Here is a 264,116-nt window from a genome sequence, read left to right on the forward strand (position 1 = left end):
CTGTATGAGCCCTGAGAAGCCCTGACTGGGAATCAAACCCACGACCCTGGAGCATTGGGAAGATGCTCCAATCAACCGAAGCTCCAATTGGCCAGGGCCTATTCCTTCATTTTTGTGACAGTGACAAGAATGAAAGAATTCTTATCATGTCTTTCTTACTGACCCCGATTATGATCATGATGAACACTGATTGCTTGGTGTTCTGCATCCCTGTGGCATGTTGCTGTATATACATCTACAAAGCACTTATTTTTTGTTTTCATTTCTTCATATACATGCCTATTTCCTCAAATAGAAAAGCTCCTATTCATCTTGATATCTAATAAATACACAGATTAACAATTGTTTAAAAAAATGTTTGAGTGAATGATCCCAGATCCTTTTCCCTTTTTCCTGAAAACCCACCCCTTTCCCAAAGTTCATCCAGGAGTGCAGCTCTGGTGTTCAAGGTGATCTCTTCTCGTTCCTACTCTTACGGCTTTTCTATTCACAGGGCTCCTAAAATCCTGAAAGAAGTCAGCCTGTACCCTCTCTAGAAATTTTATGGCCCCCATTTCATTATCATTTTCTTAGCACTTTAAAACTCCATCTACTCCCCAACATGATTTTCCACTTAGCCTAGCCTGACTGCATGCATTTCAGGGTCTTAACTCTTTCCAACAGTTTTGTTGTTTTTTCAATCCTCACCTGAGGGTATTTTTTCCACTGCTTTTCAGAGGGAATGGAAGGGAGGGAGGGAGAGAAGGAGGGAAGAAGAAAGAGGGGGGGGGGACATTGATGTGAGAAAGACATCTATTGGTTGCCTCCGGCACGCGCCGTTGGCTGGAACTGAACCCGGTACCCTTCAGTCGACTGGCAGACACTCTAACCACTGAGCCAAACTGGCCAGGGCCCACAACCACTTTTATACATCCAACTGACCATGACCTATAGAGAAGGGGAATATTATTTTTACCACAGTCATACAGAAACACATAAAAAACTATTCTATTAATTGATAAAAAAGAAAAAAAAGAGGGACATGATAAAGGAAAAAAGATGGATGTCAGATCAAAATGCCAAGAGGTCATTTTCAAACTTGCACAGTAACTTTTGCAATAATGTGTTTTTCTTGGGTGTGTGATTTCCTGGGAGTAGTGGAGGACCTTTCTGCTTCAACCCCTGTTTATGGTCTGACTTGACTGTTGGGGAATTCCTAATCTTGGAAATGGGGCTTTAATTCCCCAAAATAAAATGGTTACAAGAAACTCAATGACTACGGGAAGGGTCATAACATAGATTCAGGAAGAGTGTAAGGAATATTTAGTCAATTTAAGCATAATGAACTCCATAGGGTTCTTGGATAGTCATCAGAGGACTCTAAGGGTTGTAGCAGTTGTAACATCTATACAATAGTAATTATCCTAAGTATTCTGCTAAGATCTGAAGTCCCAGGGTTAAAATAGAAGATGCCCATGAATGTATCCTAGTAATCCCTGTGTGGTTTTGTGTGGGTTCTCACTCTGGGTCTCTCTCAATCACAGGATTCTTTTTTTCTCGTTTTGTTTGATTGTTGTTTGTTGTTTTTTAGTTTTTATTATGGACCATTCCAAGCATATACAAAAGAGAATACTATAGCGAATCTCCATCTACCCATCACCCAGGCTCAATACAAGGGCAGTCTTCTTTCCTGTACACTCCCTCAGGTGTACATGTCCCCTCAACCCTATGGATTATTTTGAAGCATGAAGCAAATTCTACACTTTCATTAATAAATTATATCCTTTCATTAATAAATTCTTTAGTTTTTTTTAAATAACCACAATATCATTATCAAAAATTAACAATTTTTTAACTTCAAATAGTCAGTATTTAAATTACTCCAGTGGTCTCATGTATTTTTGCAGTTGGTTATCATTAAATCAGGATCCAAACAAGTTCTGCACATTGCAATTGACTGCTAAGTCTCTTTAAGTCCATTTTGAGGAAATGACATATGCACCCCCATAAGCCCATGTTCATTGCAGCACTACTGACAATAGTCAAGATATGGAAACAACCTAAGTGTCTATCGATGAATGAATGGATTAAAAGGTGCCAATTATATACATATATATATTGGAATATTCAACCATAAAAAGGAATATCGCCATTTGTGACAACACAGGTGGACCTGAGGGCATTATGCTAAGTGAAATAAGGAAGAGAAAAACAAATACCCTATGATCTCACCTATGTGTGGAAGCTTAAAACAAAACACCAGAGCACAAAGATATAGAGAACAGACTGGTGGTTGCCAGACAGAGTTAGATAGGGGTGGGTGGGAGGGGTACAAAATGAGTGAAGGGGGTCAAAAGGTACATACTTCCAGTTATAAAATAAATAGGTCATGGGGATTTAAGGTGCAGTACATAGACTATAGTTAATAATACTGTATTGCATATTTAAAAGTTGCTAAGACAATCTTAAAAGCTTATCACAAGAAAACAATTTTTGTAACTATGTACAGTGACAGATGTTGACTAAACTTACTATGGTGATTTCACAATATATACAAATATCAAATCATTAAATTGTACAACTGAAATTAATATAATGTTATATGTCAGTTATACTTCAATTTTAAAATGAAAAGGCAGAACAGAATGGACTGATTATATAAGGTGATGCCTGAGCTAATAAGATGAAGGATAGACAAAAAAGAGAGTCACAATGCGGGAGCTAGTAAGAAAAAAGATATAAGACTGGAAATCTCTAGTGGTCCACTGGGTAATGATTTTAGCCCAGAACATCTTAGGTGCTCTCCAGAGAGGTGTCAGTTACGGGTATGAAGGAATCAGATGTTGACACCAGTCATATCTTCAAGTGGATTTGAAGATATGCTCCTTAATTCACAAAGGTTTTTGCTTAAACTATAAAGAAAAATGTCTGTGTGGATAGAGGGACTAGAAGAGAACCGTCAGCGTCAAGTACATAGAACCTTGTTATCCTCCACACCTCGCCTATTTAGGTTTTAGTGTGAGGTGACGTTAATAATTATGTATTTCCTATGTTGTATGTACACCTGACCCTTGAGCAAATGGGAGGTAGGGGCACTGACTCCCACACAGTCCAAAATCCATGTGTAACTTTTGACTCCCCCCAAATTTAACTGCAGTTGTCCCTTGATGTCTACAGATACCAAAATCTGCGGATGCCCAAGTCCCCTACATAAAAATGGCGAAGATCAGTGCATACAGTCTGCCCTGCCATCTGAGAATTCCCAGTGGTGGAGAGAAAGCAGTGTCTTCATCTACAGTTGGTTGAACCCACAGATGGAAACCTGGGAATACAGACCAATTGTATACTGAAAACAAAATCCATGTATAAGTGGACCCCATAGTTCAAACTCATGTTGTTCAACTGTATATTAAAGCCACAATGAATTACTACTAGAGCTGTAATTAAAATAAAATAAAATAAGTTTATTTTAATCTATAGGTTCCCCTTCTCTTTTTTTCTTGCATTTTTAAAGATCAGGTCATTTGTCCTTTGGAATTTTCCAGGGTGAATTTTGCTAATTGTACCCTGTGGTGATTTAATGTATTCCTCTTTATCCTAAATATCTTATAAACTGGTAGTCAGATCTAGAAGCTTGGGGAGTTCAATTATTTAAACTTTATGTTGTTCTGTACTTCCATTGTATCTCATGTCTAGTGTCTCTGTTTTTGTAACCTTAAGATTTATCAGTGGTTCCCAGCTGGGCGTGGCTCAGTGGTTGAACCTCGACCTAGGATCCAGGTGATCGGGGTTCGATTTCTGGTCAGGGCACATGCCTAGGTTGAGGGCTAGATCCCCGGTCAGGGGTGTGCAGGAGGGGGCTAATCAATGACTCTCTCATCATTGATGTTTCTGTCTCTCCTCCTTTCCTCTCTCTGAAATCAATAAAGATATATTTTTTTAAAAAAAAGATTTATCAGTGGGTTCAAGTGTTGTCAGACTGACCCATGCATGAAATAGCTCTCCATCAGCATTCCACTTAACAGTTTTAATAGCCAGGAGGAGGCCTAGCTTGATTATTTCATTAGCTGCTGCAAAATGTTAATGTCCTATTTCTATCATATCGTACTTTTAAGCTGGAATTACTCTATAATGAGAAAATCTCCCTCACAACTCTTTAGTTACCCTGAGGTAGTTTGTATAAAGCAGGATAAATACTTGATTCTCTCTTCTGAATTCAGTCCCAGCAAAGCTCATAATCAGTTCTCCATGGCTTTTACTGTCACAATAACCCAACACTTCTGCTCTAGGGAGGTGCCTTCTATGAGGCCAGCTCAACACCCTAGTCATGGGGAGTCTTCCTTCTTGAAACTCTTACAATGTTTAGAATGTACATCACAAAATGTAATGTCTGACTACCCTGTGAAGATATCTAAAGATTGTACACAGCCAGATGTCACATTTTATGATGCTCTACTGGGACTAAACTATTAGAACTTTTTAAATTTTTTATGCAGGTACAATTATAACAAAAATCAGTGGGAAAATGGCTTTTTCTAAAAACACAACCACAATACCACAGAGTGGTTCTGGAGCAAGGGCTCTAGAGTACGTGCCTGAGTGGAACTCAGGTTTGACCATGGATAGTGTTCAATACTTTTGTTATTATTAGACAAATGTGTTCCCTTTAGAATACACATCCCATTGAGGATGGAGATTTGTTCATTTTAGTCTATCATGTATCTCCTGGTATATAGCACATACTCAATATACGTGTTAGATAAATGAATGAATGGATTTATCTGGAACATATTTATTCTGTATGAGTTTCACTCACTAAAAAGGAAGTTAAAGGCAAATAGGATTCTTATTTTCAATAATTCACCTAAAGTCTTATTAAATGTTTTTTAATAGGTATATAAATGTTTTTTAAAAACAGGAAAATATATTTCCATTTTCCTATGTACTTGCTTTTAGAGGTTAGTCAGCTTTCTGCCACTTATTTGGGTAACACGAAGTCAGTGTTACTACTACAATTAGCCCATAGATATCCATTGCTTTTCTGTTTAATGAGGGCTTTAAAATATACTGTGTGCAGACTACTGAAATAGCAACCTCTGAATCTTAACTTTTTTGTTATATTCAATGTGGTATGAAACACACATAATTTAGATCATGTAATTGTAGTTTGTTACTCAACCAGAGAGCAGTTAATAAATTTTTCACTTCTAACAGAAAACACAGCATTATAAATGCATGATCTAAACTGCCAATGTTTGTGGACACATTTTAGCTCCTAATTTACTTGACTTTTCTGTGACATCTGACACTATGTGGCCTTCTGAGAAACTCTGACCTCCGTGATAAAACACCCTCAATTATATTATAATGGAATTAATGGAATTTGAAACCTGACTAAAAGCAAATGATGTATTTTCAGGAAGTGTTGTTTGAGGTTGGATAAGGAAAACTAGGAACTTGTCCTTTAAAATCAACACAAGACTATCTTATGTTTGTTCATAATTTAATATAATTAAAAGACAAAATTTGTACTGTTGGGTGTCAATGGTACAGCTTAAAAGGATCCCATTCACTTTAGTAGCCAGAAGCCTGTATAGGCACAATTACATCTGAATAAAATAGCTCTTTTAAAGGTGACTAAAATGAAAATTTAACTAAAATAACCTCTCAACTTGAGATATTCCATGTGGAATTAGTAGTATTTCTGTTAAACAAATTCAGATAACACCCTAGCATATCAGCTGCACATAAATTTAAAACGTAAGCCACCCAGAGTATCACTATCAACTACAATTGTATTGCTTATCTCCAAGATCTCAACTGCACTTTTAGAATGACTACAGGAGGCTACAAACGTAAGCAAGCAAGGTACCCCTCTAGGCTACATGATCTAAGTGCTCCATACTTCTCTCAGCTTTCACCCATTTTTTTTATGCCCACATTTTGATTATTAAGCATTTCATGTTACACCTTTTCTAACTATGTGTTCTTTTGGGGCAGTGACCTAGTCATACAATTACTGGTTTTCCCATGGGGCCTAACACTAATAATTTAAAAAAGAACACTTAATGAACTGCATTAAATAATCATTCAGGTAATTTTAACATTTTCCCCTTAATTATCTACATACCAATGGCACCTATAGCTTTTTAGATTTTATGACAATGGACAGAATGCTCTCGTGTATTTCTAATCTGTCCTAACTCATTTTTAAAACCTTTGATTTTTTAAATTATTTCAATTTTTTAAAAATATATCTTTATTGATTTCAGAGAGGGGGAGAGAGAGGGAAATGGAGACAGAAACATCAATGATGAGAGAATCATTGGTTAGCTGCCTCCCACCAGGGACTGAACCCACAGCCTGGGAACATGCCCTGACCAGGAATTGAACCCACAACCCTTTGGTGCACAGGACACTCAACCACCTGAGCCACACCGACCAGGGCTGTCCTCACTCACATTTGAAAACAATTGTCTTATTTTCCTTTTGTTGCACAAATTATAGAGGAGTATTCAGTGGGGGAAGTAATAGTACCTCCTTTGTCAGGTTTCTTTACTATGGCGTGAACAATTGGTGGAGAGAACCTATAGTTATGAAAAAATCTCAAAGCTTTCTTGGCCCTTGTTCCTATACACTGAAGAGCTCATCTTTGCTGTCAGGTTCCTCTGGCAATAATTCTTTTGGGGATACTCCCCAAAATACAGTATGTCCTGAGTGTACCCTTTCTAGTCAGTCTTGCCATCCTGCCAAAGTAATTTTATTTTTAAAAAGCTTATAAAGTTTTTATATATAAGATTAACAATCAGGAACTCTCACTTTGGGGGATTGTAGCAAAACTGTGTTCCCCGAGAATATTCTTCAGGTATCCTATACAGTAACATCTGTATTTCCAATAATTGAGGATAACATTAAAATGTCATTACCATAACCAGCTTTCCTTTTGTTTGGTACTTATTGAGGGCACCCAAAAAACTGCCCTATTCTTTCCCAGTTGACTTTTTGCTAATACAAATTACTTATAATGCTTAACAATAGGTCTTTAGCAAAAAAGTTGTGCCAAATAAATGTCAAAAGTACCAAGATTAGGAAGTTGTACTTACTGTCAACAGTAAAAATGTTCAGTAGGCAATTTTCACCCGTGCGTAATGTAAAAGTGAAAGGCTGATATATTTTTAAGATTGGAGATTAAAGCAGATATAGAACTATGGTACTAAAAACATGCTGGCTATGGCAGTGTTTTCTCTTGTAACTCGGCAAACAAGAGTAACATGGAAGTACCTTTACATCCAACAACTCAAAAATGTTCCTACTATGTGGCAATACAGTTTTGAATGAGATTTACTTTAAAAGCTGAGGAGAAACTCTGAGTACTGTATCTGTATATAATAGTTTCCTATCTACTTATCCACTGAAGTTCAGTAAGTTATTGGCAGAATCTGTAACACTTTAAGGTATAGATTAACAACTGCTGATCCTCTATAAAGGTGTTAAACAGTGTAGTGGAAAAAACAATGACCTCTGGTGGATGGGTATTAGCTTGATTGGCTCAATGTTTTGAAAAATGAAAGTTATTACAATTAGAATTTTATGATTATTTCCCATAAATCAAGATTTGAAATAGCACCAAGACTTTCATCATTTAAAAGAACTGGCACTTAATAAAGTTCTGAATTTACTTTGCTCTTTGATATCAGTAAAAGCAAGCTCAAAGAGCCAACATTCAAGTATTTACTGCATTTCAAGATTCAACATAAGCTTCTTCGCTGTCCTTCCCACAATGAGGCAGCTCCATCCAGATGAGATCAGACTGAGGCAGGTTATGGCTCAAAGCTAAACCAAACCAAATCAAGGCACACTTATTAGATCACTTCTGAATTACAGAATTATCAGACTCCCATTGAAGGGGACAGAAAAGATTCTGTTGGTTTTTAAAGTTTTTCTTATGTGTGCCTTCTTCTTAGGGAATTGCCTTTTTCAATTAAGCATTAAAAATTAAACCACAGAAAATGATTACATTACATTCAAAGCTAAATAGTCTGCACAAATCAAAACCAGGTCAGTTTAAAGAAAGTACTAAAATTTACAACTGATGTATCTCAGTGAAATTAAGTTTAAAAACTACAATTATCTTCTTTTTCACCCAAACTTCAGGATACTTAAAAACTTCGGGAGTAATTTCATTAGCTATCCAATTTAAGTTTCCTTTATAAAAATTGTATTTTACTATTTGGAATAGTGGTACATCAGGAATTAAAATGGGTGTTAATTGGACTTTAAACCCAAAATATACAGAAACCATACTTTTCACTCCTAACTAGTTCCTTTCCGCCCATACTAAAATGCAATGCAAAAATAAAATGGTATAAAAAGAAAGGCCAAAAGAACCCCCACCACACCATCAGAATTTAAGCCCCCAAAGTTAAAGAAAAAAAATACCACTCACAGCACTGTGGAAAGAATTTATTTGCCTCATTAAAGAAAATTTCAATAGTGCATTTAACTATAAATTCAATCTTCTCATTCAAGGAGTTGCAAAGTTTAAATCGAAACTTTCAATTGCTTTAGTTTTACATTTTTTAAACTCTTTAATTTACCGAGGGAACGTATCGAAAAGCCAGATTAAACGTGTTTTAAGGCATAAACTTCATAATTAACGGGTCTATTAGTCTGCTCCCCGTGCCAGTTCCGCAGGAGGGCAGTTCTCTCTACTCCGATCTACAGCTAAAGCATGAATAGGTACAAACTGAATCCAGCATCAACTACTGAAAGAGTTGAAATAGTTTAGGATGGAAAAGTTATGTCATTATCTTACACAATTTCACTCCAACAGTGAAAAGCGAACCCAAAGGATAGCTCCTCGCTCCCCCCCCCCTTTAAAAATATCCCGCGTCCCGGTCCACCCCTCTCCCCGCAATGCTTCCCTTCCTCCCTCCCTCCCCGAAAATGTGGAACTAACGGTTTCCGCGGCGGCCGAGCCGGCCGGGCGCCGGGGCTCCGCAGGCTGTCCCCGCGCCCCAGAAAACAAAGGGGATTCCCAGCCATTGTCCTCCGCGGCGCTGAGCATCACCAGCACTAGCAAGGCAGTAGCTTGCGCAGTTATCTCCACAGCGGGCAATGTCACAACCCGACCAACAGCACAAACTACTACCTCAGCCAGGGCCATGGTGTCGGGAGGCACCGCACCGGCTGGGGCGAGCGAAGCGTCTCCGGCGCGCCTCCGTCCTTCCTCCGCCGCCGACGTGGGCTGGGCGCCCCTGCCCTTCCCCGCGCCCGCCGGAGACCCCGCCCAGCGCCGCGCGGCTCGGCCGCCCGGGGCGCGCCCCGAGAGCTCCCGCGACCGCAGGCGGCGCCGGCGCTCGGCGCGGGCCCGACGGGGCTTCTCCGCGTAACCGGCCGCTCTGGAAACAGAGAAGGCGCGCCCGGGTCCTCGCGGAGGCGCCCCTCCGCTCCACTGCCCCGAGGGGAGCTCGTCCCCTGGGCCGCTCAGAAGCAGGAAACGGGCGGCCAAAGTGAACCCAGACGCCAACGGGATCCGACGGTCGCGAAGAGGCAGCGAGCGGCGTTCCCGCGCTTCGCCGGCAGCCCGCCAGGCGCTCCGGGCAGACCCCGCGGCGCTCCCGCCACGTCTCCGGGCTGCGCTGCCCGCGCCCCTCCCCGCCCGAGCCCACAGTGGGGGCTGGGCGGCGGCCGGGTCCCCACCGGCGCCTCGCTCCCCACGTCCGTCGCCGCCGCGCCGGCTCAGCACGGGTGAAGGCCCGGGGCGCTTCCCGCTGAGGTGGACACGGGTTCTGGCGCCGCGGTAAGAAACCAAAGCACAGCCAAGCAGTCCCCGGCCACACGTTCCCCGCGACCCTTCGGGTAATCCCGTGCACCTCTGCAGGAGGCGAGGGTAAAACAACAAAAAACTCGTAAAACTGAAAGCGAGCCGGCCGGCGGGTGGCGGCGGCGGCTCCGCGCGCGCGGACACCCGGCCCCTCTCGCGCTCCGCTGCTCCAGTGCGCCCGGACGAACCATAGAGATCCCTTAAGGAGGCTCGCGCGCTACTCCCGACACGTGACCGCCAGCCAGCCCCACCCCCGCGCCGCCATCTTACATCCGGGACAGAGGCGGCGTCCCTGTCCCCGCCTTGGCAAGCTTCGACGTGTCACTAGAAGTGAGCTCCAAAACGGGGGACCGCAAGGCTACGTTACCACAGCGCTGAGCCCGTAGGCCATGCCCCCCAATCCGCTTACCGGGACAAAGTGGGGCCCCAAACTTCTCCCGGTCATTGCCCGCAAAGAAAATGGCGGCACTTACCGCCGTCTAAGTGGACACGTTGTACACTGTCTGGGTTTAAAGTTTCCGGCACCGCCTTTCCTATCTGGCCAGGGCACAGCCATTTGCGCTCCGCCCCGCGGCGCGCCCGCGGCGCTACATTCCGCAGAAAAGCGGCGGGAAAGCCGCGGCGCAGCTCGCCCGCCTCAGTGCGCAGGCTCCCGGGCTTGAGGGTCGCCTTTTTTTTCTTAAAGGCCAAGTTTGGGAGGAGGCGGACTGTTCTGAGCCGCGTCTGCTCCAGCCCACGCAAGTTACTTTTTGCCTCCCAATTAGGGATTGTGGTCTTAAGTTAAATCATTTTAAAGAAAAAGTAACCGGGAGTTGTCAGATAAAATACAGAACGTCCAGTTAAGTTCCTATTTGAGATGAGGATTTTAGTATGTGTCCCCTGTACTAAAAAAAATAAAAATAAATCGCTCTCTGAACTTCACATTGAACTGGGTGTCCTGTATTTTCACCTGCTACATCAGCGCTCCTGTTAGTCCTCGCGCTCCTAAAAACCCAGCCTGCAGGTGACCAAAGGAAGGGATGAGGAACTGAAGGTGCAGGCTAGGATCTGGCAACAACGCATAAAGGGGCATCCATATTAACTCGTTTTGGGAACAGTAAGATTTTCCTCTTAAACCTGGGTAATATAATATTTAATAATAGATCATTTCGGCCAAGACACTCTTTGCAAATTGAAGATTACCTAACACACTTTTCGTTTCTATTCCATATAGTATCGGTGACGGGGCAGTTTCCTGAAGAACAAGTTTTCAAATTAAAAAGCATCCTGCCTAACATTTCAAAATAAGTATATAATATGCAAATTAAGAAAAAATACATGCCCACTGCAACATCTGTTATGCTTATTCGTATTTTAAAACAACTGTTTGAGGTAGTTTGCCTGGGATGGCCAATCTGAACTATTTCCCATTAATATTTGTGTGTGTGTGTATACAACACACTTGAAATTAAATGCTTTATTTCATGAAGCAAAACCTGACTGTGCATCATACAGAAGCTAAGCCAGTAGTCTGGTTATGGTTCACACCACCATGTCCTGATAAGCAATGACTGGGCTGCCAGGGCATCACCCCTCCTTGCTCCTTCACTGCACAGTAGACACTATCCTGCACCACAGCAAATGTCACTTGTGATAATGGTACAGATTTTCAAATGGTCTTTAAACAGATGTTTGGTGTACAGTATACAGATACATTCCAGCAATAAAGTTTCCAACGAAACTTAGTCATTAGACTACTTTAATTGTATAAGATTCATTTCCACAATTAACCTGATTTTGACATTGCTAACACCAGTGCACTCATCATCCAGATACTATGCACCCGTAATATCCAGAATCTAAGCATCCTTTCCAAATGTGACCACCTGCAGCTCATCAATCCTTCATGACCTCACAGCAGGAAAATTGCAGCAGCTTCCTATCATAGCTTTCCCTATTTATAGTTCCTCCACTCTGTCTTGCTTATAGCTGCAAGTTTATCTTCTTAGTTTCATAATTTACTCCTAAAAATAATCACTCCAAACTCTTGCCATCTCAAATCTAAACAATTCTGCTTGGCTTTCAAGGAATTTTATGAATGGGTCTCATTTCCTCACTGGCAACCTTGTTTCATACAACATACCAAAAATGCACTCAGTTTCCTCATATTTTAAATATATCTTGCTCACATTACTTGTCTTTACCTGCAATATCCTTTGGAATCATAAAAAAATCTACCTCGCCATCAGGGCCACTGTAAGTTCTCTCTCTACCACAGAGCCTTTTTTTCCATTTCTTTATTGATTTTCCTTCTTAATACATTAATAAAAACCTGAACCACAGACGACTAGGCTCAAGTTCTCTATTTTATGATCCCATATTAATCTGTACTTGCCACAGTACTCTGCACATTTGTTTAAGGTCTTATATTCCTGCAAAACTAAACTCCATGAGGACAGAGAGTAACCCAATGCCTAACACCTGATAGGAGCTAAAATGACATGAGTACTTAATTATATAAAATCTTATGTTTAGTGTTATTTTATGTGGTTCCTCAACTAACTATAAGCACCTGAGCACTCCTAATGACTTTTCTCACATACAATTATGAGTAGATAGTAGATTAACCTGCAGTGCTTGTCCAGTAAAAGGCAAAAAATATGTCCCTTTATGAGAAAGTATAGGATTTCTGCCCATTTTTGAATGATACATACCAAAAGTGTTTTACTTATGTAAAACCCACCTAGCAGTTACCATGGGCCAGGGACAGTGCTTTATAACACTGCTTTTTAAATCCTAATAAAGAACTCTATGAGTTAAACACAACTATTAACTCCATTTTACATGAGGAAACCAAAACAGGTTAACTAACTTGCTCAAGGTCACACATCTGGTAAATAAGCGAGCTAAGATTTAAACTTAGGAAGTCTGGCCCCAGACTGGACTCTTAAACACTATGCTATTTATTATGATGTAACAAACAAATCAATAAGCAATTTTAAACTCTTGGACCAATAATAAAAACCCAGTACAGCTCCAGAGGTCAGTCATTAGATAAATATTTTCTTCACAGTATTTGAAGTTCTTTGTTATGTTCCAGTGTATTTGTCTCAACATCTATTCATAGAAATAGTAGTTGTATAAAAAGTATTTTCACTTTATTTTAGTAAGACTTAGGTTTTAATGAAGTGAGAATCTTTTTTGTGAAACATGAAATTAGCACATTGTAGTGGAGAAAGTGTCTTTGGAAGCAAGACATGCTAATTCACAGACTTTAGCTGTGTGACTACACAGGTTACTTCAACTGCTAAGTCCTGACTTTCACCCTGTAAACTAAGTATGACTTTCTTGCAGGATTTCTACTAGCATTATTATTCCTTATAGGAATAATGTAGGTAAAGCCTTGGCTGACACGAGGTACTTAAGAAATGATTAAAATGAGAAATTAGAAAAACTGTAACTACACCTGACTCCTGTAAATATTTTGTAGGAATTTTTCAGTATCATACATTTATTACACAATTCAGGTTCTCAAAAAAGAAAATTTAGCCCTGTCCGGGTAGGTCAGTTGGTAGAACGTCATCCCAATATGCCAAAATTGTGAATTCAAGTCCCTGTCAGGGCACGTACAAGAATCAATCAATGAATGCATAAATAAGTGGAACAACAAATTGATGTTTCTCTCTTTCTCCCTTCCTCTCTCTAAAAAAAAAAAATATTTAAACTATTTTTCTTTGAGAGGTAGAGGAATAGTCTAGCATTGCTATAAACAGGCAGTCTCAAAATTAGTCTCACTAAATTAAAAATACATAGGAATGCTTATAAAACAAGAAATGATTATAAGAGTCTAATCCACTTGAGGATTGTTTTCTAGCTGACCTAGAATTTTTTTTTAAGTTCAACATTTTATGACCTAGAATTTTTACAAAAAGTTCTAAATCTGCTTTCCAAACTGCTGAGATAGATATTTCATCACATCCTTCTGTGTATTTTTATTTTTTTCATTTTATACATTAATAGTTCCAACAAAGCTCTCAAAGACACACCTTCCTTATTCTATTTCATAAAAGTTTTCCCCAATTGACAGCATATGTAAGCCATCCTAAACAGATTTGAGTGATTACTTATGAAGTCTGTTGAGCAGATTCAGTGGCGCGGGGTGTAACTGATGTGCTGAACCTAGTGGGGATGAGAAAGCAAACACAAAGTATATTAAAGAAAAACTGAGTTATTTATCATATCTGGAAGTAAATTCTCAAAGTGGTTATAATTTTAAGTTATACTGAGAAAACTAGCACTGCTAGAACATAATTAAAAACCTCGAGTCATGCTGAGTGGTAGCTGTAAAGCAATTTAAGGATCTATACAATCACAGCTGTAACTATGCAATTTTTGTGAAAAATCTATCCTAGGCCACGAAGAAAATCTGGGTTTGAGGCCAAGAGACTTTTATGATTATAATATGTAACTGATACATCTCAACATAAAAATTGCAAGGAGAAAGTGTAACAACAGCAGTATTACTTTCAAGAACTGCACTGGGAGCTAAAAAAGAAACTCACCAAATTAGATAAATATATCCAGTCTGACATAAACATCATATGGATAACAGCCTTAAGAGATAGGAGTTGTAATATGTTAAAATTATGACACAGAAGTAGTAAAAGCTGGAAAGCAAATGCAATTTACACAGTTGGGTCTAAAGCCTAATGTTTTGTTTTATTTTTCTAAATAAAAAGAATAAGATTATAATATTACAGCTTTGGAATTTTTCTCATACCTAGTAAACTTCATAGAAAGCATCAGTTGTTATATTGCAGTCGTTTACCAAATAATGGCCTGGTTTTGATCCTTCCTGCTTGCACTATTTATTGAATGTTGTTTAAAATAAAACAATGTAACTAAATGTGCAGCAGCTGAAAATGGTATCAAAACTCAAGGGTACAATAATTTTCGTTTTCTTATCCCACAGTGTAATTAGGAATGTTTCAGCTGACCTTTGTATCACTGTCAGTACCAAGCACATGGTTACTACATACACCCTGGAAAGATCTGGAGAGCGTACTGTAACTTTCTAGGTCTTCTATGAAAAGAATACTGCTTTGTAACAGAAAACCAGAAACAGCTGAAATACATGGGCAATATGCTGTGTCACATCCTCCTACTTAGATATCATAAATCTAAAATAACTCAAAGCGTCTGCCTCCAAAAACAAACAAGATACAAAAAACTTAATGAAAACTGATTTCCCTTTTGAGAAAAGTGCTCATGATCTCTCTATCCACCTAACAGAAAAGACACAATTACTCCAAGTTTAGCTGCTGAATTCATTTTTATAGCAATGCCATTTGGTGAGCGTCCTCGATGCTGAATCCTGTGGATTCAGATAGTAGGAGCTCTAGTCACAAATTACTTTAACTCAGCCCTGGCCATTGTGGCTCAGTTGGTTGGGCAACGTCCTCTACACTGAAGGGTTGCCAGTGGGCTCTATCCCCAGTAGGGGCATGCAGAAGGCAGCCAATCAATGTTTTGAATGGATGTTTCTCTCCTTCTTCCTCTCCCTTCCCCCCACTCTCTAAAATTCAACAGAAAGAATCTTTTAAAAATTACTTTAACTTGTTCAGCTATTTTGAAATAGAAGGGAAACCAGTTTTGCAAAAAAGCAACAGTGGCTCAAGTAGAAGGTATTTTCTAGAGTCTCACACACTAGCAACACAATTGTCAGTGGTTCTACCACTAACAAGTGGTATCTCTTGAATAAGGTACAGGTGAAATTAGAGGAAGAGCTGGAAGAGACTAGGGAGGGAATGAAAGATGAATGAAAGGAGAAAAAGAAACATTGGGGGGAAAGTATAAGAAAGATAAGATAAACATAGAATTTTTTTTTTTTTAAGAAAGAGAGCCCTGCCAGACAGGCGTGGCTCAGTAGTTGAGCATCCACCTAACATCCAGGAGGTTGCGGTTTGATTCTGGGTCAGGGCACATGCCCGGGTTGCAGGCTCGATCCCCAGTCGGGGGAGTGCAGGAGGCAGCCAATCAATGACTCTCTCTGTCTCTCTCTCTCTGAAATCAATAAACACATATTAAAATAAATAAATAAAAACAAAAACAGCCAACACTCCCAGTGCATTCAAAATTACTAGAAATGTAAGAAATTGATATTTAACTCCTCTGAAAGTTTTTATACAAATTAAGATATAAATACATAATTTTCTTTCCCAATCTAAAAATACTTTTCATCCAAACCGAAAGCACTAACTAGTCTACTTGCCAGAGATACAAAAATTTTAATTCAAGTGATTCTGAAGTATTAAAAACTGCTTTCTCATAATATATAAATTGGTAACACACCATGTGCTATGAACTCCCACTCATTCATTCTATGAATGGCAATTTATTTTTAAAAAAGCAGAATTCACTCTAATAATGTAGATAAATGCAACCCAACACAGCATAGTGAAAAGGTGCCACTTTGCACAAGATCAGCATTAACTGCCAAAATGCCAAACCTATTAAGTAGAAATCTAAAGAATATACTAGGCTGCTGGCAATGCTTTCAGGAGACCATCTTTGTCCATATCGATGGTAGTTTTCTATAAAAAAACAAACGGGCCCGACCGGGCGTGGCTCAGTGGTTGAGCGTCGACCTAGGATCCAGGCGATCAGGGTTCGATTCCCTGTCGGGGCACATGCCCGGGTTGCGGGCTGCAGCCAATCAATGACTCTCTCGTCATTGATGTTTCTATCTCTCTCTCTCCCTCTCCTTTCCTCTCTCTGAGATCAATAAAGATATATTTAAAAAAAAAAACACAAAAAAAAACACGAAAATTCACAATATTCTTAGCCTGGACATTGATTCATCCCAGGGGCTTCTACATCTCCACTATTAATTTAATGAATGTAGCAAGAGTTGAACCAATAATCATATAGGGGAAAAACAGGTGAGAAACAATATAGCTGTTAATAAAATAAAACTAAAATTGAAAGCAAGTGAAAAGTGGTTCTAAGGCATTTTTTGTGCATTTTCTTTTTCTTTTGGTACCTAACAGGCTCCTAATAAGTAAACGTTACAAATGTATACAGTAAAACTAACAAAACTTTAACACTAGTTATAAAGAAGTACTACATAAGCCCTGCCGGCGTGGCTCAGCAGTTGAGCATTGACCTAGGATCCAGGAGATTGAGGTTCAATTCCCAGTCAGGGCACATGCCCGGGTTGCGGGCTCAAACCCCAGTGGGGAGCTTTCGGGAGGCAGCTGATCAATAGCTCTCTCATCATTGATGTTTCTCTCTCTCTCTCCATTCCTCTCTCTAAAGTCAATAAAAATATATATATTTTAAAAAGTACTAAATAAGACACTACAAAATGACCTATTCTCTTCCTTTTGGACAGTGGCAGCATTATAGGAAACTAAAAAGTAAGTTATTCCAAGTTAAAATTAGTCTGTTTCCTTTATAATGGAAAAAAGTCAGAAAAGGATTTTAATCCAATTATTGGCAGGTGTCTGTTGTCCAGCAATCTATATATAAGATAGGCACTGTCAGTGACAAAAAGTGATTATGTGTTGCTTAAAACTCATTATAATTATAATATGTATCCCCAAGGACATTATTACTACTGTTTCACGGACTAACCAAAGTGATCTTAGCTTTGGCAGCTTCCCTTTGAATCTCCTAGCAGTAGTAATCTCATGTAGCCCAGTTCTTCTAGTCACTAAAGAAGTCAATTCGCATCAACAAGACAAGAGCACTGTGTTAACCTCCGAGGGATCAGGATATTTTAGAAAATGTAGCCTAGAAGAATGCTTGTCAAGGGAATGAATTACAAGTAGTGACTCCTGGGGGTGGTGAGAGATACTCTGGAAGGAAAACCTGTCAAATTATACCACCAAGCGAGTGGCTCACTTTGCTTGTCATAAGACTGCCACTGATTACTATGTTATATGGTATTTACACATTCACCAAATTTATGTTTTGATCTGTACGGTATGATCCTGGTATTGAAAGCTAATACAGTATTAATAAAACCACTCAGTTTATATAAATATATGTACACACCTTTGACTCATATTTAACTTTCACTAGAAAATACCTCTAATTGCAATTGATCTATTACTTCTCAAGAGAATAGATGTGTTTTTACTTCATGTAAATTCATGGGAATATTTTTAACATGTTACTGAACTGGTATACTACCCTTGTTGTTCTATTTCAATGCTTTATCAGGGATATGCAGATTTTTCTAATCTCCAATTCAGTATATCCAAATATAGGAAGTAAACTAAATACACAGCTTGAGCAATTATTTTTTTTACAACTTTAAGGAAACTGCTGAAGATAGAATCTAGGAAATGCCACATCTTACCTTAATTTTATGTGAAATTATAAAATATAAATTCATTAATTCATGTAAAAAGATACTATCCCCTCAAAGAAAAAAGATCCAACCCATGTTTACAGATTAATAGTGCAAATTAATAATTTCACAATTATAATAGCCTCACAATTTTATCTCACTCATTACTTAATTCTAATATCTTCTCATTTTATAAATATTCTGGAGAGGCTGAAACTTATGAATTCTATTAAAATTAAAGGCCTTCGAATGCACTAAAATAATACTGAGACCATTATGATTTCTTATGAAAAATAATTGTTTTAAACATCCTTGAGTCTTCACATAAATGATTATGAACTTTAACTCAGAATAAAAATCTAATAGCATAACACATAAAATAATAAATACAGTGAGCTCAGTCAGTGTCTTAGGGAACAGCTAAGTTAATGTACTCAGGAGCACTTCTTCAAAAGGAAAGTCAAACAAAACTAGCACTTTTCTCTATGATAGGAAGTCTACTGTACTTCTAAATGCTTTTCTATCTCCAAAAATACACTTCTCATTGTTACAGAATACACACACATTTTATATTTGTGGGTTGGCATAGTTATCTTTTTTCTTGAGAAGACATCACAAAACGAAGCGCTGAAACGAACAAAACCTTACAGGCAAAATCTTAGGAAATTTGAAATCACTTTGCCTGGGTAATAATTCAAAGGCAGTGATAAATGTTTTAGTTAGTGGGGGGAAAAATCAGTAGAAATATAAAATAGCAGTCTTTAAAATCCAGACAGCAGATATAAAAACAGACAGACTTATGTGAAAGCTGGGTAAGTTATTTAAAGAAATGAGGTATGATGCTAGAATATATCTCAATGTATTAAGTTAATAGCCTGTACTTCAAAGTTGCAAAATCAGCAAATCATAAACTATTTGCTGCTGTGTTCACATGACCTTTCTGATCAGACATTTAATAGTCACTAGCAACTAAATTTAAAATAATGATTAAGCTAACTATATGGTTATATAGTGAGCGTATCTGCCGCTTAAGAAGGCAAACTATAAGTGAAAATGTAAGCAAACAATTTTATATTAATAATAAATACAGCATCAAGCATTTAACATTATCAGTGTTTTAAAATTTTAAACAATAAATGCAACTATTTTATACAGAACTGTTACCATTTATTATACACAAGAGTATATCAGTTCCTTTTGTTTACAAAGGCTGGTTATAGATCATATGGAATGTTACAGTACCCTCTTGCATAAAATTTTAGTACACTTCTGTACTGGAAAAAGGACACCAAACACCAGCCTATAAATCTGTCTGAAAGAAATATCTTTTCTTTCTTTTTAAAAATTACATCATTAACACATACACCACAAACTGTACATAAGCTCACTTTTAAATCACCAGTTGAAGATGTGGTAGCAGGTATGCTGCAGTATTAAAGATCCCTCTCATCAGTGTAATTCGTTAAAGGCCTGCACTGGTGCTCACCCAGGGCCTTGGCTGACAGGTAAGCTTGTGAAATGAACTACTGAACTCAGGTAAGTACAACTGAAAGAAGGCCAACAACAGCTGCCAAGAATTATTTGTAGTAAGAAATGTCTTCCAACAGAAGACTCGCTGAGGAGCAAACATTCTTTAGATATCTTTCTTCTTTAAATTTATTGTAGCTGGTCAAGATTCTCCATTTTGAACTTTGGATGCTGGTGGCTGCATGAAATCCTTAAAGGGAACTAGTGCCTCTTTAAGTGCAGAGCAGACTTCTGAAGATGAGCAGGTGATGCATTCTACTAAGGTTGGATATAAGGCAATTACTTGTGCCCAGGTATTTCCATCAACTGAAATGCAAAAAGTATAAAACCTCAAAAAAGGGTAGATTTCAAGAGCAGAGGTCATCCAGTTAACATAAACACAATCATTTAAATACAATGCAAAGAAATTCCATAATCTTTTTTTAATCTTTGGATGATTTCCTGCAATATTTAATAAGGTGTGAGGGAAAAATATATGGTCAGTGTGTAGAGTCATCAATACCAACAAATTTAATAAAGTAAATTTTAAATGAGACTGCAATTTGTGAAGGCCTGGGAAGCTAACTCAGGTAACTTAGAATACTTTAAAACCTTAGTCACGGTCAATATAATTGCCAGAGAATATAGTGTTCATTTCAAAAACAATTAGAAAACAGTTTAATTTTTATGCAGTTGTGTGCTAAAAATATAAATATATTAAATGATTTTCTCAGTAATGTCCTTGATATTGATTTTAATTCTAAACAACCCCACACAGATTTATTCTTGTACTGTTTGATAATCTTTCATGTATATCATTAGATTTAAACTGTAGTGGTGAGGGACTATCATGAACAACTAGTACAGCTGAAAGATATTTAGTGAACGGACAAAAGTGTTATATCCCAATTAGTTTGTAATTTCCTTGTATTTTGAGATCACACATTGCATTTCTTATTTTCCTACAAGTACTGTGCATACTGTTAAGAGTGTAATACACAATAAAACCTGATAGACTTTTCTTAGACAGTAACATACATGACACCAAAACAACTCTCAAGTCTGGGCAGCAAGATGGTATAAGAGAAAGAATACAATACTACGCTTAAGGAGTTCTGACTTTATTTTTCACTTCAGGTTACCGAGTGCCTAAAAACCTTTCTGAAATAAAGCATTGCTGGATATCCCTCATGACATCACTTATCATAATCAAGTCATATAATTTCTCTTTATCTCAACTTCTTATGCTGTAAAATAAAGGAATGAGTTTCCTAAACTAGTGTTCTCAAAATTATGTCTTAAAAAAATCCATGGTCAAGTAAGTTTGGCAAGTGTTGTTTATATTATCTTCCCTTTTGGGGATTCATAATTCACATGAATTTATTAAAGGTTTGCGGTAAAAGGACAGGTTTAACTTTATCTAATCCAGGGTTTCCAAAGTTAATTTGATTACAAAATTTTTTCCACTCCATACCTACTGACATCACTCATCATCAATAATATTCATTCCTTAGTACATCTCCTGGGAAATGACCTGTTCATTTAATTCTTTCTGCACCCAAACAGGAGTGGGGGTGGGAAGAAGAGAAGAGGCATGGGGCTGATGGGTATTGATGAGGGAGGGAATATCAGGCCAAAGCTTTTCTGCTTTTATCTGTTTTATATGTTGGGAATTCATATCAGATTTCATTTGTAAAAACAATTTTGCTGCTTAATAGAAAACAAACAAAACATTTAAAAACCACTGGCCTAAGAAGTTTTAAACAGTCTGTTCCAGGTGTCTTTTGTGAAACTTTCCACTATTCATGTAACAAAAGACTGCACAGGATGGATTCTGGGGAAATGGCAGAGTAGGAAGTACCGGAAATCCATCTACCCACCTAGACAATATTGCACTGGCAGGATCTGTTTGATGCCATTATTATGAATGGAACTCTGAAGTCTACTGAAGGCTTGCAACTTCCAGAGGAAGACCTGGACAGTACACTGCGGTTAATTCTGGTCAACTTCAGCTCTTAGCACAACAGCCACTACCCAGCCCTCACCCCTAGCCTTGTGGTAGGCAGCTGTGCACATGTTCATGGAGCACCTTGCACACATCTTGCAGCTTGCAAGATGGGCAAAAAGAACCCTATCCTCCAAATATCAGGGATCTGTGCTCTAATCACTAATTCTGATCAGGGGTGCAGACAAAGAGGCTTCAACAACAACAAAAAAACAAACAATTCAATTCAAAAATGGGCAAGGACTTAAATAGACATTTCTCCAAAGGAATATGCAAATGGCCAATAAAGCACATAAACAGATGCTCAACATCACTAGTCATCAGGGAGATGCAAATCCAAACTATAACAAATACCTATCACCTCATACTCATTAGAATGGTATAAAAAAACTGAAAAGAACAAGTGTTGGTAAGAATGTGGAGAAACTGGAACACTTGATCACTGTTGGTGGAAATATCAAATGGTATAGTAACTGTGGAAAACAATACAGTGGTTCCTCAGAAAATGAAAAATAGAATTATCATATGATCCAGCAGTTCCACTACTGGGTATATATATACCCAAAGGAATTGAAAGCAGGGTCTCAAGGGGATATCTGTACACACGTTAATAGCAGCACTACTCACCACAGTGAAAACATGGGAGCAACCCGAGTGTCCACCAGTGCATGAATGGATAAGGAAAATGTTGTGTGTGTACACACACACACACACACACACACACACAATGTAATATTCAGCCTTGAAAGGAAGGAAATTCTGCAATATACTATAATATGGATCAACCCTGATGACATTATGCTAAGTGAAATAAGCCAGTTACAAAAAAACAAATACTGTATAATTCTACTTATGTGAGATACTAAGAGTAGTTAAAATCATTGAGACAGAATGTAGACTGGTGGATGCCAGGGGCTGGGAAGAAGAGTGAATGGGGAGTTACTGTTTAATGAGCATAGAGTTTCAGTTACAAGATGAAAAGAGTTACAGAGATGGATAGTGGTGATGGCTGCACATTTGAATGTATTTAATACCACTGAACTGTATGCACACTTAATAATGGTTAAGATGATAAATTTTATGTGTATTTTACACACTTAAAAAAACTGGGGAGTGGGGGGTCACATAGATTGCGGGGGTGGGGGTGCACAGATTGAAATCTATCTAGATTGCCCCGATGGTTTATTACAGGAAAATATAAAAATAGATTATTTAAGATACCATCTTAAACTCAGGAGAAGCTACTCAAATTTCCTATATTAAAATATTTCTTAAAAAGTCACCATAGATATTGGTGAGCACTTTGGACTTATCAAAAACAAAATGAAAAACCTAGCCCTACCCAGTTAGGCCCAGTGTTTAGTGTCAGCCCGCAGACTGAGGGTCCTGGGTTTGATTCCGGCCAAGGGCACGTACTTGGCTGCAGGCTCAGTTCCTGGCCTCCGTCAGTGCTCAAGCAGGAGGCAACCAGTCCATGTGCTTCAATGCTTCTCTCTCGCTCACTCGCTCTCCCCCCCCCCCCCGAAAAAGGGTTAGGATTAAAAAAAAAAGCTATATGTATTGATATGAAAGATTCTTCATGATATTTTATGAGGATATTTTATGAAATGGGGGGGAAAATGTCCAAAACAGTAGGTATAATATGGGGCACATTCATTTGTGTTAAGAACTGGGGGCATAGTGAAATATATATTTTGTATTTACATAATAAACGTATGAAAGGATTCAAAAACTAATAAAAATGATTGCCTATGGCAAGGTAAGAACTGGGCAGACATAGAATAGGGGAAAGATCTTAAAACTTTTCCCTCTATATACAGGGTGGGGCAAAAGTAGGTTTATAGTTTTAAGTTAACTGAAACACAGAGTTTACTCTTCTATTATTATTAATTGTTGCATTATTTTCCATACAAACTATAAACCTACTTTTGCCCCACCCTGTATATATCTTTTTGTAATTTTTGAACGTGTATGTTTACTACCTATTCAAATTTTTACCTAAAGATCAAGTAAAATGATAAAATTAAATTCCCTCAAACTAAAAATAAGTTCAACAAATGCCTCCTCTCCCACTAGAAAACCCTAAAACAAACAGCCGATGTACTAAACAGACGTTGGGTATTCATTGGCTCCAAACCTTGTAGGCATCCTTCTAAATTAATTTTGAACTGGCCATGAGCAGTCCAACATATTTCTGTTGAGAAGGTCTGGCTTTTTCTAAGTTTTCTTCTTTTTTTCTGTTTCTTAATGAAGCTATCATACCCCTTTAGTATGTTATAAAATTATCATCATCATTTATGGTTACATTTAAATTAAATTTCACTTCATATGCCTAAAGGTGAAATTCAAACTCTCTTAAAAATTTTTTATCATTAATAACTACATTGCCTTACCTATGGCCAATTGGCTTCGTTTAAAAATAAATAAATAAGATTTAAAAAGGTTGCTGAGCCTTCCTTCTCTTTTCTTCCCTTATACAAATTCTCATTAAATAGCTGTCTAAAAAGCATACAAAAGAATGCAAGTACTATATATTGAAATATACTGGTTATATGTAATATATGTATAGCAATAATATGGGAAACAGAGAATTTCCTGTTTATGTCTTAAGTATAATATATTTTTAAGACTCTAATTCTATCCTGTGACCTAATAAAGATTTTACTGACTGATCTCTAGATTTTCCTCTCTGAAAAATCAACCAGAACATTTTTTTACAAAAACTCAAATTTGAACTTGGGATGAATTCAGGACCTTGCTCTAGGATTTTTCTTAGAAATTCCACACCTCCCTTTGCACTGAATAAATATAAGTCTATTTGCCTCTTAAGATTTCATATAGTACTCACCCTTTCTAGGCCAAAGTACCAATGGGCAGGTTTGAAAACAGAGAAACATGTATTTATTTTAATTATATAATAACTGACAGGAACAAATATCCTATGACTCATTTATTAGGAATTTCCTTTTTTCTTGGGTGGTAAAAGAAATGCTGTTTGAAGTGCCAATCAGCTAAGGTGCCACAATGTAAACCAACACACTTCCTTATTTAACAAAGTCTGGTTGTATAAAAAATGTCAGCTGAACCAGGGTGTTTAGTCACACAATTGACTTATATTTTGGTGCCAGCTTTTTACCTTGTCCTGGATCAATAACAAACTCTTAAGATCAGTGGCTGGTCTAACAAACCAGACTTTGAGTAGCAATGTTGTAGAGGATTCAAAATAGAACAAAACATGGTCCAAAATGCCCCTTAAGAACTTTACAATTTAAGGGGAGTAAGTCATGTACATTTGTATAACTGTAATATGAATAGGGTGCTTTAAGACAAAGGCACACATAAAAGAGCTAGGAATTCAACAAAAAAAGAAATCATTTACCTTTAAGGATTAAAAACAGGCTTAAAAGTGGAGTGCTATTTGAATTAGGTGGATGTAGGCAGGAGAATGAAATAAGTAAAGGGTTGGGAATACTTGGGTAGACAATTTTAATTTGGTGGGAGAGTAGGGCACATGAGATCTAGTGGGAAATCAAGCATGAACAGAATGCAGTGAGACAGTGCTCTTCACACACCTGATAGGTAATGGTAAGTAAAAAATATTTTTTTGTTTTGTTTTACAAGGATGGGACAATGAATGGTCAAATATACTTTTGGAAAAATCATTTCTGGCAATAATGTAAAGAACAGATTGGACAGAAATAAGTAACAGAAAGGAGAAATAAATGAGAAAGGACTATAAAAATGATTCAGTTATTCACAAAGTTTATATCTATACAGTAAATCAGTACAAATGCAGAATGGAAGCATCCCCCCACCTAAAAAAGTCAATGATATTCTATATTAAAAATACATGAAATATGAATCATCCATGCAACACCCTGAATTCAGACCAATTTAGTTTAAAAAAAGTCAGCCAAACAGCTGTTCTAACATAAAGAGGATAAACATTAAAAATTAATTTTACTTAATTGACATCTTAATGGGCTGATGCTTAGCTGTCATAAGGACTAGAAAAAAGAAAGTCTAATAGCTGCTATGTTCCTAAAATTCAGTTAACTTAATAATAATACAAAGGTACATCACAAATAGAACATAAATGTTATGAGTTTAGAATAACTGAGTTCCTAAGCACTTACCATTCTCAGGTTGAGTTTTCTTAAGTGAATCAATAAGAGTACTGACTGCTTTTAAAACAAATATGATTTCTGTTACTTGTTGCCTAAAAAAGAAATGAGAAATTTTTTCCATCAAGATTTTAAGATATGCCATGTGTGTTTTTTACTGTGTTTTATACAACTAAATGGATTTTGGGGGAAAATAGAGCATAATGCAAAGTTAATGTTAGTTTTAAATTCTTATAAAAGAAAAATCACTTTATTAACATATACTTCAATGTGCAAATAAAATATATAGTTATTCTTACCATTACTTATCAATTTAAAAAAGGGGGAGAGGCAATCTACTCATGCAAATCTAAATTTATTTGTATGATATTTCATGTAACTACTTAAAATTAAAACATTTTATAATATATGCTTTTAAAAATTCTCTATGAAAGGTTTATTTTTTTAATTTTAACTAATTAGTACTACAAAGATTAAGTGGAAATAAAGACTACTATTAACTCCTAGCACATATTTTTATCACGCTGTTAAAAGTACATTTAAAATTACAATAATGCTTATTTAACATTAGAATACAAGAAATAATACACTCAAAATCAGTCCTAAGGTGGCACTATTTGGAGACATTAGCAATGAAGAACGAACTTGCAGCAAAAGATCAACAAGAGTAGCTTCAGTTCTTTCTTCCTCCCTACAGAAATAAAGCTCTTCTGCTACAGAATAAACAGCACCCCAACCCTATTCCTGGTCTGAGTCTGCGATATCATTCTACAGATAAGATTTTCCTAATACCATAACAGGGTACTATTTCAAGCCACCCTTTGTAAGCACTGAAGTATTTTATCCTGTTGCAACGCAGCTTTTTAGAAAATAATGTAATGGTAACTGCATCGAGCATAGTATGATATAATATAACACTTCACAGCACAAGTATAAGATTCAATTTAAAAGCAATAGAATAAACACAAAATATTAAAAAATGAAGGGGAAGTTAATTTTGAAATCAAATAATGTTATAATCTAATAAATAAAAATATTCCAAGCAAAGCAACTTTATTACTGCTTATCCAAGTATACTTCAGAGATCAATTTTGATAAATCAATCTTCAATGATGACTCTAACCAAGTTACCGATATCTGTCATTGGAATGCTTTTGTATACATATCTGAATATAAGGAGGTATAATTTTTATAACCTATACATTAAAAATACAGTGAATTCTAGAAGAAATACAATGGCTAATAAGGATTGATAATTCAAAAAGAGTATAGTAAACTACTATGTGACTATTTTTCATTCATCAAAGCTGAAAAAGAAAATAACTGTTAAATTGACAATTTTAAAATGCTAAAAATTGAAGAAGAGGACATTCATAGACTCCTTGGAGAAGATAAACTAGTAAAAATCTCCGGTAGGCAATTCGAAATACATATCAAAAGCTTCTAAAATGTCTGTATCTTCTGACAGGTCAATTCCAACTGCAGAAATTTATTATAAGTAAATAAGAATGTGCACAAAGTTAGGGCTAGTGATTTACCTCTCTAATATTATCTTAGGAAATGGGACCCACTGTGATTTTCCTCTTTCCTAACTTTAACAACTTTGTCTTCCAATATTGTTTGCTTCATTTGCTTTGCCTTAAACTCTTAACACTTCCCCATTAAAAAGTAATTGGCAATATAACCCTAATTTATGAATGCATTTTTTTTTATGACTTCTGATCACATACCCCAACTTTGATTAGCCTCAGCTTAACAGAAAGGCCTAGAGCCCCTTTTACCATTTATACTTTGGCTAAATGAGAAGCAAATGAGTTTAGGTACAAGGACTTAAATAAGCAAATTAGATAAAGGAAGATCTACGATATGGCTAGCTGACTTACAGAGAAACCTAGAAGTAACTGTAAAACAAAGTAGGAAGTTCCTAGAGTATAATTTATTATTTTCTCTCCAGAAAGATCCATAAACATGTGCTCATATAGATCCATAAGCCCTTATCCAGAAATCCTTGAGAAAAAATATACTTTAGATTCAATTTTGTTTTTCAAATTCCAAAAGGTAATTTGGTACTGAAAAAGCATCCCATAATAAAACATTAATATATCAGCAGCAAAACTTATGCACATTTAGATTATATGGAACAAATCAAATTATAAACAGCCTCAGGTAAAGATCAGATCAGTTATGAAAACACTTTTCAGAGTTTTTTTATTATTACTAACTATATTTCCTTCTTTAATAAAATAAAATATATACCTTGGAAGAGGGCATTTACCACTTAATCTTTCATCCTCTATATAGCGATGTAGTACGTCTTGAGACCTCTTTAAAAGCACTGAGAGTGCCATTCGTGAGATGTAGCCTTCTTGAGGTGTTGTAACCTTATTACTGAAGGAAAACTGGAGCAATGTTTCAAAACACATTTTAGAAAATTCTTCTCTCAAACGGATATCAATCTCTGCTTCTGTAAAATAATTTTTGATGGTTAATAAAAGGTTAAATTAATACACCTTAATGATAACTCTTAGCAAACTTATATATCATTTTTCCCCTTGCAAGGTCAAAATCAAGGCAAGACTGTGCACTCTCATCTCTTCTACTCAACATTTTTCTGGTCTTGGTCTTTTTATACCCTTCAACAGCGCTACAGAATACCTCTCAATAGTATTCTACATGGTGAAACTTGCAATGAACTGTTTTTGTTGTTGTTGTTTTTCTCCTGGCAACATCTTTCCTAGAACCCGACTTCTGCTCCAGTCTGGACCAGTTGCTCTCTAGACATGCTGGACACCAGCTAAATCCTGGAACTAGTCTTTGCCATCACCCTGTGAATTGTTTTTATTCTCTCTTGTGTTATATCCTACTTCCTAGGTCTAATGCCTTCCCTTCATTAGTTTACCCCTTTGTTTTCATGGAGTCTATCCTGAAGTAGCAGAGAAAGAGTAAATGGGAAGTAAAATTTTTGAGAGCTTGCATTTCTGAAAATGTCATTATTTTATTGCGGTACTCAAAGTGTGGTTCCTAGAAGCATCCGCATCACAAGAGAACTTGTTAGAAATGCAAGTTCTCATGTCCCACCCTAGACCTATTGAATCAGAAACCCTGAAGGTATAACCTCAGCAATGGCTTGCCCTCCAGTTGATTATAATGCATGCTGACATTTGAGAATTACTGTCCTGCACTCATACTTGGCCAACAATACGCCTAGGTCTAAAAATTCATGTTAAGCCCGGCCGGGCGTGGCTCAGCGGTTGAGCATCAACCTAGGATCCAGGCGATCGGGGTTCGATTCCCGGTCAGGGCACATGCCCGGGCTGTGGGCTCAATCAATGACTCTCTCATCATTGATGTTTCTCTCTCTCTCTCTCCCTCTCCCTTCCTCTCTCTGAAATCAATAAAGATACATTAAATAAATAAAATAAAATAAAATAAAAATAAAAATTCATGTTAAAAATCCTTTCTACAGTAGTTATAGCTCTAAAACCACGGCCTCAATGTCTTTTAGCAATCCAATGTTGCTACTGAGAATTCAGTCTTTTTTATTTATTTTTTATTTTTTGTTAATCTTCACCTAAGGATATTTTTTCCATTAATTTTTAGAGAGAGTGAAAGAGAGGGAGGGAGGGGGAGAGAGAGAGGAGGAGAGGGAAATCTAGATGTAAGAGACACCGACTGGTTGCCGCCCACACGTGCCCTGACCAGGCCAGAGTAGCAAATCCGAAACCCAGGTACATACCCTCGACCGGGAATCAAACTTGCCAACCTTAGTAGCTTGGGCGGGTGCTCTAACCACTGAGCGCACCAGTCAGTGCTCCAATGTCATTTTGATAGAACTCTTCTATGTGGTACTTTCTTCTTTTTTTTTCTGAAATCTTTTAGGATCTCTTTTTATCCTGGAATGCTTTGATATTTCATGATGACATGCCTTACTGTGGGTCCTTTTTCTTTCACTATGGGTCCTGAATGACCATTTTTAATCTGGAGATTTATTTCTTTAAGTTGTTTCTTTGAGAATTTCCTCTGCTAGCTTTTTGCTATTCTCTTTATGGAAGACCTACTGTCAGATGTTAGACCCCTTTATCATTTTCTTTCTTTCTTCTCATATTGTCCACTTTTTTGTCTTTGCTACACTTTCTGGGTTATTTCATTAATGTTTTCTTCCAACCCTTCACTGAACTTGTTATTTCAGCTACGACATTTTTAGTTTCTATGACCTCTTTTAATGTTCTAATTGTTCCCTTTTAATTACATTTTTCTTGTTTCATGGATGCAAAATTTTGTATCTCTTTGAGCATCCTAATTATACTAATTGTGCTTTTCTTTTTAAAAGTGTTTTCTATGACTGCATTACCTCTTTCCCTGAAATTTCTTTTGCCCCTCTTCATTTGCTTTGGTCTTTCTCTTTCATGTTGAAGGATTTCCTCAAATGTCTGTGAGCTTTAGCTGTCAGATCATACTTAAGAGCAGGGAACCAAAAATGGTCACTGGAACCTTTATGTTTACAGACTGGTCTTGTTTAGTAAGGAAGACTCTGTATGTGTGTTTAAAGAACACTCAAAGGCAAAGCTGAAAAGTTTGTTTCCCTATGGCAGTCATTGGAAGAATATCCATGTACCTTCCTTATCAGGTACATCTAATAGTATAAACAGCAAGAGATATCATGAGAAAACTAATAAATAAGCATACACTGTAACTCAGTTGTCCATATTTAGCCTAGAATATTTGCATCTAGTAATTATAAACATTGTTCTTAATGCGTACTTTATAAAAATGTATCTACAATTTTTTAAAATATGTTTTTATTGATTTCAGATAGAGGAAGAAGAGGGAGAGAGAGAAACATCAATGATGAGAGAGAGTCACTGATCGGCTGCCTCCTGCACGCCCCTCGCTGGGGATCGAGCCCACAACCCGGGCATGTGCTCTGACTGGGAATCAAACCATAATCTTCTGGTTCATAGGTCGATGCTTAACCACTGAGCCACACCGATCAGGCTATATCTACAATTTTTTATGTACTCAATAATAAACGTTGACCATATTAAGATAAATGGACTTTAAGATTTTTTTTCTGAGTTTCTCATGTGTATTAAATCTGCACTTTATCAGATCCATTTTAAAAATTGTTTGGGCTAGAAAAAAACTGGTTTGTGAAGTAAGCAATATAAGAGACATCTAGTGGTCAAGCTGTACACATAGATGCTCTTTAAAAATGTTCAGCACAACTTCGTAGAAGTTAGTCACGGCTCTGGTAAATTCTGAGGATTAAGGATAAATATTCATGGCACATATTTATAGTTTTTAATCACCTCACAAAAAATCACATTATGATGCCACAGTTACACTTAACACTTAAGCACAGGTTTAGAAAAGAGAAATAATAGCAAAAAGCAACTTATATATCATGGCCCAATAAGGCAGCATGATATAATCAAAAGAAGCATGTAGTCCTTTTTCAGGATAAATTTTGGCCTCCAGTCTTAAGGTTATGGACAACTTTTCAAGCTTTTTAAACCCATTTCCCCTTCTGTAATATTGTGGAACTCATCCTCACAGAAATATTGTGAGAAATGGAATTAACATTCTGGCATAAAATGCTACACATAGTAAGTAGTATTCACTAAATGTTAGTTTCTTTAACTAATGTCAAGGTGTCTATTTCTTTTAATCAACTAACTCTGAAATTTATAGTCTAGAGAGGTTGGTATTAATATCTTCATTTTACAGACGACAAAACTCAAACTTAGAGAAGTTAACTACTAAGTGGCAGAATACACACTTATTATCTCCCAATAATCCATGACTTTACAAAACTGGAAGCTGGTGTCAGCCTGCAAGACTTAAGTGGATTCCTTAGGTGTTTTGCAATTTAATTCATCGCATACAATTCACAGAATATTTACCACATTTTCCCCTTGTAAAGCTTAATACTCTAAATCACATTCTTAAAAATTACCTTACCATTCTCCCATTTACATTTACCACAATCACAGAAGTGAACATTTTTACACAGAGCTTCTTTACAAGCACTCCAATACTAACATTTAAAAAAAATAATTGAAATAACATACCTGTAAATGAAGAAGACTGAGAATGTATTGAGCCCTTATTAAGCATGGTCATTATCTGACCAACAAATTCCTTAGGAATAAAATTGGCATAAGGTAGTATCTCAGTGCTGATAAGCTGAACTACCTAAAACAAAAGAGGCAAATTCAAATGCATTTTTTTTCTTGAAGAAGATTAACTCACATGGCAATTTCTAATGTAAAATTTAAATTTTATATTAAAAAAATCACTGAAAGAATCTTCCTTAATAGAAGTACACAAACACTATAAGGTTAATATAGAGAATGACTAGCCTGCTTCCGCTACCTGTCTTAGTAAATAACTTTATCACAAATTAGTCAATACTATAAACCGTTTACTATGCAACAGTTTTAGTAAATGTTGATCTTCAACATGGTATGTGCAGATAGTACTCAAGAGAAAAAGTTAGCGTATGGAATTTATCCATGTTAGAATAAAATCCAAAACAGGATTAAAAATAAGCGTTATATCACCTTTTAGGACCATAAAAATGAGCTATAAGAGAAAGTAAAAGTTATATTCATTTTTGTTCAATAGCTTATTTCTAATATATAATGTACTATTTTATAGCCTTTGAAAAGAAAAAAGAAAAATTTAAAGTTTACAAGAGTTTTATTATAGTAACTGGACAAAAGGCAGTATTTTGTATCTATATGACGATGCTTATGCTTTTTATGTACTTTAAAGTATTTGATTTGATTTACTGAAAAGTTCCCTATCCCACTTAAAAAAAAAAAAAAAAGATTCCCCCAACAAAAAACCCACAACCAGAAACTACTTCTTTAAAATCCATTTATGTTCAACAAAATATATTCTTTAAATCTCATTTGTTTCGAGAATTCTAGAGGCCATATCTATGGCTGGTTAAAAACGGAAAAAAATCTAAGCAACTCTATTAATCTGAACCACAAACATCTGATTTGTTAATTAAACTGTAAAGTAAGCTCTTAAATACATGCTTGCTGACTAATGGATTTATTTTACTGAATCAATTGCTATTTAAAATTATTAAATGGACACACCTAAATATCTAGAAAACATACACAGAACACAAAGCTAACAAATTTAAGGAAGTCATTTTAAAATTTTCAGTGCTTTAAAATGAACCTTCAACACTTACGAGAGTTTTAATGCTTTTGGTTCAAGCTTAACCTATTACCTCATTTTATATTTTTAGCAATTTTATAGTTTTATAAATTTCTACAATGTGGTTTTCACAAATGGTCACAGGAAAATGCTTTAAATAGTTTCCTCACCTCGACATCAATACTTTCATTTCTTTGAAATTCTTGAATAGAGAGGTTATCTGGAGGTATGCTGAAAAAAATAATAAAACACTTGATTTTTAAAGATAAAATATTCCCTGGAAATACAAATAGAAAATAAACAGTATTTGAATGACAAAAAAATTATATTTTCACTCAGACTGGGACATTATCATTTATTTAAAAGAACAGTATTTTTAATTAAAGTCATTAGTATAAATAACTAATTACAAATGTGAAATTCCAGCTACAAAAAAATTGAACTAAATAAAATCTGTAGAGCTAAACTTCTTTCAGTACTAGGAATGCAAAAAGCAAGGAAAAGATATTATCATCTGCAGCTACAGCAAAAATCACCACTGTGATGATACCTGAATTACCTTTTAAAGAAATCACAGGCAATCATATTGCCTGTGATTTCTTTAAAAACTGATTTGACAGAGAGAGAGAGGTAGGGAGAGGGAGAAAAAGAAACATCAGTCACCTTGATTGGTGACCTTTTGCTCCCTCCCTACTGAAAACCAGGCATGTGCCCTGACCAGGAACTGAACCAGAGACCTGAGCCACACTGGCTAGGGCTATTGCCAGAGATTTAAGAGAGCCTTGGTCAAGCTGCTCAGAGACTATCCATTAATATTAATTTGTAACAAATCCAATATATGAAAGAACTTTACTGCAAAAGACAGAAAATCTGAAAAGAACTCATTCAGACTTTTTAAAGCAGGAAATTGTGGCAGCAAGATCAAAAGAAATTGATAGTTCCGAGAGAACCAAGGTGAATTCTAGATCCTGTGGCTCTTATTTCGAATAAGCAATAGCCCTGGCTGGTGTGCCTCAGGGGTTAGAGAGTCAGCCCGTGCATGGAAGCATCTCGGGTTTGACTCCCAGTCAAGGGCAGGTACCTGGGTTGTAGATTCGATTCCTGGCCCTGGTCGGGTTGCGTGCAGGAGGCAACCAATCAATGCGTCTCACACACATCAATGTCTGTCTGTCTGTCTGTCTCTTTCTCTTCCTCTCTCCCTCCCACTCTAAAAATCAATGGAAAAAATATCCTCTGGTGAGGATTAACAAAACAAAACAATGAGCAGTAAAATGGTATTAAACTTATGAAACAGTAAAATATTAACTACTCAAAAACAGCTGAGAATAGGATGGTAATGATTATTATAATAATGACAGCTAAAATTAGGGAGCTCCCTTCTGTACTAACAGCTTTATTTATATTATCTCCTGTGTTCCCACAGTAACCTCATGTAGTATTATCATGTAACTGACAGAAGAGGAAACTGAAGTTTAGAATGGCTAGTAATGCAACCAAAAACATACCGTAAATAAATGAAAAGGCCAAAATTTAAACCCAGACGTATTTGATATTTGAGCCTAAATTCTTCTCTTTTATGTTTTAAATGTAAAAACAATATTATCACATTTAGGTTTAGAAGTATAATAAATTGTTTTTTATTTAGGATTATTTTTGCTCTGTATGGTATTATTTGGTTTATCTATTTACAGATATTAAAATTCACACACATACACACAAATACCAATTGGATGACTACCAATTTTAAAAAAGCTTATTAGGAACATACATGAATAATATCAATATAATTGGGATCATATATCAGAAACACTGAACTATATTTTTTAAATACCTTATAATGGGGGAAGAGAGTGGCATACAAAGCTAAAAACTGTTATCTTAATACCCCTTCTCCTAATCTTAATGACCAATAAAATCAGAAAATTAATGGATTGTGCATAGGCTGAACAATATGATCTCAGAACCCAAACTAATGGTTATTTATTTTAATTTAAAGTTAGTACCCATACTAGATACTTAGACCATATCAAAAACATTGGTTGAGCTTTAAAATACGCTGATGATTAACAGAATTTACCTAAACATCTAAAAGGGAGATGGTCAATAGTGAAGGTACTAATGGGCCATATAAGATTCTTATATTCTCTAAGTTTAAGTAGAGTAGAGTAGTGGTTTTTGAAAAAAATATTTTCATTAATCTTTATTTGAAATAAAAAGTCTTCAAACTGATAAAGCATTATTTGTATTTTTTGTTAGTTCTCTCTGTTTGGTACATTAAATTTTTTTTATTGAGCTATAATTTATACACCATAAAGTCACCCATCAGTGCTTTTTAGTATATTCACAAAGTTGTGCAATGAATGCCTCTAATTCTAGTGCCTACCCATTAATAGTCACTCCTGATTCTTTCCTCCTCCCACTTCTGGGAATCATTAATGTATTTTCTATCTCTATGGATTTGCCTACTCTGGATATATCATATAAATGAGATCATACAATATACGACCTTTCGTGTCTGATTTCTTTTATTTAGCATAATATTTTCAATATTCATCTATGATGTAGCACGTATCAATATTCCATTCCTTTTTATGGAAGAATAGTCCACTGTATAGATATACCACATGTAATTTGTCTGTTCATCAGCCAATGAACTTGGGGATTGCTTTCATTTTTTCGTTATTATGATAATGCTGCTATGAACATTAGTGTACAAGTTTTTGTGTGAACATGTTTCATTTCAATTATTTGGGGTAGTACTTTGTAATTTTTAACTTAAGGTCCACAGATCATTAATTGTATGAATTCACACTAGCCTATATGTCTTCTAGAGGACAAGTATGTTCTGGTACTCAAGAGGTTGGCTAAATGACCTCAGGTGTCTACCAGATTACAGTCCTTATGTTTTTCATCTTTAACTGCATTTTTCTTTTACGCATTTAAACTACTTACTTATGAAAACCCTCAGTGATGTCCAAAGCCTTTTCTTCTAGTTGACTTTAGTTTTTTTTGCATTTTCTTTGTAATTGTACTGCCTTAACAAAGTAGCTTGCAGGCCAAAAACAGCTGGGAAACATCACAGAGAAAGGTGCTCATAGAGTCTAAGAGCATGTTGATTAGGTTAAAAAACTTAAAAATGTTCTGATATAAAAAGATCCTCAAATGTTAGTATTATCTGAAAACCTAAGTCTTGCTATTCCAAGCAACATTCCGAAATACTCTTCCTACTATTGAAATACTACTGATGGACTTCAGTTATAGAACACAGTATATATGTAGCATAAAACAAAGTTTAAAATCTAACAGCTTGTGATTTCCAAAGTAAGCAGTTATATGAAAAATAAAAACAAAGACAAAATCTTCTCAGAAAATTGAAAATGTGCTTGGGTTTTAAATTCTCCTAGGGAGCTCTTCATTTTTAGTGTCATTAACAAATGAAAGCTTTAAGTTTGAGCTTTAAAGTATTTTTGGACTACGAAATAAAAACTAAACTGGTTTTATCCATATCATATGAGCTGTTCAGTTAAAAACACTGATTAAAGCATTAAGTCAAATAGACAAAACAATTGTGAACCTTTACAATTAGTCTAACCAAGTAATTTCTTCTTATAATTCAGGAAAATAATGCCTGGTGAGGGAAATGACCAGTTCAAGGTCAACAGAAAGTATGTGGCAGAGTCTCCTCTCAAAATAGGGTTTGTTTCTACTTCTCCATGTAGTAGAAGGCTTAAAATCTCTAACTAGAATAACCACAATTTACAACATAATTCTGTGTTACTTGAGAGCAAAACTTTGTACCCTTTTTTCTAGACATTAAAAACAACTCCAAATTTAGAGATAAATTTCCTGGCTCCAGTAATTTAAAGTTTTGGTCTTCAAGTTTTTAGTTTAAAACATGGTTGTTGCATGAGAAAGAACAGTGTCAGTTTGTCTTAAGAGAAAGAAATTATCATAATGAGGACAACAGTGGTGGAAAGCATTTTAAAAGCACTCATATTCCAGGCACTATTCTGAGCATTCATTTACTTTAAGTGATCTGATTCTCACAATAACCCTATGAGACAGGTAGGATTATTGTTCTATTTAACAGATGAAGGAAATGAGTCACTGAAAAGTAAAATAACCTGTCCAATACATCACAGTTACAAAGTACGGCTGAGATTTGAATCCAGGTAGTCTGATTATTGAGTCAGTGCTCTTATCTACTATGCTAGTTGCTTCTTAAACGATGTGATTTTCCAACATATCCAATATACTCAAACCTTTCTTTAATGTAAGTGGGCCTCAGACAAAAGATTGTAATAAAATTATACTACAACTGCATTAATACAATATTACATAAAATGTAAATTCTCTATTATTGGACCTTTGATTCCACTGTCTACTTTCCTGTAGAAAAAGTATTTCAGAAAACTTAATATAATAAAATAAAAACATATTTTGGAAAATAAAGAATGTTCAACAGGAAACTTAATAAGGAAGATAGTGGAAAGACTCAGCCATAAGAAAAGAAATTCTTAAGCTGTACTCATTGCAAAAAAAAAAGAAAATACAAAAAACACACAAAACTGGTATTAAAAACTTATTCAGATGTGGAATCAGCATTATGATGAAGTAAAACACTCTCTTTTTCTCTCCCATTTTACCTACAACTAGTGGGACATCTATAATTCAGTAAAGATTCCTGTGCTCAACACACTAGTATGCTTGAGAGATCCACACACCTGTGCACCTGAAGGTGGGAGGACTGGGTCGCTCGCACAGGGTAGCTGGAACTGAAGGAACGGCTGGGGCAGTGCCTGCAGCCTGGTGGCTCTCCAGCCAGCCCCCTAGCCGGGGCAGAAGAGAAAAGGACACAACCCCAGCACCCCCACCAGGGCTCAGCACGGGGCTATGAAAGTGCCGCACCACTGGAGGAAGCTCGGAGTTAACGGCAGAGGTTGCACACATATCTCTAACTACCCAGTAAAAAAAACGCCAATCCCTGTGATCCTGATTGCGATACCTGCAACAGCAAGGAAACCTACAACCGTAGCATCAAGGAATCAGCAACCCCAGAGGCACAAGCTGTGACGAAGAGGGCAGATTTGACACCTCTGGCAGAGAATGTGGAAACTTCTGGCTCTCAAGTATAACCAAAATCAGTTCAGGTAAGAGAAACTAAAAACTTGTGCTGTAATGCCACCTACTGGAAAATTAAAGAAAGGCGTCTAATTATCAACCCGCTGAATTGCTAAAATTAAAGCTGTACCTAAATAAGAGAAGTGATTGCAACTTCAAATGCTCCAGGCAGAGGAACAACCCATAAAGCACCATGAATAATCATAGTAATACAGTATAATAATAATAAAAAAGACAATTCTCCAGAAACCAAATTCAAAGTCATAGAAGATTGTGATATAAATAACAGAAAAATTCAAAACAGTTGACATGAAGAAATTAAACAAGATTCAAGAAAACTCAGAAAAGCAGTTCAATGGGCTCAGGCATACAATTAATGAACAGGAGGAGTACTTTACCAAAAGTACTACAAAATAACTAAACAGAGATTCTGGAGCTAAAGAACTCAGTAAATGAGATAAAGCACATTAGAAAGCACTGGAAATAGGGCAGACTATATGGAAGAGAAAATTAGTGAGCTTGAAGGTAGAAATCTAGAAATAATTCAGGTGGAAGAGGAGAGAGAACTAAGATTTGTAGAAAATGAAAGAACTATACAAGAACTATAAGAGTCCATCAGAAAGGGCAACACAGGAAAATGGGTATCCCAGAAGGAGAAGTGAAAGAGAAGGGAACAGAGAGCCATTTAAAGAAATAAACGATGAGAACTTAAACCTGGGGAAGGAGATGGACATACAAGCACAAAAAGCTAATAGAACACCTAATTATCTCAATGAAAAAGACCTTCTCTAAGACACGTTATATTAAAATTGTCTAAAGTCAGTGATAAAAAAAAGATTTCTTAAAGTATCCAGGGAAGAAAAGACAGTAACCTACAAAGGACCCCCTATCAGGCTATCTTCATATTTCTCAGCAGAAACTCTACAGGTCAGAGCGGAATGACATATTCAAATTAATGAAACATAAAAACTGCCAGACAAGAATATATCCAGCCAAGTTATCTTTCAGATATGAAGGAGAAATGAAGGCTCTCCCAGGCAAAAAAAAAAAAAAAAGCTTAAGGAGTTCACCACCTTCTTGTCTTACAAGAAATGTTGAAGGGAGCTATTCTACTATAAATGAAAAAACAAACATATCCAAAACTTTGAGTAAGGTGACAGAATCAGAAAATTTCAACTTATTACAGACTAGAGTGTCAGACACTTAATTATAGCATAAAGGGAAAAAAGCATTAAAAATAACAATAGCTACTTCAATTTGGTAGTGAACATACATCACAAAAAGGGAAAATCTGTGACAACAAAAACATAAAAGGGGAGGAGGAAAAGAACAAAACTTGTACAGGCAAATGAAAATAACATGTTACCAGAAGAAAAAGGATTTTTATCTATAAGATGTTTTCTATAAACCTCATGGTAACCACAAAATAAAAATCACACCATGATCAAGTGCAATTTACTGCAGAGAAGCAAGGATGGTTTAAGTCAGCAAACCAATCAACATGATCCACATAAATGAAACGAAAGGTAAAATCACATGATCACCTCAATAGATGCAGAAAAAGCATCTTACAAGATTCAACATCCATTTGTGATCTTGTCTATTTGGTAAAACATGGACTTTCTGAAATTGCTTTCTTCGTATAATGCCAAATGGGCATGGTTTTAAAAAATGGATCATCTTGGCTTCATCAAGTTAAAGCCATGGTTCTTTAATTATGATGCATTCATATAGTCTTATATATAGATTCCTGTCTTACAACCAAAACCACTGTAAAGAGCAAAATCTCCATGCTCACAGATGATATACCAAATGGATAAATGCCTAATCCAGTTGTGCTTTGTGTACAATCTAGGATTCTCAATAACCAACAATAACTTTGTTAATGAATAATTAGAAATACTGTTTTAAGAACAATTACAAGTATCAATGTATATACTTCTTGAAAGATTGTCCTAATTGCAAAAATAAATGAGCTGACCTTTTAGTAAAGAGAAAGTCTTCAAAAGTGTTCGCTAGTTCTGGCCACATGCTGTCAAATTTTCCGGAAGAGGCATGCTGCCGGGCAACAGGGAGCCCGATAGAAAGAACTCTGAGGAGAGAAGACACTGCTAGTTTCCATGTGCTTTCAGAAGGGCAGGAATACTTCAAACTGAGAGGAACCCTAAGGGTCTGTGAAAACAGAGACAGTGTAAGATAAGTATTCATTAAAACATATACACATGACTTCAATTACTTTTAAAAAATGGTAACAGAGAGAAAAAATAATAGCATAGGCATTTTACTTAAAGAAGAATGTTATTTTCTAGAAAAACCACTTTTCGGTCATGGTCCTCAAATCTTACTGCCTAGAAAAATATACTTTTAAATCCTGTCTCCATTTTATAACCAATGACTCTGAAAAAGTAACATTTTGTAAAATTTTTTTATATGTACACTCAGTAATAATCTGTGGGGAGGAGGAAATAGGGTTTTATATTCATGCCATAACATTTAAAGTATGGAGATTTCTCTCTTTACACTTCATCTTTCTCTAACTAGAATTGTCATATAAAAGCAGAATTTTCACTCTAATGTAAATTATCTGACAGCATGCTGATACTATTAATTGATGCTATGGTAGTTTGGTCAGTCTAGTCTTCTAGTTGCATGACAGACCTATGACTAGATGAGTCCATTCTGAACCACCAAATTTGTACTTCAACGGTTAACAGTAACCTGTGTCAAAAGTTAACAATTAAAATGTAACTCTCAACATCTTAGTCACTATACATAGCTCAGATGCTCTACTCCTATATCCTTAAGGGTTGAAGATAAAATAAACCATCTTCTTAAATGACCAATTTTACTACAATTATTTGGAAAACTGAAAGAGGACGATGATTTGAGTAGGAAGTAAATTGAAAAGTTCTTGTAAAAAAACGCTTAATCATCTTTCTAGGACAAAGTATAAGAGGCCAAAAGGAAAATGAAAGAATCACCAACAAAGAAAGATGGGAAGAGAAAATGATGAAAACAAAGAGAGGGATGAGCCTTGGAACAGAGAAAGGCCTTTTTCTTTGAGGAAAGACTTAATATTGGCCTGTATTCGTTCAGTAAATAGAGACACATCCATGTGCTAGGGGAAGAGCAAGGTTTAAGTTTGATCTTCAAAACAGAGGGGAAAAAAGTAGGCTTTTGGAGGAACGTGACAGAGTCAAGAAGAGATGAATTTTTGAAACAATTGTCAACACCAGAAACTAACATAATATTGTATGTCTACTGTTATTGAAAAATAAAAATGACTTAAAATTATGCATGATCAGTTGACTCAATGGGCTGCATTGTGAATTTCTCCCTGAATGCTCATCAACTTCAAAGTATGAGAGAGAAGTATTATCCTAAGAAACAGGATCCTCAACTCATTGTCTTATGTGGCAAAATTTAGGAATTGTAAAATCTAATGTACACTGCCTTTAAAATATCTTTCATTTAAAATAACTTCTACTTTAGATAGGTTCCTAAGTACTATCTGTGAACACTGGAGAAAAGTCACGATAAATAATAATATAAACTATATTTTCAATATACGATAAAACATTATCTAAAGAGTAATTTCAACAATACCATCATCATCAAATAAAAGTATAAAAATATTTAAAAAAGGAAATACCTTAATAATATTCTGGAGTACTTTCTCATTCACCACTGCTTTATGACAGGCTGTTTTTTGGTATAAATCCACAACTACTTCTAAAGACCTTTCGGCAAACGGTACATAATTCAAGGCTACCCATTCCGCCTAGAAAATAATATTTTCACACTGAGTTAAAAATAAATGAGAGTAAATGAAATCGAATTGTTTTCAAACAGAAAGCTTCTTTGTCTTAAAGTTCAGGCCTTGGTTTTAGGTCAGATTATATTACATGCAAAGTTTTCAAAGAGATATGTACTTCATGAAATAATAATTTTCAGCCAGGCAAAAATTAAAACTATCAGGAAAAGCACATAGAGCAGTCTATCAAGAACTGAAAAAGATGTACTTTGTTGTCAATAGGTTAGGACAATTTTAGGAAATTTAACTCACCGGTGCAAATAGTTGGATCTATTGTGATTCCATTGTGTTGCAAGACAAATAGAATGAAAAGAGTTAATACACATTAAAACTACTTTTCAGACCATGTAAAATTATAATTTTTATGTTGTGTGACAAGATCAGCATGTGCATGCATTCAGAAATTTACTTTTCTCCTAAGCCAAAAAACAAAGTTAAAATTCGCCAATTATGGCTATAAAAATCTTTTATGTAAAATCCAACTAAATTTCACACCAGTAGTAGACTTCTTATTTAATACACACAGATAAATTTAATTTTGCATTGCAGTTATCTATTTTAGGAAAGATTAGGCTGAGGGATTTAGAAGACATTTTATAGTGGGATGATGGGGCTGTCAAGAAAGGAGCTTTGAAGAACATGTACTGCAGAGCAACAGGAAAGGCCAAACTTCCTGGAGAACCACTTGGGAAATGGAAATCATAAGCAAGAAAAAAGGAAACAGAAACGATTTTCCAAACAGTATTTCTTTCAGCTAAAACTGTTACCAGACATGAAAGTTTATTTGTAAATGAAAAATGTCTGAGATAATCAGAGTCCATCTTAAGTGGAACTGACTTGTATTTATAAGCCATAAAATTTTACAGAGTAAAAATAATTTAGAGTAAATTACCTGATTATATTTTGCATTTGCAATGTGCTTTGTTTCCAGCTGTCCATACTGTGGAGGCTTACAGGAAAATTCTACAAATGCCAATAACTGGTCAAATATAGCTGGATACATTATCTGCATGTTTTCTGGTCCTACACAGATGGCCTGTAAAAGCAAAACATGAACAGTAGAATGCATAATCTGAACTCCATTAAGTTCTTTACTGTTCTATGCATTTGTTTAACCAATAATCTTAAAGACTGTCCAATTTTTGTATCAGTCATAAAGCCCTGAAGAACATTTAAGCTATTTTAAACTACTATTGAATAACGTATAGGCTATATGTATTAATCAACTAAAAAAATTTTTTTAATAAAAACTGTGATATTTTACTTAACAGAATGGAAAAAGGGCAAGCACTTAAAGAGAAGTCTCAGGCAGTCTAGAGGTCCTACAATCTGGTCATTTGTTCCGTAATACAGCCAGCAGACCATTAAGAATGCTTCACTGACCAAGATGATATTGGCTTCTATTTAAGTGATGAGATCAGTTCATTGAATGACAGCTGATTTCTGCACCACGCCTGGTCCACTGACTTTAACAAATAATCATGTGCATTACAATTAGAAAAATAATGTATGAAAAATTGTTTCTAAAATAAATCTATATATTAATTTTAACAAAGTAGTATATATTTAATGTCTAATGTACCTGAATAGACTTGATTTAAAAATTAAAAGATTTTAATTTAATTAAACTTATTCTACAATAATTTAATAAAACAGAATGAAATATATATCTTGGCACTGCAGATTTTAATTATGAATTCAAATATGTCAAAAGTACTTAAAATAAAGTTTATGTTTTTATTTTTTTCTAGCCACTAGTGTGTTTTCTCCTCTCATCCTTCCCTGTTTTAGTATTTATTTTTCTCTGTGAGAAAAATATTTAATGATATTATTTATAGAAGGCCTAAAATATATGTGCTCTACAAAACAAAAAACATGATCACTCTACACTTTAGATATCCTCAAAATACTAAGTCAAAATTCAAAGCGTTCAAATTTTTAAGGAATTTCTTTTGAAAGGTATTCATAACATTTATATTTGTATGCAATTCACGGCTTTTTTAACCTGTCAGATAATAGATTCGTTTTATTTTCTCTCAGAGAAGATGTAGCCATTTAGCTGTAACTGAAAGTTTAGATAAAACTGTCCTAAGATATGAAAGAAAGTGGGTAAGGGAAGTGCTATCCATACCTGTTAGATCATCTTATAATTACAATGTAAAAAAGTAACACCATCTCTCAATAATTAGCTATTTCTGCCAGAAATAGTGAATAGAGAACCTGAATGATAAAAAAAATGATAAAAAAAATTCTCTCTAGCCCTGGTCGGTGATGCTCAGTTGGATGGACCATCATCCCTTACACAGAAAGGCTGCAGGTTTGATTCCCAATCAGGGCACATATACCTGAGTTGCAGGTTTAATCCCCAGTCAGGGTGCGTACAAGGAGGCAACAGATCAAAGTTTCTCACATCATTGTTTCCCTGTTTCTCGCTCTCTCTCAAGTCAATAAAAAGCATATACTTGAGTGAAGAAGAAAAAAATTCTCTCTGCTGACTACTTCTAATAGGTTCACCTTCTTTATTAACCTCTTGCCAAGTCTTAACTCTTGGAAGAACACAAGTAGTAATTATTATGGAAAAGAGGCAATTATCCTAAGTGAATTATCTTATTTTCAATTACTGGGGGGAAAACCAACCAAAAAGCCTGTGTGGATAACTTAGAAAAGTATCACAACTTCTCTGGAAATATCTTAGTCACCAAATAATGACTTTCTGACCATACATTGTGATTTTCTGTGGTCCTTTACAAAGAGGAAACATGTAAATAGTGTTATCGTAGATTATAAACCTATTATGAAATCTTAGAGTAAATAATATAATCAACTTTAAAAACAAAAACAAAAAACTCCATCTAAGAAAAAATTATTGTCTTTCCTCCTTCAGTATTCTGAAGTTTGTATATCACAAAAACCTATAGTATAAACTTGATAACAGATTTTAGTCCAAAAACTGAGAATCAATAATCTTAACAATATTTCCTATCACTGCTTGAAAACTGTATATGTAAGAACAAGGAAAAAAACTGGACATCTAGCCTCTGGTATGGTTCAAGATTTCTCTCATTAAGTCATTTACAGTAATTCCTTCAATACCTACCATGTACTAAGAAACTGATGATGAAGATAGTAACAGCTAATCTAACATTTATTGAATGTTTAACTGTGCCAGACACTAAATATCTTGCAAATATTATCCCATTTAATAGGGGGAAAAAGTTGTAGATTACTTTCATTTTATAGATGAGACATCTGAAGCATAGAGAGATTCAGAAACTTGCCCCTATAAGTAGAAGACATGGCTTCATTGCACAACTCTAAGGGCACCATTTCACACACAATGTGATGGTGTCTCCTGGAGAACCACTCCAGCAGCTGTGATAATGTAGACGGGTACGGTATTTAGCCATCTGACGTTAGGAAGTTTAGCAATCAATAAGATAGATGCAGTCTCCTGATCTCAGAACTTAATAAATGCAAATAATCAAATTCTCAGGTCTCCCTGTATGCCAAAATATCTTAGGGGAAAATCAATTAGCATACATAACTGAGTCAATTTGGTTGGAAATTAGTGATTTGAGATCCAAGGGAAGACTGTGACCCTGAATATAAGGGTAAACGTGAAATTCCTTTAGGGAGGAAAATAGCTTTTAATCAATAAAATGTTTTGCTGAATAGCTTTTTAGTTTAAGGATCAAATCTCAAAGCAAAAACTTTCTAACACCCACAGAGGAAAATACAAAAACACTCTCAGAGATCATGAAATATGTTAATTTTTTCTGTTAGAAAATATTAAAGACCCCATGTTGTATTACTTACAAGTATTGTAAAACATCCTTTAGATAATCGCATAAGTAATAAACAATGTATACAGTGAAAGTTAATAATGCAAAGTATCAATTGATATAAATGAACAACAATAAAGCTTCTTAAGTTTCAGGTTGAAGGTATATGTTGTTTTCAAAGCCACCAAAAGTTCAGAACCAATACCTAGTAATTAGGATGAATGAGTCCACTTATTGTCTTATTGCAAAAGCAGGGGGGTTTTATTATACACTTTTGTTTTAATTGTATACTTTTTCCCCTTGAAAAGAATTTTTGGCATATGTTGTTTCTTCCTTATTATCCTCTACACATATATGAGAGTTTGAATCAAACATCTGAATAAGAGTTGCAGATTATAGGCATCCCACAAGGCCTGTGGCTTTTCTTTTCTGTTAGAATAACTTTTCCATTCCTTCTAGGGCAGTCTATAAGCAATTTATGAGCATGGTCAATCAAGGGGGGGAAAAGTAATTATTGAGAAGCTACTCCTCCCCATCCCCCACTGCAATTAAAAACAGCTATTTTGATTTCAACTGTGGAAAACTGGTATCTCTACAATAAATTTTTTTAATGCCAGGTTCTCTTAAATTTTAAGTTTCTAAACAATCTGTTTCACTGTACAATAGGGTTAAAGAGATTAAAGAATTACTGCTCAGCTAGACTTCCTCCAGAGGCAATTAAGACGTATTATCATGTAGCAGAAACCACCACTCTTAATGTGAAAGTTGTCATCATTCCATTGGATGTAAGCAATCAGTTAAATGGAAAACATGACTTACAGTACACAAATGGTTACTGATCACTCATGTGTAATCAGGTTCTAGTTCCATTCTAACACTGTTAGAATGTCATAGCTATGTTGAATTGCTGGCTCTTCAGTTGCCATTTTCTTCTTCAGCATTTTGGTGATTATGAACTGCACTAACAATTACATTAAAATTTAAAGAATTCTTTGATTTTGATCTGGCATTGCTTGCCAACTGAGATTTGCTCAATGATTTTTAGGTCTGTTTTAATAATTTTTTGCAGTAACAAAACACATATAGGTAAAAATATAGCTTTCTAAAATTTCTGTGAAATACTTTATAAATTTATCCTTACTTCTTTTCTTTTTAAATCAGCTTCCAACAATTTCAGAGCGAGATTTAAGTGCTTATTAATTTTCTAATTATATAAGTACTGCACAAAAGTTGTTACTCCAAAAAATATTATTCCCTTATGAAGATACGCATGAACCAACCAAAATGCTGGTGAATAGAAACAGGATGCAGGCAGTTTCTTAAAGACACTCAAAACAAACCTGAACTACCAGAAAACCACGTTTTTAAAATAACTAGATCTTTACAATTTATCCCAAAGTATACATACGCAACAATCTTGATGATCCAGAATTCATCCCCCCAAAATATATAGCAAAGTAAAAAATATGCACTGATTGCTTAGACAGCCACTAAAATTTGATTACCTTTTGGAGAACATCTAAAGCTGTAAGTACAGCTTCCTGTAAACTTGTCAAAACTGCTTCAGTATAAGATGGAAGGATGAAAGGGGATGCATCTGAACTTATTGGGACTGAAACAGCACTGTGCAATATGACCCCCAATTTTTGCAAGTCATCCATGTTGAAACCAGTTTTTATGTGTTGGTAGAGAGCTGGAAATATTTGAATTAAAGCTGTAAGGAAAGGTTGGCTGGGAATGAAAGTCAGTTTATCAAAAGTAATAGGAGGCTTAGTGCTTTCAGATCCAATTGTATACCAGGTATTCCATGCAGCCCACCAGAGATTCAAATCTTCAAGCTCATCGGTAACTATGGGTGGCTCAGAGCTACTATATCTTCCAAGTCTTTCTCCAATGGAATCTGTTCTTACAAATGGCCTGCCCAGGCCAGGACCTGATATGGACCCTATAAGGACCGGCACAGGTACATTAACTGCAGGCGGTGTCTCAGGTTTATCTGAGTCTCTGGCAGGGGACACAATCTGTAAAATTTCCTGAAAGCTTTTCAGAGCAGCCAGAGATACTTCATTGTTTTTGCTGAGTGCTGCTGATTGTATATGGTCAAGAAGAACATCCCATGCTCTTGAAAAGTCTCCTATATTAGGGAGAAAAAATATATCACCATAAAAGTAATCAAATGTTCTCTATTAGACACTTTAAATTCTATTTGCTTTATTTTTCTGCTTAAATTCATACGGAACTAGAAAAAAATTGCTTAGGTACTAAGGTATTAACAATGTGAATTAAAGTCATTAAAACCTGAAAATTCAGTAAATTTTTTTTCAAATACATGAACAAAGGGCACCAAGAAGAGATTAGATAATGGGTATATCAAACAATGTTTTGGTTTTAAAAACAATACTCTGTAAGTACACGTTTATACTATCTCCTAGTACTTCTGCCAAAGGAGAACAGAAAAAAAACTTAAGAAGGTAAAAACAAAAGCTTTTTAGTAACATCTTCCATCTATCTACCTTTATTAATGATTAATTAAGATGTTATCATTCTTAAATATATTGGAAAATTTAGAAGTTATAACAGTATGATACATGATTTTATGGGTCTAAATGTTTAAAATAAACTATCATACTCCATTAAACCTTAACTTTACACTTTAGGTTTCACATTTAAGTAATTTATAGTTGTATAACTTTCTTTTTAAACAAATATTTTTAATTGATTTTTAGAGAGGAAGAGAGAGGGAGAGACAAAGAGAGAGAGAGAGAAATATCCATGTAATAGTGAAACATCGATAGGCTACCACCTGCATGCCCTCCACTGGGGATTGAGCCTACAACAGGGTCATGTGCCCTGACCAGGAATCAAACCAGCAATCTTTCAAGTGCATAGGACGACACCCAACCAACTGAACCACATTGGCCAGGGCAGCTGTATAACTTTCTTAAACATTTTTTACCCGTAACAGGCAGTTACCAGAACAATATAAATAGTCCGTCCTTTTACAATGAGTATAAATTTGGTTCCATCAAGTGAAACTGAGTCTGCTGATCCATCATCAGCAGAGCATGAGCTGCATGGTAGTTGCTGGTTTCTACTGATCAATTCAATCTCTTATTCTACAACTATGACCAACTAAACACATTTATAGTGAAGCTCCCTGTGGCCACGTGTAATTTCTTTCTATGAAGTCCAGCAAAAATGACCTTGTTCCTAACAGCAATCTAGACCAATGGTGTTTTTTTTAAAATATATCTTTATTGACTTCAGAGAGAGGAAAGAAGAGGGAGAAAGAGAGACAGAAACATCAATGATGAGAGAGTCATTGATCGGTTGCAGCCCGCAACCTGGGCATGTGCCCTGACCAGGAATCGAACCCCGATCGCCTGGATCCTAGGTCGACACTCAACTGCTGAGCCACGCCTGGCTGGGCTAGACCAATGGTTTTTTAATAGCCATTTTTATTTTAAAAAGAGCTGCTTTGTTTATTATCTACATACTTGTATTTAAATAATGCCAAAATCAAAGGAATTGACATTTTCCAAAGCAAAATAACATAAGTAGGTTAGGAAACATATAAATAATAGAGGTTTAAAGTCTTCCACTTTGCAAAGGCTATAAATGACTGGATTTATTTACTTTTTTAAATTATTACTTAAATTTTTTTTCAATTACATTCAACTTTATATTAGTTTCAGATGTACAGCACAATAGTCAGACCTATATAATTTACAAAGTGATCCCCCCAGTAAGTCTAGCACCCACCTGGCACCATACTTGATTTTTTGTAAAGAACAGATGAACCCATATGCCTGAGAAAGCATTCAGTTAATAGGAAAAGCTAGAGTAGGTCTGGTATGAACAATATATACTACTCTGACTACATAGGACAAACTATAACACCTTCCCAGTTATGTGCTGTTTCTTCTCTATACTTTTTTTTAAAATTGAGATATAATTTTTACATAAAATAAAAAACAGAAATTTTTCCAGAAAATTCAAAGAACTTTCACGAATTATGTTTAAAAGCTATCAAAATAGCTAAACAAAAGCACTTCTGCCTGATGTAATGTTTCAAAAGTCATATGAAACACTATATTTACCAAATAGAATGGTGACCTAGTCTCAGATTTAGAATATTCTATGCCATAAGGAGGGGGAAAGTTCTGCAATTCTTCCAAGTCATTTTTCTAAAAGAGCAGGTATAATTATATATTACACATGTTTATGTTAAAAATATGAACTTCATTCTAAAATAATAAAAACCATTTATAGTCTTCAAGTTATAAGAAATTATCAAAGCAACACAAACTACTTAATATCTGCATTTCTAAGAATCTAAATCTATATCTATTAGTTCTTAGCTTTTAAATCAAAGTAACTATTATGAAGGCATTAAAAATGATGCTCATTTTAAGCTGATGAACAAAATAGATTCAGAGACATACAAGCATTGGAACAGACTGACGAATCTCAGAGGGAAGGCAGGGGTGGCTGGGTGGGTGGATGGTAAGAGATTAACCAAAGAACTGATATGCATATAAGCATAACCCATGGACACAGACAATAGTGTGGTGAAGGCCCCGTGCAAAGGGTGGGGGGGTGCAGGGAAGAAGGGGTCAGTGGGGAAAAAAAAGGACATCTGGAATACTTTAAACAATAAAGATACTTTTTAAAAAAATGCTTATTTTGTCAAAACTCAGCAAATGTACAGTTAAAATTGATACATTTCATTGTACATAAATTTTACAGAAGATTTAAACATATATGTTAAGCCCTAAAATGCAAAATAGATCAAGCACTGTAAGTTATTTTGGGGGGGGAAAGAAAAAATGCACATGAAGACCACCACACAAAAAAGCCTACAAAAATAAAGAGTAATTACGCTTATGCTTTAGCATAAACAGAAAAAAAGGAGCCAAATATAAAATAATGAACTACAATATAAAATATGTATAGCATGTTCACAATTATGTATTTCTGTTCACTTTCTCTATCACCCCTATCACTACCACCAGAGCTGAAGGTACCATAATCTACACAGGGGTTTCTCAATCTCAGTACCAAGGACATTTTGGGTTAGATAATTCTTTGTTGTGGGGCTATCCTATGCATCCCCTGCCTCTATTCCCCAGATGCCAGCAGCACCTGTTCCTCCCCAGGTGTGACAACCAAAAATGTCTCCAGATATTACCAAATGTTCTGGGGGGAAAGGGGGAGGGCAAAATTGGCCCTGGCTGAGAACTGCTGATTTGAACCAACGGCTTCCTAACCAGTCTAGTAGTGTCCTGCCATCTGTCCCTGCTGCCATTTCTTATCACCCAAAGTGATGTTTTAGAACTGTGTATCTGATCTGTGTATCTAGATCTGTGTATCACATTATAAATTAAAACCTTTTAGTAGTTTTTCACTGCTCTTAGGATGAAGTCCTAACTTAAGAACATGACCTCCAAAGTTTTGCATGGTTTGGCTTCTCTCTGCCTCTACAACTTCATCTGGAATCACACTTTCCTATTCTCTTCATTCCAGACCTTCAAACATGCTAGGGTTCTCAACATCCCCTTCCCAATTTTCTCCTGTCTCTTTTACATGTTCTCTGTGCCTGTTAGGCTCTTCACCTTTCATTTTACCCTCACCTGAGGAGCTACTACACACCAGATCTCAAGTAAAATACCTCTTTCGTATGGAAGCCAATTTGGATACCACTGGCCTGGTTAAATACCTATTATAAGCTAACAATGCACCACTCCTTTGTATAACTGCAGCAATTTTGCATTTTTAATGTAGTTACGCTTATTCCTTCATGCCCATGACAGCAAGGATGATGTGTTTTTTTCCTCATCATTGTATCCCCTAGAGGCTAGCCCATAATAGGTACACAATATATGTATTTTCAATGAAAACTGCATGCTTATGCACACACCACACATAAACACAAAGACCAGCAGTTAAGATTATTCTTGGGAAATAGCACTGTATATGAATTTCAAAAAAATCTTCTGTATTTTCCAAATATCCTTTGACATGGATTAGTTTTATCACCAGGTATATATATACCTAAAGGTTGCAGTAAATATCTTCTAGTGTTGAAGATTCTTGCTACTCCGGCCAATGTTAAAACCCATGTCTCAGCCCATTGCTTCTCTGCTGTGTCCCTCGAATGATGAATGAGAATATTGCCACCTCCAGATTCAATCTTTTCTTTGTCTGCAGTTGTAGAAGACTCTCGAACTCGGTCCAATAGGTGAAAGAGAACCTGAATATTTATAAAAATACATATAAAAAGGATTGATAATATAGCATGGGAAATTAGGAATTATTACAAAAAATTATATCTGACAGTCTGATCCCCATATACTAGAAGAAGCTGAACAACAGAGGTATTCTTATATCTTAAGTTTATCTTTAAAGTCATAGAACATGAAAAATTAAAATAAATTGGACAGGTTGGGTTAAAGTGTCAGTGGAACACTATGGGGTAATGTATAAAAAAGGAAAAAAACTAATGAATGGGGTCCAGGCAAAAAATATAATTATGGGAGACATTTAGATAGAGGTTATAACTGATGCTTCAGGATTAGATGAAGATCCTTGGAAAAATGAAACAGAAAGTGGTTAGGACTTGCAGAATGTTTACATTTAAAGGGTAGATTCAGAGGAAGGAATAGGAACAAAAAAATAAAAAAATAAATTGAACAGAGAAGAAGCATGCTGGGAAACAAACCAACGAAAGAGAAATTTCAAGGAGAAACTAATCAACAGTGTTAAATGCTACAAAAAAGTGAGTAGAATAAGGATTGAGCATAGGGTAAAAATCTTGGCAATTAGAAGACCACCTATAGCCTATGAACAATTTCTGTAGTTCTCAAAAACTGGTCTCAGAATCAGCAGTATTAGCATCACTCAGAAGCATCATACATATGCAAATTCTCTGCCTCCATGCCAAGGAAAAGTCAGAAACAGGGGGGTGGTGTTTGGCTCAACAATCTGTGCTCTAACAAGTCCTCTAGGTGATTCTGTTACTGGCTAAGGTTTAAGAGACTTTGCAGAAGAATAACGTGGAAATCAAATTGCAAGGGATAAGGGAGTGCAGGGGAGGTGAGGAAGAAATAAATCACTGAGAATTGGGCAGGAAGATTAACAATGAAGCTATTCAAAACGAAAGCAGGAATCAGAAAAATATCAGTCTGCTTTTTTTTTAAATCCTCACCTGAGGATATTTTTTCTATTGCTTTTCAGAGAGAGTGGAAGGGGGGGGTGGAGGGTGGGAGAAACATCTATGTGAGAGAGACACATCAATTGGTTGCCTCCCGCATGTACCCAACCAGGGCTAGCGCTCAGTTTGCTTTTTAAAACAGTAACAGAAGCCTAAGAATGTTTGTGATCTGAGGAGCCAGGGGATAAAGTTGAGACAGAAGACACAGGAGGGAGCAGGGCTTTTAATTATTTTTATTAGGGAACATACATTATTAATTCTTTAAGAAGACATTTTGAGGTCTTTTTATTAAATTAAAGACATTGTTAAAAACAATTAAGGTTTACTATGCTGTCTACTGTCAAATTTACTGGTGTCAAAAATTCACAAAAACAGTAAAAGGATTATAAATAAAATGTTATTAAAATGAAAGAGATGGAACAAAAAAGGGGAAGCCTAGCTGTCAACTTTGTAAGAAAATTTTTAAAAGAGGATAAAAAAACAAATAAATAAAATTGTATATTTAATGAATAAACATGTAGAATTTACCAAATGAAGGTTACTTTTGTTTGGTGATTCCCCAAGTAAATTTCACTGCTGCTGATACTATTTTATTCATAAAATTCTCATTTGATTACACTATATTTGAATTACAAGTAGTGGTTTAGCAATTCCTATTTTTACCACTTGGGAAAATGGGGGAAAAGGGAAGGGCAAAGGCAGAAATCAGAGACAGAGATAAGAGATGAAGACAAAAAAAAGAGAGATGAGGTTTTAGTATTTAATCCGTTCTACATAAACTGCAATTTAAAATATGACAAAACTAACACTTTCTGTTTTGTCAAGTGCACAATGCACTGAAACTGGTCTTTAAAAATTAATAAGAAAAAATTTGAAAAAGTAGGTAAGTGTTCCAGTGAAGAGCTGGTAACTCAAGCTACTTTACAGTACCTTCCAAATAACAGTGTGCCATGTTGAATGCTGTAGTAAGGTTCCATGTGCACCGATTGTTGAAAACAGTGTTTGTCCTGCACTCTTCCTGACAGCAGGACGGGGGTCCACACACAGTTCACCCAATTTTGCATAAAGACACAACCAAAGGCAATCAAACGGTGGTGCAGGGTGGAACGGCCGATTTAAAACCATTCCTTTTTCTTCTGCCTGCTTTTGTTGCACTGCCTCTTCTTTATTTAATTCTTTTTCAATAGTTTCCCCTCTTTGGAAAAAATAATCTGAAATATTCCACTAAAAAGCAAAGTAGAAAAATATCGCTTGATTCATAGATTTTATTTTAAAGACATAAATAAACATGCAACCCATGGTTTTTTAACCTTTCATAATAAAACTTCTAAAAATTACTTTAGAAATCTAGTAGAAAAGATTTAATGAAAACATCTCTTCCTCTATTCAAGAGTCTCTACCTGGTTTCCAGAGAATATGTGGGAGAAATCTTCTGCTAACAATATTTTTTTTCATTTTTATTATGAAAAATTTCAAGAACACAGAAAAATAGGGAGAATATATCAATATTTTGATATACCCAACACAGAGATATAACAATTGTTAATATTTTGTCATTTTTACTTTATGCCTATTTTATAATCTCTACTAGAAAAAGGCTTTAATAACATAACCCTGAAACCATTATCACCCTAACAAAATGATTAACAATTCCTTAATATCATTGAATAATATTTTGTAAGTTCATGTAAGAGCAATTACTATCTACAAATATATCTTATGACTTCATTCTCAATCACAGTAAGTTATGCAAATTAATGAGAATTATAACAATGGTAAAAATGTAGACTCCAATACCTGCGAACATAAATATAAATTAAAAGAGGCCATATCTAGCAGAAATCAACACTGAGTTAACTAACTACTCTTTGGGAGCAATAATATGCCTATGTTTTTCCCCATGATTATATTTTTAATAGTAAAATATTAAGTTACCTAGCTTGTGAGGGGTATTTGACTTTAAAACTTCTGAGTTATAATATACATTTTTTTAAATCTAAATAATTGCGTTTAAAAAAATTTATATTGGCAACAGCTCAAACAAGTAGAACATGTTTACTTCTTGTAATATTTAACAATACCCTTAGATTTTATTACTTTTATATTCAAAATAAGTAAAATGAGGCTCAGAAGGGCAATAACTTCACAACTAACAAGAACCAACAGAATTAAAATACATGCATATCAGTTTCTATAGTCTACGCTCTTCCACCATCACATGCCATTTCCTTGCAGCTAACAAAGTAGTGTTGACAAACTATAGGACTCTGTAAATGGTAAAGCCTTTCATGGAAACTTTATTTACTAAATAAAAGTGTATGAAAATGTTGCTTCCAAAATAATATTGAAAATCAATTAACCCTTACACTAAAGTCAACTCACTCTTTCTCTTGTATGTACTATTATTTGTTTACTAAATGTTCTCAAGACAAGCTGTGTAAAAGCCAAATTTCAGCGCAATATATCAAAATTATTCTAAAGAGTCTGCTATTAATGAATTATTTCTTAAATGATGTCATTTATTCCTTTAGGCAAGATATGTTTAGTATCTGAGTCATTTAAATGACTCCTATAGAGCCAAAAGTGTATTTGCTTAGTATTCACTCTCAACTGCAAATTAGTGATTTCTAGGTTATATTATTATAAGAAAGGCAATGATACTTACCAATAAACCTATGGAAGTTAAACTAATATTAAGTTCTTGGTTATGAAGTCCAAAGCTACCTGCAACATCTACAACTATCTGCAGGCAAGTGCAAGGCATTGTTGGTAGAAAATCTGTCACAACCAACTGAAGACACTGGAATGCAGTTCGTATCAAGGATTCTCTGAAAACACAAAGGAAAGACATTTATACTCATACATTTAAACAAAATGTAAGGGAAAACACATACCTTACAGTAATTTGGACCATGCAAAATTTTATTTCAAAATTTGAACAAAGAAAATCTTCTCTAATATAGATCATATAGAACTTCAACATTTATATAGATTTTTAAAAGATACACTTATTTAAAATAATCAATACAAAAACTTCACAGGTACAAGAAATAAAAACAGTCAACAAGAAAAAGGAAAGGAAAATACGTATTAATGCCATATTATTTCTATTTGTATTTTGCATCAACTAGCCCAACAAAACTTAGGACATTGAATGAGAAAGGAAATTGCCTACAGCTCCTTTCTTACCACTGCATCACCAATATCTAGCATGCCTAGCACATATAAATACACACAATGAAATACTACTGAATGAAAATTAGTTCCTTATTCTTTTATATCTATAATATCATATATTAAAATTCTATATCTAGTCTATAAAAAAAAGAATAATTTTGAATTTCATATAAAGAGTAGTATTTGGTTTTTAAGATAAATTCTGGTGGTGAAAAATAATGATGAAAATGAATTATAATAGCTAACACTCTGAGAGTTCACTATTCAGGCACTTTCTAAGAGTTTTACATGCATTATCATCCATATAACAACATCCTATTTTATAACTGCATTGTAAGTTGGGAGAAGAAATTTCAGCTTCATTTAAGCTATGGCTGATCTCTTTTCACTTTAATCATCTCAATATTTTGTATGATTTAAAGAAATTACTACTACAAATAAATTTTAAAAATTAGATTTCCATAATAAGTCTCAAGCATCTCAAACTCCTAAATTAGTCATCAAAACAAGATATTATGAATCCTACTGCAGAATTACACACAAATACATGCAAATGTCTGCTAACTCTATTGCAATGTCCTACCTTAAATTAAACAAATCCATACATTTACTCCAAATGTGCTCTTCCTTTTGTATTCCCTATTTAGTTAGTGATACTATCATACACTAAGTTGTCTAAGTCAGAAATCTGGGAGTCATTTCTGATTCTATTTCCTATTTCTCCCTTTCCCCCTATAAGTTAATCTGTTAGTAGCTCAAATCCATCTCCTCTCTACTTCTAGAGAGCACTGCAGGCTTTCCCATCCACTCCTCCATGCTCCTCAACACAGTGATATATCTCAGATGCCTATCAGATCACATCACTCCTCTGACTAAAATCCTAAAATACCTCCCAAATGTATTGAGGGTAAGTCCAAATAGTTTATAAAAGCATATAATATTCTTCATAATTTTGTCTCTGCCCTTCCCACTGGAGTCCTATACTTTTATAGCATTACAAACTACTCTCTTATGAGGATATCCTACTTATAGGGCTTGTTCTTTTTCCATAGGATTCTACTTTTAGAGCAGGAGCTATTTATCTGTGTAATCAGAATAACTAGCAAGCATAGTATTTGGAATATACCAGGCACAGAATATATGTTTAATAAATGAATAAACCAATGAAAAAAAGTGACTTTAAAGCAATTTCTTAGACTTCCTAATATACGCAGAGAAATCAAGTCAGATGTTACCAAATATTTAACAAAGGAAAGCCCACTCTTTGGATGTGTTATAAAATCCATCAGTTCAATACATTTATTATAAGAACCTTGTATTCCCATATAAATGTCAAATAAACAGCAATTTTCCCATCCTTCCAAAACAAAGGTGAGCCCTGATAATTCACTGTAGCCACTTGAGAACAGAGTTAAGAAAAACTGTAGATCTTGAACTTAAGCAGGAAGAGCAACACATAAAAATTACCACTACTACAAGATTTTAGGACGTATTCCCTTTTCCCCTCTATTATTTTTTGGATGTTAATTTTAAACACTTACCCTTGATCATTTCTGATTGCTCCCATGACTCCAAGCACTAATGGCCATCCAGGCCCAAGACTATCTCCCTGACTCTGCAGAATCTGCAACACGCATTCTAGTTGCTTGAGTCGAATATCTGGATGGTTAATGCTGGACATCTCCTTTAACGGATTCAGTAAAAGTAACTGCAGCCTCTGAAAAGGGGGCAAGAAAATAATTAGGAAAAGAAGCCCCAAAAGAAAGAAAGGGTTCTGCTATTGCTTTTTAAGTTTAAATTCACCTCCACTCAGACTGCAATGGTAAACAGAAATTTTTCTAGTAAAATAAACATTGAATATAATTTTCTAACAGTAATCATTTAGAGGCTATTTTGTCATTTATATCTTTTTTTTTTAAATAAGAGAAAATAAAAATCAAGATTTAAGGTGTTAGGAATCAGGATAAAAGGGGAGTGGCCTTATGTTAAAAGATATTAATTATACATTCATAGAAATGAATCTCACTAAAGGAAATATATCTATGCAATATCTAGCTCTATTTGGAAAAAGAAAAACAATTTCAATTTCTAAAATTACCTTTCATTTATTTACTCTATTAATGTATACCATATGTACTTAAATTTAAAATTCTCAATACTCCTAAAAAATGAATAACTATGGTAAAGATGACATATAAGCATGAAATCTGGAGAGTTAAAAAAAAAAAAGCACTCCATTCTAATAATTTCAGCATCTGAAAGTGCTTGCTTCATTTTTCACTTTCTTCTCTCCAAAGATTCACTTATTTGGTTAACTAATTGAACACACATTTGTTAAGTTCTCACTATGTGCAAAGTATTAAGCTGACAATGAAGATATACATAAACAAGGCTTTCTTTTCAAAACAATTAAATTGCCATAGGAAAAAAAATATAAAATTACTAAAATAAAAGCTCTATAAAAGTGTAGTTCTTTTCTGTTTTGTTCATCATTCTACTCCAAACAGACAAATACTTCCCTAGCAGGTTTTGCTCAGTGGTTAGAGCGTCAGCCCTTGCACTGAAAGGTCCCGGGTTCAATTCGGGCCAAGGGCATGTACCTCAGTTGCAGGCTTGATCCCTGGCCCTGGTCAGGGTGCGTGCGGGAAGAAACCCATTGAGGTGTATCTCTCACATTGATGTTTCTCTCTCTCTTCCTCTTTCTCTCTCCCTTCTACTCTCTCTGAAAAGCAATGGAAAAAATATCCTCCAGTGAGGATTTAAAAAAAAAAAAAAAAGCTAAAACACTGCCTGGCACACAGTACATACTTAATAAGTATTTGATGAGTAAATCTGAATACAGTTACAATACAGTAAGATAATGAGAGCAATGGGAATGGTTATTAAATGCCTCACTCCTACTCAATCTTCAAACAAAACTTTGGAGTACTTTAAAAAAACTGCATAAGATATATGTGACTAAGTCATCAGGACAAAGGACTCAAAACTAATGTACACTATAAAAATATAAAATAACTTTTTAAATTACTGAAAAATAAAAGGCTATTTTACTATGTTCAGCTCTTCTGCCACTTGTTTTCTCCCCATATAAGAGTGAGAGAGAAAAAAGTCAGAGACAGGTAAGGACCAGAGAAAAAGAGACTAATAAAATAGAGTCCCAACATGAAGTCTGAGCACTGAAAGTTCTGGATAGGAGACCAATTCTAGGTAGTTTATTAACTTAGTTCAATGTCATGCACAAGAAAGTTTTTACAATTTTGGATAAAGATAATCCTGAAAATCCAAATATATCAACCTTCTGTAAGAGATCCATGGCCTACATACTATAGATTATTAAGCAACAAAACCCACTTTTAGAACATCAGCCATTTGATAAATTAAGAAAAAATTACATATGGAAGAAGATAATTTTACATTAAATATTCTTTTTAAAACAGGTTTCTTTTCTACCTGGTTTTGTGAAAGTGGAGGATCATGGTTAAATGTTAATCCTGCTTTAATAAGTGAAGTTAAAGCTTCTGCTCCCCATTCTCTCATTCGAGAATTTGGATGCTGGCAGACCTGAAGGTAAATACATTGAACAAAAATTAAATTTATAATTTATATACTTAAGCTTACACATCAATTTGAGGAAAGAAAAATGAAAACATTACATATTTTATTCTTTCACATTTAAAAAGTTACATCAAATATTCATCAGTAAAAGTTGAAGATATTATAATATCCAAAATATAAGTAAGCTTACCTTCTGAATAATGGGCAAGAGGAAGCAATAGAGAGACAGAAGATAAAAGTTGAAACTAAACAAGTCACAGAAAAGAGAGGATTTCATAAAAGTAAATTATGTCATCAGAGTAAACAAAAGAAGCAGATACTAATGTCCCTAATTAGGTCTACCTTCACAAATAATGTGCTACAATTTAAAAAATGTATTTTTTGCTATTTGAGGAGAATGTTCGTAATAAAGAAATCTGCATATGTCCTTTAATAGCTCATAAAAATAATCCCAATAAAATGAGGGGGGAAAAGAAAACAAGAAGCATAGGCACATTTGTTTTATTATGAATATCTTTCTCAGGTTACTACACTAATATAAAATGATCATGGCATCCTAAACCTAAACAGCCCATACACATGTATACTGACAGAAGCAGCTTGTTACTAAGAAGCAGCTAATTATTACGAATCATCCCAACTTGACCCGGCTGGTGTGGCTCAGTGGTTGAGCACAGACCCATGAACCAAGAGGTCATCTGTTCAATTCCTGGTCAGGGCACATACTCAGGTTGGGGCTTGATCCCCAGTAGGCAGCCTATCAATGTTTCTCTCTCATTGATGTTTCTCTCTATCCCTCTCTCTCTCTCTAAAATCAATAAAAACATATTAAAAAAAAAAAAGAATTAACCCAACTTGAATACTAGAGAATACAAATCTAGATAAAATTCCCTGGTGCCATCCAGAATTAGTGATACCAAACAGGTTTTTCCCTTTGCAGGAGATCTATCTCATAATCATAGGAAAGGCTGTAAAGGGAGCAGTGTTTACTACTAACTAAATCCCAATTGCCTTTAAGTTTCAGAACTAGCTGAAAATTAAGTGATTAAAAGACTGTATCATAAAAGAACGGGGTCCCGAGCGAACAGCTGAAAGAGACTTCAGAGATTTCATTATCACCCACTTTCAGCCCTATTACTTCAACAAGGCAATTACCTTTTGTCCCTGATAAAATATATAGTTATAATTAATCCTGATGTTGCGTATGCTTATCCAGAGTCATTAATGCATTGTGTGTGTCTTTATTCTTAACAAAAAAATAAATATAATAATTTTTAAAAAGAGGTTACCTCAAGTAGATGGCCGGTTAGAGGTCTCCATAGAATTTCTATTCGGTGCATGTTAACTAGACCAGTCTCTAACAATTTAGCAACAGCAAAAAGAGATGGTTCCTAGAGAGAAAACATATTACATTTTGATATTGAAAGAAAAATTTGAGTACTTCAACTATAAATAAAACAGAGAATACTCTGAAAAGCAAGACTATAATTAATATATGATTAGTATAAAGTTATCAATAAAGATAACAAAACCTCCGTCATCATGAGACAAGCCTTTCTGCCCACCCTCAAGTATCCAGAATAGTTTCTAATTGGAAAATATGGTTAGAAAAAAATGCTTTAGTGGGGAAAAAGTGAAATTCAAGAAGTATACCAGACATACAGAATGGCTAGTCTTCTGGTTAGAAGGAAAGAATTTTCCTATGGGCTGAATTGCATCCCCCTAAAACTCATTTGTTGAAATCCTAACCCCCTGTGTTAGGGTATTTGGAGAGAGAGCTGATTAGGAAATAACACTAAATGAGGTCCTAGGATAAAGCCCTGATACAAAAGAATTAGTGTCCTTATGAGAAGAGATACCAGAGAACTTGCAAGAGCATTCTCCCCCTCCTTCTCCCTCACTTTCATTTAAAAGAATGTACAGATGCCAGGCGTCATACCCAAAGATTCTTAGGAAGCCAGAATGTGACCCTGACATTTGCATTTTTTAAAAATCCCATAGCTGACTTTGATGCACACAAAAGTCTGAGCCACTAGTGAAGTGGTTAAGAATGGAGCTCTGGAATGAGACGTATGTGGGTCCAAATCGAAGCTTCACCAATTACAAAATAGGTGACCCCAGGCAGATTACTTAAGCTATTTCATACTTCATCTATAAAATGGGGATACTACTACTGAACCTTACAGAATTGTTTTAAATAATTAAATAACAATGTAAGTTAGTGTCTGACATATAGTAAACAATTATTTTGCTTTATTATTCATTATGCTCTATTACTTCTGCTTTGTTATTTTTGTTATTGTTATGAGCATAGTAATATGCCTGCACAAGTATCATCAACATCACCTCCTTCTAAAAAAGAATCTGCAGGTTTTACCATCAGCTACTTCCTCAACACATTAGCACAAATTCCTGAAGTGAGGACCAAAATGAGATGACTGGTCACTGTAAAGCCACAGCTAAAGAACACTGATATATACATCTTTAATACCTGGAATATTTAACTTACTTAAATAGCTGACACTAATAAACTTAAATAAAAATGTAGAAAGAGAAGTTTCTACTTATTTTAGTATCTGCATATTTTCAATAATTTTTATAGAAAGCAGAGCTGAATAACACACTCTCTTATGCCTCCATCAAAAAACATTGTTATAAAGTTTATACTTGAATATTTTTACAAACTTTTCTTTCCATTCCATTAATTAGCACTTCACTTTATAAAATTAAATCCTAAAATGGAGAGATGTGAACCCATTCTCATGGAAGTCATCTCTAATCCAGTGTCCAATTTCTCACATTTGTTTCCTCCAAGCATCTCTGAAATATCGTATCTATTCCTCACCACTCTAACAATTAATAACAATAATAATCAAATCCCTTATTCTTTTCAGTCCTCATTGATCTTGAGTTCCTATAACATTTTTCTCTATTGATTTCCATGGTACTGCCCTTTTGTACCCATCTAAATCCTACCATTCCTCCAATTTCCAGTTCTAATCACACTAATGCATCTTGATTAATCTCAATTCATTTCAGTAGAAATGTGTACCAAAAATGTCTTATGTAACAAGGCACTAGGATTCAGAGGATCATTGTTACATCACTTAATACTATCCTATTTTTGACTCTTACATCATCTTAACTGCCACTTAACCATGAGCCAAGTAGTTTATATGCTCTTTGAAAGTAGAAATCTTGTATTTCCTAGCATGTCATGTACACAGACATCACCATATAAACTGATAAAATGTCATTAAAAATATTAAAAATATTTTACTTTTGTGTTAAGAATTAATCTTAAAGATGTAGGATTATTGAACATAACAAGAAATTTATTCACTATATTTTATATTATCCTTGCCTTGATTTGGAATAAACTATAATACATATTTTCAAACACCTGGATATCTATGTAATTCTCTAGCTATGTGCTATAATATACAAAACATTGCCCTAATAAGACCTTACTGGCTAATTTTTAAATGAGTCACATGAGCCAAGATGACAAGTCACAGTAAAGAAGTATAATTAAGGACTAGGCAGACAATGTAATTTTGGGTCCTACGTTTAGATTTAAACAAAGCTGCATTCTCTGCTTTTTAATCATTTTCTGAGAGTCTTCACTTATTTATAAATGGTCCAACAATATTTATTCATTGCGAAAAGTAGAAGGCATTTTATTTTAAATAATTTCTAAGGTATAAATAAACCAAAATACTCTTGTGCTTTCCAAGTATAACAGGAATGATATTTAGAGTATAGAAAGAAACTGTCTCAAAAGTACTTTCTATTCATGTAGTCAATGAACAAAGTAAAAAACTAATTCTCAAGGTAGAGAGAAACATTCATTACCTTCAGAAAGAAATGATTAGTCCCTTATTTCCTATCCCAACAAAGGCAAGAGAAACTGAGACATATATTCTTTGATTTAAATTTTCTATTGCCCCAATCATAAACTGTAATTGTAAGTATTATTGTGGCATTTCATGGAACTCATTTATAAATGTGGGGCTGTATTATTCTTTATAAAAATATTTATAAGTATTTTTATATTTATATAAAATATAAAAGAGAAACAGATACAATTTAAAATAATAATACAAGGTGGGACAAAAGTAGGTTTACAGTTGTGAGTAGACAAAACAGAGTTTCTTCTTATATTATTATTTATTAACTATTGTGTTCTTTTCCATACTAAGAACTGTATACCTACTTTTGCCTCACCCTGTACACACTGGGACATACCACGAGCCAAATTATGTTCTCCTCACTACTCCAATGACAAAGAACCACTACAAATGGTAAACACTCAGCAGAGTAGGATTAGCCTACAAAACTTGGTCCCACTAGTAAAACACTAACACCATCATGGGCATACATCTTATTTAACTGAGTAATGTATCATATTTAAACAAAGAGGTAGGACATCCTGCCTTATTATTCCCATAGGCCATATCCATCGCTTCCAGGGATAAGGAGCAAAGCGCGTTTATTAAATGATGCAGCGACACATCATCGAGGTACCTAAAATAAAAAATGGAGAAGTAAGACGTTCCCATCTCAAATATACAGCTAATAATAATGTTTCTATCAATTTAAAACCTGATCTTACTGTGAGCTTTCGAACAATCTTGAAAGTATATTGGAAATCACTGGTAAATCTGTCATTACTGCTGTTGTTAGAACCTAAGAGAATAAAATTAAATGTAACATATGAACATTCTGGGAAGTACTAACTGAGTAAGAATGACTAGAACTTACTGTACTGGGTCCTTCTACAGCTCTCCCAGGTTTCAAGGCACCACCACTACTAGGCTTTAATCCCAGAATCCATACAAGATGCTGAAAATGTTTAAAAAATCAAAACAAAGAAAGTTATAAACATAAAATTCTAATACCTAAAATTAAAACTCAGTAGTAACTTTTAATAACTAAAACTAAAATCAGTAGTAAGCTTTTAACAACCAAACTGAAATCAGTAATTAATATTCATATAAAATACTTATTACACCAAGCATAAGCAGTAGAAATTAGAACATTATGAGAAGTATTCCATAATTTCATACAATAGAAGTCATGTCTTCTTTCCTTTCCAACTTCTTCTTTCTCATATTAACTGCCTATTCCTTCAGCCCGTTCAAAGTACCAATGGGCATTGCTTAGTTTAATTGTTAGCACTTACATATAAAAACAATACTGACCTGTGACCCAGAGGAAACAACATACCTGCAGAGTTGCCAAGACAAGTTGCCATGATGTTCCAAGAACAGCCCCATGACAGTGTGCCAAGTTAAGTAAAGTCCTCATACACTGGATATTTTTGGAAGTTAACTATATTAAAAAGGGATACATTTGCAAGAACTGTTATAGGTTCTTAAAAATTAAAAGCTTGTATAGCAGCATTATCATATTCAAATTTTTTTAAAAAACAAAAATGTTAAGAAAATAGGTTTGAATGGTTTTGTATAAAACAAATTTATTTGCTTAAATGATGTGTTTTCATAGTTGGTTATAATAATGTCAACTGAATATTTATATAATTTCTTCTAAAGATAACACCTAGGTAAAAGAAAGTAAATCTAAGTATAAAGATAAATTTTGGCAAACACACAAAAAAAAGTACAAAAATTTCCTTGAAAGGTAATTGGCAACCAAGAAAAGAACAAGTACTTTACCATTACTGTTCCTTGAGGCTGGACTGCTAGCGGTTGGCCTACTGCCACAACTTGCTGGTGAGATTCACTGGATGGACTTATCATCATAACACTTTGACCCTGAATGGAATATGCTACAACAGAAAAGAATACCTAAATAATTCAAATATACTTTTTATGTTACATTCAAAGTAATGTTATATTTTAAGACATTCATTTGATTAAACTAAGTTCAACTATGATACTTAGTTACCTATATGCAAACATTGTTAAAACTCAGGAAGTACAAAAACAAAGACACATTAAGCAAATATTAAGTAATTTTCTATGTAACTTGAACAAATTATAAAAAGTTGGTCGATTTCTCCATAAGCACTTAAAATAAAATTAGAATGCTATTTTAAACATGTATTCCCTGTAAATGTTTTGGTTAAAGTTAGAGAACAAATTCACACTTTCATTTTAAAAACTGAATATCATATTGAAATATATTTACATTGCATGTAACAAACTTGCAAGTTTTGAAACTATTCAATAAGAAAAAAATTTTTGAATATCTATTTAATCTAAGTGGTTGCAAACATTACTATTCTAGTTCCATTAAAAAAACACACACAGCCCGGCTGGGCGTGGCTCAGCGGTTGAGCGTCAACCTAGGATCCAAGCGATAGGGGTTCGATTCCTGGTCAGGGCACATGCCTGGGTTGCGGGTTTGATCCCCAGTCGGGGGCGTGCAGGAAGCATCCGATCAATGACTCTCTCATCATTGATGTTTCTATCTCTCTCTCTCCCTCTCCTTTTCTCTCTCTGCAATCAATAAAGATATATTAAAAAAAACAAAAAACAAAAAAACACACACAAAACACACCACTTCAACAGTATGCTATAGTTTACAAAGGATTTCCAGATTTATCTTCTTCTATCCTCACCATTATTGTTTAAAATTGGTATTATTCTCCCCTACCCTCATTTACACTATTTTAAAAAGATGGAAGAAATTGAGGTTCAGGGACATTAACTTCTCACAGAGGTCACAGAGTCAGTGAGTAGAAAGTAGAGGCTTGAACTCAGAATTTCTGTAATCTCTTCTCTATGCCATGTCAGCCCACTAGATGAAGAGAACTTTGAGTAAACTGAAGCCTTACATTTGTTGGAAAGTGTGGCTGCAGTGGTGGTATTCAATACAGTAAGAGCATAATGGGGAGGCAGGGAACCTTTGCAAATTGCAGTTATAAAGGCATCTCTTGAAGTTACTAGGCCCAGTCTTCCACAAAGAGCAGCCATAGTTAGTTCAGCTTTTAAAATATTCTCAGTGGCAGCTTCATCTGTGCTGAAAAAAAAGTATTTCATTTAATGTCATTAATATGATAAATTTATTTTTAATTATAGCACAAACATGATGTGGAATTAGGTATTCAGTGAAGTTTTAAGAAAATATATTAAAAATTGTCAAAATCAATATACTTAAGGAATTTTAACTAACATATATCTGAAAATTTTAACTATGAAGTGTTTTAAAATCAGTTAAATCTGTGATTCTGAAGAAAAACATAAAAGAAATTGAATAATATGGTTATAACAATTATAAAAGTAGTAGTAAGTCTTAAAAGGAAAAAGGCACTCTATAATTTTAGGGCTGTATTTTCCAATAAAACACTGTCACAGCAATTCTGGTGGGGAGGAGGGCAAGGATAGGATGGGGGAGGAGAATCAAAACAAAGAATATTATATGCATATAAAAACTAATATTAGGAAATAATTCTTAGGACAAATTTAAGTAAACCATTTTAGTGTTGTTGTTGTTGTTTTTAACTGTCACATGCAATGTAAACTTACAAAGACTTAATACCTGGCATCAAGAAGGAGTGAGAGAGCAGCAAGTAGACCACACCAGCAGGCATTCACCATTTCTTCCCAAACAGCTCTATTAACTTAAAGAAAAAAAACATAAAATATTTGGTGATAATTATAGATGTCATAGTATTTGACAATCAGTCAAATTCTGAAATCTCCCTGGTCACTTGATAATGTATCAAATATTCCATCAATAACTCAATTATTCAACACTAAAGCTCTTATGTTTAAAATATATCTAAATAAATGAAAACTTAAAAACCACACTATGGATTCAGAATTCGATAAGTCTTAAAACTAAGTTATTTTAAAATATCAATGGTAAGATCTTTCTATACACAAGTTAATGTATATCTTTAAAACATATATATTAGCCTGGTCGGTATGGCTCAGCTGCTGAGCATCAACCTATGATTCAGGAGGTCCCGGTTTGATTTCTGGTCAGGGCACATGCTCCAGTTTCAGACTTGATCCCCTGCAGGGGGCGTGCAGGAGGCAGCCGATCAATGACACTCATCACTGATGTTTCTATTTCTCTCTCCCTGTCCTTTCCTCTCTCTGAAATCAATCAAATATATTTTAAAATATATATTTTAGATCAGTACCTATTCCCTTCCCCTTCATTGGGCGAAACTTTCACCCATGTGACCAGCTGGCAATGAGTCAATGTAATAAACTGGCTCAGTCAGAAGACTGGTTACATACATACACTGGGAATCGAGCAAACAAGTAAACACATTGAGTAAAATGGGATCAAGTTTCTCACTGTGGGAGAAGGGAATTACAAATATGAAAAGTTAAAAATAAACCTTGCCATATTAAACTGGAATTTGAAAAATTGGTGTGACCTCTTGATATTTAACAGAGATTTTTTTTTAAATGTAGAGAGATGTGTGCTTATGTATGTGTGTGTGCATTTCTTATTCAAGTACCAAGAAGCATACCTAGTGCCCATGTGTTATTTCTAAGTACTATTCTCCACTAAAAGAAACTAGGGCTCCTTGGAAAAATAACAGTGCTGGACTGGGCAAGAAAAATCCAAGACGACCTTGGAACACTTTGTTGTATCAGATAGTAAGAGTGCTTAGAAAATGACAAAAGGACATGAAAATAGGTTAAAGGGGCACACAGGCTATCTTGAAAGGGGTCCCCACTGGCCCTGTCGAGGACAACTGTCAAACCAAGTAATGATAATCATAGATTATAACCCTTTGAATAAAATAGGAATCCAAGAATTCATACTAATATAAATAAATGAATGGGGGGGAAAATAAATGAGGAAGAAAGGAAAGCGCTCTTTTACAGTAGAGGTCTCAAAGTATTTCTCCACAAAAAGTTATTAACTTTGCACTGAAGAAACACGGTAGACATCATATTAACCAAATGATAAAAGTTAACGTTACCAATTATGAGACATACTGACGTTGTATGTCTCCTGACATGTTGAACACACTAAGTATAGCACAGCAACATTTTTGTGGTAGCCCTGTCAAAAATGATTAAATTGAATCTAATTATGAGGAACCAAAAGACAAACTCAAATTGACTGGCCTGTACCCTTAAAAAATGTCAAGATCATATAAAATAGGAAAGATTTAAGGAACTTTTCCAGATTAAAGTATAGAGCCATGGAACTAAATTCAGTATGTGATCCTGGACCATAAAGGATGTTACTGGGACAACTGGTAAAATTTAAATGGGGTCTGGGATTAGATGATACTAGATTGATGCTAAATTTCTGATGGTGATTGTACTGTGGTTATATAGGAAACTGTCCTTATTTCTAGAAAATACATATTAAAGTATTAAAGGATAATGGAGCCTGATATCTGCAACTTATTCTCAAATGGTTTGGAAAAAGAGTACAATGACATGTATATAAATAAATAAGGAGAATAATAATGCAAACAGGGTGGTGTTAACAGTAGGGAAGTCAGGGTGGAGAATATATGGGAACTCCATTATTTTTATAACTTCTCTGTAAATTTCAAATTATTTCAAAATAAAAATTAAAAATATAGAATCACAATAATATACCTATTTCTTTATCCACTTGGTCTGATGTTGACTGCAATTCTTGCTGTTCTGAAGACTGTGTTGGTGAAGAAGCTGCTTCACTGGTAGACTGACATTCTGTTTCAATCTCGCCTAACTCTCCTTCAATCATACTGGTGATTCCACGTACAAGGTCTAGCAAACAATGGAATGCCACAGACATGGCATAACCTTCTGGTATAGTTGGAGGTTCAACTTTGTCCAACATCTCTAGGCTGAAATTATGAAAAAACCAGAACACTAATGAGAAGCCACAATGATAATTACATATTAAACTATTTCCATAATTTGTAGATTATAGAAATTAAATTTAATAGAATAGCAAAAGTAAGTAGACATTACTGAGTTTGTTTCCTCCTCCTACAGGGTATGCTAAAAAACTGATAAGAAATATTAGTTTGACCACTGCCATAACTATTTTAATAATTCACTTGTTGCTTCTCTCCACAATTGTGCCAATATTTTCATGAATTGTTGATATTAAAAAAACAAAGACTTACATACAAAACAGAATAAGACAAACTGATTATAAAACATCTCAAACTCTGACTTGGTGCTTTTAAAATAAGGTATTATTAAATCAAATCAATACTACAAAAAGGAAGATGCTTGCACACCTGGTAAAAGTATTATTGTGAGACATCGAACTCACCTATCATCTCAAATACAACCTAACATGTTAAGAATAATACTTAGAGCATCCATGTGTCAACTTTAAACTTTAGAGCAATTTCTACCCATGGTTAGGACAAAGCTTTCAAAAAACAACAAACCTTTTGTCTTAAATCATGGCAAATAGGGAATTATGGTTTTAACTTCCTTAATTTTAAAATATATTGAGATAATTCAATGTAGAAAGAATAACTTAATGGGGAAAGAATTAATGGTGCTGGAACAACTGGATATTCACACGTATAAGAGTGATATTGGAGCCCTATCTTAAACCACATACAAAAATGAACTCGAAATGAATCAATGACCAAAATATAAGAGCTAAAACTAAAAACTCTTAGAAGAAAACATGGGGAAAAGTCTTCATGACCTCAAATTAGGCAATGGATTGTTAGATATGATATCAAAAGCACAGGCAACAGAGAAAAAAATAGATAATTTCATTAAAATTAAAAACTGTGCTTAAAGAAATGGAAGGACAATCTAAGAATGCAGAAAAACTTTTGCAAATCAAATATGTGGTAAGACACTAGAATCTGAATATGCAAGAACTCTTACAACTAAACAATAAAGACAAATAGCCCAATTAAAAACAAGCAAATGATATGAATAGGCATTTCTCCCATGATGATACATAAATGGCCAATAAGCACATGAATGAGATGCTCAACGTCATTGGTCATTAGAGAAATGCAAATTTAACACAGTAAGATACCACTTACCTACTAGAATGGCTATAACCAAAAGATACACAATAACAAGCACTGCTAAGGATGTGAAAAAATTTGAACTCTCATACATTAGTGGGAATAAAAAATGGTGTGGTCACTTGTGAAAATAGTTTGTCACTTCTTCAAAAAGTTATACATAGAGTAACTATATGACGCAACAGTGTCACTCCTAGATATGTATCCAAGAGAAATGAAAACATATGTCTATGCAAAAACTTGTAGACAAATAGTCATAGCAGGGTTACTTATTGCCAAAAAGTGGAAACAATCCAAATGCCCATCATTAATGATGAGATAAACAAAATGATATATCCATACATTGGAATATTATTCAGCTATAAAAAGAAATAAAGTACTGAAACCCTACCATATGGATGAACCTTAAAAACATCATGCTGAGTGAAAGAAGCATGACACAAAAGGACATTTATTGTATGATTCCATTTATATGAAATAAGCAGATCAAGCAAATCAATAGAGACAGAAAGTAGATTAGTGATTGCTAAGGGGTGGGGAAAGGGAGATTGGAGAATGGCTGCTAATGAATATGGGGTTTCTTTCCAAGATGAAAACGTTCTGGTATTAGATGGTGGTTATTATTGGATGATTTTTAAGTATAATAAAACCATAAACTGTACACTGTAAAAGGGTGAATTTTCTGGTACATGAATTATATCTCAAAAACAAAATTAAAATCTCTAAGAAAAGCTAATAAAAGTTATTTCCTATCCAAAAGTCTAAATGTCCCTGAATCATAATCAAGACTAAATAAGGCAGGAAATTTATTTAAAAATGTAAAACATAGAATAAAAAATAAAAACACCTATGTATAGCTATTATTTATTGAGCAATTACTCCCATTCTGGGGCTCTTAAGTTTTTTTGATATATTATCTCATTTAACTCCTCACAAAAACCCTAAGAGATACAGATGATGAAACTGAGGACTAAGGTGACACAGTTATTAATGAGCAGTTTTTAACCCAAGTCTGACTCTAAAGTCTGTCACTTTAACCCCTAATATGAGCATTTTAAAATCTAGGCAATCAATAAAAATATATATATATTACTGATCAATAAATTTAAGCTCAAATGGGGAGGTAGTTTATGGGTCTAATCTTTGCCAGGCTAATTAGCCACATACTAAACCAGTAAGTGTTAAGCATCTTGTTAAATAAATCTCTATTTTTAAAGAACATTTAATTTATTGTGAAAAATGCATCTAAAATAAAATAGTCCTAAACAGCAGAAACTCTAAATCCCAAATTCTCAGGAACAGACTTTAAGTGCTACAATGGTTAAGAGACAAATGCAATCTATACTTTTTATTTATATCACAAACCTAAAGCAAAGCCCACACTTTCTTACCTCACTGTTTCAGTGCTATTTTATTAGAATTAGTACACAAATTCCACTTTTAGATAAAACATAACTCATTTATTTAAATATTTTTAAATTAAGGTCAAGTTGCAAAAAGTGTTACAAGCCCAACTTTAAAGGGAGTCATTCTGTAATAAATCTGAAAGAATATAATGTTATCAATACTTATGTCGAAATTACTTCTATCTAGACATCAGTTAACTTTTCAAATTATCACACACTTAAAAGTTTAAAATAGAATACACAATTAAGATTTATATGTGTGCCTTCAAAGAAAATAGTGAAAATAATTTTATACTGAATCTCACAATGAATTAATGAAAGACGCCAATTCAACAGGGAAGCTCCAACATGAACATACTAATTAACCCAGGTGCAAAAGAAGACTCAGTGTTTCCTGGCTGAAAAGTTGATATATCACTACTCTCTTTTTATAGATGAGGAAACTAAAATTTGAAAAAGAACTAATCTGAAGGTCACCCAGTATTAGAAAACCTAAGTTCACAGGGTCTGCAATCAAGCCATATATTTAAATCAAAACTATAGGGAATAGCTGAATAGGTCCTTAGGTAAAGAAATCACATTTTGTTTTATAATCCTGTTAACAACTTACAAATAGCACAAAAGAAAACAAACAAAATCCAGTCCTAGAGAAATTTCTCAAAATACGACAAAAGAACGTTAATTCTAAAATGTGTTAAAAATACTAGGTCTAAAATTTAAAATATAATGCAGAGAAACATTTTAGGATAAAATATTCCCAACAATATCTTTCCTTACAAAATAATGCTACTACTACTTACTAGGTTGCTTTAGCACTGCCTTGTACTGTTATAGTCAGAATAGGTATCCAAGTTCCTCTATATTCAAATGCTGGTAGTAAAGTAACACCTCCACCAATCCCCAACATTCCCGGGTTAGCTGGTGCTGAGACAGTGCCACCTGCATTATTGTTTCCTTTTAGATAAGGGGAAGATAACAAAGATACCAATTTACTACTTCATTACAAGTCAATAATATTCAAATACTTGGTCAATTTTTTTAAAATTGTGCTATAGGAATGGATATTACACAAATAAATGCAATTTATCAATCCTACTTTGGAGATCAGTCTCCCTGTTTCCTCAAAACACCATTTCCTTTTTTTATATAAAAGGCACTAATAAGTAAAAATACAAACAAACTTTATAATATATCTTTTGTTGATCACTTTTTATCAGAGGTGGGAATAAGGAATAAAAAGCCACTAATCAGACAGTATAAAGTGTAAGAGAAAGAAGGTCAAGGGAAACAAGATATTTATTTCCAAACTTAAATCAAGTTCACCTGTTTTGTTAAAAGAGAGCCTAAAAGACCTCCTAACACAGTAACCAAACTCTTTAAAGAGAGGCACCAAGTGAGGTTTCTTCTAAAATGAAGATTAGCATCTAAACTTTTGTTATGTGATTAGAGAAACTGAAAATGTATCAGAAGAAAGGTCATTCTAGAGAGAAATATACACAGTTGCCTCACTGAGCTCAAATTATTCTGTAAGTCTTTATTTACACATGTATAAGATATAAAATATTATAAGTGAATATAACAAAATGTTATCAAGTAGATATAATACATTTAAGTAATCCAAATTTCTCTAGTCACAGGATTTCTATAAAATATCTTCTCAGACCAGTGAATATTGTAAATTATGACAGAACATAAAAATGAAAATATGAATGAGCCTTTACCAGCTTGGTTTGCTGTAGCAGGATTTCCAGTAGGAGGGACAAGAAACAATGACTGGATGAAAGATCCCAGGGCATTCACAATATCACGAAAAACCTTGGTAGAATGTTGTTTCATATCATAGGACTGACAAAATGACCTGTAAAATAATTTTAAATGTTTCTGGGGGAAATATTTGGACATATTAAAATTTTTAGACTTTTTTACAGCAAGTAATCTTGATAAATCAGTCTCAATGCTATACTTAAAACTTCATATTTGAGTGATTTTACCAATTTAGGACAAAGATTCAGATTGAGGTTAATGTTCTTAAAAAATTACCTTGACCATGTTAACTCAGTAAATTCGATTGATGGCAATTAACAACAAAGCTTTTTGCCACCTCCCAGTTATTTTCCATGCCCATACCCCTACCCTTCCATATACACACATTTTTTTTGTTTAGAAATCACTAATATTTGGGAATATTTAAAACTCTTCCTAGTGGCATAAATATGAACCTATACATTTAATAAAATACAGCTGAGGTTTACCTTAATAGCTGAGGCTGCACACACAGTCTGTGTATTGATTCTACTGCAACAGCTCGTAGCCACTGTGGTTTATCTGCATCCAGAAATTTCACCAGAAGTGAGAGAAAGATCTCACATTCAGTTACCTAAAAATTGTAAGATTTTTAAAGAATGTTTCTTTAAATCTAAGAATTATACATGGCATTCTTGTTCTTAGCCCTATGGACAAACCAATAGAACCTTTTAATCTTAAATAAATTAAAATCCTTAATGGGAAATGAAGAAAAAGGGAAAAGTAGTTATATATGGAAAAGCTAACAGTAAAAAAAAAAATCAGTGTCCCTCTAAAAAAAAAATCAGTTCACCCCTGGAAACTCTCAATAGTGGTCTGCTAACTCAGCTCATCTTTCATTCCTATTTTTTAGAAAGTACCCTGCACCATCACACCATCCTCATTCCTGGCTCGTAGCATAAACTGCTGATAGGATTGCTCTACCTCTTCAGTAATACCACAATGGTTTTCCCATGTATTCTTTTGCTGTTTAAGAAACAAAGAGGCACCCTGACCAGTGTGGCTCAGTTGGGTGTCATCCTGTGCAATGAAGGGTTGCAGGTTCCATCCCCCTGGCTGGGGGTGTGCAGGAGGCAGCCAATCAATGGTACACATTGATGTTTCTCTCTCTTTCCCCCCTCTTTTCCTCTCTCTAAAAATCAGTAAAAAAAAGAATTTTTTTTTTAAAGAAAGCAGCAATAAGCCAAGGAATGTTTAGCATGTTTTCTAGTAGGAAAATAAAATTGTACCTTCAGCAGTTGACAGGTGTAAGATATATAAAGTATTCAGTACAAGGCTTGGTACACAGTTTTGCTTTATTAAATATCAGTTATCATTACCTTTGTTAATAATATAAACCATCTCCTTTGAAAGCTGTTTGTAAATAAATAATGTTTAAAGCCCATTTCTCAATATTGTTCATTAAATGTTAGATGACTGAATGAATGAACAAAACATAACCAGTATTAGCAGAACCTCTGGAAGGTAAGAATTAACTTGACATTTGTGATCACCAGGCCAAACTAAATCTTCCTTCTACTCCAGTTATAGCAAGTTATTAGACATTTTAGCTAAGAGTGCCCTGAATAGAGTGACTATACTATGGGGCGAGACATTTCGGGAATATATAGTAGCCCTCAGAATTTTAGCCTTAAGTCTTAGCAGTTGGTAATTTCTAATGCTTTTCAGTGTTTTGAACTGGATGCTAAAAATTAGGACATAATCATGAAGATAAATTAGGAGGGATAATTAAAATCATTATCCTTAGACTGCTATGACTAGGGAAGTCATAAGGCAGAGGTTTATTTATCACTGTCCTACACGATACAGATGAAAAGCACTAGATCAGAAGTCAGAGGGCTCAGCTTCTTTATCCACCAACTTTGTGGATGACAAGCTAGGTAACCTTACAAAGGACCTACACCTTCCTGAGAAATAAAATGAGAAAAATGTAAGAATAAAAACATACTCTAAAACAAAGTGACATGCAAATACAGAACACATTATTATTCTTTCTAAACGAAATGACCCCTTTTTAGTAAAGAACTGAAAAAAGAATCATGCTAATGACTCACAACAGCTTTAACATTAGTAGGTCCTTCAAATTCTGCTCTATCTGCTTTAGAATGGACGTGGAATATACAAGTGGTGATAGAACTGAAGGCTCATCAGTTTGGTTTTCAGGCTACAAAACAAAGGCTCTCAGAACACATCAAGTATCACAGCCAAACGAATTACTAATGCTATAAAATTTGAAGAGTTTATCATTTTTTCTCCTATGAGAGAGTTGCTTCAATACAAATCAAATCAAATCAGTGACTCAATTTATACTATATCCACTAAAATACTGTGATTTGGGTAGAGAGAAGAGCCTCTCTCATGAGGTCTGGAACTTTGCTCTCCCTTCCTTCCCCCTTCCCAAGTGTGAAAGTCTGATCAGGGGACTACTGTTGAGGAAACTGAACTTTTCCCAAGAGCATCAATGGAAGGTTTCTATTTTGAACCTGTTAAGCCTTCCCTCCAAGAGGTGGCAGTCACAGGGAAACAGGTATTAAGATTAGTACCTATGGCTTAAGTCCAAGTGTGGCAAGAAGATATTTCATGAACTTCATTACACTAGCATGAGGTAATGGATGGTTCTGAATTCTTATAGGCCTTTGGTACAGGATAACAGTGAAGAGATAACTGATGCTTAAGACGAATCAGAGTCATCCTGGTGGAAATACTAACAGATGTCTAATAAGGAACATGGAGATGACTGTTGGCTTAGGAGACGATGAAGAAAGTAAGTTAGAATATTTAAATGCAGGAGTCATAGAATTATCAGTGATAAGATCCTCTGTTAGAAATGTATGTGAAGCAGAAAATTAAGTTGGACAAGTCAATTGAGCTCATTCTTTTTTCTTTTTTTTTTAATATATCTTTATTGATTTCAGAGAGAAGAAGGGAGAGAGAGAGAAACATCAATGATGAGAGAGTCGTCACTGATCGGCTGCCTCCTGCACGCCCCCGGCTGGAGATCAAGCCCGCAACCCGGGCATGTGCCCTGACCGGGAATCGAACCCTGATCTTCTTGATCTTATGTCGATGCTCAACCGCTGAGCCACGCCCGGCCGGGCTATTCAATCCTTTTTAAAAGCAGTAAGTCAAAGGCAGAAGAGAGATATACTAGCTACTTATAATTAAGTTTCATAAATTCCTTAAAGATATCTTTCTTAAAGAGATATCTGGGCATGGAGCCTAAGTAATTCAGAGGGCATAGAAGAACCTAGTTCAAATGTTAGAAAGAGGAAATAATATAGTACACTTGATATGTTACACTGTACCTAAATGGGGCATTCTAATTTCCTCAGGTCAGTCTATGTACTCACATAAAAAAAGTCTGCTTAACTTAAGTAAAAAACCTAAATACACTATAACAGATCATATGCCTGCAATAACAAACAAAAATGCATATGAAAATCAGCACTTACCAAAAGACTGTAAAACTGCTTAATCAGAACAGATACAACTCTCAGCAAACGCATGCAGATAGGAAAATATGGTTTTTCAACTGGTGCTGGAGATGATGAAGTGTTGGAACCTTGTCTGAACTTTATATTTGGAGAAAAGAGCTTTATCACAAGAGGACATACTCTTTCTTTTAGGAGGAAACTAAATTCCTGGTGCTATTTTCAAAAAAATAAATAAATAAAAAAGGAAGAACAAAAAACAACTTAGTTTGTACTTAACGCTAAAAGTCTCACTAGTAAGTAAAACTTCTTAATAATCTGTATGAGTAATATAGCTTTATTATAAGTATATGTAGTTTATTATTTTACTGTTTACAAACAATTCCGAAATTAATGTTGCTCTTTGAGAGTGTAATATCAACATGAGAATCAATATTTCAGTAAGTTTTTAAAAAGGAATCTAAATGAAAAACAAACATTTAATGATTTTGGAATTAAGTCATGTTTATTGCTAGGAATTTTAATTTTAGTAGAACCCTAGCAATTAAAAGCTTAAAGAACAGAAAAAAAAGATTACACAAATTCAAACAAATAAAAAATTTAAAATAGCTAAGGAGACAAACCTTGATTAATAAAGTAAATATAGTAAGTTATACAATTTATTGATTCTTTTGTGCCAAGATAATTCCATTCATGCATAAATGTATTAATTAATATAATATTTTGTTCTTCTTAGATTGCTTAAACAGAATGAAAGCTAATAAAAAAATACAATGACAAACACACATTTTTTTTAAACTTAGAAAATCTTGCAAAGAATTCTTAAATTTACTTACAGTAATTGTATATTATGCAGAAAATCTCCCTTAACCTATTAATTACTCGAAAAAGTAGTCCCATTTTACTGACAATATAAGGTCCAGTCAACATTTAATGTCTAACCTCAAATACAGATTTTGTTTTAATCATTCAAATACCATTAAGGCTAAGAACAAAGACACAATCATAAATATCATCCAATCTAATCCTTTAATCTTACAAAAAAAAGGAACAAGGCACAGAGCAGTTTATTTGTTCACATGTGAGAGAGAAACATCGATCAGTTGTCTCCTGCACACACCCTGACTGGGGATCGAACGCACAACCTTGGTATGTGTCCTGACGGAATCAAACCGGAGACCCTTCGGTGCATGGGATGAACAACAAAATGAGCCACACCAGCCAGGGCAACTACTACTTTTTTCCACTTAAATTATCTAAAAGTAGTTCTGGCTGGGTTGCTCAGTTGGTTAGAGCATCGTCCAGTACACGGAAAGGTTGCAGGATCAATTCCCAGCCAGGGCATATACCTACACTGCAGGTTCAGTTCCTGTCAGGGTACATACACGAGGCAACCAATCGAATGTTTCTTTCTCACATCAATGTTTTTCTTTCTCTCTCTCTCTCTGAAATCAATAAAAACTTATCCTCAGGTGAGGATCAAAAGAAATTATCTAAAAGCACATAGCTACATATAACAAGTAAAAATCAGTAACAATTTCTTTCAGTTTTAAATATTATAAAAATAGCTCACATACCACATTCTCTCATACACTCACTGACTGAGAAATACTTGACTAGAGAGTCTCCTGGGATTCCTTCTAATGTTAAAATTTCAAGATGCTAGGGCACTACGAAAATGTAAGATAACACTAAATTATTATAAGTCTAAAGTCTAAGGCTATATCTCTTCACATTTTCATGTGGGGAAAAAAATACATGTTGCTTTCTTGAAAAGTATCTGTGAAAAAATTAAAGATTAATTTTGTTGCAAGATACTACAAATGGCTTACTTGTAAAAACACTTGTGGAAAATCATTCAGGACTGACTCAAGTAATTCAAGGCCGAATGTTCGAGTCATTTCTGTCATGCCTACAAGCCAGTAAGGGGCATCAGCATTAACCAACTGACAAAGGTCCTGGGAAAATAAGTCAAACAATAAATATAAAATAAATACAACATTCATATGCTGGAATAAAAGATGTTTTTCAAAACTCAGTTAATAAAATTTTAAAAAATTATATCTTCTTATATAGTAGTTTTTATTCCTTAGAAACTGAGCATTGGTAATTCAAATTTTGACAAATTGTACACTTGATTATATCAACTTTTAAAGAATCATGTAAATATCGACAATATACAGAATACACAGATAAGTGGCTACTCTGACGTTCTTTTAATGAAAATCCACTTAAAATAACCTTTTAATCAAAATTAATAAAATTTTCAGTACAGATAAATTTTATTTTATTTTTTAATTTTTTTGGTAGAAAAGCAAGCAAGAATTTATTGACTGCAGGAAGGGCAAAGAAGAAGTAACAGGAGAGCCTAGGCTGGGCTGCTTTGACACTACTACTTTTGACACTTTAAAATTTGACAATTTAAAAAATTGATACTTGAAAAAATAATTCAGACATATAAAATTCCAAAATATAAAATTCAAAATTATATATGATAATAAAAAATATTTTTATTAACTGAAATACCTGGAAAAGCATATATGCATCTTTTGCACAAGGCTTGAGAGTACTGACAGATCTTCTGTTACTATTTGCTTGAACCAGTGCTGGTTGTTCTATAATATCTGCAATCAAAATAAGATAAGTTTTAGGAGTTCATAATGATCTTTATATAAATCAAATACTGCATACTGTTTAAAATACTTGTTTATAGAATTATAAACTTTAAAGTTCAGAATATGCCTCCAAAATGGAAAAAAAAAAATTGCTAATCTATGTTTATACAAAACACCATAAATATCATTGTTCACTGCCTTACATTCATTTTAGTAATTCAGTATCTTTACCCACACATTTGATTTTCCAAGTCTCCCATTATCCAGACCCTTGATTTCATGGATTTAAAATTCATATGATCTTTAAATGTGCCTTTAAATATCAAACAAACATATTATGCTACGTGACATAAGCCAGGCAGAAAAAGACAAATATCACATGATCTCACTTATATGTGGAATCTAAAGAACATAATAAACTGATGAACAAAATAAGATTCAGTAACATGGAAGCATGAATCAGACTGATGAATCTCAGAGGGAAGGGGGGGGTGAGTGGGGAGAGATTAACTAAAGGATCCATATGCATATATATGCATAAACCATGGACACAAGCAATACTGTGGCGAAGGCTTGGGTAGGGGAGTGGGTGCAGGGGGGGAAGGGGTCAATGTAGGAAAAAGGGGACATCTGTAATATTTTGAACAATAAATAAAAAACAAACAAAAAAATATGTATCAAGCATATAAAAGTTTACCACCATAGTTAATTCCTGTATCATCTTACCATCTTCAAGAAAATTAAATGCTTGATCTGCCAAAATTACTATGTCAGTTATATTAACTAGCAAAGAGTCAGCTAGATCGGTGCTTCCCAACTCAGCACTTCTTTGAATACTAATAAAATACTATTTACTGTAAATTAAGAGAGCCTGTTCTGAATAAATGTTGACTTAATGACTACTTGAAAAGAAAGAGGTTCTAAGTATGTTTTACCTTATTAGAAAGTATTAAATGAGAGAGCAGTCTTTAGTGACACAAAGCTAAAACTACCAATATAGGAATTATATTGATACTATGAATATATAAGACATTCAAATTGGAGAACTGCCCTGTTTTATCCTATATGTTTAAATTCCTAATATTTTAAACTGTTAGAATTACAACTGCATTTCCAATAGGAAAAATGCAGAAAATCAATACACCAAAGTCAGTGGAAATATTCTAATAAACCAACAGTTTCAGAATACCTGAAACTAAATGTGAAAAATCTGACCAACGGTTAATTTCGAGGGAAGTGAAGTAATTACTAGAGTAGAAGCCTTACCAGTGCTTACTAGTATTGATATAAAAGACTCCATGATATCAAAAGTTAAAAAAAAATGATATAGAGGAAAAAGTAGTTTAATCTTTTGTTTCCTGGCTATATAAAGCAGAAAGATTGCTTGATGGTAGCACCTTATGATCTTTTCAACTAACCATAAAAAAAATAATATGATTTTCATCTAATAAGGATAATAAATAAAAAACATAGTTTCTATAGTTAAAAATTATCAAATTATAAAAACAGTAACAAATAGGTTATCTGCCAGCTCTCTGAAAGGACATGATCGTAAGTTTTTAGGAAATTTCTAAATTACAAAAAAGATGTCAAAAATTACAATAAAGATATCTGATGAAAATAGAGAAAAATTAACCTTTACATTATATAAAATATTCCTTATTAACATATTAATAGGCAGAGGCAAAAATTCGAATGAGGGAAGCCCACTCCTGGGAATTTACACTAAAGAAATAATTGAGCCCTAGCTGGTGTGGCACAGTGTTTAGAACATTGGCCCTTGGACTGAAGGGTCTCAGGTACCATTCTGGTCAAGGGCACTTACCTCAGTTGCAGGCTCAATCCCCGGCCTCAGTCGGGCATACATGCAGGAGGCAACCAATAGATATGTCTATCTCACATTGATGTTTCTCTCTTTCTCTCTCTCTTTCTCGCTCTCTCCCCTTCCCTTCTACTCTCTCTGAAAAGCAATGGGAAAAATATCCTCAGGTAATAATTAAAAAAAAAAGAATTATTCAAATGGGAAAAAAATATATAGGAAGACACTCAAAACAATACCAAAACATCAAAGACAATGTAAAAGTACAATAAGATACTAGTTTATTAAATTACAGAGTAACAACAAAATATAATGCAGCCATTAAAATTACAAAAATGAAAAAGTAACATGAAAAATACATATAATGTCATGTTTGGCTAGAAATATATATAATGCTATATTTGGTATAAAATGTGAAATTTTGTTTATTATGAAATTATGTACATATTACAAATATAAATGAAAACAAAGAGTTGATTTCTAGGGTGATAAAAGTGTGGGAGATTTATTTTTTGATTTGCCATTATCAATATATTAATGTTGCTAACGTAAATATAGTTTTTAAAGTATTCTCGTTTTTAGGTAGCCTATGTTCACAGGAAAAAGGTTGAAAATCAATAAAAGAGAAATCATGGATATAAGAATCACCCAATGTCAACAAAAGCTTTTGTCACTTTACCTCTGTGTCGTTCATCTTCAGCGACCATCCTCTCAAAAACAACAGTAACAACTTGTCGGACTGTAGCAGCAGCTGTATTATTGGTTATATTATCTTTTGTGAAATGTAGTCGAAAACAAAGAACAATTGCCTAAAAAAAACAATTTTCATTTAATGTGAAACAAGACTGAAGAACGTCACTATAATATTTTATCTTATGTAACCCCAAATTAAATAATTTATGGTTGGCTGTCTCAATCACAGATACTAAAAGTCCTACCCTTCCATACAAAAAAACTACAAAAATCCTTATTTTTTGAAATAATTCAAACTGTTAGTAAATATAGAACCACATAAGCTTAGCTAAGGTTATGAGAAATACACCTTTTATAATTTGGTTCTTTTTTAAAAAATGTCTTTATTGAATTCAGAGAGGAAGGGAGAGGAGGAGAGTGAGTTGAAACATCAGTGATGAGAGGAGTCATTGATCGGCTGCCTCCCGCACGCCCCCGACTGGGGATAGAGCCTGCAACCCAGGCATGTGCCCCGACCAGGAATCAAACCTTGACCTCATGGGTTGACACGTAACCACTGAGCCACCCAGGCTGGCAGTCATTCTTTTTAAAACCAACTTCATTAAACTGTAATTTGTATACAATAAACTGTATGTATCCCTTCTAAAATTTATATATGATGAGTTCTAACTCTATTCACCCATTAAACTACTACTACAATTGAGATACAAGAAATTTCCATTACCCTAAAAGTTTCCTTGTGCTCTTTTACTGTCCATTTTTCTCTCTGCCCTTAGCTCCAGGCAGCCACCCATCTGCCTTTTTTCACTATAGATCAGCTGGCATTTTCTACAAATAGAATCATTCAGTATGTACACTTTTGTGTCTGGTTTCTTTCACTTGTAATACTTGTGATATTAATCCATGTTGTTCTGTGTATCAGTAGTTTGTACTTTATTTATTCTTTTTTTTTTAATCCTCACCCAAGGACATTTTTGACTGATTTTGAGGGGAGGAAGGGAGGGAGGGAGGTTGCTTCCTGCATGCACCCCAACCTGGGATCAAACCTGCAACCAAAGTATGTGCCCTTACTGGGATTCAGACCTGCAACTTTTCGGTGTACGGGACAATGCTCCTACCAACTGAGCCACATCAGCCAGAGCTGTACTTTTTTATTCTTGAGTAGTACTCCATGGCATGGGTTTATCCATTCACCTGCTAATGGACATTTGAAATGTCTCCAGTTTTGAGCTATTGTGAATAAAGCTGCTATGAACATTCATATACAAGTCTCTGTGAGGACACGTTTTTATTTACCCTGGTTAAATAAATACCAAGAAGTGAAACGGCTGGATCATATGGTAAGTATTAAACTTTTTAAGAAACTGCTAGTTTCCCAAAGTGGCTTTATAATTTTATATTCCCTCCAGCAGTATGAGTAAGTTCAGAACTATTCCACATCCTCAGCACTTGATATAGTCAGTCTTTTTAAATTTTAGCTATTCTATGGATGTGTAATGATATGTCCTTATCGTTTTAATTTGCCCTGATACCTGTTCATGCTGAGCCAATTTCCATGTATTCATTAGCCATTTGAATATCTTATATTGTGAAGTTTCTGTTAAAATCATTTGTCCACTTTTATTGGGTTGTTTGTCTTACAAATGAGTTGTAAGAATTTTTTTATAAACTCTAGATAGGTAAGACTCTTGTCATATTTTTTAATACTTTCCTCCATTCTGTGGCTTCTTTTATGATGCATGGATTTTTTGCCCTACCTAAGAAATGTCTGTCTATTCATGGTAGATTTTCTTCTATGTGTTCTTCTAGAAGTTTCACAGTTTTAAAAGAAACATTTTTGGCCATGGCCAGTGTGGCTCAGTTGGTTGAGTGTCTGTCATCCTGTGCTCAGAAAGGTCGCCAGTTCAATTCGGTTCAAATTCAGTTCAATTCCAGTCAGGGGCACATGCCAGGGTTGTGGGCTCAATCCCCAGCTGGGAGCGTGCAGGAGCAGCCAATCAGTGATGACTCTCTCGTCACTGATGCTTCTCTCTCTCCCCCTCTCCCTGAAATCAATAAAGATATATTTAAAAAAAAAAAAAATCAATAAAAACAAACAAAAAATATTTTTTAAGAAAAACAAGATAGTTTAAATTCTATACCTTATCATATTATGTTAAAAGTTGTTAGGAAACAATTAAGGCTTTATACCACTATTACTCTTTACATTTCAAATGCATAGAAGCTTTCATATTACTCAATTTTGCATTACTTCTTTATACTTAATTTTTATCCCAAAATATTAATTTCCAAATTCACCACATATTAAAATTAATCTTATATTTATTTATAAAACTATAATCAGTTCTTACTGCTTTGGTAGATCAAACAATAATCCTTTATAAAATTTAAAAATATATATAACAGAACAATAATTTGATGGCTAGAGACCAAGAGGAACTACATGCAACAAAAGTATATATTGGGTAGGGCAAAAGTAAATTTACAGTTGTTCATATGGAAAATAATAAAATCAATAAACAATAATATAAGAATAAACTCTGTGTTTTGCATTCTTACAACTGTAAACCTACTTTTGCCCAACCCTGTATAAAAAATACATAAAATAGCCCTAGCCCGTTTGGCTCAGCGGTTAGAGCGTCAGCTCGAAAACTGAAGGGTCTCAGGTTCAATTCTAGTCAAGGGCACATACCTAGGTTGCAGGCTCAATCCCTAGCGCCAGTTGGGGCAAGCGCAGGAGGCAACCAATCGATTTGTCTTTCTCACATTGATGTTTTTCTCTCTCTCTCCCTCTCTCTTCCACTCTCTCTGAAAAGCAATGGAAAAAATATCCTTCAGTGAAGATTTAAAAAAAAAACCATAAACTATTTTATATAACGCAGGTATGAAGTTAAAAGAATAAGCTATTTACAATTAAATAAAATTTAATTATGACCTAAGAACATCGAAAAATAAGTAGAAAAGATAGACATACTCCCTAGAGATAGTATATACAGCCTAATCTGACAGGATACTTTTCTACTTCATAAGCCATCCATCCTTAAAGGCATGCTAATTATAATAGAACTGTTAGTAAAAGTCCAACAAATCCCTTAAACAATAAACAATTAATTAAAGGCTGTTCTTTATTTTACTCTCTGGACTTTCTGTTCTTTAGAAATATTTCATAATTTAAAAAAACCTTTTAAAGAGTGAAATAAATAATAAAGTAGCTATTATATATTCCAAAGAGGGTGAGAGTAGTAAAGAACAAGAAGTACCTATCGTACATGCAGCCTTATCTAGTATAAATGCCAAAAGGACACTTTTCCAGCTACTCAGTGGACAGGTTAAACTACCTGCTTACCTATCGTGTGAAATTATTTTCAAAAGGGGGTAAGGGAGAGCTATCAGAGGGAATATTCAAAGCATTTGTAGGGAATACTGATACCTCAAAATACATTTTCTTCTCTTACTTTCTCCTTCCTCTGTTCTTATTCCTCTGCTACTTCTCTTTTTCCATTTCCTATTCATAACCAACCCTGTCAGCTACACCCAAAGGCCTTTGTTTCATTCATCACCCTAACCTGATTTCAACTCTAAGGCACTGGTGGTTTTTAACCTGCAATGTCCATTATCACAATAGCTACAGGGAAGTTACCTTTGAGCCCAATCAGGCTTTTCTCTTTCAGCCAGCTTATTCAAATACCATCTCAACACACTTATGACCTTTGCCAAACAGGTTTCCTACCTTAGAGAGTGCCTCGTCATGAACTACTGTATTGGTTGTTAAAAGAACAAGAACTGTCTGAAGTAGCTTAAGTTCTTCAAGACTATTTTCCATTAGCTGCCAAAGCATGTTAATAATATTTCCAGCTGCAGTCTGTAAAATAATTATTTTAATTATTGTCAACAAATAAAATATAAGTGCTTAAGCCCCTAAATAAGGTATACAAATATTACCTTGCCTGGAAAGATTTTCTTGATTATAATGACAAAACCCATGTTTCTAGATATATAGATCCAAACATATGTCTCAACTAACTTGAGACTTACAAGCAATTAAATTTATTTTCAAAAAATGAATTTCTTTAAAATATACCATTTGAATATTTGCAAATAACAGCATGCAGTTCTGAAATACCTAGTCAAAATCAAGCTCATATCTATAATATTTCATTTGGACAATGATGAATATAAACATATGCAAATTACCTATGTGTCTGTTACTGTTGTTTATTTTCATTTCATCTATGTTATAGAAAAAACAAAATTCAACTTAAATTAACAACATATTTATAACCTCAATTATTTTTTTATTCTGATGTTGTTTAGAATGCTATACTAAAGGCAAAAGAATTAACCACTTCTATTAAAGTACTTTATGAATACAAAGTTATGATTAACAGCATTACATTTAAACACAGGATGCCGATTCATAATGATGAAATGTTTTTCCTTGTTTTATAAGATTAGATACAAACACTACACTCAATTAATGAACAACGAATTATCACTTCAAATAATCTAGGAAACAGTTATGATTTTCCTTCCTACCTTTAAGAAAAATTTTATGACTTATATTCTCTTCAATGATATTGAAAACTTGCTTGGTTCTCAAAATTATCATCTATATTACTGAACTGTAACTACTTATATTATAAATGACTTGAAAAATGCACTTTGTCTTTATTCATTATTTATGAATGCTTAATAATGAAATAATTTGCTAATCTTTAAAATTAAGCCACGTCTTTCAAGTACATTGCCAATCACAAAACTGTTTTAAATTAAATATCAGGTATGTTTCATTCTCCCCTTATGAAAACTCCTGATTTAATTGTTAGGTGCATAGTTCATATAAAATGTTCACATTACCTCAGACACAACTTCATGTGACATGAGTCTCTGAATGGCGGCCAGACACAGCTGAGTGATCTTCGGTTCCTTGGTTCCACAACCCATTAGAAAAGGCTGAACAACCTCTGAGCTGTTCTCTTTCAATGCTTTATTTAGAACACATATAAAGTAAGTTATTAAATCTAATTCATAAGTAGCAATGCATTTTTATTTAATTACGACCAATAATGACAATTTTAAAATCCTTTATGTAAAATAAACACAAAAATGAAAATCAAGTATAAGAGTTAAAATACTTCAAATAGATGCTACAAACTCGTATCTAAACTACATCCCTTAAGTACAGCTTTGCCATGCCTTTCTCCTGATACTCTATCCTTTGGCTCTTCTGCTGCTATACTCTTTAAGGTCATCTTCTCAGTTCTGTCCTGCCTCAATAGTGCAGAAGGGAAAACATGAATAAAAATTCATATTACAGAGCAGAAGTAACTTAAAATACCATAGACATCATCCCACCATACTTCTGAATGTTAGAAACTCTCTATAATTATATTATATGCCTTGCATTTACAAAGCCCTAATTTCTTCAAGAAATAAGCTCATTAAAAACAGTAACATTACTCCTCTTATTAATGAAACAGTACTTCAAATTGGATGAGTATGCTGTAATTCCAAATCTTAATTTAACTCCTTCTACCAACCCAATTCCTTCAGAAGTTTTAAAGTGGCAACAAAAATGTGAAAGGTTAGAAAATGCATCAACTGAATTACGTATAATTCAATTTATAAAATGAAATTAAATAAATACACACTGAATGGCTACACAAAGATGAATAAGACAGGTTTGTCATCCTTGGGGAATGTGGATAAATAATGTGAAATTCTGTATTAAGAGCACATTAGATATATGTGGTTGGTATATGCTTTTAAGGGTACTATACACATCAATTATTTTTTGAGGTAAGACTTGTAATAAAGACATACCAATCTGAATTTTAATAAGTTTTGCAAAAAGAAATTGTGAGAAAGTCATCCAGAATAACCATTATAAGGAGAAAACCAACGTTAACATGAATTTTATCGTTTAAACCCCTACATTTCCGCTCCCAAAGCTCCTTTTGTGGTATGGTAAGTAAAGACTACAATTTCTTACACTCTATAAAGCCCCTCAGTGATTAGTGAGCTAGAACTGCTGAGAGATGGCAAATATGCCTTGCGAAGAACAGTTTCCAAAAGGGCTCCCTTGCCTTACTTCCTTGCTTGCTTGTGTATAAAGGTTTTGATTCAAATCCAGAGACATGCATTTTCCATAACAATGTTTCAAAATATTTATATGAATTCTTAAAAGATGACAATAAAGCTCTGAAGCAGTAAATATCCTGCCATATATGAGGCTACACCTAACTCTGCTGAACATTTCTAATTATTAAATGTTGTTCAGGCAAATAAAATTTCAATAGTAACAAGTTGCACTTATAATTTTTATGATGTTAACATGTGTCTCTCATTTGAGTATCACAATAATCAAATAGAGTTTATAAGGGCATGACCTGGCCCAAGCAACAAGTAAGTATGTGGTATAGGCAGAATTTGAAAATGTGTCTTCTAACCCCTGGTTCACTATTTTCCCCACAACATTATGTTGCCACTCTTTAAAGCAAACAGTACTTAATACAAATGGAAGGAAAGGAGTTAAAAGAATCTAAGAAGAACCAATAATTTGCACTTTAAAGTTGTGTGCCTCAACTCTTCAGATAAATGAAGGGAAGGGATCCTCTCTTCATAGGAAAAACAATATACTTTCATAGACTTGCTAATGACAATGATTTTAAGGCACAACCATAATATCACAAGAAAGAAAATCAGTGCCATTTAAACTATGATACAGTGCTTACTAGTCACTCAAATTTTTCCTTACAAATTCATCCTCTAGGCCATCAAGAGCACTGAAGATGCCTCATTTTTTGAAAGAGTACTTCACTACTATCTCAGATCTTTTAAACCAATGACACCCATGTTTTGATGCTGGTGCTTTTTTCACTTACCATAATACATTAACAGAAAGTTTCTGTACAATAACTAAGGTGACATTTTAAAAAACAATTAAACTTAATGTGGTATCAGCAATGCACATAACAGATGTGTTAATAAGAACTGTAAGTTAGTTCACACATGCCCTGAAAAAAAAACACACCAACTACAACACTACCTGGCCCACAGTGATTGTTAGATGCCATCAACTGTATGGTTCATACCAATTTGGGGAGTATTAAAATGTGAAAAAGCTGTGCATCTTCGAATGAATAAAATAAGGTGAGTTATAATGAAATGATATACACATGTCATCAATTAACCAGGTCTATCAAGCTGAGATAAACTTAAGATAGTAATAAAAATAATTTTTTAAAAACTTCATTTTAATGTAACTCAAAGGAATCAAGCACCTATCTCTTGTCTCCTTCCCACTTTTTTCCCTTCCAGTTTATATGAGAATATAATGGTCGAAAGGGAAGTTTCTGTTTTCTACAGAATAGATGATCAACAAAAAAAAAAACCCTATTGATCTATTCTGTCTCTTGATGTATAATGTGAAAAACAAAACATATCCCACATATCCAGATCGCAATGCAGTAAGATAATGATCACCAGGGAAAAAAAGCTACTGATTTTTTTTCTTCTTTTAAAAAAGTGACAGCTGACCTAAGAAGCAGAAATTAATCTTACTATTCTATATGAGAGATAATTGCTTTCCTTTTATGTACAATAATTTTAATGTCTTACTATTTAAGCGTAGTTTTATATAAAAACTTTATTGCTATAGACCCCGGAAATCACATGGGAAAAAGGCTGTACAATATAAAGAACATCTATCTTACTTTAACCATTTATTTATTAGTCCAGGAAAAAATGAAAAGGTCAACTCTTTTTGACCAAAATTCTCTATTTCAATTTCCATTAATATTTATTCGAATAGCTTTTGGGGGTTTAAAAAAAGATTATTTTCTACCTAAGTCTCTTAATAAGCATAATTCTTTTAATAGAATAACACTGCGTGTTTAATAAATATATTTTATTTCCAAATTTTATAACTGTGAGATCAAATGATGCACTTTCACACACCTGAAAGAGGTCCAGCAGGTCCCCATATCCTAGGGGTTTCCTTGCTCTGAGAGTTTCACTGCATAATTGCAGTTTTTATCCTGGAAGAAAAGAATTAAACTAGGATACCCCACTATGAATCATATTAACAGGGGCTAAATAAAAGTTTTATTATGATAAATTTTAATGGTCATTAAATAACAAATTATAATTCTTATGAAAGAAATAAAATGTGATGTGGAAACAATTGCTATCCTCAAACCCCTTAATATGTACTTAGGGAAAAGACTGATATTCCTAACATTAAAAAAAAATTTTAATCGTTCAAAAGGTCTGAAAATGTTTTAAATAATTCAAAAATTGAAGGACAAATAAAAGTATGGGCAGTTTCATATTAGAAGTACATTACTGAAAGGGAAGGATTATTGAGCAAATGATGTAGGTACATTTAGTAATTTTGCAAAATAAAATAAAATCTAGGTCATCATGCCATCCCATATGTTATTAAGAAAAATTCAAACTGCAGGAAAACTAGAAAAAAATAAAAACTGACTATCAACTATGTGGTAAGAGAAGGGCTTCCTAAGTGGAGAGCAACAAATCATAAAATTAAGTTATGTAATAATAAAAAGGATCTAGGTAAAAAATTAAAAGGTAAATGACTTGCAGAAAACATGATATACACATGATGGGAATTTAATAGTTTTGCTATATAAACAGCTCAAAGAATTTGATAAAAAAGACACAAAAACTCAAATAAATATAAAATATAAAATAATTTAATATATTCAGAGAAAAATTTTCAACATTAAAAAGAAATGTCAATTAAAATGAGAAGTCATTTACCTGTTCAATTACCAGAAAGATTTTAAAAAAATAATAATCTGGCAAGAATGTTTTAAAAATACACTCACATATTGGTAGTAAAGGCATAAAGTTTTATCTTTTCAGAAAGCAGTGTGGTGACAAATTCCAAGAACATGTTCACACCCTTTAACAATTTCATTTCTAGAAATTAATCTTTAAAAAATTCTAAATATTAAAACATGCCTAACATAGAGGAATGGTTAAATAAACTATAATTACTTGCTGAAATATTACAGAGCAACTTAAAAAAATGAGAAAAAATGTCATCAAAGTATTTATAATATAATAAAAGGCAGGATAAAAATTTTTTTAAAAACTCAAGGAAAATATAATAAATAAGAACATACTATATTATAGAGAAACTCTGGCCTGTTAAGTCAAATTGTGAGCAGGGCACTAGTTATAGCCCCCTGTGTCTTCTAGCCTGGATTATAGGAATACGCTAACACATCTCTGCCTTACTGATGGTACACTGAAACATATCTTCTGAATTGCTGTCAGACTAATTTATATAAAAATATTAACATGAATGTGTCATTTCCCTGATTCAAACTCTTTCCATCAAGCTGCTCAGGATGTCACACATTGGCAATACTTGAAAAGTGTATGCAAATAGACCAAGCTGGTTTTTTGTTTTGTTTTGTTTCTTGTTTTTAGATATGGAACACTTCACAAATTTGCATGTCATCCTTGCTCCGGGCCATGCTAATCTCTGTATCATTCCAATTTTAGTATATGTGCTGCTGAAGTAAGCACAAAGCTGTTTTATACCTCATGTATTTATCTCCTTTACTTTCCTCTTCTATACCTTATTTGCCTGGCTATCTCCTTTTCAGGCTTCAAGACTCACCTTCAGATACCCAGGATGGATTAGGTGCCTTTCCTATGTTCCCGTAACAAGCCTGTCTATACTTCTATCTTGGTATTTACCACACAGTACTAGAATTCTCTGTTTAGGGTCTGTCTCTTTCATTACTCTGTTATAAGGCTGACATGAACTACATAAGACAAAATTTATGTGCTCAAATAGTCATAACGTAAAATTAAAGAGAGGTAGGAAAACATACTAGAAGCAGCGCTAAGAGACTTATTTGCATTTTTGGAGTGACTCAAGCATTAGCCTACATTTAATGAGGGCTTACTACTTCACAAGTAATGTACTAACTACTAGCAATATAAGGAAGAATAAGATATTTAGCCTGACCTCAGGAAGTATGTCATCTGGAAGGAAAAATTTCTGGCACAAGACTTCAAAAAGCAAGTAAGCTAAACAGCATGGCTGGCTCAAACATACTGTTCAAGTATATTTCTTGTATTTCCATCCAGATTGTAGGTTAATTGTATTAACCATCTTTGTATCTCCCCTGGTGATTCTTACATAATTATTTCCTACTAAGAATATGTTGTATGATATAGTCTATAAATGTTTATGAAATATCACAAGTATATGTAATGATAAGATAGAATATACTAAATAAAATCAGCAGATAATTTACCTTTTAATGCTGGGGGGGAAATTCCAAAGTATATTTACTCAAAATACTTAAACTAGAGACCTTTTAGTAATAAGACCATGTAGAAATAAAAAAGGTGAGGGAAATTGTGTGAGAAAAGAACACAAATCATACATAATGATTATCTACATAAAAATTCTACATGTATACTGACAGTAGCTGAAAGCCGCCATAGGTAGACATAATTGTCATGTTTTTGTGTAGGGGTTAAATAAACAATTTTAAAAGATATCACAACTCCATTGATTTCCTTGTTTCAAAACAAATTTTTTATTCAAAAAGCAGATTCCCTGTTCGTGTACTTTTTGTATAGCAAAAAGTATATTGTAAGCTGGGATAATAAAAACAATTTGTAACATGGTAGTCAAATACAAGATTAAGGCATTTGGCCTTGTAAATGAAAAACTTTATGTTGCTATCTCTCATTTATGGAGTTTTATCTTTGAAGAAAAAGAAAATTTTGAGAAAATGACCTGTATATTTGAATCAATGCTGACATTACCTGGCATAGCATTCCCATTTATGTCAGCATTCATGACAGCAGTGAAAACAAAGAAAAATAAACATTAAAGGAGGATGCTTAAAAGAAGAGGAGATGTAAAGCAAAGATTTATTCTTCAATGTAATCGTCTCTTGGAAAATAAATCTAAGAAAACTTAAGTTGGCTAGAAATTTATGCTGAGTATCATTAATCAGACTGATTCTAATTAATGGTTCTGATTTTTATAGCAAACATTTGTTTTCTGAATATGTAGAGATCTCTGAGAATTCAGTATCTCATCTAAGACTCTCAATTGTATGATATCTTTAACATCCATTACAGCATAAACATAGTAACCTATAGTCCCTCGGACTACAGAGAAGTAAACAGTTCTCAAGAAATAAAAAAAATCAACTAAATTTTTTTCTCAGTATTAACTGTACTCTGTACTAAGTAGATTAGAAACTATATATTGATGAATTTAAGATCTCCTTGTTCTTAGGAGCCTTTGATTTTTTAAGATGACAGTGGTCTGAAAATCTATAAAATATCTTCGATCAACTACAGACCCAATGAAAAATTTTATTGGAGAATAATTAAGGACTTACCATAATATCAGCAATGACAGTAGCAAAAGTAAATATTTGCCATGATATTCTAATATGATTGGCCTATGATGTCTCCAACTTAAAAATATCCAGGTCATAATTCATCTTTAAACATTAATTTTCTCACAGTAACTAATCTACCCAACATGCATCTCCCAAAATCCACTTGCCCACCCTCCCAATCCAACAATAAATACCTTTGCCTTTTCCCATCACTTTCACTATACCCCTTTCTCAACATGCACAGAGCATTATTTAACACTGTGGATAATATAATAAAACTATTGTCTGGACAGAATGTTCAAAATCAGAGAAGAGGCTGTGAGAAACAGATGTAACTTAGAGAGCTAGCCCTAAGGGCAAATTTCCAGCAAAGCTGGCAAACCTAAGTGAAATCTACTCTAGCCTCCCACCCTTAACTGTTCCCAAAAGTCTTCTTTTCATTTTGTAATACTCTGAAATTCCACCAAGCAGAGATTTACTGGTATCCTTTTAAAAAAAAAAAAAAGGAAAGAGATTTATGAGAGTTAAAGAGATTCCTTACTAGTATCTAGACTTTGTGTAAATTAGCTTAATAGGACTGCTTTTCTTCTATAACTAGCTGAGACCAATAGCACTACTGGAACTGGAAAAGCAGATTGAAGGAACAACCAGCAGCAACTGGGGAACACTGGGGAGGGGTAGCTGGCACGGAAACCTCACAATGCCATGGCAGCACACTGCAGTAGGAAGAATGTAGTGGCTCTGAACATCCCCGGATTTTAATCTGGTTTAACCACTTATCATGTGATCATAGGCAAGTACTTAATCTCTTTGCATCTCAACTTGCTCTACTAGAAAACAGGAATATTTCCCCACAAGGTTGTCTTATATAAGACAGAGTGGCACAAAAAGCTGACAAGTAACAAATTCTCAGAAACGCCAGTTTCCTTCTTTTCCATGTTTATTACTGAGGCAAGAACAGAAAGGTACCAAGAAAAAGAAGAAGTAGACTGTATCAAAATGGTGCCAAAAAGAAATTCTTGAAATCCCTTCTTGAACACCAGGTTCAATCAAGAGAATGTTAGAAAACACTTGTTTTCTTTCTTCCACCCCACTCCCATTTTTTCTTCATGACTATACTGTCTTAGTTTCAGGACTGAAAACTCATATAGTGCCACTAAATTTATTATAAAACTATATTAGGACTTGTTTAAAGATAAAGTAGATCTGAGAAGGTGTACTGAGAACCAATCTACCACTCAATTCAATGTAACCAATATGCACTGGATGTCCCGTTGGGGTAAGGTGTGTCTCAGATGACTGGCAAAAGGTGGAGGATGGGAAGATGAGTACGAAAAACCCTGCCTTTGAGGAGTTAGTAGTTTCACATTTTTTGATTTCAGAGAATTTTATAGCATTCATCTCTGAGGAACCCAGTTAATAAGTTAGGAACTTTATGCTACAGAAAACTTTTCTTTTTTTAAGCTTCTACTTCTATTAGTCAAGTTTTCATTAATTGTTGAATTTTTAATGCAAAAAATTACCTGCCAAAATTTCGGTGTTTCGTGCAGCTATTGTTTTAACTTTTATTATTCCTGATTCAGCAGCCTGCAAGAATAAAAATAATTAGAACACAAAACTTACTATCAACATGAATCTAGGGAAAAGAAATCATATATGATAGATAAAATCTAGAGCACAGACTCAGTCACTATTGTTTTTTTATTTTCAAAACTTCAGATAAAGCCTAGCAGTGATATATATAATGTAATAAAATATGATTAATTTAATTATTCACGTGCAAGCTCTGCACTACAGCATGTTACCTTTCTCTACCTTAAGGCACATCTGGAATATCCTAATTCCTCACAAATTTCAATGTTCAGAAAATAAAAAATAATAGACAAAAACGAAATTAGGTTTTTCTTCCATATTTCACACCTCCCTCCCCACCATAAAAATGCCAAAACACTGCAATATCAAGTAAAACTGTTTTGGATTAGAAAAGAAAGGATAACCAAGCACTTGTTATTACTTTTAGGTTACATTTTTTTAAACACCCATTCAGTTTTCATAGTGTCCAAAACACTTCATCGTAAGTATCTTTAGCTAGCGGTACTTGGAAATCATATAGCATTTTATACAATGCCACAGAACTGTGATGTCCAATATTGTAGCCATCGACTACATGTATCTATTAAGCACATTATAAGTGGCTAGTCTGAAATAACCTGTGTTCTAAGTTTAAAATACCCATTAGATTTTTGAAGATTTAGTATGATACAAAATGTAAAAAAAGTAAAAAATGTAAACTATCCCTTAAATATTTGTATTGAATGCTGAAGTGACAATATTTGGAACATATTGGGTTAAATAATATAAATGATTAAAATTAAATTTTTTATTTTTTAATGCAGTTTAAAATTATATATATGGATTACACTTGTGGCCCACAATGTATTTCTATTGGACAATGTTAACATATAATATTGATATATAACTTCCATCATAGAAACTCAGAATATTTTAACTATCAAGAAACATGCCTATTTTCCACTTATACTGGTCTCCACATCTCTAAAAATAATATATAAATAGTTATATGTCCCAAGTTTCCCTATTAATTTGCCTTCTACTTGCTCATATATTGTTATTTCTTACTACTTGCTAAAGGACAAGTGGTAGCATGCTCTAAATGTTTAAGAATAATTGTGGAAGAACACCATGTCCTATGGGTTCTTAGTTTGAGGACCAGTGAATTAATGCATAAAATATATAACATAGACCTCTGTCATTTTGTTGGTTTCCAACCATATAAAGCCCTTGCCTGTGTTTGGAGAATTCACAACTTCATGAGTTTTGATGCAAGATAGAGCCTATGTTCCACTATTAAAAATTGAAAATGCCAGATATGTACTTACTTTCCCACATGCCCTGGCTGCCTACACTTATCTTATACACGCACCTACCATATGGAGACTAGTAGCATAGAAAAGCAGAGAGACAAGAGAGAATTGTTTCTGATGACGGCCATAGTGGAGGTGACATGTACTTTCCAAGAGCAGTGACGGCAGCAGAGCCAGTGGTGGCATGAAGTGGTCAGCGCAACCAGTAGTGCAATCTGAGGCATCCAGTCACTGTTCAGCAGAGACAGTAGTAATGACCTCACTGCCATATTTTGCTATGGCTCTAGCCGTTTAGTCTCCCTTTGTTCCTGTACTTTTTCTAAAGCTGGCTCCATCCAGCCTTCTACGAATGTTGTGAGCCATTCAATGTCATTTTTGCTTAACTCAGCCAGACTCAGTTTTCATTGCTCACAACTGAGAAGCCTAATGGACACACTTAGGACTTAATAATTTTAAGTGGAAATGTCCCAAATTAAAAAACGAAGGCTACTTGCAGAAAAATATAGTAAAAATAAAGGGACTATTTAAAATAAATTTAAAAAAATAAAGGAACTACTTTCAGAAAAAGAGTACTGATTTTCTGATTATTTGGAGCCATGCATATTAGAAACACTAGAAGCTTAAAAAAAAACTCTTGATGCCCAAATTGCAACCCACTCCATCAGAATGACTGCCAGTAGGAGGCAGGTATAAGAATTTTTAAAATCTTTAGGTGATTTCAATAGGCAGCAATATTTAGGAGGCTATTATAATAATATAAGCAAGAGATGTGGTGGATAGGCCAGAGGTGACAGTGATTGAGAATAAAAAGTAGTCAGATTCTGGATGTACTGTGAAGATGTACAAAACGGCAAATTTACTACTGTAAAAATTAAAGAATCCTGAAATTATTATGCATACTTTATTATACTCACACATTCCATCTCAAAATCTTTTGGGTATATTTCTTATTGGGCCAATTGAAATTAATCTGTGGTCAATAAGATTTCGTCCATCATCATTTTCAAATGTTCAACCTCTCCTCAACCTCACTATGGCCCTATGTACCCTGCATATGCTCAAATTCAGTATTTCATTCCACTTCAGTCAAAAGAGCTTGATCAAACTGAACCATCATATATTCTAATGTAATTTGTCCTGACTTTCTGAATTCTAGTCAGCATGACCTTTCCAAATCCTAACAGTTCCCAAAAATCAGTCCTAGAGCATGCTAGATGCCAGTAAAAGGTGTCAAATTTGCCAGACACTATTTTGATTTCCTAAGATAAGAAGAGTGGACTCATTTATGTGTCATAAATAAGTATAAATAAATCAAGTTATAAATAAGTATATAATGTTTAACAAATATTTTTACACATATACATGATAAGGAAGAGGATAATGGACTGTTTGGTTTCTTTAAGTAGTTCCAAAGTAGTAAGTGTTTTAAAAGATATATAACTGGTATTTTCATTCCTAAATTCAAGAAATTACTCAAGGACTGTTTGTAGCCTTAGATATAATTAGACCTATCTCATAGCTCCTCATTTTTTACATCCATATTCTAATTGTCAAATTTAAAACTGTAACATAGTATTATCAATAGGCACACTGTGTTGCTGGAAAGTTTCACTATCAATGTTTATTGACAATACCTATATATCAAGGTCCCCCTAACTACTGCAGTCTTACTTCATACCTAGGCCTAGCCCACTTCTTCCAGAGTAATCTGTATAAATGGAAGTATTCAGACTCAGATTTCCTTCTATTTGTCAAGCCTTATCTATGAGAAGAAGAGTCTTTAACTTCTTGCTTTAAAAATATCCCCTAATCTGATCAGGTACCTTGTACACTCATAGGGGAACTATGCAATTGTAAACACAGTTATTTCTTCTGAATTGGCCCTCATTGACAAAAAAAAGTGCCAGATATTGCAGACTTGGATAGAGATGACTAAGGTTAAGATGGATAGTTTAAATCGCTATTCCTGAGGGCAATCTCTGAGTTGGGAAAGAGAGCCAAAAGTCCTAAATACACGGCAGCACTTAATACTTGTTACTCTTAAAATTAATCTCTTGACAAATATTTTTTCTCTTTCTCAATGCCCTTTGCTTACCAAAACAGACACACTCATCAGGGATTCTGAATATGGAGGCTAGAGACACAGAAAAGCAGAGATAGGAGAGAATGCTGATTCCAATTCCAAGACCACATAGAATATCCCTGACCTCACTTCTCATTCAATAAAATCTTCCTGGGCAATCTCACAAGTCCATGGTTTCAACTTTCTAAATTATGATTCCTAAATCATATTCCTATCCCTTACCTGTCTCCAAAACTACAGAAATTTATAACATAGATGTTTAAAAGACATCTTAAATTCAAGATATTCAAAACAAATGTCATCTCTGTCTCTTACACACACACCCCAACTTTCACCTCAGCCCCAGAAAAAAACTGCTTCTTCTTCCCATAATTTCTCTTTCTGAGCAGCACCAACATCCATCCAGACATCAATGACTAGACATCCGAGGTTTCACCCTCATCTCACAAATCTAACCAGCCACAAGGCTATGTAGTGAACATATCTTGTATTCCTTTTCTTCTCAAATCCCACTCCTAACTTCTCATTATCAACCTAAACTAAAAGATTTTTACAATCCTGTCCTCTATCCATCCACTATCACAATTCAATGGTTCCCAGCACACACCACTATCAATGTTTCTCAAAACTGAGTAGTGTACATCTTTTAAAAATAAAAATTCTCATGGACCTCCCCAGTCACTGACAAATTTAAGTTTGTATAGATACAACTTAAAATAAACTCTTTAGCTCTGGCCAGTTTGGCTCAGTGGTTAAAGCACTGGCCCACAGACTGAAGGGTCCTGGGCTCAAATCCAACCAAGGGCACGTATACCTCAGTTGCAGGCTTGGTTCCGGGTCCTGGTCAGGCCAAGTACGAGAGGCAACCAATCGATGTGTCTCTCTCACATTGATGTTTTTCTCTCTCTCCCCCTTACACTCTCTCTGAAAAAGCAATGGAAAAAATATCCTCAGATAAGGATTAAAAGATAAACTATTTTTACAGCTCTTAAACTACAAAGCCCGGCCGGGCATGGCTCACCAGTTGAGCGTTGACCTGGGATCCAAGCGATCGGGGTTCGATTCCTAGTCAGGGCACATGCCCGGGTTTCGGGCTCCATCCCCAGTAGGGGGCGTGCAGGAAGCAGCCGATCAATGACTCATCATTGATGTTTCTCTCTCTCTCTCTCTCTTTCCTTTCCTCTCTCTGAAATCAATAAAGATATATTAAAAAAAAAAAAAAAATACAAAGCCAACAAATTCACAAATTAAATACAAATTAACACTAATTTAATGTGGAAAATTATGTTTTCCACTACTAAAAACATGAAGATAGCTGTAGACTGATGGTACAGGTTCTTCTGATTTGGGCACTCTTAGAGAACCATAGCAAGTGACAGAAACCATTTCTCCCATCACTTTTTTCTACAGCAACTACTGAAAAGACTTTCCATCTTATGGGTTCTCTATGGTTTGTACCCGTAACATTTCAGCCCATTCATTTCATTACATATCTCCTTCTCCATTCTAGCTGCATGTCCCATGGGGATAAAAAAACATATTTCACTCATCTCGCCATATAACTAAAGCCTATGACAGTGCCTAGCATACAGTAGCTACATAATAAATGTTTCTAAACAAACAAGTGGAAATTTCTAAATGGAGAGGCTTTACTGCCCACCAATTGAAAAATCCTGAGAAAATTTGATCCAGGTTCCCAATGCCATCAGAGCTGCAGTTTCATTTCTCTGCCATTCTCTTGGTTCTCTGCTGTTCCATGGGTAGGTTCATCCTCAGGCTGCTTCCAATCTTGACAATAAAAATAGTTGTAGCCATTCTACATCTCACCATTTTATATGACACTATCTAGAAGGAGAGAAAGGGACTCTTGCCATAGCTCTTAAGGAAGAAAAAAGAAACTTTCCTTTTCTAGGAGCACTCACTGGCATTATGTGACTTGGGCAGAAATGAAGGGGAGAAAGGAAGAACAGAAATGAAGGGCTTAAATTAGATCAAAATAATTGAGGTAGCCTGGAGCAGGAAACGAGATTAATGCATTTAAATCCAAAGTGTTGAAAATGAAGAAAGAGTATAGCCTACCATGGAACGAAGCAAGAGGGAATGAAGGCTAGGAAGGGAATTAACAAATGTCTACTACTAGAACTATGAATACACTTATGTATACATAAAAATTAAATGCTGCTTCCCTTCACCAAAGCTATGTTTAGTTTTTTTAAAATATACTTTTTTCCCCCACAACATCTATGAGAATAGAGCCTGAAAATTAGAACAAATTTACCAAAGGACTAAATTAATTATTCAGAAGACATAGCATGAAACAAGAGCTAAAGAAGAAATGTAAACCTTATTTTAATGTCAACTTGGGTAGAAAACTGTATTCATGTGACACCAGTGAAGTATGATGCTGCCTGCAGACTTATGATTTTAGATGGCAGGTAAAATCAAAACACCTAAAGGCAAGCCCACACTTGGGAATACTTAACAGAGCTAGAACACTCCCTCGAGGACATTATGCTCATAAAACAATTGCTGCATTGAAACCAATAAGATTTTCTACTGTAAAATGCAATTTGTCTACAATCCCAAGGCCTTGAAAAATATTTACCTAATGACATCCTATTCAAAACCTCTGGACTCAAAACAAAACAAAGCAAAACAAAAACCAACTCTGGCTTCTAGGAAGCAAAAAAATTTGCTTATAACAGCAAATGAAAGACAGAGGTCCACATTACATGTGGAAATCTAAAAAAAATCTTTGTATATGTGGTATGCTATATAAGCATGGCATCCCTTTCCTTTTTCTCCCCTCCTCTCCTTCTTAAAATTTAATTTCTGACAAGTGTCTACTTAACACCTTCTAGATATACAGACGTTTTGCACTATGGTGGATAGCAGGATAAACAAGATGCAAAACTGACCCTTACAGAGCTTTTTAGAAAAGAATACTAAAATAGCTATAACAGAAGGTAAAAATATAAGACTTACATGGAAATAACATAAAATAAGCTTAAATGAAAGTTAAGAAAGCAGAGGAAAACTTATTAGCTTGAAAATCCTGGGCAGGAGCTGCAACTGTGTTTGCTCCAGCAGCTAATTAGTAGTACATGGCACGCAACAGGTATTCAAAAATTATTTCATGAGTAAGGGAATGAAGAAGAAATCAGAAAATTACCTGCAAAGTTGATTCGTTCATGCAACAAATGGATAAGCAACTATTTAAAGTGGGGTTAAATGAAAGGCAGGATTTTTATTTTAAAAAGATGTGAGCAGGTGATTCCAGGCCAGCAAAAGGAACCTCAGAAGCCATAGCATGGAAGAAGAAAGCAGTAGGGCATGCCTGGAGAATAAAGAGCAGCAATACAATTTGGCTGAAGTATAAAGGTGTGTGAAGAAAAAGATGACAGTAATGAAGTTAGAAAGGAAGGCTGGGAAGATCAAGAGGATCTTAAATGCTATGCTAGGGAGTTCTATAAATACTGAGTAGCCAAAATACTTTTTAGCTGTTTAAGTATATTAATCAGATGAAAACATTTAGAATGGTTTGTCTTTGGTGCCATTAATGCATATTAAAAGCCAGGCATATGACTGAAACCTGGAACTATAATAATAGCTGACAAAGTAAAAAAAAAGGTGAGGTATGTTAGAATTTGGAGATGAAAGGGACAGTTGGCAATGAATAAAGGAGAGCTGCAGAAGAGAAAAGAGCTAAATAGGATTAAGGTAAGCAACAGTGATAAATGCCATTAACAGAACAAGTGAAATGGGGAAAAGGACAAGTTTTAAGGAAAATAATTACAAGTTCCACCTGAAGTATGTGAGAGAGATTGGAAACACAGGTCTTAACTCAGTAAAGACTGCAGAGTTGGTGAGGTAAATTTACCATCAGCATTGTGGTAAGGCCAAAAGCAATGGGAGTAGATGACAGTGCAAAGGGATGAGCATGAACCAAGATGAGGACTGAAGACACAACTTGAGGTACGCTTATATGTAAAGAAAAGGAGAGGAATACTGACAGAAGGAGGAAACAGGAAAGGAGAGCATTACAAGAGTCAAAATGGCAGAATTCCAAGATGGAAAGAATGACTATTTGTCAAGACGTACAAATGGGAACGACGATAAAAACAAGTTAAGTATGTTTTAAAGGCATGTGCAGCATGATATATAATGGGGAAAAGGAGGGGACTTAGAGATGGATGGATGCACATGGACTCACATCCCAATTCTTCCACTTTCTAGCTTTGCTTACTACCTTATGCAAGTTACTGAACCTTTCTAAACCATAGTTTCCTTCTATGTGAAAGTGAAATGGCATGTTGCAATAGAGTCACAGATGCAAAGTCCCCAGCCTAGTGGAAAGACAATGTTTTACTCAACCTTAAGTTAACTTCATGAAAATAAAGGCAGTCTCTCATTCAATTCTGTATTTCCTGCAATGCCTTACACTTAAGGAAATTAACAAAATTTTATTAAAGTATAACAGTAATAACAAAACCCAATATTTTGTATATGGTTGAAAATAAGCTGTACTTATATTAAAAAAAAGAAAATAATTCTATTTTTGAACTATGTCTTCCTTTTTGGTTTATAGGCCAGGGGTAATGTCCTTTATTTCTTCTGTGTCACCAAATCACAGTGCTAGAAAGATGATCAATACATTCTTCTTGACGAAAGGATGTTTTCACTGATCTCTGCTCTCTATCCATTTTCTACATGACAGTAGAAATACAATGGTCAAAAACTTAGTAAAAAATAAACTATTATGTTTTATACTTTAACAATAAATTTTGTGGCTTTGGTACTAACTTCCATGAATATATAAAACATGTTAAAGACTAATCAAAAGCTTTTTTAAGAACTGTCACTATAAAAAGCTCTTAGAGTACTGCAATAAGGTAGTAAAAGTTTCGAAGTCCTAGTGAAAAGTTACTGCTTATATTATTCTTGAAATTAACATCTAAAATATTTATTAAAAAATCAATTTAATGAGACCTTAGGATTCTAATGTACTTTTTCTGGAATAAAGTCAGCAGCACAAAAACAAAGAGCACAGTCAAAAACAAAGGCTACTTGTCTGTTCACACAATTGTCTAAACTTGCATTATATAGAAAGCAAGTCTTTATCAAAATGACTTATAACTGCTTTCCACACTTGTCATATTGTTCTGACTACTGTTGGCAAGTTTTTTTGAGTAAAATATGAAAACTAATTTATTTCAGTATATAAAACATGAATTTATCCTATTATGCTTCTGAGAGAAAGAACACAATTGCTTGTAACATACAAATTTCTGTGACCAAGTCAACAGAAAAAAACCATAGTACACTACAAAATACTAAATCAAAACAGGTAATGTAAACATTATTCAGCCCTCACTTGAAACCTTTATGGTTTTGTTAACCAATGTCACCCCCAAAAAACTCAATTACAACAACAAAAAGATGTTTTTAAGTGTGGGTGAAATTGTTCATAGTCTTTCTGCTTTGGAGTGTCATATTTGCTATGTCTGATGTACTGCATTTAAACAGAAATGGCTCTCTCTTTGCTTTGGGATTGAGTTTTAAATTGAATGGATAGTTATTCAAGGGGCACTGTAATATATGAAAGCACTGGTTTGTAAGGGACTGAAGTGGGGTGAGAGGAGGGTCACTCTGTCTTACCTCCTGGATTTCCCATTATGAGGACCTAATTATCTACATAAAAGTGAACCATTTTGACCTCAAACTCCTGTAACACAATATTTAAAAGAAGAAAATGGAATTGCCCAAATGCCATTGAACAGTTTTCAAAGGTCTCTTCAAAAGGGAGAGCTGATAAAATCCATGTCCCAAACCTTCCTCCTTGCTTGCAACAAGGTGGGAATTCTGCAGCTTATACACAACCGTATTTCGAGGATGTAAATACTGCTTTATGGATTCCAGTAGTTACTTTCAAAACATACGAAGGCTTTTTTTCCCTTTAAGAGTCAATACTTGTAAGGGAGAAAAAGCTGTGTATGAAGATGTTAATTAGCAACATCATCAATACCAGCAAGAAGAAATTGGAAGCAAGTATTCTGGAAGTTGTTAAGTATATTATGATGCATGGACTGTGATGAAAGATAATACATTCCTTAAAATGATAATAAGAAACACTCGTATATATAGAAAATGCTTAAGCTAAAGTATCAAGTGAGAGTAAAATTATGGAATATATGGACATAGCGATTCCACGTCTATCAGTATAACTGGATGGATGGATGCCAACTACAAGAGGAGACAAAAAATGAAAGTTGCGCAGACATCAGTGGGATTAAAGCAGGGCCCATGAGAAGACCATCTTGGAATGTCAGGAACCAGCCTGAAAAACGAGCCAACCTGAGTTCCAGCGGTGGGAGTGAAAGAGACAGACAAAGTTATGGGATCAGGAGGATTGCCCTCTGGCGAGGAGCAGCCCCAAATGGCTTCAACACCTTTATTGTATAGTGAGTAACAAACAACTGGTACTGAGGTGAGGGTGATACAAAGTAGTTCCTTCAAAGCTGCATGAACACTCTTTCAGAGTAAACATCCTGCCTCCTGCATGAACCTAGACCTTGGTAATTTCTTTATCTAAGCTCCTCATGGGAACTTGTGGGGAGGGTCATGTACTTGACTTCAGACCCTCAGGTGGTGGACCATGTCCAGACATGTCACGGGCTCCCAACATCGGAATACACCTCATGGGAACAGACCAGAGAGTCTTTCTGAACTGACAGCCTGGGAGCAAGCAGGACATCAAAAGTTTGCTTAAGTGACCCCATAATTCATTGTAACTGGAATCACATAATTTGACTGTGAGACTTTTTTTCCTTTGTTGAACATAATTTCGACCTGAAGGGGCAGCGTGGAGGAACAGAAATAGGGCACGGAGTCTGGGTTGAATCTCTGGGTTTAAACTCTGGTTTAATTCCCTGCTCTGTCATTTATAAACTGAGTGAATTCAATTTCGTCATAGGTAAAATAGGCTTATTTTGGGATTTGAACAGGTCAGTAACTAATGCTTTTCTCTTCTTCCAAATAAGAATCTGAATAAAATCAACGTGGGGAAAAAACAACATTATCCAGCCCTCATTCTCCACTGTCATAAGGGCCTGAAAATCAGATCTCCCTACCAGAAGAGCAAAATGACTTGGGCCTCAGTCCCCAAAGAGCTGGCTAAAGGGAAAATCCTGTCATGGTAACTTGTGCTAAAAAAAAAGTTATACTGTTGAAGTATGAACATTTACATTTAAAGACTAAGAAAAATAAGCAGGGGGGGAAAAGGGGAAGGAACATATTGCTGTTATTATTTAACTAATCCCCTTATTAGAAAATGACAAAATAAAATTATAACCACTATAAAAACTATTTAATATGCAAAGGATAGATTTATAAATGAAAATAATTAAGATGGAGAAAACTATGTAGAAAATCCAAAGATAAGTAATAGCAGTAAATAAGGCACTATCTTTATCAATGTTCTTTTCTCCTGTTTTTCTATCAGTTGGAATCTTTAAAAAATCCATCTTATCGTTAATTTAAATATATATATATATACTTATAAATATATATATATTTAAATATATATACAGCCAAGTTAATTTAAATATATATATCGTTAATTTAAATATATATATAGCTTGGCTATATATATATTTAAGTAGAAATTACTAAAAACTTAAAGATTAAATATAGAATGCCTCACTTCATTCTACCTTAAGTATTGGGGAAGGATACATCTCTTCCAAAAAACATATGAAATTAGAACTGTATTGGATTAAGTTCTTGAGCAGACTAGTCAGAACAAGTATTTTCAGATAATACTATGAAGATACTGGGAGAATGGAAACTAGTGAACTAGTATACGGATGGAAATGCTTCTTATACATAGAAAGACTTTGTCTTAGGGCCTATCAAGCACTGCCCCCCCAAAACAAACAAAACTAAAGACATCAGTTCCTTAAAGAACAAAAGTCAAAACTGCTATTAAATTCCAGGAAAAATTTAATTCAACCAAAATATCTTAAAAGTCAAGCTTCCCTCCTAAATAATCATCACTATTAAGCTAATTACTTCATTCTTGCTTTAAACTTGTGACAGTCATTTTTCAATTCCTAAAGTAGGGTCTTAAGTACAATAGAAGTACCACTGGTTAAGGAATCAAAGTTCTTACATTCAACAAATTATTACAGAGTGTGTACTATATAGGAAATTATGTATCAGAGATAATCACATTTACTTTCACCACTGCCTCAAAGACTAGGTGCAATTACTAAATATCTCTTTAGCCAATGTTCAAGTTCCTAGATTAGAAATGAATTAAGTTCTAGAACTTTGTAAGTTACCTATTTGGAACTCTGAATGTGCTTTCCAGTAGTAATAATGTAATAAATGGAAACTAAATTCTCAAGCTAGAGGCCTACAATATAGAGGAATCACAGTTTTTATATAAATTATAAGAACAGTTAGTTCTATAAATTATTGTTAAAATTATAAAATTGGATTTGACATTTTCTAAGAGCGTTTCTCTTACAATTGGAACAACCTAATTTTTAATATTGTGATTACTTTCAACAGATGATAGAGAAAAAATAAAAAGTGACATTGAAATAAACTACTGAATATCTGAAATAAAACATACAATAACGGTCATCTTTCCAAAAGCGGTACATCTTGTTTCCTTCATTAATATTTGCTTACTTTATTAAGAAAATACGAGATGGTGTTTGTTAAAGACTGATGAGACCAAAGCTCTTACAGAAAAGTTAAGGTTCCTTGGAAGCCTAAAATCGAAAGTTCTAACTACAGAATTTTTACAACAATAAAGACAAAACATTTATATAATTATGAAAATATTTCAAAATCCCTTGGTGAACGTTTAGGGCAATTAGTAAATAAGACTGCAGGTATACCATACTACATTAAATAGACATAAAAATAAAATCATTGCTTTGACAAAAATATCACTGAAATATCTTATTTAGAAATGAAAGAAATTAAGCAGCATTTTTTAAAAGTTTAAGAGAGATTAAATGGCACCTTAAGAGAAAGAGCCAATAATAACTAAATGTTAAAAATTTCAATTCAGGAAACATTTGGAGAATTTAATTTGTATACATTCAATAATATGAGCCTCTTTAATAATACCCTTTTTACTCTGACAACTTTCCCATCATGATCTAATAAATCCACCCTTTAGCCCTATTTTACGTCTGAAATAAAAGTGAAGTTCAAAGAGGTTAAGATGTATTCCTAGCACAAACTTCCCACTTCAGAACACGGTTTAACATGGTCATGGTGGGTCTTCAATACATGTCGTAAGTTACGTGTCTCTGGATAATTTGTCAATACTTCATGAACTGGCACAGTTTAAGCTGCATGACAACATAAGAAATGCTACTTCCAATTGAGTGATATATACCATAAAGGCGAGGAGCACAGATTTCACCGCACGATGAATATTAGCTCTTAGAAGCGACAAACATAAATTTTTCCGTTCTGGCTTGGCTTTTCCGAGTTTGAAAAAGGCCAGAAAAGGCGAGGCCAGAAAGGGCTGATGCGGCTCACGCCGCGAACTTCATGACTAACTCCGAAGTACAGGAGAGCCTAGAAAATCAAAGCGCCTCACACCTCTCCAAAGAAACTATAGAAAGCGTTTGTGGAATAACCCACCGACTCGCAAATCGGGACAGGTGACGGCCAAATGAAAATGAGAGCGGGCTGGAGGATGGCTGTGGAGCACGGGGTCTCACCGGCACCCGCAAGCTCCCCGAGCCTTCCCCCGACGTCGCCCGAAGCTTACCTCCTTGACAGGTGGAAATTTCTTCTTGCATTCCAGGGACAAGGCCCTTAAGTCGCTCTGCATATTCTCCAGGAGCTTCTTCACCGCTTCGGGGCTGTTGGTGCCGGACATGATCCACCTAGTTCCGAGCCAATTTCTGAGCGGCGCAAACGAACTCCGGCGCTGTCAGCTCCTTGGGGCGACAGGCAGCTCTCTCGAGGCGCCTCCGGTCCTCCCGCAGCCCGCCTCTTGGGCTCCGCGCGGACTCGGCTGGGCCTGGACTGCCAACCCCGAGAGAGCCCGAGTGCCTCCCGCAGCCTCCACGCAACTCCCCCGGCTCCACTCCGCGGCGCGCCCCGCCCCGCCCCGCTAGGCCCCGCCGGCTCCGGCCGAGGAGCCCCCTGAGCCGGCAGGTTCCTCCCGCTGCCGCGTGGGCCCAGCCACACGGGTCGCCACAAGCCAGCCTGGCCAGAAGCTTCAGCGCCGGCTCCCCAAACCCCGCAGATTCTCCGACGCCATTAGCCGAATCGCCCACAATTCCGAGCGCGGCGGGGACACGTCAGCAGCACTTCCGGGCACCACGGCCACCACCCCCGCCGTGGCCAACCCGGGCCGGTGAGCCGCAGGCAGGGCGTGGCCAGGGGGCGTGGCCAGGCGTAACCAGGGGGCGTGGCCACGCTCGGGGCAAGCTTAGTTCCGGGCGGGGGCGCCTGCCGCGGAATAGGCTTAGCTCTCGGTCTTCCACCCCAGGATTTTCTTCCTTTTCGGTGACAGGCGTCTGAACGGAGCACCGGGTATTCTTTAGCGTATTTTTTTGCGTATGTTTGTGTTAAGTTGTATTTCGTTGTAAACAAGTTTGCTTCCTTTTGGATTAATCTTCATTTGTCGCGTCCCTCTTCATTTCTTCCCTCCCGAATCTCTGGGCTCGTGTCCCCAGATCAACGCCTCCCTCCTTTTAATTTTTTACGCCCTTGAGCACCTAAATTGCAATTCCTCCATAGAGGTGCACTGACTGCGGAGTAGCCACTTGTTTCTCTAATCTGTAGAATGACAGATAAAACTGCCAGACGCTCCGCCGGCTTTCCAGTTCACCCAAAGGAACAGCCGGAATTCCTTCTTTCTCCCGCCGGGCGCTACACGGCCTGTCCCACCCTCGTCGCCGCCGTCGGCCTCCCCGCTGAAGGGAAAGTTTCAGAAGCGCTGGGGTCCCCGCCCCCGTTTTGTTCCCTGACGTATTTCGAGTGCCTAGAACAGTGCTTGGCACATAGCAGATGATCAATAAATATTTGTTGAATGAGTACCTACGAAAAGCAGAGTTTTGACGATCGAATAAGGAATTGATATAAAAGCCTTCATTAGGTCTGAAGCGCCAACCAAGTACATGTGAGAAAAATAAACAAGTATCCTCTGTGCTTCTCCAAAGATCCAGGTCAGCATGCTTTTGCCCAAGACCTGTTGTTACAGCTACTGAGGAGGAAGCAGAGAGAGGAAGAGTGAAAACCTGAACCAGGGGAGAGGCAGATGAAGAAATAAACACCCTCCCACAGCTGACCTAATGACACCTTAGGGAACTAGGATATGGTCAGTGGGTGGCAGGTGGCAATGTTTGGCTGTAAAATAAGAAGAACTTGCATCACAATTACTTTGTAAACTAAGTAATTTCTGGGTGTGTTGTTTTTTTTTCTGAGAAGAGGCAAAGCAAGGATGGATGAAGGCAGCAGATGAGGTAACAGTAGTGAGCTCCTAGAACAGTAATTAGGATCATTTGTGTGTATTACACAACTTCTGGGAACTTCGGCAGCTCCTGTGGTATAAGCTTTATGTATTTAAAGCTGTGAATTTAGCAAAACAAAAAATAAGCTTAGGTGGAATATGTGGCAGACATTACTCTTGAGGCCCCAAGGAACTTTTAAAAAATGATCTTCTAGTAATTGTCCCAGTATTGTAGGATCAAGTTCCTGCCCAGTGCCTTTCCCTATGCAGCCAATTTTTCTTTTGAAAAAAAAAATTTTTATTAGTAGTACCTTTGGCATGACTGACTCAAAATCAACTTCCTTAGAGTCTTTTGCATCTCTATTACATATAATTGAGGGAATGCAATTATAATTCATTAATTTAAAATGCTTATAACAATTTGAAAAGCCGATCTTTTCTTAAGGTACAACTATTACCTATATCTGTAAATTTTTAAAAAAACAAAAATTCAAATAGTTTTATACATACATATGCCCAGAGAGATGATCCTGCCCCAATACATAATTTTATGCCCGAACCTAGCAAGTTAGCAGAGGTAAAAACAATTTTTGGTTCTTTAAGTTAAGAAATGAGCGAACTCAGGAGTTAGCATTCTGAAAAACAGAATCTTTCTCTTTTAATAGCAAAAACAAAATTCAAATATATGTTATTCTTAAGTACCTCAAGAAGTACTTTCAAAATGTTGGCAAGAGTGTAAAATGGTCTTCTGTCCCTACAAAATCTGTCTTAATTGAAAATTACATTAATAAATGCCTGATAAACTTAATCTTTTATTACCATAAGTAATGCTTTCATAACATTATCAAGTAGTAGTTAAGCCTCAGACTCTGAAGTCAAAAACCCTCAGTTTGAATCTGAGCCCTGTTAGTACCTGGGTGACTCTAGCAAATTATTTAACCTCTCTGATCTTTCGTTTCCACATCATTAAAAGAACAAAATACAAGTGCTCTCCTCATGCCTCTTATCTAAATGAGATATTGCTGATAAAGCACAAAGACTGGCACACCGTGGGTACTAAGTAAATGTTTTAAATAGGTAGTAGAAAAAGATAACTCTTTGTAATCATCACTCACTCTGTCTTATTAACTTTTAAATAATCAGCAAGTTTTAACCTTCTAGTTGAAAATTAGGAAACCCATACCTTTTTCTGAGCCCTTGTTACAAATCTTTTAGAAAATTCATCTCTTTAACAATGAGCATGTATTCATTTGTAAAGAGAGAAGTTGTCTAATATCATCCTGAAATGTCTATCTCAGTTTAATGATGAAATACAAATATTACCCAATCTACCTTTCTAGTTGTGCAGTCCCTCGGTTTTTGCTGCCATTCATTTTTTCTCCTCGTGGACTTTCTTCTTTTTCACCTACTCCTTAGATGTTAGTATTTCCTGAAATTCTATTCTTTGCTTTAATTTTTTTTAATGTTTTTTTAAATTGATTTTTTAGAGAGAGAGGAAGGGAGAGGGAGAGAGAGATAGAAACATCAATGATGAGAGAGTCATTGATCGGCTGCCTCCTGCACACCCCCTACTGGGGATCAAGCCCACAACCCTGGGCATGTGCCCTGATCGGGAATCGAACTGGGGACCGGGTTCATGGGTTGATGTTCAACTACTGAGCCACACTGCCCGAGCTATTCTTTGGTTTCTTTTCTTAATATATTCTTCCAGAGTGATCTTATGCATACCAGTGCCTTGATTGCTACTCCTTATTTATAACCTCCATATTGACAAATACCAATAGAATGTTCAGATTTACCAAAATACCACAACAGAGACGCCACTTGGATTTACTAATCTAAGGGATGCTGAAAGGAATGTAGATGCAATATCAGCTAAGAGATAAAAATGCAAGCTTCTAAACCTTCCCAATATTCAGACCTTCTGGAAACTACTTCCCCTCTGGTCCTAGCTTTACATACACAAAGCTAGACTGGTGCTAACATAGCCTTCTCTAGAGATCACCTTGCCTAGGCAAGTCATGTCATGCAACGCACAACATGATTAGCTACGTTGTAGGACAGAGGATATCCAGACCTGAAGAAACCCTTTATTCTCAGCTTCCCTATGTTAACATAGCCTAGTCCAAGTACATTTCTGAATTTAGGGCCATGGGAATAAAACAAGAAACTGTTGCCCAGATGTCTCTGAAAATCATGATACCAAGCTCTCATACACAAACTTGTAACTCCGGAGCTCTTATGTGAGATCCAGACGTTGCCTACTGTACATTTTTACCTGAAAGTCTCATTGACACCTAACACTCTTCCTCAAAAAGGAGTTGGTCCTCTTTATACATTACCTTTCCCGATGAAGGGCACCACCATCCACTGGTTGCCCAGATCAGGAAACTAAGAATAAAACTTGACTTTTCCCACTCCCTCACCCAATGCATCTAAGAAGAACCAAATTCTGTTCGTTCATCCACTTTTCTCCATTCTCACTAGCTTGGTTCAGGCCATCATCATCTCTCACTGGTTTGAAACAACAGTTTTCAAAGTATAATCCAAGTTACCTCTAAGTGCATTTTCAATTCATTTTCCACACTTGTCCCAGAGTCTTCTTTCTAAAATGAAAATATGAAGCCCTTTTATGATTTTCTATTATTTTCATATTAAAGATATGAACTTCTTTACCTGGTGTACTGCTTAGAGTCTTTTAGCAGTAGGGGTTCAAAGAAATAATGCACGAGAAAAATAGAGGGAAAGGAATTTCGCAAAGCCAGGCCCTGTGGGACTACACTGTAGGAAAACCTTAGCTTCACAGAGCCTAGAGTGCACTCTGGGAACTAGAAAGCCCTTTGGCATTCATAACTGCTCCATTAATCTCGGCAGCAGATGTGTTTCACTTGCTTCCCCCTTCTCTAGTACTTAAGTATTACCAAGACACAACTACTTTATGCCTCTGCTAAGATTTCTCCTGCTCCTGCTACGCAGTTGCCTCATTCCTAATTCTGTATGTACAGAAACCCTGCTTTCTCATAGTTTCTGCTCCTCATGTCCTTGGCTACCTTATGGCCTCTGCTGTTTTTCATCTTTCTGTGTCTATTTAGCTTCTATCTCACTACCCTATCAACTAGATGCTTTCTCTTTATGTATCACATTGAAATTTCTAAAGAAAAAGAATCTAAGTAATTCAGGAAATCAAATATAGATGGTGCATTCTGTTTTGCTATGCTTTTTGCCAGACCACCTCCTAAGTCACTGAAAAGAATACAGATCAATTGTCCTTGGAGCATGGGACACCCTGGTTCAAACAGCTGTGGTAGAGGGCAGTTGGTTTATGTGGTCAGGGTAAGGGGTTCACATAGTACAGAACATGAGCACCTGCAGTGAGGAAAGTGTATCAGAGATCTGTTAGTTGAATGAATAAATAAAAAATTGCAAATGTGTTTGTAAATGCTTTCTTACCCACTTGTTATGAGTAATTTTATTTTAAGAATTATTTATAATTTAAAGGTTTTATGATTAAATACTGAAACTATTAAACTCATAATTAATAGCTACTATGAATTTAACTTCAGATTTATTTTTATCTCACTCTATTATTTTTTCCTTTATCATCATTAATTCTCTCTCTGAATTACCTTTCTTGAAATTAATTCATTTTTACAGTTTTCTTTTTCTAAGATTTTTACTTCGTGCAGGAATGATTAGTCTTTAATGCCTCTTGGTACATGCTGTCCATGTATTTCTTAAAACATGTTCTCAAAGAATCCCTACAGCTTTAATACTCAGAAATAAAAATTATAACTTATTGACTGGTCTAAATTACATACTGACTGAATATTTCTTTACAGAATAAAGAAACGATTACACAGACAAATTAGGAGTAGAGAACCTATAATTTACTATTTCAAATATTATGTTCCTAGATGTTAGAATAAGTTGCTTGTAAGTTTCTTATAGCTAGCTACTCTCCAAAATTGCTTTGTAAACACTTTATTTTCTGCTGTATTGTAACTGCTTTCAGAACATAAACATGACTCTTGCATGTGGCACATCAGAGTTTGGTTTGTGCTGTGTGGAATGGCAGCAACAGTGAAGGAACAGAGAAGGAACAGGTTTTTCACAAGATCTTTACTAAGAAGCTTCTAGCCGGTCCTTCCCTAACTCATTGTGTCAATTAGCTCCTGGAGTGCAGACGGTACAGAAATCGTTCTGCCCTGAGGAAGCAGAAACAACAGGCAGTCCTGACAGACATCTTCCACTCCCAGCAGCTCACAGTGTTTTAACCAGCAAAGGGAGGAGGGGTCAGTGTACAGATTTGCCAGGTTCTTCCCATGTTACAGAGGTAGAGATTGAAATTCTGCAGCATTTTCAGAGTCCAGAGTTCAGGGTTACAGACTCCATTCTGTGGCTGTGATGAATTCTTTGGACACGTTTAATATTAACAACAAATTATTTTAGAGGTGTTTCTTCTAATAGTCGTGTTATTTTTCTACTACCTTAAGACTTTGTGCTTTATTCCTGCTCTCAACCTTGTTCCTGAGACCAAGACCACACAGGGCGATGCCAGGGCTAACATCAGGACCACCTGCGATGACTAGGTGGAGACAATGACCCTGTATCTAGTCATCCCAGCTCCTTTAAATCACCTCTCTTACTGCCATGTCTCACACTGGAAAGCACACTGATGGGGGCTTCAGGTCAGCTTATCATTCATAGTCTTCATTCTGAACTCCTCCCCTGGACTGTTTCTCTGTCCTTTGACTCCAGCCTTAGTGGCTGTAATTAGTTGGCTTCCCTGGGAGCAGGCCCTAAAGAAAGATTTGCTTGCCAGTAATTTATTAAGGATGAGTTTCTAGGAGAACCCAGTAGTGAGTGGGGGAAGCAGGGGAGAGGGACAATCAGGCAAAGCCCCAGGGAAGTCAGGGGAACGTTTAGGGAACCCTCTAGGCTAGGGAGCTACCTCACACACATCAGCCATGGCCCAAGGTCCTTTGGCTCTCTGAATACATGGAGCAAATAAATGACAGAACCTGAAGGCAGTGCTTTGGAGGAAGAAGCACACTGAAAAAAGGGGAGCAGAGAGGGCAGAACAGGCTACACAGAAATGGTAAAAGGGACCAGGATCTGGACAGAATGCTCACTACACTGTCTTACGGGGCCACTGTCCTTCGTTACCTGTAAATCAACTCATCCCTGCGATGCTCTTATCCCAACCTCCAGTGTTGAAGCAGTGCTCTCGCCAGGCATACTCTAGCCCAGCAGCTCTCAACTGGGGCAATTTTTCTCCCTCCCATCTTCCCTACCCTCCCTGCACTGGGACATTTGGCAGTGCCTGGAGGTATTTTAGATTGTCACAATTTGGGGGAAGGGATTCTAATGTCATCTAGTGGTTAGAGGCCAGGGCTAATGCTAAACATTTTACAATGCACAGGGCAGCCCCCTAAAAAAGAATTATCCAATCCAAAATGCTGATAGTGTGGAGGCTGAGAAACCCTGCATCTAGCTTCAGTTTTGGTAGTTACTCTACTGCTTTGTTCTCCTGTGTCTGAAACCCCGGCTCATAACCAGTGTGGTATCCCAGTTCTCTAGGATTATTCTTCTGAATCCCTAAACCCCTCCTCAGACTGACTTAGTCCCTGCACCTCAGCCTCACGTCATGCCCACCTGCCTGGATCTCAGAATATTGCCTGCTCCGAAGTCTCTGTGTCTAGGAGCTTTGTCTGCCCACATGACTGAACAACCGGCTCCTCTGGCTGGATCTTCTTGAAATCAGTCATCCATGCTGAATATTAATATCATCTGTTGTTTGTTAATCTGTTCCTGGGTATCAAATGCCGCCTCCCTGTCTAGACTTCTTCTGCTGGCCTCCATTTAATCTGTTCTCCTCTGGCCAGTTCTTCCCACTTCTCAACCTATTGCTCTTTCACCAAAAGGGCACAAACAGTTTCATACCCCCGTCCTTCCTGGTTAGCCCCATCCTAACACAGTTAACACATCTATGTCCAGCTGCTTGACTAGAAACCTCAAAATGTGCTTTAGAGTTAAAAGACATGTCCCATAAAGTCAGTTATAGCGGTAGGAAGTCATGTTGTTTTAGCTCAATAGGAAATCTAACTGGAAAAATCAGGAGAGAGGTGGTCCATGCAATGCAGCTGAAGTCGTCCTCTAAGTCTGAAGAGAGAGAATCGTTGCCATTTGTGGAGCAACTGTGTGGGAAGCTCTCTACTGAGTGCATTTACTGTCTCATTTAATTTAACCTTTGCAAAAAGTCCCGTGAATGAAGAATCACTGTTTTTATTTTACAGATGAGGAAACTCAGGCTCAAAGAGATTAATTCACTTACTGGAGGTCCTGTAGCTAGGAAGTGTGAGTCAGAATTCCATCTCAGGCTTTTTGACTCTAAAATTTGTGCTCCTACTTCTGTATTTCAGAAGTGACAAGTTGCCCCATGAAAAATCTGGCAAAACTGAGGCCTGTCTCCTCCCATAATCTATTTCCCAAACATCTTATTGATTGGGACCTTTCTTTCAAATCGATTATTTGTTTAGGAAGAAAGAATTTTAGGTTTCTCATCACATTCAATACATTTCCCTTTGCGGAATAACATATATGCCATTTAACTGTAAGCTTATTTTTCTGTCTCCGTGCTATACTGTAAGTTCTGCAGCAGAAAGGCCCTTGTTATTTATAGCTGCATTCCTGGCAACTGGCAAATATATACTAGGCTCCAGTAAACATTTGTTTTAGCTATATAGATTCTTGTTGTCAATCGTAGAGGAACAAAGGTACTGAGAAAGTTATCAGGACAAGAATTCAAGTAAAGAAAAACAAAATAAGGGACTAGGTTGTACACATTGGGCAACCTGCTCCCACAAAGAGGACTGGGACAAATCTGGTAGAAGTGAAGTACCTGCCACCATATATCTTTTCCAGAATAGCTGCTTCCTCCCCTCAAGACACATTTGGTGAGTGAGTGAGTGAGTGAGTGAGTGAGTGAGTGAGTGAGTGAGTGAGTGAATGCTGCTACTATGATGAGATTTCTTTATTCAGATTTTCAGATCTCAACTCTAAAATACATGGTCATTTGGTAAAAACAACTGTACGTAGCATGTGCTGTATGCCAGAAGTAAATGTCTCCAGTCTTTGAAATAAAACTTGAGTAATGACCCAGAATCCTTCTTGAGATCAATGAAAACAATGTAGATTCTTGACTCAGACTTGGTTACTGTGCATGCAGTAATAGATGGCTTTCATTGTCTAACTCCTCTCTCCAACTTCTCCAGCCATTCTCCCACCTCCAGTCCTTAATACCCAAGGACATGTTATCTGCTCTGCAAAGCAAAAAGGAATAAAAGGTTTTCAAGACAGAAATTTAACAGGTTTTTTTGGTTCCCTCCTCCCAACAGTGAGGCCAGACTTTAGTCAAAGTGGTGGAGTAGGAAGCTCCCAGAGCCCATGCCCTCACAAAAAAATAACTAAATAAATAAATAAAATAAAATAAATAAAAGGCTGTATTTTAAGCCAGCCTTGACCATTAGCCAGACCTGTATCTCCAGAAGTCATCAGTATCACAGCAGGTACAGCACTGAGTTTATTTCTCAGCGATTGATCTTTTCTTTTTTTCTTTTTAAGGGTAAGTGTACTCTGGTTCTTTTCAAGACACAATGCAGGATCCCTTTAGAGTTACAAGGGATTAAAGGTAGAAAAGATGTTAGAGGTCATCTAACCTGCTTGTTTTACAGAACTGGCCAAGGCCACAGATGACCCAAGCTAGTCAGTGATGATATAATAAATGTAAAATTCCTAACACACTGCTTGCAATATGACTGGTGCTCAAAAAGCCTGAGCTCCGTGTCCTTTACTACAGAGCCAAGAATAGCCAGTGACTATTTTCCCTTATGACATCTATGCACAGAATATTGCACATTTGTATTGTAAGACATTTGTGAGCAGTTGGTTTTACTTTTAAAAATTATTGGTGAGGCCAGACTTTAGTCAAAATGGTGGAGTAGGAAGCTCCCAGAGCCCATGCCTTCACAAAAAAATAACTAAATAAATAAAATAAAATAAATAAAATAAAATAAAACCTTCAGAATCAACTTCTCCAGAACTCTGGTAAATAGTCAAAGATTTATAGCAACCAAGAGAACACTGAGTCAAGAAAAAACATGATTTAAACCAGTAGGAGAGGTCTGCGGTATTTTAGCTTAGCCTGCCCCACCCACTTCCCCAGCATAGCTGCGGGTCTTCTAGGCCACGGTTAGTATGCCTGGTAGGAGTGCCTGGTGCCAGAAAATGTGGAGTAAGCTTGTTCCCAAGGAATTGTGTTTGTTTGCTCTGGGAGTTCCCTGAAGGACTGATGCAACACAGTTGCCTTTGTTTCACCTAACTCAAAACTCACTCAGGGTGGGAAACAGCTAAGTGAGAGGATTCTTTGAAAACATTGAAAGGCAAATAGCAAACTTAGAAATATCTCTCTTGAATATTTAATATAGTCTAAATATTTATATATCTAACACATGTAAATATATGTACATAAATTATATATATAGACTATATACCTATAAAAATATAAATATAATTTACACATATATTTGGACTATATTTCTATACTCATATATGTATATATATTTAAGCCATGAACTGCCAGATTGCTTTACAGAATGGGTGAATGAATCTGATCTCTCACCAGCAGCGCATGAGGGCTCCTGTATCTGCATATTCCCACAACACTTCATGTTATTAGACGTTTTACTTTTTGCCAATCTGATGGATTAAAAGTCTTGTCTCATTGTTTTCATTTGTATTTATCTACTTAGTAATAATTTTGTACATCTCTCTGTGCACTTATTGTATTTGCCCATGTTTCTATTGGGCTTCCTCATTGTTGTCTTGGAGACATTTCTCATATATTCTAGATATCAGCAGCTCATCAGTATTAGTATAAAATATTTCTCCTAATTTGCTATATGTGTGTTAACTTTGTTCACAAGGTCCTTCAGTTAAAAGAAATCCTTAATTTTTATAAAGTCCAACTTTATCCAGGAGTCTTCATTATTTTTTCTCATAATTTCTTCAACTTAAGGCTCTCTGGTGGGCCTTTCCAACCTTCAGTTTTATTTGACTTAAGTTGAAGAGCCATGAATTTGCATTACATGGATTTGAATTTATCATCCTGTGCATGAATTACAGAGAAAGGATAATTTTACCAATTAATATTGATGTTTTGAATAGCTTATAGCTCTGCAGAGCCCATTAACAAAGCTGGTAACTAAAGCGGACACTATTTGGTCATCAGGATTAGGCCTGGGTAATCCTTCCAGATATTTTCTAATAACATAATAGGTATGCCTATAATTAGAGACTGATTTGTCTCTTTATTATCTGTGCTCTTGAATCTTTGAGCAGTCCATTTTAAATGGGAAGGCTGTAGGGATGGAATCTAAGAGTTATTCTTTTTTTCTTTTTTTTTAAAATATATCTTTCTTGATTTCAGAGAGAGGAAAGGAGAGGGAGAGAGAGAGATAGAAACATCAATGATGAGGGAGTCATTGATCGAGCCCGGGCATGTGCCCTGACCGGGAATCTAACCCCGATCGCCTGGATCCTAGGTCGACGCTCTACCACTGAGCCACTCCCAGCTGGACTCTAAGAGTTATTCTTTACTCTCCTTAGCTGTATGAATGACATAGGTTTTATTTTTATTTAATTAAGAGTCTTCATTCCCTTTACCATAAGGAATCATCTCTAGGACCCACAAAAAATTTGACTAATTGATAAAGGTCAGAAAATCCTATAGAAGCCTCTAAAACTAATTTGAATTGTGTAACATTTTTTGCTTTTTCATGGTTTAGGGAAGTCTTTTATCATATAAAGCAGATTGAGAACAGTGTTTAAAAATGACTTGTTGAGGAGGGATAATTGAGGTCCTTCAACTTTTTTTCCTTGAGGTCCAAGTACCAGAGAAGGAGGACCAGGGTCTTGAGTAACTATAGGAAACTGGGGAGCCAGCAAAGTAGAAACAGGTTTGGGAAAGGGTGGGGGATGTAAGGAGGGTCAGGACATGGTAGAAAGGGAGGCAGGAAGGACATGGTAGAAAGGAAGACAGGAAGGAGTTTGGAGTTGTAGATGGGAGAGGAGAGGAAAATGAGGCAGATATGAATGTCTTCGAGGTTGGAATGGATGAAGGAATAATGGCTGAGGAGGACAATTCTATCCTTGAGAGGTTAAATGGCATCAAATAAAGTAGATTGAGATTTTTGAATGGCCTAATAAAAGTAGGACTGAGAAAGCCACTCCAGTTTTTTCATATCAAGAGAAAGAAGTAGACCATCATTTAGAGGGAGTTTTGTGTACTTGGATGCAAAGGCCTCCCATAGATGAACCAAACTGGGAAGATCCAAGAATCCCAAAGAGAGGACTGTGTAACTCCAAATTATACTGTGTAAATTTTGACATTTTTGGAGATATCAGACTGCATTGATGCCATAGTGATGGAACATATAGTCAAGAGGAGAGAAGCCTAGTGGAATGAGAATTGCTCATGGAATTAAACTCGAATTTAAATAAATAAAAGAAACTTCACAAAAGATCTAGGAGGATTCCCAACACTTGGCAAGAAAGAGCCAGGAAGAATTCCATTAAACAGAAAGAGTCAGGGATTGAATTCTTACTCAAATACACACACACACACACACACCATGATGATTTCCATTCAGGAAAATTCACACTCAAATAGAGAAGCCAGGAAGAGTTTCCCTCAAGGATTAATCCATACTCAAAAGGGCTGAGTTGTTTCTAAGGAAAAGTGTAGCATTTCCTCAAAACATTAAAAATAAAATTAGCATATAACCCAGCTGTTCCACTTCTGGGCATACATCCGAAAGAATGGAAGCAGGGTCTCGAAGAAATGTTTGCACATCCCTATTGAGAGCAGCATTATTTATGATAGCCACAGTGGTGGCAGAAACTCAAATGTCTATTAACGAATGAATGGATGAACAAAATGTGGTAGATACATCCCATGGAATGTGATGAGCCTTAAAAAAGGAGGAAATTCTGACACATGCTGCAACATGGATGAACCCTGAAGACATTATGAAACAAAATAAGCCAATCATAAAAAGACAAATACCATATGACTCCACTTAGATGAGGTATCTATAGTAGTCAAACTCATAGAAACATAAGTAGAATGGTAGTTGCCAGAGGCTGGAGGGGGAGAAGGGATGGGAAGCTGTTGTTTAATTGGTACCGAGTTTCAATTTTTCAAGATGAAAAAGTTCTGAAGATTGGTTGTACAACAATCTGAATATACTTAATACCACTGACCTATACACTTGGGTAAAGTGTAACAATGATTAAAAGGTAAATTCTATATTATGTATACTTAACTACAATAAAATTTCTTTTTAAATTTTTAGAAAGAGCCAAGATAACTTTGATCCAGGAAGATTCTTAATCAGAGAGAAAAGAATCAAGAAGAGCCCCATTCAATAGAATTAAAGTAATTCATTCATCCGACTTCTCAGCAGAAACTTTACTAGCCAGAAGAGAGTGGAACCAAATACTCAAAAGTCTGAAAGAGAGAAATTGCTAGCCATGAATAATATATCCAGCAAAATGATCCTTTAAATATGAAGGAGAAATTAAAATGTTCTCAGACATACGGAATCTGAGAGATTTTATCAACAGAAAATTTCCCTTACAGGAAATACTCAAGGGAGTTATTCTACTGGAAACAAAGAACATAAGGTCACAACATTATGAGTAAGATCAGCAAAAATCTTATGGCATAAACAGTGATAATTTGTGACAACAGGAACAAAAAAAAGGGGGAGGGGCTAAAGGTCTGAGCCAGCAAAGAAGGGTGAACATCAGATGCACTCAAAAGAAAAAAAACTATTGTATATGCAACTTTATTTTTTACAAACCTAATGGTAACCATGATCAAAAATCCCCAAACCATGACACATAGCTTAAAAAAAGAAGACAGAGAGAAAAGAAGTATGAAACATCACCAAACAAAAACAACATACAGAAGTACAAAGGGAAAGAACCAATGGAGGCACAGAACTACCAGAAAACAAAAGGTAAAATGACTATAGGAAATCCTCATACATCAGTAATTACCCTAAATGTAAATTGTCTGAATTCACCAATAAAGAGGCACAGAGTAGCAGAGTGGGTCAAAAAACAAAACCCAACCATATGCTGCCTACAAGAGACACATCTAAGCTACAAAGACAAAGGTAGATTCAAAGCAAAAGGGTGGAAAATGATTCTCCAAGCAAATAACATCCACCGAAAAGCAGGTGTATCCTTACTTATATCTGACAAAATAGACTTCAAGACAACAAAGATAACAAGAGACAAAGGTGGACACTTTGTAATGATAAAGGGAACATTACATCAAGAAAACATAACACTTCTTAATATATATGCACCCAACCAGGGAGCACCGAAATAGATAAAGCAAACACAGAACTAAAGGGAGAAACATCAAAACACAAGCATAGTTGAGGACCTTAATACTCCATTGATGGCTCTAGACAGATCAACCAAACAGAAAATCAATAAAGAAATATTGGCCTTAAATGAAACACTAGACTAAACGGACATAATTGACATTTAGAGCCTTTCATCCCAAAGCATCAGATTATATATTCTTCCCCAGTGTGCATGGAACATTCTCAAGGATAGACCATATGTTGGGTCACAGAACTAGCATCAACAAACTCAAGATGATTGAAATTATACCACACATACTGTCTGACCATCATGCCTTGAAATTAGAAATCAACTGCAGAAAGGAAGTAAAGAAATCCACAAATACATGGAGAATAAGCAACATACGACTAAAAAATGACTGGGTCGAAGAAGAAATAAAAAATGAGATCAAAAGATATAGAGAGGCAAATGAGAATGACAACACAACAGATCAAAATTTCTGGGGTGCAGCAAAAGCAGTAATAAGAGGGAAGTTTATATCATTACAGGCCTCTCAAGAAACAAGAGAAATCCCAAGTAAACAACCTAATGTCACATCTTAAAGAACTAGAAAAAGAAGAGCAAAAGCAACCCAAAGTTAGCAGAAGAAAGGAAATCATAAAAATTAGAGAATTGAATGAAATAGAGAACAAAAAGACTATACAAAAAATTGATAAAACAAAGAGCTCATTCTTTGAAAAAATTAACAAAACTGACAAACCCCTAGCTAGACTCACTAAGGATAAAAAGGAAAAGACCCATATAAACAAAATCAGAAATGAGAGAGAAGTCACCACAGACATCACAGATGTTCATACTAGAATATTATGAAATATTATTCATAATATTATGAAATATGCCACCAAATTCAATAAGCTAGAAGAAATGAGTAAGTTCCTAGAAATATATAGCCTTCCTAGGTTAAATCATGAAGAATTCGAAAATCAAAATAGACTGATCAGCAGCAAAGAAATTGAAATGACCATCAAAAACCTACCAAAAAGTTAAAGTCCAGGGCCAAATGGCTTCACCAATGAATTCTACCAAACGTTCAAAGAAGATTTAAAACCTAACCTTCTCAAACTCTTTCGAAAAATAGAAGAAGAGGCAATATTTCCTAACACATTTTATGAGGCCATCATAACTCTGCTACCACAACCTGGCAAGAATAACACAAAGAAAACTACAGACCAATATCTCTAATGAATACAGATGCAAAAATCCTAAACAAAATACTAGCAAATCAAATACAACAGTACATAAAAAAAATAATACATCACGATCAAGTGGGATTCATCCAAGGGGCACAAGGGTGGTTCAACATACATAAATATATCAATGTAATGCACCACATTAACAAAATAAAAGGATAAAAATCATATGATCTTATTAATAGATGCAGAAAAATCATTTGATAAGATACAACATCCATTTATGATTAAAACACTCAATAAAATAGGAATAGAAGGAAAGTATCTTTACATAATAAAGGCCATATATGATAAAACCCTCAGTAAATATACTCAATAGTGAAAAACTGAAAGCTTTTCCTCTAAGATCAGTAACAAGACAAGGATATCCACTCTCAAAACTTTTATTCAACATAGTTCTGGAAGTCCTAGCCAGAGTAATAAGGCAAGAGAAAGAAATAAACAGCATCCAAATAGGGAAGGAAGAAGTAAAACTGTCTCTTTTTGCAGATGATATGATTCTGTATACAGAAAACCCTAAAGATGATACCAAAAAACTATTAGAAACAATAAACAAATACAGTAAAATTGCAGGATACAAAATCAATGAACAAAAATCCATTGCCTTCCTGTATACTAACAAAACTTCACAAAACAAAATGAAAAAAGCAATTCCTTTTGCAATTACAACCAGAAGAATAAAATACCTAGGAATAAACTTAACAAAGAACATGAAAGACCTATATATGGAAAATTACAAAGCATTATTAAAAGAAATTGAAAAAGACACAACAAAATGTAAAAATATCCCATGCTCATGGATTGGAAGAATCAACATAGTTAAAATGGCCATATTTACCCAAAGCAATATACAGATTTAATGCAATCTCCATCAAAATCCCGATGTCATTTTTTAAAGAAATAGAATGAGAAATCATCAGATTTGTATGGAACCACAAAAGACCCCAAATAGCCAAAGCAACCCTGAGAAAAAAAAGAACAAAACTGGAGGTATCATGCTACCTGGCTTCAAATTATACTACAGAGCTACGATAATCAAAACTGCATGGTATTGGCACAGAAACAGACACTCAGATCAGTGGAACAGAATAGAGAGCCCAGATATAAAACCACATGTATATGGGCAGATAATTTTCGACAAAGGAGCCAGAAACACACAGTGGATTAAAGATAGTCTCTTCAATAAATGGTGCTGGGAAAACTGGAAAGCCACATGGAAAAAAATGAAACTGGATTATAGTTTTTTCTCCAAGTACAAAATTAACTCAAAATGGATCAAAGACCTAAATGTGAGACCCGAAAAAAATAAGTAGCATAGAAAAAAACATAGGTACCAAACTTATGGACCTTGGTCATAGAGAACATTTTATGAACTTGACCCCAAAGGCAAGGGAAGTAAAGGCAAAAATAAATGAATGGGACTATATCAAACTAAAAGGCTTCTGCAGAGCAAAAAAAACTGACAACAAAACAAACAGGCAGCCAACCAGATGGGAGATGATATTTGTAAACAGGAGCTCCGACAAAGGTTTAGTTTCCAAAATATATAAAGAACTCATAAAACTCAACACCAAACAAACAACCCAATCAAAAAGTGGGCAGAGGACCTGAACAGACACCTGTCCCAAGGAGACATACGAACAGCTAATAGATATATGAAAAGATATTTGACCTCACTAGCAATTATGGAAATGCAAGTCAAAACTACCATGAGATACCACCTCACACCTGTGGCTATTATCACCAAGACAAGCCACGAGAGTGGCTATTATCAACAAGACAAGCAGTAACAAGTGTTGGAGAAGTTGTGGAGAAAAGGGAACGCTCATTCACTGCTGGTGGAATGTAGATTGGTACAACCATTATGGAAAGCAGTCTGGTAATTCCTCAAAAAATTAAGAATAGAGCTACCATATGACCCAGCAATTCCTCTCCTGAGTATATACCTGAAAAACTCCAAAACATGTACTTGCAAAGACATATGCACTCCAAAGATATATGTTCACTGGAGCATTATTCACGGTGGCCAAGACATGGAGACAATCAAAGTGTCCTGCGGTAGAGGACTGGATAAAGATGTGGTGCATGTACACAATGGAATACTACTCAGCCATAAGAAAAGATGAAATACTGCCATTTGGGACAACATGGATGGACCTTGAGAATATTATGCTATGAAATAAGTCAGGCAGAAAAAGCTAAAAACAACATGATTTCGCTCATATGTGGGATATAAAACTGAAACTTGTGGACACAAATAGCTGTGTGTTGGATGCCAGAGGACAGGGGGTGGGAGGATGGGGTAAAAGGGGTCTTAATATATGGTGACAGGAGACGATATGACTTTGGGTGTTGGGCACAAAGAGCAATATACAGATCTTGGAATACAGAAACACACACCTGAAACCTATATGTTCATATTAACCATTGTCACCCCAATAACTTTAATAAACAAAATAATTCTCTGCTATGTTACAAGAAACAAGTGTCTGGATAACTGAATTAGGAGTTGTATTATTAGGTTGAACTGTGTCCCCTCAAAATTCATATGTTGAAGTCCTAACCTTTAGTATCTCAGAGTGTAATGATATGGAGATAGGGCCTTTAGAGAGGTAATTAAGGTAAAATAAAGTCACATGGGTGTGCCTGAATCCAATATGACTGGCATCTTATAAAAAGAGATTAAGACACTAACAACAACCATTTCAGGACCCAGTGAGGAGACAACCATCTGGAGGCCTAGGATAGAGGCCTCAGAAGAAATTAAACCTGTGGATACCTTGATCTTGAACTTTCCAGCCTCCAGAACTGTGAGAAAATAAATTTCTGTTGTGTAAGCCCCCAGTTTGTGTTATTTTATTATGGCAGCCCTAGCCAACTGTGGACCTCAGTATTCTCAATAATACCCTGTGGCTCTCAAGTTCCCTAGCCGGGAAGGACACAAAGGATTTGAGAAGATGGCATGAATACCTGGCAAGAATAATTCTTCAAAGTCTTTCATTCATAGCATTATACTTTTATTTTTTTACTTGTTGATCCATCTTCTCATTTGGCATTGCACTTTTTTTCTTTTTCCTTATAATTTCTTTCTTCATTAAGAGAGGGATCAGTTGCCTGGCCGGGTGTGGCTCAGCAGTTGAGCATCGACCTAGGATCCAGGAGATTGTGGTGAGGCACATGCCCGAGTTGTGGGCTCAATCCCCTGTTTGGGGTGTGCAAGAGGCAGCCGATCAATGACTCTCTCTCATCATTGATATTTCTATCTTTCTCTCTCCCTCTCCCTTCCTCTCTCTGAAATCAATAAAGATATATTAAAAAAAAAGAGAGAGAGAGAGAGAAGAATCAGTTGCTCAGCCGGCATGGCTCAGTGGTTGAGCATCAACCAAGAGGTCATGGTTCAATTCCTGGTCAGGGCACATGCCCAGGTTTCTGGCTCAGTCCCCAGTAGGGGGTGTGTAAGAGGCAGCCAATCGATGAACCTCATCATTGATGTTTCTCTTTCTCTCCCCCCCCACTCCCTTCCTCTCTCTGAAATCAATATCTCTATCTATCTATCTATCTATCTATCTATCTATCTATCTATCTATCTATCTATCTATCTATCTATCATCTATCTATTATCTTTTTTTTTTTTTAAAGAGAGGGATCAGTTTCCACCTAAATAATCTATAACTGATGCTCTGGAAGAATGTTATGAATTAGAAGCTGCCTCTTTTATATTTGCCATAGCTTGGTAACCTTTTGGTTTTGAGGAGTGGGAAGGATGATTATGCTCCTGGAAGGATTTGCAAGCTGACATGTGATCATTTTCTAGTATAGATTGCAGTCTGGCTTTACAGGCAGCTTTGCAATCTGGATATGTATGTAGTTGTTATCACTCACTACTTTAAGACCACCACATCTACTTGTCACCATACAAACCATTCTGAGGGCTAAGATTTATATAATATAAAAATAGGAGTACTGTGAGAACGTGGTCACTAGCGAAATGAAACCAAACTGACAAAATACATTGTCTGCCAAATGTAAATCAAACTGCCAACCGGTTATTTTATCTTTTATGGCTAAATTGCCTTATAGCCAATTTTGTCCAGCAAAAATGCTTGTAGTGCCCTAGCCGGTTTGGCTCAGTGGTTAGAGTGTCAGCCCTCAGACTGAAGGGTCCCGGGTTCTATTCCAGCCAAGGGCACATACCTCTGTTGCAGGCTCCATCCCCAGCCCCGGTTGGGGTGCATGTGGGAGGCAGCCAATCGATGTGACTCTCTCGCATCGATGTTTCTCTCTCTCCCCCTTCCACTCTCTCTGAAAAGCAGTGGAAAAAATATCCTCAGTGAGAATTAAAAAAAAAAAAAGCTTGTAGTAAAGTTGTTTTAAGGCAAAGTGACCTAGAATCCCAGCTAACCACCCCTCTGTGGGTGCCCCCTAACACTATCCTACTTGACAGCTTCTTGAGAAGAGATGCCCGCAGCGCCATCCCCGCTCCCTGCTTCTTCTCCCTCACCGCCTTTCTTTCTCATTCACCCTTACTTCACAGCGCCTCTGCCCTTACGCCTTGGCTTCCATACCCATGTTCAGCCTTAATCCTTCCACCAGCAGCCCCTCTGACCCGGCCCCACACTCATGCTCCCGTTTTCTCTCCTCACATGTATGGCTCATCTCCTATGCTTCAGAGGCATCCCTTGCCATGCAGCTCTGTTCATTTTCTATTTATTATTATTTCCTCCAGCAGTTGTCTTATCTTTGCCACCAGAGTCTTCTCTTTTATGAGACCCGGACTCTACCCATCTCTCCCTTTTCTTTTCCTCAAATCTGGGCTCCTCTCCGTCAGCAGAGCATTCGTTGCCTCTGGATCTGGCCAAGCCCTCACCTCCATTGCTTTACCCTTGCCTCTGGGAGCCTCTCTCACAGCAGAATGCTCCCCCGATTTCATTTACCTTCACAGCCTGCCTTTTCTACCCCCCCCCCCCCATGAAAGCACACTCAGATTCTTGGCCCCTTCCCTTACTAGACTTCTCTTTGTCTCTGAACTACATCTTCTCACCTGACGGCACCCTCCCTCAGAACACACACAGCTACCAGTCAGGGCCCAGCGTATGAATCCCAGTGAGCCACTGGTGGTTTCTGTCCCCAACCACTGACCCTCTCTACACCCTCGCCAGCCGCCTCCACTTTCACTGTGGCTCAGAGTCCATTCTCCATGTTACGTGGGGGCAGCTCCACATAGCCCTGCTGACGGGCCCCTCTCAGGCACTGAGGGCTCAGGCCTGCCCCTCTCAGCTCTGTGAAGAAGGGAAGCATCCCCTCTGGGCCGAGTTTTCAGGTCTGGAAGAAGTTGGTGGAGATGGCTTTAGATATTTCTACCATGGTCAAAACATCCAGGAAAGGGTTGGGGAAAAGTCTCCCATGTTTCTCAGCCACAATCATAAGGGATCCCAAGAGTTAATGAAACTCAGGGAAAGAGGAGACGGAGGAGAGAAAGGGGGAGGAAGACATAGTTCTGAGTGTATCTAGGGCTCGGGAAACGAAGGGCTGCTCCTCACCATGAAGACTGTGGGCTCACCTGCGTCCAGGGCAGCCATGTCTCCACACACATCTGAGTCTTGTCTTTAGGGAAAAGAAATCAGCAATTAGTTTAGGGATTTCAGGGGTCAAAGAGACCCAGGACATTGTGAAGTCCAAGTAGCCGCTTGCTTCTCAACAACTCTCAGGAGACTCTGTAAGAACTAGCGGCCTTGGAAATTATTGGACGGTAGATAGGCATCTATGTGGTCCAGGTGCCTCAGTAAGCAAGGAATTCCCCACACCGCTAAGCATGGTGATCGCCCAAGATCTAGAGTCAGGATAGGCATGCTTTAAAGAGCAGCTTCCTGGCAACAGGGGACCCTGAGCCTGAGAACCAGCCCACACCTGACAGGCCAGGCCTGTTTGATTACATTGCCCATAGTTTTAGACTGTTTGACTCCTGGGTCTCTGTCACCCCAGAATGGGGCTAGCAGAGATCCTCCAGCTTCCCAGGTGCCTGCCATTGATAGGGAGGCCAGAGAGAGCAACCTGTGCCTGTGGGAGCATGCTCAACTTTAGGTTGCTAGAAGGAGCCAGAAAAAGAATGCAATCCTGTTGATGAAGAGGACACTAGGTGTCCCAACCCAGGAGAGCATGTCATGGGGCAGAAAGGATTGAAGGATTCCCAAAGTCAGAGGGAAGAACCAACCTGCCCAAGTCCGTGAGTTACCTGAGATTTTGTAAGACCCCTGCCAGTTCTGCTATAGAACAGACAGGGTCCTTCCAAAGGAAAATGGGAAAAAACGTAAACTATTTTCAGTGACTTTGGTTCCAGAAAAAAGGCAAGAGCAGGAAGGCCCACTGCAAATAGCCTAGTCAGTACCAGCTTCTGTGCAGAGCCCAAGTTCAGATGATAGTAGAGCTGACATTATGGGCTTTTGAGATCCTGAGGCTCAAGGGGCACATGCAAGTCTTGGGGTTAAATCATGGAAAGAAACAAGGTCTTAGAGCTTTCCAGCATTTGAGAAAAGTCAGAACAAGGAGGAACTCCAGGTCCAGGCTTAGTTTTTACATGGGAAATGCTGTGTGTACAAGGCCCTCATTGATCCAGATCAGAGGAAAGGGACAAGTGCTGTACCGTGCAACCATCAAGCAGGCTCTGAGGATGGAAGTAGTCCTAGCAGGGACAGGGGCGATGAAAACCCTGAGAGTCATCCTGGCAAAATATTAGATTTCAATAATCAAACAAAGGGATAAAAGGTAAGTTCCCTGGAAACATATGAGAAACCCAACTTTTTAACACAGTTGAGTTGGGTCTGACTTCTGGGAATGCAAGTCTTGGGGTTAAATCATGGAAAGAGACAAGGTCTTAGAGCTTTCTGGCCCTCTGTTATAACAGTTGTGAGTGCAGAAAACCAAGAGATCATAGAGCAAGGTGATACCCTTTGCTTAGCCCTTCAATGTCAACTGGACATGTCCCCATAGTATCCACAGGCCCTGAGGGTGTGGTTACCTGGGTAGTCCAATATGGCTTTTACTGTAGTCTTTTCAAACTTATTTTTTTTTAAATATGCTTTTATTGATTTCAGAGAGAGGAAGGGAGAGGGAGAGAGATAGAAACATCAATGATTAGAGAGTCATTGATCTGCTGCCGCCCGCTTGCCCCCTACTGGGGATTGAGCACGAAACCCCAGGCATGTCCTCTGATGGGAATTAAACCTCGATTTCCTGGATCACAGGTCAATGCTCAACCGCTGAGCCACTCCAGCTGGGCTAGTCTTTTCAAACTTCTTAAGCAAAAACTCAAGGAAGTTAAATAACACGCCCAAGGTTGCCCAGGTGGTGAGGCCTGATGTTGAGAGTACGTGGGTTTTTTTGTTTATTTTTGCTTAAAATATTACGGATGTCCCTTTTTCTCCCCAATGACCCGTTCCACCCCCCTCCCCAGTCCCTCTCCCCACCATTGTCCGTGTCCTTGGGTTGTGCATATATGCATATAAATTCTTTGGTTACTCTCTCCCCCTCCACCCACCCACCCTCCTCCATCCCTGACATTTGTCAGTCTCATCTATGCTTTCATGTCATTGAATCTATTCTGTTCATCAGTTTATTAAGTTCTTTAGATTCCACGTATAAGCGAGATCATGTGATGTTTGTCTTTCTCTGCCTGGCTTATTTCACTCAGCATAATATTCTCCAGGTCCCTCCATACTGTCCCAAAGGGTATGAGGTCCTTTTTCTTTACAGCTGCGTAGTATTCCATGGTGTAAATGTCCCACAGCTTTTTTATCCACTCATCTACTGATGGGCACTTGGGCTGTTTCCAGATCTTAGCTATTGTAAACTGTGCTGCTATGAACATAGGGGTGCATATATTCTTTCTGATTAGTGTTTCAGGATTCTTAGGGTACATTCCTAGGAGTGGAATCACTGGGTCAAACGGCAGCTCCATTTCTAATTTTTTGAGGACCCTCCATACTGTTTTCCATAGTGGCTGCACCAGTCTGCATTCCCACCAGCAGTGTACTAAGGTTCCCCTTTCTCCACACCCTCGCCAGCACATGTTGTTTGTTGATTAGTTGATGGTGCCATTCTCATAGGTGTGAGGTGATACCTCATTGTGGTTTTAATTTGCATCTCTCTGATGATTATCGACGAACGAACATTTTCTCATGTGTCTTTTGGCCATCTGTATGGAACAGAACAGAGTCCGCAGAAATAGACTCAAGCTATCATGGTCAGTTAATATTTGACAAAGGAGGCAAGAGCATGCAATGGAGTAAAGACAGTCTCTTCAATAAGTGGTGCTGGGAAAATTGGATAGCTACATGCAAAAAAAATGAAACTAGACCACCAACTTTCACCATACACAAAAATAAACTCAAAGTGGATAAAAGACTTAAATGTAAGTCACGAAACCATAAAAATCCTGGAAGAAAACACAGGCAGTAAAGTCACAGACATCCCACGTAGTGGAATTTTCACTGATACATCTCCTAGGGCAAGAAAAACAAAAGAAAAAATAAACATATGGGACTACATCAAACTAAAAAGCTTCTGCACAGCAAAAGAAAACAGCCCCAAAATACAAAGGAACCCCATGGGCTGGGAAAACATATTTGCCAAGGATGAATCTGATAAGGGGCTAATTTCCAAAATGTACAAAGAACTCATACAATTCAGCAAGAGGAAGACAAACAACCCAATTAAGAAATGGGCAAAGGACCTGAGAGTATGTGGTTTTCCTTTCATCCCTATGGCCAGCTGAGATTATATGCTGAATGTAATGTCAGAAAATTTTGTTATTTGGAGTTCCAAGGAGAAGCCAAATCTTTGTGGGAAAACAAAATCCACAGTCATGTCAGTAGAAACTTATTCCAATTTACCTGTTTTAACATGACAATACAAACATTCCCTTTTAGTATGCATCAATTGTATAGTAAATCAACAGCTTAAAAACTGAAGACTTCACACATCAAATTAGAAGCACTTCTTTAATGTAAGCCTTGGAAAAATCAAAATAAATGCAGTCATTTATACAGCTGTACACTCCTGCCCCCTGATGGCTAGAATGGACTGCAGCCAGACTATCTCAGATTAATTGTACTAACGTAGACATTCTTGATACCTGTCAACTTTTCTAACGGAAGACAGCCATTGTTTTTAACCAGGAAATTTCTTAGTTTATTTCCTTCAAGAGGCATACACAGAGAGAGACAGAGAGAAAAAGAGAGATACAGACAGACAGAGACAGAAACAGAGAGAGAATAGCCATAGAATAACTTGTATTTCTGCCTTCCCCTCCCCCCTCCACCTTATTGCATTGTAATAGCCTGTTCAAGTACTGATCTGTTTCATCATATTGTAAGAAGACAGAAACAATGCTTTTCTGATTCAAAATATAATCAACAGTCTAAAATAGTACCTGGTACATAGAACATGCTCAGTAAATATTTGTTGAGTGAATAAGAGAGAAAATTGGAGATTGAGAGATTTAAATTTCAAAAAGTCCCTTAAGGTTGTAGGACCCACAATATGGATTATCTTGGTGAATGTTCCACGTGCCCTGGAAAAGAGTGTATATTCGGCTATTGTCAGGTAGAGCATTCTAAAAATGTTAGTTATGTCAAGTTGGTTGATAGTGTTACATCTTCTATTATTGACTTTCTGTCTACTTGTTCTATCAGTTACAAGAGAGGCATAATGGTATCTCTAATTATAATTGTAGATTTGCCCACTTTGATAATAGTTACCCCAGTTTGCTTTCAAATAGTGTTTGCACAGCATATATTTTCCTTTTCATTTACACTTCACCTATCTGCATCTCTCTGTTTAAGGCAAGTTTCTCATAGGAAGCTTATACTTAGGACTCTATGGGCTTATCATAAATGGGTTGAATTCGTATGTTGGCATCCTAATTAGTACCTCCGAATGTGACCTTATTTGGAAATAGGGCTGTTACAGCAGTTATTAGTTGAGATAAGGTCAGCTGGAGTAGGACAAGCCCCTAATCCAGTATGGCTGGAGTCCTTATGAAGAGGGTAGGTGGAGACATACACACGGGGAAAATAACATGTGCACATAAAAGTGGAGACTGGGGTTATGCAGATAAGGAACACCAAAGATTGCCAGCCGACCACCAGAGTCTACGAGACGCATGGATCAGATTCTCCCTCAGAGCCCTCAGGAGGAGCAACCCTCTCACACAGTGATCTCAGCTTCCTAGCCTCCAGGACTGTGAGAAATGAATTTATGTTAGTTAAGCCACTCAGTTTGTGGTATTTTTTTTTTTTTTACAGCAGCCCTAGAAAACTAATACACCACCTAATCAACCCATCTGCATCTTTTAATTGGTATAGATAGATCATTTATGTGTAGTGTAATTGTTGATATAGTTGGGTTTAACTCTCCCTCTCTGTTCATTTGCTATCTCCTATTTCTTCATTTCTTTCATCTTTCTTACCTACTTTGCTATTTAAATGCTTTTATATTTCATTTTAATTTATTGGCTTTTTGGCAATGTCTTTTGGACTTTTGTTTCCGTCTTAGTGGTTTCTCTATAAATTATACATACTTAACTTTTCCTATTATATCCAGGTTAATATTTTACCACTTTAAGTGAAATGTAGATGCTCTACAACCATTTGGGTTGCTTTATCCTCCCCCTTTGATGTTATAGTTGTCATATGTATTACATCGATATAATTTCTACCAGGCATTGTTATAACTTTGAGAGGGAACTTATTTTACCTGACTTAAGGATACATAAATTATTCAGGCTAAAGTTAAGTACCAGAGGGAAAAATGGAACTTGAAAAATGAAGGAAAAGCAACAGAAATGATAAAGAGCTGAGTAAATATAATAGTCTGTTTCTCCTCCTAAGTTTTTTAAAATAGGAACAATTGATGAAAGCAAAAAAATGATTAGCAGTCTACTATAGGTCTCTTCACTCCTATATCTTGCTGGGTGTGTAAAGATTGCAAGTATTCTTTTAGAACCTATTACTGATGACAAATTCTCATACTTTCACTTCAGAATGCCCTTATTTCACACTTATTCTGATGAATATTTTTGCTGTACATACTGGGTTAAAGCCATGAACATTTATGTTCAGGTTTTTATGAAGACATACGTTCTCATTTCTCTAGAATAAATGTTAAGAGTGCTGCATTGTGTAAGAAATGTATGGTTTTAAAAGAAAACGCCAAATTATTTACCAGGTGGCTTTACTGTTCTATATCCCCATCGGTCGTGTACGAGATCCAGTTTTTCTGTTTCCTTGCCTGGATTTAGAATTGTCACTATGTTTTATGCTTCAATGCTTTGCATTTACATCTATGACTTGGAGTTAATTTTTGTATAAGGTGTGAGTTTAGGTCTAGGATTATTCTTTTGCTTATGAATATCCCATTGCTCCAGCACCATTGTTTAAAACTATCCTCTTTCCACTGAATTGTTTTGCAACTTTGTCACCTATCAGTCGACCATACCTGTGTGACGCTGTTTGGGGGCTATCTCTTCCGTCCCGTTGACCTGCGTGCTTAGCCCTCTGCCAGTACCACAGTCTTAATTGGTCACACTTCTTCACTTTCAGCTTGCCAAGGAGTTTTGGATTCTGTCATGGAAACTGACTGTGCTATTTTGTACACGGTGGGTTCTCTCATAATCCTATGGAGGATGTTAGAATTTTTAAACCACTCAACCCAGTTTAGGCTCAGAGCGAAAGTTCTGATGATTCGCCTTCTGTGGGCAGTGCTTTCAATATCAACTTTCTGTTTTCAAAGTCTTTGCTATTTTCCTTTGGACTTTCCTACGCATTGATCACTTAGGATTAGTCTTTCAGTTCAGGTTAGAATCTTTGCCACCTTGTTTGGGCCTGTCCTGTACATGTGTTTGTCAGGGGTTAGTATGAGCTTTGAACAAGTCTAAATGTTAAAGGTTATGATATTTTAGATTTGTCCTGTCCATGCACAACTCAGGGGGGTGAGCCTGTTACACTGAATTAAGTAATCCCCTTTCCCAAATCTCTCCTTCCCAGAATTCCTGTTGTACTTTCTGGCTTGCAAGGTCCCCTTTTCATGGTTCCTTTAGACAAGAAAACGAGGTTGTATTGGAGGTTAACCGTCTACATGACCACACGTCTACAATTGGGCCTGCATTGGAGGATATAGCTGTAAGCAGCAGCTCAGGAAATTTACCCCTTTATGGATTGCTTTCCAACTTCTGACTTCCTTCCACAACCCATCGTTTTTAGTTTTCAGGACCCTGAAGGTAGTTGCTTTATGAATAGTCTTGAGACTTTAGTTGTAATTCACAAGAGAAATAAACTGCAGTGGGATTTAGTGCCTAGATGGAACCAAAACCTTTTATCTCTCTGGGAAGGTTTTAAGTTACTATTTTAGAATTTCTATTTCTTCTGTCAGTTGTATTTATTCTGTCAGTGTTAAGGGTGAATTGTTTCTGCAAAATTCATATATTGAAGCCCTACCCCTCAGTACCTCAAACTTAACTGTATTTGTACAAAGGGCTTTTAAAGAGGTAATTAAGTTAAAAGGAGATCATTAGGGTGGGCCCTAATCCAAGATGACTGGTATCTTTGTAAGAAGACTAGAACAGGTGGGGACACCAGGAGTAAAAAAGTGATGGCCACAGGAAGAGGCAACGAGAGAAAACCTTTTAAACTTTCTCTTCTATATAAGCATTTGAAGTCACAGGTCTCCCTTGGAGGTGAAGATGTTCGAGCTTCACCTCACACACTTTCATGTAGTTTTCTCAACTCATCATGTTCACTTTCTAGATATCTTATTTATTGCTAATTATCTGGTGGTGAGAGAGCATACTCTGTATGCAACATACTGAAACTCAGTTATGGACCAGCATTTGTTGCGTGTAGTGTTAAGTGTCAATCATTTTATATTAATATATCCACACTAAATATATTCTGCTAGTGTTGGTGTGGTGTATAATTTTCTACTTTTTACTTATAATTTGTCTGGTCCTTACAGACAAATTATAAGTGTGTCTTTTGGTAAAAGCGTAGAGTTGGATCTTTTCTTTTTTGTCCTGTCTTACAATCGCTGCCTTATTTAGAGAGTTTGGTCGGTTACATCTGTAGTATTATTACTTCAACTCATACAATAGATACATGGCTCAAAACAGAATGTAACACTGAGTTTATAAATTGAAGAGTTCGATTTTACTAAAGCTACTCAATATTTATAAGTCCAAGAGGAATTCCATCTCAAAAAAATTGTAATTTCTCCATATTTACAACTTTTTTTTTGGTTTTCCTAAATGAGAACAGTTCTAAAATAATCCATGTTTGTAAGCTGCTTTGTCTTAAGTAATTTTCAGGACACTGATAATTCACCACAGGAATTAGGGAGTTTAGGGGATGAACAAGTAACTGGGCATCTTGAGCTTCTTGTGGGAAATGAGTTAAAAGGACATGATGGGATTAATGCTGATAAACTCAGAAAATTAAAAAATTGCCCACTTGATATAACAGAAAGAACATTCTCAGTATAAAAATGAAATACTTCCACTACTTATAGGGAGGACTCCAGGTCAGAAGAGAGCAGGTCCAGGGGAAAGAGTGAAGGCACAGTGTAAGGCCAGACATAAGCAGAGCACTTCAATACCCGAGGGCAAATTGTTTAAAGCCCAGGGCCCTAAGGATCAATGCACAGCGGAGGAGTAAGGAGGAAGGCCTGCTAACCTACAACGCTCCTGTATGGTTTAAATACTATAAAGAAGTTTTAACGAGAGACTTCTGTTTAAGGTGTTACAAAGTTTAAGAATCCTGAAAGATTTTAACTAATAATTTAAAAAGCAAGGTAATAGTCAAGGTTTAAAACAACAGTTTGGGAAATTCTAAGAATTTGTCATTACTGAGAAAAATGTAAGAATATACATTATGGGAAAAGGCTGTTGGGATATTTCCGTATTTATTGTTTTACTTTTATGAGTGCAGACTTAATTCCATTGCTTCGCCAAACTATATAGAACAAGCCAAAAGTTTCTGATATGCAGGAAAATTCTGAGCAAAATAAGCACCAACTTTAACCACGATTTTCTACAGTAGACATAGTTAATTAGCAATACAATTTAAACATTTAAAATATTTGATTTTATGCATATTAAAATGTGTAGTCTTAATTTTACAGTTAAAAGAACAATTTCTAGAGAGATAGCTGTATTCTTAGCTGCTTTGTATAATCACATTTAATAGACATTTCTAGAAAAAAATGACATAAAAACCCACTTGACTGATTTTCTCCATCTTTTGAAAACCTAGTCCAAAACATTATGTCAAATTTTAATTTTACTTTAAGTTTGTTCACTTTCTGAATTCCCTTAATAACCTAGAGTTTTTTCTTTTGACAACCCTGGCAATTTCCAGGCTCCCAAAGGCAGAGCTGGGATATAATTATACGATGGTATGATGTGAGGTGAGAATACATATATTTGTTAAAAATAATTTTTGTACCGTTTTACGTTATCCATTTTAAAATTCTTTACCCAATCATTAGCGCAAATAAGTCTTGATCAACATTTTATTTTTATAAAAAAAATATCTCTTTATTGATTTCAGAGAGAGGAAAGGAGAAGGAGAGAGAGAGATGGAAACATCAATGAGGAGAGAGTCATTGATCCCGCAACCCGGGTATGTGCCCTAACTGGGAATCGAACCCCGATCACCTGGATCCTAGGTCAATGCTCAACCGCTGAGCCACGCCCAGCCAGGCTTGATCAACATTTTAATTTTACCACGTACATTTTATTTCCCCAATTATGATATTTAAAAACCTCATCTATGTAGCTTATAAAAATTTGAATATACTAATCCAGTTTTAAATGAAAGTTTTGTTGCCTGAGCCTTTTGGAAATTTCTTTCTTAGTGCATAGTAAATATCAATTAAGCACATGAAAAACACAGATTGAATTGAAATGCCCCACAAGCTAGGATAATGCTCACAAAAAACTCTATGTATTTCTCATTAGAAAAACCTGATAATGAAACAATATAGTACAGCTCTGCAACTTCATATATGTCAGCAGGATACAAACAAACTCTCCTTTTCTCTTTCTCTATCCTCTGGCACTTGAAAGATTTGGGAGTTATCAACAAAATTATATTTTGAAGAGAAGCTGTATAGAAACAAAAACAAATTTATTTTAGAGTAAAAAATATGGAAAAAAAAATTCTAGTGCTCTTCTTTGGCTCTAAAAATGAAATTTTCCTTTCCTTCTCACTCTTCCAAGATTTTTTACTTATTACCCTTTCCCCTAATGTATAAGAATGCTTCACACTTCTACCTTAGAAACTGAACTGGGAGACGTGCTCATCCACACTGTACGAGCAAAGATCAGCAGCATATCAAGTAGGGAGGGTGGGAAGCAGGCAGTAATGAAACACATTGTAAACAACTTGAATAAAACAGACTAGCAGCTGGCCTGCTTTTGATGACGGCGACGCTCTGTGACAGTGCATCCCTCCTCTCTGGGGTGGAAGGCTTCGGATGGCATGCTCCCCCCGCCCTCTTTGGTAAGCCTCTGAACGAGACACCCAAAATCTCTCTCATAGTCTCCTGGCTTCTTTCTTATGTCTTTCCCTCAGTGAAATGATATACTTAATGAAAAAGCACTGTCTTCATAGTGTATCAATGGCTGATCTTCATGCCCAAATCAGCATTTTGTGTGGTTTTCATATCTATCTACTTGCTAGGAAAGCAAGGATAAAAGTAAGACTACTAAGACAACACAGGTTGTAAGAGAAAGCATTTAAATAAAAGGTCAGGCCACAGCTTTTTTACAGAGTTTAATTAAAACTAGAGTATAGGTGAAGAAAAAGTCCTGAAAATAAGGGTTGCATTTGGGGAAATATAAAGAAGGTCACACTTATGTTAGATGAACAAAATAAGGAAAAAATGTCATGTAACATTTAAAATTTAATTAAAATGGTAATAAATGTACCTAAGTTGAATTTTAAAAGGGAAGGTTAATCGATATTCCAGCTGGTATCTTTCTTATTCAACACTCAAATGCTGAGCTGAAGATACTTTTGGAAAAAAAAGTTATTAGACTTCCAGATGACTTTCTGTTTAGACTAAATAAGTCAGCAATGAGTACACCACACAGTTCATAAAGCACCTTCCCATAGAATACACGAGCCTTACGAGCTCTCAACAGTCCCGGGAGGCTGTAACAGTGGGAGGCGGTGCACACTGAGGATAAATTACTGGTTCCACCACATCGTAATTTGCGGACGTGGGAGTATTACTTAACTGCTTTGTACCTTGGTTTCTCCATATGAAAATGGGATGACTGTCCCTACCTCATAGCTATTGTGGTAAATGAGATAATACATAGGACACTTTAATATAGCACCTGGTCCTTGATGAGTGCTCAATAAATGCTGCTGTTATTGTTATCATTATTTTACGGGTAACAAAACAGACTTGGAGAGATTAAGTTTGAAGTCATATGTAGCAAAGCTAGAAGCAGAATTCTAGACTAGATATATTCCTACCACCCTGTATTACCGATGAATATCTACTTTTAGAGTATAGATTAGCTGTTTGCACAGTTTTACAGTTTTTTTTTTGCAGTTGATAATGCCATTTGAGTTTGACAAAGTCAATTGAATTAACATCGTTTCCAATGAAAAAACATACTTCTTTTAGTAGGAATAGAAGTTAATTACAGGCATTAAAAAGGAATGGTCTCTATGGAGAATTAGGGTGGAGACTAGAAACTAGGGGCTAGAAAAAGTTAACTCTGGCTTTTCTTTAAACTTCAGAAAAATGGAAATATAGTCTATTAGTTGGTAGACAGCAGAAAGACTGAAAGCTCTGTAACTACAGAGATACTTGTTTACTCTCAAGACTCTAGAAGTGATTATTAGGTGCACAAACACTGGTTTAATGAATGTTTAAATTTAAAAAATCAACTTTAAAACATCCTTAAACAGTAGGATTCACTTTGCTCTGACATGTTTTTCTTTCCATTTTTAACTATATGGTAACTAAAAAGTCTAGCATATAATCAGTCACCTACCCATAAAATCGGGGATTTTTATCAAAAGATTCAAAGTAAGAAATAAAAGACTAAATAAGGCCTTGAATAGCTTTATTGAAATCTGTATAAATAAACATGCACATTTCAAATGTAAACTCAAGTGAACTCAAGTGCAGACAAAATTTTAACCTCTGTCATGCAGGAGGTTAGTTTACATTAAAAAAAGAAAAAAAGAAAAAAGAAAAGAAAAACAAAAACAAAAGCAGCTTTTAAAATACCAGGATGTAAAACCAGCTTTAATATCAAGGTATAAAGCAAAGCCATGATCAACATACCTCATTTATTTATCCTGGTCAAATGCATTTTTTAAAACTTTTAAATGCTAACATAAATAAATAATTTACCAAAATGTGCACTCACAGAGTGAACTTTTATTTACAATACACAATTTATAATCTATTGTATTTGATTAGTTCAAGTGAAGAACATTATACTTTTTGCTTTAGTAACAGTAGGACACAAAGCAATTTTTCAGGTAGTCAACATGTGAAATGTGCCCCAGCATTTAGCTCTGTTAAAGGCAGTATTGTATGCCAATTGACAATACATTCTTTTCAACTAGACCAAAGGGGAAAAGCAGCAAATGAAAAATGTTTCAGATGTTCACACGTATTTTTGGCATCCTGGATCCTTAAATGTGGTGAACTAAAATCAAATTCAAGGTTTGTATGCCTTATATACTGTACAGGTTCTGACTCTGGAACATGCAAATGCCAATTCTCCTATAGCAAGTTACCTTCTGAGAAAAGCTGTAAGGCTATGGTGAATTCCATCAGGAACACACAAAGAAAGTTAACAGACCTACCTTTAAAGCCAATTGTCCAATAATGATTTAAAGGCCAGTATATGAAAAAAATTTCTCATCCTAAGCTTGATGTAATTATTACTATGGATACAGAATACTATTAAGTCTGTTCTTATAGTACAATAGTTGGGAGAGCCAAAAGTTGCCAAATTACCAAAAAATGGGGTAGAAAAAAACAGACAGCAAAAAATTTAATTCTGGACCAACATCAGCTTAAAGATATGCATTTTAAAGCAAGTCAAAAAGAATTTGAATGTCTAAGGAACAGATCCCAAGAGCTGTAAAAAATACTTACATTTAACTGAAAAATGACTTTAGATGGAGTATGAAATCTAGAACCTGTTTCCACAGTAGCGGTAAGATGATTTTTAATGATACTACAAAAGGAAATAACTTTTTCAAGACTATTTCTTGTATCATGATTTGGTTTTTTAATAGGCCCACACTGATTACTAGGGATAGTTTGAAAATTTGGTTTTCCAAGAATTCTACTGCAGTATTTATGCCACATTGATACTGCAGCTAAATATCATAGTAGTATATGTGGCAGACTAATGCACATGAACTAGATTATCCAAAAACTAAGTTCAGCCATAGTTTTCTTGCAGTATTATTAGAGCAAAATAAATGACCAACATCCACAAATTTAACATCTGTCATCAATTAACTCACATCCAAAAAATTAAAGAAAACATAATTCATCAAAACAGCAGCAAACTTAAAAGGGATTTATTTGTGATTTCCTATATATATTTAGCTTGTAAATACAAGACTGTAAATGTATTAAGAGACAATTTCTGTTAAAGTTTTCATTGTGTTTCACTTCAAGTACTGCACAAGTTAAAATCTGATAAAGGATTTACATTCAGTTATCTGAAACTCCTCATCTCAGACTTTTTGTTTAATGTGGTGGATAACTTCATTTCAATAGATACCACCAGCAGGAAAGTCTCTCTTTTATGGCTTCTAGGACTTTCATTAGTTAGTGTGCATACAGTTTTCGTTTTCTATATCATTGTCATTATCATTGCTATCTTCATCACTTTCTAACGGGATGCCTGCGGCAGCTGAAGCACCTTTAGTTTCTCGGTCAAGAGGGAAAAAGCCAGTTCCACTGAAAGTGTCTTGCCTCTGGTAGAAGAGCACATACGCTGCTTTGGACTGTTAAAACAAGCAAAGGATGTTAAAAAGGCCATGATTTTCAAAGGTCACATTAAATATAGTATACATTTGTAGTTGGTAACCAATTCTGGTGATAGGGTACAAATCAAATAAAAAATCCACACACAGTCAGATGGAAGTTATGAAAATTGATTAAATATGACTTCTACTTATAAAAAAGGAATGGTCACTGAAATTTTAACATTTTTATTCTCTTCTAAGTGAGTTGGACAGATAAATAAATGCCACTATAGTACAGATTAATCTAGTTACTCTAACATAAAGTAGAATTCTATGCCTTCTTTGCTCCTGTCTCTAAGGAAAAGAAGGGCTTCTTTCTAATCTAATCACATCATTCTATGTTTGCTGTAGAGTCCAACTTTTTCTGCTGTCTCAAGGCTATTGCTCCCTCAGTCATCATTGTGTATCTTTAATGAGTCCTTATTTATTGGACTTTTTGGCGTTAAGAGTCTTTCTCACAGCCAGGCTGGTGGTCTAATATTCCTCATTCACTCTCCTGCACACTCAATTCAATATGACCTAACTGCTGCCCCAACCATTTTAACAAAATGGTTTTCACTAGAGTCAATAACCTCCTACACACAAATTAAATAAATACCTTTTTTAGTTCTTTTAGTCAATCTCTCTGTAGCATTTAATGTTCTACTACTACTCTTCCTGCATCAAACCATTTTTAGCTTCTGTGATACCACTCTTCCTTAGATCTTCTATCTTTATAGTTTCTTCTGACTTTTCTGTGGGCCCATTAAATCCTGCCCTTTAAAAAAAATCATGTTCTGTCCTTAGCCCATCACTCTTTCTCAATCTGTATCTCTTCACTAGGTGACTCACTCAACCTATGGCTTCAACTGCTACCTAAGACCCACAGCTCAAATTTACAACTTAAGTTAGTTCTCACCCCTGAATTCTAATCCTATTAGTCCAAATACCTAAGGAGAATTTCCACATAGCTATCATACAGGTACTTCAAACTTCAACAGCAAATTTTCTTCCCATTGTTCCTATTTTGGTGAATAGTGAAGTGAGAGTCATCTTTAAATTTTTCCTCTTTGCATCTCTGTATCTGTATCTCCACTTATATATAATCTTAATCAAGTTCTTCTAATTCTATCTAGTAAATCTCATAAATCCATTCTCCTCTTGTCTATACACAATACTATCACTACTTTAAATTTATTTTTATTACTTTTAATAATTTTTTATTTTTCAATTAAAGTTGACATACAACATTATATTAGTTGCAGGTGTACAACATAGTAAATTTAGAAGCTTAAATTTCATGACAGCCTCCTTTCTGCTGGAGGCAGAATATGGTCTTTCTGCTTTTCTCAGTGCCTCCCAATTTATCTTCTACAGTGTTCTCAGACAGATGTTAAGATGCAAATTTAATAATGTTCTACTGCTTAACAATCACCTAATGCTTCTCACAGCTTTTAAAAAAATGTCTAAATAACGAAGAAAGTCATCTCTCTTGATCTGAGTTCCAAATTTAGTTAATTTCCGCCCTATATCCCTAACAAGAGACTTTTCTTTCAGTAATACCAAATTATTTGCTGTTCCCCTAAATGTCATGTTCTGTCATGCCTCCTTTCTTCTGTAGGTACTGTACTATTCTTTCTGTGTAGAATATTTGCTTCTTTTGTCTAATTTACTCCTATTTTTACTTGCAGACTCAGGTTAAACACTACTTTATGCAAAAAACTTCCCTGTATCAGTCTTGTCTCCTTTAAACCCCAAATCTGATTAAGACAACTGTCTCCTTTCTATGTAGCCAAGATATTTAATAGTACTTAAAAGGTTAATTTGCTTGTCTGTCATCTTTAAATTATAAACCTCTTGAAATCAGATATTTGTCTTTTAACCTTGCTTAGAACAGAGTCCTAAATATAGAAGCCACTCAAATACTTGTTGACTAAATGAAGAAACATCATTGTTAAGATGCAAAGTAACATCTAGCTCATATATTGTATGTAAATAAGATGTGTTATTTATCTGAAGGCAAGATTAGGGCAGTGTTGCTAATTCAGGGTGTTTTGGTTGCGAGATTAAACAAGAGAACAAAATTGAAAAGTGAGAGAAATGACTTGAAACCAGAAGTCTAAATATAATCTGGAAATGTAGTTAATTTAGGCATTCATACATTTCAAAAAATATTAAGAGTTCAAGTCTGATTTTTGTTATAGCTATAAGGAGATAAGCAACAATATATAATTTATATGTATATACATATACATATATTATATATACATACAAAATATTTGTAGGGAAACAACTCAGAATTATGTTATATCTATCTGTCCATCCAATGACAGGTTAAAACCATGCCAATAAATGGGCTCAGAAGTTTATTTTATTTTTTTAAAATATATCTTTATTGATTTCAGACAGAGGAAAGGAGAGGGAGAGAGAGATAGAAACATCAATGATGAGAGAGTCACTGATCGAGCCCACAACCTGGGCATGTGCCCTGACCGGGAATCGAGCCCCGATCGCCTGGATCCTAGGTCGACGCTCAACCGCTGAGCCACGCCCGGCCGGGCAGAAGTTTATTAATTTATAAACTTGAACAATTTAAGTTGAAGAATTTTAAAGTATTTTAAACTAAAATAAATGTGCCTCTGCCCTCAAGGAATATATAATTTAAACTTAGAAAAAAGGTAAAGCAGTCAGTACTTCCCACATCAACAGTAGACTTCTATACAGGAAATATGAGTAAATATTGTATTTCTCAATCTTTATAATACTGTGATCAGTAAGTAAAATTTATAGAAAGGTAAAACTCATAGAAAAATAAACCCTTATCAAGCAAGACTTAACTTTCTTAGAATATACTAGTCATCCTTTCATCAATCAATGTCTTATAATAAAAATCGGCTCTGATGGGAAGCAAAACAAACGTCAATATTTAGGCTCTGGCTATGGCTGATAAACTGATTCAAGTGTGACTAGATATAGCTTCCTAATTTTTCTACTACTAAGAAAACATTAAAGTAATAAATACAGAAGGTTAATTTTTAAAAAAATATATAATTTATCTAATTATGTCATTTTGAGTTTAAGTGTTTAACTGTCATAAAGGATAAGACTTTACTTTAAAAATCACATGTATGGTAATGCTCTTAAAAGACTTTTTTTTCTATTTTAGCATTCTGGCTTTAAGTAATCAACGTCTAGAGTCTATTTTCTAGAGGAAACTTTATATTATAAAAATAAGTTATTATTTTCCTTAGAAAAATCCAGTTTTCATGTTAAAAACTACCAGGAAAATTTTCACATTGCAATTTACACTTCTGTTAGTACGCAAATTTAGAAAACAAATTTCCACTTAGGGGACAATTTTACATTTCTTTAAATCAGAGCAAGTCTCTCTTAGCTATTAAAATTGCTAGAATACAGACTATAGTGTCCCATGGGCCCCCTTTAAAACAGTGGATTCCTTGATTTTCAGAGAATAAAAGACACACTTACCACAATTTGGTCTTCGGATGCAGTTGAGACACTACTGTCATCAAAGTAGTACCATTTTCCATCATCTTTATTTTTTGCAAAAGCAGTATCTAATAAAAAAACATAATCATATCTGTAACTGAAATGATTTATGGTTTCCTGGGGGAACCCTTAAAACCTTAAAATCATCTGTGTGAAGAATACTATTAAAATCACATGATAATCATCTCTATCAGGCCTATGTGTTACACATTCAACTGATTCCGTTGAGTAAAAGTTTTTAGAATAACTTCCTAAAATCTATATGCCTAAGATACTTTTCATGTAAGATGAATTTGTAACTTTTTTCATCCCAGGGACAAACAGAACAGATTTGTTATTATTTAATTCAGAGAATAACAATACTAATGACAACAAATGGTAATCAGCATTTATCACGTATCAGACACAGTGCCATGCACTTTCCATGCATTATTCATAAAGCAGGTATTATCATTATTATTCTTCTGATTTCAGAGATGGGGAAACTGAGGCATCAAGAAAAATTTAATTTGTCTGACAGTGTAGCTGTTAGGTAGCAGAGTTAGGATTCAGGTCTGTCTCAGACTCCAGTTTGAAACTTCAACTATAATTTAAATTTTTTATGACAAAATTTTCCAACACTATCTCACTAATTTGGAGTGGTTTTTATACTAGAATAATTTGCAGTCTTTAACAAAAGTACAGAGCAAGAGAAAGGTAAAAGGCAATTAATTAATTAATTTGCACAATTTTTAAAGATTTGCTTCATCTTTAAGGTTAAAAAAAAAAAAATGCCCCCTTTTCCCATCCTATACTTTGTATAAACTCCCTAATAACTGAGGAAACAAGTTGCAAAATGTCCTCAAAACAATTATGTGCTGTCACAGCTCCTAAAAAGTCACACTTTACAGGCCATGTGCTCTAAATAATTCTACCCCTCACAAAACAAATGTACTGTTATTCTGAGTGGAGCCTATTGTGGGCCATAAGTTTGTCAACTTGAACTCACAACTGATGCACTCACAAATTAAAAGAAACATTGTTAGGCTGAATAAAAAGACAAAATCTAACAATAGTATGGTTTATGAGAGAGAGACAAATCCTACAAAAAGGCATACAGAGTTTGCAAACTAAATGATATCAAAAGAAAGCTAGATAACATTTGTAATTCTGAGAAAAACAAAAGAGAAAAAGGAATGTGAAGTCCCAGTGAAAGGAACAATAAAGAGGGAAGAGCTACCCATCATAAACATAAATGCAACTAATAATGCGAAAAACAACACTTCAGTAGAATTCCTGAAAAACTCCTCTCAGAAATAGAATAAACATAAAAAATGACCAGAGGTGGTAGTAATTTGAATAGAAAATAACTGTTTTCAAGCACAGAAACATTAAGAATCAGGCCACTTATTAAGCCACATGAAAGCCTTAATAAACTCCTACGGATTAATATAATACAGACAAGGCTCATTATAAAATAAAATTAAGAACAAAAGGAGAGCTTTATAAAAACCATGTATTTAGAAAAACACATAACTGAAAATATTACATTCCAAATTTTATGTGATATAGATAAAGCAGTATTTAGAGGGAAATTTAGAACTTTTATTATAGCCTTCAACAGAAGGGAGAATGGAAAGTAAAATGCATTCAACCCAAAAAGTTGGGAAAAGAACAACAGAGGAAACCCAAAGTAACAAGAAGAAAAATATACCAAAGGGAAGAGAAGAAATCATGAGAGAAAATACATACATGTAATAACAAATAGGAAAATTTAATAAAATGAAAAGCTAATTCTTTGAACAGAGTAATAAGACAGACCTGAGAAGACCAACTAAAAAAAAAAAAAAGAGAGACAAAGGGAAAAATAGCATAAGAGTATTATAAACAACTATTTTCAAATAAATTGGAAAACATAGACATACTTTTAGAAAGATAGCAAATGCCACAATGTGCATGCACATTTTAGAAAAAGAAAACTGAATAGACTTCAAAAAGCATGATATAAATAAAAATGTTTAAGGCTGTAAAGCCCAGATAAGTGAATTTTTACAGGTTAATTCTAGTGGACTTTCATGAATAGTTAATTCCTACATAATGCTAGTTGCTTCAAGAAACAGATAAAATATCCCAGCCTTTTTATTAGGGTAGACATTTCATTTACGAATTGTAACAATCCTAAATAAAATTAGTTAACCAAGTCCAACTGGGTATATAAAAATATTAAAAGATAAGTAGAATTTTCCATGAATGCAAAGATGGTTCAATAGAAAAAATCTATCAGCTGAACAGTGTAGACTGGTAAAATCATCCTGGAGAGCCATTTGGCAGTACTTAAATATTCATGAAACAGCAATCTCACTTTTGGGCACGTAGCTCAAAGAAATTCTCAAAAAGGGGACCATAAAAAATGATGTTTATCAGTCTTATGGTGTTAGAAAGTTAAAGGCAATTTGTATGTCCACCATGAAGTAAAAAGAGAGATAAAGTATGATATATGTAAGTCATGAGTGTTTAGAAGCAATGGACTGTATGATCCATTTTAAGTGTTAAGAGAAAAAACATAAGATTTATAGTGCAGTACCAATCACGTAACTTAACAATATGCATGATTTATAAGAGCACATACATTAAACACTTTAGAAAGGGAAGGGAAAGGAGAATGGGGAAGGACAGTAGCCCTGATTAGACAAGTAACCTTCCTGTTCTTTGAACTGAGGAGTATGAAGAAGAACTCGATCCCTACACCTGATGTCAAAAAACACTCAAAAGCAAACTCATTCACTAGTCAGTATTTATTGAACAACCACTACATGTAAGACACATCTCACATTTTCCCTTTAAGAATAAATATCTTAAGGAAAAAAGTTTGGATTTATCAAACATCATCATTTTAGCAAAAAGGTAAACTGTCAACTTACAGTGTCCTCCTCCCATCCCTCCATAGTGGTTGGAAACAGCAATCAAATTATAGCGGCAAGGACCTGCATTTGGATTAATTAGGAATTCCGACATATCCAAGTCACTGTTTTAAAAACAGATCAAGTTAGTTTTATGTTTCCCCTAACTATAATGAATTCTATTCCCTTCTGTCAGTGTTGTTTGACATACATATATATATACATATATATATCTCCAGAGAAATTACTAAGAGCCAAAAAACTTTATAAAACAAATCATGTATATACTCCTGATTTGAATGTTTTGGCAAAAATTTTCTAACAGGTTGAGAATTTAAAAATTCTGATTTAACTATTGATTGTAGTTATTCAAATGTTTTTATGCTAATATATTTAATTTTCAGTATACATCCTATAGCTTACCATTACTTCTGGTTACTCTTTCGTACTTGCCTCGTTAAAAAACATTAATGATTTTAAACTTCTAATACATCTCTAATAGGTTCTAGATTATCATTACTTCTGGTTCTTCTTATATGCTATACACTTGAAAACTTTGATGGCTTATATTTTGTTAAAGAGAAAGTTACCATTTTTTGGTTCCATAATTGCAAAACATTTAAAATTTTATTTTTATTATTTTTAATCCTCACATGAGGATATGTTTCCATTGATTTTGGAGACATGGGGGGGGGGGCGCGGGAAGAGAAACATTAATGTGAGAAACATTGATTGGTTGCCTCCTGTGGACCCTGACCAGGCCCGCAACCTGGGCACATGCCCTGACTGGGAATCAGAGTCACAACCTCTCAGTGTACAAGATGACGCTCCAACCAACTGAGCCACTCCAGCAAGGGCAACAGTTTTAATTTTAAATTTATAATCACCAATTAGAACAAGCAATCCACAGAGTATTTTTAATATTGTTTCATCTTTGTATATACACCTGCCTTAAGCACTGTCTACTTATTAACTATATCAAGTAAATTTGGTGTAGAAATATCATGAAATATATAAGAATATTATCAGTGTTCTTTTAGCAAAATGGGAAAGTATGAAGTTCTTGTTGCAAAATTTTGTTTGATAAAGTCCTTACTGGACTACGTGAATGAGAATATAATATTCCCTCTTATCCTTCTGAATTCTCAATTATGTTTAGTGAAAGCTTAAAAAGAAAGGACTACAACGATGCTGCATCTCCAGACCGCTTTATACCTTTCTACGAATATGATGTCATACTCTGCACAATGCAATAAGAAAAGTGAAGGTGGGTGACACAATAGCACTACTGTATTATCCTTCTAAGCAATTCCATTATTCTGTTTTTATATATCACTTTAATCTTTTTTTAAAGGCATATTTAGGAATAATTGATAATACCTAGGAAAAACAAAATCACCAAGGTCCCATAAATATCTTAGGTTTATAAACAGAGCCAAATGAACCCATAATAATGTAATACAGAATGAGTTTTAGTCTTTTCTTTTTTTAAATATATTTTCTTATTGAAAAAAATCTCTAAGTAGGAATAAAAATTATTACTGATTCTTAAAAACTGTTAGAACTACTCAAAAATACATTCAAAAACTGAAACTGGGTCCAGTGCTACCTGATGTCTAAAAAATGTTAGAGCTGTCCAATGTTTATGAAGCATAATCAAAACTTACGTGATAGGAAAATCAACTAAGGTATCCAACTTGTCTCTCATGTATCGACTGTAAGAAAATCGCTTGAGATGTACCACAAGTACTGGAGGCAGGGACCATAAATCCAATTTCTTTGTGGCTTGCTGATGTTCTTTACAATTTGGGCAATACCTAAAAATAAAGAGAAACATTTAAAGCTTGATAGAGCTTTAAATTAAAACAATGCATATTAAAAAAAGTTTGAAAAGTTATGTATTTTTTTCAGTGTACAGTTACTGTATGCCTAATATACACCAGACTGAAATTCCTGTTATTATTTTTATATTTAATACATTTTCCAAATAGATTTAATTATTATAAACTAATATGTAAATAAGTATTCATATAAATGATGAGGGCTAGATTATTTACATTTCAGTATGTTAAAAAGACATGGATGTATTACAAAAATGTGCTGAGATATAGGTATTAGACAAAAAATCTCAAAATTTCTGGGCTCTAATGGAATTAAAGCAGCACAAAACATACTATAATTTTCCTAAAACAGTTTCTCTCAAAATGGCAGCACAGCTAAAAATTCTCGAAAGAAAGTAACTAAAATGAATTATTCATAGTAAAATGGCTATTACAGAAAATATACTAATAGAATTAAAGCTTAACATTATATATTATAAATATATATAATAAAATATCATATAAAAATGCTTACTATTTAAAATATCAAAGGGAATTTAGTTATCACCTTTCTAACTTGATGTACCACATACCTCAGTATAAATCCTTAAAAAAAATTAGAAACAATTATTTAACTTTGTTTCTTACCAGGGATCTTCAGCACCTAGCTTTTCTTTTGTTGTAAAAAGCTCAATGCAATCTTTTAATTTCACAAAGGGTTTTTTAGGCGGTTTATATTCCACACTTTCATGTTTTTCAAAATCCTAAAGAGAAGTATTTCTTGAGTTAAGAGAACAAAACTCATTTTAGTGATACCATCTTACTATGAATAGTAATGAAAAACTCCTAAACTTTCTCAAAAGAATCAGAAAGGTTATTCCAGGCTGAGATTTACATCACTTTCTAAATAACTCCTGTATACACACCTAAAAACAACTAAAAAGTATAAACAGAACGCATGTTTAAAACCAAAAACTGTTTTCTAGTACATAACCAACCAACTTTATCCTGGCAAAATAAACACATCTGGTAGGAGCAAAAGAATGTTAAAAAAAAGTGATCAACATGGAAAAGGTAAAAAAGTAATGAGTGATGACATACCTCAGCTGCATTTTCATCAAAATATCTTTTTTTCAAATCAGGATCCCAATCCAAAGCAAGAAAAGATCTTTCTAAGGTGGAAAACATATTTTTCTTTAAAATTTAATATGTCTTAATGTTAAAGTCAATGCATTTTAATGTTAAAATTTACATGAGAATAAACAAATAGCAATCTTTTTTACTTTTATTAGGTGATTAGGACAAATTGCTGTTTCCAAGGCCATTAAAATATTTTAGGAGTTAAAAAATACAACAAAACTTAAGCATAAGTCCAACCTTTATTTAAAAAACACTGACATGTATTTTAGTATACTTAGAAATTACAGCTTTACATTTAAGATTTTAGATAAGTAAATACTAAAATTCAATTGTTGAATTTTGTGGTTTTCATCTAAAAAAAATAACATGCTTTTTGCTCAAGTTTAGTGTTCAAGCAAATACTTACCATCTAGCCTAAGCTGCCTATCATCAAATCTTATGTGCCTGGTATCATCTTTGATGTAGTTGATATCAGTATTGCCTAAGTTGTTAAACTGGAATGTAAACAATCGTTTTTTGTGTCCCGTGAGTTGACCTTTGCAAGTTTCTTCAGTACATAACCCATTTTCAGAATCATTATCTCCTCCAACTGAATCTTCAGACTGACTGTTTTCATTCTCAGAGGGAAGTTCTTGATCTTGGCTGGATTCATCATCTGGCTCATCTGTTTCCATTTCACCTAATTTTAGATATTAGAAATCTTCAAGTAAACTCAGTGTTACATTAAAAAATTATTAACAACAACATTATTTTTCCAGGCTTGCAGATATTTTTTAGTTCCTTAATCCCTATCCTCTCAACTTTACTCTGAGGCAATAATCCAGATGAAAGTTTTTACAGTTTAATAGAAGAAGCCTTACTTGGTGAGCCTTCTTCATGTATGCCATTTGGGCCATTCCCATTAATATTTTGGTCCTTACAGCAGTGTAGGGATCCTTCAGTGTCTTCAGTTTCAGTAGATATTTTGACATATCGGCTTAAATAAAATCAGAAATCAAACAAGTTCAGTTCTATAAAGGTAAAACTTCATAAGTTTTCTATTTTTTCAAAAAAATAGAACTTTTTAGTGCAATAACCGTGGTCATTTAGAAGATTCAAGGATAAATTCAGACTCAAGATAAAGTTCCATATGTGTAACTGACCAATCATGTGTTTTGGTTGTCTTTATAAAAAGTTAATTTGTCTGTCTTGGGTTTTAACATTTTTTTATATGTTAAAAATTTGTGGCAAATAATTTCGTAACTTAAAAATATTATTATATAAAAATCCTCAGATTAAATATATGTACTATTGCTAAGATAATTATAGTTGTGTGATATAATCTTTATGTATGGGTTATGGAAGTACAATGATTAAAACAGGTATCTAAGAATACTAAATATGTCAGCTATAAAGGACAAAAGAAAGGGATCAAGTGACATTTTTGATTACCTTAAAATTCAAGTCAAATTTTTAGGAAGGCAAAAAGTGGTTGCCTTACAATACTACCAACCATGGAAGTTTATCTTTTTAAATGAAACTATTTATTTGTATGAGTTCTTGAACTAGCAGTGTGTATAAAGAAATGAAACATCTGACACTTGTTATAATTTCAGAGTGTATACATGATAAATTTTTATTTTCTTTCGTTAACTTTTGGTGTAAAACAGCTAAAAGAATTCATGCTTCCTGGGTTTGAAATTACCTCAGTAATGTTTTACATGATCAAGAAACTTGATTAGACTACACTTTGATTTTTAAAATTGCTACCTGTCTAAACAAAGTTGATATAAGACAGACTCACCTAATTGTATTCTGATAGTACCATGCACATTTACTTTCTTTATTTTATATTGTCAATGTAGAATTATCTGACACTTACCACATTCTCAAAAGCAGGAGATTATAGAGCTTATCTTCAGTATTGTTTCGTGGTACAGCCATAAGAAAAGGCTGACCAAAAAGGGAAGAACCAGTATGATGGGTATAACTTGAGTGTCTAAATTTTTCTCTTAGGCAAACAGGAATAATCACATGCTCTGTATCTTCTGTCCTATTGATGTTAATTTCAAACCTACAAAGACAAACTGATCATAAATTTTGAAAACTTTTATGCTAGTCTTTTTGAATTTTTTCTCAAGTGATACTCTGCAAAGTGAATTTTATACTTACACATAAATATCATCTCGCTCCATAATACTACTAAGGTTTTCATCCATTGCAAATATTCTGTGAAATCTATGATTGTATATATCAGTAACTATCATCTAAAAAAAAACAAATTTCTATTGAGCTGGTTTTACAACACTGCAAAACTAAACTTCGACTTACATACTTCAAACCCAGAAACATCTTACCTTATCTGCAGGTACTCCTGATAAAGCAGACAATGCTGTACAAAGATCAAGTATATTTCCAATTTTGGGAACAATCACTTTGTACTAAGAAACAAAAAAAAAAATTGCAATGGATGTATTAGTTTGCAAAAAATATTCAGTATATGAGACTGGCTTCGCGTTTGCTTCCTCACATTCCGCTGGCATTTGGCTCACAGTGTCTCCAATCTTACCAACATCCTGGGTTAATGAAGTCCATATGGATAATTTGTCTGTGCCTTATTGTTCTTTGGCTCCTCAATTCAAAGACCTACACTTCCATTCAACTGTAGTTAACTTCTTGGACCTTGTCATAACCTGCTCTAACTCTGACAGCTTAAACTCCTAACATGATACTGTCTAACCATACTTACTTTTCCTGGAAACTCATCATTTCCTATTCTTGCCTTGCACTGAGTTCTTGTCCTTTTAATTCTGAAATTTCCCCTGTTAACTAGCTCCTGTCTTCATGCCCTTCTACCCAGAGACCACATGATTCCTCACCTCAACTACTCCATTACAAAACCTTTAGTTATTTGTTATTCAGTTTTATTCTTGCTATGCTTTCTTAGAGCTGTTCACATACACTGGAGAAAACTGCCCAACTTTAAAGATTGGTGCACTACAAATTCACAGTGCCCCATCTCGACTGATCCCTCAACATAAGCCAGAAATTCTCTGGTGTATCCCTTATTTGTTTATTCTCTCAACAACTATTTAAAACCCTCAGCACTCCTTAGGCTTCCTATTTCACCACTTCTCCCTTCACTATCAGAACACCTATTTCACCAAGAAAATTAGAGGCGACTGAAGAGGAAAATCTCTAACTTGCTTCCTTCCTAAAAACTTGACTGTAAAAGGTCTTTTTCTGTCTCATTCAACACATGTAAAGAGAACCGGGTGTTATTCTTTCCATTCGAGGCTAACCCTAGCATCTATGCTCTGAATCTCATGCTCTTCTGCTTCTTTTGGAACCTAAACCCAGCAATTATCCTTTATTTCATTTTATTTTGAGTCGTACGTAAACACTGGAATATAAATAAATCTCTTGAATAACAGAACAAAATAGTCTGTCATTGTTTTCCCTCTAATTATCTCCCCTGTCGTTTGTCATCTGATAAAAAACATTGTTAAAAGTGGTGTCTACACTGACTATTGTAACATCCTTACCTCCCACTCATCAATCAAACCACTCTGGCTTCTGGCTTCACCTCTTTTTTTTTTTTTTTAAATATATCTTTATTGATTTCAGAGACAGGAAAGGAGAGGGAGAGAGAGAGAGATAGAAACATCAATGATGAGAGAGTCATTGATCGGCTGCAGCCCGCAACCCGGGCATGTGCCCTGACTGGGAATCGAACCCTGATGGCCTGCATCCTGGGTCAACGCTTAACCGCTGTGCCATGCCCAGCCGGGCTTCACCTCTTTTTTTAACCTGCTTCCAATGTTGTCAAAACTATCATACAACCAAGACTTTATCAGTCCATATTTTATTGACTTCTCCAGGATGATTGCTGACGACTCTGTCCTTTAGAAATTTCCTTTCCCTACAACACTATTACTTCTTATTCTTTTTTATTGCTCTGGTCACACCTTCTTCTGAGGCTCTCCTCTAACGTCCTTTAAAGTTTTATACTTAGCAATCTTCTTGATTCTATATGCTGTCCTTGGACAAGGTGACAATATATCCTGGTTTGCTTTGGCCAGTCCTGGATTAGCTTCTTGATCTGGTATAATTAATAGTAACAGTCCCTTTTATTTTTAAAAGAGTTTAGGTTTCGATGACAGATTACCTTAGCACTAGGTAACCTCATATTTTTAAGACATTCACTACCATCTTCATAGAACACACTACACAATTTATACCTCAAGCACAGACCTCTCTCCTCTAGTTTAGATCCATAAACTCAATGCCTATGATATCTCTACTTAAATTTTCCTCATGCATCTCAACAGGTCCAACACTAAATTCAGATTTAGGTCATGTAAGGTCAACATAGCTAATAAAAAGTTTCTTCTTAAACCTTTCTTCTTTATATCCCATTAAAACAAGCAGCACCACTGTCCCCTCAGTTTTCCAATCCAATAAACTTGACATTATCTTTGAATATTATTCAACATTTTCACCTCCTATATTCAACTGGCTCTTCTCTAAGCTTAATTTTAAGAGTTCGAGCCCTTGTCATTTGTCATCTGATCATTGCAAAAACCTCTTCTCTGGTATTAGTCCATCTGATCTAAGCCTTTCAAATCCAATTTTTGCACTAGCCAGAGTTTTCTTTCTCAAATACAATTCTGTCCACTTAATCTCTCTACTTAATAGTCCTTAATGGCTGCCCTAGTCTTTAGTGTAAATCCAAGCTTCCTATCATGGCATCAAGGTTCTTTGTGATCTAGCTTCTGCTTAACATATTATTTACTTGCAGTTTTGCCTTCAGCCTTTTTACATGACTCTCTCTTGGTCTACAATGCTTGTGGATTCCACACAGGATCACCGCCAGTTTGGGCAGGTTACTCTTTTGTACACTCACCAGCTCCTAGTCACAGCATGTTTAACACTGTAAGACAAGCTTTCTGAGAACGAGGACTAGGAGCCCTTTTCTATTTCCAGCCCTGACACAGTATGAGAATCTAATGCAGGGATCAGAACACGTATTCACGTTCAATACAATTACTAATAAAATTCTATGACCTAAATCAATTTCAGTGATAGAAAACACAAGTAGGCTAATTCAGCTAATTTTCCTTTCCTCTCTGCTGGTTAAAGCATAGAGTTATGAGTATATCATTTTGTATTTGTGCTGTTGCTGCCTCCAAGAGGAAAAAACGAGCCCAATTCCTCTGTGCTGACCATGGCTTTAACTCCACAAATTTATATTTTTGGTCACCAAATGAGAAAAGAGGTAACTTAATAAAATCCACACTGCTGGAAATATAATTAAAAACCCATATTATGGAAGAACATTCAACACATACCTTTTAGGCTAATGTGTAACCTGAATGCAATCTTTATAATACAGATTATTTTACATTATTGGGATGGGAGAGTGCTGCCTTTAACAAATGTGCTATAGAGAACGAATATCTACATTTATTTATTTTTTGTTGCAATAAAATTTTTATTCATTGTTATAATTATACTCCTCTTTTATTCCATTATACTCACTGGCATATATTTGTAAAGTCACGAACTAGAGAGGTAAGTGTAGTTTAGCACTGCTATCGATTTCCTCCATTGAAAAAGATGTTAACAATCTTATAAACAAGTGAGTAAGTGAGTAGCTAAAGGATGTCATTTTAGAAATGTGAACATATATTCCCCTGGCCAGAAAGAAAAGCAGGTCTCTATTGGCCCTGATCATGGATTAGGGCAAGTACCATGTTTCTCTTGCTCTCTATAACACTCAGCACTACTGGGTGAAATACTGACATGAGGGTACCAAGTTCAATGAGTTCATGAAGAAAATAAAAAGCAGCAGCAGCAAAAAAAGAGGTGAAATTTGTATAACTAAATACATAATTAGTCTCTACTGGACTTTACTTTTAATGAAAGAACCATATTTTTATGAACACTTCGTATACTGTGCCCTTGTTGACAGTAAATCTAAACATTTCCACTAAATGAACAGTAGCATTAAAATTTTATTCAAAGTATACCTTTCATGTAGATTTCATAAATATTGTTATGGGTTGAATTGTATCCCCTCAAAATTCATATGTTGAAGCCCTAACCACTGATGTGATGGTATTTGGATATAAAGCCTGTGGGAGGTTTAGTTTGAAGAAACCATACAGGTGGGGCCTCAGCATGGTATCAGGACCCTTATAAAACGAAACACTACAGAGCTGTGCATGTGCTCTCTCTCCCCCTGCCATGTGAGGATACAGCCAGGAGGAGGCTGTCTGTAGACCAGGAAGAGTCTGCAGTGGAAACCAACCATGCTAGCACTCTTATCTTAGTCTTCTATCCTTCAGAACTGTGATAAAATGAATTTCTGTTGTTTAAACCACCTAGTCTATGGTATTTTGTTATGGCAGTCTGAGTAAAGTAATACAACTATTATGCTCTAACAAACTGTACTATCTGGCTGGACCCTAAGCTAAAGATCTTTAATAAACAATCTTCTATATTAGGAACCATGTCTGCTTTGTTTGCCAAAGCTTTATACCCAGTAGATGCCCAATATATATCTGAATGAATAAAATTTTTTTTAATGAGTACAGAGCAGTAAAATAGTTCAATTAAAAAAAAAAATCTTTATTATTGATTTTGAGAGAGAGAGAGGGAGAGAGAAACATCAATGTGATAGTAAAACACCCTTTAGCTGCCTCCTGCACACCCCCTACCAGAGATTGAGCCCGTAACCCGGGCCTGTGCCCTGACTGGGAATCGAACTGGCAACCTGTCAATGCACCAGATGATGCCCAACCAACTGAGCCACACTGGCCAGGGCTGCATGAATAAAATTTTTGAAAACTACTGCTGTACCAGTACCTATAATCATGAGGGTTGGAAATACAAAGATTTACAAAATCCATACAAAGATATTTGCAATATCTTCAAAGAACTCATGGTCTAGAGGAGAAAATATAAATCAAAATCATAATGATATTTGATAAGTGCTATAATAGAATTTAGGAGAACAGAAGGTAGAAGAGAAAGTAACTACTTTTATTATGGTGGGTCTAGTGTCGGAACCGAATTCACTGATTACTAAAGGAAGAAAATACGGTGCTTTGCTCCACAAAATGTAAAATAATCCAATGTAACAGTAGGCAATGTGAAATCAGTCAGGCATTGATATGAAGACCCAGCATAGGGCTCTTGAATAGAATAAGCAATATTTGATATTTATCATATTACACAGAGATTCATTTTGAGGCAAGAGCACATTAATTATTAAGAATAAGTTTGTATTTGCACAAGAACAAACGTACCAAGGTCTGAGGATTAAAATAGCATCAATTATTGACAAAATGTTATGATCCAGATGAACATGGTAGCTAGATTTTCTCCATAATACTTTCACAAAAGAATGCAAAATAAATTTAAAAATAAATAAAACCACACCAAAAAAAAAAAGAGCAATATTTGATATTCCAAACAATTAAAAGATTGGAAAATTATTGAAGAAAGTATTTTAGTCTAACTATATTTCCATTTCTCTCCCAAGTTCTTAAGATGTCTAAAATGTACATGTATTTAAATTTACAATTATCTTATATCCTGAATCAAAATGCATTGTAGGTATTAGTTTTTTTCCAAAGGCCACTAGGAAAATATTATAATTAACATTAAAAAAAGTTCAAATTGGAAAATAGGGAAAATAGTACTATGTTATTAATCTCTGTAAGTAATGTTCACCCCAACATTGTAAAATCAAACAACCTCTCATTTTCCTTTGATAAGAAAAAGCCTTTGAGAATTTTGTTTTTACATGACAAATAATGATACTTTGCACATCCCTAACCCTTTCAAGTTTCTAAAAAGTTATACTAATTTTCAAAGTATTTAGTTTATAAAATCTTACATAACTAAAATTATTATTATTAGACTGTGCTTGAGGAATAAGGACTCAATACTAATTTTTTATAAAAATAGAAAATGCAAAAAAAAAAAAAAATCATTACTTACCTGCATAGGTTTGGTAAGTGGGTCCATTCTAACTAAATAAACTTCCAAGGTACGCTCTTTTTTCATGGGCAATGGAAGTGTCAAGTAACAAAAAGGATCAAATGTTACTGAAATCTTAGCACATTCAGGACAAACTAGAGTTGACTTGAAAAGGCCATGAAATATATCTACTATGATAGAATCATTTCTTTTTAAATGGTTTTCCCAGGCTTCCTCAGCAACTACCTATAAGGAAAATAGACACATATTACACAGAGATGTTACATTATTAAAACAATGGTGACAATAATATCATTAAATTTACCTTATCTGGCCTTCCATCAGCATCTTTTAATTGTATATATGGTTTTTTCCTAATTCTATTCAAATCCTCATGTAGTCCATCTAATAGGAAAGCTAATAGTTCTTGACAGTCCTGTTGCTGGTATCCAGAGAACTGTGGTGCGAAACGTCCTACCTGTGTCTGTAAAAAAAGCAAAACTATAAAATCTGTGTAGAGACAAGACTGATTTAAAAAAACCCCATAATTAATTCTCATTATTCATGAATTCCTATTTGTGAATTCACCTCCTTGCTAAAATTTATTTAAACTCAATCAACTTTTGACACTTTTATAGTCATTTGCAGATATGATAATTCTTTATAAATACATATAATTACTTATCTAAAAATATTTTAAAATAACTAGTCTGTAAAATAGAAATGTTGACCTGAGGAAAAAAAGGAGGAAAATATGGTAAAGTTTTGTAAAAAGGGTTGGGAAACATTAAAAATTATTAAAATTCAATAACACTTCTGTGTCACTAGAAAAAATTACAAAGCTCTCATTTAGTTTGTGTGTGTAAAAAGAGGATGAATCTCATAGAGATAACAGGAATATTCATGTTCACATATATTGCTTGCAGTCTTTACAGTACTAAATATTGTTTGGATGAGACAAAAGAAATATGAAAAAAAGTCAGATATCAAAAGCTTATTTACACAGTTTTAAGCGACAGTATCTAGCAAAATGAAACTCATGAAACTAATCATGGCGAAGGGTTAAGAAATGGTTTGTCTGAACTAGTTTGTCCAAAGTTTAGAAAGTTAAATGCTGTTTTTTTGATAGTTGTTTTTTATTTTTAAAGAACTAGTATACAGTTAATAAAATGTTGACTAGATGTCCTATATGTCATTTAAGATGTTTGCATAAAAATGGCTGAAAACTGCTTATTCTCTTTAAAATTTTAATGACAAACTAAATTGCTTTAGATTTTATTGATTCTAAGAAGTAGCCACTTTACAAATTAGAATAAACTTAAAAGTTTAAGAATTACCTATGAAATTTCATTATTCTTCATTATTTCATTACTTTCTTCCCCATCCCTTAGAGCCTTTTAATTAACCAATTAATTAATTAATTAATTAAAATATATCTTTATTGATTTCAGAGAGAGGAAAGGAGAGGGAGAGACAGAGATAGAAACATCAATGATGAGCGAGTCATTGATTGAGCCCACAACCCGGGCATGTGCCCTGACCGGGAATCGAACCCTGATCGCCTGGATCCCAGGTCCATGCTCAACCGCTGAGCCACGCCCGGCCGGGCTCTTAGAGCCTTTTAAAGACAATTTTAAACTAATCATCTGTCCCAATCCCCAGCTGGAAAGTTTAATACCACAAGTAATATTGTTTATCTGTTTATGTGCTGTGTCCCTTTGCAGGGCTACAAACCATTGTAATAGCTATGACTTTTTCCCCTTTCCCCAAAGAACCAATTTCTGTCCTCTTGGGGGTGGTTACAGCCTTCACTGAAAATGTATTTACTATACTAACCTTAAAAGCTCTTGGTGTGACATAGCTGAATTTTCCAGACCACATTTGCTTGATCAATTCAGCATAAGATTTAGCTATTTCACCTCTCATTCCTAAGGGATTGTCAAAATTCAGTTCTTCTTGATACTTGTCATTGAGGAAATATTCAGTAAGTGGAGGTGTGTTGCTCAAACACTGCAAAGAATAAAATATATTTTCAAGTCAAAGTAACCACACATTAAACTTATTAAAAATGAAGAGAGAAACAAATTGATTTACCGTAACATATAGAGAAAAATTTAAATAATGGCCTCTTGCACTAATAAATAACTGGTCAAATAAACACTCAAAATATGAACTCAACTATTCATTTCCCAAATTTCAAATCAATTACTTATAATAAATGATAACACTAATATTTGTTGCTGTAAAATCTGCATTAATTTTAACCACAGCAAACTACCTTGTTAATTGTGAGGGTAGCTCAGAGTTTTCTTTCCTTCTTTTAGTTGATTGGTAGAAATTATGGATTGTCTACTCATCCCAGGCACCTGCAAATTAGCCTGAGTAGGTAAAAACTGAGATAGAGTGCAAGCACGAAATTAACTTACAAAAGAGTATTTACTGCTTTCATCAACAATTCCTTATCACAAAAGAGCAGCCTTTAAATTTTCCATTTGGTCAACCATTTTTAGATGGAATAGTACAGATTAGATGAGCCTGAGGAAACAAACTTTTGTTATGTGAACTCTGGCTAAGTGTGTTCTTACTTCTTCAAGCTCTTCTTCAATATCATAACAATCAAATTTTCTTTTATGGCAAGATTAAAATAAGTTATTTGTCCAACTCTTTTCCACTTTGAATTAAATAATCCAGGATTTAAAATAAAATAGCAGAAGCAGAGTTTTTCCACAATATTTTATCTCAAGATGGAATAATTTTAAGCTGATAATACCATATAATATGAACCTACTATTACTTTATTGATTAGAGGTTGAGGTCTAGAGTCATTAAGTAGAATATACAATAAATGACACAGACATACAGTCATATAGGTAAACTTTTTTTTTGCTGCAGGCAGATATTTGTCGTAGAATCAAGTGGTAAAGTGCTTTAAGTGAAGCTGGTGGTATGTAAAGTAGCAGAAACCCACTCTTATGAGAGTTGGGATTTATATTAATGGAAATCAAAGTTTGCTTACCACTCATTTGGATTAAGTTAAATAGTCTTGATAGCTATGAAAGGTTCAGATTGCTGGATTCATGCTGATAACTTGGATGTTATAAGCTATGACTATATACACCATGTACTGTTTGGCTAAAACTCCACAATTAAGCACATTCAATTAAAAAAATAAATTACGGTGTTATATTTTGTGGTTTCAGTTATAAATCAATTTATGTTTACTTAACTAACCATAATAACTATTTTGGGAATTTTTTAATGTAATAAAAATAATACCATTCAAACTGATAGTCTAGCCCCCATGTCAAGGCAAAAGGGAGGACTGTTTAATTCTTTAGGCAATGAAAAGAACATAAACAGTTAAAAATATTTAAAGTTGGCTATATAAGCTTTAGAATCATTAACATGCCATTTTCAACAGAAAAAATTTTTATATGAGCAAGAAGATAGAGGTAGGTTACTATCTATCAGAGAAAGGATACTTCTCTACCCTTCTTCTTAACTCCTTTTTAATCTCAACTTTCAATAATTTTACACACCTTCTGAATTTCATTTTCTCTTTTCCTTTTAAGTGTCTTCTTAATTATAAACCCAGCACTGGAGGTAGGGCCAGGCATACAAGACTATACTATGGCTACACAGGGGACTGCATCACTTAGTAGTATCATCTGATGTAGTATAAATAGGATCAACACTAAATAGTCAATGAGGCAAAGGGGAAGTCAGACAGCATTTCCAACAATTATCAATTAGTTTTCAAATCCTTATATCTGATCACAGTTCAGGGTTATACCATGAATATTCCACTACTGTCTGTAACAGTTATACAAAGAACCTAATTTTTTTTTTTTTTAAATCCTCACCTCAGGATATTTTTTCCATTGCTTTTCAGAGAGTGGAAGGGGGGGAGGGGAAGAGAAAGACAGAGAGAGAGAGAGAATCATTGATGTGAGAGAGGCACATTGATTGGTTGCCTCCTGCATGTGCCTCGACTGGGGCCAGGGATAGAGCCTGCAACAGAGGTACACGCCCTTGGCGACAATCGAACCTGGGACCCTTCAGTCCAAGGGCCGCCGCTCTAACCACTGAGCCAAACTGGCTAGGGCCAAAGAACCTAATTTATGGCTTTATGAAAGACCTCAAAGAACTAAGTTGTGCAAACATAATTCTTGACATTGTTTTTACTTAATTATTCACATGTATCATTATCTTGCAAAGAACTCCCAAATATAATTGAAAATTTCTTAGTTTTCTAAAAGCATCTAGTGATCTTTCTAAAATTTACTTCTAACCCTGTTTCTTGCTATAAATCCTTTAATAACAATTTCAGATTAAAATCTCAGATCTTTAGAAGAGTCTATCTTTTGCCCACCTATGTAGTCTCATTCCTTGCCAACACCTTTTTAAAAACAAACAAACAAACAAACAAACAAACAAACAAACTCCATCCCAGCCTTACTTGATTACTTGTGGTTCCTTGACCTCCATGCATTCTTTCTCTGTAAGTTTGCAACACTACTCCCTCTATATAATATATACCTTCTTTGTATTACTTCTACTAAACCATCAAGATTCAGGTATCCTGTCTGGGAAGTCTTCCTTACCTTCCTTACAGTGTTTCCTCATGTATGTTTCCATATTGCTTAGCGCTCACTTTTATTACATCACTTATTTTACTGTAACTTTAATTTTTAGTTTGTCTGTCTTGCCAAATGGACTGAGACCTCCATGATAGCAGGAATCATGATATACTTTATATCTCCAGCACTGAGCACCCCTCACTTGGTGCTTAGCACATGTACAATAAATGTATGCTGAATAAAAATGTTTTTGCCTATATTTACTAATGTATTTATCCTCGTTTTTTAATTGATTTTTTTTTTACACTTTTCTTTCAATGTTTGGCACAGAGTACTCAAATTTTTGTTGAAATATTACTAAGTGAGGCAAAAATACATTTGCTTATAATAAATAATACCAAGTTTCTTCAAGCACTTCTACCTGAATACTACACCAAAAGAAGAACAGCACCTATTACCCCCTTTGACTTTCAATCCACTATCTGCTTTGTAGTGTGTCTCTGCATGGATTTTTAAAAAGTCCCTGACACAGAGACCAGTGCTCATTTTCATAGTGATACATGCCAGTTTGTAACTGAATATAATTCAGTGTCAACAAACTAAACAACAAAAAAACACGAACAGTTTTACTGATAAGTAACTGGCTGTCAAGGTATCATAACAAATATACTGTGAGATAAACCTTATATTTAAACCATTAAGTCCTAAATGGCCCCCAAAAGCATACTATTTGTTGAACATAATGTTTTAAGACACTCACAAGCTACATTTTCTAAAAATTTGTACAAACACATATATAAATGCAGAAATTCAATGGTCAGTTTAATTGTTCTAATGTAGAGATCAGAAGAGTTTAAAAACTAAACTGATATCAGACTTTTCTTCCTCATCTTGAAAATACCATGCTTTTCTCCTTGAAAATAATATTATTTTAGGAGTCACTTTATTCTTAAAATAGTGTAAAGACCAGTTAAATATTAAAAGTTCTTTTATAACTTCCAATGTAAATTTCAAGGCATAATTTGAATAGAGGTAAAACAACTAAAATATTTCCCTGACCCAGGTGATATCAGTATTAAATGTCATCAATCTGGTAAAAGAAAGAAGATAGTTTCTTAAAGTTGGTCAGGCAGCTTAATTTGTAATTTATGCAACTTATTCAATATTTAACATGAGGCTATCTTAGAAACATAAACATCTTTGACAAATACAAGAAAACTGGTTACATGGACTGGCACCATTAAATATATTTAAAAAAGAATTTTCATTAATTCAATAATAAAACTCATAACCAGAGTTCTGAAGCACTCTCAAAGATTCTTCTACTATAAAAAATACCACTGTCCTATCCGGTTGGGACTGTTCTCAAAACAATTCCTTTCTTAAGATACATATGCATTAAAAGTCATATATGTGTTGACACAGGAAATTTCCTTTTAAACTTGCAAGATACTTTACTGAGTAATATGGACTAGAAGTCACACATAACATGTGTTATGACTATGTAGGTATATCTCTTACTCTCAATGCTTCTTAAACAAAACTCATCCTTCCTTAATATACATGGTTTTTCTTAGCAAAAACTGAGAATATATATGAATTTATCATAGAAACAAAAGAAATCATATAAACAGTATTAGTATGCTATTTTTGTGGTTACTTATGAGTTTTGTGACACTCTACTGGTCACCTGCCATTGTGAACGTCACCTCTGTTAATTCACTTGATTTTAACTGTCTAACATTGACAAATGCTAACACTTCAGTATTTTAAGAAGAATTAGCTCTTACAATTAACCACCAAAAAAATAAAAAAATAAGGTCCATATATGAAGTAATGTGCCTGACCATTCACAAGTCACATTTTGTTTATATCATAATTGTGCCTAGAGTTGGTCCTAAAATTGAGTAGAATTTTGTCAAATACCACGTTAAAAATAAAGCAATAATCAGACTAAAGAAAAATATTCTGTACCAGTAGTTACAATTCTTAATGCAAGAGAGAAAGAGTAAAAAATTTACATTAATCAAGAGTCAAATGTACTCATTAACTGGGCTAAATATTTCTATATTTAAATATTTTTATGATCCTTCGGCAAGTTAATAGTGTGCAAAACTGACAAGAGCCTTTGAAGACCCAAGGATTAAAAAACCAAATTTCATATTTATTACATGGTAGGCGTTGGGCATTTATTAATTTAGCCTTTGTGATATGATGACTAGCTGCCTAACTGGAAGATTCAGGACATAAGCTGTTATGAGAAGTTGTTGATTCATAAGGAATGACGAAAATGGCTGGTGTATGTGCAAGTCAATCATTTTATAAGCAGACATGACTTCTAAGTATTTGTTCCTCAAAGTGGCTTTGTGGTTCTGTACTTGTGTTTACATATGCATTTAAAATGAAAACTGTAAGTAATAAGAGAATTCTTGAGTGTAAATCTGAATTAGGATCTTAAGACCTATTCTTTGGTTTAATGTATTAAATTGAGCCTTAGCATGTACGAGGATCCTCCCCTTCTTAGAATATTCTTCCCTTTACTTATTCTTTGACACTCAGCACCTCTTACAAATGTTACATCTTCCATAGCACCTCAAGGAAGAACTAATATTCCTTCCTCTGGGCTAATTCTATACCGTGAACTCATAGTGAACTTATCTTGAGAGTAGAGTCTCTTATTCTCCTTTGCACCTCTGGATCTAGCACAATGCCTGGCATGTGCCTCAATAAAGTGTATTGAATGAATGACACTTGTATGATAGATTAGAAGCAGTCCTTACAGAGACTGAGGACAGAAGGAAAACACTAGACTAAAGAAATCTGAATTGCATCCTGTTATATAACTATAACCTATCAAAGTTCTACAAGTCAAAAATAGAAGTCCAAATAATGCCTAAACAAGCTTGCCTAGTAAGGAAAATAACTATTGTGAACAGCTATCAAGATAAATCCACATAAGTAAAAGATATATGAAGGAATAATACTTAGAAATATATTTTTAAGAAGACTCTTTCCCCCAAACCTTCAACCTGGGACAAGACATAAAAATTCTAAAGAGAATTCTTCTAAATAATCAAATGTTTCATTGAGTAGACAAATCTGCTACAGGGTTCAATGTATATAGGCCTTTAACTACTGCCATGATGGACTATTTTAGAAAAGAATGTGTATAGCATTCCACTATTTTATAATGTTTTAATCCTCCACAAGGAACTCTCTAGTTATAAATTTTCATCCTTAACCCAACTTCTTAAAGTTGGAATACTATATAAAATACAATTTTATTTTTTAATTATTTGGAAAGACTACAATCTTTGCACATATCCTTTCCTTATACACACATGCACAAATCCTTTTGCTCTTACATTACTTTCAAAAAGTTATCCTATTAAATATGTTCTCATCAACAAGACTAATGTTTCTAGAGCTCTCTGAAAAAATAAATGACTCATAAGAGTCTTAATTTTGTATTTTACTATAAAGTTCTAGTTTTTAAAAAATTGATGAAGTGAAATAAAGTTCTACTATATTACCAAATCTCAAGTCGGTAATCAACATGTTTTAGGAAATGAATAATTAGTAGCCATCCCAATAATTTGTAATGAATCTGGAATTTCCCCAGTACCTGGAAAATAGCCAAAGTAATCCCCTTCAAAAAGAGAAAGTTGTCTTTTGTAATGCTGAATATGAACCACTCCCTTTCTGTTCAGGTGCTCCAGAAGCCCAATTTTCAAGTGATCATGTATGCTCACTATTTTAGTAAACCGGTAACTAGAATAGGAAAGAAAACAAACTTAATTTTTGATTACCTAAAGCCTTTGAGTTGCATAACTCATTCTGTAACTGATCAAAATGTAAACCCCTCACAACCCTTAAATAAAAAATAGCTACACCTTCAAACTAATCAATACTAAAAATAAAAACCCAATCTAAACTAAGAAAACCATTTTATTATGATTTAAAAAATACGAAGTAATCCATGGTTAAAGTAATGTTAGAATAACCCCCAATTTTTTTTCTGGATTTTAAGATTAGATGAATAAAGAATTTTCATATTTGCCATGTTAATGTTTTCAATTTGTCATGACAATAGTAAAAACATCCTAAAAAGGTACTGTATAATCCTGAAGCATTCTGTTAATACTAGAATACTAACTATAGTTGGGTAATTAAATAGTTGAGACAGGAATCTGTGATAAAGACTTTTACAATGAAGAACTACAAATATAAGCCTGTCCCTTTCATCAAGTAGATTTTCAAAATGAGATATTTTTAAGACACCTGATGTTTTATCTTTTGTGACTTTTTTGTCTAAGAAAGGCAAATCTCATTACATTTGAGAGATTTAAATGGGGTTTTAAAACTACTAGACTATAACAGCAATTGTCTAATTTTTTTTCTTTTAAGAAACAGGGTATTTAATGAAGAATTTTATGTTTAGATATTCACTTTCTGGGAAGCATGCTAAAACCAAATGGTTCTAATAACATTCATAAACATTAGTGTAAGTTATATTTATTTTAAAAAACTAACGTTTACAAATTCTATTTTAATGTTTAGTATCTTGTCTACTACCCCATTAATAACTGAAAACTGGCTTATAATGAAATAAGTGCCAATATTTTAAGCAAGCAAGATAGCCAAAGGGTTTAAGAAAAAAAATAATTCTTTAAAACTGTGTGTGTGTTCAGTCCCTTGCACTTAATATTCAGTAAAGAAAGTTTTTTTTTTTTTTTTTTAATGAGGGACTCTTTAAAGGCTCTCACCATTTCTTTTTTTTCTTTCTTTCTTTTTTTTTTTTTAAATATATCTTTATTGATTTCAGAGAGAGGAAAAGAGAGGGAGAGAGAGAGATAGAAACATCAATGATGAGAGTCATTGATCAAGCCCGCAACCCGGGCATGTGCCCTGACCGGAAATCGAACCCCGATTGCCGGGATCCCAGGTCGATGCTCAACCGCCGAGCCACACCCGCTGGGCAAGAAACATTTTTTTATAAATGAGTATTAAGAACTGTATGATCTGTTGAACTGTATTAAGAACTGTATGAACTGTATTAAGAATTGTTGATCTTTTAGTTGTCTTGCAAAGGCATAAAGGAAGAAATAGGATTTTTAAAAAAAATTTAAGTGATTCATTACATTCTTTAAGAGAAACCACCAAGTTACATCTTCTCTGTATCATTTCATTACCCTAGGCCCATATCCGATAAATACTTAAGATGAGTTGAAACAGAAATTTAAAGGTTTCATATGTGATAGCATGAACCATGAAGGTTTCTGATTATTTTCATAATAAAAAAACTTTAAATTTCTCTAAATAATCACTCAACAAATATTAAGAACAGAAGATTATTTCAAAAGTCTCTAGAAGTATAGAAATGTTCTTAAATTTATTTTTCATAACATTCACAGAAATCATTCAAGGGACTATTTGCATAGTAGCGGGGGTATGCTCTGTCAATCTGTGATTAACATGGCAACCCAATCCAAGTGCTACAGATCAGTGACACCGGTGGAACATAAACTGTAGTATTTCTTGAACTTTATATATATTGGTAGGTCTCTGACCCTTCAGTTGTAAGATATGTATATGTATATAATGTGCTATAATTCTTTTAAAAATACCATGCTCCTTTAGAATTTAGAAAGCTCTAAAAATATCATTAATTTGGTACAGGTAAAGTTCTAAACATTTCTGTTAAGCTTTTCTTTTCTCTTTTTTAACTAAATTTATTGGGGTGACATTGGTTAATAAAATTATATAAGTTTCAGGTTTACAATTCTACAACACATCATCTGTATATTATATTGGTGTTCACTACCCAAGTCAAGTCGCCCTCCATGGTAAGTTTTCTATCGCAGTGTTTTCTCAAACCATCTATGTAGAAGAAGGACTTTTAAAAAAAACTTCCAAATCATCACAGACTGAGATGAACCACTAGGAAAATGAAATAAAAAACAACATACAAAAAACAAAGCTTTCTAATTAGATTTAATAGATGTAAACTTATCCTGTCAAACTGCTATAAAAGTTCTGGATCACTTACGCTTAATTTCTATACTTATTTTCTTGCCAACCAGCACTGTCTCATTCATAGACACACTGTGAGAAACACTGTTCTGTGTAATGTACTTACTATTATCTGACAGTATACCAAACATTGGGGACATAAAAGAAAACCAAAGACAGTATCCACCTTCATGAGTCATACTATGTAATAAGTACTTGCCAGAATAAACAAAACAAGAGAGAAAAGGTGTAGGAAAGGCAACTAGTGAAAAGGTGACAATATACCCAAAGAGGGTTGAAGCTTAAGGAATTCTAAGAACCTCCAGTTTTGGCTGAAGAGGTAGGTAGGGTTGAGCTTGGAGTTTATCCTTCAGGTGATGGGAAGTCGGTTTTAAGCAAGGAGGAAACATAATCATACGTGGTGTTTAAAACAATGACTCAATGGCTTACTAAACAGACTGGGAGAGGATGAGTGATGAACCAGAAGGTGAGTTCTGGATATATTTAGATGGTTCACATAAAAGAGGCTCAAGTACGGTGTTCCAACAGGAGAGGAGAAAATAAATCACAAATAGAAGGCTACTTAAGCAGTAGAGCCCTAGCCAGTTTTGCTCAGTGGTTAGCGCGTTAGCCTGTGAACTGAAGGGGCCCAGGGTTCGACCTCCAGCCCAGATCAGACTGCGTGCAGGAGGCAACCGGTTGAGGTGTCTCTCTCACATTGATGTTTCTCTCTCTCTCCCCCTTCCACTCTCTCTGAAAAGCAACAGGAAAAATATCCTTGGGTGAGGATTAAAAAAAAAAGAGAGACAGTAGAATGATCAGGACTTGTGCTAATAAGTCTTCTCAGGTTTTTTACTTGAGTTACTGGGTGGACGGCTGTACTTACAAGGGAATATAAGAAAAAGTTGAGGTTTCTGGGGAAATAAGTTGAGTCTTTTGAGTTTGAGTTACAGTGGCACATCGGTTTTCGAACGTCTCCATTGACGAACACTTCGGTTTAGGAACGCTGTAAACCCAGAAGAAAATGCTTCGGTTTTTGAATACACTTCAGAAGTCGAACATGCCACACGGCTTCCGCTGAGGGCAAGGTCCTGAGGCCCAGCTGTCGGCTGTGGATCCCTCAGTTTTTGAATGTTTCAGAACTCGAATGGTCTTCTGGAACTGATTACATTCAAAAACCGAGGTACCACTGTATCTGTAATATTAGCTAGGCAGGATGTCTATCTGTTATATATTGGAGGGAAACTCAGGGGAGAGAATTTTGGTTGAGACAGACTTATGATTGTCAGTTATGTCATTCAACTTCTCAAAGGTAAAGAATGCAGCAAACAGGAGGTAAAGAGTAACCTTATAAAAAGTACTTTCTGTGGTATGGTATGACAGTCACAGTGATAATATAACAGCTGTAGAAACTGAAATGCTGCTTACATGTGTCAAGCACTTCGTAAGAACTTTACCTTCATTTAACAAATGAAGAAATTAAGAAGTTTCTTATCCAAACTAGGATTTGAATCTAAGCTATCAGATTCCAAAATCTATGCTTTAACTTCTATACTATGCTGCAGAGATGAGAAGTACTAAATGAGAAAAGAGAAAGCAGACCACCCTTTTCAAGGTCAAGGCTCCTCTTCACCCCCCCTACCCCCAGTTAAAAAAAGACCTAACTATGTATATATGTTGAAAGACAGTGATCGGGTGAGGTTAAAGGGATAGAACAAAGAAGAGACAATTAATGGAACAGTCTCAGGGAGGGTAACAGATGTCCCAGAAAGATGACAGAGGCCCTTTTGGTATGGTACTCAATGAGTGTAAGAGGAATCTTAAAGTATATCTATAATGCCATCATGAATTTCCTTATAAACAATTAGTAACATTCTTGTCAAAAATGTGTTTTTAATGTTTTAATAACAGTTACTGAAAGCCTTTTCCTGGCAAAGTATATAATGCTCAGAAGAAACCCAGGCAATTACTGAAGAATTACTTATAATACCTCAATTATATACCAAATCTGTAAGATATACACACATATACACACATCACATACATGTATATATATATATACATCCATGCACACATACTTAATGAATATACATGTATGAATGTAAATTAGTGTGTGTGTCAATGATTCAGTTTATATTCAAAGCAAAATCTCTCTAAATGAAGGCAGAGACATATTTTTAATTGTATATGGACATGAGTGATTTTTCCAGTAAATGTTTTAAATTCAAATAAACACCATCTTTGATATAATTACTTTAGGAAGCTATATGTTTGTCATGGCTTAAAATATTTTAGGTACTTCTCTTTTTAGAGCTGGCATATATATATGAAAAAGCATCAATATGTAACACATAGGAGGTGCCAATATGTATTTATTGAATGTATGAACACTTTTTTTTTCTATGGTAAAATAGATTTCTGATATAGGCATTTCTGTGGTGGAAAAAAGCATAAGTAATGTTATAGCTGTACATCTGGTAATTCATTGCTATTTTCATAAGTACATGAACAAAACATGTCATAATGAATAATGTACTCTGCCAAATGAAATCAAGACCCAACTCAAATGTGACCTCCTTGGTGAACCTTACTTATTTCTCAACGGCTCTCTTCTCTTATTTACTTATATGTCTACCTCGTTCACTACATTATGAACTTCTAGAGGATAGGAACCATCTTTTTCAACTGTGTGTCAATAATGTCTAGAACAATAGACACATAGTAGAGACTCATAGTTTGTTGTATTAGCTAAATGAATTAGCCTAATAAAAACAAGGAAACTAGTTTAGTTGCTCTTTACTCCTTTGCCCCTTTCTCCAATCCTAGACATATCTATTTATTGTATGAACTCAGTCATCTATTTTATGCACCATGTAGATGAACACTGCTAGAGAAAATCTCATGTGAATTTATACCATTCTAAATTGATCTCCAACTTCAGATGAGATTGCAATATTGCCAAGAAATTTACTCTTTCATTCTTGGCTAATGATTTGGGCTCATATTTTTAGGATAATAGAAGTCATCACAAAAATCTAGAACCTACTTATAGCCATAATCTTTTTTTTCCTGTTGCAACAGTATCTTTCCTCCATTCAAATGTTATACTTGTAAGGCTTAGTCTTGGGACCTCTTTTTTATAGTTGTCCTCATTGAGATGAAATTGTTTCACTGATTATTATTATTTTTTAAAATTTTTATTGATTTTTTTTTTTTTTTTGAGAGAGGAGAGAACCAGAAAGAGAGAGAGAGAGAGAGAGAGAGAGAGAGAGAAACATTGATTGGCTGCCTCCTGCATGCCCCTTACTGGGGACTGAGCCTTGCAACAGGGGCATATGCCGACTGGGAATGGAACGGGTGACCTCTCAGTGCATGGGACGATGGTCAACCAACTGAGCCACTCTGGCTAGGGCTCATTTCAGTGATTTTAAATACAATCTACAATAGCCATATTTCTATTTCCAACTAAGACCTGGTTGTATTTTATACTAGAATATACATGTGTCTATGATATATCTATGTGGATGTTTCATGGGTGTCACATACTGCGTAGTCCTAAAAATAACTCATAATCTTCTCCCCACCACAAATTTACTCCTCCAATTTTATCCCTCCTCCTACCATTTCAATTTCATTAAATGGTTATCATTATGATGTACAAGTCAAAAACTGGAGACATACTTGTGTTGTGATTTCCTTCACTTTTCATTAGAGTGCCTTCTACATGCCAATACCAGACACTGTTCTAGGTAACGGGGCTTTAGCAATGACTAACGCAAAGCCCCTGAGCTCATGGAGGGTGTGTGTGCACTGGAAGTACGGGGAGGCAGACAGACAAAAAAAACCCAAATACAAATAGGTCATGACTGATGTATGTAATGTTGAGAGGGCAGTTACTATTGTATATAGAGTGGGGAAGAATCTGACTGATAATAGAGAACTAAAGGAAGTGAGAGAGGAAGGATATAAATATTTGGAGGAAAAACATTCCAGGTATCTGAAGTTTAAAGTTGAGAGATCCTGAGTCAGCAACATTCTTGGCAAGAGGGCAAGTGAGGATGGAGAAAAGTGAACACAGAAAAAAGTGGTAGAAAATAAGATAGCACGGGGCCGGATCATATAGAGCTTTATAGTCTCTTTTAAGGACTTTAGCTTTTGTTCAGTGAAATGAAAAGGCATTTAGTGTTATAGACAAAGAGTAACAGGAAATGCCTTCGGTTTGAAAAGAATTGATTGCTCTTGCTACTCTTGTGAAAACAGACCATAGGCGTCACGGGTATAAGCAAAGAAATCAGCTGGTAGAGAATTGCAGTAAACCAGATGAGATGATGAAAGCCTAGAACCTTTAATGCTTTCGTAATACATTAAAACCCAAATTTCCCCTACATGATCTAGCTTTTGCCTACTTCTTCAAACTCATTTTATACTACTCCCCTTCAACTATTATTTCATAGGTCACTCACTTTTGGTTCCTCAAACTTCCCCATGTTAGGGTCTTTGCACATGCTGTTGCTCTACCTAACATCAACTCTCCCTTGCCTAACTCATACTTATTCTTTGGTCATAGCTTAGGATGAAAGCAATTCCAAGAGGAGTTCTTGAATTGTTTTAAACATTCTTGGCATCAAATGAATAAGTGTGTATATAACCTCCTAGGTAAACTGTTTTGAACCCTACAACAGTACTACTACTTTATAGAAGCATCTTGTATTATGAGGGCCATATACTTGGCATAAACTTTAAAATATTTTTAATGTTTGCACAATATTATTATACTTAATCCCACTAAATTGTACACCTAAAAATGGTTAAAATGGTAAAATTTGTTATGTATATTTGACCAAAATAAAAAAATTTAAAGGATTTCTTATAAGTTGAGTAATATAATTTTAAAGATAGATAATCTCAGAATGTTCTGAATAACAACCCAGTTTTAGTTCATTTATTAACTTGTCTTAGCGAGTAACGAGTCACTTGAACGTCTCTTGCCTCAATTTCATCATCAGTGAAATAAGGATACCTTATGCCCTTACTCAACTCTGTGAAGAGAAATTATGAAAGAGACAATGATATGAAAAAGAACCTGCACTATATTCAAAGAAGAGTGCTATTATTATCAGAGGCTGCAGGTTTGTTACTGGGCTGTTAATATTTTAATGAATTTATGAGAATTAATTTATTTTAAATATTATTTTTAATTAAAAGCAATGGTTTTCAGTAATCAAGCCGCTGACCCCTCTTCTTTGTCTGGTATAGTTTACAAATCATTGTAAAGAGGTAATTGATAACACTGAAAAATTAATTTCCATATATACAGTACTGAAGAAATACTGAACCAAGCATCCATTATTGGCACAGTAACAACACTATTAAAGGTAGTCATGGACAACAAGCATCACCACAAATATTTCTACCCACAAACTAAACTAGAAAGATGATCTGAAGGTAAATGACATTAAAAAAAATCAATAGACGAGGGCCTTTTAGCAATACATACAGCATAGCTTCAATCAACTGGAATTTAAATGTATACATTAAAATAGATAAAAGACAATAAAAAAAGCCCTTAACAGGAATTTAGCATGGCTTTCTTCTTTTTAAGGCTCTATTAGTCCAATATCCTATATTTTCTAGTGACACTATTCAATAATACCAATTTAAAATTTAGAATATAAGCCTGACACACTTTAGAAACATTCGACCATAAAGTGTTAATGATGCTAGTATACATTTTAATAAAGGAGGAAAATACATCTTAGAAAAGATTTTGACCTCAAGAAAAACAAACTGTTTGATTTTTAGGTAATAAAAGCATATCCAGAACCACTTTTCTTTCCCTTTGGTTTTTTGGAGGGGGGAAAATTTGTAGTTACCATTATAAATTACGTATTGAAACTTCTCATGTTTTTCTTTCAATTACAAATAAAAACCCTTTGAACAATTACTAAAATCAACACAAGATACTTCAATCTGATCATATTAATAACTGCTGTCATGTGATCATTGTAAGTAATCCTAACTAATGAGTATAATTATATTAAATTGGCGTTGATCTTTTATAACTAGAGTAATGTAAAACAATTCTGTATTAGAACCAGATGTACTTATTTACAACTCCTTTAAATAACTCCTCTATTTCCCAGTATTCTATACTCATATCACTTCCTACTATAGAATTAGGAACAGACAAAATATTTAAGTCATTATTATCAGAAACAGAAGGATTTATCCTAGAGAAATTTATATATTAATTTGGAAGAATGTGAAGAGCAGAAAATAAGATTGTTCCCCACAGTATCTGAGGTTAATAAAGTCATGTTTTCATGACAAAATATCATTAACCAAGTTAACAGGTGCAAAGCATTTCTTCCGCAGTTATAAAAACTAAATTCTTACAGAACTGTGCTATATATACTCTTCCCCAAAATACTCTGCCTGAGAATTCAGGGTTTCTTTTCCTACTCTTTCCTTTCTCTTTTAAAAAGGGTACTTCTCCCTTACCCTAGTTTAAACAATGGGAAAAGTATTGGTATCTGTGTTGAGAAACTGAATGGATCTAATACAAGTAAGGTAGTTTCCATTTCTTTACTTCTATCAAAATGGAAAGAAGACCTGACAGAGTGGTCATGTGATAGATGATAGATGATTTAACATATTTTTGATGATAGTATGCCATGTAATTTTTTTGGCATATAATATGGAAGGAACTCAAATAACTGAGTTTAATTTCCTGAATTAGATAAAAATCTGCCCTAGGAAGAACTATTTGAAGTTTTGGTTAGCCACATTCTCAGTTTATCAGAAGTATTTTCTTCAAGATCTTAAGTGTTGTTTAAAATTCTTATGTCTCTGGAAGCATGGATCAGACTGACAAATCTCAGAGGGATGGAGGAGGGTGGGTGGGTAGAGGGGGAGAGATTAACAAAAGAATTTATACACATATATGCACAACCCAAGGACAGGGACAATGATGTGGAGAGGGACTGGCGGGAGGGGGGAATGACATGGGGTGGAATGGGTCATTGGGGAGAAAAAGGGACCTCTGTAATATTTTAAACAACAACAACAAATAAATACAAGTCTTATGTCTCAGGGTTTAAGTGTTTCTTTTTTGATGGAAACTACACTCATTTATTTAACTATAAGTTTGGTTAATTTGAATAAAACAAGAAAGCTTTATGTTAAACTGGGCTTCCAAGAATTTGTGTTCCAATAAATGCAAAAAGAAAGGTGAGAGTAGAATAGCATATTTAATCATATTCAAAGCTATGAAGCACTGGAACATCGAATAGCTTCAGTAATGATTTTCTCAGTTTTTATAACATAATGAGACTCTAGTTTCTTAAAAGCATGTTATTTCTGTGTAGTATTACAGTACTCATTCTCTTTAATTAAGTCTTTAAAAAACCTAAACTTTCTATTTAACATTCTTTTGAATTTACTGAATAAATTTTTTCCCGAACCCAAGAGATCACAGAAAAAAAGTAACCTTAAAAAGGCTGGAATTCACAACTGATTTTACATTTTATGACAGGAATAATGGACGGGTCCTAGATTACTATCATTTTGTTCAATGTTTTCCCCAGTCTATTTAAGGAGCCCTATTACTTCCAAGTAAAAAGTTTGAAAACAACCATCTTACGCCATGCTGCTTTCCCGTGGAAAAGACCATATCACTCCCCTGCTTCAAATCCATCTGAAGAGTTGCTTCTTCCAGGAAGCCAATCATGAGCCTCCTAGGCCTTGACAATGAAAAAGACAAGGTTGGAGTGCTCCTGAATCTGCTCAACTAATGCTAATTAAAATAACCTCCGATTAAAAAAAACTTAGATATTCTCTCAATGGAATAATACATTTAGGGCACTAGAAAACTATTTTGTTAACTTATTTGTACCACTGGGACATGGTGGTACATGCCTGTAATCATAACTACTCAGGAGGCTGAGGGCAGGGATAACCTGAACTCCAGCATTTTGCATTCCTGGTGGACTGAATATTCACACAGTTCCATGTTATTACATCCCTTGCTTATCAGTTAGGCTGGGGAGAACTAAACTAACAGAGTTCAGAAAATGGAGATGTTTAATACCATTGAAGAATAATATAAAGTGAAAAAAAATTAAAAGTACATTCAATTCCTTCCTCATTCACTAAGTCCAGCCAAAGTGGAATAAGACTTATAGGAAAGAACAAATATAGAGGCTACAGAATTTAAAATGTTTCCAGAGTCACTCTGCTTAACTCCTTAAATTTAAAAACAGACAAAATAATATCAACCTAATTCTTTTATGATGCGCCAGTCACTATCCGAAGATCTTCACATTCATCAACTCACTGAATCCCCACAAAACTCCTCAGGTAGAGGTATTATTATTTTCCTCATCTGACAAGAAAAGTGAGTTATGGAAATAACTAGTATAGGATGACAAAGCTAATAAGTAGCAGAGCCATGCTTAATCCAGGCAGTGTGACTTCATGGTCTATCCTCCTCACCTGTATCATTAATTTGTGAAATGTTCTTTTCTTTTTTTCTAGTCAGAATATGGTTTTTAAACTATTCTTTAGCCTTGGGATCCCATGAGAATGCTTCTGGGGCCATTAAGTAAAGTAAAAGAAAGCAGATGGGACTCTGGGCACTTTACCCAATCAAAGCAATTTCACTACATCTGTTTAAATACTGACAATACAATTAAACTTTTCACAGTAATAATTTAAAATTTTTTCATGCTAAAATGCAAAAAGTTTGAAAATCACAATATCTAGATTATAATCTTAAGGTCAGGATCTATGTCCAAAAGTATCTCACATTTTGACATTAAATAAATACTGACTTATTAAATTGAAACTATATGACAGTACTATACTCATTAGAAAAATTTAATACATTACATTAAAGGAAATCTTAAATAGCAATATAATTAAATTGAATAATAACAATAACACTTAATCATACAGATTGGTGTTTAGTCTTTAATTATGAGTGATCAAAAATGTTTATTATTTCAAGGCTATTGAGGGGTTAAGCATAACCTATTGTTACATACAAAAAATAGGTTTGCTTTTCACTCTCATATATTTTTAGATATATCAATACTGTCTGATGTACTAAAATGCCCACTCATATTTTTAGGATTACTGAATTGATATAAGAAATTACATTAAAATTTAAATTATCAGAATAAATGTCATTTTATAATATTTTCTGAAGTTCATGAATTGTGTTCTATTTCACAGAAGTTATGAGGAAACCTGATGAAAACACACTACCCTATTAGTTATCTTTTATCATTTTTATCTGTGGACCTAAGAACTTAACATATGTATTTATAAAACAGGAAAAAGGCTACTGCTACCATTTTGTATTCCCTCTTACTGTGACTTCTCAGGTTGAGAACTTACATCTAAATCAATTAAAAAATCACAGAAGATTTAAGAAAATAAAACTGAAGTACTAGTTTTTCTAATTCTGGATTTGAATTAAAAGTCAAAAGTAGCAAAAATATAAACTCATGTTTCTCTTCTCCAATTTACTTGGAGAGTTTTATTTTAGAGAAAACATAGTTTCCAACCAAGATACAAACATGAAATATATCCACTGCTTAAAATACTTTATTAAAATTTTCATCAATATTTTTTCATACTTTATGATTATTACCATAAAGTAACAAACTATCATCCCAACAAATCTCATCCTCATGGCTGTATCTCAGTTGAAATAGAACATGTGAAGGTGAAATAAATATTAAGAAGGAGGGTCAGCATTACATCTACCAATTTTTTTGTAATAAAAATGCTTTGAATAGTAGCAAAAATTAATAAAATGAAGTTTCTGATACCTTAAAACATACACAAGAAAGTTAATGCCAAACCTAGCTCAATACAGCTGATTAGAATATTTAATTTTAATACTCATTTTTGAGAAATTGCAGTTAATCATATGGATACAAACAGTAAATAGGCTACATCAAAGGCACAGGAAACTAGAATGTAATATTGCCTTATAAGGAATGTAAGCCAGAACCTCCTATGAATGCTTAGCATGAATAATCTTGTTTTCTTCTAAAAGACTCAAATATTTATTGCCTATGCTGTTAAAATATTTTCTTAATCCTTATGAAAGAGCACCAACATTGGTTTTCTATACTAGAATATTAAAAAAAACCTTCAAGCTATATATCAAGTCTCTAGAACCAAAGTAACTTTGATCATTTATATAAAACATTTTCCAGAGATGGTATTAAGATAATTTTCAGTGACCAGGTAGGCTAGTCCAACAGATATCCAAACAAAATTACAACTTGTCTGCCTAATCCCTATTTCTGAAGTCTCAACACTAATGTACTTTACTTTGTTATCTAAGTAACTATAAGGACAATACACTTTGGGCTTGCTCTTCTCAGGTGAGTTCCATTTCTCCTCTTCCAGAAAAATAAAGATAAAAATGGAATTGTTTATTTAACTAGTGCTAACATCCTAGAAAAATATTTTTGAATAAAGTAATTCACATTAAAGTATAAACAGTATTACTCATCAAAGAGGGTTTAAAAGAAGAGTTTATTAATCTACACAGTATTTGCTTGAACAGATAGGCTATTTCCTCAGTGGTTCAACTTTAAACCAAGAAATCAGAAATTAACCAATTACGAACCCTTATACATTTCTAAAAGATTTCCAACTCCTGGTCTACAGACACTTTAATTTCCCAAGAATGCTATAAAGATAATGGCTAATTTAGGATTTTGGATAGTGAACAGTCCTATACTTTTCTCAGTCAAAAAAGATATGCAATAATGTCCTTATCAATTCATACTCTGCATTTAATCTTTATCTTTCGAGGCTGCCTCCTAGGCAGAGAATAGAGAATAGAAAATTGCAGATTTAAAGGTAAAAATTCAGAATTTTCAAGAAAAAAAACAACAACCCTCCCCCAAAAGTTAAAATTCAAATATCAAAAACAGTATGTACTATTATTTCTGGCTTTTGAAAAATATAACCAGCTCTAATTTTATACAGAGTCACAGTGATATTAAAATATAAGTAGATCTATCTTGTTACTTCAAAATCACTCAAAGACAGAAATATTCAACAAGCTGGAAGAGAGTATAGACAGAGTAGGACGAAACGAGAAGCTCCTTGGAGAGAAAGGAGAAGAAAAGGCAGTAATTTCTTATATCCCCAAATTAAAGATCTTTAAGGGAAAGTGATGTGTTAAAATATGTATATAAAAGGAGGTTCATAACATTTTCTGTTTTCAAAATCTTAATTTCACATTAAGGTAAAGAAAGATTTAAAAATCATTTTATTTAGAGTTAGAGGATTGGTGACAATAAAATATTAATTCTCTAACGTTCCCACCAATGTCCCCAAAAAAACCAATGAGAGACTTCTACTGAATATGTAGAGATCTCACTAGACCTCTTCTCAGAGTGCCTCGGTTTTCTGTTTTGGAATTACATTTTTGCATGAAGTGATATTTAATCTTCTACATGGTAATCAATCACATGCCACCTAATTGAAGAACATGATAAAGATATTCTACCACCAATGCTAGAACGAACGAGTCAAGTGTGTATGCTTAAATATTCCTTGAAAATAAAAACTCTCAAAGCATGTATAATACCCATGTTCTGACATGTAAAACCGAAGTCTACTCTTCTTGTATTACTGACTTCCATGAAGCACATGAGTTTCACATTGTTTGGAAATACCAACCTGAATAGCTGAGTTCATGAAACATGTATTTCCCAAGTTACTTAGGCCACAGAGGCCTGGCTGTTCATTGTTTCTTCCGGGTTCTGAATAATCATAGTTCTTATAAGCCGTATAGGATGGGAGGCAATAATTTGAGTTTTTCACACTGGAAGGAAACAAAAATATTCTTCACAATGCAGTCAATTATTACAGCACAGCTATAATGAAGAGTACTTGAAACCTATTTGAGGTAGGTGGTCAGTCATTAAACTTTTTAATAAAGCACTTCACTCAGGTTCTTTTTAAAACATAAACCTAAATCAAAATACTCCCTTAATTAAGATATTCCTCATCCAGTCAACAAAATCACTGCATCATCTATCACACCAACCAAAACAAACCACTATTATATCTTTCTACCCTTGATTAACTGGAGCAGCTTCACAGCTTGCTCCATTCTTCATTGCTCCATCAAATTTAAAACATTTAGATTTTAAACACCACCCGCAGCAAGAAATCATTTCATTTATGTCCCTTTTACATCCTGCTACTGTAAGAGAACAGTAGAAACATGAAGAGTTATACTTTAGTTACAGGTGGGAGCAGAATTTACAAGGCCTCTGTGACATCACTGTTCTGATGCACTGAAAATTCTATTTATAGTTTCTATGCTAGACCAACAAAATCTAGTATTCAAATATGGAAAAAAGCTGGGGGTGATCAGAAATGAAAAAATGAAATGATTCTAAGAAGTACATTCCAGAATTATTTGGCTTTTCTTTCTTCTAGTTTGTCAGAATAATGCAGTTTATTTAACCAGATGAATATAACCCCAGGATAATTAGTATTATCAGTAAAAATACTAATCTTAGAAAAAGATATAATCTTCAATCTTAGAGAATCAAGGTAATTTTAAAAAGAGCTAAGAAAAGTCAATCAATAAATTAACCCCTTTTTCTTTTTACATGTAATAAAAAAATAATTTTCTGGAAAAATATAGATTCTCCCTTAATTTTTAATAGGTTATCTTGTAAATTATTTATGATAGATATTTTGAATATAATTCAAAAGCATATTTTCAATCATTTTTAAAAATTCATTAGTACAAACCTGAACAAGAATCAAGGTCATTTGCTAAAAACAAATGATGATGTAAATAAAAAAAACCTCTACAAATAAACATGACAATTCAATTGGCTACAAGTTGTTATTGGTACTTTTTAAAAGTAGTTTTTACTTATAATTTCAAATATGTTGTATTGTAGCTTCTATACTCCCACTTTATTAACAGTTTAAGTGGACTATGCCACAGCCTGTTCTAACAAAGCCATTAGCGCGCGCGCGCACACACACACACACACACACACACACACACACACTCAACAAGCTAAACAGATAAAACACACAAAACCTTATCAACCAAAATTGTACACACAATGCTATCCCACTAATATTTTTGCATTTTTAAGAAAACACCCCCCTCCATCACAAACAGAAGACCAACTTCCATACTAAAAACAAACAAAAACAATCCACCGAGATTGAATAAAAATAGCAGAAATATAACCTTGATCAATTCAAATTCAGAATTGCTAGTCTTGTAGCTATATGCTTGTTTTAAACTTAAAAAAAAAGTATCAAACAAATAGAATTCAAGCATCTTTTGTTTTTTGCAGATTAGCCTTATAATTCATATTTCATTTTATATTCCCAGGAACTACTAAAGTACAAGGCACCTATAAGCAATTCAATATGGGTTCATTCAATGACTGAAGATTGGATTCTTGAATCTAACTTTGAAGACATGCAACAAAAAACTGAATCCTGGTGTTGTTGTTTTTTTATTTCTATAAGAAGTGCTAAAGTCAAGGTCTGCTATATACTACCCCCCCTCCCCCCAAAAAAGCAAGACCAATATTTTCTTTTTTTTTAAGACCTATATTTTCTACACATTAAAAAAATTCATATATTCTGGCTATAAAAGAATAAAATTCAAGCAGTCTACCAGTATACAGGCAGGTATGCCGAAACGCATGCTCATGCCTACACACACACACACACACACACACACACACACACACACGCAAGTGAAAAGACTAAAAGCACATTTACATGCTTATTCCATAAGTATACATTCAGATATGTCTCTCTCACACATAACACAAATGGACGCTGGAAGCTCTTAATTTTTTTTGTGGCAACAGGATGCAATTTGCTGGAATAGTTTTTCCTATTTACTGAGAAATGAACAAAAAACTTGTTGGAAATTCAGTTTTTTATTTTGTCTTTTAAAATCTTTTAAAGAATTTCTACATTTTAATTTAAGTGATAGGTTAAGTATAAGCCTTTCCCAAAGACTGAGGTAGTCTAGATGCACAATGATAATGAAAACTGATAAACTTAAAATACTTTAATAACTACCTTGATTGGTCACTTATAACCCACATTTTATGTGCTTTCTAAATCAAGTATTAAAGTCTGTAAAGGGAAACACCAAAACCAGCAGTTCTTTTAATACTTTGACAAAGTACATGGAAACCTAGGCCAGAAGGACAGCTTCTGTTTTTTCATGACTATTTCTGCTTTTTTTTCTTAAGAGAGTAAGCTAGTCCTTCATCCTATAAAGCTATGCTACTTCACAAAAATAAATCTGCCAGTGCTATGCTAGATTAATTGTTATAATTCTATCAACTTAAATAAATATACATTAAAAATGTAACATTTTTTTGTAAAATTGAGCCTTTATCATTTTATAAAAACTTCAGACTGACTTTTCAATTAGCACATTTGACATTATAAACACTGTACATCTGTAATTTAATCTTCATAACTATAATTATGCTCACTTTGCAGCTAATAAAATGATGCTTTCAGCAAGTAACTTGTTAAGAGCCAGATGGCCAGCTAGCTTTGGCAGTCTCCAAAATCCAGGTCCTTTTCCAGGCTTAATCTCCTACAGGGAGTCATTTACATTTCAAATAAGAGCTTTAAATGAATTAACAGAAAAACAGAAATGTGTTCTGATGTGGAGTGTCAAGAGCTAAGACAATAAATACATTAAAAAGAACTTTAAAGGCAGTATTGTATCAAGGCAAATGTGGTAAGAGAGAAGAACGCAGGAAATAAAAAAGAGACTAAATTTGGCACAATTAAAAATGTACTTAAATTATAATTAGGGCAAAAACAAATGCTGTATGGACTAACAGGTAAAATAACTACATATGGTAAACTGGTTCTTCATAATATTAATCCTCAAAAAAACTTTATTAAACTTAAATAATTCAAAGTATACTTTGTTATTGCCTTTCTAATATTATTTCTGAAAATAAAAATGTTCTATCTTAGTAATGTATCAATTTAATTCAAGTCTTGAGTTTGTAAATAAATTTCATATAATCTTGTGGGTCATAACTACTGATTTTAATATATACTTTATACTTGTAGAATATCTCCACATACATGGAGTTTCAAAAATGCATATAATCTAAAAAGGTCATTACCCATTTTATGTATTTTTAATTAAAGAAACTCTGCTATTTCCATCTGAAGTCTTAAACTGCCACTTATTTCCGTAAGTTGAATGGAAAATTAAGAAATAAATTTTATGTGAAATAATTGTTTCGATAACTATGATAATATTAATTAAATTGTTTTAAAAATGAAAAATGTTTAAATTTTTTTCCTTATTAAGAAAGGTAAGCTTTACTAAGCATGGTGATATCTAAGTAGCTATCTGCTTATAGTTTCCTAATATGAAAAGACTACTTTAGTACCTAAAATAGACAAATATAAATAGTTAAATGTATTATCTAGTCATAAGAGTAGAGCCATTAGTTAATTATGTTTTAAAAATAAGAAAACACTCCAATTCCTCTCTGAATATTTTCTGCAGTAAGAGGTTTTGGGATCAGATTTTACTGTCATATCTTTACTATAACAGGGAAATAAGACAAAAACAGAAACACACCAGACCACATATACTAAGATAGTGACTCCAGTCAAAATACAGTCCATGTTTAATACAGTCTATATACAATGTTAAAAATCTCTCCAAAGAATAACTATAAATACATGTTACATCTGGAAGTGAATTCTTCATAGTAAATATGGGAGCCATTTGCAATTGTAGAAACACAAGTAATATTTTATCTCCTATGAAAAACTTACTTTTGATGAATTTAATAAAAATAACATTAACCAGATTAAAGGGGAATATTTCCTTTTACTCTTTTACCAGTAGATAAACATTTTTAAACAGAAAATAAATAGTACACTGCCATTTTGGATATTCATAGTGCCTTCCATATTTCACTATTACACTACAATGTAATGTTATTACACTATGGTGCACATGTCTTTTTATGAATTATTGAAATAAGGAAATAAATGTTTTAAATCTTAATACACATGGCAAACTCTTTTCTAGAAAAGTTGTACTAATACTTCAACCACTCAAACAGAATCCTTATAAGAATAAATATTCATCATTTATTTTTTCCCAATGAGATTGAGGTGGGAGAAAATAGATGGAGATTTTTATGGTTTTAATTTACATACCTCTAGTTAGTAGTGAATCTGAACATTTAAAATGTTTATATATCTTAATTATTTTTTATTGTCCAGCTGCATTGTTTGACCATTTTTCTGTCTTAGAAAATTCCACATATTTTTATGAACCTGATATTTTAAAAATATTAACCCTTAATTTGTCACTTGCAGCAAGTAATTTTTCTGTTTATTTACTTTTAATATTTATGTACCTAACAAAAAGTAATTTAATTTTAAGTTTTAAAGGAAAATTCTCAATAGCGATCCAATATTCCCTACATTTCCTGGATAACCTGCTCCATTCTCCATCAGTCTAGAATGCTTTCTGATCATATTAAACTCTTTTATATAAAATGGTCTGTTTCTAGGCTGTCTTTCCTAGTCTATTGATCTGTAGGTGTACTACAGATCTGGGTCAGCACTATGTTGTTCGAATTCTTGTATCTTTATAATAGGTTTTGATATTTAGTAACATTAATGCTTTCTTGTTATTTTTCCTTTCCAAATTGTTTGGGCTATCCTTATATATTTATACTCCAGATGCATGTTAAAAGAATTTTGTCAATTACCCCAGTCCCTTCCCCAAATAGGAATTTTAAGGGAAAACTAATTAAACTTATATATGGTGTTATTTTAAAGACTATTTCACAAATAGCTTTAGTCTTCTTGAATTTACTCTTTGGGATAATCAGATGCCATTTATGAACTGGAAAAGTAGTACAAATATTTAACTACATAAATACTGTACCTAATACATAAACCACAATGTGTACAACCAAGAAATAAAAAAGGGTAATCATGTCTGGATTAAAGTTCTTCCCATACTGGAGTGGACTAATTAAAATAAAAGCTTTCTTTTCATCCTTTTCTATAAAATAAAAACCATGCCAATTTTCAAGGCAATACATCCATATCAAGTGATTTTCAACTTTTTTTATTTCAGCAATAAAGCACACACCACTAACTTCTATAAATTCCAAGATTGTGAATATTATTCAGGATGGGGCAAGGGAAATGTTTCTCTGAACTTTTTAAAGAAAAAGTGATTGCCCTTCTAATAAAGGCACAAATGTGTATGCTTTACAGTTGAGAATCACTGACACATTTATAAAAATGCTGTATATTGTGATTACATATCTAGTTCTAAAATGACATGTGAAATTTATACTTTCTAAAAAACTGAATTCTAACAGATTTTTATGTGTTAGAATGTAAATCTAACAGATTTCTTTCTGTTTAGAATGTAAAATTCTGAAAGTGATTTATTTCTCTCTTAGTAAATTACTAGTATATGTATTAAATCAAGGAAAAGTTTGTAACTGTGTGTTCTTTCCTGTGAAGTTACTACTAGAAGATCTGACCAGTAATTTAAAAAAATCAATTTGAATGCATTAAGACTTTTATCCTATATTTTAGATACAAGAGATTTTTTTTGCAACCACAATAGGGCGATCAATTAAACAAAGAGTTTTTAAGATTCAGTGCTTACTTTCTGTTGTTGATGTTGTTATAATTATTTGATAGAGATGAAGGAGAGATCTTTGGTAAAGTTGAAAAATTGGATGCACCTGGGGACCTTTAAAAATATGAAAATGTTAAATTAGATAAAAAATGCTGAATTTTGAAATTAATTATGAAATAAAGAAAAGAACCAACAGATGACAATGTATGTAGTAAATGAATGCTGGAAAACAAATTCATGAGCAAAATCACTATATATCTTTTGGTTTTCAATTTCAGGTGTATTCTTTTATATAAAAAATTATGGTACAAAGGGAACTACTTTCAAAAGAAATTTATGAAACTAAATATACAACTTGATATTACTCCTATAGATCTACTAACCCAATAACACTAATTTCTGAGTTCAGGTAACCATTATGAATATTTTACAATCGATAATTTCCTTAAATTTATGGAATTTAAAATATTAATTTTTAAGGAAGTATGTAAATGAAAACCCACTTTGTGTCTCAGTAGGTACCATGGCATTCTAATTACATACAACTTTGGCATAGAGATCCCTCTAATTTACCAATTCTTTAAAATGTAAGGCAATAGGGATAGAGTAGGGTAGGAATTCAAAACATAATTCCCCCAAATAATTTTTGGTCAAAGTTATCTTTGCAAAAACAGAAAAGACATAAATCTGACTATATGTTACATAACTCACTAATTCAGAATCTTTTTAGAGAAATCTTAATTATTAGTTTTAATCAATTATTAGCTCTTAATCAACTAATATGCTTTAAAGGAATGATTTATAATCAACAAATCCATTATAAAGTACTTAAGGGTTATAAAAAATTTATTTTCCGTTTTAGTTTTGTAAACAATTTAAATTTACTAGGCATCATCTAAGCCCATGGTCTGTAAAAAGATAACTTTCAGTCTAGTATCTCAGTCATCATAAATTCTAAATTAGTGAGGCCCAAAGTGATTACTTTTAAAAATTATTTTATTTCCTCTACTCAGGTGCTAATGAACAATGAAATGGTCAATGGGCAGGAAAGTACAGTCTATAAAACCAGCTTTTAGGAATCTAAATTTCACTAAATCTACATACCTGTAATGCGTTATGCAGAATAAATGGCGGGTAATAAAACTTCTTACATATAGACATTCTTATTTAACTTTTGAAGTTTTATATATTATAAAATCTTGGTAAAATTTTTTCTTCATTTTAAAGAAGGTTCTTTTGGTTGATGCAGGCTGTATATAGGTATATTACATTAAGTGAGGCTTCTCATTAGGTGCCTTATGAGATTTTATTATACTATATTAAGCTCAAGATACAAAATATGACCAACCACATTTTAATATAAAACAAGGTAGAGAACCTATTTAAAAGGTAATTTTATAATCCTAATATATTAAGCCATAGTAGTTTTAAAATATTGATAAAATATAGGAGTATCTTGGCATTTTTTCCCTCGTGTTAAGAATGCTTAATTAGGAAAAGAATTAAAATTTATTAGACACTGAGGTATAATAAATTAAGGAGGTGAGTTTTTCAAAATGTGACCCACTTGACTATAATTTAATTCAATTTGTTACTTTTCAGGAATACAGATAAAAACCGAAATGTTCCCTTGAATTTTATTTATAGCAAAAATTATGGAAATTAAGGTACATTACTTCATCCAATAAAGTGGCTGAGACACAAATACAGGGTAGGGCAAAAGTAGGTTTACAGTTGTTTGTATGAAAAAATAACACAATAATTAATGAATAATAACATAAGAATAAATTCTGTTTCTGTGTACTCACAACTGTAAACCTACTTTTGCCCCATCCTGTATATTATTTTTTCCTTTTTCTGCCCATCTGGCCTTTTTACTGTTCATGAGCAATTCTACCTAAGGATAAGTATTATAAGTTTTTAAGAAGTTCATTAAAACATTCAAACATTCATTAAATGATTACTAAAGCCTCACCCTTCGTAAGTACTAGGAGTACAAAGACACACACAGTTCCTGACCTCAAACAGCTCACAAATTAATGGAAAAAAATGACACATAAGCAAAATAACTATAAAACAGTATAAATTCAACAACAAATTTAAAAATTATAACAAAATATAAAGTTTTGGGGTAGTAACTAACATGCAGTGATTTTAAAATGATGTGCACAGATGGAGGTGTAAGACTATTCCAGGTAGAAAGAGAGCATGTGCAAACATATAGAACTGCAGATCTTATGATGTAGTTAGGGAATTAACAATAAACTTAGCTTGGCCGAAAAAGTAAGAAGTATGTAGTGATAGGAAAAGAAGTTAGTAAGGTAGGTATGATAACAAAGGACCTTTTATGTTCTATGAAGGAATCTGGATTTTATCCAATTGTGCTAATATAGCCCATGGACCCTTAGGGAGTTCTAAGATCCTTTCAGGGTGCCCATCTATGAGGTCAAACCTATTTCCATAATAACACCAAAGTATTATTTAAATGTTATTTGACCTCTTTCACTGGGTGGATGCTTGCACTGACAGTGTAAAAACAATGGGTACAACTGCATGAATTAAAGCAGTAACAACAACCTATGTACTAGAATCACTGTATTCTTTACCACACCCCTACCACTGCAGTAGAAAATATGGTTTCATTTAAGAATTTCCATGTTGAAAAATAAAAATTACTTATTTTATTACATCATGACCCTTGATTAAACTTCTTTTAATATTGTATAACAAATCAGAACATTTTCACAAGCACATCTGTTAAATACTGAACATGGTTGTCATCAGAAAAAAAAACTTGTGTGATTATCCAAATTTCAAGCAAACTAGCTGCTCTTCTCATGACACCACTCTTTACATTCTTTTACATAAACGCCTATCTGGCAGACATTTTCTCAAAATACATGAAGGGAGCCTTTCACTTCAAGGAAAACAAAGTATTTGTTGCCAATGATAAAATTCAAGTGTACAATCAAAAAAATAGAACTTTGGAAAACTTTGACTTGGCTGCAGTGAGCTTAATGGCTTCCCACGACTTAAACTTTTCTCATAAAATTGGTGATGTTTTAACAAGTGTGATTTTTTAAAAAATTGTATAATGACTTATGTCAATATTTGGAATATCTGTATAACTCAGTGAATCAACATTTTCCATTGTGCGAAGTTACACAGGTTAGATTTTAATGTAACAGGATAAAAGGCTCATTGACATGATTTTAGATTCCACATTGCAATTCACCTTTCATCATTAAACCACCACCAGCTGAGTTTTGATGCAATAACAACTATCTGAAAAAACTTCTCCTTGTTCCAACCATATATTTGTGTGAGGCTGGATGTGTAGCCCAAACAATATATCACAATACATTCAATGCAGAAGCACCTAAGAAAATTTAGCAAAAATGTAAAACAATTTTATTGTTCTCAGTGCATTTTTTGTTTTGGAAAATAGTTGTTTTTCACAAAATATACTTATGTTGAGATATAATGGTTTTGTATTATTTATAAATAACTATTTAAAATTTTATTTTTAATTTCTAAAATACAGGTATCAATAGATCTAACATACATGATAGAAGTTCTTTGGGTCCTTAATAATTTTTATGAATATAAGGGGTACCAAGATCAAAACATGAAAAACTTAGGAGGCAGAATCTACAACACTAGCTGACAATTAAGTAAGAGGAATGAGGTTAAAGGAAGAACTCAAATTTGCTAGCAGAAGGTACTGAAATAGAAGACGGGGCATGGGTACAGCTTAGGCTGAAGGGATGGAAGAACGTGGGTTAAAAAGACTTTAAATTCAATCTGACACTGTGAGTCCTACATGACATTTAGGAAAAACCTAAAATTCATAAGAGAGCTCCACGTTAGAAATATAGAAAGGCATATCTGTGTCAATTTGAGCTAAAAAACGGGATTAGCACAGAGTCCATCCACTGACTTGAGAGCCTATTATGGTTTGAAAGGAGAGGTCCTCAGGCGGAAATCTGGGGAATACTAATATATTTTAAGTGTGAGAAGAGCTGCTGCATAGAGTCAGTGAAATTGTATAATGCAAAGTGCAAAGGAGGGGCCTTGTACACAGATTACTATGTGAACAATGCCTTCAAGAGCTGTGCACTATACAACCTGCATAACCAAACACAGCAACCCAGGAGAGGAAGAGAGCCAGCCAACCAGAGGATTGGTCAGAGAGGTGAAAACAGTACTTGAAAAACTGTGGTATAACAGATTCAAATTAAGAGAAATTCTTTAGAAGATAGTTACCAAAAATAAGTTTTAAAGAGAGGTCAAATAAACTAGGTTACAAAAAAAAGTCCAATAAGGACTTTGTTAAATTTTGAATGGGTAGTAGTAAGGAATAGTTAAAGTACTGCCTTTTTAAAGATTGACTGCCAAAAGAAATATTAAAGAATCATATTTGGGGGAATTTATTGCTATTTTTAAATAAAAGCTGGGAGAGATTTGTTTATATTTAAAGGCTGAGGAAAGATGATTCTGAAAAAGAAACAAAAGAATGAGTGTTATGCGAGTGTCTTCTATATTGTGGCCGTATGCTAAGCATTTGCATAGGAGGGAGAGAGAAGACAGTAAAAAGAAGCAGCAAGGTCTAGGAAGCACTGGGATAAACAACATGGGTGGAGAGACTGCCCTTAAATAGCATTGAGATTAGAGAGAGAAGGATGGATGTGGTCCATAGGTAATTTTAAAATATGGTAACACTTTTAAAATGCTCTTACAGACATTATTGATCACTTATCTATTCTAATTTCCAACTTCTAACCTAGATTACACATAGCTCAATCTAGCTAACATTTGTGGAGTTAGTTTTTTAGGGGTTGACCAGTCAGTCTGTAGACTATAACCTGAGCTCTTTAGCTCTCTTCCTTTGAGGTAATTTGGACATTATACTGTTTATTAGCAACTTTGCTCTAGTGGCTTTCTAAAGGGAGAAGAGAGAAAAACATTTAGAATATTACACACAGATATTAAGCCATAGATTAGAATACTAAATTTAACTAACCTAGCGTTAAACTAATTTTTGCTAGGTTGAGGTAGATGTAACATAAGGCAGTAACTTATCTCTTAAACAAGACAGAAATAAGTAAAACATCAATGTAGTTAAAATAATTTCATAAAGAGAAAATTAAACTTCATCCCTTACAACTGAATGCAATATCTGAATTTCCCTATTCCCAATGTTACAACAAAAATCATGCAATTCAATACTAAGTTAAATCTCCTACTTTAACAGAAAAAAAACAGCTTATTTTTGGTAAACTAACTGAATATTTAACATAATAGAAAATCTAATACTATACTGAACAACCAAAATATAGAGAAGTTAAGTCTAAAAAGCTGACATAACAAAACAATTAAAGATTTTTATAGTTATTTTCAAATTTGACATAAACAATCCAGCTTGGCAAAATCTAACATTATAAAACAAAAATTATAACAACCTTAAAAACAAGAACAACCTTAAACTTTCCCTATATTTAATAATCATCCTAAGATAAGTTCTTAGAGCAAAAGAAAAATTTAAATCTCATGAAAAATTAAACACTTTTACTGCTGTGAGATACAGATGAGTTCAGTTCAACAATCAGTTGTTACATGTGCCTCTGCTATGTCAGACAGGGTGTTCCGTACTTAAAGATAAAAGCGAGTTGAAGGGAATTTATATATAAATTGCTTCTCATAATTTTATTTTTTAATTTTTAATCCTCACCCAAGGATATGCTCACTGGGTTTAGGGAAAGGGAAGAGAGAGAAAGAAACATTGATGTGAGAGAACATCAGTTGGTTGACTTCTGTATGCCCTGACCACAAACCCGCAACCTAGGTGTGTGCCCTGACGGGGAACTGAACCTACAACCTTATGGTATACAGGATGACACTCCAACCAGCTCCAACTGAGCCACAGCAACCAGGACATAACTTTATTTCTTGTTCCTTATTTTGACTGCTAATTATGGCATTTATAACATAAAACATTCCAGGATAAAAAATGAAATGTTACTTTTCTTTAGCCATTATGAATCTCAGAACCAAAACTACCATCCATTTTTATTTTCATCTTATTATAGAAATTTCCAAACATACATAAGTTCTCATGTGCCTAATATCAGTCACTCAGTTTAAAAAATAAACATTCTGCCACTCTTATCCATAATTTCCTAGCCTCCCTTCCCCCATGTTTTTGCTGGACTATTTTAAAGCAAATCTCAGACATTCACAATTTCATCTATGAATACTACAGTATGCATCTCCAATAGGTAAGAGATCTTTTTTTGATACAACTGTTGGTCCCAATCTGATACGCAGTTCATATTCAATTTTATCCCAATTTTCACAAAAGTATCTTTTCTCCTTCAATTGGTTTGAATCAGGATCTAAAAAAAAGTCTCTATATTTGCAGATTAATTTTAATAGCTTCAAAAGCCCTTACTGCTCCTGTCAACTAACTTCTTCTCTGGCTTCATCTTACTGTAACTATACTTATTTTCTATTTGTCCTGATTTCTGTATCTATTCCTAAAGTTAACTCTGACTAACATGTGTTGCTGTAAATTGCTCAGTTCCTTTGGGAACAAACCAGGGGAGAAAGGAAGAAATAAAATACTCAAATAATTATTTTTGAGTACCTGTGAATTATCTGAGAACTGTACACTTAAATTACATTCATTTATGCACGAAATAGACTGTCTAAATTTTCTAACTTCAATTAAATTTGGAAATGGCCTTTAAATACTGAATGAAATACTAGTTAATGAACTTGGCTGTTACCCTGCTCTTTTTGGTAAAACTTGGGAGACACAGTAGTAAATTACACATTATCTTTCCACACCAGAAAGTAGGTACAGTGTTTAACTGAAGGATTTATTTAATAAATGTACACTTTTAGCAATTCACAGGAAAATCTGCATATCTACTCAAGATCTTGATGAATGTCAAATTGGAAAATCTCAAAGTACAGTGTTATGGAGAATGTATTTATGTGCAAACACAAATATTTCCAAAAAGGATTTGGAATTTAGATAACTAAAAATAATCACATAAAAGCAGTTTATTTGTAAATAGCAGAATACAGGAGCTTTAGTCTAACATTACGATGATGCCTTTATCTTTAGGTATCAAATACCTAGGAAGGATGTGTACATTTAAATAATAAGATTTATATGTAAAGTACTTTCCCACTCTAGTAATTCTGCCTTTCCAATCAAGTACCCCCTTAATTATCTTTCTTCTTTCAGTAACTTTCATGAAAAATTATCTATACCAGTTGTTCCATTCTCTGACTATAGTATTCATCCCCTCCTTCCCTATAACTTATTTCTCATTCCCATCATGCTGTCTCCTCTTGTCAAACACATTGCATCTTTTCTGTTCTTCCCCCAATCTCTGCAACATTTAGTATTGCTGACCATTCCCTTTCTTCTAGAAGCTCTTTTTTCCCTTGGCCTCTGACAAAATGAAATCCAAGTTTTCCTGAACCTTCAAGAACATTCTATTTGATCTTTTTGTCTTACATCATTATTTAGAGACATCCTTTAAGGTTTAACATATAGTTTGTTACATTTTTTATTAGGTAAGTCATACATGCTTATTTTTCTTACTTCTAGGAATGCCTACAGTTCTCATTACTCTCCAAATTTAGGTTCCCTCTCTTTAACTACATCCAACTTAACATTCTCAGAAAAAGTCAGAAATGTCTTTTTCTTAATGAGAATAATAAGAACAAGATTAAAGGAGATAATGTGTGGAAAATTTTTTATAAAAATTCAAAATGTCTTTAAAAATGACAAATAATTGCAGGTTTTGGAATATTACCCTATATTTATAACTCATAGGTTGCATTTCAAATTAAAGACATTTATTATGTGAATATGTGAATGTGAATGACAAGGAATGAAAAGCTGGCTCTTGAGCCACCCTTTCAACAATCACAAAGTCATTCAATTCCCTACCTCCAGTATTTGCACAAGGTTAAAATTGATAACAAATTTGTATACCTCATAGCAACTTGAAGGAGTGCATTTTCGGTGAATTATATACCGTTTTTAGTATCAAAACAAAACTGTCATAACTAAACCTACTAAACCTGTTAATGTTTCAAATAAGCAGACTATCATGTTTATAAATACTTAAAAATTCTCCGTACAATTTCTGTTAAAATGAAAATGCATGATATACGTTTTTAATATATATTTTAATAATTTTCAATCAAATAGATTTATCTACCATTTCTAAATCCATTTATACAGTTAACCCAGCAGTTATATATTCAAATTGTACTGACTTACTCTAAAAATTTAAAGAAGTATATGGTAAATTCTTCTACTTGCATTTAAATAGGTACAATATGGAAAAAGATAGTGTAACAAAACAGAAAGAGAATATTGCAGAGTCACCTAGGTGTGTATTATTTATCCTAACCAAAAGTAGTGTGCAACGGTTTTATTTATAAAGTGCTCCCTCTCTCCGGGCAGAGCACTCAGGGACAGAGTGCTGCAAAAATACTAATATGGCACTAGATTAAGTTTATACTTAGTGTTTCAGTCACCAAATTGGAATTCTGTTAATCAGAACAACACAGATGGTAGAGGGACAATGCATGAGTAAGAACGACTGGCTTAGCGTTCCATTTGATTTTTTTCAGCCTCTCATGCCTTATCTGGTTAATTTTGGTTTATTCTCTGGTTGTTTTCTAGCCCATGAAAACTGCCTCTTTAGAATAATCAATGATCTTTACCTTTTTTTCATCAAATACTTAATCACATCTTTCGTCAATATTTTTAAGAAATTAATGAAAATGTCTGAATTAAATCAACTTTTTGTGCTACTCTCACATGAGGAATTTTTACTTATTTCAGAAAACCAGCAAAATCTGGAACTTTTTATTTCTATAATGTTAGTAATCTCAAAGGCATTCTTTGAAATAACTATACCTAAATGAAACCATAAAGAAAAAAAAGTTAATAGTACAATTTAGTCAAAATTTAATAAAATTGTACCTTAGTTAGAAGCTATAGCTAAGGAAGGTGTTAATATTAAACACATTTTCTGGAATTCCAGTAAGGGATAACCTACTGATTAGTTTCTTCTCTCTTTAGTAGCCTCCAAATTCTACAATTATTCTCATTCATTCATTCATTCATTCATTCATTCATTCATTCATTCATTCTTTAATCCTCTCCCAAGGATATGTTTATTGATTTTAGAGAGAGAAAGTGATGGGAAGAGAGAAAGAAAGAGAGAGAGAGAGATCAATATGAGAGAGAAACATCAATCGGTTGCCTCCTGTACTCGCCCTCACTGAGGATCGAACCACAACCTTTTGGTTTCCTGTGATGCTCCAACCAACTTAGCTATTCAGTCAGGGCCAATTATTCTACTTTAAAACAATTTCTTAGAAATACAAGACTGAACTAACTATACATCTCCAACTGAATAGACAGATTATCTACCTGATGCCAACATCTTTGGAAAATAAATGTTCCAATTTAACAGAATAGAAAACCACTTAGAGGGTTTATAACTTTTCTAAGTTATCATTAGAAAAGATAGTGTTTTTGAGAACTTGTAAGAAATTAGATACTTAAAGTAGATTAGAAAAAGTTCTTAAAAAAACTAAGCATGTGAGTATTTTTAAAATATAGCATGAATATAAAGATGAAAATTTCAAATTATATGTTGATATCTGGCAGAAAAACCCAGATAGAAAGCTTTTTAGTTTTTAAAAAAACTAGGTTTTTAGACTTCTAATACAGATTTTGTATTATTTTAGGGTATATACATTTTTAAAACTACAGGACATGTTTTAAACAAAATATATTTTACCCTTAATATTTTTAAATATTTGGCATTTCTTCTTAATCAAGTAGTCCAAAATGTATGCTTCAGTTGAGGCTATATGATCTCAATTCTGATAAAAATGGGCCTAGTACACCTTCAGAACACTTAAGTTCCTCTGTTTTCAGTGGTATAAAAAAGTGCTGACCTGTCATGAGTATACGTTTCTGTGTCTGAATGTTGCTGACCAGTCATGAGATAACTCGTGTCTGCACTTACATTAATTTCAGTAATTTTAAACACCTTGCTGACAGGTCACGATGGAAAAGTGGCCTGCCACACCGGTGAGTTCTGGGTCAAAATAGCCGGCCAGTGATACTAACATGCTTTCTCTCATGCTTACTGTAGTTGTAGTCTTACATTTTGTTGTTCCCAGCAGCATCTAAAATGCAGATGCCTGGGCCCACCATTAGATTTAAAATTTACTGATCTGGGGTGAGGACTCCGGAAGCTGCTGCCTATGATGGTCCACACAGCACATATTAAGAAACACTGCCTACAGAATTTCTCAAAGTCTGATCCTTAGGCTGGACCAACAGCATTAGAATCATCCGTGAGCTTATTAGAAATGCAAGTTCATGAACGCTACCCAGATCTACCAAATCAGAAGTTCTTGGGAAACCGTGTTTTAACAAACTCAACAGGTGATCCTTCTATCACCATATTATAGCTTTTAACAATTTTCCTCAACTTATGATGCTTTGTGTAGAAACTGGCTATATGCTAAGCCATATGAGCACCCAACAGATCCCAAGTTAGGGATGGTTATTAGAACTAGCATCTCCATACCATACTGAGGACAAGGGGTTGTCTCCTGACAGATGATGTAAATTCTGAGCATATAAAACAGGCTGTTCTATATCTTAATATCTTAAGATTTCTTTCTTGAGGGCCTAAAATTACATACTCTCTGCTAAAGTTGAATTTGTCTAGGTTACATGTGCTTATACATCAATGACTACAATATACAGATTTCCACTATTTTTTGAAACATTCATTCAGAAAAAAAATCTGCATCTTTATTTCAATTATATACATATAAATAAAAGTGACAATTCCGCAACCTTTTTTCTTTTCTAATCTGTACTCCCATTTTCCTCCACTGTAAGTGCTGACTATATGTTCTTAAATATTTTTACATAGTATGTTCTATTCTGCTTTAAATTTACATAAATGGTATTGAATTAAAATCTCATTTTGTTTTTATTTTCTCTCTCAACTGTATGTTTTAAAGCTTATCCAGTTTTAAAGACCTCATCATTATTACTTTTACCTGCTGCACTAGTATCCATAGTACACTGCCATTCTTATTCACTCTACCAGTAACAGATACTTAACTAGGCTGCCTCCAAATTCCCCCTACAATTACCACAAACAATACAGCTACAAAGACTGTACCTTCAGGGACCTGTGTAAAAATCCCACTGAGTGTTGGGTCAGAGGGTATTAAGCATTCCTGATTTGATTAAACACTGATTTATAGAATGTTGGCACTAGTTTATATTCCCACCATTATACATAAGACTTCTCCTACAACCCTCTAAACACTCTGTATTGGCAATCATTTAAATTTGTGTCATTCTGCTGGCTGGTAAGTTGTATCTTATGCTTTATTTTAATTTTTCTAGTTACTAGTGAGTTTGTATATATCCTCCTCTCCCTGTTAGCACTAGGGCATCATATCTTTTATCTTTTTAAAAGCCTTTCTTTGCTTTTGTCTGTAAATTTATAGTTCTTTATACACTATTATTCCCTTGTAGGTTTTACATTTTCCAAAACTGACATTTGACATTTAACTCTGTGTATGGTACCCGTTAACAGAAATACTTAATTTTGGTGTAATCCAATCCATTAATTTGAACATTATGTTCTGTGATCCCCTAAGACATAGATGTTATTCAAAATTTCTTATTGGCTTTAAAGCTTTAATTTCTTATTTGGGTCTTTACTCCTTCTGGAGTCTGTATTTGTATTTAGTGTGTAAGATACTGATCCAGATTTCTTTCTCTCCACTTCTCCTAAGAAAATCTAAGCACCTATCTGCTTTAAGCAGCCTGTTTCTCATTGCCTAGTGGTACAACTTATCAATTTCTCATATATATATACATATATATATATGTATATATATATAAGTTTTTCTGAGCACACTAGTTTATTACAGTCTATTTGCCTTTCTTTTGCTAGCATACTCTTTAAAAAAAATTCTAACTTATTTATTTTTAAAAATATTTTCACTGATTTTGAGAGAGAGAGGAAAGGAGAGGGAGAGAGAAACACCGATGTGAAGAACACAACATCAACTGGCTGCCTCCTGTTTGCCCTGCAATGGGGACCAGGCCCAAAATTGGGGCATGTACCCTGATCGAAATCCAACCAGCAACTTTTTGGTGCATGGGACCATGCCTAACTAACTGATCCACACTGGCCAGAGCTAATTATATTTTTTATTGTTGACACTATTACAGATGTCCCCCATTCCCCCCTCCCCTTGTCTTCTTCCTCCAGCCTTGCCCTACCTCCGCTGGCATTCACCACATTGCTGCCTGTGTCCATGGGGTATCCAGATATACATATATGTTCGTTGGCTAATCTCTTCCAGTCCCTCCCACTTCCCTCCCTCCCCTCTGAGATCTGTCTGTTCTATGTATCCATGCCTCTGGTCCTATTTTGCTTGTCAGTTTATTTTGTCTCCTAGGGTAAGAGAAACAAATGGGACTACATCAAAATAAAAAGCTTCTGCACAGCAAAAGAAACCATCAACAAAATGAAAAGGGAACCCACTATATGGGAAAACATATTTGCCAATGATACATCTGATAAGGGGTTAATTTCCAGAACATATAAAAAACTTAAACAATCAACACCAGGAAGACAAACAATTCAATTAAAAAATGGGCAAAGGACACTTCTCCAAAGAGGACATACGGATGGCCAAGAGACATGAAAAAATGCTCAACGTCACTAATCATCAGAGAGATGCAAATTAAAACTACAATGAGGTATCACCTCACACTTGCCAGAATGGCTACCATCAATAAATCAACAAATAACAAATGCTGGCAAGGGTGTGAAGAAAAGGGAACCCTAGTACAATGCTGGTGGGAATGCAAACTGATACAGCCACTATGGAAAACAGTATGGAGCTTTTAAAATTAAAACTGGAACTACTGTTTGACCCAGCAATCCCACCTCTGGGAATATATCCTAAGAATTCCAAAACAATCAGAAAGAATATATGTACCCCTACATTCATAATAGCATTATTTACATTAGCCAAGATCTGGAAACAGCCCAAGTGTCCATCAGTAGATGAGTGGATAAAAAAGCTGTGGTACATTTACACAATGGAATACTACACTGCTGTAAAAAAGAAACTCTTACCCTTTGTGACAGCATGGATGAATCTGGAGATTATTATGCTAAGCGAAACAAACCAGTTAGAGAAAGACAAATATCAAATGACCTCACTTATATGTGGAATCTAATGAACAAAATAAGCTAGCATACTCTTTATTACTATAGCTTTGTAGTACTTCTCATTATCTAGTAGGTCCAGTGCTTCCTCCTCCTTTTTTGTTAAAATTGACTTAGCTATTCTTGGACCTTTGTTGGTATATCTTAATTTTTAAAATGCACTTGTGAAGTTTCTTAAAAAAAAAAAAGAATAGAATTTTGAATAGGAGGCAATGACGACAAATTTACAGAAATAGGCATTATTAGGTCAAGGCATATAGTACATGACAATTTTTGTCTTTTAATAAAGTTAGGTATTTTCCATGAAGGTTTTATGCATTCCTAATTAGGTTAATTTTTGTTATGCTATTTTATAAGTGGATTATTAATGGTATTTAGCAGGGATCAGAGATCTATGGCTCACAAGACAAATTCAGTTTGCCACATGTTTTTGTAAAAAAGTTTTACTGAAACACATCCATACCCATTTGTTGACATAATGTCTATGGCTCCTTTCAAGCTATATCAGCAGAGTTATAGTTGCATCAGAGACTAGAGGGGTACATATATTCTTTCTGATTGTTTCAACTACATGGCCCACAAGGCTGAAAATATTATCTGTTACTTTATAAAAAAGATTGCTGACCTGTGTGTGTAGAAAAAAGCTATTACATTTTATAGTTTAATTTTATATTGGATAATTTTGCTGAAACTTCTTTGTTCTAGTCTGCTGATTGTTTCTGGATTTTATATAGATGGCTATATACCATATTTTCTTCTCAAAGGTTTAAGAAGTTTGAATATTAAAAATCAACTAGCCCTGCCTTGGCCGGTGTGGATCAGTTGGTTGAGTGTCATCCATGCATAGAAAGGTCACTTGTTCCATCCCCAGTCAGAGTACATATCCAGATTGTGGTTTGATCCCCAGCGGGGGGCTTCTCAGCTTAAAAAAATACAACTAGCCCTAAGTGTTTTTGATAATGAAGTGTAGATTTGATGATTCTAAAACCATTCAAAATATTTTCTCCCATATCATGTTGCCTTTTCACTATGTTGTTTCTTTCTTTCCTTTTTTTAAAAATTGATTTTAGAGAGAGAGGAATGGAGAGGGGGAGAGAGAGAGAGAGAGAGAAACATCAGTGTGTGAGAGAAACAATGATCAGTTGCTGTACATGCCCCAATCAGGGATTGAACCCACAACCTGGTTATGTGCCCTGACTGGAAATAGAACCCACGACCCTTCAGTGCACCTGATGATGCTCCAACCAACTGAGCCACACCTGATGATGCTCCAACCAACTGAGCCACACTGGTCAGGGCTTGATTATTTCTTTTACTGTGCAAAAGCTTTTTAATTTGATATCGTCCCACCTGTCTATTATTGCCTGTGCTTTTGGTGCCATAATCAAGAAATCACTGCCTGGACCAGTGTCATAAAGCTTTTCCTCTAAGACTTCTTCTGGAAATTTTATGGATTCAAGCTTTATTTTTAAATCTTCAAATCACATACCTGATAAAGAGTTAACATTCAAAGTACATAAGGAACTCCTATAATTCAATAGTAAAAAAACCAAATAACCAGATTTAAAAATGGGCCTATGACTTGAATAGGCATTTCCCCAAAGAAGGCATACAAATGGTCAACAGGTATACAAAAAGATGCTTAACATCAGTAATCACTGTAAAAATGCAAATCGAAACCACAAGATATACCCTCACACCTGTTAGGGTGGTCATTATCAAAAGAACAAAAGATAAGTGCTAACAAGAATGTGAGAAATTAGAATCCTTGCACACTGTTGGAGAAAATGTAAAATAATGCTGCTGCTATGGAAAACAGTATGAAGATTCCTTAAAAAATTAAAAAAATAGAAATACAATATGATCCAGAAATCTCACTTCTGGGTATATATTCAGAGGAACCAAAATTAGTATATTGAAGAGATATCTGTACTCCCTTGTTCATTGCAGTATAATTCATAATAGCTAAGATACAATTAAATTTCCATCAACAATTAAATGGATAAAGAAAATGTGATACATACATAGAATGGAATATTATTCAATATTAAAAAAGAAAGAAAGTCTTTCCATGTGTGATAACATGGATGAACCTGGGGGATATTATGCTAGATAAAATTAGGTTCACAGAAGGAAAAAAATTGCATGATTCTACTTATATGAAGTATCTAAACTAGTCAAACTTATAGAAGCAAAGTAAAATGGCAGTTGCCTGGAGAAGGAAGAAATGGAAAGTTAGTCTTCAATAGGAATAAAGTTTCAGTTATACAAAATGAATAAATTCTAAAGATCTGCTATACAACAATGTACCTATAGCTAGCAATATTGTACTGTACACTTAAAAAAGTTAAGAGGGTAGATCTCAACTGTTCTTACCACAATTTAAAAAATGTTAAAAAGATTTCTAATTTTTTCATCCCTCATTTACTATTAAAAGCAATTCTTATACACCTGTATCTTTGCTTGTGCTTTTATACTCTAAAACATTTATTTTAATAAATAAAAATATTACTTTCACATCAGAATCATTATAATAAAGAACGTTCTTTTAACAGACACTTGAAAAATATCACAAGCCTGAAACAAAATATTAACAAAATGTTTAAAAGTGATCTAATTGTAGTAGACAATGTAATATAACATTTATAACACTATACCTCATTCTATAAGAGATCTGAATTGGAAGTTTTAGTAATAGCATATTAATTTAAGTACAAATTTAGATAACTTCTATACTGAGAATAAAATATTAAAATATAAAGGTATGTACAACACATAATTAAATTCTTCTGTCATTCTGGATTTCATTATCTTAAACCAAAGGCTTCTAAATCATGCCATACACCATAAAAAGTGGGAGCACTTACTTAGGAGTAGAAGGACCCCTTGGCCACGTTCCATCTTCATTTTTCTGTTCTATTACTAACACCTGCAAATATGACACAATAAGAGTGTTTTTCTTGACCCTGATGTTAAAATAGTTTTAGAAAATTAGCTGAATTCACTGAGAAACTAAAGTAACCCTGTGATTAAGTAAAGGACTCAATAGACAAGGTGAAGAGGTATTTGCATTTTGACTCCAAAGCTAGTCAAGGTAGACAAAAATTTAAGAAGTCAAATATAAGAAGCAACTGAACACACAAACACACACACACGAAGCAAAGTCTTCAATAATATTATCTTTGTTTCACTTCCTAATAAGGATACTCTCAACTTTAGTGAAAAAAATTTTTTAAAAGTCCAGAATAGTGTTTATCACTAGTCAGAAAATAACTTATAAAATCTGAAAAACTTAATGTACATTTTTGGAAACACTCCTATTTCAAAATCTGGTAAATGCATGCCTAGCAAGAAGATATAATTAAATTCTCAAAGCCAGTTTTCCTAATGTACGTGATAGAAAGAATAGCCATTACATAAGATCAATCACTAAAAAGAGTTAACAAAATAAAACTATATATTTCAAATTGTCCTCTGGAGCTCCCTCAAGGCCTGCTGAATCGTAACCAAGGAGAAAGGTGTATTGGTAGCCAAGAAAGAGAGCTGGCTAGAACCAGTAGAGTTCCAAATTCCTCACTCCAGCTTCAATCAGGTAACTCTCCTTTTAATTGTAATACATATTAAAATAAATTTGAAAATCACTGTTTTTATAGCCTTTTACAAAATTTGACATATAGTAGGTATTTACTAAAAAATAATTTCCCTCTGTTCCCTTGGATTTTTTAACTTGTATCATATTATTTAAGTCAATAGCAGTTCAGAGCAAAGCAAGACAAAAACTTCCATATATTGGAGCACCAGGCTCTGTGTTAAGTACTAAAAATAAAATAAAAATAAATAACATGGAAAGTCCCACCAAAACAAATACCTCATAGTTTAGCTGGGGAGCTCAATATACAAATAATTGAAATACATAATGATATAAAAGTTGTACATAAACCATTATGGGAGTTAAGAGAGTAACTTTTTCTCCAAAGTAGAAAAATCCTATACCTCAAATAGATATTGAGAAAAATAGATCAGAAAAGGCTGAAGAGATGGTGACATCTGAGCTGGAATCTGGAGGATGAATAATCTGATCTGGTTAGACTACCTGATAGAATGAAATGCTTGATTTGAATATTTTGATGTTTAAAAGGACTTTTTGCTGGATGGATGAAGGGATTGGGAAGAAGGGGACAACAGGCCTATGAAACAATATGTAGGAAAGCACAGAAGTATGGATAGCATAGCATGCTTAGGGCACCATAAGTAGTTCAGTTTCGTTTTATTAGAGTGTAAATCACAAAGCAAGCATAACCTAAAGATGACGAAAGACTGGCAAAAGGTCAAACCATAACTTGCAAACTGTGTTAAGGTACCTGGACTTTAATGGAGCCAGGAAAGTGAAAAGGAAATAATAAGGTTTACATTTTAGAAAGAGTATTCTGACAGAAATATGAAGGATTGAGAGTGGGCATGCAAAATACTGGAGGCAGAGGGATTGTTAAGAAAGATAAGGGCTACAAATGACAGAGGTTAATTCAAGAAATATTTAGAAAATAGAATCAGTAGGGCTTGCTGACTGTGCCTAAACAGCTTCATTTCTCAACACATTCATTGCTTTGTTTTTTATCAAACCTTCTAGCAGGAGCTGGCAAACTACAGTTCACTTAGCTCACTGACTGTCTTCGTAAATAAAATTTGTTGGAATATAGACATTTCCATTTGTTTACATATCCTCTCTATGGCTACTTTCACGCTACGAACAACAGCTGAGCTGTAGTTGTGACAGAGACCATATGGATAGCTGAACCAAAAATATTCACTATTTGATCCTTCATAGAAAGTTGGCTGACCCATCTTATTAGCTGTTGTTTTTTTAAAATGGAAAATGATTTCTTTTTATATTCAAGCTCAAGGAGGGAAACAAGTTATAGCTAGTGTCCAGCAGAGACAGGGGAGACTCAAATTAAAAAAAGGAAGCCAGAGCCAGTAGGGCCCATTATAGATTATCAGGATATCCAAAAAGTTTGTGACTCAAGAAAGCTTCATGTGCGGTGTGCTTAAAATAAACAGTACTGGTAAACGATACCTGTCCTTGGTATAAACCAGCATCCTGAATGGTGCTGTCCGGTTTATTCAGTGGTTCAAACGTATTGCTCATGTACTTGTTCCACAATCTGGTCTCCTTTTCATCTGGAATATTGAAGATTTTTCTTATTTCCTTTTCAATTGTATCTAGATTTAAGGAGAAAAGATATGTAAATGTAATAAATATTGAAATATATACCACATAGAACTAAGTGCTTGCCAGCATAAAAATCCTAAATTTAAAATATTGATATGAGAATAGATGAATAAATATGTAAAAAATATATAAAAAACAATAAACAAGGTTTTTAAGACCAGGTATACTTTTTAAAAAAGAAAATGGTAATTATAACTCTGACAGATGATTACTTGGGGAAACTGAGATCCCAAGAGCTAAAGGAGTTCAATCATATAACACTAAAATATAATTTATGTCATATAGTTTAAACTTTAACCTTTTACATATTATAAAACCAACATAATTTTTCTGATGATATGTAGGAATTAGAAAATAAAGTATGATTCAGAGATACTACAAATGGAAAAAATTTTAATTATAACATAACCAATTTCAGGACAATTAGTGTTAAACTGAATATAATTTACAGTTTAATTAACTAACTAAAAATAGAATATACAGACACAAAAGAAAGTGCCTTTTTTGTAGATGTCTGTATTGGTCAAAATTTCTTGTTTTCAAAGTAAAACAATATATTTTCCTTATTTTTAAATCAATTATCTGAGTGGAAGAAGTCTTTTTTTAACTGGAGCAGCTTAACCTGCTATAAAATAAGACACAGGAATATCTACATATTTGAGAGTAAAATGTAATTAAGCTTCAAACATTAGAAAGCAATATTAGAAAATACTATTAAATCTATTTAATTCTGGTCAATAACTTACTTAACTTAGACTCAAGAAAACTGTAAATATTTTACGATACATTAAGAAATATAAAATACTTCAATTTTAGAATACTTGGTTAGTTTTGGAAAAAAGACAGTATTTACAAGATACTCAACCTAATATGTTCTCTGAAGAAATATAAACACCCATGTCCATTTTACATAATTAAATTTAGTTCAATGATACTGTTTATGTTCTACTTAGCAGCTAATGTTCTTTATTAGTCTTGTAGTCAATGAGATTTTGATTAGGGCATTAAATTAGAAGTAAATCTTACAGTGTATCTTAAAACATAAAGCAAATTAGGCAGAATATTTAAATAATTACATAAACTAAATATATTGACAGCACTGTTTTCTATTTTTGGGGAGGTTGTAATTTTTTATTGCAGTGTAAATGTATACAGAAAAATGCACAAGTCACTAGTATACCATGATAAATTTGCAAAGTGGACACACGACGTATCCATCACTCAGATGAAGGAACAGAACATTATGTAGGAAGGAAGATAGCGGAAGCTTAGGAAGAGAGGCCATTTTAATCTTTCTATAAAACTAAATACTTTTTCCTGACTGTAGAAATAATTCTTGATCATTGCAAAAATTCAGGAAATACAAATAAAATGTTTACCTAAAGATAGCGACTGTTAACATTTTGATATTTCTTCTTTCAGACTTTTTTTTTTTTAAATTAACACAGATATTTATACATATAATATAAATGTACAAACACATATTGGAATTTCCTCTCCAATGCAATCTACTCATATATAAGAAAAGAACATTATAGGTAGAAGAAAGAGTAATGCAAAGGCCCTGTGGAGGAAATGAATCTGGCATGTTTTAGAACAGCATGGTGAACCAATGTGGCTTAAGCAGGAAAAGCAAGGTAAAAATGAGACCATAAAGGTACTTATATAGGTGCACATAGAATCTTGTGAACTATAAAAGTATCCTATTTTATCTGAGTAAGAAGGAAAGCCACCGAGGAGTTTTGATCAGAGAAATGGAATGATCTAGTTGACATCTTAAATGTTGATTTTTGCTGCTAGTGAAGCACAAACTGGAAGATAGATACCAAGGGTGGGAGATCAGGCTACTGCAGCAATCCAATCCAAGGTGATAGTGGTGGTAGCAGTAGAAGCAATGCTAAGTGGTCAGACTGAGAATAGATTCTGAAGGAATGCTGAGAAGATATGCTGCTCGATTACACGCAGGGTGAAAACTAAGAGAATCAGAATGATACCAAGTTTTGCCCTGAGCAATTAGAAGAATGCAAGTGGTGATAACTCAGCTGGAGAAGAATGATGGTAGCAGGTTTTAGGGGGAAGTGAGAGAGTTTAGTTTCATGCGTTATATCCTGGGATTCGAATCAGACACAAGTGAAGACATGGAATTAAGGGCAAGTTTTGGATAGAAGATACACATTTAAAAGACATCAATATGCAGACAAGTATTTAAAGCCAGGGAACTAAAGGAAATCACCAAGGAAAAGAGAGGAGGTCCAAGGACTAAGCACGAAGACACTCTGATGTTTTGAGATCAGGAATATATAGAGAATCTTACAAAAGACTGAGACAACGCATCTAGTGAGAATTTATGCCCTGGAAGCCATGCAAAGACAGTGTTGTCAATTTTTCCTGGCAGATTAAGAAAATGGAAGACTTTGAAATTACCATTGAATTTATCAATGTAGAAGTATTAGAGACCATCAGAGAAGCAGTGCTAAGGGGGTGGTAGGCTTGAATGACTGATGTAGTGGGCTCAGGAGAGAATGGCAGCCGAGAAAGTGGGAGATAGAAAGCAGAATGCTCAAATTGAAATTTGGCAAGTGCAGTTATATATAATGACAGTCATGGGAATTGGTGGCTGAGGTTGAGTGCAGAACAAGATCACTGAAGTATGATTTCAATCATATGTGGGATATAAAACAGAAACTCGTAGACAAAGACAAAAGTATGGTACTTACCACAGGGAAGGGGGTGGAGCGGGTAGCAAGGGGAAAGGGGGCCAAATATATGGTGACAGAAGATGATTTGACTTTGAGTTGCGGGAACACAATGCAATATACATATCATGTACCACAGAAATGTACACTTGAAACCTATATAATTTTTTTTAAAATCCTCACCAGAAGATAGGTTTATTTTTAAATCCTCACCTAAGGATATGTCTTCATTGATTTTAGAGTGATAGGGATAGAAGGATGGAGGGGGGAGGGGGGGATGGGGAGAGAGAGAGTAACATCAATGTGAGAGAAAACATCGATCAGTTGCCTGCCGAACGCACCCTGACAGGGGATCGAACCTGAAACCTAGATATGTGCCCTAAGTGAGAACTGAACCCACAACCCTTTGGTGTATGGGATGATGCTTCACCTAACTGAGCTACTTGGCCAGGGAAAAACCTATATAACCTTATTAACCAATGTCACCCTAATAAACTAAATAAAAAATGAATATCAAGGCATTGAGGTATATTTTCCCATATATTAACCCAGCTTCATTAGGCAGTTAATGAAAATCAACTGCCAGAGGTAGAAAAATATTAACACAGGTAATAGAAAATTGTGACAAATATTTCTAATAGAAACATTTAATATGAAAGTTAAGCAATTCAATAATAAATTTTGTAAACATAAAGCATTTTTCAATAAGTTTATAACAAAAATTATTTTTCAGTGTTATCCTTAGAGAAAAAACAAAACCAAATTTTATCTTCCTTACTGGAGCATGTTCAATACATAAATATATCAATTTAGGAAGAAAAATATTCAAAGGCAAAGTATTTTGGCTCTGAATGTAGTAAATTATTTAGATTCTGCTTATGGCTACCATCATTTCTATTATAAATCAATATAGGTAGTACTAGCTGAAAAAGGAAACTTTATTAATTTGGTAAAAACAGAAAACAAGTACTTATATTTCTTAATTCTATTTATATAATTTATATAGCTATATTTCATGTACACAGCTATCTTGACCATTTTTAACCACAATCTTTAAAAAGACCATAAGGAGCCCTGGCCAGTTTGGCTTAGTGGTTAGAGAGTCGGCCCAAGGACTGAAGGGTCCAGGTTTGATTCCGGCTAAGGGCACATACCTCGGTTGCAGGCTTGATCCCCGGCCCTGGTAGGGGCACGTGTGGGAGGCAACCAATCGATGTTTCTCTTTCTTTGCCTTCCCCTTCCCCTCCCTCCCTCCCTCCCTCCCTCCCTCCCTCCCTCCCTCCCTCCCTCCCTCTCTTTCTCTCTGCCCTCCCTCCCTCCATTCCTCTCTCTCTGAAAAGCAATGGAAAAACATCCCCTGGTGAGGAAAATAAATGAGTAAATAAGTAAATAAATAAATCAACCAACCAACCATAAGGGAAAAATATACATTCCATGTTTTCTTTCTTATTATCCAAATTTTTTGTTTCAAAATTCACTTACTTTAGAAAAACAAAATCAGCCTAATTAACACTTGCACAAATGGTGTAAGGCAGCAATTAAGACATGAGACTCTGGTATAAGACCCTTGGTTACAGAGTTGAAATACAGGCTCTATCACTTGGTATCAGGGTGAATCTAGATATGTTACACAACCTTTGGAAGCCTCAGCTTTACCACCTATAAGATGAGAATATAGTGTTGTTAAAGTTTAAATAAAAAATTCCTATAAAGTACCAAAACATAGTAAGTATTCCATAACGCTAATTACTATAACTATAACCATAAAGTCTCTAAAATTCCTGACTTGATTAATTATAGTTTTTGCAAAACTTCTTTGTTTAGAAAACAAAGTTGCTCTAATATAGACTTTCAAACTTTTAAAACTAAGACAGGAAGAAAATGTGACCTAGCATGCACATATATATACTGATTTTTCTACTGTAATATTTTCTATTCCATTCTCTTTACTCCCCAAACTGTTTAATGAATAAGTATTGATAACAAAGTTTGAAAAAATTGCTCTAATAACAAAATATTTTACGTATAAAAATTCAGTTCACATACAATTTTAAGGCATATATCCAATGTATCTAGGATTTAAAAGTACATTGATTAAATCTATGCAAATTATAAACTGAGGTAGAGATTCTTTATAAATTACATATTTCATTAATAAATTCTTTCTTAGTTAGTACTTAATGTGAGAACTCTATAATGCTTGTTCTGAATTCAGAAGTTAAACCATTTGCTAATTTTCATATAATGAATTGTAAAATACTATTCAGTAAACTAACGTTCTCAAGTAAGATTTCTGGCTGTCTCATTTTATATACAATTTTCCTATAGAAACGAGGTAAGAAGAAAATATTAAACTTTAAAAATAACTAGAAAACATTATATCAAGTATTTTAAGGGGTAGCTTCTCATTTATATTTTAATTGGCTGAACATTTCAGAGATTAATTTCTAAATTAATTTTAATAGATTATACACGTAGGATAGAATTATAGATTTTTATTGTGCACATTTTAATGTCATGATTTATGTAGTTTTACAGACAGTAGTTTTGCTTGCCTGCAGTTTTGCTTCCTGCAGTTTCAGTTACCTGTGGTCAACTGTGGTCTGATAATATTAGATGAAAAATTCCAGAAATATGCAATTCATATATTTTAAATTGCATGTGTTCTATGTAACATGATGAAATCTCGTGCTGTCTGCTCTGTCCTACCATGGACATGAATCATTCCTTTGTCTGGCACATCCCTGCTGTATATGCTACCTGCCTGCCAGTCACTCAGTAGCTGTCTCAGTTATCAGATCAACTGTTGTAGTATTGCAGTGTTCAACCAACACTTATTTTACTTAATAATGGCCCCAAAGTGCAAGAGTAGTGATGCTGGCAATTTGGATATGCCAAAGAGATGCTATAAAGTGCTTCTTTTAAGTAACAATACAATAAAATATTTTGAGAGAGACCACATCACATAACTTTTATTACAGTATACTGTTATAACTGTTCTGTTATTATTGTTGTTAATAATCTCTTACTGTGCTTAATTTATAAATTAAACTTTATCATAGGTAAGTATGTATAGGAGAAAACATGGCACAAGTATATATAGGGTTCAGTACTATCCCTGGTTTCAGATATCCATTGCGGGTTGTGGAACTTATGCCCCACTGATAACGGAGCACTACTGTATTATATTGAAAACTATCAGTATTTAGTATGTAGGAATGTTTTCTATTCCTAAATATGTTCCACAAATCTAGAAGTTCAAAAGGTAAGTAATTTTTTCATAATATGATAGTTATATATGGAATTCCTAATATTTTAAGTACCCATTTTAGAAAGATGACTGAGTTTACTGAAATTGCATCAAACTTATAAATGTCCTAGAGGAATAAAGAGGATGAAAATAAAAAATTCATACATAATATTTTATTTGGTGAAAACATTAGGATTAACCAAGCACTGCGTATTGAAGGATGGTACTATTTTACGAAAAATATAGATTAAAAGTATTTTCCTGCTGTGAAATGGGTGAGTGGTAAATGTCAAATGACTTAGGAAATTCAGGAATACTTTTTTTAAAAAAAATATATCTTTATTGATTTTAGAGAGAGGAAAGGAGATGGAAAGAGAGATACAGAAACATCAATGATGAGAGTCATTGGTTGGCTGCAGCCCGCAACCCGGGCATGTACCCTGACTGGGAATCGAACCCTGATCACCTAGATCCCAGGTCAACGCTCAACCGCTGAGCCACGCCCAGCCGGGCAGAAATACTTCTATTTACTTTTAATCAAAGAGTACTTAATGATTGCTTCCAACAAGGAAAACTATACAGTGCTGTAATTCATAAATGTGCTAACCTCTCCTCCTTGCTGAGGAGTTCTGTATTAAGTGTTATCTTCAATGTCCATTTACAAGTTCCAAAAAGATCAAATTATTACTATTAATCTTGTTTTCCAGTAATTTTATTTGAAAATAACTACTGTTTATGATTTTTATTTTAAGCTGTTTTTATCAAAAAGTACTATACTTTTGTTATTAAATTACTAATCACTTACTTAAAAAACATTTCACTCAATATATTCTTGATTTTATATTAAAATGTGGCTTTTAAAAAAATGAAAAAAATTATGTATATTTTAATGTAGATTTATAGATATATGAATATATACAGATATGTAGACATATAAATATACAGAGGGAGTTAGGTACACTTTTATTTCAGACTATAATTCCCTAATCTACTCCTTATAAAAGTTCTACTTTAACTTATAATTCTGTTACAAACAAAATATACATTTTCAAATGATAAACTAAAACAAACTGATGTTTTTTAAAAAAAGTAAAATGGCACAAATATTAAATTCATCTAATAATGTAAAGTAGATTTAGAAACAATAAATTCAGCTCTAAGCTAAGATATATTGCATCAAACTTGGAAATCTACATTGTTAAGCACAGACCCTTAAAATCATTATCATCCTAGTAGCATATAACAAATAAAATTATAATTAAATTTTTAATCGCAAAGATTTAAAAGATCTTGCATTACCTATTGTGTCAGCTTTGCTAAATCTTCGAGTTACAACATTGTTCATGTTTCCATTTTCACAGAGCTTCAATTCTGTGAGATATACTTCTACTTTGCAGTGCTTTACAAACATACCCTGTTCAACCACCTAAAAAAACAAAACAAAAGTGTCAGCTATAGCTCAATATATTTCACTGTCTCTAACAGAATATATTTTCTAAAGAGGCTTTAGAGAAAAGCCACAGATCTCCAATGAAAAACAGTAACTGGTAAAAATCTATCAATATAAAAGATACTGAATGTTTGAAGAAGCAAGAAACATTTTTGGAAAATTTAATATTTAACAGAATATGAATAATCACATTAAACACTAACAGTTTGGAAACGTATTCCACTGATCTATGAATATACTTAGGTACATAATGAATACATTCAGTACTTATGATGAGCAAGTTTACTCAAAATGTAAATATAGCTCTGACTAAAGATACAGACATAGCATTCAGTACTTGATCTCAAGCAGAAAAACCTTTTAAAACTTTAAGTTTTATATAATTTCAGTTAGTAATAACTGTAAAACTCTGTATGTTAAAATAAATATTTTAAAATGACTCCAAATTACCGCTGCCAAAATATTCAGCTATGCTCTGTAACTGATATGTTAGTTTACAATTCTAAGATGACTTTGACCTTTAAATGCACACTTCGTAATTCTATTTAACAAATAAAAAAAAGCTGCTAAACATGCAAGCAATAAAGCAGAAAGACAGAAAATATGTATACATTAGGGTCACCTTTTTAATAAGTATATTTCCTTTTGATCTTCTAAAGGTTAACTGTAGAGTTTCAGTCATGAATACTGTTGCTGAAAATAGTAATCAGCCTGATATGTGATACATTAGACAAATATGGCAAAAGGGAGGCTCCAAAAGACTCCTGCACTCACAAGCGTAGCATCAATTTAGTAAGAGCCTTAAAAATTTCTCTTTTACTTATAGGGAAATTGTTTTCAGCTGAAAAAATTCAAATGTAGTTTATCTAGCATTTAATGTCCAACCCAACATAATTTTTATGATACTATGTCATATACATTCTATTGCATTTATTTATTTATTTTATTTATTGAATCAAGATCCAAATAAAGCCAATATATTACAATTGACTGGTAGTCTCTTAAATGTATTTTAACTGAAAAGTTGACCATCCATCTTTTTATTCTTGCAATATTTATTAAGACTATTTTATAGATGTTGAGATACATTCTAAAGAAGATGCAAATAATATTTAGTTACCCCTTTTTTTTGTGATGTTGGTAAGCATAAATTAACCAGTGCCTAGATCGAAGTGGGCAAACTATGACCCACAGGCTAATCTGACTTACCACCTATTTTTGTAAATAACATTTTACTGGAACACAGCCATACCCATTCATTTACGTATCATCTATGGCTACTTTTGCACCCCTAACAGCAAAGGTGAGCAGTTTCCATAGAGACCATTTTGGCCCACAAAGCTAAAAATATTTACTCTCTGGTCCTTTACAGAAAAAGTTTGGCGACTCCTATTGGCCATTAAATCACTGAATCTTTTAAAATTTTGCTCAGTAATGTTTTGTAATTTTCAGTGTAGAAAAGCAGTTTTTGTTGGTTTATTCCTAAGTACTTTGATCTATTATAAACATTATTTTAAAATTCAACTGTATTTGCTGCTGATATATAATTGATTTTTAAAAATTTATCTTTGTTGAAAGTATTACAAATGTCCCCCTTTTTTCCCCACTGACCCCCTCCACCCTGTCCCTCCCAGGCCTCCACCACGCTATTGTCTGTGTCATGGGTTATGCATATATGCATATAAATTCTTTGGTTAATCTCTCCCCACTCACCCACCCACCCCTTATATACTGACCATATATCCAGCTACCTCGCTAACCTTATTAATTCTAATTGTTTATTAGTACCATTTTTGAAATTTTTAACATATAAAATTATGTCTCTTAGACCATTGCAATTTTATTTCTTCTTTTTCAATCCTTACTCTTTTAGCTCCTTTCCTTGCACTACCATACTGGCTAAAACGTCTAATACAGTTACCCTTGTCTTTTACCTGATCTGAGAAGTAGAGGTTTGAATATTTTACGAATAAGTATATTTTGCACAGTTTCTATTCCTAGTTTTCTATTTCTATGAGTTTTTAAAAAAATCATACATGAATACTGAGTTTTATCAAATGCTTTTTCAGCACCTATTGAGATTATTTTTCTTCTTTATTCAGCTGATACCAAAATTATATGACTTTCAAAGTTAAATCAAAATTGCATTTAAAAAATCCACCTTAGCCAATTTTTATTGTCCTTTTTATATATTGCTGGATTTGGTTCCCTAATACTGTGTTTAGAAATTAAGCATCTATGTTCATGAATAAGACTAGCCTATAATTCTGCTTTTTTATAATGTCCTTCAGGGTTTTGTGTCATGTTTAGCCTAGCCATAAAATAGTTGGGAAGTATGCCTTCTATTTTTGGAAGAATTTGAATAAGATTGGTATACTTATTCCTTAAATATTTGGTAGAATACATTGATGAAACCTTCTGGACCTGCATTTTACTTTGTAGGAAGGTTTTCACTTAATGATTCTATTTCTTTAATCACAAAGTGCAATTCAGATTTTCTATTTCTCACTGTTGTATTTTTGTAGAAATTTGTCCATTTCAGCTAAATTTTCAAATTACTGCATAAAGCTGCTCAAAAACTTAATCTGTTAAAAAAGTCGTTAGGCTCTGCTAGGATGTCCGCTTTTCATTCCTAATATAGGTTATTTTGTGCCTATTCTCTTTTTATTCTTGATCAGTGTTGCCAGGACTCATCTTCATTTTATTGCCGTTAGTTCACTGTTTTTACAATGAGTAAACTTTGTATTTTTTTTCTATTTTATTAGTGTCTACTATATTCTTTCTTGATTAGGCTTAATTTCCTTTTCTTCTCTTAACTTCTTGAGAAAACAGATTTTCAGACTTTTTTCTTTTCCAATATATGCATTTACGCTATGAAGTTCCTTCTAAGGATGTCTTCAGTCACCCTTTTATGCTGCATTGTTTTATCATTCAGTTGAAAATATTAGACAATTTTAGAATACAAAAGAAATTTGTCTTCTGCACTAAGTGCTATGCATGTCATCAGGTCATGGTGGTTAATCACGTTGTTCAAATCTTCTTCCAAGCTCACTCATGTGATAGTTGGCAGGCCTCAGTTCCTCTCCAGCTGTTGGCAGAGACTTCAGTTCCTCATCATGTGAGTCTCTCTGTAGGCTGCCTGCATAGCATAGTTTCACTCAGAGTGATCCGAGGGAAAAAGATAACTCCTAAGTTAGAACTACTCATATATTTGTAAACTAATTTCTGAATTGACATACTATCACTTCAGCCATATTTTAATAGTCACACAGACCAACTGTGGTCCAATGTAGGAGGTTACACTCGTGTGAATACCAAGTGGTGGTGATCACTGGGGAGCATCTTTAAGGCTGGCTACCACAGTCTACCCTCTGGCCTCCAATAAGTCACAGCCCCTCCCCGCAAGATGCAAAGGCTCCCAATAGTCTCATCCCATTATAACATCAACTCAAAGTTCAGAAACTTGTCATCTAAATCTAATCCAGGTGTAAATGAGGATCCTTGGCTGTAGTTCCTTAAGCATCTTGAATACAGTTCCCCTTAATCTATAGGCCTGTGAACTAAATTATAAATCTTCTGTCCCACATACGCCCAGATTAAATGATGGGACACGCAGAAGATAATCTTTTAGATATTCCTGTAAAAAAGAAGGAAAAGAGGAGGTACAAAAGAGTCAATGGCCCATAGAAATTCTGAAATCCACCTGGGCAAATACTGGAAGATCCTTGATTAGGGCTCACTTCTGCCCTTACCTGAAAATGACTCTTTATAACTCTTGGTTCTGCTTTCCGAGTCATGCTTTTTTTCATGAAAGTTAACACGTGTGTCTGCAGTTGAGTAAAATATTTGTCTTGATTCCAACTTGTGGAAGTCTGGGAGGTAAAAGGCCTCTTTCATTTTATATTGTCTCTGCAGTCCAAGACGGCAGTGCTTCTTGAAAATACTGTAGGTCTCCAGCAAATCTCATCGGAGTTCATTCCATTAGACGAAAGTCACACACACAAATGTCCCCTAGGTGAGTCCTCTTTACCTTGGTTTAAGCTGAGGGGCAATGCTCTTTAGTTTCTTAGAAGCTTTATTATCCTTAGAAGCCTGAATGCTGAAAGGAGGTGTGAAGTACACTCTAAATTTTTTTCCCCTCTGCCAATCAGGCAACCCGATTTATTCAATAAATAAAATGCAAGGTGGGAGAAGAGGTGGGAAGGAAACTGTAGATTAAAACAGATTTAAAGCATATTGTTGTTGTTTTTTTACCAATATTTAGTACCTATATTATTAGCAATTTTTTCCAATTAAATTTATTTGGGTGGCACTGGCTAACACCACTATGTCAGTTTCAAGTGTACCATTCTATAAGACATAATCGGAATCTGCGTTATGTGCTCACCACCTATCGTCTAGTCTCCCTCTATTACCATATATTTCACCCTTTACCCCTTTCATCCTCCCACTCACCTTCCTCTCTGGCAATCTATTTTTTTAAATCTTTTTTTTAATCTTTACCTGAGGATATTGTCTCCATTGCTTTTCAGAGAGCGGGGGGAGGGGGGACATCAATGTGAGAGAGACACACTGGATGCCTCCTGAACATGCCCCAGTGGGGCTGGGATGGAGCCTGCAACCAAGGTAGGAGGTACGTGCCCTTGCCGGAATTGAACCCAGGACCCTTCAGTCCACAGGCTGACACTCTAACCACTGAGCCAAATCATCCTGGGCTGGTAATTTTACACTGTTGTGTGTGTCTGTAAGTTTGTTTTGTTCATTTGTTGCTTTCTTCTTTTTCCTCCCCAAATAAGTAATATAGATTTATTCAAGGATCTTAGAGCTTACAAACTGGGAAAACAGCTAGGCAAAAACCCAGAAGTATTCTGAAGAAGAAAAAAAAAGTTCTTATAGTAAAAAGTACATTCTAAAGAAATATCAGTCTTGCATTTTTAGCCCTAGGGTTGGTCCTGGACAGTTATCAGTCAGATGTCGGGTGGACTGAATGATGGATGCCAGGTAATCTGGAAGATGGGTGCCAGGAGGTCTGGTTATGTCCAGTGGTCTGGACAATAGATGTCAGATGGGTATGTGGATACCTGAGTACTTCAGGAGATAATCAGAGGGTTATTTGGAGGTTTGATTATGTCCAGATATCTAGGCATTGACACAGGACAGCTGTGTGTACTGGGATAAGTCACTCAACCTTCATGAGCCTCAGTCTTTTCATTCAATAACATGCTCAAAGGTGACCAGAGCAGGCCTTAACCTGGAGAACTCCAGTGAGGGGTTGTCTCTGTTGCTTTCAGTTTTATATCCCACATATGAGTGAAATCATATGGTTCTTGTGCTTTTCCATCTGACTTATTTCGCTTAGCATGATACTCTCAAAATCCATCCATGTTGTCACAAATGGCAGTATTTCATTATGCGTAAGCAGTATTCCACTGTATATCTGTACCACAACTTCTTTATCCAGTCATCCATCAAAGGATTTAGGTTGTTTCCATGTTTTGTCCACTGTGAATAATGCTGCAATGAACATATGGGTGCATGTATCTTTACAAATATATATTTTCAAATATTTCAGGTAGATACCCAAAAGAGGAATTGCTGGGTGATATGGTAGCTCTATTCTTAATTTTTTGAGGAATCTCCATACTGTTTTCCACAGTGGCTGTATCAGTTCACATTCCCACTAGCAGTGTGTGAGGGTTCCTTTTTCTCCACATCCTCTTCACCTCTTGTTATTTTTTGTCTTACTGATAACAGCCATTCTAACAGGTGTGAGATGGCATCTCATTGTGGTTTTGATTTGCATTTCCCTTGTAGCTAATGAAGTTGAGCATCTTTTCATACATTCTTTAAAGGGCCTTTTGCTTGAACAGAGTTGTGAGGCACCACCATTAGCTTTTCTGAAGTCTTAACAATGAATTTTATAATCACATCCTAGGCTTCAACGTTAGACCATACTTGCCTGACAGTGCCTTGAGTTTGATCTTTGCTCAGAGACACATCTTAGTTTTAGCATTATCTGTTATCTGGAGAGGCTAGAAATCTTTAAAACCAGGAAGTCTTGGCTCCTTTTTATTTAGCAGCCCTTTCTTTACCTTCTCTCTGTCTTCTCACATTTGATTATAGCAGCACAAGAGGAAACCAGGCAGTACTTTCAACATTTTGGCAGATCGTTCAAATATATCATTAGATATATTATTTTTACCTTCAAGTTTGCTGCCACTGATGTGTTGCTAAACTTTCCGCCACCTTATAACAAAGAACACTTTCTTCAAGGTTCTAATAAAACTTTCCTCACTTTCTTTTAAGTCTTCACTGGCAGCCTCCTCAATTGCTGAAATTCTACTACCAATTTATTCAAGGCTCTTTAGGCTTTCACTAATACTCTTAAAAGTCCTTACAGCTTCTACACACTGCCCAGTTCCAAAACCATTACCTTCCAAGTTTTTTAGGCAGCACACTATAGTTCAGATATCAAAAAATCAGTATTAGCTAGCTATTGCTGCATAATAAATTACCCCCAAATACAGCAGCTTCACAAAGCACACATCTCACATAGTTTCTCAGGTCAAGAATCTGGAGCAGCTTAGCTGGGTTGTTCTGGGTTGGGGTTTCTTGTGAGATTGTTGTCAAACTGTATGTAGACTGGGGCTTCAATTATTTGGAAGCTTGGATGAGATTGCAGGATTCACTCCAGGCTCATTCATGACTGTTGGTAGGCCTCTGTTCCTCTCTTATCCAGTGATCTCAGTTCCCTATTGAGGCTCTCCAAAGGCTGTCTGAGTATGCAGTTGAATTTCCCAGACTCAGAAACGAGAGAGAGCACAAGGGCATGCATGCACAACCAGGATATAAGCCAAGTTGTCTTTTATAATTTAATCTTTTCTTTTTTAATAAGGTATAACTGACATAAAAGATTGTAAGTTTTAAGCGTACAACATAACGATTCAATATTTATACATATTGCAAAACGATCACCACAATAAGTCCAGCTAACATCTGTCACCATGCATAGTTACAAAATTTTTTTTCTTGTGATGAGAACTTTTAAGATCTGCTCTCTCAGCAGCTTTCAAATATGCAATACAGTATTATTAACTATAGTTACCATACTGTACATTATATCCCCATGATTTATTTATAACTGGAAGTTTGTTCCTTTTTACCCCCTTCAGCTAATCTTGAAAGTGATAAGCCATGACATCTGCTATATGTTTCTGGCTACCCAGACCAATACAATCCTAAGACCTTGGCACAACGTGCAAAAGGACTACCCAAGGATGTGGATATGAAGAGGTAGAAATCATTGTGGGTCATCTTGGAGGCTACTATCTTAATTTATGTTAATATTGTTATGTAAGTTTTATACATATTTTCATCCCTGTAAGAAATTATTACTATACAGTCTGCCATAATATTTATTCACAATGTTTACTTTTGTCAGTGTACATTTTTTCCTGTGTCTCCAAGCTTCCATATGGAGCAATTTTCCTTCCATTCTGCAGACTGTTTTGTATTTCCTTTAATTCGGTCTTCTGGTAACAAATTCTACCAACTTGCTTATCTAAAAATAGCTTTTTCTGAAGGATCCTTTCTTTGGTCACAGAATTCTAGGTTAGCAGATATTTTTTCTCAGCATGTTAAAATTTTTTTCTTTCACCTCTCTTGAGAAATCATTTATTTGTCATATCCTTACTTTGAAGGTAATATATTTTCTGGCTACTGTAAGAAATATCTTTTTACCTTTGCTTTTCAACAGATTTACTGGGTATGGTTCTGCTTATTTTTTTCAGCTTGGGATCCACAGAATTTCTTCAGTCTGTAGCATGATACCTTTCATTGGTTCTGGAAAATTCTCAGCTATTATTACCTCCAGGATTACTTTTACCCCATTCTTTACTCTCCTTCTAAGAGTTCTCTTATATGTATATTAAACTTATTCATTGTATTACATGTGTCCCTTTGCTTTTTTCTGTTTTTTCCATTCTTTAGTGTGTACATTTTGTACTGATATTATCATTTACTTTACAAGTTTGTCTTTGGTTCTGTTTGATCTAGTATTTTACCTAAACATTAAGACCTTATTTCTTAATTTTTTCATATTATTCAGTTTCAGGATTTCATTTGGCTCTTAACAGTTCTGTCCTTCTTTTCAACTCTGTCTTTTTTTATTTTTGAACATAATATGCACAGTATTTTAAAGTCTGTGTCTGATAACTCCATTATCTGGATTCCTCATGGGTCTGTTTGTGTTTGTTGTCTACAGTTTCTCTTGGATTTTGGTTTCATTGTATTTCCTGCTCATTTGTCTGGTGTGCTTTTTAATTGAATGTCTGACACTAGAAATGAAACATTTTAGAGATAATTTGTGGCCCAGGAAGATGATTAACTTCTTTCTGCATAATAGCTAGGGGTATTACCAACCCTAGATTCTTTTTTTATTTTTTTAATTTTTTTATTGCATATCTTCATTTTTTTAATTTATTTTTATTTTTAATTTTTTTTAAAATATGTGTAATTTTTATTTTTGTTTAAAGTATTACAGATATCCCTTTTTCTCCCCAATGACCCGTGCCCCCCCGTTCCTTCCTCCTCCCCAGTCACTCTCCCCACCATTGTCCGTGTCCTTGGCCAACCCTAGATTCTAATCAGAGATTAGTAAAAGTCAAAGTTAGGCTTCAGATCCTAAAAGACCAGTCAGTTCTTCAACTGAGCTCCACTAGCATCAGAGTCATGTGGGGCACAGTATAAATGGAAATTCCCAGTCTTAATGATTTAATTTTGGAGGAAGACACATTTTAATAAAAACTCCAGGTAATTTTTATGCATACTAAAGTTTGAAAATTACTTTACAGGTTAAATAAATTCTAACTACCTTAATTAAAAAATAAATGTATGATCTCCTAGCAGACTTGTTAAAGTTTTTTCCTTTCTACCTATGTAAAGTTTTCATGATTCTTTTCTTTTTTGCTTTACTTTTGCTTATCATACACAAATTTCAAAAAATGCCAAAACATCTTTTAAAAAGTAATGCCGAATGTCAGAGGGATGGAGGAGGGCGGGTGGGTAGAGGGGGAGAGAGTAACCAAAGAACTTATACGCATATATGAACAACCCAAGGATGTAGACAATGGTGGGGAGAGGGACTGGGGAGGGGGAAGGGACGGGGTGGAATGGGTCATTGGGGAGAAAAAGGGACGTCTGTAATATTTTAAACAAAAATAAAATAAAATAAAATAAAGTAATGCCAATGAAGTTGTTGGCTGATTTATTTACCATTAACAACTTGTACTGTACAATATGCTACATTTATTAAGGAAAAAAAGTGTATCATTAAGGTTAAAGTAATACAGTTTAACGCATTTGAAGATATTTCAGACACAGATTTTCCTTTACCCCAGAAATGAAGTTCTTCTTCTAGACAGTATTAGAGCCAGTCTATCATTCAAATGGTCAAAACACTCAAATCTCCAGCAATACAGATAAAATGATAGACCTTTTTATATATATAAGGCTAACATTACTAAAAGAGAGGAATCCTAATTTTGAAATGACTACAAGAAAAGGTTGAGTGAAATTAAGGAACTATATTTAAAGTAACTAAATCAAAGGCACATTCACATTCTATTTAGAAAACAAGATTCAATTCTAATCTGTCATAAATATACAAATACAAATAAAAATAGTTACTATAGCAATTTTGTAGCATCTGTTCCAAATAAATCCAAAATGGTTTGGTTTACTAGAGGTTTATACCCTTGTGCTACATAATTCATCTTTTTAATTGTTTCCATGTAGGAAAAAAACACACAAACAAATAATTATGCTCAGAGAGCCTGGCTCTTCCTCCATTTCCCCCCCACGCCCACCCCTCCTCACCCAAATACACTATCAAACACTTGTGTAAAGTTGGCAAATCTACTTCAAGCATTTGGCATTCTTCTACTATGGAATGACTTTTTAGTCCCCAAAAGTAAAGAAAATCAATCATTTTTAATTCTTCTAGACTATAATTATAAAACTTTAAAATGAGGAATAAGAAAGATATCTTCATTTTCAAGTTAAAAAAATTAGGTTGCAATATATTTTTTCAAGTTTTAGTTTCTTTTTTATTTTCTAATTTTCTAATATAAAAAAAAGCAGCACTGCACCGTGGTTAAGAAAACAGTCATGCTGCCTTAGTTTGTAAACTGAAAGGACTTTCTAAAATGCCCCGAACCTCTCTACTTCTGTTCTCATTTCCTCATCTATAAAACTGAGATAATAATAGTTACTCAGGGTTTTCTGTGAGGATTAATTTAGTTAAAAATGTATAGCAGTCCCCTCGTCATCCATGAGGGATACGTTCCAGGATTCCCAGTGTATGCCTGAAACCATGAAGAGTACTGAACCTATATATACTATGTTTTTTCCTTTACATACATATCTATGATAAAGCTTACTTATAAATCAGGCACAGTTAGAGATTAATAGTAACCAATATAAAATAGAACACACAACAATATAATGAAATAAACTCTACGTGAATGTGGTCTCTCTCTAACCAATTTGATGACTGAGGCAGCTACTAAGTGAGTAATGGGCAGGTAGAGGGTACAGCATGGATATGCTGGACAGAGATGATTCACAACCCAGGCAAAATGGGGCAATATGGAGTAAGAGTTCAACATGCTACACACAATGGCATGCAACTGAAAACTTATGAATTGTTTCATTCTTGAATCTTTCCATTTAATATTTTTGGATCACTGTTAACTATAGGTAAATGAAATCATATCAAGCAAAACCACAAATAAGGAGGGACTACTTTTATGTGCTTGTAACAGTGGCTGGTGTATAGTAAATCCTCTATATATGTTAGCTGTTATTACACAGTGTGCAGCAACATCTTGCTAGTCTTTATCTCAAAGATAACTGACAAGGCTTCACGAGTCATTGAATTAACAATAAAATGTGAGTTGTTCAAGAAAAAAATTTTTAATCAGTTATTTTTAATATGTACCTTTCGTGCTATTGGTTCCTGACCTTCCATCAATGTATACCAGCTGACAAGTTTATTCCAGCCCTCAGTTGGCAATAGTATGTAATCCAGTTCATCAATAAGATGCTCCTTAAGTGACTGGGCATCACCATCTGCAAAAGGAAAAACAAATTCAATACATAAAAAGAAACAATAGTATATACCTCTAAATACTCTGGTTGTATACATCACAAATTACTTAAACTCATGAGGAATAATTTAAGTATTTAAATAAGTTTTGAAGAAAGCGCTAAAGAGGTTCACATCTAAATCTATACATTCCAAAATAAACTGTTGCTTTAAAAACTTCCAATGTTTGGCATTAGTCAAAGAATAATGTTTAAAAACATAATTTTTCTTTTATTAGGCTCTTAAAAATATAGTAAGGTATAACTATTAGCCGAGGGACCTCAAAAAAGAGGGTTTCCCAAATATTTTGAGTATCAGAGATCCAATGCATGGTAATAGTGGCTAATGTAGCATTAGCTGATGAAGGAAACTCAAAAACAAATCAATAACCTTTCACAATGACTCTAAAGAACATGGGGCTGTAAACCATGATGGAAATCACAAAAGGGCATCCTGTGAACCAACTCATTATTCCAGAAGGCTCATAATCTAGACTCCTCCCCAGAGCTAAAAGGGAAGTAGTTTTTCAGATGTGGTTCTAATTCTATAATCCACTTTCAAAATTCTATTTAAACTAAAAATTTATTACAGGGCAGGCCAGAGATCTTGAATTATACCTACATCACAGTCCTAATCTGAGATTCATTTATTATTATCTGGCCCTTTACTTCAATTTCCAAAGTATAGACACAGAAATAATTTAAGTTACAGACAACAAAAAAGGGATTTTCTCATTCTGAGCCAGTCTTAAATGATCAAATATGGGAAACCAAATTGTTCTTGGTAGAATTTCAATAATAAGAACATACTATTCTTATTAGATAAAAATCTATAAATTAAGCAAGAAGCCGGAAAAACGCTGAAAGGATTAAGAAAGTTATTTATTCTACCTAGGATCAATCTATGGTCACAGAATTATACTAAACTTTGAGAAACTATGTTTCATATAGAGCAGAAATGGGAAATCTCTGAATTTTATAATATGGACTTCAGGAATAAATGCAAATGAAGTATTAATTTTTAAGCTCAGTTTTTTCAAACTTTATTTGTAATTTTTAAATTCTTGATGAAAACTGATAATTTGCAACACATTTTCAGAACGTTCTGAAGGTGAAAAAACTCCCTGTATGGATAATGTACTATGTGACATAATACAGCAGATAACCATGTTATCTCAGTCAATCCTCAAAGCAATCCTATAAAATAGATATCTTCATTTTAGATTAGAAAATATATCCAGGGAAACTGAGAAAGTTGCCTAAGATCATACATACAGAAAATTACAGGTATAGTAAAATATGTTATTATTGAGAAAACCCTGTTATCTCAACTGATTTTCCACTATTATGAAGTAAATTTCTCCATTTTTATTAGTAAACAGACTTAGATATTGATTTAACATGCCCAAGGCCATAAAGACAGAAAATTAGAGAGTGGGTTCAAACACAAATCCTTCTACTCTAGCATCCATTTTCTTTCACTATAACATAATGCTTCAAAGAAAACAGAAAAAAGTTTAAAATTAAGACTTCTATTCTGTTTTCCACAATAATTCAAGAGTTTGAGTAAATGATTTTACTACAGACCAGAATGTAAATAGTTATTTGTATCTAGTAGACAAAATAAAATCATTATTTTTAAAGGGGGAAAACACCCCTAAACTAAACACAGAACAGCTGATATTTGTTACTTTTGTGTTTATTGATATATAATTGACATACAATAAACTAAACATATTTAAAATGTAGTTTGATAAGTTTTGACATATCAATACCTGTGTGAACCCTATACCACTGCCAAAATGATGAACATACTCATCACCTGCAAAGGTTTCCTTGTAGCCTTTTGTAATCTCTCCTTCCTGTCCATCCGAGTCCACCACCCTATTGCCAGAAAACCACTTATCTGTGTTTTGCAACTATAGACTATTTTGTATGTTCTAGAATTTTATATGAAAATTGTGTCTGCTTTCTGTTATCATAGGCAAATCTGAATTTTTTACAATCTTAGATAAAAATAGTATGTACTGTTTTATGTGTCTTCATTTATGCTGCATAATTATCTTGAGATCCATTCATGTTTTTATGTATCAATAGTTCATACCTTTTAATTGCTGAGTAGGATATCATTATATGGATATACTATAATTTGTTTATCCATTCAGCTGTTGATGGGTATTTTGGGTTGTTTCCAATTTTCTCTATTACAAACAACACTGCTATAAACATTTGTGTACAAGTTTTCATATGGATATATACTTCCATTTTTCTTAGGTGAATGCCTAGGAGTGGAATAGCTGGTTCCTATGGTAAATATACTTAGCGTTTTAGGAAACTGCCAGGCTTTTTTATCCCAGAAACAGTATATGAAAGTTCTGCTTGCTCCATATCCTTGTCAGCACTTGGTATGGGGTCAGTCTTTTAAAATTTAATCATTTTAATACATATATAGTGGTACCTCATTGTGCTTTTAACCTTCATTTCTTTAATGACTAATGATGTTGAGTATCTTTGCATGTGCTTTTTGAAAACTTCTCTGGTGAAGCATCTGTTCAAATCATTGCCCACACTTTCCACTGGGCTTTATTAATGCAAAAATCCAAAAATGTAAACATATATCTGTGCTCCCCAACTTAAATAAAAAATGTCAGTATCCATTAGGAAAAACAATCTACAACACAATATTCCCCCCAAATAATAAGATAGTGCTTTCTAACTTACATTCTTCATTTAAATGTTTAAGTAATAACAAGCCTTTATTACATCATAAATGAAAAACAGAATTTGTCACAATACAGACTAATTTTGACAGAATAATGTGAGTTCATTAGAATACAAAGAAATTTCTAATTTATCCATTTACTCACATTAACATTTTCTATATTCCACACATTGACTATAACATATTGAAATGAACACATTTACAACTTGACTGAAAGAAGAAAATAATACCTTTGAGAAGTCCAGAGTTATCAATGGGTCCAGGATAAACATTCTGATCTCCCATCTGGTATTTGTCCCAACTGTCAAAGCCAACATATTTTTTCCACTGTTTGAACCAGCGACTATCAACTAGGTACCTAAAAAAGAAAAACTGATAAAGGAAAACCTGGAACTATAGAAACAGCACAGAAGCAATTTTTGATACAGTAAACCCTCGATTTTGTAGGCCTCGATTTAAGGAACTTCAGATTTAATGGACAAAATTTTGGGTCCATATGTCATATGTGAAAATTAACACCCTGTTAATTTTAAAATGCTTTTAACTAAGGCTTGCTTATAATTAAACTGACAGGTTAGTTTTTTGTTATTAATTCACTGTTACTTCTAACAAATTTTAGCAAATAGGCCCTAGGTTGTAAAAAACACTGTAGTAATTTTGCTGACATAAATAAATATTCTATATCTACAACTATTTACATATTTAAATCCAAGAGTCACCAATCGTAAACAATGTTTGGAGGTTGATTAGCAAGTGATCACACTGCATCTCCAGCGGTAATTGGTGCAGTTGTCACTTAGCGTGACTTTCTGCAGTAGTTTTAATGTGTGCTGCCCATGAACCAATGTGCACTAAGCCAAGCCCCAGCCATGTGCATTTGTTTACTCACAGTGACTGGTGAATACACTCATTTACTAGACCTATTCAGTACAAATTTAAAATTACAGTAATACATATAGAAAACTTTTCTGTGAAATTAAACTTTTCACACATACTTAATTTTAATTACAAAAATGTTTCTACATAAGTAAAAACAGGTAAACTAACTAATTTGTCAAATTTTTACCATACACATTCAGAAAACCTACTTTATTATATAATGGACTTTTGGCTTTAACGGACACTTCCTTGTCCAAATTAGTCAGTTATATCAAGGTTTTACTGTATTTCATTTTATATTAAAGTACGTGCCTACTTCAAAGATTACTGAAAATAATCTTAATGTCACAGTATTTGAAAGAAAAATATTTCACTTGTATAAAGTATTATTTCTAATGTTCTACAAATATCTACTACTAGATAACAAATATTGACACACATTTAAACAAATACCTCATAGCACTTTTTAAAAATGCAAGTAATATCTCATTAAAATATTTGCTAATTGAAAAGTTCAAATGGTAATCATAAAAATCAAAACAAATTTTAAAATGCAATATGATAAAATATGAAAGAAAAATGGTTCTTTTGCAAAAAAATTACAAATACCATATGTTAATTTTGTATATTTTACTGTATCTTTTGGGAGTAAGAAAAGCAATTATTAAAGATTTGTAAGTCTGATTATAATAATTATCATCAAAGTTTTAAAAAAATACTTTAAAACTAATTAGGTACTTCACCAAAAAATGTTAATAACAACAATACTGTGTCCAACTGCTTCTCATACAGTAGTATAATCTACTAGGACAAGCAGGATTGATTTTTGATTGACTTAAAAAGGGTGATACATAAGCATTTTAAGCATTACTGAAACTACATTCTTTTTTTTTTTTTTAAATATATCTTTATTGATTTCAGAGAGAGGAAAGGAGAGGGAGAGAGAGAGAGAAACACCAATGATGAGAGAGTCATTGACCGGCTGCCTCCTGCATGCCCCCAACTGGGGATCAAGCCCACAACCCGGGCATGTGCCCTGACAGGGAATTGAACCCTGATCGCCTGGATCCTAGGTCGACGCTCAACAGCTGAGCCACGCCCGGCCGGGCCATTTTATTTTCAAAAACTAAAAAAATTAGTTTCTCATCAGATGACCAGTGACAGGCAAAAGTAAAATAATGGTTCTCTAGCAAAGAGAGCATAAAAAATCATAAACCTAAAGAACTTTATAAATTTATTCTGACTATATCTACTATGAAAATACTGCTTTATCACTGGTACTCTTCTGAAAACATTTTCCCCACATTTAACCAGGTTCAGTCACAAACAAAATCAAAAGTATAGGTTAACAAGACATGTGAAGCCCGTGTGTATAATATAATAATATAGGTAACCACGTTTTTAGATCATCATCCTGATGTTTCTGTGCTTACTACATATAGCACTAAAGGAATAAAATGCTACAGTTATGTCTGAAAATCTCTGAAGCGAATACATCAACCTAACAAAAGCCCACAATTATTAAAGAATATTCATCAACAGTTTAATTCCTTAAAAGTGGATATGGCAGAATTTCTATGCATGAGTACTCCAACCCCACTATTAGGGTTATGCAACTGAAAGTCCCCAAGTCATAAAATTTGAGAGTTATGAGGGGAAAAAAGTTGAGAGACTAAGTCATAAAACCCTGTTTCTAAAATAAAATAGATCAGACTAGTAATGAGTTTATACGTTAAATTGATAATAAAGAAAATTACACTGAATTGGATTTCTCCCACCAAAAACTTTTTAGACTTTCTCCTTTGCAATTTAAACAAGCTTTTCAGACATTTCATTTGCTTTCTTTGCAAAAAAAAAAAAATGTCATACTAAGTGGCCTTTCCTCTATTCCACTCACCTTTTCTATCATTGTTGCAATTTCATAGTGTCTTAATTACTTTAATCCTGATGTTTTTTAGGGCAAGTTCCCCCAGCTTGCTTGTGTTGCAAATTGTCTTAACTATTTTTGGCCATTTGCTCTTCCACTGAATTTTAGAAACAGTTTATCAAGTTCCACAAAAACAAACAAGCAAACAAAAACAGTTTAAGATTTTGATTGGAACTGTGCTGAATTTATAGGTTAACAATATCATAATTTAATATGTATAATTTTTATTTTTGTTTAAGGTATTACAGATGTCCCTTTTTCTCCCCAATGACCCGTTCCCCCCCAATCCTCCCCCCTCCCCAGTCACTCTCTCCTAAGAATCCTGAAACATTCATCAGAAAGGATATATGCACCCCGATGTTCATAGCAGCACAGTTAACAATATTATAATTTAAAATGTCATTTATAAAGCTTACTTCAAAAACTATTAGTGGAATACTATCAAAATTCTATTTATATTTATTTAAAAGATATTTCCAAATGATGGGGCTTTATCTCCTAAAGTATTTAATAAATTCTTCACAGTGATAGTGGTTTGCACTGAGCAGTATTCATCTGCTGCCATAACATATTATTATGAGGAGACTCTCCCACTTGACGAATATTTAGCTGCTTTCAACACTATACTACCTTCAATTGCAAAGAAGCATCATACTTATATTACAGGTCACCTATATCTTATAGAATTTTGTGGTAAGGAAATATGAGGGAAGTAGAAAAAAACTAGGAGCAGCTATTACAGAAATAATGTGTAGTCTTCTTAGGTTTACTCATAAAAGACAAGAATATTAGATAAGTAGACAAATCAATTAAAAAAAATTATTTCAAGACATTTACATAGATTTGTTGTACTGCAAAAACTCTACTCCTAATCTATGAATCTACCCAAATCCCAATTCCACAACTTGACCTGACAAAAGCCTACAACGGAATCAACAGCTCATCAAGATTACAAAGGAATGAACAAAGACCTGAATTTATACATTCTCAACAGTACTCTTAATCCTTGGTAAACTCTTAGGGTCCAGACAAGCCCAATTTTAACGCCTGAGTTTCTGTTTTGAATAGTTATAACTATTTGTAAAGATTGATATTTCATGACTTTTATTCTTCACAAATAGTCATAACTATGATTAGGGTGAAAGCTAAATTCTTAACATTGCCTGACCAGGTCTTCTTCTGTTTTTAGTTATAATCGTTTAATAAAGCCATAATAATTAAAAGTATGTTATTTTAATAAAATAATCAACATACAAACCAAGGAGACAAAACTAAGTCCACTAGCAGGGCTAAGGGGCACATATGAACATATGAGTATCATATTGAATATATGATAAAGAAGGTGTTATAAATTAAGATGTCATAAATTATCAAATAGTGCTGAAGAAATTGGCTGAGAGTTAATTCTGGTTAAATAAACCAGTTTATTAAGGTTAATAAATTAATAATCATAAGTATATTTCTATGAATAACTATTTACTGAGCACTTAAGCTGTGTGCCAGGCACTGTGCCAAAGGATTTACTTTCGTTATCTCATTTAATTCTGACAACTTCTATGAAGTAGTAGATACTACTACTATTTTTAAAAATATATATGTATGTATGTATTTATTTGATCTGCTCCTCCCTACCTTTCTAGTCGCCACTGGTACCATTTATCTTTGTGCTGATATCTAGCTATAAGAGCCTTCTTTCTGTTTCTGAACACACAATTTTCTGTCTCATGGCTCCTTCTGCCTAGAATATTCTTATTGCTCTCAACACCTAGTTAACTCCTATCATCTTCTGGATAGCTTAAATGTTATTTTCTCAAAGAATCTTTCTATAAGTTGCTCCCTATTTCCTCTCAATCGGAAAAAATCTCAGATTACCAGATATCAAGACTCTTTATTAAATTATAGAAATTACTTAATAATTACAAAATAATTAACATTTATTCTTGGGCCAGGTGCATATTTCTAAGCACTTTAATATACTGGCTCATTTGCTCTATCTAAGGAGATAGGCACTATTAAAATTTCATAGGCACACAGAAATTAACTTGCCTAAGGTTACAAAGCAAGGGCCAGGTTTGTGATTAAGAAAATGTGATATTGGGAGAAGCAAAAAGACCAATGAAAACAGGGAGAAGCAAAAAGACCAATGAAAACAGCACAAGGAAACAAGAACCAGAATCATATATGTGGAACTATGATGTATGCCAAAAACATCATTGCAAACTAGTGGGGAAAAGACTTAGCTATGTAAATGGAAAAATTAGAGCTCTCCCTCCCAGTATCTTTTCTTCTGACCAGCATATAAAAAGGGCCATTTATTTCCTCCTTTCTTCCCAAACCACCTCACATCTCCCATGCTTATTTCCTTCTCTATCTACTCCCATTTTTCTGAGTTATCTTTGCAGCCAAGCTTGTCCTTCCTCAGCCCTCACGCTTCAACTTGGCACAATAGATCCTCGTACACCAATGAGCCCTCAAAAAGGTTCTCACAAAGTCACCAACGAACACCCTAACAAATCCAAAGGATCCATAATTTTATGTACCTTATCAATCCTTCCAAAAAGGTGATTCCACTTTTCTTAAGGGGAGGGATACTTTTTTTTTGTTTGTTTATAAACTTCCCCTTCCCCTGTTTAAATGTTAGTATTCCACAGAGCTGTTCTCTAATTTCTTCTCTTACTGTTTATACTCTCATACCAATGATTCTGAAATCTGTATCCCTGGGTCAGTCAGTCCCCAAGTTCTAGAACCATATTCCCAATTCCTACTAGTCCACATCAACTTGGATTTTTCAAACATTTCAACCATATTCCCAATTCCTACTAGTCCACATCAACTTGGATTTTTCAAACATTTCAACCTTAAGTCATCAATCATCTTCATATATCACATGTACTTATTCTCGAGTATTCCTTTAATAAATGATGTCATCAGTAATTTAACTTCCCAAGCCAGAAACTGGAAATATTATCCTATATTCCTCCATCACCCCATAACATCACGTATCCAAATCTGTCTCTTATTCATTCTCAGAAAAGTATCTTAGTTTTGTACCTCCTTTCCAGTCATTCTTAGTAACACAGATTACTGTTAACAGCTGCCCAACTTGCCTCTCTGCTTTAAGTTTGCTTGCTTTTAATTCGTCCTCCATTCTACTGCCATGTTTTATTATTTTTTAATCACAAGTTGCCAACAGCACGTTTTCCCCCACATCCTATTCTGCAGCTTTCTTGGCTGTTTTTGCCCCAATGCCAAAGAGCCGGGCACTGGCCCAGGCCATGCGAAGACTGGCAAACACCTTGAAGTTCTCCTCCTTTGTGATGACCCTGGCTTTCTCCTTGTAGACATTCTGTGTGGGCATGACTGGTCCTGCCAGCTGGGTGGCCAACCTGAGTTCTTCAATAGAACTGTCTCCCTTCTTGGGGGCCGAGGGCTTCATGGGGAAGAGTATGAGCTTAAAGGGTTATTCCTTCAGCTGCTGCACATTGGCCTCGGGAGGCTCAACGGACTTGTTCTGCCTCCTTGGAACCACCAACATCCCAATGGTCCGGGCTACCTTTCTGTGGATGCCAGCCACCCTTAACTCCTCCAAGCTGAAGCCCCTGCTGCTATCACTTTGGGGTGGTACCTCACTAGGGCATTTCACTATGGGCCGGTCGGGTGAGGGGTCAGGGCACCGGGCGATGCACCGTGCTTTGGCTTGCTGAGCCTTGTGTCCATGGATCTTCTGCGCAGGATGGTTAAACCACGAGGTAATACACCGCTGCCAGTCCTTGTGGAAGTAGGGCTATACCATTTTGGCAGGGCTATGGGCCTTCTCTGAAGGATGGTCAGCAGAAAGGCCACATTTTAAAAACAAATATGATCATGTCACTGCTCTGTTTAAACTAAAATTCTAATATCACATAAAATATAAATGCTTTATATTTACATAAAGTTTTTTGAATAGAGTGCTTTAACCTAATCATTAGAGTAAGTTTTTTCCTCTTTAGCTGATGGGGAAACCGAAACTTAGAGAGGCTATGTGACTTACCAAGGTCACACATGAGTATGCAGAGCCAGGTTTTAGTTTGTACTTTAGTTTTCATATTCTAAAGTTCAATGCTCTTTCTACTGTATTAAACTTGACTTTAAATCCTATTTATTTAACAAAGACCTAGAGATGTAACAGATGCTTGGTAAAATCAGACATTACTAAATATTCCCCTCTGTATGAAATGGTTAAGAGCTCTCTTTATAAAGTGAAGTAGCAGAAAAATATCATGTTATCACCAAGTTATTTGAATGGAAACACTTATTTAAAAGGTATAGTCTAGCAATTCTTATCCATTTTACTTATGAACAAAATAAAGTAGGGCTTTATTTATTTATTTTCAAAGTGGGCAATCTTTGGTAAATGCTAGATCTTTGCCTGAACTTAGTAGTAAAGCCTGAGCATTCGTTCACATTATGCCTATATGAGAATCATATTTTCAACTCAGTTGAGACTATATGAAAAAACAAACACTATGTTTCTTTTAAGAGGTTTTCTCGAATTGTGGTAAACTCTTGTGGATGAATTTTTTCACACCCAATCTCAAGTTGTTTTAATGATTGTTTTTCTTATAAATTTTCTTACCTATGAAATCAGACTTGAATAGATCTGAATTCTAAATTAACTGTAGAATACTAGGCCAAACTTCTTTTCCTGATATTACTTGCTGTGAGGTCTTAGAGAAGTTACTCAGCACTGAAACCTTTAGATTGTATATCTTGGAAATGGGAATTCACTCATTCAAAAAATACTTATTGGAGGTCTAATATGCTATTCCATATGAATAGGTTGTATCAAAATAGCCAGGTAACTAGGTTTGTAGTAAAATATCTCTGTAAGTGCTGTGAAGGAAAAGTACGAGGAACTATGAAAGCATAAAATATGGCCCCTATTTAGAATAAAGGAAAGTCTTTTTGTGGAAGTACCATTTTAGCATATGAATGGGAGTTATTTCAGGAAGAGTAAGGGGAAAAAAGCTATCTAAATTGAAGGAACAGCACATGCTAGGGCCAGAACTTTGGGAATTTGGTATGTAGGAGGAACTTCCTAAGTGAGGTTGGAGTTTATCACAAGAGGAGAAATGCTAGATAAGTCTAGAGAAGTGGTCTGGGGCCAGACTATATAGTGCCTTTAAGATGATGAGGATTTTATCCTACATGCAATGAAAAACCATTGAAAGATTTTTAGAAGGGAAGAGATATGATCTGATTTACATTTCATGAAGACCACTGGGAATATTTTAGAGGATTGTTGGGAGGCTCAAATACATGTGAAATGATTAATAAATCAAAAACTTACATGAAATTATAAATACTTTAAAAAGTCTATATTGTATGGTGCTAAATATTCTGAAGGCATCAAGAAAGATAATTTGTATTGTGGTCTGTACAGAATGATTTTCAATGGCTCCAGAGAGGCTAGTACTCCAAATAAATCTGAGTTAATTTTAAGACAGTTCTCAAATGCAGAAAAGCTACACTAAGAACTAAAAAAGGCCGGATTCTTGTGGGGTGTTTTTTTTTGGGGGGGGGTGATGGTGTGGGAAAGATAGTGTTTCAAAAGTTGTTTAGTGTTTTTATATACAGGAGAAGCAAACTTAGGAAAGATATATAGGAACCAGTAAATGATTCAGAAGTAGTCATAGATTCAATAGTACATGGAAATGAGTAAATCCCAATAGCAGGATTTAGGAAACCACAGTGCTAGTGAATCTGAATGCATAATTCTTTTTTTGATTAGTTTATGTTCATGCTGACAACTTTCAGATAAGAAGTTCCTAATGCTTAATTGCCTAATATTGACATACGTTTTTTAAATTTTATTTTTTATTGTTAACAAGTATTACAGATATCCCCCATTTTCCCTCACTTTGCCCCCCTTCACCCAACCCTGCTCCACTCCATCCCTTCACCACACTAATGTCTGTGTCCATGGGCTATGTATATATGCACACAAATTTTTTGGTTAATCTCTTTCTGTCTTCCTCCCCCCTCCCCCCTCTGAGATCTGTCCATCTGTTCCATGCATCCATGCCTCTGGACTTATTTTGTTGGTTTATTTTGTTGTTGTTGTTGTTGGTTTTGTTTTTTACAAAATTTATCTTTATTGTTCAAAGTATTACAGATGTCCCATTTTTACCCCCATTGATCCCCTCCATCCCACGTCCCCCCCACCCCCAGGCCTTCCCCATACCAACGTCTGTGTCCATGGGTTATGCATTTATGCATATAAGTTCTTTGATTAATCTCTTCCCACCCACGCCTTCCCTCTGAGATCCCTCAGTCTTTTCCATGCTTCTATGTCTCTGGATCTATTTGTTCACCAGTTTATTTTGTGTGTTATATTCTACATATGAGTGAGATCATGTGATACTTTTCTTTCTCTAACTGGCTTATTTTGCTTAGCATAATACTCTTCAGTTCCATCCATGCTGTCCCAAAGGGTAAGAGATCCTTCACTTTTATAGCCAAATAGTATTCCACTGTGTAAATGTACCACAACTTTTTTATCCACTCATCTACTAATGGACACCTGGGCTGTTTCCAGATCCTGGCTGTTGTAAATAACTTTGCTATGAACATAGGGGTGCATATATTCTTTCTGATTGGTGTTTCGGGATTCTTAGGATATATTCCTAGAAGTGGGATCACTGGGTCAAAAGGCAGCTCCATTTTTAATTGTTTGAGGAAACTCCATAATGTTTTCCATAGTGGCTGTACCAGTCTGCATTCCCACCAGCAGTATACTAGGGTTCCCTTTTCTTCACAACCTTGGCGGCACTTGTTTGTTGACTTACTGATGGTAGCCATTCTGGCAGGTGTGAGGTGATACCTCATTGTAGTTTTAATTTGCATCTCTCTGATGATTAGTGACTTTGTTTTTTCTTATGTCTACTGGCCATCTGTATGTCCTCTTTAGAGAAGTGTCTATTCAGGTTCTTTGCCCATTTTAAAAAATGGATTGTTGAGTTTTATGAGTTCTTTATATATTTTGGAAATAAACCCCTTATAAGATGTATCATTGGCAAATATATTCTCCCATACAGTGGGCTTCCTGTTCATTTTGATGACGGTTTCTTTTGCTGTACAGAAGCTTTTTATTTTGATGTAGTTCCATTCATTTATTTTTTTCCTTTGTTCCTCTTGTCCTAGGAGATGTATTGGGGAAAAGCCTGCTACATGAGATGTCTGAGAACATTGTTTATTTTTTTTAAATCCTACCTTTTTCTCTGCAAAGTAGGCACAAAGCAGTCATTCATTTACAACAAGAAAGATATACAAAAATACCAGCCTAATACAATGTATTACACTTAATCTCAGAACAATATGTATAACTATGTTGTGCAAAATTAATGGCGTAAACAATTCTGGATGTTAATTTGTTAATTCACTCTATGGCTAATCCTCTCACTTAATGAAATACTGTGTAAATTACATTTGAGTAGCAATAGCATAAAGCCATTTTTTAATAAAGGAGATACTGACAGTATCTAGTATTTTACCAAATATTTCACTGAAATTTTTTTAAGTACCACAGACTAAAACTCAGAATTTCATTGCTCAGTAAAACTTAACCAAAGAAATCTATGAAGTTCTTTTAAATAAGCAAATGGCTTGGTCAATCATCCCTCTATATCTTAATTTTTAGATTTCAAGCATTTCCAATCTATTTTCTGCTCTGTACATTAAATTCATCAGTTAGCAAGAACTCATCTGTATGACCTCTTTTAACATCTGAATGAAGATACAAATAAGGAACTTAAGGAGGAGGCAAAGTAAGATTGTGAAAGTGGAAAGAAAACTCACAGAATGAGAGGAAATTTTGCAAATCATCTATTGGATAACAAATTTGTATCTGGAATCTGTAAAATCTCTTAAAACTCAATAATACAAAGACAAATAACCAAATTTAAAAATGGGCAAAGGATCCAGACAGACATTTTGCCAAGAAGATATACAAATGGCCAATAAGCATATATGAAAAGATGTGCAACATCATTAGCCATTAGGGAAATGCAATTCAAAATAGCAATGCGATACTACTACACACCCACTAAGATGTCTATAGTAAAAAAGACAGACAACATGCTGACAAGGATGTAGAGAAATCAGAACCCTCATACACTGCTGGTGGCAATGTAAAATGGTACAGTCACATTGGAAAAGAGTCTATCAGCTCCTCAAAAAATTAAACATAGGGACCCAACAATTCCACTCTTAAGTATATAACTAAGAGAAATGAAAACTATGGCCACATAAAAACTTGCACACAAATGTTCATAGCCAAAAAATGTAAATAACCCAAAGGTCCATCAACCGATGAAGGGATAAATTCAATGTGGTCTGTCTGTACAATGAAATATTTGGCAATAAAAAGAAATGAAATGGTGATACATACAATATGAATGAGCCTAAAAAACTTGCTAAGTGAATGAAGCCAGACACAAAAATCACACGTATTATATGATTCTATTTATATTAAATACCCAGAATAGGCAAATTGATAGAACAGAACATAGATTAGAAACTTAGACTAGGTCAAGGGGAGTTGGAGAGAGATTGGAAGTATCTTCTCAGGATGGTAAAAATGGACTGTGGTGTTGATTGCACAACTGTGAATATATCCAACCCCAGTGAATTGTACACATTAAGTAGGTGCATTGTACAATATGTAAATCACAATAAAGTTATGTATATATTTTTTTAAAGGGTGGGATTATTAGAGATGATTTTACAGAGATTGGTTCTGAGTTAGGTTTTGAAGTGAAAGTCAGGAATTAGTAAAATGTATTTGAAATAATATGAATGATGTATAAAGCCCTATAAGACAGGAATAAGTAAATAATTTGCAGGAAATGGGACCACTATTTGTATCAAAGCAGAACTACATTAGAAGTAAAACTACTAAGACTAGAATGCTAAACCAAGGAGACCCAGAAAATTCTATAGGTTCCTCATACAAGTAACAGATGAACATGGTGTTTTACTAGGTGACAAAGGTGTCACTTCTAGATTTTAATACTTCTAAGTATTCATCCCTCAAGAAGTTGCTTCCATAACATGGGTACGGCTCTATCATTCACAGACAGGCAGTACAGTTGAAATTATAGGCTTTTAGAATTGACTGTCTAAGTTAGAATCTTTGTTCTACCACTGAGTGAGTGTATGAGCGTTGTGTACTGAACTCTGTACACCAATTTCTGTAACTGTAAAATGAGAATACTCACTTATTTCATACATGCAAAAAGCTCTTAACATGGTAAACAAGCAGTAACCATAGCCAAAACTATATGGTATAAATAACTACTTAGCTATACCTCTCCTGAGAATCAAAAGGTTCTTCAGCTTCAAATCCATTCAAATTTATGGATATAAATTTTCCACCTATATCAAAGATAAATATCTTGATTAAACTGTTAAACTTTGTCAAGTTGTTAAAACATACTGTTAAATAATATAAAGCAATCTGAATTATCAGTTTTTGTGTGTGTGTTTTACCACAATTACTTCACCCTTATTATTCCTCACTTTTCGTTTTTTACTAAAGGAACTTGATGCTCTTTTCACTCAAATAATTAATTTTATCTCTAATGTTCCCAGGTTTTGATTTAAGTGACTCTCTAAAACTTAGACTAGCCTTGCCTTAGAGCCACTCTTGAACTTGCTTGTAAGAGCCTTTGACTTTTTTAATAAAAGAAGTCCTTTCTATGGCTACTTCTGCTAAATCGTTTCCCCTAACAGTAAGGAATTATCCACTAATATGTGGGTCTTCTTAAAGTTAAAAGGAGAGTAGAAGGGATTGTTAGTATTCTTAGCTCCCCTCATAGAGAAGAAAAAGTAGTCATTACCATCCTTTTTTTTTAGAGAGCTATAAGAAAATTATGCAGAATCTCATCGATAGAAGCAGTAAAAGTGTTCTAGGCATAATGAAATACAGGTTAATCCTACAGAGGTTTTCTGACTTATATTACAAGCTGACCTCTTTACTTCTGAGGAGCCATTTTTGACATTCTCTCAGATAGATCATTTTAATCTGTATCCAAAACTGAGGTCACTTACTACTAGTCTTATTCTAGATTTCTTTAGTAGTGACTTCTGTGTAAACTGGATAATAAACTAAAAGGAACTGCATTCTCTTGTTTAAAGAACAGATGGAGAAAGAATCTAGAGAAATGACTTCAAAGGAATAAATATAAGACAGAGTATGAATTACAGTGGTAACTGAGGAAATGAAAATAAAAGGCACAAACTGAACTGACATTACTCGAGGAAGATAAAAATAGCAATTGATGAAAAATTCCACATGGGGACAAAGAAGCAATAGTTTAATAGTTTAATGACTTAATGAAATACTGTTTGAGTTACATTTGAGTAGTGACAAGCATGCAACATTTTTAATACTAGGGAGATTTTAATATATCCGGTATTTTATTTTTTTCATGTAAAGATTGCTTTATTGGTGGCAGTTAGTACAAGTCAATAAATATTGATCCCCAAAGAAGAACTCAGTTATTTATCAGCTTACTGGTCCACAGAGAGCTGAATGAATTGAACCAACTGATTGCTGGGAGGACAACTGAGTCAACCCTGCTTCTTGGGAAGTGAAGCCATAGCCAGCTGATATATGGCATATGCTGTTTCATCAACTGTAAGAATCAAGGTAGCTCTATACAGGTGGGCATCCGCTACTCCACCCTTTAGATGCACTGGAATTCCATTGTCCTTCTGAAACAGCTTTTGTTTCTCTGGAACTTTACTTTCAAACTGCCTGTGTGAAGCAGTGCTTATGGTCCTCTGCACAATCTGACAAAGAGCCAGCAGATTCTGCAGCATGTTGGCTCAGTTATTGCCCACTAACCACGACAATTAAATGCCAGGAACGAGTAACATCAGACCGGAACTGGAACTACCTTCTCAACATATCCAGTATTTTAAAGCATTATAAACCATGTACTTAAATCTAAAACAGCTTTGAAATGATCAAACATCTATAAAATGAGGTAAATAAGAGCACTTACGTGAAAGGCTACATAGTATAAAACATTTAGAATAGTGGCTGGCAGAGAGTAAGCATTCAATAAATGTTCACTAGTGGTGGTATTATCACCTGCAAACCACATGCAAATCTATTGATTTCTCTGAGTTCAGATTCCTTATCTAAAAGAAGGAATCCTTACTTGATCCTTATTTTGAGGATCAAATCAGATCATACATGTAAACATACTTCTCAACCTTCCCGTTACCTCCCTGCCAGTATACCTGATGGTTTTTTATAAAAATCATGGCTATTGATAAAGTGATTCAAAAATGAAGAAAAGAATAATCTGTAAATTCATGTAACAAAATGAGTCTCTCTAATGATTAAGATGGAAAAACTAATTGTTCTATCAGAGGTAATGCTACTCGGAATGTCAGTTTTCAGGAGTGTTAAAGAGGTATCAATACAGTCATGTGCCCTATACTGTCTTAATTCAAATGTCCTTTACTTTGAAAATTTACTAAAAGAGTTATTTCTGAAAAAAAAAAAAAAAAAAAAAAAAAAATATATATATATATATATATATATATATATATATATATATATCAGTTGGCAAACATGGAACATAAAATGCCAATCGTTCATATTTGCATTTTCTGGCTGGGCTGTTCCTCTGGATTCATAGTCCAAAAAGAGAGCCTTATGTATTTGTGGCTTACTGTAAACTAGCACTTTTAAAATACAGGCAAAGTACTAAAACAAAATATCCTACAACTCTTACTATCTGCTTGATATGTTATTTCTGTAAAACTATATGAGAAGGGACCACATGGCCTCTAATCAAAGCTTATGAACTGACAAAACAATTAAAATCCAAAATCTCAACAATAAATTATCCCAGTTTCTTTAGTTTAAATGCACTTTTGGATCAAAATAACAATTTATTTTACATACTCAGTTAATCACCTATTAATCTTTAAACATATTTTACTTTCCAGAAGCAAGACATTAAGATTGTCTACATGTTCTGTCATATCTAAACTGAAGATTCACAAGAGATGGGTGAAAAAGGGTAAAATTGTGCCACTAAAATAAAATAGGCTCCATTTAAAGAGGAAAAAAAAGTCTATTTTTCCTTTTAAAGTGAAACTACATTTAAAAATGTATCTTTAAAATAAGAGGCAGAGCAGTGCATTGATTTTAGGGCATGAACTAAAGTTCCAGACTGCTTAGGTTCAAATATCGGATATATCACTGTGTGAACACCTCTTTGAGTCTAGGATTCCTATTCTATTAAATGGCACATTCACATTCTAGTGCCCTAGAATTGTGGTTCTAAGTAAGTTAACGTAAGTACTTAAAACAGTGTATAGCACAGTGTTTTTAATATTATAGGTCATGGTTAGACTGTTTCTTACTATCCTTATGTGCAAGCAAGATTAATAGTTGTTACAAAACTGTTTTGTAAAAATGACCATTTCTTTAATACCTTGCATGTGCTAATGCGAAATGGTATGATTTAGAAAAAATAAAGTCAGAATGTCACTAAATAAATAAATAAAATCACTGACTAAAGCTCTAGATCATCTTGGTCAAGCAGTATTCATTAATCTTGGATTCACTAACAACTTATAAGTGATTATAAACATATATGAAAAGGATTAAATTAGGAAAAATGCTTTTGTAGATTTTAAGCAACTAAAATATGAAAAATATTATTTAATGTCACTATTTCTGTCCTTATTTTAATCAGTTTACCAACACTAAAAGTGTTCGTAAACTTTCTGGTTTCATTTCCTGAAAATAATGTAATCATGCCTTATTTTAGTGATGAACACTTTGGCACAACTGAAATTAATTTTAGCAGTAACAGTAATGTAAAAAATTCTTTAGGAAGTATATACTAATCAATTTGGAATTCATACAAATTAATAGTGTCCATTTTATATATATATATATATATATATTTTTTTAATCTTTCTTGATTTCAGAGAGAGGAAGGGAGAGAGAGAAACATCAATGATGAGAGAGTCATTGATTGGCTGCCTCCTGCACGCCCCCTGCTGGGGATCGAGCACGAAATCCCGGCATGTGCCCTGACCGGGAATCAAACCCCAATCTCCTGGATCCTAGGTCAATGCTCAACCGCTGAACCACGTCTGGCAGGGCCATGTATATTTTTAACTGATGTGATTATAAGGTTTTCTGTTAGTGTAAATCAAAGTTATACAAACATAAGGGATGATATAAAATAAAGTCTCAAAGATTTCTAAGAGTAGGAATGGAAGGGAAGCTCTAAAACTGAAATCAGTGTCTCCTATCTAAAAACCTCATTGATCTGATGGACTATTCCTTGGCAATTAAAACAAAAATATCATACACATTTTAAGTGACTCTAAATACAAATTAAACTTACTCTCCGAAGTTACTTTAAACTTACTGAGTTACAAGGATTTATACCAAAATGACATGCAGAGTTTAATTTGTAAAGTTAGCTATGTGTTACCATTAAATATACTCACACATAAAACTGAGAGGAAATAACTGGTAAATGAATGACATTTAATAAAAATGGGGAAATAAAGCAGATACTCTGATGATTTGTAGTTATCTGTTTATTTACTCATAATAGGTGTGCCTTAAATGATATCTCCAAAGAAAGAATTCCATAGCCCACAACTTGTCTTTGTAACTCATTTAATTACCATCCCCTTAATAAGGGTCCTCCATCGCTAAAATACTTACATGGAATGCACTTTAAACAAAAATTCCTTTGGTATCAGGAAAAACCACCATGTATCTGAAGATTATCTTTCATTCATCCTAAACTAAACAATTCTAGTTCCTTTATCCTTTTTCTATAGTTCCTAAATTCTAACAATCTCATTCATGGTTTTCTGAATCTCTCCTTGGAGCTGGAACACAGATCAAGAAACAGCATTAAGAGACTACTGCTTTACTCCTTCTAGTGCAAATCAGTATTACTTTCATACCTCACCTTTCTAAGAGGTATCAATTTTGAGTTTTTTGTCACTATAAAGTCTAGTACCATGCCTATCATAAAATTTGTTCCTCCTCATCTCAGACCTGTGTAACATATTTTCATCTTAGAAAGTCAGTTTGCAGATAAAAATCATTCACTAATTTCAAATAAACAGAAACTCTAGTATCCATGCAGAATCAAATCTTTACCCTTGCCCAGGTATTAGTTTCCAGAGTACTACAAAACAGTCTTTATCTGCAAAGTGCTCACAAACTAATCAACAAAATTTATTCATTTTAATACATGTGACTTTAACATCAAACATCAGTATTAAACTTTCAAGAATAAACTTATGACAAACCTACCATTTTTCCTCAATAGCCCAAGCAGTCTTTCCAAGATGGTTATATACACATAACAAGACAATGTTCTATTTGCATATGCCCATTTCAGCTAAAAAATAACACAAGATTTGCCCAAATACCCATAAATGACTAATCCAAAAAACAAAAACAAAAACACACATAAAAAGAGAAATAACTTGCTTTGGCTGCTGTGGTTCAGTGGTTAAAGTGTCAGCTCAGGCACCTAAGGGTCGGGAATTCGATTTCCTGTCAAGGTTGGACCCCCAGCTCCAGTAGGGAGGGGCACATTCAGGAGGCAACCAATTGACGTGTCTCTCTCACATCGATGTTTCTCTCAAGGAGTCTCCCTCTTCAACCCTCCCACTCTCTCTAAAAATCAATGGAAAAAATATCCTTGGGTGAGGATTAAAAGAGAGAGAAATAACTCTTTAATGAGTTTTATTATTTTTGTAAATGTTTTTATTAATTTCAGAGAGAGGAAGGGACAGGGAGAGGGAGCAAGAGAGAGTCATTGATGGGCTGCCTCCTGTACGCTCCCTACTGGAGATCGAGCCTGCAACCCGGGCATGTGTTCTGATCAGGAATCAAAAGGTGGCTAGGGAGTTGAGCATCGACCTATGATCCAAGAAATCGCAGTTCGATTCCTAGTCGGGGGTACATGCCCGGGGTTGTAGGCTCGATTTCTAGTGGGAGGTGTGTAGGAGACAGCCGGTCAATGACTCTCTCATCATTGATGTTTCCCTTTCTCTCTCCCTCTCCATTCCTCTCTCTGAAGTCAATAAAGACATATTTAAAAAAAAAAAAATGATCTCCAGGTTCATGGGTCAATGCTCAACCACTGAGCCACGCCACTGGGTGAAGAGTTTTAATGAGCCCAAGTAACAAATAAATTAAATATCTTTACCAGTTCTGTATCCCTGAATAATTACCAACTTTGTACTTATAAAGTTATTCACCTTAAAACTCTGAATCAAACTTCTAATCTACACTAGTTCCTTTTTCGATAGGTTTCACCTAATTGCAAGTAAACTGGCTCACATATAAACTGAAATGGTCTCTGCAACTCCCCAGAACCATTTTGCTCCTGCATCCCCCCCCCTTAAAATATGTAGGGAAATCAAAGTGAAGATAAAAATTTTGTTGTTACCTAAGTACATGGTCTTCCGTTTCCTTGTCTTTAAAATGAAAGCATTAAAATGACTCAAATTTATGACTACCTGTATTTACTCTTTAAAATAATTTTCAGCAACTTTGTCAAAAAGCAAAAATATTTTTATTTTAAAAATACCAAACTTTACAGGTTTAATGCCCACAATACACATATTGCTCCTATCATCCTGTAGTGTCAACAATACCAATTATTACTTCATATAACAAAAACATAACATTAAAGAGAAGTAACAGCCATATAAATGATATCCACATTTTAACTTAAAGATTTATATTTTATGGAAATCCACATTTATCTTTTCATAAGGTGTAATAGACTAGGTGAATTAAGAATTTTTAAGTCTTCTTTAACAAACAGTATGGCTCAGCCACTGTTGCCCAGTGGTTGAGGATAGGCCCATGAACCAAGTCACCAGTTCAGTTCCCGGTAAGGGCACATAATGGGATGGCAGGCTTGATCCCCAGTGTGTGGCGTATAGGAGGCAGCTGATCAGTGACTCTCATCATTGATGTTTCTATTTCTCTCTCCCTCTCCCTTCCTCTCTCTCTCAAAAATCAATAAAAACATTTAAAAAAGAAAACACACACAATATGAAGCAAGGATTGAGTTAATCATTAACAATCCACAAGCCACGGTGTTTCATTGGTGTCTTAGAGAATGTCCAATTTCCCCACAGTAATAAACATCTTAGGAACATTCCAATATAAATAATGATTATTAAATTGTAATTTTTGCTGTAGTGCAACAAGTATATGTTTACACCCTTAGATATTTTTATTATATAAATATACTATGGAGCCTAACAAAGTAGGAAAAAGTACCAACTTAGATCAGAGTACTTAAATTCAAGTCCAAAGTCTGCCATCTACTAGTTTATCTGGAAATGATACTAACATCACAGCATATTATTAGAAGTAAATAGCAGTAATAAGAAGGTAACTAAAATTTAATGTTACCTCATAAATAGAAAATCATCCTTTAGAATATCTCATTGAATCAAGGTAAAACCCATATAATGAAATTATTACTGTCCATTTTCATAGATGAAGATACTTAAGTGCAATGATTTAAATGAACTTTCCTCAAAGGCATATTACAAGTTAGGTGGTGGAAAGATACTTAATTCAGGTCTAAATCTTATGCTCCTTCCATTAAGCCACACTGGGACACACACACACACACAAAAGCAAAACACTGTAAATTATATACCACTGTTATGGCGACAATGAGAAGTGAAGACAATTTTTATAATAAAAAAGAGGCACATTATCCTTCCTAACAAACACACCACTTTCTGTTTCACATGCATATATTTTATTTATTTTCTATACCACTGGATATGGACAAGTATTCAAATCTCCACACACTTCCTTCAGTATTTTAAGGATATCCTTTGGTATTTTACAAGTTTGTCTATTAGCAAGTGACTTCAGCCTCAAGTGGACTTATCTACTTCTTGCAGGCCTGCGTTACGCTTCAGACAGGAGGGAAGGGCTGCACTTCTAAGAAACGCGGCGGGTTTCTATCAAGCCTCTACTGAAGCGCAAGACCACGTGGTATCTCTCCTAAGCCTAACGTTTCCCACTCCTTCCTTTCCCTCCTGACAAGGAACTGGGAACTAAGGTTTCCTTCTCTTAAGTGGTGCCCTGACACATGCCACCTGTGTAGTGCGAACCGCAAACATCCCGCAGCCTGCCTCCCGGAAGAAGACAAGCACCAGAACAGTAGGGAAGTTGGATGCCGACAATGCCGGGAAAGGAAATGACTGGAGAAGTAAAGCGGGTGAGACGGCGGTCAGCCGCGGACCAAGACCTGTCAAACACTCCGAGATTCACGCCGAACGACTGTAACCTACGGCTCGGGAAGGCCTGGAGTGGGAGCGGCTCTACGCGACGAAGGACCAAGAGAACTACAGGAGCCGCCGCTGCCGCTCCCGCTCCCGCCAGCCTCTCCGCCGGTCCCAACAAGCCGCGAACCCTGGCTCTTTCGTCTCGGGTCCAATCTTTGACCCAACATTCCCGTAAGCGGCCAAAATCCTGCTGCCCAGGGCGGCCGCTGCCGGACCTGCCCGCACCTGTCACTAGCGAAAGAAACCAGCCCGCAGTTCCCGCCCAGTTCTCCACCATCCTCGGGCGCCGCGGCCACCTCAACCCCTTTCCCTCACCAGGTGTCCCCTTTCCGGAGCGAGGTTTTAAGCAGCGTCGCGATGTCAGAACGCTGGATGTCCAGATCCGCCGCTCCGCCTTCCGCCATCTTCTTCCACTAGCGGCAGCGGAGGCGGCAGCTACGGCGGCGGCACGCCCCAGAGCATTGTGGGAATGGCGTCCCGCGGCCCCGCCCAGTCGGCAGGTCGAAACCAAAAGAGACGTCGGGGGGGGCGGGGGGAGCGCCGCCGCACGGGAGTTGGCCCAGGGGGCGGAGTGAGCGCCATGCTGAGGTCCGCTGCCCTCCGTCCGGTCCTGCTCGTCCAGCCTCTCGCCGTGGCCTCGCCCCTGCCGGGACCGCCAGGTTTTCACTGTCCGCGGCGGGGCCTCGGTCCTCTCGCTAGAACGGTGCCACTGCCCGGCCCATCCTCGACTTCTGCCTTCTCCTACCCCTTTCCCACAGACGCCTCAGAACCCTCGTTTGCACGTTTACTCTTGCTTGAGGGAAGTGGCAGGGTGGGGATGGCAGGCTTGGGGATGGCTGAGATCGGGCAGAAATTTTAACAGCTCCGCGACTAGTCTTTTTGTTGCCAGCGCAGAAACCAAGCTCGGTTTGGCCCAAACAAAGAGCGATCGGAAACCGAACGCTTGGCCGCGGTGCCCTTGCCGGGCTCCTTCCCGCGCCCCTGTGCCCGCTGGAGGTGGAGCGCTTCTGTGGGCTCCTTGGACCGCCTCCCCGGGCACACCCGGGCTGCCAGCTGCAGTGAGAAACGGGTTCCAGCTCCTCCGAACACGGTGTAAAATAGGTACCGAATAATGCCGGGTGCTAAGGGGAAGAAAACCCGCGAGAAACCCTCTCACCTGGAGGTCATAAGGAACATTTTCTTTGCCCCATCTTCCCGTGGTGTGTACGCCTGAAAAGAGAATCCCAACTTTTATTCGAAGTCGATGGTGTTACAAATGGGGAAACTGAGTCTCTCAAAGATCGAATGCTAAGGTCACGAAGTAGAGAGGCAGGCTTTTAACCCGAGGTACGAACCCCACGTGCTGTTTATCAGCTATAGCACACTATTTCTTACCAAAGCCTGAACTGAAATAGAAACTGGGCTACACTGGGTCCATCTTTTTAATTAATTAATTTATTTTAAATAATCTCTGTACACCTGGTGGCTACCGCAGTGCTGTCTAACCTGTAAGAACCACCTAAATATTTGTTTAATAAATTAATTGTGGCAAAACTGTGTTTCCAAACATGAAGATATACAGAGATTTTACTTTAAGATAATATAAATGATGTGAAAAATCTAAAAGATGGATAAGAATTCTGGTATGATCTCTCTCGTTTCCCTATTTTTAATGTCTACACTAACTCATTTGGTGGGAATGCAATAAAAGTGGGTGTAATTATACTAGTAAGAAGTACTAAACCGTTTCAAATTAGAGTAGTATTGGCATTATGATTTGTATATATCAGCATTATGATTGCTTATATTCTTCATGATAATACTATTTTACATTATCATGTCACCCATGCTTTGAGAGTCTGAAACCATCTTCCAGTTACTGCTATTTCTTGTATTATTTGACTTTTCTTTTGACAGGTCAAAAAATTAGACTTTCTTTAACCATGAGTACCATCAAAGTGTCACCCTCCCCCCATTTTCCAGCCAACCTCTGAAAGAGAGGCAAATTAATTTCCAAAGAGAGACAGCATAGTATAAGAATATTGGAGTCTTGAACAGAAGTTCAAACCTCACCTCAACCTCTAACAGCAAAGTACTTAACTTAAAAAAAATTTTTTTTTTTTTTTTTAATGTATTGATTTGAGAGTGAAGTAGGAGAGAGAAACATTGATTCGTTGTTACACTTATCTATGCATTTATTGGTTGCTTTCTGTATGTGCCCTGACTGGGGATTGAACCCACAACCTTGGCATATCAGGATGATGCTCTAACCAACTGAGCTACCTGACCAGGGCCAAAGTACTTAATTTTTATTTTAATCATAAAATTGGGGATAATAATACCTACCTTAAAGGATTTTTATGAAGATTAAATGAAACAATATGTTTATTGCCTGGGACATAATAGCCAATCAGTAAATACTAATGTTGTTTACTGGTGACAGGATGAATTGTATCACATATAAATTATCTCTCAATAAAGTTGTTGAAAAAAATCAGTACAGACTTTGAAGGCAAAACCATGTTTTCTATCATTTTATAAACATAATATAATTGAGAAGTGATGCCTCTTGTACACTCTGCCATCCAGTTTCCTTTCAAAGAAAATGCATGTTTGAAATGTTGAAGCCTGTATCCATGCAACAAAGTAAAATAACCTTTTCTTCATTTGTACCATGTTCAAGGCACTGAGTTAAGTGGGTATAGATATGCAAATTTGATGTCAACTTGAGTTACACATCAGACTTATGAGGTCATTTTATAGACCTAACTAGTTGCCTTCAGAGTCAGGAAAGAAATAATAGTTACAGTATTTGTATCAAGCCCGTTTCTAAGCACATTAAAGTATTAACTCAATCTTCAGAACAACCCTATGAGGTATTATTATTATTCCCATTTTGTAGATGAAAAATTGAGGGAAGCGGAAGAACCCAAATTTGAAACCAAGCAGTCTAGCTCCAGAATCTAGAAGTTTTTATTTTTTCTACTGACTTTTATGATCTTGATTATAGCAATCAACTTTCTAGTGGTCTCAGTTTACTGATTTTTGGAAATTCTTATTTGAATTATGCTTCTACTTTCGATTATGAAGAGAAACAAGATATTGTTCATAAATACTAAATTGGTTAAAGTCTACATCTTTTACTGAATAACTAAGTAGATAATTGATGAGAAATGTTACTTTCTAGTCCTATCTCTTGTTTTCTAGTCCTGTCTTGATTGTTGAGTACAGGAGCTTCTATGGAAGGAATCATTTAAACATCGGTGAGCAGAGAGGGGAATTAATGGGAAGAACTAACATCATTAAAATGTCCATACTACCCAAAGCAATCTGTAAATTCAACTTAATCCCTGTTAAAATACCAATGGCATATTTCACAGATCTAGAACAAATATTCCAAAAATTTATATGGAACCAAAAAAGACTGCGAATAGCCACAGCAATCTTGAGAAAGAAGAACAAAGTTGGAGGGATCACAATACTGGATGTCAAACTATAATACAAAACCATTGTAATCAAAACAGCTTGGTACTGGCACAAGAACAAGCATATATCAATGGAACAGAACAGAGACCCCCATAAATTGACCCATGCCATTATGGTTCATTAATATTTGATAAAGGAGGCAAGAGGATACAATGGAGTAAAGACAATGTTGGGAAAATTGGACAGGTACATGCAAAAAATGAAACTAGACCACCAACTTACACCATACACAAGAATAAACTCAAAATTGAATAAAAAAAATGTAAGTCGTGAAACCATAAAAATCCTAGAAGGAAACATAGGCAGTAAAACCTCAGACATCTCAAATAGCAGATTTTTTGCTGATACATTTTCTAGGGAAAGAGAAAAAAATGGAAAAATTAAAAATGTGACTACAACAAACTAAAAAGCTTCTGCACAGCAAAATAAACCATCATCAAAATGGAAAGGAAACCCAATGTTTGGGAGACCATATTTGTCAATGATACATCTGTTAAGGGGTTAATTTCCAAAATATATAAAAACTCATACAACTCAATAAAAGAAAGACAATTTAATGGACCTGAACAGACATTTCTCTAAAGAGGAGACATAGATGGCCTATAGACATATGAGAAAATGCTCAACATAACTAATCATCCGAGATGCAAGTGAAAACGACAATGGGGTGTCACCTCACACCTGCCAGAATGGCTATCATCAACAAATCAACAAACATGCTGGCAAGGGTGTGGAGAAAAGGGAACCCTAGTACACTGCTGGTGGGAATGCAGACTGGTACAGCCACTATGGAAAACAATGTGGAGATTCCTCCAAAAATTAAAAACAGAACTGCTGTTAGACCTAGTGATGCCACTTCTGGGAATATATCTTAAGAATCTCGAAACACCAGTCAGAAAGAATATGTGCACCCCTATGTTCATAAGCAGCATTTTTTACAATAAATCTGAAAACAACTCAAGCGCCTGTCAGTAGATGAGTGGATAAAAAAGCTGTGGTACAGTTACACCATGGAGCACTACTATGAACCTATAAAAAATGATCTCTTACTCTTTTCAACAGCATGGATGGATCTTCATTATGCTAAGTAAAATAAGCCAGTCAGAGAAAGACAAATATAACATGACCTCACTTATATGTGGAATCTAATGGGCAAAATAAACCGACAAACAAAATAGGTCCAGAGACATGGATGCATGGAACAGATCTCAGAGGGGAGGGAATTGGGGTAAGGAAGGGGGGAGGGTGAGATTAACCAGAGAATCTATATGTATATATGCATAGCCCATGGACACAGACAATAGTGTGGTGAAGGCTTGGGGTGGGGTAGGGGCTGGGTGGAGGTGGACCAGGGGGAGGAAAATGGGGACATCTTTAATACTGTCAACAATAAAAAAAAAAGAGAGAGAGAGATAGGACTTCAATGTGAACACTGCAGCAGAGAGTAAGGCTTAAAACTAAGGTGTCAAGTGAGAGCCACTTTTCAGCCCGGGATGGATGAGGGAAAGAAGAAAAAGCACGGTGTTTTTAATAAAGCTGAACGGAAAAAAGTACAAAGAATTCCAAGACAAGCTTTGCCTACTTCACAATTTTGTTTGGTGCTGGTTGCATGAGCCTAAGGAAGAATCTGCCAGAATCAGCACATTCCCTGAAAGAACAATGATTGATGGCCAAGCTATATTTATTTCTCAACTCTTTTTAACTTTGGTCTTCAGAAAACAGTTTCACTTTTTCTTTCTATCTTGAGCTTGCTCTACAGTTATTTCCTCTGATAACTCCCTCATCCCCCGCCCCCATTTTATTCATGACCCTAAATCTTTCATTCTTTTCTTTTTGTAATTTTATAACTCCCTTCTCCCCATACAAGCTTTCTGAACAACAAAAAGCAGTGGAAAGGTGGGGGTGGGAGTGGACGGTGGGGGGTGATGTGCAAACACCAAAACAGCAGGTAGTAAAATGCTTAATCTGCTACTGATATTTTGAAACTTGAGACATGAATAAAAATTGTAAGTGCCACGATGCAGTTTTTAAAACTAAAAAAAAAAAAAATACAGAGGCTCCTTAGTTCAGACAAATGTTAGGTCCTGATAAAGAGAAAGAAAAAGTCGTGAAATGGATACAGTGTCTTGTACAAAGGGCCAGTATACTTGGATTTTGACTCTGGCTCAGTGCCACTAACTAGCTGGGTAACCTTGGCCAAGTTATTTAATCTCTGTGAGCATTAGTTTTCTCATTATAAATAAGGTGATTAGACTCTTCGAGGCTGAAACTTAAATGCCTGCCAAGGTTAGATATCGTTAACATAAATGGGTGAAGCAAACCCCTTGTAAGATGATAAGGAGTTCTGGGGACTCAGATGAACTGTCTTCCCCAACTAAAGTTATTTAAATTACAAAATTATAACAAACGAAACTACATCTTTTATCCTAAAGGGCCCAGGAAGTTTCATTTTAACATGGGCATGAATTCTTCAAATTGATTAATCTGAGTCACTACTTTATAGTCTCCTTTCTGGAAGCACATGCAAAACGCTGTGGAAGCTGACACTCCTGCGAAGGTTGATGCCAGTCTACTCTACAGTAGATACTCACTGATAGTAGAACTAAACTGAATTGAATCAATCAATAAATTTAAAAGTTTTATATGTTTAGAGTTATAGAAAAAAAAAAATCCTTGATAGAAAGTATATTCCTGGGTCCTAGATATTTAAAATGAAATGCATTTGTGTGGTGGGAAACTTTTCCAAGAAAGAGTTTGGATATCTTGTCCAGCCAAGAGTGGTATAGATCAAATCAAGATTAATAGTAGGGCAAATATGCATGTTTCATATTTTTTTGTTTTTTTATATTTATTGACAGATTTGAAGGTTAAATATGTTATTTGTATTCACTAACAGGTTGCAAGGTTGATAATGAACCACTTTATGAAAAAAGTAAAAATATTAAGGAGCCTCTGGGCCTTTCCCACACTTTATAATAATGGATGGACTTTAGAAAGCTAAATCATTTCGAACATGCTGATCTTTTAAAGGACAAGTTAAATTAAAATACCGATCTTAATTTTATATACTTAACTATTTTCACTTACGTCAGTTTCGTGCAAGAGTTTAAAAATATTTTCTTCATGTTCATGGATCTTGGAAATCTACACATCAAAGTGAAGTAGTGAGTTGTATAATGATCCAAAGATTCTGAAACTATATAGATTCCGGAGAGATTAACTTTGTTTCCTCCCAAGAAAGGACTGAATTATTCAGGTTTCCTTTTCGGACAATCCTTCTCTTCATTTTGGCTTAGACAGCAAAAATATTTAAACTGCTTACAAAGAGTTTTAGAACAATATAATAGGGCTTAACGAATACCTCTATGCTCCGGGAATGATGTAAACATTGAATGACATTTTTCATGATGTTGTTTATCCAGGTATCTCTAAACAATAGGGCACTACAGAGCCTATTAAAAGTCTGTTAGATGACATGAGCTATGAAGATAAAACAAGTCTAGTGATTTTATAAAAACATTTACCATGTCTTTTTGTTCCTAACTACTACAGCATGTTTCTTTTTAGGCCCTTTTGAACTATGTCAATTATGGATTTGTGAAATTATTAGTGACCCAATGCTACTATGTAATACATGGGATCTGATTTCTATAGTGTAAGGGATTAGTGAGATATGTAGGAAATAATAATACTCCTCTACCTATAATTTAAATTTCTTAATGTTTATGGAAATGTAATAGAATATAGTGGAAAGATTATACATTTTAGCATCAGAAAGATCTATATTTGAATGCCTCAATTTGCTGCTTGCTAATTATGTGGTAATGGAAACTTTAGTTTTTTCATCTTTAAAATGGGAATAATAGATTTATTTTATAGGACTTGATCAAAGAGAATGAAATACTGAATGTGAAACTCATAATAGAACGCAACATATAGCAGCAATTCTCAGTTCTTAATAGAGCAATTTCTTCTATCCCCAGCCCTGTAGGACTTTTTAATCTCAGTAAAGTAAATGAACAAACTCTCATATAGCTCTCACATATTGTAATTGGCATCACCTCATCTAGGATTTTTTTTTCTTCTTAAAAATTATGATAATTTCTTTAATAAAGATACTGGCTTGTATCAGTAGTTTGATTACATATTCAACAATTTCTTCTATTTGATGTCTCTACATTAATCATTTATAGTCCATTGGGTTCCTTTTTTTTTTTAATAGATAAATTGTATTTTAGTTAAAATACACACACACACAAACTAAGAACTGTGTATCCCATGGGTGATAAATATTTTTAGTAAAAGTACTTACTTTTTCTGTTAAAAGAGATGATAGCACCTAATATATATAAAAGCACCTAATTTAAGATTTGTTAAGCTATAAATGCTTAAATGTAAGTATAATACAAATATATACAAAGGCATATAGATTTTCATAATTAGAGATAATCGCTAAGCAGAGAGAATCAAATAATTGTATAAATAGTGTACCACACATATTTAATTGTGTAATAATTTAAATGTGTAATAATTTGCAGAGTATCAAAATCAATTCGCTTTATATTTTTAAGGATCACAGTCTTTATTCCTGCATTTAAGGATCATCATACTAGAAAGTATTATTATTAAAATTTGACTTCATTTTGGAAGCACTGAAAAGAGAAAAAGTTTTGTTTTTTTTTTGTAGACTGCTGTCATTCTCAAACTTTAGTTATATAAGCATTGCATAGGGGATATGTAAAAATGCTACATTCTTAGATACCTCCCAAATCAGAAAATTAGGTCAGAACTTAGGAATTTTCAGTGTTGGAAGCCCCCTAGATGATTTTTATGCAGTTAAGTAGTCCTTTGAGAAATCTGGACTTTTAGAGAGCAGAACAACAATAAGAACAGACTTTGCATCCATCATATTGCATTACAAAATTAATGACGTTTTAGAAAAATCTCACCTCCCATGGTTGGTGTTCTAGCACCTGAGGGGTAGGAGACTATCAGAATTGAGGGCACTGCTCAGTCTGGATCAGGATACCATTTCTTTCACCTGCCAGAGGCTGAAGCATTTAGTAATCTCGTTACAACATTTATGGAGAAAATAGAAAACACTCCTTTCTGGCTTTTTGAGCAGGATAGTCTGGGGAATGTAGTAGAGGACAGAACATCAAAGGTCATATTTTCCCTCAAGAGAGAAGAAATCCACAACAAGTTTTCATTGTGAAAAATTTAAATTTCAGATTACATTAACCCCATAAAAATGTGATTTGTATTTACATATACACACAGGATCTGGAGAACTTAGCTATCTAGTTGTCTCTTCTCTACCTCATTAACACCATGGTTTCTTAATCTCTCTTGCAAATATATGTGGACATGTTCTAGGTTGTGCTTAAAAGAATGTAAGCAAAAGTGACATGTTAAACTTATTATTCATGCTCTTAAAAGGAAGGATCATATTTATCATGTCCCTATTCCTTTCCCCCTTTCTTCTGGCTGAAAATTGGAGATGGTAGCGAGAGCTAGAGTTGCCACCTTTTCCTATAAATTGGAAACCACCTGTTGAGGATGGCACAGCAATAAAATACATGGAGTTTTGAACTCCATTAGTTAATCATTTATATTAGCCCCAGACTTTTAGGTGAGAGAGCAGTTTCTATCTTGTTTAGGCATAATGTATAAGAGATCTGATTAAATAAGCAATTCTCTTACAAGAATTTAGAAATCTGGAAATTTTGTCAACCTGGTTTATTTAATCCATGTTGAACCTATAGAAATGGTAGATAAGATTATATCCAAAAATTACCCAAGTATGAAAAAAACCCCAGGTATTATGAATCAAAACAAAAATAAAATTTGAAGATAATAAGTGTAAACTGTCACCATATATGACCATTATACATGTATGGAGAAAGGGTACAAATCAGCATACCCAATAAGAAGAGAAAATTAGTATCCTAAAAACTATAAGTGATGCAAAACCTGAGTCTATAAAAATAACTGCATTTAAAATTATTAAAAACAAAAGAATGGAAACTATACTAAAAGAACTGTAGAATGTGCAAATATGAAAAGACAAGTTGAAAAATGAACCAGTTAAACCTATGAATATAAAATATAGTTACTAAAATTAAAATCTCACTGACTACCGATGTTAGTCAGCTTGGGCTGCTATACCAAAAATCCCATAGACTGGGTGGTTTAAACAACAGATATTTATTTTTCACAGTTCTGGAAGTTTGAAGTCTAAGATGAGGATGCCAGCATTGCCATGTTCTGGTGAGAGCTCTTTTCTTGTTTGAAGATGGCCACCATCTGCCTGTTTGTTCACAATGCTGGAAAGAGCTCTCTGGTCTCTTCTTTTATAATGGCATTAATCCCGTCATGAGACCAAGATTTAATCTAGCCCTAATGACTTCCTAAAGGTCCCACCTCTAAATACCATGACTTTGGGATTAGGGCTTCAACATATGAATAGGGGAGGGCACTAACATTTAGTCCATAGCAACAAGTTAAGTTACAAATAAATTGCAATGAAGAGACAATTCAAATATTCAGTTCTTGATCTGAGAAAAATCTCCCTCTATTAATTAGCTTTTGCTGTGTAATCAACTATCCATATACTTAGTGGCATTCAGCAATTAAACTTTCATTTCTTTCTTATGCATCTATTGCTATGAGAAATTGGCAGATCTAGTTTAGGCTCAACTGGATTTGACTCTAAGAGGCAAGTTGAGTCCAGGTATGAGCTACAATTCTGTCATTATAAGGACCAGAGGCTACCTGAGACATGTTCTTCAGACGGGAAAAGCTGGAGTGCAAGAGAGAAGGCTAGCTATGCAAGCACATTGCAAGCCTTTGGTCCTGTCATGTCCATTAATATCCTATTGGGCAAACAATATCATATGGCCAAGTCCAAAATCAAATAATGAGGAAGTATATTCCTCTCTGGGAAAGAAAGGGCTGGGAATGACTATTTGTGCAACTATGTTTTAAATCTAATCTACAGTCTCTCTTTTTGGTTGGAAATATTTGTTCACCAACCGTACATAAAATATACGTCCTGCCATTTCAAGAAGCACCCAAAGTCTCATTCAGTCATCACATCAGATTTAAATTTTAGGATCACATGCTTTATATTTGGTTTAGAGTATCTCCTTGTGGTTCAAAGACCCAAAAACTTAAAGGATAAGGTATCTGCTCACACACATTCAGTGTATGATGGTGGAACAAGGATATAGTAAACACTCTCATTTGAAAAAGAGAAGAATGAATTAAAAGCAAATTAAAACCACAATGAGATATCACCTCACACAAGTCAGAATGGCTGTCATCAATAAATCAACAAAAAACAAGTGTTGGCGATGATATGAAGAAAAGGGAACCCTTGTGCACTGTTGGTGGAAATGCAGATTGGTGCAGCCACTATGGAAAACAGTGTGGATTTTCCTCAAAAAATTAAAAATGGAACTGCCTATGACCCAGCAATTCCACTTCTGGGAATATATCCAAAGAAACACAAAACACTTATTTGAAAGAATATATGTACCCCTGTGTTCATTGCAGCATTATTTATAAGAGCCGAGATTTGTAAACAGCCCAAGTGCCCTTCAGTAGAAGAGTGGATAAAAAAGCTGTGGCACTTACACAGTGGAATACTACTCAGCCGTAAAAAGGAAGGAAATCTTACCTTTTGTGACAGCATGGATGGACCTGAAGAATATTATGCTAAATGAAATAAGCTAATCAGAGAAATATAAATAGTATATGGTTTTACTTATATGTGGAATCTAATAAAAATAAACTGACAAAATAGAAACAGACTCATAGATACAGAGAACAGACTGATAGCTGTCAGAGAGAGGGGAAGGTTGGGGGGCTAGGTAAAAAAGATGAAGGGATTCAGAAAATAAAAATAACCCAACTCATAGACCCACAGTATGGTGGTTACCAGAGGGAAAGGAGGGTGGGAGGAGGTGGAAGAGCATAAAGGGGGGATAAATGGTGACAGAAGGAAACTTGACTTTGAGTGGTGAACACACAATAAACTATACAGATAATATATTACAGAATGTACATATGAAATCTATATAACTTTATTTAACCAATGTCACCCCAATAAATTCAATAAAAATTTTAAAATAAGAAAAAAAAGAGTGAGATGCATATAGGAGTCACCGGTCCACAGCAATTCTGAAATCTTGCTAGGCAAATATGTCCAAGTCCCTCCACCTTGCGGTGTGGAATATTCCTTGATGAAGTCCTAGTTCTATTTCTTGGAAAACACTTTTCATCTATACTTCTTCATGGCTCTTTGTTCTGCCTTCTATTAGAGAGGGAGCCTCTTTATTTCTTCTTTTTCTTCTTTAAAAATCATTCTCCTTAATCTCTTCTGAAAAGAGCTTTTCTAAGTGGCTAAGATGTTTTCATGACCTGGATTCTGCCTATAGAAAGTTGGGGCCCAAGGTTCTCATTATATCTTGAAGAGTCTCAGTTTTATTATTTGTTTTTGTTTGTTTGTTTTTAGCTTAAGCCTGTAGTGCTTCTGCTAGTACAGTTTTCAAAAACGTCATGGATTTTCTATGTATTTGATTTTAATCAATGCTACATATCAAAAGCCTCACCCACAATTCTCTTTGAGATATGGTCATGTCCCCTTGTAGACTTATTTACAGATACTTTGGGTGCATCAAAATTCTGTTGGAGCATATCCTTAATCTTCCTTAGATCTCTTTTATACAGGTGAAAAGATCTGTATATAGTAGATAACACCTGTAGTAGACACTCTCTACCAAGGCTCATACTTATGGCTACAAAATGAATATCTTATGACTACTTTGCAATAAAGGAAAAATGTTGAGGTTTATTTATGAATGGTTCAGCTCAGTATGTGAGTGTAAAGCAAAAAAAGGATGCTGTTTGCACTATAGATCCATTCATATGTGGACTTTGGTCAGTACACTTTGTCATCCACTCTGCATGGGAAGACAAGTTTGCTCAGGGACCTGAAAGGAGAAATATTGTTAGAACGAGGACCAGGAAATCTGAGGGAAAGTTATGTGGATTGTCATAGGGGTGTGGGCAAAAGTGTAAAGAATTTTATATATGACGTGTGAATATCACCCATAAAGCATACACCACAGAAGAGATAGTGAACAAATACACTGAATGACTCTAGCAGGTGGCATCAATTAGCCTCTATTACTGGAGCTGGACCAGGGGGTGCATGAATGGCACAGCCACAGTGGCAAGGATGGTGGCTATACAAGGACTCCACAGCATGGGCTTCCATTTACCAAAGATGATTTAGCTATTACTGCTGCCAAAAGTCCAACCTGTCAGGAACAGAGACTAATGCTGAGCCTGTGATATGGAATCATCCCTAGAGAAGAAATAAATGATGGCAAATGAAGCATATAGGTGTGAATTTTCCTTTCCTGCCAACAGTGCCTCAGCCATCTCCACCATCAAAGGGCTTACAAAGATTTTATTTCATAACATAGGATCTTTTATAGTATGCCAAACAGAGGGCCACCATGCCTAGGTCATGCTCCCTTTCAGAGGGCAGTCAATATGTCATGCCTGGTTGATGTGGGGTTGCAAAAATCTGAATTCATTGCCTCAATTTGGAACAACTCTGAGGAACCATCTAGTTTCAGTGGGTTGGCTGAAGTCTTTTTGTAAATGCATTATAGCTCACCTTCTTTCCATGCTCATTCTTGCTTATTTCCTTTCTTCCACAGGTGTTGATCCTGAGAACACTCCTTTGAAGGCTAATCTCCATGTCAGTCACTTTTATAGCACTTTCATTAAAGGGTGTTGCAGGTACAACCTTAATTTGGTCTTTACCCTGAGGTCATGTGCTATTGGCAGTAGCATAATTTGCTTATTATTTGAAGTTGGGATTTGGTAATAAACAAAATTTTTCATTTGTTTCATCCGAAGTATCACTTTTTACCTTGCAAGTTTCAGAATTTCTGGACTCGATATTCCTCCTTGACTCTATTTGTAATCTGGGCAGTTCTTTTTGTGTTTACCTCTTTCTTATGCCTTTTCAAATACAGCTAGCAACAGTCAGCTTTTCAACATTCTGCTTAGAAATCACCTCATTGAAGTTCACAAAAATTTTAAGTACATATTCTACCTTACATATTATTGCAGGTGACAATTTTCTCAAATGTTTTGCCACTATATAACACTGCTGCTATTTTTATCCTAAGGCAATTACATCATTGCCTGCTGACCATCCTCAAGGCAAATGCTACACATTTTAGGGTTTTGTTATTATAGCTTTCCACTTTAAATACTAAATTTTGTATCAGTCAAATTTTCCTGTGTTTCAAAACACCTCAAATCCTAGTGGCATACAATTATATATATTTTTACTCATGCATTTGTGGGTTGACTGGATTTGACTGATCTTGGCAAGACTAAGCTGGTTTTCAAACTGTAGATTGGGCCCAAATCTGCTCAACATATATGTCATCCCTCTCAAGCCAGAAGCTAGTCGAGTCACATTCTCATGCAGAAAGCATGCCATCAAAAGTTAAGCCTAACTATGCAAGCCCCAAATCAGTAGCAGAGTATATTTCTCCTGTGGAGAGAGGGGGAAGGGAATGATAATTTGCTGAAAAACCTCTAATCTACGATAATACTAGAATGCATAACAGAGGGATAAAGTATAGAAAATATGAAAGAACAATTAAGACACATGGAGAATGGACAAAACCCAACATATGTCTACTAGGAGTTCCAGATACAATGATTACATTATTTTTCCAGAACAAAAAATTCTTCAGATTCAGAAATTAAATTTGATGAGACCAAAACAAAAATAATTATCTGCCTACATATATATCCATATACTTTATATGTATACACACACACCTATATGTACATAAATTATGAATTTGTTAAGAACATAAAAATAAAAACAAATTCATATATATACATGTATACCTAAAAATACCTACACCCATTTTTGTGAACATAAAAATATGCATCTCAGCTTCCAGTCAAGATGGTGGTGTAGGTAAATTTGGTACTCATATCCTCCCACAACCACATCAAAATGACAACTAAACTACAGAACAACCATCATTCAGAACCACTTGAAATCTAGCTGAACGGAAGTCTTATGACTAAGAATATAAAGAAGAGGCCACATCGAGACTGGTAGGAGTGGCAGAGATGCAGAGGAGCATGGTCCCACACCCACATGTGGCAGATAAAAATCAAGAGTAGTATCTCAGCTGAGGAAGTCCCCCTGAGGAGTGAAGGGTCCCAGCCTCACACCAGGCCTCCAAGCCCAGGTCTCCAGTGCCAGGAAGAGAAGTCCCCATAACTTCCGGCTGTAAAAACTAACAGGGATTGTGACTGAGTAAGATGAAGGGCTGCTGGAGTCCCAGGTGTTCCTCTTAAAGGGCCCACACATGGACTCACTCAAACTCACTTCCTCTGAGCTCCAGTACTGGGGCAGCAGCTCTAAAGTCACCAGGGATGTACAGGGAAAAACTTAATTGTCTGGCATCAGGGCAAGAGCTGGAGGAGCAGCTTTCTTCCAGACAGAAGTGCTGGCAGAAGCCATTGTTCCTTTTCTGGCACTCCAGCTGTTAGAAAGGCACCATATCTGAGATTCCATCAACCTGGCTATCACTGTTCATCCTGCCCTGGTGATTCCCTGGGACTCTACCCAACTTGGAGGCCCAACCCAAGCTCTTTCCGTGGCTTTTCCATAAAAATGACCTGTATTGGCTTATGCTTCAGACTTTCCTAAAATTTCTCAAACAAATAGCATCTGTACCTCTCACTAGGTGGCCCAAGTCCAGGCACTAGGGGCAGCCCACCTTGGTTCACTGTTTGACTTCTTCTGGGCAAATCCAAGTCCAGCACAAGTAGCAGTCATCTGTAGATGGCTTTGTAGCTCATGCTGGGAGGCCCCAGGGAGAACACGGGCAGCAGCTGATCTTGGCCTGCACCTCCTCAGAGGTCTCAGAGACAGCGCACACAACGGACAGCTTCAGACCACGTTGAAGCACCACCCAACCACCTCTATAAGTGACACTCTCAAGGGGTGGAATAAGTAGGCACTGAAGTCCCACTGAAGTAAGTC

The 264,116-nt window shown here is 34.8% G+C and overlaps 2 protein-coding genes, 1 non-coding gene and 2 pseudogenes across 10 annotated transcripts; all 5 read right to left on the bottom strand.

Moving 5' to 3' along the window:
* Positions 1-15,350: 15,350 nt before the first annotated feature.
* On the bottom strand, positions 15,351-108,760 carry MON2 (MON2 regulator of endosome-to-Golgi trafficking). 6 transcript variants are annotated; one of them, XM_016224464.2, is made up of 35 exons: positions 108,504-108,760; positions 95,260-95,323; positions 87,183-87,310; positions 86,056-86,187; positions 82,312-82,441; positions 79,725-79,822; positions 79,031-79,156; positions 77,220-77,414; positions 74,217-74,341; positions 73,686-73,822; positions 72,765-72,918; positions 69,162-69,394; positions 67,120-67,201; positions 66,416-66,600; positions 65,292-65,404; positions 64,843-64,947; positions 64,378-64,458; positions 64,229-64,302; positions 64,050-64,140; positions 60,903-61,004; positions 59,509-59,619; positions 57,600-57,775; positions 55,547-55,709; positions 53,812-54,105; positions 51,723-51,921; positions 47,174-47,802; positions 42,779-42,922; positions 42,139-42,156; positions 41,725-41,853; positions 40,054-40,244; positions 33,122-33,182; positions 31,847-31,970; positions 28,032-28,239; positions 25,788-25,870; positions 15,351-19,973 (listed from the first exon to the last, which is right to left on the bottom strand). In XM_016224464.2, exons 1-35 carry the CDS (start codon positions 108,612-108,614, stop codon positions 19,810-19,812), a joined length of 5,160 nt encoding a protein of 1,719 aa, XP_016079950.2. In that variant the 5' UTR covers positions 108,615-108,760; the 3' UTR covers positions 15,351-19,809. The 6 variants fall into 6 exon arrangements, with proteins under 6 accessions (XP_016079950.2, XP_016079953.2, XP_016079952.2 ...); XM_016224467.2 differs by lacking the exon at positions 108,504-108,760 and adding an exon at positions 90,285-90,364 and having other exon boundaries at positions 95,260-95,653; XM_016224466.2 differs by lacking the exon at positions 77,220-77,414.
* LOC148093823 (U6 spliceosomal RNA) lies at positions 91,784-91,886 on the bottom strand. The gene has a single exon (XR_015714093.1). It is a non-coding gene; the product is annotated as a U6 spliceosomal RNA (small nuclear RNA).
* A 32,560-nt stretch (positions 108,761-141,320) lies between the features above and the next one.
* USP15 (ubiquitin specific peptidase 15) lies at positions 141,321-248,964 on the bottom strand. 3 transcript variants are annotated; one of them, XM_016224458.2, is made up of 22 exons: positions 248,864-248,964; positions 228,597-228,724; positions 225,499-225,629; positions 214,349-214,475; positions 206,948-207,093; positions 204,741-204,802; positions 188,573-188,659; positions 182,557-182,701; positions 162,089-162,262; positions 160,578-160,736; positions 160,274-160,498; positions 154,621-154,704; positions 154,436-154,530; positions 154,146-154,337; positions 153,145-153,260; positions 152,691-152,963; positions 152,246-152,316; positions 151,793-151,908; positions 150,992-151,141; positions 149,346-149,449; positions 146,425-146,513; positions 141,321-142,935 (listed from the first exon to the last, which is right to left on the bottom strand). In XM_016224458.2, exons 1-22 carry the CDS (start codon positions 248,950-248,952, stop codon positions 142,753-142,755), a joined length of 2,946 nt encoding a protein of 981 aa, XP_016079944.1. In that variant the 5' UTR covers positions 248,953-248,964; the 3' UTR covers positions 141,321-142,752. The 3 variants fall into 3 exon arrangements, with proteins under 3 accessions (XP_016079944.1, XP_016079945.1, XP_087670698.1); XM_016224459.2 differs by lacking the exon at positions 188,573-188,659; XM_087814572.1 differs by lacking the exons at positions 204,741-204,802; positions 214,349-214,475; positions 225,499-225,629; positions 228,597-228,724; positions 248,864-248,964 and having other exon boundaries at positions 206,948-207,069.
* LOC107546129 (large ribosomal subunit protein eL13 pseudogene) lies at positions 234,345-237,135 on the bottom strand (annotated as a pseudogene).
* Positions 240,796-242,726, bottom strand: LOC148093824 (cytochrome c oxidase subunit 7A2, mitochondrial pseudogene; annotated as a pseudogene).
* Positions 248,965-264,116: the final 15,152 nt, after the last annotated feature.

Source organism: Miniopterus natalensis, chromosome 2 (genome assembly GCF_054644295.1).
Source record: "Miniopterus natalensis isolate mMinNat1 chromosome 2, mMinNat1.hap1, whole genome shotgun sequence".
NCBI classification, from domain to species: domain Eukaryota; kingdom Metazoa; phylum Chordata; class Mammalia; order Chiroptera; family Miniopteridae; genus Miniopterus; species Miniopterus natalensis.

Excerpts from the sequence above, each read along its gene's own strand:
- MON2 (XM_016224464.2), bottom strand. The coding sequence starts at position 108,614 with ATGTCCGGCACCAACAGCCCCGAAGCGGTGAAGAAGCTCCTGGAGAAT. Across the intron at positions 79,157-79,724 it reads ATGCATATATGCTTTTCCAG|GACCTTTGTCAGTTGGTTAA; the intron begins GTATTTCAGTTA and ends TTATTTTCCCAG. Across the intron at positions 42,923-47,173 it reads CTTTAGATGTTCTCCAAAAG|GCCATCTGTGTAGGACCAGA; the intron begins GTAATCAAATTT and ends TTGCTTTTACAG.
- USP15 (XM_016224458.2), bottom strand. The coding sequence starts at position 248,952 with ATGGCGGAAGGCGGAGCGGCGGATCTGGACATCCAGCGTTCTGACATC. Across the intron at positions 160,499-160,577 it reads CTGATGGAAGGCCAGATAAG|GTAGTTGCTGAGGAAGCCTG; the intron begins GTAAATTTAATG and ends TTTTCCTTATAG. Across the intron at positions 146,514-149,345 it reads AGGGATGGGAGGAGGACACT|ATACTGCTTTTGCAAAAAAT; the intron begins GTAAGTTGACAG and ends TTTTTTTATTAG.